The sequence below is a fragment of the Python bivittatus genome, unplaced genomic scaffold (genome assembly GCF_059951505.1).
Source record: "Python bivittatus isolate LINGU-HERP-01145 unplaced genomic scaffold, Pbiv_v1 ctg000800_np1212, whole genome shotgun sequence".
Lineage (NCBI taxonomy): Eukaryota > Metazoa > Chordata > Lepidosauria > Squamata > Pythonidae > Python > Python bivittatus.
Genome location: NW_028277105.1, coordinates 972,453 through 1,257,641, shown reverse-complemented (window position 1 = coordinate 1,257,641; position 285,189 = coordinate 972,453). Strand labels below are relative to the sequence as shown.

The 285,189-nt window shown below is 43.7% G+C and overlaps 10 protein-coding genes across 36 annotated transcripts; 8 read left to right on the top strand and 2 right to left on the bottom strand.

Moving 5' to 3' along the window:
• The first annotated feature begins 9,707 nt into the window (after positions 1–9,707).
• RNF5 (ring finger protein 5) lies at positions 9,708–21,515 on the top strand. 3 transcript variants are annotated; one of them, XM_007430305.3, is made up of 6 exons: positions 9,708–9,873; positions 10,709–10,727; positions 12,534–12,646; positions 17,246–17,300; positions 17,419–17,530; positions 20,237–21,515. In XM_007430305.3, the coding sequence occupies exons 1-6, from the start codon at positions 9,734–9,736 to the stop codon at positions 20,323–20,325; spliced, it is 528 nt and encodes a 175-aa protein (XP_007430367.1). In that variant the 5' UTR covers positions 9,708–9,733; the 3' UTR covers positions 20,326–21,515. The 3 variants fall into 3 exon arrangements, with proteins under 3 accessions (XP_007430367.1, XP_007430366.1, XP_007430368.1); XM_007430304.3 differs by having other exon boundaries at positions 17,416–17,530; XM_007430306.3 differs by lacking the exon at positions 17,419–17,530.
• A 6,604-nt stretch (positions 21,516–28,119) lies between these two features.
• Positions 28,120–61,289, bottom strand: PBX2 (PBX homeobox 2). 3 transcript variants are annotated; one of them, XM_088128693.1, is made up of 10 exons: positions 60,844–61,289; positions 58,755–58,828; positions 43,908–44,152; positions 41,058–41,248; positions 38,993–39,128; positions 38,717–38,765; positions 37,882–37,970; positions 35,129–35,215; positions 28,902–32,378; positions 28,120–28,772 (listed from the first exon to the last, which is right to left on the bottom strand). In XM_088128693.1, exons 1-9 carry the CDS (start codon positions 61,047–61,049, stop codon positions 32,286–32,288), a joined length of 1,170 nt encoding a protein of 389 aa, XP_087984819.1. In that variant the 5' UTR covers positions 61,050–61,289; the 3' UTR covers positions 28,120–28,772; positions 28,902–32,285. The 3 variants fall into 3 exon arrangements, with proteins under 3 accessions (XP_087984819.1, XP_087984816.1, XP_087984818.1); XM_088128690.1 differs by having other exon boundaries at positions 38,621–38,765; positions 60,844–61,288; XM_088128692.1 differs by having other exon boundaries at positions 28,120–28,664; positions 31,355–32,378; positions 38,621–38,765; positions 60,844–61,288.
• A 14,124-nt stretch (positions 61,290–75,413) lies between these two features.
• On the top strand, positions 75,414–148,302 carry LOC103063425 (complement C4-B). Its single transcript, XM_088128640.1, has 41 exons — positions 75,414–75,521; positions 82,424–82,613; positions 84,444–84,633; positions 85,220–85,290; positions 85,459–85,547; positions 86,010–86,092; positions 88,114–88,210; positions 90,058–90,163; positions 91,981–92,104; positions 94,408–94,520; positions 97,062–97,232; positions 98,558–98,737; positions 100,237–100,419; positions 103,000–103,155; positions 104,586–104,712; positions 105,224–105,295; positions 106,507–106,698; positions 109,212–109,320; positions 109,621–109,691; positions 111,385–111,524; positions 114,188–114,397; positions 117,696–117,747; positions 118,512–118,601; positions 120,022–120,225; positions 120,903–120,978; positions 124,186–124,342; positions 124,487–124,627; positions 125,747–125,918; positions 127,581–127,768; positions 128,966–129,124; positions 130,742–130,801; positions 132,000–132,093; positions 133,172–133,343; positions 134,944–135,034; positions 136,978–137,052; positions 137,701–137,806; positions 139,982–140,071; positions 141,384–141,476; positions 145,496–145,579; positions 146,001–146,133; positions 147,174–148,302. The coding sequence occupies exons 1-41, from the start codon at positions 75,445–75,447 to the stop codon at positions 147,313–147,315; spliced, it is 5,130 nt and encodes a 1,709-aa protein (XP_087984766.1). The 5' UTR covers positions 75,414–75,444; the 3' UTR covers positions 147,316–148,302.
• Positions 148,303–165,231: 16,929 nt separating this feature from the next.
• Positions 165,232–176,549, top strand: LOC103061213 (uncharacterized). Of its 8 annotated transcripts, none has more exons than XM_088128663.1 (5): positions 165,232–165,505; positions 169,685–169,752; positions 171,996–172,121; positions 173,503–174,639; positions 175,414–176,549. In XM_088128663.1, the coding sequence occupies exons 3-5, from the start codon at positions 172,025–172,027 to the stop codon at positions 176,127–176,129; spliced, it is 1,950 nt and encodes a 649-aa protein (XP_087984789.1). In that variant the 5' UTR covers positions 165,232–165,505; positions 169,685–169,752; positions 171,996–172,024; the 3' UTR covers positions 176,130–176,549. The 8 variants fall into 8 exon arrangements, with proteins under 8 accessions (XP_087984789.1, XP_087984787.1, XP_087984790.1 ...); XM_088128661.1 differs by having other exon boundaries at positions 169,685–169,815; XM_025170524.2 differs by lacking the exon at positions 165,232–165,505 and adding an exon at positions 165,628–166,108.
• A 2,123-nt stretch (positions 176,550–178,672) lies between these two features.
• Positions 178,673–197,640, top strand: LOC103060232 (uncharacterized). The gene is made up of 6 exons (XM_025170537.2): positions 178,673–179,133; positions 186,763–186,894; positions 188,424–188,528; positions 189,722–189,820; positions 190,682–190,783; positions 193,305–197,640. Exons 2-6 carry the CDS (start codon positions 186,882–186,884, stop codon positions 194,684–194,686), a joined length of 1,701 nt encoding a protein of 566 aa, XP_025026305.2. The 5' UTR covers positions 178,673–179,133; positions 186,763–186,881; the 3' UTR covers positions 194,687–197,640.
• A 2,821-nt stretch (positions 197,641–200,461) lies between these two features.
• Positions 200,462–207,772, bottom strand: LOC103059992 (uncharacterized). Of its 3 annotated transcripts, none has more exons than XM_007434257.4 (6): positions 207,637–207,772; positions 207,282–207,410; positions 206,970–207,074; positions 206,615–206,743; positions 204,115–204,216; positions 200,463–203,572 (listed from the first exon to the last, which is right to left on the bottom strand). In XM_007434257.4, the coding sequence occupies exons 2-6, from the start codon at positions 207,286–207,288 to the stop codon at positions 201,600–201,602; spliced, it is 2,316 nt and encodes a 771-aa protein (XP_007434319.2). In that variant the 5' UTR covers positions 207,289–207,410; positions 207,637–207,772; the 3' UTR covers positions 200,463–201,599. The 3 variants fall into 3 exon arrangements, with proteins under 3 accessions (XP_087984779.1, XP_007434319.2, XP_025026297.1); XM_025170529.2 differs by having other exon boundaries at positions 207,294–207,410; XM_088128653.1 differs by lacking the exon at positions 207,282–207,410 and having other exon boundaries at positions 200,462–203,572; positions 207,637–207,745.
• A 4,519-nt stretch (positions 207,773–212,291) lies between these two features.
• Positions 212,292–220,936, top strand: LOC148214084 (uncharacterized). Of its 2 annotated transcripts, none has more exons than XM_088128657.1 (3): positions 212,292–212,397; positions 215,915–216,020; positions 216,738–220,935. In XM_088128657.1, the coding sequence occupies exons 2-3, from the start codon at positions 215,915–215,917 to the stop codon at positions 218,714–218,716; spliced, it is 2,085 nt and encodes a 694-aa protein (XP_087984783.1). In that variant the 5' UTR covers positions 212,292–212,397; the 3' UTR covers positions 218,717–220,935. The 2 variants fall into 2 exon arrangements, with proteins under 2 accessions (XP_087984783.1, XP_087984784.1); XM_088128658.1 differs by having other exon boundaries at positions 212,314–212,397; positions 216,735–220,936.
• Positions 220,937–225,044: 4,108 nt separating this feature from the next.
• Positions 225,045–234,324, top strand: LOC103060464 (uncharacterized). 8 transcript variants are annotated; one of them, XM_025170534.2, is made up of 5 exons: positions 225,045–225,162; positions 227,697–227,743; positions 228,563–228,686; positions 230,373–230,474; positions 231,521–234,324. In XM_025170534.2, the coding sequence occupies exons 3-5, from the start codon at positions 228,563–228,565 to the stop codon at positions 233,038–233,040; spliced, it is 1,746 nt and encodes a 581-aa protein (XP_025026302.2). In that variant the 5' UTR covers positions 225,045–225,162; positions 227,697–227,743; the 3' UTR covers positions 233,041–234,324. The 8 variants fall into 8 exon arrangements, with proteins under 8 accessions (XP_025026302.2, XP_007434323.2, XP_025026303.2 ...); XM_007434261.4 differs by having other exon boundaries at positions 228,560–228,686; XM_025170535.2 differs by having other exon boundaries at positions 227,697–227,840; positions 228,560–228,686.
• Positions 234,325–240,412: 6,088 nt separating this feature from the next.
• LOC103059757 (zinc finger protein 114-like) lies at positions 240,413–258,828 on the top strand. Of its 6 annotated transcripts, none has more exons than XM_088128645.1 (5): positions 240,413–240,742; positions 246,181–246,349; positions 248,429–248,555; positions 249,831–250,109; positions 256,506–258,828. In XM_088128645.1, exons 2-5 carry the CDS (start codon positions 246,239–246,241, stop codon positions 256,511–256,513), a joined length of 525 nt encoding a protein of 174 aa, XP_087984771.1. In that variant the 5' UTR covers positions 240,413–240,742; positions 246,181–246,238; the 3' UTR covers positions 256,514–258,828. The 6 variants fall into 6 exon arrangements, with proteins under 6 accessions (XP_087984771.1, XP_025026295.2, XP_025026294.2 ...); XM_025170527.2 differs by lacking the exon at positions 256,506–258,828 and adding an exon at positions 251,681–256,485 and having other exon boundaries at positions 240,455–240,689; XM_025170526.2 differs by lacking the exon at positions 256,506–258,828 and adding an exon at positions 251,681–256,485 and having other exon boundaries at positions 240,455–240,742.
• Positions 258,829–261,350: 2,522 nt separating this feature from the next.
• LOC103059024 (uncharacterized) lies at positions 261,351–284,853 on the top strand. Its single transcript, XM_025170531.2, has 8 exons — positions 261,351–261,634; positions 264,028–264,113; positions 264,215–264,341; positions 266,033–266,239; positions 269,574–270,907; positions 277,242–277,353; positions 280,190–280,273; positions 281,471–284,853. The coding sequence occupies exons 2-8, from the start codon at positions 264,036–264,038 to the stop codon at positions 282,262–282,264; spliced, it is 2,736 nt and encodes a 911-aa protein (XP_025026299.2). The 5' UTR covers positions 261,351–261,634; positions 264,028–264,035; the 3' UTR covers positions 282,265–284,853.
• Positions 284,854–285,189: the final 336 nt, after the last annotated feature.

Sequence of the window (285,189 nt, the reverse complement as noted above, 5' to 3'; positions counted from 1 at the left end):
CCCCTCAATGACTGCAAGCTGGCCAGGCCCTGATGCAGCAAAGCTGGCCCAAATCATGATGTTTCCTCCACCATACTTTACAGTTGGGATAACGTTTTCATGATGATATGCAGTGCCCTTTTTATGCCAGATGTAGTGCTGCGTGTTCTTTCCAAATAGTTCAATCTTTGTTTCATCAGTCCACAAAACATTTTGCCAATACCGCTGTGGAGTGTCAATGTGTTCTTTCGCAAACTTCAGGCGTGCAGCAATGTTCTTTGTAGTAAGCAGCGGCTTCCTTCGTGGTGTCCTGCCATAGACACCCTGCTTGTTCAATGTTTTACGTACTGTAGACTCATGAACACAGATGTTAGCCAGGTCCAATGATACCTTTAAATTTTTGGCTGTCACTCGGGGTTGTTTCTTTACCTCATTAATGAGTCTTCGTTGTGCTCTTGGGGTCATTTTGACTGGGCGCCCACTTCTTGGTAGAGTAGCCACAGTCCCAGAGTGCCTCCATTTGCCTAGCTGTAGACTGGTGGATTTCTTTGAAGAAGAGAGAAACTCTGTTTAGGCAGTTAAAATTCACCAGGCAAGCAGCCCTTAGTAATGTGGTTTCAGAGGGCTTATTGCTGGTCAAGAAGTAGTCCTGCACATTGCAGAAGGTCGGGCTGGATCATCCTTGTGGTCTCCTTCAGCTCCCTAATTCTGTGATAACTATACACACTTTTTAGGCATCTATAAGCCTGGATGTTTTGGCACAAACTCCACTGAAATTGGTTAAAAGCCAGTAATAAAAGAACTAGCTGGCTTACTCAAATCAATACATGAAATTCAGCCTATATACGTACTTTCTACACATTTACTCCTTGTTGGGGCATTCTGGTTGTTAAGTCACAATCCTGCAGCATGATACATGTTGCAACTACTGGAATTTCTTTCTCCAAGTAGGACAAGCTATGAATTGCTTGGAAAATCTGTGAATTGGATTGCTTTGTTTTAGAGCAGGGAGATGGAATTGGATTGGATTTTTAAGAGAAATCTTAGAGAACGAGAGTGAATGTATTTGACCAGTAGTAATTGGATGACATACTGATCATGAGTATCATTTTGTGAAAGCATTTTGTGAAAGCATTTCGAATGAACCAGTCTAAAACATTTGCCTACTTCTTATCTATGTCAGATTATAAAACTAATATTACATCCCTTCCCAGAACCCAGCTGGAATGATTTCTGAGGACGTCACACAGCAAAGAAGTTTTTTCTGATCAGAAGTTTCACCATGGGATCTATTGGGCTTCTTTTCTACATGCTTCAATGTATGGAATCGTTGATATACATACTCAGGACAAGTTGTAAGACGAAATTCATTTGGAGGACAGTAATAACATTTAATTCTTTATTAAAACTTAACAAGACTCATGAGTACCCCAGGAAAGTACAATAGAGAGATAATACTTAAAATAATAATAAGCAAATTTTGATCTACACAAGTTTAACATTTAATCCACACAAAAAATATTCACAGTCTTACCCCTTAAGAACACAGCTGTGGAGAAAAGGCTGAGATGGATGTTATATTCTCAGTGTTGTTGGATACATCATCTCCATCCACCAAATTGTTCCCTTGTGATGCAAACTACAGGAGGCATCACCTGGTGTCCTACTTTCCATCTCTACTCTGCTATTGGAATGTACATAAAATGGTTAAAGCTGGAACAAACAAAAGGCAACTCCCTTTGGGATTCTCCATACTAATGACCCAGTGCCCATTAGAAGATTTGGAAGACCAGGGTGGAAATAGACCTTCCTGGACAAAAACTTTTTATGTGGTCACTAAGAGTTGACACCAACTTGATGGCATATAATCCATCAGTGAATGCTGATTACCCACAGAATTGTTTCTAGTGGCTTTGGAAAGTTATGTGCCTTTTGACATAGATATGTAGACAATATAAATTCTTGCTTGTTCATATTTCTTTCTCTTCCTGCTTTTGTCTGCCTTTTATCCCATTTTTCCCAGTTAACTGTCTTGATGATTGCTTATTTTTAATAAATAAACATCAAGTTATATTTTTGCTAGGGATTGATTAGAAGTGTGCTAGATGCAAAGTAAACTGGAAATTACCTACAGTAGTTTTCCAACAGATGTTAGGCTTCTCTCTCTCTCTCTCATCCATTTTCTATTTTATTTGTGTTTATATATATATATATATTTTACTGTTACAAGATTTGCACACAAAGGCAACCATAAAACACCACTGAAAGGGTTACCTACAATCTACTTCACTGGGCTTGCCCAAAATATTTTCAGAGGGCTTTGCCCACAGAACTCCTAACTGAGACAATTAACTAGGAAAACTCCCTACTTATCTTTAGAAAAGCTGCATGTCTACATTAGGACTTTACCCATAACAAGTAGGTGTTGATAACATATATGTATAGATTTGTTCCAGCTAATTGCATTACTATCCCTTTTCCTAGAATGCTAGGGTTTAACAATGTATATATATTATTTCATATAATTTAATATAATTGTCTTTAAAATTGTCTCCTGATATTTAGATTAACATATTGGGAGAGATCTTCACTTCTGAAACATTTCTTCAAAGAGAAAAATGCTTCTATTCACTTGAAAACTTTAGGGTCCCAACTTGATTTTCCTTCAGCTCTGCTTTACTTTCTCCTTGAAACGCAGCTATCAGGAATACATATAAGCTGCATGTCAATTCAGTTTCTGGACAAGATAGCCTGTTAGTTGGAGCATCAATTTGCTAATTTTTGTTTAAGTTCTGATATCTTATTACAGTCTTCCTCAGATGTGTTGGACCCAAGTCCTATCAGCCACAATATGAAATAGGGAGTTGTAGTTAAACACATCTGGTGACTACAAGATTGGCAAAGCCAGGTCCTTATCTAGCAATACCTTTCCACTTTCTTCTATACCATAAGCCCTTTCCAATCTTAAATATATCTCAGAATTCTATTTAAATGCAACATGTTCTAGAATTTACACTCAACTCAACTCATCTAGCATCGGTTCCTTGTCTCCTCTATCCTCTTCATAAAGCCAGATGTCCTTGGTTCGACTTTCTGTTTCTCAACCTTTCTTTAGCTTCCTTAGATGTTTTTCACACAACACACTGAACTCCAAATGAGACAACTACATTTTATTCCAGGCTGTTGGTAAATCCAACCATGTGGTTAGTTTATGATTCAATGAGTTAGGTGAATCCAAAAAAATGGGGTTAATTGCATAAACCAGGGTTAAATGAATCATGGGTAAGCAGGTAGATAGTGCAAGTATTGCCACTGTCTCTGAAGCTTTTCCTAGATTTGTCACTTATTTACTCTTTTAAACAACTTTGAAAAAAAATAGATATGCATAATACCTGGATACGCTAATTTTTGGACACAGCTGGAAATGTAGAAAGAATCACTATGTTAAATAGCACTATCATACCTTTTCCCATTATCTGAAAGGAAAAGACTCTTATCAGGTGTTCTCTGTCCTTGTTCAGTCTGGCTGTCCATGTTCTACCTGATGGGTAATATTACAGCCGTGGCTCTCTTTTCTTATGACCCTTTGTCCTGGAGGTAACAGCTTGGACTCAACATCTTTTGAAAGAAGACATACTCAAACAATCATCCTTTGTAAATGAAGATACATGGCTACTCTACCAATGCCCTCAGTCTGACTCCATGTGAAGTTTTATTCTTACCCAAACCTTCATAAAAGTAATTGGGTTACAATTAGTTCCTTGAGAAATGGATCCATTCAATGTCACCAAACCAGTTTAGCTGATTGGTGTCAAAAGTTTCACTTACTCTGGCAAAATAGAGATTTTAGGCACGCCTATTTCTGCACAGGATGCTTGCAGAAAATAATTGTCTAGTTAGCAAAGGTCAAATTGCGTGCATGCTCACGTGAGAACAAATGCCTTTAAATTTAGTGGGTACCTGAGTTCAAATGCATCTTTTATGCATCTTTTTTATCCCGCCTTTTTTTTCATATACAGCTCAAGGTGGCAAACATACCTAATACTCCTTCCTCCTCCTATTTCCCCCCAAAATAACCCTGTGAGGTGAGTTGGGCTTAGAGAGAGGGACTGGCCTAAAGCCACCCAGCCAGTTTTTCATGCCTAAGGCTGGACTAGAACTCACAATCCCCTGATTTCTAGGCCAACACCTTAACCACTGTACCAAACTAGCTCTAAATTGTAAATTTAAATTTAAATATTTGTTAAAGTTGCTTATTTAAAACATCTCTATACCTCCTTCCATTAAAAGAAAGATCACAAAGCAGAATGCAGTTGAAACAGTCATTTAAAACAAGACAAAATATACATTAAAGCAGAGGTTCTTAACCTTTTTGGGCCACGGACTCCCTTTGAGAAAAATCTATTTTAAATGTATCAAATAAAAATCTATTTAAATGTATCAGATAAAATACATAGATATAGTCTATATTACAAAGAAAACCAGTTATGCTCAAATACAGTTATCAATATACTTTAAAAACATAATATAGTAATATAGGTGCTTATTAATCTATTAAATCAATAATAAGACAACGCCCTTTTTTAGGGAATAATGATTTTAGACAGTGAGATTTATTGAAGTTAACAAACATTTTTGGAGTCTGGGAGCCATACATTACTTTGTTGCCTACATACATTATTGAATGAAAATAATTTCACTTGAAGGTTAATGAAAATAAAATGGTATTTTATTTCTCATCAAAGGTCATGGACGCTCCTGAAATCCATGCACAGACCCCTAAGGGGTCCATGGTTCTCAGCTTAAGAACTCCTGCATTATAATATAATATATTTATGTAATAATAATAATGTAATAATAACAAGATTAGCAACAAGAAAGTAGCAACAATGGTGCATTGGAATATCTGCAAGTAATGCCATTTGCCTGCAAGCAAGAACTGGTGGGACCACAAAACAGACAAAATAATAGAAAATGAAGAAGCTAAAATGCTCTGGGACTTTAGAATTCAGATGGACAAGCACCTGCCACACAACACCCCAGACTTAACAATTGTTGATGAAAGACAAAAAAGTCTGGATAGTGGACACTGTCAATGCCTGGAGACAGCAGAATAGAAGAGAAAGAACTGGAGAAAATCACAAAATATAAAGACCTGCAAATATAAGTAGAACGACTGTGGCAAAAGAAACCAAAGATAGTACCAATAGTTATAGGTGCCTTGGGTGCAATCCCAAAACATCTGGAGCACCACGTGAAGACCATCGGCATCGACAAAATCACCATCAGTCAATTGCCCGCCATCAGAAGGTTGATGGCCTCTTGATGTCAAGACTCAGTGAAAGGAGGTGAACGCTGGTAAAAACTGAATTGGCGTCTGCCGCTGTGTGTTGTGCCACAAACCCCTACATTGATGGGAGTCCTGAGGAAGGAGAAGCAGAGCCACTCAGTCTGTGTAATGGTATGTGGGAACAACTTTGGGAGACAGGAGGAGACATGTACTTTCAGACTTGCAAGATTGATGTTAGCCCTTTGTGGTAGTCCAGACAAGATGTGCACCCAGGAGTACTAGTGCTATCTTTATTGTAAGGTGACAGTAACAGCATCTTGCAAGTCTGAAAGTACATCGCTCCCCCGCTTACCTTAGAAACTAGAGAGGGTCCCTTCTGAGATGTTTGCCATATCCACATTCCTGCTGCGGGCTCAGCTGCCTCTTATCTGACCGTTGCCTAGTCTGCAGCTCTTCCTCCTGCCTCCCAGGGTCATTTCCATGTAACCTGGAATTTTAGGCTTCATTATTAGCTTTTTAATAAAGATATTAGCATTTCATCCATGGCATCCATGCTTCCTTTTGAAGTTCAGGAAACCATGTTTTCCTTTTAGCCAAAACCACTTCTTTTACATCCAAAAACTAGCTTTTTCAGCAACTAAACGATAAGGAGCATATTCTAAAAGTCCTTGAATACACTTGCAAGTTTTAAGAAAGATACAAACCTGGCTGGGAAAGAGAGTGATACAACCCATATATTTGCCACTTGTGTAATGTTATCTGTCATCAATGTTTTCTGTTGTTCAATTCTCATGTATAATCAATGTCTTATTACTTGATTAGTTGCTTTCTGATGTATCACATATACCAAATGTATCATTTGTTTCTGTACCCTATAAAAAGACTCAACCCCCCCTCAATAAGCACTTTTCTCTTTGCCTGAAATACAGTTGCAAGAAAAAGTATGTAAACCTTTTGGAATTTCATGGTGTTCTGCATTAATTTGTCATAAAATGTGATCTGACCGTCATCTAAGTCAAGAGTATTGACAAATATAATGTGCCTAAAATAATAACACAAAAACAATTCTGATCCTTCATGTCTTTATTGAGAACAACCATAAAAACCTCATAGTGCTAGTGGAAAAAGTATGTGAACCCTTGAGTTGACCTCAAAAAAGCTAATTGGAGTCAGGTGTTAGCATACCTGGAGTCTTGTTAAGAAAATGAGTTTGGAGGTGTGGACTAGAGCTATACTGACTGATAAAAACCACTCAAACTTTTTGAGTTTGCTCCGCACAAGAAGAATATGCTTATGTGAGCCATGCCTTGCCAAAAAGAGCTTTCAGAGGATCTGTGATCAAGAATTGTTGATTTACATAAAGCTGGAAAGGGTTACAAAGTGATTTCAAAGAAATCCACCAGTCTACAGCTAGGCAAATGGAGGCACTCTGGGACTGTGGCTACTCTACCAAGAAGTGGGCGCCCAGTCAAAATGACCCCAAGAGCACAACGAAGACTCATTAATGAGGTAAAGAAACAACCCCGAGTGACAGCCAAAAATTTAAAGGTATCATTGGACCTGGCTAACATCTGTGTTCATGAGTCTACAGTACGTAAAACATTGAACAAGCAGGGTGTCTATGGCAGGACACCACGAAGGAAGCCGCTGCTTACTACAAAGAACATTGCTGCATGCCTGAAGTTTGCGAAAGAACACATTGACACTCCACAGCGGTATTGGCAAAATGTTTTGTGGACTGATGAAACAAAGATTGAACTATTTGGAAAGAACACGCAGCACTACATCTGGCATAAAAAGGGCACTGCATATCATCATGAAAACGTTATCCCAACTGTAAAGTATGGTGGAGGAAACATCATGATTTGGGCCAGCTTTGCTGCATCAGGGCCTGGCCAGCTTGCAGTCATTGAGGGGACGATGAATTCCCAAGTGTATCAAAAAATGCTTCAGGATAATGTGAGAATGTCTGTACGTCAGCTGAAATTCTGTAGAAGTTGGGTGATGCAACAGGACAATGACCCAAAACACCGGAGCAAGTCCACAACAGAATGGCTTCAGAAAAACAAAATCCGTCTTTTGGAGTGGCCAGGTCAGAGCCCAGACCTCAACCCAATACAGATGCTATGGAATGACGTGAGAGCCATACACATGAGATGCCCAAAGAATATGACAGAGCTAAAGCAGTTCTGCCAGGAAGAATGGGCTAAAATCCCTCCTGAACAATGTGCAGGTCTGATCCACAGCTACAGGAAGCACCTAGCTGAGGTTACTGCTGCTAAGGGGGGGTCAACCAGGTATTGATTCCAAGGGTTCACTTACTTTTTCCACTAGCATTTGAATGTTGAATGAATGTGTTCAATAAAGACATGAAGGATCAGAATTGTTTTTGTGTTATTATTTTAGGCACATTATATTTGTCAATACTCTTGACTTAGATGACGGTCAGATCACATTTTATGACAAATTAATGCAGAACACCATGAAATTCCAAAAGGTTCACATACTTTTTCTTGCAACTATACTTGTCATTCATGTTGTAGGGGCAAAAAAGCCACTTTTGCAAAAGGTGAAAGTGTTTTTCTCTCCCAAATTCAGGGGGATAAGTTCCTTCAGCTCCATGCAACTCAGAGAGCCTGAGTGTCTAGACAACAGTTTGGGGGCTCATCCGAGATGAAATCCTTTCTCTGAAAGATGTAGTATTCCACAATAGGCTGGCCTTATATCAGTTATTAGTAGAGCATAGGGAGTCTGTATACGTTAATCAACACTGTCTGCATGTTTCATGAAGGCTTAATTACCCAACAACAGAAGTTACTTGAATAGTTGCCTCTCTAACCAGGGACAGGGAACATTTTCAAGAAACATTGATTACTTAGCATTATTGTTATTACTCTGGTATTTCTGGTATTTCAATGTTGTCTTATGCAATATATTCCTTCTTTATATTTGCCTGCCACCCAATGCTGCAACTACTCTTTAAAATCTGCTCCACAACACATTGCAACCATAGGTTCCTTCAGCTCCACGCAACTCGAGGTCCCTGAGTTTCTAGGCAACGCCCACAGACCATTCATTACAGTCTGGGTCATTGTTTGCCTGTGCAACTCAACATCTGAGCTGGAGACCCTTTTATTCTCCAGGCACATCAGCAACATGATGCTCGCCCCATTTGCCGGCTCCCAGTTTCTGGGCCGTGGAGGCGACGCAAGAGGAAAACTGGAAGCGCTTGGCCTAAGCCTGGCTGACTGGAGTGGGCTGGCCGGACAAAGGCAGCCATTATGATGGATGCTGGTTGCCATGGCACTGGCCGGGCTGTTGCTCCATCAAACAGCCCACTCACAAGACGGGGCCAAAATCCCTCCGGACTCACTTCTGAGTAAGTGTGCCCAGGATGCCAGTTGCCTTTGGCACTCAAATGGGTGAGTAGGCCAGCAAAACTGGTATCCAGGTGTATGGCCTCTCCAGGGCAGCGGGCTGAGGAAGAAGCCTGAGGTAACAGGCCGTAACTGGGTTGGCAGACATGGGGAGGTTGGCTGGAGGGGTGATGTCTCGGGACCGTGATGGGGCTGGTTTGTTGCAAAAATGGTGACGGCCGCCCTCCTCGATCTGGCTGGTGCAGGTTGAAGGGATGCTGATGCAAAACAGGCTGCGAGGACCAGAGCTTCGATGCTTCGCAGCCGCCTGGCCACTGTGGCAGCAGCTCACTTTGTGAAGTGATACCTGGATGAAGAGGAACTGACCCCAGAGGCCTATGGTGAGAAATCTGGATTGACCCTAAGAGGATAGGAGGAGGGGATTATAGTTGGATAGTTGCCATAGTAACAGAATAGCCGCATTAGACCTTGTTACCTATTCAGCCTTTCGCCACGCCCCCACAAAGGGCAAGCTTGGTACAGCTCAGCACTAGATCAGGCTCCGCCCATCTGCCTCTCTTTGAAATTCAAGGCTCCTTGAATTGTTACTGGCTAGTTTATGCGTCAATCACGACTGGGCCGGCCTTAATCCAAGGCTACGTCCAGTCGCCGCGCGCTAAGCGTTTTAAAGAGTGGGTTCCAAGGAACGTCAAGACCTTTTTTCTCGTTCTGCCCCAACCTTTCGGTCATTTTGTTCCTTGAGAGGCTGGCGTTTCTGTCAGTCAGGATATGCCTCTTGATTTATCAGTCATATGACCATGTTATTTTGTTCAGGGAACGAAGGTGGGGGGAAAGTAAGGGATTTTAACCAATAACATAACTGTGTATTCGACGCCCAAATAACGCAACCAATCAAAAAAGTTTTACGGGCCTGCACTGAATTGAAGGCGGGACTAACTCGAACGTACACAATCAGCTTTGCCAGGTGCCACAAATGATTACCCTTGCCACCAATGAAATGTCGACAGAGCGTGAAAGACGGCGAGAAAGACCAATTGCTAAACAGCGGGCGTTTACATCCCCCCCGTAGTTTAAGTGAGGGCGGAAGATGGCGGCGGCCGGGACAGGTCCAGGGGTCCCAGATGGGGAACCGGAGGGGTCAAACCGCGATCGCAGTGCTTTTGAATGCAACATCTGCCTGGAGCCTGCCAGAGAAGCTGTCATCGGCCTCTGCGGCCACCTGTACTGGTGAGCGAGGGAAAGGGTACAGAGAGGTGTGGTACTGGGACGGGGAGAACCAGGAGGGTGATTTAATATATATGTATATGTATATGCATATGCATATGTATGTATATATGTATATAAATAAAAATAATCTGCACCAATGGGCAGAAGGCTGGGCAGGCTGAAATCCAACAGGTGAACCTGCGCTTTTTTCTTTTTCTTTTTGGCTTTATTTCCGTACTCGTGAAAGAAGCTCCACCTGCCTTTGTGGTTGCTCGGTTGGTCCTGAAAACAGAGGAGTGGGATCACGTTTGGGGTGTAACTGAAGTCTAAGAGAAGGGCAGGTATACCAGAAGACAGGCAGTGTGGCTTAGTGGTTAGAGAGCAGTCTTTAGGAGCTGCCAATCGCATCATCTCCAGCCACTGGGGCTCTTGGGTGGTCCCAGTGGTCTGGAAGGAGGGTCACTGGAGGACCCAAAGCCCACCACTAACTCACAGTATTGTCAAGCTGGCTTCACATGAGATATTAAGCTAGGCTAAATTGTGTAGCTTGTGGCCTTGCAAGTGGGGTGAAACCCCCCTCGCCCCCCAGCCTATACTTTGATTTATATGCTGGGGTATAACCTGTTGCAGAAACCCAGCAATTGTGTTCTGTTCACTTAGATTTATCATTGATTTTATTTATCACATTTACTGCTTATTAAATTTGTATAGCCGCCCATCTCACAAGTATGACCTGTTGGATGTGGTAGATTTCTCTGTGCCCTTTGAAGTTCTGATTCAGTATGTAATTTCTCTTCATGTTGGTTTGATCCAGATTTCTTTAAAAGGTCTTGTACTTTTTCTTCTCTTTTTCCAGCTGGCCTTGTCTTCACCAGGTGAGTTGCTCTGTTACTGTTACTCTGTACTGTTACAGTCTGTTGCACTGACTGTAAGGTTGGCTGGAGTTGAAATGCCTCAGTCAGCCTTCCCCATCTTGTCTCTTCCAGATATACTAACGCCCGCAGCTTTCCAGAATTCTTAGCCAGCACGGCTACTGGTTGGGCTAGCTGGGGATTATGGGAGAGGTTGCCTGAAATTATTTTGCCTTGGTGTCATCCAAGGCTGGGTTAGTGTAGGACAAGTCTTGTGTTCCTGGGCCAAATTAATCTGTGGAGGGAATATGCCAATAGCTGATGGAACAGCTAATCAAGAGCTCTTCCTGCCTTACAGATTAGTAAACATCATGCCTCCTATGAGAGGCTGAAGGACTTTTCTGTAACTGGTCAGTGCGATGGTTTCCTGTGTGATCAAGAGGGTATACCTATAAACAGTGCTGAAGAAGGTGAAGAGTCGATGAAGGTTATCTCTGCTTGCTCTCGCTTTTAACTCTTGTGCAGGCATTTGACTGACTGCTCTGGTGGATGGAACCATGGGCCAAAGAGACCTTTGGACTCTCTTAGTAAAGCATTTATTATCAGAAAAGCTGCCCTTGAACTGAATCTCTCCTCAGCTCAAGTATGGTTGGGCCAAGTTTCTTAAATAATTTCAGAAATTATTTTGAGATGAGGAGGAAGACAATAAGCAGTTAAAATTTAATCAGTAGTTGTTTTCAGGTTAATGTTTTTGAAATAACAACAAAACCAAGAAAAGCAAATCTAAAATCTCACTGTTCCAACACTGAAAAGAGCTGGCTGTAAACTTTCAAAACAATTGTATATGCTAACTTTTCCCTGAATAGTCCTAGAAATGCTTTGTGTCTTCTGCAACCGAGTAGTAATTGATAAGTTAACCTAAACTCTCTTTGTGCTCCTCAAAATTGGTTTGATCTTTCTATCCTCTTCCATTGTATTTTCTTCTAGGGCCTATCTTAGGTCCCTGGTGTGGAAACCAATGGAAAGAACTTAGGGAAAGCAGCAGTGTACCTGTTTCACAGCACTGGAATTATTTGTTTAGTTGTTAGATTATAATGTGGGTGTTTTTCTCCCACAAGAATCCTGTGAAATAAGTCAGGCTGGAGGTGCCTGATCCATAGACCCCTGGAGAGCTTCTGTGTCTGAACAGAGACCAGAATCTGGGTGTCCTCGCTTCTAGTCTAACATATTCACCTTTGTCCCACCCTGGCTCTTGAGCTGAGAGGGAGAAACTAATCCAGACTGAGGTGAGATTACAATCTGGGTCTCCCTGCTCCTAGTCCAGCCCTTTCAGTATTTCACACACTCAATATTTTTACTTCATATGTCTCAGACATGGCAATGAAATATGTCCAAGGTCTGAGCTGAGAGGGAGATTATTTTTGTGTGTGCCTAGGTTGGGTGTAAATAATTATTTTGGTCCATATAGAGTTTCAGAGCCTGCGATGTATATAGTCCTAAGGTGGGTGCCATGGCAGGTAGAACCAGTCACAAAACCCCCGGTAATCAAAAGCAATCTACCGGTACCTCTCCCAGATACTCTCTCCACAGACATTTGTGAAGCCCCAAATCATTGCTGCAAATAAATACAAAGCTCCAACCTGATGATTTACATCTCAGCTTGCCAGCTTCTTATTTAATGGACAGCATTTTTTAAATGAAAAGCCAGTTGGGACAGGAAACTTGGCAGACCCCACAGGTGCCCATGTTGCCTTCTTCTAATGTAAATATGTACATATTTGGAAGTGGCCCCAAAGATTCCTAATGTACAGTTGTTCTACTTCCCTTCAGTGGCTAGAAACGCGTCCTGAGCGTCAGGAATGTCCTGTGTGCAAGGCGGGCATCAGCCGGGATAAAGTCATCCCTCTCTATGGGCGGGGCAGCTCTGCTCAACAGGATCCCAGGTAAAGAATTCCCTTCTTTGCTGGAGTTGGAGTAGCCCTCCAGTTCATTCTGGGGTGCAGCAGTACCCTCTTTCTGCTATTTCCTCTCTCTTCAGACCAGGAGCGGGACACAGTACAATCCCAGAGCTGCATGCAATTCTCCCAGAGCCTTGAGTGGGCTTCCCACGCCTGCCTATGTTTGCTGTTAAATTTTAATGTGGCAAAGGGGAATACTTAACACTGTACCAGTGTTTCCCAACCTTGGCACCTTTAAGATGCATGGACTTCAGTTCCTAGAATTCCCCAGCCAGCCATGCTGGCTGGGGAATTCTAGAAATTGAAGTCCACGCATCTTAAAGGTGCCAAGGTTGGGAAACACTGCATTATACTAAATTCAAGGGTTAATTTCATTCCATTTAAATAATTTAAGTTAAGTTAATTTCAATTCATGACAACTGACTTTAAATTTCATCTTTAATTTGATCACTTTTAATCTCTATCCTGCTCCTGCCTACTTTATGCCTCTCAGCCCTGACAAAATAATTCCCCTTTGCTGTAAGCTGCTATCCCCCTCACTCTCTGTAATGTAAGTGGTTTCTGAAGCCTTCTCTATTCGAAGAAAAGGGAAGGCTGGCAGCTACCTACTGTGCAGATCATGTCCAGTTATTTCCTGCCAGCAACTCAGAGGCAGAAACTCAGCCCAGCAGGAGGCAGTTTGAGCCCGAGGGAAAAATGATGCAGCTTGGGTACTCATACAACAATGGGATTGTAAGGTTTTTGTCCGGCAACGGAGTGGATAACTATAATGGGTCTGCCCTTGAAGACTACCTGGAAACTGCAACTGGTGCAAAATGAAGTGGCCTGCACTGTAACTATATCGTCATGGAGCACCAATGTTAATTGTTTTAATTCTTTTTATGGATTTTGTAAGCCAATCAGAGTCTTTTGGAGTGGGCAGCTTTATTAAATTGAATAAATTAAAATTAAAATTATATTGCAAAAGAAGAAACGGCCACTGGTTTGTTTCTCGGTGCAAGTCAAGGTGCTGGTGGCTCCCTTTAAAATCCTATGTGGTTTGGGCCCCGGCAAGACAGATTACTTGAAATAAAATCTGCCAGTAGAGAGTGCTGACCAAGAAACTTGATGAGAGGGGACTTGCAAGCAAGTATTCTCTGCAGGAACTTCCCTCCTGGGGAATGTCCTCCTACCAGATATAAGATCCATCCTCTCACTTTTAGTATTTAGGAAACATGTTTTTTCCAACATGCATCCGGGGACTAAGATATGAGAAGGTAAAGTTCCTGAGTTGGGGATGAAAGTTCTTGTTGATTGATGATAGTACTATGGTTTTATAATGATAACTATTGATTGTATTTTTATAGCTTGATAAAATTAATACTCTTTCTCTGATTATTGTATTCTGTTTTGCTGCTTAGACAAAATGATTGAAATGACATTAAAGCATTGATAGTAAATAAAGCAATGGTCAGGACTTCTGGTTGCCCTAGATGCTTTGCATAACATCAAAAACTGCTCTGATTTCTCTTAAGTGTGAATGCCCACGGTGAGTGGGGAGGAGGTGAGCAGCCATCAGATTGGGAGTTTATATCCTGGGAAAATATCCCTGTTGAGGAAGATGACTCTCAGGTGCTGGCGCTATGGCAGGCCCCAATAATATTCATGGGGACCCTCTGTTCTAGCCCCAAATGAAAGAAAAAAAATCAATATAAAGAATATAGGCTTTGGCTTAATATCTACAGGTGAAACTCGAAAAATTAGAATATCGTGCAAATATTCATTTATGTCAGTACGGCAACTCAAAAGGTGAAACCAATATATGAGATAGACGCATTACATGCAAAGCGAGATATGCCAAGCCTTACTTTGGTATAATTGTGATGATTATGGCGTACAGCTTATGAAAACCCCAAATTCACAATCTCAGAAAATTAGAATATTACATGACATCAATAACACAAGGATTGGAAATAGAACAATATCGGACCTCTGCAAATTATAAGCATGCATATGTACTCGGTAGTTGGTTTGGGCCCTTTTTGCAGCAATGACTACCACAATGCGGCGTGGCATGGATGCTATCAGCCTGTGGCACTGCTGAGGTGTTATGGAAGACCAGGATGCTTCAATAGCAGCCTTCAGCTCCACTGCATTGTTCGGTCTCATGTCCCTCATCTTTCTCTTGGCAATGCCCCATAGATTCTCTATGGGGTTCAGGTCAGGCGCGTTTGCTGGCCAATCAAGCACAGTAATCCCATGGTCATTGAACCAGGTTTTGGTACTTTTGGCAGTGTGGGCAGGTGCCACGTCCTGCTGGAAAATGAAGTCAGCATCCCCATAAAGCTCGTCTGCGGAAGGAAGCATGAAGTGCTCCAAAATCTCCTGGTAGATGGCTGCGTTGATCCTGGACTTAATGAAGCACAGTGGACCAACACCAACAGATGACATGGCTCCCCAAATCAACACAGACTGTGGAAACTTCACACTGGACTTCAAGCATCGTGCACTGTGTGCCTCTCCATTCTTCCTCCAGACTCTGGGTCCTTGGTTCCCAAATGAGATGCAAAGTTGCTCTCATCAGAAAAGAGGACTTTGGACCACTGGGCAACAGACCAGTTCTTTTTTTCTGTAGCCCAGGTAAGACGCTTCTGATGTTGTTTGTTGTTCAGGAGTGGCTTGACAAGAGGAATACGACATTTGAAGCCCACGTCCAGGATCCGTCTGTGTGTGGTGGCTCTTGATGCACTGACTCCAGCCTCAGTCCACTCCTTGTGAAAGTCCCCAACGCTTTTGAATGGCCTTTTCCTGACAATCCTCTCCAGGCTGCAGTCATCCCTGCTGCTTGTGCACCTTTTTCTTCCACACTTTTCCCTTCCACATAACTTTCTATTGATGTGCTTTGATACAGCACTTTGGGAACATCCAACTTCTTTTGCAATTACCTTTTGGGGCTTTCCCTCCTTATGGAGGGTGTCAATGATGGTTTTCTGCACAACTGTCAGGTCAGCAGTCTTTCCCATGCTTGTGATTCCTACTGAACCAGCCGGAGAGACCATTTAAAGGCTCAGGAACCCTTTGCAGGTGTTATGGATTCATTAGCTGATTAGAGTGGGACACTTTGAGCCTAGAATATTGAACCTTTTCACACTGTTCTAATTTTCTGAGATTGTGAATTTGGGGTTTTCATGAGCTGTATGCCATAATCACCACAATTATACCAAAGTAAGCCTTGACATATCTCGCTTTGCATGTAATGCGTCTATCTCATATATTGGTTTCACCTTTTGAGTTGCCGTACTGACATAAATGAACATTTGCACGATATTCTAATTTTTCGAGTTTCACCTGTAGAATAAGGCATTGCGGCTTATTCGGCAATGACTAAAAGGAGCCATTGCTTAGCCATGAGGTATGAACTTAGTCACCAGTTGCTCCAGTGTCACAGCATTTTGAACAATATGTTAACCCATCTGGTATTAAAGGTAAATAAGCCACTTTATCTGTTTCGTGGCTAACAATCTGTCAAACCATGGCTAGCCCCAGTTGGTTATTGTTTTGATTGTTATCTCAGCCACGTTTGCAGTTTCAAAAACCTACAGTAGCTTAATCAAGGTTAGAATCATGTAGGCAATATGGGAAGGGGGTTGAATCTCCTCTCACCGTTTTCATAGCGCTAAAAATGTGGAACATCCCCATTTTACAGCTGTTCCAGAATTCTGTCTCTCCATTCAGTAGACGGAAAAGAGAATAAACTGTAGATTTGCCCTCCATCTAAATTCAGAAGGCACGCCAGACTGGGTTGAGGCGACTAGACCAGTGTTTCTCGACCTTGGCAACTTTACGATGTGTGGACTTCAACTCCCAGAATTCCCCAGCCAGCAATTCTGGGAGTTGAAGTCCACACATTTTAAAGTTGCCAAGGTTGAGAAACACTGGACTAGACTGACGATATTAGGCTTCCCCCAGTTGGTAGGACTGGTACCAGTTAGGCAAATTCACCAGAAATCAAAGAACTGCTGTTAAGTAATCTTTACTGAAGAAAAGTTAGAAAGCCATGCTGGAAGAGTTCTGCTGACGGCTGTGTTTCAAGAGGAAGAGGGTTTTCACCTCTCTTCTCTTTCCAGCCCTATGTCCTGGGCTGCCTCTTTTGTGTGGGAGGGCTGATTTACATCTATAACTCTTCTTTTTGCAGTGCTAAGATTTGTTAACGTGTTGTTTTTCCCCGACTCTGTGAGATCTGTTGCCTTATGCGACTGATGATTTCGTCTTGTGCTCGAGGAAGATGACCTATTTAGCCCGCAAAGCAGTTTTGACATCCTGTGAGGCCTCTTGCTGCTTACTAGATCATGCAAACCCAGGCGTTCATCAGCTGCCACCTAAGAAATGGAGATAATCATATTCTTCTCCCTGTTCAGTCCTATTGCCTCCTCCGTCTTCTGGTATAAGATTGTAGTTTGTAAGTCCTTTGGGGCTAGGAGGTATTCCTTTGTTAGCTAGGAAGCTATTGGGCACACATTAGCAAAATGCATCCTCTGTAGGAAGATTAGAGGCTGTGAGCACCAAGGCGAGGGGCATAATCCTGCCTTTTTCTCCATCCCACAGATTGAAAACTCCCCCCCGACCTCGAGGGCAGCGCCCGGAGCCTGAGTCGCGAGGGGTGAGTGCAGCCTGTTTCTAGCTCCCCTCCCCAAATTCATCCTGGACTAACGCTGCTCTTCTGCAACACACTGTTACCCCACCCTTCTTTTTTTTTCCTTCCCCCTCCACCCCAGCAGGGCATCGGCAGTTTTCCTGAAGCAGCCACAGGCTTCCACATGGCATTTGGCATTGGCGCATTCCCCTTTGGCTTTTTTGCTACGGGCTACAGTGGCCCAGGAGAAAGAGCAGGTAAAGCCCTGCTGTAAAGGGGTCACTGCTTATAAAGTGCATCTGCTCAACGGGCTTTTGGTTCCCTATAGCCATATTTTCTCTTCCAATAGAAGAGAATATGAGTAGCTCAGGGTTCAACTGTAAAGTCCTTGGGGTTCTCTGAGCTTGGCTGTTTTCTTGCAGACATTTCGTTACCTGGCTAGGTAACATCTTCAGTGCTAGAGGGGAGTGGGAGAGCAAACAGAGAGCAACCCCCACTCCCTTCTAGCACTGAAGATGTTACCTAGGCGGGTAACAAAATCTGCAAGAAAACAACGAAACTCGGAGAATCCCAAGTACTCCATATTTTCTCTTCCTTTCTACTGAGACTGAGTCTAAACAGCGTCTTTCTCTTGTTACCATATGGGTAGATTCACACAATATGTTGGCTAGGTTAGGATTACCAGATCTCTGAACAGGCAAAGGAGGACTGACAGAAAGGACAAATGCGGGGAAGGAGAACACACTAACTAACTATCTTGGCATCCATGACATAAATTATAGCAAAACGCTGCAAAAAATTGTACAGGTAGTCCTTGCTTACTAACCACTCATTCAGTGATCGTTCAAACTTAGAACAGCACTGAAAAGCAAGACGACCAGTCCTCAAAGTTGCGGCAGTTGCAGTGTCCCCGCAGTCACGTGATCATGATTTGAATTGCAATATTTTCCCAACAAATCTTTATTTTCAAGAACATATGCTAGCAATAATATAGAATCGACAATGGTGCGCTTTTCAGATTTCACCATAGAAATGTGTAGGAGGACTACAGGGATCATAGTTTTGAACGGGCTGGATTGAAGCCGATTGCTGGAATCAGGAAATAAGTAACATAAAGCTAGGCTGTCGAGTGTCGACAGATGAGGGAAAGAAGCAGACAATTTACAGTGGTCCAAGCTAAAAAAAAAATCAAGCCACTCAAAAAGCCGGACAATGTTTGATTTTAAGGCTGCGCCTGCTGGACAAAAAAGGAGACATGTCCTCCTTTTGCCAGATATCTGGCAACTCTAGACCAGGTCAGCAAACGTGGTAGGATGTGGTCAAATGAGGGCCTGATTATCTCAGGGACCTCCTATCTCACGTCATCTCTTCCCATCCCACATAGCCTGGCAGAGCTGGCACGCTTCAGGTCCCATCGATTAACCCTGCCACCTGGTGGGACCCAGGAAGTGGTCCTTCCTTCTCTGTTTGGCACCTGCCTTCTGAAACCTCATATCCCCCCCCAAGATTTGTACAGCCCCCACCCTAGCCCTAATTAAGCAAGCCCTTAAGGCTTGACTGTAGCCCTGGGTGAGTGCAGGTGAGGGATCCCTGTGGAGTTCTGTTTTTTTAAACAATTTTATTTTTTCCTGGACTTTTGATGATTCCTGTATTTTATAGTATTTTACTGTTGTATTTTGGAAGCTGCCCAGAGTCATAACAGATGGGGGTGGTCTATAAATTTCATAAACAAACCAACAAACCCGCTAATTTTATTTATTTATTTATTCATTCATTCATCAAATTTATATGGCCGCCCAGGGACTGCCTACGCCCAGTCACATCAGCCTGTCCCATTAGATCCGGTATGCTACGTGTTCCAGTGGCCAAGGACTTGCATTTGGTGGGTCCCAGGAGATGGGCCTTCTCTGGTGTGGCTCCCTCCTTGTGGGACATTCCCCCCCCCGAAGTGAGGCTCACCCCTTCCCTGCTATCATTTAGGAAGTCCCTCAAGACCTGGTTGTGTCATCAGGCCTAGGGGGCTTTGGGAACCGGAGACCTTCTTAGATGGCTCTATTATGACTAATAGTCCCTCTCTCTGTGGGGTTTGTATATTTTAAAATCTATATTTTAAATCTTTTTTAAAATTTGTGATAATGTTTTTATTCTAACAACAACCTTTTATCTTTTTATAATACCTGTTTTTATTCACTTGTCATTTTATTTCAATTGTGAACGCTGCCCAGAGTTGATTTGTGGGAGATGGACAGCTATATAAATGTGATGTATAAATAAATAAATAAATAAATAAATAGTGACTGGGCAGCGTACAATAAAACTATAAAACAGCATATAAAAACCAATCATTCTTCAGAAAAAAATTTAAAAATCGGAATTAAAGGCTAAGAGAAGGCAACAACAATGGAGCCATCTCAGTACCTCGCCAGTCCCCTGGGGCCCCCAGGCCCAGTGGCATAATTTGGCCCACTGGGACCATTTCAACTCAAAAACTCTAATGGGGGTGATAAATTGGACCAGCCTCCCGTGACTAGTCATGTTGTGCCAACCCGAATAGCAGTAAACCGTGGGAAATGTTTCAAGCCCTCCTAGTTAGTCCTCCAAGGAAGAGAGATGGGAGTGTAGAGTAGCTGCCGCTATAGAACTTACTGACGAGGCTTGAGAGTCACATGATTTTCTCCTACACACTGATTGGTTGCAGTGCCCAGTCACGACTGCTGCTGCCTGCCTGACAAATGGGGACAGCCATTGATGTAGCAAAGCTTTATCAGGAGCAGGGAAGCTGGGTGCTCTGTATTCCCAGATTGGCAGCCCTTGGTTAGCACGACCGTGTGCTGCCAGATCCATAGCAATGAGCTGCAACAGGGTTAGTTAGTGGTTCAGCGGGTTAAATTTGTTGTCTGAATGCAGCCAGTTGGCTTTTAGATTTTGCCTCGGCTAACTCTTTTGTTTTTCCTTTTGCGCAGATACAGAGGCGGCTAGACCATCAAGCTGGCAGGATTCATTGTTTCTTTTCATTGCCATCTTCTTTTTCTTCTGGTTGCTCAGTGTCTGACCGGCTGGACCCCACTGAGCTTAACCTGTACTAAAGTCTATGAGAACTGAACAAAAGGACTTTGATATTGGGGGGTGGGGGGGGAGAATAGTTTCTGGGTGGGTGGGCTTGCTTGCTGAATGCATAGGAGAGGCAGGAGGAAGTTAACACTGTATGGTGGGGTGTAATCTGGGCAGGGCAAAACTCTCTCTCACCTTTTTTCCCATCATTCCTCCCCCCCCCCAAGAGAATTATACACAATCCCAACCTAATTATGGATTGATTGGGAGTAAGTATGCTAGGATGATCAAGGATAGATTCTTTCCATTCTGTTCTTCAAAGAAAGAACTCAAATGTGAGGGTCATCTCGAAGTCAGTGGGGAGGAGACGAGGGAGCTGACGGAAGCACATGCCAGCAACTCATTATTTCCAGGTTACTTAAAAGCAGGAGGAAGAATTGGGTCCGGCCTTGTGCGTGTCCCCCTTTTTTCCCTGCTCTGGTTTCAACCACGGTAGCGTTTGCTTGTCAATCGGCAAGCAGTCTGCCCATTGAGAAAAAGTAGCTAGACCCATCTCTGTGTAAAAGTACACTAATCAGGGAAAGGGATTTTGTAGGGCAAGCAAGGTTGGGGTGGGACAGATTCTATCTCTTGCCACAGACAAGAAGTTGGGGGGGGAGGGACCCATTTTATTCAGCCACAGAAAGTGCTTGTGGGAAGGGGAGCAAGAGCTGTTGCAGGAACAAGTTAAACATACGGTTTGGTCCCATAGGAAGTGGCTGCGTATACTTTTAACTTGAGGCCAGGTGATCCCTGAAGAGCTTCTCTTGGCTATTTTTCGATAGGGCAAACTGCCAGAGTTTTGAGAATGTATGTGGTATTGTGGGTATTTTCCCCTTTCTCTCTCCCTCACTTTGAGGAGGGCTATTAATCTCTTACTACTCTGTTGGAGTAACACAAGGTCCGGAGATGAGGATGCTGGACGTTGGTTGTTAATTCTCCATCCACCCACCTCCAGCTCTTCCAATAATGTTGGGAAATGTTTGGGGTGGATGAGGCGAAGGTTGACCACTGGATATCTTAGTCCTGAATAACAGTATTTTGTGGCCCAGAAGTTGCTTGGATAATGATTTCTCCCTTCGTTTGGGGTGACAGAGAAGGGATGTGATGTCAATTAACCAATGCTTTAATTAAATTCACCCATGATTCCTATCCAGTTGCAGGACAGAGCTTCTTTGCTAAGGGTGGCTGGGTCTGTTGAGGAGAAAAATATGCCTGTTTGGAAGGAAAAAGCACAAAATGCTGTAATATAGTAGCAAAGCCGTTATGTTGGTGCCTCTGAAAATAAGCAAAATAGACATTATGAGTAGACATCAGCATATCACAGCTCTTTGACCTTTACAACATTTTCTCCGGCTGCAGAAAGTCTTGGTCCTCTGTCTGGGATTTTTGCTGTTGGACCCCCAAATCCAGAGTCTAAGAAGTGTGGCCCTTCAGCCCCAAATAGGTAGCTTACCCTGATGCAGTGCCTTTTCCGACCAACACATTTTCTTAAAAGGCAGAAGTGTCTACAACACCTAGATATAGAAACAGATAGAAGCAGAATATTGTTTTGATATAAGAATTTTTTTACCACTCTGTGTCATTCCCTTGGCCCAGACATCCTGCCCTCTTCTAATAACAAAACGGAACAATCCACAAATGAGCCAAGATGAACAAGGGAGGGCGTCAAAAGTAGAAAGATCTGATCTTTGCCAGCCTGGCCTTATGGTGATTATTTACAATCAGAAGCCCTTTGCAGACACGTTTCCCCAGGCCATCTGTTGACTCCTGCTCCTGCACAAGATGTTCGATGCCCTGAGGAAATGCAAAATGAGGAAATGAAATTAGGAGGGCTGCTCACCTAATGTTACGTCTGCCTCTCCAATTTGGTCTTCTGGAGTATGCAGTCTCTGATAACGGGGGCTTCTATTCCACCCCTAGATAAACGCTTGGTGAGTCAACCTCATGTGAATTTGCTTGTAAAGTTACCAAAGATGATCCACTCGTGGCAGAGAAAGCATATTTTCTCATTTTGAATGTGCTGCTAGGACAGGTGAAGGTACATTTTTTTTTCTGCAAAGGGACTATTTCAGTAAAATTGTATTGCAGGAGCCAGAAGCCACCAAGCAGCCCCCCTCCATCCCCTTACTGCATGTCTCACACCTAGGTGTGTCACTTCCTTAGATTTAGACACCTCCCAATTCCAAAGCAACTTTCTGGCGCACACACCCTCCTTTCCCTGAGAAAAGGCAAGATGTTGTAAGAGAGTCTCACTCCCTGGCATCTGAACCCAGATCTCCAAAAGTTACAGCTCCTTTTGAGCTCTGTGATGTCTTTAGCATGCAATAGTCAGTGTAAAACCAGGGATCGTTTGGAAAGAAAACTGCAGTACGGTGACAATTCCTTGTTTCCTATCCATTCTTAGGACTTAAATGTCTGGTTTTTTCCCCCACTACTCTTCACACAGCAGAAATGAAATCTTGGGTTTTGCTAGGTTGTACAATAGAGAAAGATGGGTTTGTCTATCATGCTAAACCCCTCCCCAAACAAATGAAGGTTAGTGTTAACCAAGCTAAGCACGTACAGAAGCTCTCATTTGGGGCCACTGTCACCCTGAGATGGCTTGCAGATGACACGCTGCCAGGTGAGAACCCATTACAGTCATGTATGTTTGCATATATCTGTAATGTGTATTTCATGCTTTATTGCCATACATTTACATTGACTCACTTAATTGAAGAGGTTCTTTTGAAGCTCTTCATGTTCCACTTAGATGTTAATCTCTTTCATCTTTGCCTTTGGGTGTTCCTGGTTGAAAATAGAAAGTGAATGCATCTAGAAGGCACCAGGTTGGCAAAGACGGCTGTAGCTCATTTATGAACCTAAATAACAGATCTGATACAGGTCTTCATCACTTCCTTCCACTTACTCATTGCAGATCTAACCCTTTCACTAAAGTTGGGCTAACACTTTATGCTAAACTTTAGTTGGGAGGCTTGCTGTGTTATGTGTACCTAGCTACCGGGGTTGGGAAAATACAACTTAAGTTATGCGGCGTGTATGAATCCAGCCGGTTGTGGCTTCTTAACAAGACTGCACTGCCATCATGAGTTAGCAGAAGATGCACAATTTTTGTTGGCCCAAGAGCCCGTCAAGCTCTGAGAGTGGTATAGCACAAATCAGCATGCCCTGGACGTGCTGTTTTGGAGAACTGAATTTATTAAAAGGTAAGATGATCACACTAGGCCTCAACAAGTCTTAAAACACCAATGATCTCCCTTCAATGTAAACCAAAATGCACTGCATTTTTGGCCCCAATTGAGCAACCTGCAGACTACGAACCAGGTTCTACATGCTTAATTTAGCATAATCTTTGTATTCTGATTATGAGCGCATCTCCCTGTATCCCCATGATGGCTAAACTTACTTGGACACCTTTGGGGAGAATTTTAAATTCTCCAAAGGAGCACTAGAAATAATGGGAAATCGTCAGTGGGAAAAATATCTTATTGTTTAGTCAAAACTCTACAAGAGCAGGGGAGGGATGGGGAAATCCCAAAGAAATAAGATTATATTCCCCACATCAGAATGGAATTCTGCATCTTCCCTCCAAGAGGTCTGCTGCCTTGGCCTTGGAGCTCCAAAGCTCCTGCTTGCCCTGGCTCCTGACTGGGAGATCATGCCTCTCCTCATCATTTAAAACAAAATAAAATCCAAATCACACCCAAAATAAAAACAAACAAAACTTTTTTAAAAATGCAGCTGTTTTCAGGCTGGAGGAAGATGTTGAAGATGCCCCATTTAGGGCAGGGATCAAGTCATTCCCCAGAATCGGTCACGGCAGCCTGGCCAAAATGGCAGGGGTGCCAAATCTGGCGTCCGCCCTGCTTTGTTCATCGAATATCCTCCACTGGCAATCTATTTCCCCATGGCTGCTTTGGGGTTTTTTTTTTGGCTTCATGCAGCCCAGGAAATCTGTCGTGGGAGAACTGCACAAGGCCTGTGAATCGATAGCACTAGCTTTGGGTTACTGAATTACAGAGAAAGCCAGACAGCTTTAGAAGAGGGGCTGTTCAGATTTCGGGAGAGTAAGGTAAGATCAAGGCCCATTCAATAGGGAAGAGAGGACTTCGGAAGGAGATGGAGAACGTCTGCCAAGCTTCAAAAGAAGTCCAAAAGACAAAGCAGAAATGGGTCCAAATGACAAACCATAGAGCAGAAATGAGTTTAAAGCCCGTGTTCTGCAGGTATGGGGAAAAAAGTCTAGTGATTCGCGGTTTCAAATAAGAATAATAAACCATTTTGCTTTTTTTTTTAAATCACCGCAGAACAAAGTTGCAGGTTTCTTCTTCCTCGAGGCTGCACTGAGCCCCACAGAATTCACTGGGGCTTACTTCTGAGTAGGCACACGTAGGATTGTGCAGCAAGATTCCTCTCTTCCAAACTCTACTAAACTCTCCTGGCAGGGGAGACAATCAAGTTTTAGACCCATCCTTTAAAATAGTAACCATGCATCGAGAGCAAGTCTGCTTTGTGGTCTAACAGGGTCTGGTAATTCTCTAGTGCAGTGTTTCTCACCCTCGGCAATTTTAAGATGTGTGGACTTCAACTCCCAGAATTCCCCAGCCAGCATGGGGAATTCTGGGAATTCAAGTCCACACATCTTGAAGTTGCCAAGGGTGAGAAACACTGCACTAGCACGCACAATTGGAAATTATTCAACCAAATGCTAGGATTGAAATACCCAGTCTATCCTCACTAATCGTCAAGAATAGAACTGCTTTCTTGCTGTGATTTATTATATATGCTGCACTAGCGTAAAGTGGAGATAAAATGAAATCTTGAATTTGGACCCTACAATGTTTACTCCACATCGGTTATACCAACACTCACTAGGAATTGCTGCTCTTTTTAAGTACCCAAATAACACCAGTCTTTGGAAATTGGATAAGAATTCAGACATGCTTCCGAGTAAACCGTGATAAGTAAACTAGGGTCCCACAATGTGGAAACAAATACACACTTCACCATGTGAATGCTGCTCAGGGACTCTGAATTTCTTCTTCTTTTCCCCAATCTTTTGATCTTCTAGCATGCCTGGGTGCACCTCTTAAAAAAACTGGCCATTCTCCAGGACATCTATGGATCCATGGCTCTGAGATCCATGGATAGTTTTGCTTCTTAATTAAGGGGCACAGGCCTGTAGGGAAACCCACAGAGCGCCTTTGTCTAATAGCCTCAAACATTAAATATGCCAGATCATCACTTTTTCATTGCCACCCAGGATGGGTCTTGTGGGAATGGAAGTCCAGCACCTCCTACCTAGAGCTAGATTGGAGATACTGAACCAAGAGCAAAAGCATTGTGGTTATGTGGTACATATGCTGTGGAAGTCCTGACAAGTGCTTGTGTAAGAAACTGTGGGGTATGAAGATCTTAAATTAATTTAAACAAAGAAAAGGATAAACACTGATTTCCTCCACGTGCATTGTCATCAAGAATCTCATTTTCACTGCTACATCCCTTGGTTTCACTAGGAAGATCTAATTTCTAATCTGAAGTCTTTTCTTGTATGAAGAGAGACAGGATCCTTTCCACCAATTTCTATGAAGTCCAAATCGATCCATCAACAGCACCAGCAGCATGAAACTGTCTTCAACAGGGAGACGTGACAACTGAGTTTCCATTTGAGAACATGTCATCTGCTGCTGTTAGCTTGCCATCCAGTGGTAGGACTCAAATATCATGTTAAGCCACAATATGGTTTCTTTTAGGTTTAGCATAGAATATTGTGTGAACCCAGCCTCATCCCTTAGTTGACCAGCTATGCTAAAAACCATGGCTTAGCATGCCCCAAAGCTTAGCCACATACATTCTTCCATGCCAAACTGTGTGTCAGTAGAATAGGGTTGCCTATCAGTTGGAGTGTTCTGCCAGATAGTGTATTACAATACAGGCAGCCATTATTAAACCAACAAGCATCAGATTCCAGTTCTAATGCATACTCCATATAGTTGTGACCATCAGAAGTCATCAGGCCCTAAAACTGGCTAATCTTGGGTTTCCATCTTCCTTCCCTAATCATATGCCCTCCCAAAGTATTGGGCCAACATCCCCGGTTGACACATCCACTGGCCACGGTGCCTGGGAGATCTGGGAACTGTGGTCCAACACATCTGGAGCACACACATCCAGCTACCAAGGCTGGATCCACACAAGCTTAACAGCCTCAGTGAAATGATCAGCATAAGCATTCACACAGCATGCTAAACTTGGTTAGTTTTAATTTGGGTTGTTTGGGGTACTCACATATTGTGCAAACCTGCAATTTTAGTAAGAGCGAAACCAACTAGGAACAAACATCTGTCTTGGTGAATTTGTACCTGTTAAGCAGCTTTTAAAGGTATATATACAAAGGCTACCTGACATCAGCAAAGTTTTGGCTCCACAAACAAAGCATCTGATGGGAGAGGAGTGCTTTTCTCCAAAACACAAGTGATGATTTGTGTCAGTCATCAGAATTGTAAGATACAGGCCTTTTTAAAAAAGAAATTAGGGCCAACCTAGGTATGACATAAAACTAGAAGCCCCAGTAGATGTTTTTCCTTTTTTAAACACACAAAACAGTTAAAAAAAAAAAAGTATCATATACATATTTCTGCCCAATCCATTTTGGACCTGTACTCTCTTCTTAAGGGCAATTTACAAGTATATATGTATGTATGTATGTATGTATGTATGCATGCAAAGGTTCTGCTATTCTTTTAGCAAAACTTTAGCCACCACAGAGAAGGTACGAATCAACTCAGGAGTGCAACATGGTGCATGGTACCGTTTTCTCAATTAAAATGCACCCCCCCCCTTTGCCTCACAGAGCGAAATACAAAAGGCACGATATCTTTTTTTTTTTGCAAGGAGGTGATATTAATATGGAAAAAGTGCACATCACCCCACCTTAAAAAAAAGGAAAAAAACATTGACATCTTAGGAACAGATCTCCTATGTATCTAATTTAGCCCTACAGCTATTCCTTATTTGGCCTGCTCAACTAGCCTATTTGAAGCCGCGTGTGGAAACCGCACAGCGTGGGCCTGCTCTTTCCGAACTGTTTTCTTCCTTGCTGTGGCAGCAAACCAGCTTTTGTCCTAGGATTACCGTCACAAAAACTCAAAACCGTCAACAGGCTATTAAAAATAAAGGCACAGCTGACAAAACGTAAGCCCACGGGCCCCCCGTTCCCAGCGTAGGAAACAAAACCGCTGTCCCTGGGTCGCAAGGAAAAGCATTCGGAGGAATTCTGCCCAATGGAAACTCTGACGCCAACGAAGGTTTCACCAGATCGAATGCTTTCCCTTCTGAGTCGGCACCAGGGCAGTGGAAACCTCAACATTGCATACCCCCATTCTAGAGAACTGGCAAATTGAGTTCTCCCCCACCTGGATTCATTCATTTCCTACCCCCATATGAAAGGGCTATGTTAGGTCCCAAAACATGTGGGTAGGCCTTTGTGTAGCCCAGTGTTTCTCAACCTCAGCGACTTTACGATATGTGGACTTCAACTCCCAGAATTCCGCAGCCAGCTAATCCAATCCACCTGTTGGAACCACAACTCCCACAATCCTTTGGCACTGCTCCCCCCAGTTAGGGTGGGAGTTGAGGTCCAGAATTCCTGCCAGGCAACCTTAGAATCTTCTGTATACGAAGAACAATGCAAGAGATTCCGCCCCCCGCTGCCTCCCCCCCCCCATTTCTTCCCCAAATGAATCCCAGGGCAAAATGTGTCTTCAATTTTATAGAAGAAAAATAATAATAATGATCATAAAAGCAAAGTAAATCTAGAGCAAAACCCAGAACAAGTCACATGGCCAGTCAGGTAATGAGTTCCCCCACCCACCCCTACTGTCAAGGGGAAACGGGTCGGGTTGGGCGGGGGGCGTCTCGCAGCAGCCCCCCCACCCCCCACAGGGTACACAGAGGTAGCAGGTTCAGAAGTTCTCTGTCCCGAGTTTCTATTGGTTTCTCTTGCCGTGAGGTAATAAAGCTATTGGACTGACTAGCGCGGAGCCCTCCAGAGCCTGGGAGAGAGCAGGTCGGATGTCTCTGTGGGTCGGAGGCGTCCCTTGTCTTCCGCCGCTGAAAAGCTGCGGGTGTCATCTTTGTGAAGCAGCCACCCTTCCTCGGCGTCCCTTTGGTGCTGGCACCATTCAGGAGCAGATCCTTCCTCCAGTGGCCCGTGCCTTTCTTTTGCAATTGGTTGCCATTCCACGGTCTTCTTCTTGCATCTTATTTTGGTATCTTCTCCTGCCCGACAGGTTTCTTCTGATCAAAGAGTTGTGAAAAGGTGCCATCAAGGTCTTTCCTCCCCCCTCCCCATCAATCTTTTTCTATTGGATCTTTTCTACTCTCTCTAAACTGGTGTTTCTCAACCTTGGCCGCTTGAAGATGTGTGGACTTCAACTCCCAGAATTCCCCAGCCAGCCATGCTGGCTGGGGAATTCTGGGAGTTGAAGTCCACACATCTTCAAGCGGCCAAGGTTGAGGAACACTGCTCTAAACCCCTTTGGACTATTGGACTACTTGTCTCTCCCTTCCCAACATAACAACATGTCAAGCTTTACTTATCTAATGTTAATATTCCTGTCCTCAGCTTTTACTTATTTCCCCTTCTGAGTTTTTCAAGGGTTTATCTTCTCATTGTTTCTACTTGCCACCTTTTCGGCTATATTCAAACGTCTAACCTCCTACAAGTCTTCCACCGTACCTCTCTCAACACCTGCTCTTCTGCATTTCAATCTAATTTATGGAGGTTGCTGTGGTTTCCTGCCTCCCTCCTGCCTCTCTGATCATTCACTTTTGCACACCAAACTATTTACACACTCACACTCCCCCCCCCATCCTGGTAAAAGAACATACCCCTCCAAACTAAGCCCTACGGTGAGATGGAAATGTATTTTAGTGTTTCCCAACTTGGCACTCTCCAGAGAGCTTGGACTACAGCTCCCATGGGTCACTGTCAGAATGGCCCATGGGGCATGATGGGAGCTGTAGGCCAATCCACTGGGAAGCAACAGACTGGGAGAGACTTCAGTATTTGGTTCTCTGGAAGAACGTACATCCCCTTTGTGGTGACACTCATAAAGGGAAGGGAAAGTGACAAGAAAAAGGTCTGAAGGTGGAATACTTCTGGTTTGTTCAAATATTTTTTTCCCCCAAAAAATGCTCTTTAGCAGGCCTAGAGCAAACAGAATTGGTGTTTGCACTCAGAGCTTTTGTGCCAAGCACAGATTCTTGCACATCACTGCAACTAATCTGATATCGAATTCACGCGCTTTGCCTTGTGACGACCCTTCTGCTGCAGAAGTAAGATCCAACTATTCCCACACAATACAATCCCGTTTGGAGACCCTTCCATTCTTTTTATTCCAATATTATTGGAAAAATGGGATTTTAGCATCAGAATTTGTGGCAGGTATAGCCCCACTTGATAATCCCTGGCGATTTTTCAGTGAAGGACAAATTCACCTCCATTGGTTTTTCTCACCAGGTAACTTTTACAAGGAACTCCAATTCGCAAGGACAATTTGAAACTTTAAGTTACGTAAATGTCTTACTCGTTTGGTGTAAAGTTAATAAAAAATAGCAGGGAGGGATCAGAATCACCACAGGCAGAGAACTTAATCTTTCCCCCACTTCCACTTGCCGTCCCAAAATTCTCCCTCCAAAATAAATTAATGGATTTTTTTCCATGCAAGATGTTTTCTGTGAAACGTCAAAGGGAGGACAAAAAGAAATCTCCTCTTAGCCAATACCATCCTGTCTGGAGGCCCTTCCATCGTTTTTATTCCAATATTATTGGAAAAATAATATTGCAAAAAAAAAAACAAAAACCTTGGCAATAAACATACCCACTATTGTTAACAGGGGCTCTTAAGGATACTCTGATTGAATTAACAGCAATTGACATAACCGTGCCTAATCATTATCTGCACTATTTTGTACATTTTTTTTCTTTCCTTTTTTAAAGGAAATGTAAAAAGTTCTTCTATCTCTCTGGCACAAGGTTACAAAATCTGCACACCCACCACACCAAAAATGTGTAGTTCAGGAATCTAGCCGATCAAGCTCTGTTTGATCGGGCAGAAAAACTCTAGCTTGGTCACGGAGAAGGCGTACAGAAAGAAAACTGAGGCTCAACCTTCAGAAAATATTAAAAATGAAAAACAAGAATAAATCTCGAAAGGAATATGGACACATTAGAACTGATCAGACGTAAGATTAGATACCCTAACCCTAACCCTAGAGACAAAGAAAAGCAGTAAGGAACAGAAAACAGAAAAGATTTACAGCTCCAGCATTTCAGATCCAATGCTGAAAAGGAGTTTCGGGGTGGGCGCGATGCCCGTTAGCACCTCCTTAACGAAGCTGTCTTGCCCTGGGACTGCACGGGAGCCGTGCAATCCCAGGAAAACACAGGTTTGAGTTAAGGCCACCCCGACAGGGTGTGACAAGGTGCTTCAGAGCAAGTGTGGCTTTGCGGTTGTCTCCTTAACTTAAATATGTCTTTCCCTGATACTGCATGGCGCCTGCGTGATCTCATAACACTGGCGTAGTGTAGCATTTATGGTAAGCTGGATTCCTTCGCCTCCTAGCTGCCTTCCCCCAATGATTCCAGAGCAGAGTTTTTCAGACATTTTCAAGCCACAAAAAATTGTGAGTGTTTAAAGAAAAATTCCTGGAATCCCTTATTCAAGAGGCAAAATTCTAGTGACAGCAAACTGGCTGTATTTTTTCTCCCTATTTTCTTATGGAACCCCATCAAATTCTCATAGCATCTTAGGGTTCCACCAAACAGTTTGAAAAACCCTGTTCTAGCGCATCCAGTCCTGCACAGAAAGAGATACAAGCTTTGTGCTTAATACTACTTCCCCTTCCTAAATACGTTTAGCTGCTCTAATGGAATTCTACCACTACCTTTGGATAAAGGTACGTCTTACGTCTAACCTCCTTACCAACGTTACTCATCAACACCTTGGCTTCCCACACCTTTCCTTTAAGGTTATCTTCCAGAGAAACATCTCCTTTCTGATTCAGATGAAATCTTAGATCTTCAGATGCAGGAAAACGGCAATTCATACGGAGAGGCATGTCAGATGGTTCAGTCCAAGAAAGGATAGCATCGTGACTCCACACGATCCGCTTTCAAGACAGGAGCAAAAGAGCATTTCTTGTTTTCAGAAAGATCCCATAACAGAAGCTACTATCCTTGATTACAACATATGAAGGAAGTGCCATCTTGGGTCTAGACAGGATCTGTATCTCCAATGGTTTCATATCGTAGTTAAACTTGACAGGAAGACACCAGCCTACCACCTTGGAATCATCCCATCTTGGAGAGATGCCAACATAAGCCCTATCTGGCAACTTTCTTTGCCCATTCTACCACCAAGAGATCAGTCCATACTGCCATCTTGGATCCTTTGGGGCAGGTGTAACTTATGAGACCGATCCATCAGATTATGATACTGGTTTCAGGTACCACATTAGCTTATCCCTCAACCCCTCCAAATTGATAAGCCATTTGGGACAGCACCTCCCACCCTTTCCCACCCACCTCCCAATAGTGTCACCATACTGGGTCCCCTCCAGGATGCTTAAGAGTCGTATCTTGATTACTAAAGATGCCATTCAGGATCACAGAAGGACTACCATCCTATATCAAATGGGTACATCTCAAATGATCTGCCCCAAGGAGTGCTGCCATCTTGAAGCCCCAGGGGTGCATCATTGGATCCCCTCCCCACCCTTCCCCGGCACTGTGATGCTATGATCCTAAGGCAATGAAAAGAGTTCTTCCTCTGCCCAGCCCATTCACAACTGGCATTTTTCTCTTCCCTGGCATCAGGACGAGCATGAAAAGTGGGGACGGCCAGCACAGCATGATCAGTTGGAGGTGTCAGAGTGGACGCTGCCAGGACCTTCTGTTGGGGAGGTTACAGAAGATGGGGTGGCTGCTTCCTGCCAGCCCCCATTGGCCTAGTGAAAATAAAAAGGAACAATTAAGGTAAATTTCCCTTCTCTAAAGAGTATATCAGTTTTCAGTCCCCGCCCTGTGAAAATTCCAGTTAATGAACCATCCCCCTGCTTTCTTAAAGTCCTAAATCTACTTCAGATCCATTTGTCTTCTACTAAAATAATCAGTCTTACTTCCCACACGCCCAACATGGTTATGCAACCCAAGCAACTGTTTGAGAACACTGGAATATCATTTTACATCCATTCCTCTTCTAAAGTACATACAATTCCTAAGTTTATCATCCAAGACAGTCGTTATCAGGAGGGAAAAAAGTCAAATATGTATATATAATTATTGACGTACAGAATATGCCACAGTATGTTGTACTTACCTGGAAAAGCAGATAATATAATAAAGCTGTTCCTGAACTGTTACCGAATCAGCAGCATCCATAATAAATTGTGATGGTACCAAAATAATGACACACGTGTGATGATACCAGCAGGCAAATGCAGCCAATACATTCTTGTGCAACTCTTGACACAAGTACAGAAGTTGCGCCAATCATGTGATGACACCATCAGGCACGTGTCATCATTTGTTTCCCTTGTTCATCCCCCCCCCTCTTGAAGACACCCTATATACAGAATCATAGAGTTGGAAGTGAATATTAGGCAATTCAGACCAAGTGACTTTCACTGTCCTAATCGAAAACAAAATGTCAGAAAAGCAAATCTTATCAGGAGCATGCAAATGTCACAATCCCACAGAAATGGAATGGAAAAGTTGGAATTTATCACTCCAAAAATCTCAGTACTTCTTTCGCTTTTCTTAAAAGCAAGCTCTGAAGTTTTTTAACAGGCCACAGCAAACGTTTCACACAGGTACATCTATGTGATTTGAATGGTGCAGGTATTAACTAAAATTTTTAAAAAGTGTGATCACCCAGGATTTGGGCAGATATAGAGAGATACCAGTCCATATCAATCCAGTGTGGAATGAAGGATCTTCACTGAAGGCTGTGGACTGTAACCTACCATTCTGTGGCTCTGCATACACTGTCTCTGGCAGTGTTTCTCAACCTCAGGGACTTTAAGATGTGTGGACTTCAACTCCCAGAATTCCCCAGCCAGCATTGCTGGCTGGGGAATTCTGGAAGTTGAAGTTCGTTCATCTTAAAGTCCCTGAGGTTGAGAAACACTGATCTATGGTGTCATATGTGCCATGATCCTTGCAGGCATCTCTATTGTTAACGTGTTCCTTATATTCACTAAAATCTCTGAAGTCTGAATAAGGTTTTCAGTTGTGGAGAATTCCATTTCCTTGCCTTTTCATCTATGACAGCTGATTCAACTGTGCCAAGTAAGCAAAAATGTGCACCTTTATTTAGATCAAGAGAGTTCAGTCTTTTGATTTAGTAGAAAGAGGAGTTTGGAAGAAGAATATTTAGTAGACAGCAGAAGATGCTTCAGCAGTCAGAGGTATATTCCACCAAACCTTACTAGCAGGTCCAAAAATTTTAAACTAGAATTTCTCAATGGAGAACTTTCAGCTCACAACTACATTTCTTCTCATTAAGCCACAATCTTTTGTCCTTAAGAATCCTGAATTCCAGCAATCATTCCTTGACATAAAGGCATTCTAGAAATAATTCAGAGAATCTTGTCTCTAGGGTTTTTTTACCCTTCAGCAATAAATTTTTTTCTCCAGAATTTTGAATCTCAATCTTTTCATAGCAACTGAAATCAGTAACATTCCTTTGATCATTCCTAATCTCTGTCTGAATAACATGCTTCAGTTGCAAGTGTGGTGATAGCTATTTCTCTAAGGCCTACTGGTGGGTATGCATCGTAACCGGAGCAACAACTGAAATTTCAGATTCTCACGGGGTGAGAATGGAAAGAATCCTGACTTATGAACAAGGTTGCTCTCCTTCCCTTCCAACTCAACAGGTTCAGCCTTGAAAAAATATGATTTAAAGGGAGGAGAATATTTTGAAACACCTGAAAGGATATCTCATAGAAAAAAGTCAAGTCAAGTTCTCTCTCATTCCAGAGTGTAGGACACGGAATGATGGGTTTAAGTTATGGAAAGGCAGATTCTGATTCAACATTAGAAAAAACATCAATGGTTAAATACAATCCATGACCTAGAGAGCTGGTGGTCCCCCCCTTCACTGGATGTGTTCAAGCAAAGGCTAGACAGCTCTTCCTGGGATTTAACTTGGCTGCTTTAATCTGAGCAGGAGTTGGACTCAATGACCTACATGGCCCCTTCCAACTTCACGACAGAACTCAGGATAGAACTTCAATGATTCTAATGGGACCACCAAACAATCTAGGAATGGTTTATTTAATTTGTTTGAATCAGGGATCCTGGTTATTGCTGCAGAAGAAGCCAAGAATCCAAGACTGACAACTCTGGTTTCCAGTTTTGGATGTCAGATGGAGTAACAAGCAAAGATCCAGGGTTGAGGAATCTTCCTGGTTTGTTAAGCATTTGCACTAACCAACAGGATCACAGAATGGACTGTGTATGCACTGGCATACAAAATGTATGGCTTCTCTTGATGTCTGTCAATTTCAAATGAAATCACCACAGCAGCTGGGAAGGAGCTGTCTCTGGGTTAACTTGACTAGGTGGCTCTTTAAGATCTGTTTTTATCTGATTACACAAGCACACTCAGGCAGGCAGTTTGAAACGGTGCGGCCTGGGTCAGAAGCGACCTCTTCAGTGGCTGGAAGGTATCCACCTCTTGATCTAAACTCACCCTCATTTCTCGTGGGCTGTACATCTGGTTGGCAGCCATACTGTCCCCATAGCCACCAGGCCCCATGGAGTGACGCATCGACTCCACCTAGAAGTTAACATAAAACACACAAAAGGTAGAGAGAATGCAAGCTTGGGAAGATGAAGGGGGAGGCTGAGAAATATCCAACAGGGTGGAGTTGTTTCATTATCTACTGTATGTACAATACATATTTTGCCATATATTTTCCTTATTCTCCTTTTTCCTTTTTAAAGCAACATAGTACTTCAGAAAGAAAAAAGTGATGCAAGGAAAACAGCAATTTAAACTTCTTCCCAGTTCCCACAGCCAAGAAACTAACATTTGACTCTACAGGTAGTCCTCACTTAATGACAATTTGTTTAGCGACTGTTCAAAGTTACAACGGTGCTGAACAAAGGGATTTACAACTAATCCTTCCACTTACAACCGTCGCAGCAGCCCTGTGGTCACACAATCGCAATCCAGGTGCTTGGCAACCAGCTCGCACTTATGATGGTTGCAGCCTCCTGGGTGACATGAGTGCCATTTATGACCTTCCCAGCTGTCTTCCGGCAACCAAAATCAGTGGGGAACCACATGATTTGCTTAAGGACTGTGTGGTTTGCTTAACAGCCATGGTGATTCACTTAATGACTGCTGCAAAAAAGGCCATAAAATCAGGCATGACTCACTTAACAACTGCCCCACAACATTGAATTTTCCAGTCCCTATTGTGATTGTTAAGCGAAGACTACTTGTATTATCTTTTCACAGAGCTGTAAAGACTTGGCTTTTCTCCCACGCATTGGACCAAGATAGTAGGTGAGCCCGTTCTCTTGGGAGAATGAGTGCTTGCTATACCCAGTCTTGGCTATGTATTGACCATATTGTCATATTGTTTTATTGTTATATTGGCTATGCATTACAGCTACTTTTGGCTCAATTGCTATTTATTTATATATTCCACTATCAAATTGATATCCTCTGGAATGGGATTCCCCTCGAGATCCAGATGGCTCCACTCTGCTGTTTTTCAAAAAAGCAGTGAAGACCTGGCTCTTCCCCCAGGTCTCTGGCGAGGGAGAGTGGGACCCCTCGCTTCATTCCATCTGGTCTGTTGCGCTTCCATCTTTTATTGATTTTAATTTCTTTGTCTGATTGTTGTGAGCCGCCCCGAGTAGTTGGGAGTCAGGCAGCATACAAGTTTAATAATAATAATAATTAATAATAATTAATAATAATTATACCAATAATTAATAATTATTAAATATTATTAAGTATTAATATATTATTAATATAATATAAAATATTATTAATAATTATTATATTAATAATAAATTATCATCATCATCATCATCCTCTTCCTGCCACAATCATGAAAAAACTCTCAATGGCTCACAATAACAAAGCAAAAAAATTAAACAACACAGAATAAAAAGTATATTATAAATACTCAAAAACCCACAAAAGTAATACCACTATCAGATCCCCGAGTGCTCTGGAAAAGTGCTGTATTTAACCTTATCAGGTTAAGGGAGACCATCCAGAGCTGGCCCCATCGTGGAAAAATACTTCAGGGCTTCAGCACCCCCACCCTCCATCCTACCAAAAGTGGGGAATGACAAACTGCTTCTCCCAGCACAATCAAAGAGACCAGGACAACTCTAGCGCAGGTAATTCAGTGCCAAGCCGAACAGGTTAAAACCAGCTCTTAAATCTGTGTTTTTATGGATGTATTCTGGCCAAAGTCACAAACTCTGAGTGGGGTAGTCTTATACATTTTTATATATATAAGTAAATTGGGACCATTTGTTCTGGGCAAATATAATCAACTTGAAAAGACATGTAAACATTTTAAATTAATATGGAAAAGGACTTTTGCTAAACAGAACTTATTTGTAGGTGAACATTACAGAAGCTAATCACAGCAGTTTGCTATGGGGATAAGGGCATTGTATAGTGTGAAATTTCCACTGTAATTTAAATTAGCAATCAGTCACCTAAATCAGTTTTTCTCAACCTCAGCAACTTTAAGATGTGCGGACTCCAATTCCCAGGATTCCCCAACCAGCATTGCTGGCTGGGGAATCCTGGGAGTTGAAGTCTGCACATCTTAAAGTTGCTGAAATTAAAAAACACTGATCTAAAGGATGGAAAGCAATCTGAGAGACCTTATGTTCTCAAATGGGTTTGACTAAATGTCCCATCACATAGAATCAGTACAGTTGTTTGTTCTGGTAATGGGGGACGATGGGACTTTGGTCCAACATTTCTGAACAGCACTTGAGAAGGAAGTAGTTCAATAAACACTGGCAATAAACAAAAGTTATTATTGCCTGTCAGAAAAAAAGTGCCGTATTTGGTTCCTTCTTCTTCATCCCCTATTGTACAGTTGCATCAAGATTCTTAGAAAGAGCTTTCCAAATAAAACGGAAAGATAAAAGCTCCTGTTAAGTCAAGCTCCTGGAGACCTCATGGATATGTTGATGTAGTATTCTTGGCAGCAGTGCAGAAGTGATCAGCAAGGATGGGTTTTTTTTCCTTCCTAGTCTAGCCTGTAGCCTTGAGAATCCCTGGATCGTAATGATCATGATTATTGTCTTCTCAAATATCCAAACATTGTTGTGCCAAAATAACAGTGAGGAGAACAGCTGGTGGTGTTGCTGCACAGGTGCTATATGTCCCAAGTGGAGAAACGAACATTGCTCTCCGCTCCAGACGTCCCTATTCGTCCAAGAAGCGAGAGAACTGACCTGTGATGTAGAGTAAGAGTCTCCATTTAGACCCTGAAGGCCCATGAACATATCCCCCGAACTGGAGAGATTGAAGGAGCCACCGGAGCCTGCCAAAAAATTGAGGAAAGATGGGAGAAAAAGAGCAACAGGGTGAATGGGTGGAAAATGCAGCTCTTTCTAGGAAAGAAAAGATTAATGCTACTACCAAGTTAATTAGCTGGAGGTACAAGCCAAGAGCCCCAAGCTTTTCCCAGGTGTCAGCCCTGCGAAGCGCACCCAGGAGTACTAGCTTCATCTTTATTGTAAGGTTACATTAGCCGAATCTTGCAAATCTGAAAGTACATCTCTCCCCCTTTGCCTTTACAGCCCAAGAAACTAGGGAGGGTCCCTTCTGAGATGTTTGTCACGCCCCTATTGCTTCTGTGGGCTAAGCTGCCTCTTATCTGACCATTGCCTAGTCAGCAGCTCTTCCTCCTGTCTCCCAAGGTCATTCCCGCAGACCATTACACCAGGCCAGAAAAGGGGTGCATGTATAAATGGGCTGGGGGGAAGGAAGGAAGGAAGGAAGGAAGCATCCATGTCTGCACTCAGTAGGGATCATCACTTGTTGAGAATGGGATGGAAGAGCTGGGAATGGAGACTCTTCTGAGTAACTCCAATGTTTATGGGAGGGGGCAGTTCCATGCTTCTCCACTCCCAGCAAGGACTCCTGCACCAACATGGGGTGTAGCGGAGTTTTGGGGAGGAGGGGAGTTACCCGCGGAGGAGGGGGTGTTGGGAGAGTCGCCCCCGCTCTGTGCGGCGCTGACAGCCGTTTTCACGGCGTAAATATTGGCTTCCTCTTGGAACTTGCCGATGTTCTTCTTATATCGGATGCGCTTGTTCCCGAACCAGTTTGAGACCTGGAAGGAGGGAGGGGGCGAAGGTCAAAATGGGACAGGAAGCGGGATGGGAATGAGGGGAAAGAGGGGTGAGGAAGGAAGGGAATTATGGATCGATAGGTCAGCCAAACCAGGACCCTTTCCCCCTGCCGACCTTCTTTCCCGAAGTGATCCTACCGTCTCTTGCAGACAGTCTTGCAGCCTGCTTGGATCAGCTTCAGACCTGCCCCCCGCACACGTCCTGGTACCTGCGAGACGGTGATGCCGCATTTCTTGGCAAGCTCCTCCTTGGCCTCCTCGCTGGGATACGGGTTGCTCAGGTGCGAGTAGAAATATTCATTGAGGACCTCAGTGGCCTGTTTGCTGAAATTGCGTCGCTTCCGCCTGTCCATTGCATGGGGCAAAGGAGGGGGGGGGGAATGGTGGCCAATTAGAACAAAAGGACTGCCAGTTAGATATCAATATCAGTCAAAGGGGAAAACCCATACAGGGTCAAGAAGGGGAAAATAAAGGAAGCAAGGAGAAGGAAGAGTTGGGATTTATAGGTATATTAGAAAAAGTATATAGAGCAACCCTCCATGCAACATACTAGTTGACAGCAGATAGTAAAAATAATCTGTTCAAACACAGGTAGTCCTCAGGTTACAATGGCAATTGGGATCAGAATTGCCATCGCTAAGTGACATGGTTGTAAAGCACAATGTCACGTGACTGCATCGCTTAGCGAGGGTGATTCCGGCAGTCCTGGTTGCCATTGTTAAGCGAGGACTGCACGGGTTGTTAAGCAAGGACTTCAGATAACCACGACTTCTGACTTCCTGCCAGCTTCCTCATGGACTTTGCTTGTGGGAAGCCGGCAGGGAATGTCAGAAATTGCAATCATGTGACCTCAGCTTGCTGTGACATCATAATCGTGATCCACACGTCAAGCGCCCAGAACACAATCATGTGACCGCAGGAGTGCTGCAACAGCCAGAAATCTGAGGACTGGTCTTAAGTCCCCCTTGTTCAACACCATCACAAGTTTGAATGGTTGCTGAATGAGGGTCGTAACCCGAGAACCATCTGTATTTCCACCACCACCACCACCATCACAATGTTTTTGTTTAAAACAAACCCATACAAAATGGATTAAAAAAGCAACATGCTAGAAAAAAACTGGACTTGACATTTGAGGTAGACATACTGAGACTTCACAGGAGTGCTGAAATATCTGCAGATATTCTTGTGAACTGCAGTTCTCTTTTCTTTTCAGCTAGAGTTCAGCAACTCTCAAGGGTTTCTCGAAAGCATATGGGCCATGTTTGCTGAACCCTCAAACTTACTAAATGAGATTTCCAACAGCATACTGCCACTATCTCCAGATCCATCCCGCTCCCCCTGTAGTGAAACCCAGAATACATTATGAAAAAAATAAATAAATAAATACAAGTAGTCCTCATTTAGCAACTGCCTCATACAGCAACTGTTCACAGTTACAACAGTGATGACAAAGTAATTTTCGACCAATCCTCACATTTACGACCTTTGCAGGTCTGTAAGGCAAAGGAAAGCTAAAGTAAGATCATAAGCACAGTTACGGTTTCACTTAGCGACCCCTTCACTTAACAACCAAATTGCCAGTCCCAGTTGTAGTTGCTAAACGAGGACTACCTGTAATGCAAAATAATATCTATAAATGTCTGCTCAATTTGCGTAACATATACACTCTGTGGCTTTCAACTGTTCTTGACATGATTCTAAAGAGTAGGATGGATACACAGTTCTACAGGAATCCATGATATATTTGTATTTCCCAGAGTCAGGGAATTTAAATATGTATGTATTTACGTATTATTTTATTTGCTAACATTTATATGTTGCCAACACTTCCAAAGCTAGGTGTCTCATAACATATGGAAGGTTGCCCAAATATCTAAGTCAGCAGAATAGAGTAAGAGTTCTTGGGCAGAATGGAATATCAAACTCCATTTATGAAACTTTCAATCCCAAGCAAGATTACCTGGAGCCGGATCTCTTTCCTGGTCATTTAGCGTGTTCCCCCATTTGTGCTTTTTAATCAATTACCACTGAATTGCCATTTTATTGCATTACCATGGTAAGCCTATCCTTTATATATTATATTTATATACACAAATGCACCTTTATAGTTCTGGAATTCTGGGAGTTGAAGTCCACACATCTTAAAGTGGCTGAGGTTGAGAAACACTGCATTAAGCTATGGGCGGGGGGGGGGGACTTTGGTAACCCCAGCATTCGGTTTGGCCAGCAAAGCCATCCCCAAATTTGCAGGCTGTTAAGTAAAATAACCACCTGGCATCAAGGAAGCGGGAGCGCAGGATCATGACAGCTTCACACGTGCTCTGCTTCAGCTGCATCTGGATAGAGCTGAACTTCCGATGGATAATGCTGACCATGCGCTCAATCTCCTTAGGTGACACCGGGCGTGTGCGGCTTTGCTCTCGAAGCAAATTCATCACATGGGTAGTGAACTCATTGCAAGCCTTCGTGGGAAGAGGAGTGGAAAAGAAGAAGGAAGAGGTGGGGCTGGTGAGTCAAAAGTTATGACAATCTCCCCATCAACAGCGATCTATCCCCCATCCTAGAGATTCACCACCTCTGGCCACTGAGTCTTAGCTCACGCCTCCAGCTAAATCAACTTTGTAGCAGTATTAATCTTTTCTTCCCTAGAAAAGGCTGCATTTTCCACCCGTTCACCCCGTTGCCCACTGTGGCCCTTGGAAAGCAGTAACTATGGCTGCTGAAAACAGACACTGACGCCTCCCATGTGAAGAGGGAAGTATCTGCCAATTTAGTAGAAGCCCTAAAACAGAATCAACCATTAAAAAACACATGTTTAAGGTAAAAGCCCTAAAAAAAATACACAGACATATTAAACTGTTCCCCAAACTCAACCCTTGCCCAGATGTTCCACAGAGTCTATGGGAGTGGGCGGCTATAGTAAATGTAAATTAACAACAATAACATAATAACAGCAGCAACATCTCTCTGTGTTTCAGCTATCAGCCCCTAAATGTTAAATTCAGCCCTTGGCCTGAATTTACGCTCGCAGCCAACTTTTTTCCCCCCACAATTGGAAAGAGAAACAGCTATTATGCTGAGATTATTTCTCCACACCCATTTTGAAGTAACTCCATATGCCGGGACACTTAAAAATAAAATAAAATCAAGTACTCTATAATTGACATAACTAGTTCAGCCAGTTATACCATAATTAACAATTAGTTAAGAGCCAATGAATTGGGCTTAACCCCTGATGACTGTTGATTTAATAATGCAACTTTAGTGGATTAATATTATGGTGTGGAACAGGTCTTTTTCAGGTGGGCACATTTGTTATCCTTTTCAGTGAATGCTGGTGACTGAAGTTGATATATAAATATGCTATATGGATTGCAGATACAGAAATAGAAATGATGGTTAAGTCCTGATTTAAATTTCCAGGGAAGTGGATACTGAGTTAATTCTTTAAAGTGGAAAAGACATAAACATTTATTGTAGAGTAAGTCACCATGGAGGGAGTGTTTGCAGCAAATTGCGCTGACACCAAAATGACACGCATGCAGTGACACCAACATGCAAAGGCTTCCATTATGTACTTCGGTCCAACACCTGATGAAAGGACATACGTCACGGCATTTGCGTGACGACGTCGTTACGCGCGTTTCATCATCTGCCTCCCATCCTCGGGTGCCTGTGCTACCACTATGCTGATACTCCAGAAAAGATGGGATTTGACTATTCTGGATGAATTCATTTGGCATTAAAAAATGCGATTCGGGGGGGTACATTGCCTTAGCAATCTGAATGGCTCAGATACCTGCAACAAAGATGTGAGATGGGAAAAACTGCATTACTAAATCAGTTCATTCAAACCCGGCTGCCTGTTGTTATATTTTTATCCCACCTTTTTAATATATTTTGGTCAACACAAGGTGGCAAACGTGCCTAGTACTCCTGCCTCCTATTTTCCTCACAACCACCACCCTGTGAGGTAGGTTGGGCTGAGAGAGAGTGACTGGCCATCCCTAAATTTGGTATTCAGATGAGCTAATATATACTTTCTTTATCCATTTTAAATAATACCATTGCAAAAAGGAAGGACATCTAATGTGGAGATATATGAGGATCTGTGTTGTTGTGTGTGTAGGCGTTTCAGCCTTTCTTAGGTTTTACCAAAAGCTTTCACCTATGTCAATGTCTCCTCTATTAATCCTTTTAGGTTTTTTTTTTAAAGGATCCCCCCTGAATCTTGTACTTTTTGAAAAGTGACATTCCTTAAAAGGGGAAATAATTTGAAAGAGGAATTGAAACACACAGCAGGAAAAAAAGTCTGAGAGCAGTGTTTCTCAACCTTGGCGACTTTAAGGTATGTGGATTTCTACTCCCAGAATTCCCCAGCCAGCATGGGAATTCTGGGAGTTGAAGTTCACATACCTTAAAGTCGCCAAGGTTGAGAAATACTGGTCTGAGAGCCTTACACCGATACCAGCTACACTAAGGGAAACTGTGTTCTGGTTTTCACGGAGTTTATTGTGTTAACACATCTCCACGTTGTTCTGATAACAGATCACGTGATCTCACTAGGAACAATGCTTCCATAACTGTGGTTGCCGTTTCCGTGGGGTTTTTCAAGAACGTAACCCCCGCAGATAATGAGGATGGAGTGTGTTTTGGAATCTGTATCTTCTAAAATACACAGCATTTTGACTGAATATGTGCCATCAAGTCAGTGTTGACTCTTAGCAGCCACAGACACAGATTTTCTCCAGGACGACTGGACCCCAATCTGGTCCTTCGTCTCTCCCAACATGGTCCCCATCACTGCTGTAATCAAGTCTACCCGCTTCGCTGGTCCTCCTCTTCTTCTCATTCCTTCCACCTTTCCCAGCATTAGAGATTCCTCCAGATCTTTGCCTAACGTGTTCCCAAAATGACAATTGCACAATGCATTACTATTTGTATATAATGTTAAAATGAATATACTTACATTGGGAAGGCACGACCAAAAAGGTTAAAGATAGGCCATCCAAAGAGTCTGGCGACCACCGATTTGGAGAGCAAACGTAGAGAGCACATCCCTTAAATAAGCCCAACCCCGCTCCCCTGCCCCCCCCCGGCCCTGTTCTCAGGTATCCTTACCTGCTCGTATTTCTCCAGCTCCGAGTGGTAGATCTGGCGGATCTGTGAAAGCTTGTTCCGGTAATCCGAGTGCTCGATGGAGTTGTCGGGGGACACCCCTCCAGCTGCTGCCGCGGCTGCCGCCGCCGCCGCAGAACCACCCCCCTTTTCGGGTCCGGCCACCCCCTCGGCCAAGAGCATGTTATCCAGGCGCATCAGCTGCGGGTCCACCGGCTCCTCCTCTTGCGAACTCCGGATGCTCAGCCCTGCCCGCCGGGAGAGGAAGGGGTTAATGGGCTGCCCGGGCAGACCCACACAGACAGAGGCGCGGGCCCCCACTGGGCCTGCACACACAGGGGCGCGAGCACGCACACACACTCCGCGTGCACACACGCTCCCCGGCACTCCTTTTCGATGGGCTCCCCCTCCCTCCCCTCCGGGTGCCTCTCTGTCGCCTGGCAAGAGACTGGGTCACGGTGAGGTCGTTGCTATGGTAGCGGCAGGCCCAGGAAAGGGGTAGCGATTTTTGGCAGGAGCCAGCCTGCAAAGGGTGTGTGTGTGTGTGTGTGTGTGTGTGCACACACGCAATAGTGGCCATAAGCAAAGGGGGTAGAGAGTGGGGAAGGGGAAGGGCAGAAGCAGAGACCCCACAGAAGCAAGATTGAGGATCAGCCAGTTTGGCTCTCCCCCCCGCCCAAAAGCAGGAGGGCGAGTATTGCACTCCCTCCTCCATATTTGCAACCCTGGGGCTGCCTCTGCTTTTAATAGCAGCCGAGGGGCCTCTCTGCACCCCACTCCAAGGCGGAACCCCCCCCAAAAGTGGCACGCAGCCAGATGAGGAGAAACAGCTCACAAAGCTGCCTTGCTTCGTTCATTTTAAGAAGCTCCTCCCCACACACAAAAACCCCACACTCCCCTACTACATAGGAATCATCTGGCAAGGCCGCGGCTGCAACTCAATCTCCTGCTCATTCCTCCCGTTAGCAAGCGCCCGGCGCAGAGGCCGCCCAGGCCGAGCTGGTGCATTTCCACAACTGGCAGGGCAACTTGCTGGAGTTGGGGGGGGGGGCAGACAAATGCATTAGTTTTGTAACCAAACGAGGGGCTGCGGGTGCAAATCTGTGCAACTCACTTGACCAGTTCTGGAACGGCTCCCCAAACAATGAAGGAGCCTCCTCCGGCTCCGCTCCCCTTGTGGGAGGAGAGCTGGGTCAGTCTGTGGTGCAAAAAAATCAGGAGCCTGGGAGCGTCTTTTCCAACGCGGGCAGCTCACAGAAGTGTCGGCCTTTTAGTAAAACCAGGTTCCCGATTTTTCGCTCTGCCTAAAGTCTCTTGCAGTTGGCAGAAGCTGTGGGAGAAAGTCCTCTCCCATTCCAGTGGTAGATACGTTGGTGTCTCAAGCCAGAAATTCAACCAGTGCAGCCTTTCTCTTTACACCAGGATTCCCCAAAGTGGTCCCTATCAACCCCAAGGGTTGATGGGACTATCCAAGGCACTGTTTCTCAACCTTGGCAACTTTAAGACCTGTGGACTTCAACTCCCAGAATTTCCCAGCCAGCATGAATTCTGGGAGTTGAAGTCCACAGGTCTTAAAGTTGCCAAGGCTGAGAAACACTGATTCAAGGGATTGTTGTTATTATTTACAGTACTCTTAGTTAATGTAGCATTTATTAAATTATTTTCATATAATAAATGTTTGGGGGGTCCAGGAACAATCTGAAGGGGTCGATGAGCTGAAGAGTTTGGGGACCCCTGCTTTACACACTAATTAACAGGAGTCACAATTTGTGCTGAAATCATTAGGGAGGGGGCATGACTGAAACTTTCCCAGTTTTGGTAAGGGTCATTACTGCAACTTCCTTCCTTCCTTCCTGCCTGCCTGCCTGCAACTTCCTTCCTTCCTTCCTTCCTTCCTTCCTTCCTGCCTGCCTGCCTGCCTGCAACTTCCTTCCTTCCTTCCTTCCTGCAACTTCCTTCCTTCCTTCCTTCCTTCCTTCCTTCCTTCCTTCCTTCCTTCCTTCCTTCCTTCCTTCCTTCCTTCCTTCCTTCCTTCCTTCCTTCCTTCCTTCCTTCCTTCCTTCCTTCCTTCCTTCCTTCCTTCCTTCCTTCCTTCCTTCCTCTGAATGTTTTTCCAGGCACACTGGGGAGAAAGAGGGCCAATAGCAGTGGGGTTTTTGCTTCACTAGTGCACAGAGGGTGGGAAATAGCTGGAGGGAATTTAAAACTCCCCCTGTCCAAATCTGAAATCCCAATCTTGATTATGACTATCCCCCCACTATTAGTCTTAGGCCTATAGGAAAATGAGAGGTTTCTCAAGATGTAATAAATAAAAATTACACTTTGATCTCTTATCACATTACACTGTCTTCAAATAATCTTGGGGGGGAAAATAGGACGAGATTAGAATACCTTCCATGATAGATCTGGAAGACAGCACAAAACAGAATCTCCCAAATTTTGTTTAGGATGGAAAGGGATTAAGTTATTTCAAGGTGGTTTAAATTTGCATTAGACATAAGCCTGCAGTCTAGCATCCTGAAAAAAGATACGGTATTTGCCAGGAATGAGTAAAGGAAGTGATTAAAAACTGTAGAAATATTATCCAGGAAGGTCATGTGGTCTAAATGTGGTGGCTTTTCATAAAAATGGAAAGAATATCAAGATTTGAGCCAAACCCTTCAACTATCTAAACAAGCCAGTTTTGTTGGCTAGTGATACCGAGCATTTTGAATTGTATTCAGTCGGATGACATGTTAACTAGTAGCTTCATCACTTCTATCCCACATACATCCCAAATCAGTGTTTCTCAGCCTTGGCAGCTTGAAGATGTGTGGACTTCAACTCCCAGAATTCCTCAGCCAACATGCTAGCTGGGGATTTCTGGGAGTTGAAGTCCACCCATCTTCAAGCTGCCAAGGTTGAGAAACACTGCCCTAGATGATGGAAAAGATCTGGAAAAAAGTCTTAAAACAGCACCCTCTACTGATCCTGATTGCACAATAACTATAATCAATAATAGTGAATGATATCCTCCATATTCATAAAATCAACTTCCGTTTTAGCCACTCTTGTTCTTCATTTTGAGGGATGCAGGCAGACCTTGCTTAACGACTGCCCTTTTTAGTGACCATTCAAAGTTACGACGGTGCTGAAAAAGGAACGTTACAACCAGTCCTTGCATTTACAACTGTTGCAGCATCCCTGCAGTCACGTGATTGACATCTGCATGCTTCACAACCAACTTCCGACAACTAGAGTGAACACACCCAGCATTAAAAGTGTGAGTCGTGGTCACGTGATGTCTCGCTTAACAACTGCGGGTGATTCTCTTAACCAGCGCAGCAGAAGTGAGTCCACTGCAGTCATGAGATGTCTCACTTAATGACAGTGTTGCTTAGCAATGGAGTTGCCTGTCCCAATTGTGGTCGCTAAGTGAGGACTAACTGTAATAGACTTTCATGTCAGTTATTGTATCTTTCTTCCCTTTTTAAAAAAAATCAGCATTTCTTCAAATAAGGCCAATATTATAGTCCCATCTTGTGCCTGGAAAGGAAGAGATGAGAGGTGGTGTCTTACTTAAAGCTAGTTCACGTATCTTGGTTAGTGCAAGATCTGAACTGCATACTTCTTTGTTCTGTTACACTGCAAGCCATGGGCTTGTGTTACAGAAGTTGTTCAAAGGTTGTAATAGAGCTATTCCACATTTGCATGTGTCTTTTTATATGCACACACACACATTTATACATAAAGGGCTAAAGAAGCTGCATTTTCGGATTTAGCTATACAGATGTTTCCACTTCAGATCAGTGCAGCCAAATGCAATTCATTGCATAGTACTTTGACTCTGTCAAGTTCGATATATCTAGTATTTCTGATTTTCATTAGACTGCACACCTGGGATTTATTAAAACCCAGTCATGGAATGCCCCTTGTGTCCTTTGATAAAAGTTAACTAAACTGAACGTCAAACTAAAAGAAAACTCCCTGCAAGGTCCCTTTAGAAATTCTCAGAATAGAAGTATACACATTGGTGTGCCTTTTTATATACAGGAAAGGCACTCAGCACATAACTGGGAATTGTTTCAAGTGCTTAAGTCATTTTGGGAGATGGAGATTTCGGGTCTGCCAATAAACATGGCTTAATCCCAACAAATTTAAGAGGCTGACTCTGTGCCTTCCCATGAACTATGCTTTTAGTTGTTTAATCAAATGTCATCTAAGGTTGGATCCAGAGAAGCGTAAGAGGCAGAACTGTTTATAGTAACGTTGCTTCACAAACAGCTGGACAAATGCGAGTGGAAAACTTCCTATTTTTTGCATGAACCCTAAACCAGAATTCCTCAGTAGATGGCTTATTGTTCAGAAGCAACTATGCTGGTTCACAATATCAGGTCAATCTCACTTCTTCTAAGCGGAGAAGCCAAAAGCCCCGATTCTGACATAATTAAGCGTTTCCACCCTGAGAAATAAATGTCCAGTTAATTAGTCTGTTCCTGTTCTGCGATAATATACAAGGCCTTGTGAGGAAGGGTGCAACATGGCGTACATCTGCAGACCTTGGGCAAGAGATGATGCAAATTACTTTGTGCAAATCGAAGCACACCTCTGTATCACAATTCTTACTCTGGGCAAGAATGCGGAGTACCCAGGGAACGGACATTTCTGCTCATCAAATGGCACATTTCTTACTTTGAGTGGTTTTAAAATTATATTTATTAGCCTTTAGAAATCATTTGGGAAAAATATTTGGTCCTCCAAAAGAAGGGCATCTTAAACAAAACAAGATGTGAAAGGCTGGGCAGGCATATGAATTTTGATCTCAGGTAGCAAAACAGGCCTATTTCACAACTTAAAATACTGGCCTATTTCACAATTTAAAATTATGGACACAGTATTCCTGTCAGTGAAATGAGTGATTTAAGAATATTATTATAATAGATATGCATTACACAGTCACACCATGACTTTCCAGTTCCATCTCCAATTCAAGGAATCAGATAATAAGCGATAATGATAAGTTTCTCCCCATGTGCTTACATTCTGGTCTAGGTCAAAATGAATATTGGGGGGGGGGGGGCTGAGGACTGCATTTAATCTTGTGGGATATGCCAGGAGTTTCAGTCAAGAAAAGAAAATAGGTGCAGCCCCAGCAAAAAAAAAAAAAAAAAGGGAGGTATATAAACTATTTAATAAACTGAACATTTGAATAAATAAAACAAATGTTGTGCCCTGTGAAGTGGCCAGCTGGATACTCCCATAAGAGTCCCAAAGAAGCATGAACAAATTGGCAGCCTGCATTTTTGTCACCATTGCGCAACATGTTTTTCTTCTAAAACGATTCCAAAACAAATATATTTAAAAAATAAATCTATAAATGGAGCATTTCAAGAGAAAAAGGTGCAATTTAAAAGGTACACAGATCGCTGTCAAAATAGTCCTAGAGCTGAACTTCACCTAAGTTCATCCGTGCATTTTAAATGCATGGCACTTTCCATTATTTTTCATTTGTCATTTTTTAAAAATTCTAGCCTTCATGTGTTCAGATACTAGAGAATGTTTCCTAGTGGGTTATCATCAAAATTTAGTAACAAAGTGCACCCTGAGCTTCACTGCCGATGAGAAAGGAGGTAGGATGGGGTGGTATATGCATGACAAGTTAGAGAAGAAATAATAATAATAATAATAATAATAATAATAATAATAATAATAGTAGTTGTCATCGTCATAGTAGTAGTAGTAGTCGTAGTCGTTGTAGTAGTAGTAGTAGTAGGAGAAAATCACAAAATACAAAGATCTGCAAATAGAAATAGAACGACTGTGGCAAAAGAAAGCAAAGATAGTCCCAATGGTAATAGGCACCTTGGGTGCAATCCCAAAACATCTGGAGCACCACTTGAAGACCATCAGCAGTGACAAAACTGCCATCAGTCAATTGCAAAAGGCAGCTTTACTTGGAACTGCTTATATCCTGCGACGAAACCTTTAACACCATCAAACAATAACATCTGCCTATCCCCAGGTCCTTGGGAAGGACTCGATAGGTGGATAAAAACGCCAAATCTAGCCTAAACATCTGGCTGGCTGTGCGACCAACCATAATAACAATTATAATAAAAACGTATCTACACAAATGCACAGAGGCAGTTTGTTTGATTTTGGATTTGTGTGCTGTGGTTTGTAAATCATGACTTAATAGCTGTAGAGAATATCTTGAATAAAGCCATTCAACAACCTGTTCAATAAAAGCAAAAGAGCTTTGTTTAACTGGCTCAGGTTGTTGAGTCACCCAGCCACTTGCACCGAAGTCTAAACACAGATTAATTATGAAATAAGTTGAAAGCAGTTTGAGCAACAACAACCCCCTTGCTCCACCCTCCTGCTGAAGTTGTTTTTCAACTTCTTCTGAAAGTTGCTTGTCTCTGTGTACGTATTAAACAAGCATTCAAGGGAGGAAAATTCAAGCCCGCAACAGAAATGCAGACCATCTTTCTGGTGCAAGAGAAAAGCGGAAAAACGCATGATAGAAGACTGAAACGCAGTGCTTGAACTCCAGAAAAGCACTTCTATCAAGTCCATTGCCAAGAAGCCAAGCGAATCCCATAGGAAAAGGGGGGGGGGGGAACCCTGTTGGGGTAAATTTTGTTTGCAATGCTGCTATTATTAAGTATATCTCAATAATAATGCTGTAAAAGTATACTGAATACTAGAAACACAACTTTACAATACACCCACTGCTGTTTTATCTATTTCCGTAAGAGCTTTTTTGAAAACACTTGTTTAAGATACTTCCAAACAAGAGAATACTGTACTAAGAAGAATGCCCTTAAGATTGTAGAGACCTTATGTCTGTTGCTCAAATGTCCACAATCAAAAGACTGTGCTGCTTCCTGAAGCAATATAAAACCACTTTTACCAGAAATAAAAGTGGGATGAGCACTTCAGCTGCAATAAAGGACCCCATGAGTCTTCAGATTGCTGAAAAATGCTTTGTTCATTTCCACACCGACTACCCTGAGCCTGAAAACCCATCCTTGTTTGCCACTGAAATTTGGAACCGCACAGACTAAGGCCTTTTCCCTTGGTGCTGTAGCAGGTTACAGAGAGAAACTATACAAGGCAACACAAGACTCTGCCTTATCCTGAGTCAGATCACTGGTCTACCAAGTCTGGTATCTCCACCTTGAAGGATCAGAGCAGTGTTTCTCAACCTTGGCAGCTTGAAGATGTGTGGACTTCCACGCATGATGGCTGGGGAATTCTGGGAGTGGAAATTCACACATCTTCAAGTTGCCAAGGTTGAGAAACACTGGATCAGAAGTTGGGAACAGAAAAGGGCATACTGTTGAGATCATGGAGAGAGGCTGCGAGTCAGAGTTCACCAATATTTCCCAAACTTGGCCAGATCTGTGAACTTCAAGTGTCTTTTCAATCATGGCACATGTCCTCTGGAACACTATTCCCCCAAGATTTGTATGGTTCCCACCCAGGCCCTATTATAAATGAGACGGTAAAACCTGGCTCTATCCTCAAACTTTGGGCCAGAGTGGATGAGGGAGCCCTTGTGTGATGTTCTGGTTTTCTGAGTGGTCTTTTTTCTAGACCTTCTCTTTTTGATGATGTAATTCCTTGTTTTGTAATATGTTTGGTTTTTATTGTTGCGTTCGGTAAGCCACCCAGAGCTATTACAGACCGAGGTGGCCTCTATGTCCCATAAATAAGTAAATAAATAAATTCCCAGAATTTCTGCAATGGCCATAACAGCTCGGGGATTCTGGGAGCTGAAGTTCACACATCTGGAAGCGGCAATGTTGAGAAACACTGAAGCAGTGTTATAGTAGGCTTAATAGATAAATAGCCTAGCCTGACATAAGGTAGCTCCTCTGGTTGGCTCACATTTACTGTGTCAAACACCCATAGCTTGCTCAACAATAAAGGCTCTCACAACTGTCCTTTGTACAAGTGCCCTACCCAGCCACTACAACCATCAGCATCAGGCTGAGAAAAGCTGCTCTAAAGCAGTGCTTCTCAATCTTAGCAACTCTACGATGCATGGACTTCAACTCCCAGAATTCCCCAGCCAGCACTTCACAAGGTTGTTGTAGGGAAAATAGGAGGAAGGAACATTATATCTTGAGTTGTACAAAAGTTGTATAAAAGTCTAATAATAAATAAACTTGGATTTCTTCTTGTTTGGGAAACTGCTCAAAGTTACAACGGCACTGAAAAAGTAACTTTACGACTGGTCCTCATATTTACGACTGGTGCAGTGTCCTCACAGTCATGTGATTGGCATCTGCATGCTTCACAACTGGCTTCTGACAAGCAGAGTCAATGGAGAAGCTGGCATTAAAAGCACAAGTCACAGTCACATGATGTCTCACTTAACACATCCAAAGGCCCTCAAGACTGGTTACTCCTTGACCAAAAGACATTTAACAGCTACATTTGAATGACCTACCCAACCAAGATTGCCTATGGTTGCCAGGCTACTGCTTCAAAGTAAGGCAACAATACAGACAATGTGGGGTAACAACTCAGAAAGTACCCAGATGTTGGGGTAGAACATCCATGCATTGCAAAGTTTTTCCCCTCTGCCTTGAGGAATCAAAACCAGCGTGGTTATGCAAAATTCCAAGCATTTTTTCCCACTTTTTCTTGGCCCACAAGGATGATTTCCGCCACGACAGCTTAGCATAGAGTACACTCCGTCCCCTGGATATGGCAAGGGTGGGGCCAGCCTCTAGACTGCCCAGAGGGTACCTAAAAGGGCAGGGCGAAGATTTAAACCAATAAATAAATGTATGTGCAATTAGTGTCATAAACAAAGAGGGGAGGAAATAATATACAACCTGACTTGGCATGTATATGCAACAAGCCCAGAAATATAGTTGATTTGCACATTTTATATTATCATTTTAATTTGCAAGCCGCTACTTGACTTCATGGTAGCCTACAGCAAAATAGAATTGGACCAACTTTCACAACAACATAGCGATCATAAAATATATAAAAGACAAGCAACAGTAGATGACAACATAATACCACAGCAGCAGCCCCGAGAGCAAAAAAGACACAATTTACAGATGAGTTTTTACTGTCCTGTCAGGGGCCAAACCAGATGAGACGCCATATCTGGAAGGAACCCATCATCTCTAGTCCAGGCGCAGAAGTTGATCTGCATCAGGACTTTAATAGAGAGTCAGGATGATTTTAACCCTTTTCTTCCTGCTGTGCTCTTGATCTGGAACCCCCTCCTTCCACCCCATTTGCCTTGGAAGAAAAATGCTCATCTATGTCAGTGAAGGTTCCCCACAAAGGTCCATGGATCTGAATCAGAATCACAGCAGGAGACAAAGCCATCTTCGTTCTCATTCTGGAGCCCCCATCCAGACCAGGAGGTGAAAGCGAGAGAAGAATGCCTGCTAGTGATGTTTAAAATCCATCAACAGAATTGTTAACAATTAGTCCTAAAAATAAAAGGTGAATGAAGGGTCCAGGTGAGTAAGAAAACCAAGCTATTATTTACAGGTGAGATTCTCAATTATGTTCAATACTTAACTTCTAAAAGAGAACATGCCTATATGAGCCCTCAAACATCCCAGGGTCTCTAGAAATTTAAAAGTGAAGACATGCACCTTGATTTTGCCTAGGACTAGGAACTAGTGGAACTCTTTTTTTAATAATTTTATTAAAGATTACATGGTAGGAACTCTAAAAAAATGAATAAATAATACATTATGTTTGCCGTTGATGGCCTTGGATAATGATAAAAATAAACACATTCCAGATCAGAGCAGACCCTGGACATTTTCAAGGTTTTCCCATAGCCAACACATTCTTAAGAGATGCCATATCGTGAAGGTACCAAACTATGCACTATGGAGGTGAGTAAATTATCTTGGAAGAAACACAACTAGCATAATGACTGAAGGCTACAAGTCTTAATCTTGATGATAACAACCAAAGTGGTGGCTGGAAACCAGAGTGAAATTAATCTAGAAAAACCATCTAGTTTTAGAAGAGCTTGGTGTTCCCAGCCACAGCCTACCTGGTTCAGAAAACAGAAATCAGCCAATAATTGTAAACTCAAAACATATCTAGAACAGCTCTGCCAAAAGATATCAACACTCCACCGGGCCTGGACCTTTTCGTTCCTACAAGATACTCGACTCTGCTGCTGTTCAAGACAAGACGTGAGTCTACGGTTGCAGTATACAAACTTCTGAACAGACCCACCAAAGACCAGCCTGCTAGAGGTCCATCAGCTTGGCTTTCCTTTTGCCCAGTGTAGTTAACCTGTTGGCTATGGAAAGATCTTGATGCAAGGACAAGCTATTCCCACAGCTCTTTTGACAACAGGGCTCTCACGTTCATTAGGCTATCTGCCAACACTCCCCAAAATCTCCAACTAACCTTCCCTTTAAGCTTCAAATGAACTAATTCTAAAAACGGCAGAAGTCCCAGGTGAATTATGTGGTGCAGCTGTCTACCCCTTGCAAGACTAGGGACAATCTTTTTATTGATCGTTGGGGCATCCAAGCCGCTGCTGCCTAATCATCATCATCGTCATCATCTACATTTTTACCTTTCCTCTGGGACTTAGTGACCTCTGGACTTAGTTTCCCCTTGGTTCATCTTCATCACAACTTTCCCCTTGTTTCATCTTCATCACAACTTGTGGAAGTAGGCTGGGCTCAAAGATAGTGACTGAATGAGAACTCAAATCTAATGTCCCTTGATGCAATACAATAGTACAACTATCACAGCACAGGGATTCCTCTGATGGCAGCTAGAGCTGGCCAACAATGGTGCTTTCCCGCATAAGGACTGGCATTCAAAGACATTCTGCCTCTCAGATCTGGAGGTAGCGTCAGGATTTGTTGCCCTCTGTGAGTGGAGTCTTTGTACTTAAAGCTTCTTAAAGTCAGTGGCCTTCATCACATTTTCCAGCAGCAATTTTTATATTTTAATAGGGCTGAGCAGTCAACTCAGATTCAAAGGTTCAGATGTTCTCAACTGTAGCCTATCTTTGCCCCTGAATGTTATCAGAACATCATACAGGTCCTACTGAGTCAAAGTGAACAAATAATACCATCATCTGGTGCTTGTTGTATTTATTTCATAAACAAAGTCATCCAATATATAAAGTGCCAGTGTGAAAAATTACTCCCTTAGACATAATAATTGGTGTACCACCTTTATTTGCAGTAACTACAATCAAATGTTTCCTGCAATCACTGATCTCACATCTCATTGTACAAATTTCCCCATAGTGAACTGCTTCTTGTGGTTTGATTGTGAGGCAGGAAAATATCCACAAATAAGTTTGTGTTGTGGTTTAATTTCTGCCAGGCAAAACTCATCTGCCATAGACCATTTCTCCAGGAGCCTAGAAGATCATCCAGATACTTTTTGGCAAACCTAAGGCAAGCATCAATGTTTTTCTTGGTGAGCATGGCCTTCACTTGGCTACTGTCTCATTAATTCCATTTTTACCCAGTATTTTTTCTGATGGCAAAGTCACAAGGCCTGGTTGTATTCAAGGTATGAGAAACTGGTAGATCCTTGGATGTCATTCTGAGTTTCTCTATGATTCCCCAGATGATTATGGAGTGGTTTTAATAGATCCTTCTTGGGAAGATTCACTGTTGTTCTAAATCATCTTCATTTCAAGACTTTAATGTTGATCAGAGGACCCCAGAATTCAGGGGTTTGTTGCATGTTCCAAACTGATAGGCCTCAACTGCTTTTTTTTTTTTTGGAGTCCTCAGAAATTGCTTTTGACCAGGACATGATGTGGCTCTAGAATCTGCGTAGTAAGAATGTCCCTGTGATGAGCTGAACCAAAGTTTGTGAGATGCATATAGGACATGGTTAGCCCAAGTCAGCCTCTTTAATGAAGTATTCACACAAATGGTCTTAGTTACCTTTTCAAAATGAATTGGTTGAACCGGGGATCGGATAATGACTTTTTCACACTGGAACAATGCATGTGAGAAGATTTGGTTTATGAAATTTATTGAAGACAAGGGCTCTACTCCAGTGCTATTAGTTCAGATTCCCTTCATCTATCAGAGCTTAATTTTGCAAAAGTTCAGAAAATCCAAAAGGAGGTAAATACATGTTCCCAAAGCTTTTATAAACCTTAGTCTTTTTCCTTCTTGCAAACTTTGGTCGAAACTAAACAGCTTAAAATCAGAGACATGTGTTTCCCAAAGCCCTGAATATCGTGCCAAATTTAAATGTGTAATAAAACCAAAAGTGAAAACAATAAAATATATGGGGAGTAATTGCATTAAATTGGACACACCACATAATCCCCAGGAGCTGAACTTGATTTGAGGAAGGCACAACTTTTAAAATTAAGATATATTTGACTTAAAGTACTATTCATTTAGATTTGCCCTAGTCCCACCCATTTTTGGGGAAATGCACACTGAAACAAAATACAGAACCTGCCCCGAAAACAGTTTGCACCCTTATTCTAAATTTCGTAGTTTATTTCCATAAAGTAATCATCTCTAGCTTAGCACGCTCCAGGATCAGAATTTCCTGAACTCTACAACTTTAAGACGTGCTGGCTGAGGAATTCTGGGAGTTGAAGTCCACGCACCTTAAAGTTGCCGAGTTTGAGAAACACTAGTCCAGATGATCTGGACGGTATCCCCAGAATTTTCAGGCAGATCTATCTGCGGGGTTTTTTTTGGGGGGGGTGCCTTCAAATCAGTCTTAACTCCTAGTGCCTATAAGTACAAGTCCCTGCAGTTTTCTTGGCAACATTTTCAAAAACGGTTCACCTTTGCCTTCTTCTTTCTAGGGCTGTGAAAGAGGGTCTGGCCCAAAGTCACCCAGCTGGTTTTAAGAGTCTCCCAGCTTCTAGTTCAGTGCTTTTAACCACTACAACAAACTAGCTTCTGGTCTAGAGGGTAGCATGTTTTTAAGTGGTATGAGCTGTACGAACAATTCAAGGTCACCTCGGTATTTTGATACTGGATAAAAATACAACTGAAATGCCACATGTACAGTTGTGATCTAGAAGCAGCTACAGACACAGGTAGAATGATATACAGACATAAATGTAAAATTGTGCTTCCGTAAAACATAGTAACTACAACCACAAAGGTTCCCACGGCACGTAAAAAAATAACCAGCCAACAGCCCAAATCAGAATCATTTGGTGTTTCTGCGGCATTCAGTTTGGCGAACGCCCAGGAAAAAGTCCATAAACTTAAAACACAAATGTCACGTACATGTTTATTGGAAAGAAAGTAAGCACCGTTCATCTTAGTGGCACCTTCGAGTTAACTTCATAGGGCTGATCTATTGTTACAATGTAAGTTATCAGCACCCTTATCAAATGCATTAAAGGAGCATTCTAACTGAATAGAGCTCTATAAATTGGGCATTAAGAAAAAGTGGAAAGAGGATAAAACTGTGCGATATAAACTAAGAATCAGTGGGATAAAAGGATGCCATCAAGGCAATCAGATTTCTAAAGAAATCCCCCCTTAATTTTCACTCTTTCAATAGAAATGCTGGTAATATTAACGGTAATATTAATAATAATACATGCGTTTTCCAGTAGCGTCATATTTGGGCTGCAATAATCTGGATGAGTTCCCAGTTTGCCATTTAGTGATCACCTGGAATTCTACAGCCCAGATACGGTAGGTACCCCTTACTCTTTCTAACCAAGTTTTATTTGCAAGAAATTAACACAGCAAGCCGATCCGTGGTGAATACAACCTTCAAAGAGGGAACAGTCGCTTACACAGAGCACTGATATTCAACGCTTTCAAACATTCGGACCCAGATCCTACCAAAACTCAGCTGCAGCCTGGGATTCACTGTGACACGTCTCTCTTTCTGTCTCTTCCCCACCTCCCCTTACAAAATAACTTCCAGAAATAGCCATGTTCCCTCCACCCCAAAAAGTCACAACACTCAACAGTGCGGCCCTGCCGATATGAGTCCACCAAGAAGGAGGTGTGACCCGCTTACAGTTCCTGATCCATCAGCCGAAGAGCGATCATGTAGGCACGTGTACGCAACACCATTCGTAGACTATACACGGCACGTCTCAGAGACCTCTTTTCCTATTTTGGCTGCCCCATTTCTACGAGAGGTCAGATCTCCGTGGCTTAGGTGAACTTGTCATGACAACTTGGACAGATCACGCCTTTCCTTTCCCTAAGGAACAGCCCCGTGGGTCTCTCCGCTTTCACTTTTTAATCTAAGGAAAGTGCAAATTCAAACAGCTGGAGAAACACTATTTCCTCCTCTCTCACTTGCACACCCACCCACACAACCCATACCTATATCTTTAAGCCACTCAGAGCCTGCTCTGCAACCCTCGCCCCCCCCCCCGCCCGGCCGTGCAAACTTCCCCAAATCAGAGTCAACGTTGACATTCAAGCAGGGGAGGCAAACATTTCCACCCACCGGGGAGAGAGGAAGGTTGACGGCTCCTGCAGACAAAAGATCCAGGTGTTCTCAGAGGCCTCTCGTGGTCTTCCCAAGCAAGGCTGATGAACACAGAAAGAGAGAGGCGCCCCTTCCCCTCCAGCCTGCCCCCCCCAACAGGTTTTAAGCAAGAGAGCGGAGGAGGAAGACGGAGGGAGAAGAAAACCAGGCAGATGGCAAAGAAATTCCAGACGCGCCAGCGTCAAGATGGCGTAGAAACCGCAGGCCTGGAGGGAGAACACCCACCCTCCCTTGCACACCCAACTCTCCCAAACCCCAAATGCCACCTCTTTCACTCCCGAGGAGGGGAAAAACAAATTTCAAACAGGTCGAAATACTGCTCTGCGGGTTCCTTAGAAAAGAAGCAATCAGCTCCCCCCGCAAGACCCCAGACCCAAACAATACCTGTTTTTTCTTTGATTTCGCAGAGGACGGTGAAGAGCGCCGGCTTCATGCGGTGACAATTCAGCGTGTGCTTCCTGCAGTTGAAACAGCGGGAGAGAGAGCAGATAAACCCAACGTTGCCGTTCTGTTCCTTTTTTGAGGTTGGGAAGAGGGTAGGATTTCAAGAAAATGTAGGAAGAATATTCAGTTGGGTCCACAATCGCTCATAGGCCTCGCTCTGCTGAATTAGTCTGTTTCCACATCTAGCAGAGTTCCCCCCCACCAGCAATTCCCAGTGTAATTCCAACATCCGGATTCCCCCAGCAATAAAAACGTGCATTTCCTTCCATTATGGAATGGTTTATCAAAATGACGGGGTATGTTACACGGGCAGTTACATGGGAAAACTTTTTCTTTCATCAAGAACTTTTCAATAGCCACAGAATAATGAACCATATATGCGTCTACTGCAAGAACAATACAGATTAGCAGTAAAACCAAGGCTTTGATGTTTTATCAGTTTTTCTCCTGGTTTAATTCCATATAAAACCTTTTTTTAAACACAAACACTCCGCTTTCTGATACAAAAGGGCCCTCACTGAAACAGGATTCTCCATTTTGGATACACAATTCACCCCACTTCTAAACAATAACCCAATTCACAAAACACTGCAATCATTTTTGCAAATTAAAACTGTCCAGAAAGAGAACGAAGACCTGAATCTTACACAACATTGGATGTACATGAATACATCTTTAAGCAAACCCGCACAGGGTTCATCTCGTATGACACCCAAAATGGAGTAATCACACTTGAAATTATGAACCTTCCACACCAAAACACCAACTTTTTTTGCAGCCCAAACTAAAATCGAGATCGACAGCCTCTTTTCTCTTTGGAGTCTTGCAAGCTTCACCTTCTAGCAATTCAACACAAAAACTCTTCATGTGCACAACCTGCTCTTCAGCCTACTAGAACTCATACTGGATTTAACAGACACACAGCCACAAGTCAACTGAAACCCATCTTCTGAAAGAAACTACAGCACTACTGCACGGCTCTTCAGACACACCAGAGCTTCAAACCACATCTCAGAAGCCATGCCTGGCCAACGGCATTGCAAAACCATGGCTCTTTAAAGAGAAAACAGCAACCCAAACACCTCCAAAGTTAAGCATTCTGAAGTTGCAGCCTTAATACCAGGCCAGCGCATCTCCCCTTTGGGAGAAACCAGCCCGGGGTCACTCCAGATCAGAATGTACCCGTGTAAAAAATTACTGAATATAATCATCAGTACTGAAGTGTAACAGAGAAGCTATCAATCCTCCATCAGAAGGGGAGAACAGGATAGAGGCGCAAGATGATTTAGAAAGGGAAGCTGGACAATGAGTGAAGAGAAGAGAGCGGAATCTGTGGGGGCTGTTAATTTGGGGAGTGAACCCCATAGTTTTTCTCTAATCAGTTCTTGGATCTTAACTGCCAAGGGTTCAATCCCTGTTTATTTCTCTTGCCACTTCAGACAGATCCACCGTATTAATACATCTGTATCTAATCCTATCTTACAGTTCCCCAAGCCAGCAGCCCCTTTTGGGTTCCTGTTTTCCAATGCGAACGTACTTCCAGGCCTCTGGCGATCCCAGCCAGACTCCACCACAAAGTTCCCGGAAAGTGATCCCTTTCTTCGCAAAGTCCACCTTTCTTCCCCTTTTCCGAAGAGTACCCTCCCCCCACTCCGGCACTTCCATTTCTACTTTCTGCCCCAAAGCCGGATCTGGCTTCCAGGAGCTGCCAAGCCAAGCTTTTCCAGAGCAGCCATAAAAGTCCCTGGGTCGGGGACCCCGTCCCAGCCCTTGATTTCCAAGTCTCCATCAGGCGCTCCGTTCCAACCAGGCACGCAAGGCAGAAACCCGGCGGACGAGGCGAGCGCCGGGGGAAACCCCAGCCCACCCACCCAGGGCCTTCTCTGTCCCCGTTCCGACAACTAACGGAGGCTTTGCCAAGAGTTTGCACCCCTCCAGCGCGCGCACACACAAAGGGGGCCCTCCCGACCCAACTTTCCAGCCTCCCCGCCCCGGCCAGGCCACCCGAGGCGAGAGAAGGGGAACCAACTTTGCTTGCGCTTCGTCCAAGCTCTGGTCGGTGATGGTCATGATCTGCTGGAGGATGTCGCCGATATCTTGCTTCCGCGGCTCCCCGTTATCCGAAGGGGGCTCGTGGAGGGCGTGGGGGGTCATCGCCTGGACCCCCTGCACGGGGGGGTGCCCCGGGAGCCCCACCGCCCCCCGCGCCTGGATCAGCCTGCCTGGATCATCCATGCTCGGCGAAGGGACCCCGCGCGCGCACGCCGAGCCGCGAGCCAGCCAGCGAGCAGGCGGGCGAGCCCCCGCGAGAGGCCGGCGCTCCGGCCGCCGCCGCCCGCGACACAAGGGCGACGCTGGGAAGAAAGGCTGGGGGGGCTAGTCCATCTTGGCGGTGCGCTCCCACGGCCCCTTCCTTGGAGACTTTGGGACTGGAAAATGGAGTCCCGCACAAGGGCTGGAGGAGGGAGGGAGGGAGGGAGGGGAGGGAGGAGGAGGAGGAGGAGCTGGGAAGGGGGAGGGAAGAGAAGGAAGGGGGAGGAGAGGCGCTCGGCTTCTCCGCGCTCGCCCCCCTTTCTCCTCCTCCTCCTCCTCCTCCGGCGCCTCCTCCCCTGCTCTTGGTGCGCGCGGGCGGAGAGGCGCAGCGGTGCGCCGCTCCTTCCCCGATTTGCTGCCCTCCGCTGGATTGGGAGGAGAAAAGCGCCGGGAGCCGAGCGGCTTCCTCCTGGAGGGGGAGAAGCGCGCAAATGAAAGGACGGAGGGGCGGCGCGGGGGAGCCGCGGAGCCGGAGCGTGTCGGAGTCGCGCGGCTCCGCGGTCTCCCCTCCCCGGGAAGCGGCTTGCCTCGCCCGCTAGGACGGGGATCTAGGCTGGGAGCGTTCGGGGAGGGTCGCCGGCTAGCCAGAGCTGCTCGCTGAGGATCCCGAAGATCGACCCGTACCACCACCAGCCCCCCAGCTGCAGCCTGCTGTTTGCCGAAGAGTCGCTCTGCCTTTGGCTGGGGGCGGCGCGATGCTGGGCTCGGTTTTGCCCCAACGTTTTTCTTCATCCCCCCCACCCGGGACTTGGTCCGCTTGTCGGGCTTAATTGCGTTTTTAAATCAAAGCCACGCTTGGCTGGGGGTACATAAACGGGGGAGCCTGCGCGATGGCTGTTCAATAAACTGGGTTTAGGGGGCTGTTCTTCTCCCGCAATCTCGCTTTTATTTATTTTTTTAAAGTGTTTTAACAGTTGTGGCGTGGTTTCCATGGTGGGTTGCGCGCCGCCCGGAGACCCATTCAGTGAGATGGGCAGCCATATAGATATAAAACAGTTGCATAATAAATAAAATAAATAAAACTTAAGTTGTAAACCACGGTTTAACAACTACAGTCACTGGGCGCACCGATCTTCACTCCATGCGTGCATAAACCCAAATTAAGACATGGCTTTAAGGGATGTGCCCACCCAGGGGCTATGAGGTTGTCTATTGCACTGAACCGCAGTTAGCTTAATCATGGTTTGCTTGAGAAATTGCAAAATCCCTGCGACAACATGTGTAATGACAATTGCACAAATGATGTGACCTCCATCCTTGCGTTAGATCAGTGTTTCTCAAATTTGACAACTTTAAGACATGTTGATTTCAACTCCCAGAATTCCCCAGCCAACAGCAACTACTATTCAGAGCTGGCATAAGGACATAGCTACTTACTGATTGGTGGGATAACAGTATTGTTACTTGCAGGTCTGTATGTCTGATTGACAGACATCAGACCTCAGTATCTGGATAGAGTTTTTTTTGCCTGTCCACAGTTTTGGATATGTTTTTTGTTAATTTTCGCATGCACAAAATGATGGACAGGCTTTTGCACATGCATAAAGCATCTTTTAAAGGCTTGGGTTAGCAACATGGATTTGCTGTTGCAGCAGATCTTGCTGGATCAGATGGGACATGAGGCTCCAAGTGGCTTCTTGGTGGCAACTCGCCATCTTCTTCGAAGCCAGACAGTTGGAGCTTTAAAGCAGGGGTCGGCAACCTATGCCCTACGGGCTGGATGTGGCTCACCATCTGAAATCATCTGGTTTGTCGTCTCCACCAAAAATATATAAAAATATATTTACCAAGCCTATGAGAGAAAAAGCATTTGCCGCCTCCTTGATGGCTTCACCAGCTGCTCTGGCATGGGCTGAACAAGAATTATCCCCAAAATGGCCATGACACCCCCTGCCCCACCAAGAAGCCCCTACAGTGAAGAAGGTTGCTGACCCATCCTTTAGAGCAGTGTTGTCCAAACTTGGCCACTTTAAGATGAGTGGACTTCAACTCCCAGAATTCTGGCTGGGGAATTCTGGGAGTTGAAGTCCACTCATCTTAAAGTGGCCAAGTTTGGACAACACTGACTTAAGATCTTCTTATTCACTGTTTATTCATTTTGTCTATTTATACAATTTATAGGCCGCCTGACTCCCAACGATTCTGGGTGGCTTACAATTCATTATTGTGAACTGCCCATTGTCCTCAAATTTGTTGATTGATTAGATTTATATGTCCCTGAACACTACTAGACTCCCGGTGGCTTACAGCAGCAAAAGCATACCGAATAATAAAAAATGCAACTCAACCCAAACAACATAGTACAATTAAATAAGAAAATAAATAGTAATGTAAGAACAGTGTCAATACAATACATGAAATAACAGATGCCAATGATTCCATTCCCAAAAGGTCTCCAGAAGAGAATGCATTTAGCTGACTTTTGGACGGCCATAACCAAGGCAGCCAAGTGGTTCCAAGCCATGTTGGGCATTATAAGTCAAACGTAGCCATGTGAATTTCCCCCAGAAACCTATTAGCAGCCAATGCAGAGCCTGGACAATGGGCAAGGTGCAGCTTCTGGATGGTCTTCAAGGGCAGCCCCATGGAGAGCCCATTGCAGAAGTCTAACCAAGCAGCGATAAGGGCATGAGTCTGTAGCCAGGTCCTCCTGCTTCAAGAAGGGCTACCACTGGCACACCGACGGCATCTGGCTTCCACCAGCTGGAATCCAAGAGAACCCCAATTCATAGACTTGCTCCCTGATGGGCAGTGCCACACCTTTGAGAGATGACACTAGAGTCAGCAGCGAACAGCAATGTGCAAAGAGCTTTTAACATCTTTCATTTCATTCAGACCTCAGCATCTGCAGGACAAGAATTTGGTGTCCTCCATGGCTGGGACTTAGAAGGCAATATAGTAATGCACCCCAAATTCTTGGATGACCTCTCCCAGAAGCTTCATATTAAACCAGAAGACCAAACCCTACAGCACCCCATGACAAGAGTGTCCACTGACTGGAACCATCTACTGAAGTAGGAACAAAATCACTGTCAGGCAGGGCCCCAACCCTTGAAAGCAGCTCAGATGGATATTGTGGTCAATGGTAGCAAAAGTCACCAAGATGCATGGACTTCAAATCCCAGAATTCCCTAACCAGTATGGAGTCTGTCCAGACATCTTAAAAGTTGCCAAGGTTGAGAAATGCTGTTTTAGAGGAAGTAAGTGTATTCCAGAGAAATATCAGGCAAACAGGAAGCTGCCTCACACTAAAAAAAATACTGTTATTGCTCAATATTGGCTCTTCTGAACATCAGCTAGGTCACAAAGCAGTTTGTTCAATCCTGGCTGAATGGGTAGTGTGAATTCAGCTGTTGTGGTTTAGGTGGTTCATGGTTTCATGCATTGTTGAAACCTAGCTATTTATCATTTGTTCAATATACCATTGTTAGTTCAACCAGAATTTAGCATGTTCATTTTATTTATATACCAAAATGTGTGTCACCTATTCTTCAGATGCTATGTTGCACCAACACAGTGATGGTGCATTCTAACATTCCTCTACCTGGTGCTCTCCAAATCTGTTGGATTTCAAAATTCCCAGCCAGTATCCTGGGAGAATGAAGTTAATTCATCAGAAAAAGAAAGTTTTGTTTACTAGGCTCCTCAAAAATGTTTGAAAAAAGTTAGATATCAGGTATCTTGTGCTGGTGTTGTAAGACATTTGAGGGATCTTTGACGCATATGATTTTGGCATGTCCAAGTTGCTTTCAAGTTCCAGCATGTTATTTTTGTATGGGTGTGCCTTCAAGTCAGTGTTGACTCCTGGCAACTGCCTGGACTTGTCCGTGCAGTTTTCTTGGCAAGGTTTTTTGGAAGCGGATTGCCCTTGCCTGCTTCCTAGGGCTGAGTGAGAATGACTGGCCCAAGATCACCCAGCTGGCTTCGTGCTTAAGGGAGGACTAGAACTCCCGGTCTCCTGGTTTCTAGCCTGGTACCTTGAACCCCTAGACTGACTCTCTAATGTAGTCTTGGGGGAAAATATAGTAGGTGAAGGTGTAAATATGATCTTGAATTTCATTCCCCAAATATGGAATTTGACATGTTATGAAGAACTGCCTTTATCAAGTCTGGAGCTTGCCAAAGAGAACTATTTTACATTGATGGAAAGAAAGTTATACCCTAATCTTAAAGAACGGGGGCAGGATATCTCTTGTGTATCAGTTTTTGAAATCTCTTTAGATTCTAAAAATGAGAAACACGTTACTCCATGTTTCTATATGCTCTAGATTTAAGAATAAGTTTAAGGATTCATCTAATTTTACATTAATATTATATGGACTTTCTTTCTTAGTTTCTTCCCCCTCCCCATTTAATTTATTGTAATGTGTGGAGTTTTTTAACTGTAATATCACTAACGTATCATTTTTATTATTTCTTTGTTATACTTCACTAATACTATTTTTAGTTCAAAATTTTACCTTCCCAGCTATTTTCACAGCTTACTGCAGTCCTCTACCCCCTGTTCATTTTTGCTGTGTTTTTATTGTGTTACTCCTTTCCAATACCATAATTTTACTTTCCTTCCAAATCACAAGCCGTGTTTTAGTTTATATATGTATATCTTTTGTGAATCACCTTCCATCCAGGCAGCTGCCTTTGAGAGGAACAAATGCAAGATTTTGGTTTTTAAAAACAGCAACAAAGAATAATCAGTTGGAAACCACACCAGCAGGAGGAACTGTGGTGGAAAAAATAATGCATTAAACCAGCCTGAAAAATTATTTCATCCAACGCATACAATTGGAATAGTCTTCTGCCCACGGCTCGGTTGATGCTTGTCCTAGATTATGGTCCCTCAATGTTCTAAGATCTTTAAAGGAGCAAATCAAACTGGGACAATCAGAAATAAGTCCTTTTTTCCCTAAGTCCCTGCTCCAGTCTCTACTACTTTACCCTTGTCTCCAGCTAGGCCTAGAACTTTCTAAATTTTGACTATAAAATAAAATTCGCAATGTACATGCCCAAATAATTGTAGAATACGTGGCAAGGTTTTTACTGGGGAATTATGATTTCACCAATATGGGTAGGACTTAATTCATATATGTTGCATGTAGACCCTTCAATTCTGCAGGCACGGGTAGAAGGACCAACACAATATGATCAAGGAGAAGGTTTCTACCTGATCAAGGAAAACATTTCTACCTCTACTTTTGGAGTTTTTATGAGCCACTGTGGTCTATAAACCAAGGGGTAAGGTAGGGTGGATTGGGTGAGGCCCCAGCAGCCTTCACAGGCCTTAGAGGAACTCCCAAGACCCCTTTCAAAATTTGCTGTCCAACTGTAATATTTAATATGAGATAAGAAATGTATTAAATACATGGAAGTTATATTAACTATATTTAATTAATTTAATTTTAAGTACATTTAGATATAGCCAATCAAATTTGGTTTCTGCCCAAGCCCAGTCTAGTTTTTGGAATCTATCACCTGGTGTACTGCATAAAGATTAAACACAGCTTTTAGGTTCGAAAAATAGTGTGTAATTCTCATGTATGCTTAGAAGCAATGGTTAGAATGGAATATGGGGCAAGACAATGATTTAGAACTGGGAATGGAGCCCCCCAGGTTGCATACTGTCCCCTTATTGATTTAACTTTCATGGTCAATACACCATACTTTCTACAGCAATGAGAAATGCTCAATTAGAAGAAATTCAAATTGGACTTGAAATTGCTGAGGGAAAAGTCAGCTTCCCCAGACGGGTGGATGATTCTACCTTGATGGTTGCAAGTGAGGAAGGCTTAAAGAATCTCTTGGTGATGGTGGAAGAATATAGTACAAACCTTGGTCTGCTCCTCATTAAAAACATCCCTAAGATTGCATTAAGAGACAATGGCAACCCAATGCAAATAGATGGAGAAAACATTGAAGCACTAACACAATTTATCCTCTAAGTTGAACATTCATAGGGTTGGTGGTCATAGCCATGGAATATGCTACTTGTGAGAAAAATTAGGACAGATCTAGACAGCATTAAACTGCAGAGACATCACACTGACAACAAAGGCATGTATTGTAAAGGGCATGGTCTTCCCAATCATAATGTGAAAGCTGGACTACAAGAAAGGTTGGATGAAGAAAAATAGATACCCTGGAATTGTGATGCTGTAGAAAACTGTTGAGAATACCCTGGACCGCAAGAAGAACAAATAATTCAGTATTAAGTTCATACCTGGAAACACAGCAGACTCTAAAGCTTAAATATTTTGAACACATAATGGACAGGCAAGAGATCTTGGAGAAGACCCTGATGTTTGGAAGAATCAAAGGCAATTGAAAAAGAGGGAAACAGAAGAGAAGGTGATGAGATAACGATCACTGATGACACAAGAGAGAGCTCACGAGAACTCAGAGACGCAATTACCAACAAACAATCCTGGCCAAATGATGTCCATTGGGCCACAAAGAGTTTGAAGAGACTGAGCGACAATCCTTGTGAACTGACCCAATTAGGTTTTATTCGAGAAACCAGGGTTAACTCACCAAGGACTGATTACAATGTGTGAACCCAGTGGCAGTAATTATAAGGGGATCTGCAACAAAGCAATGTTGGGTGGGAGCTTCTTCTATTCCGTTCTTCCTCTACCAATGTTTAGATTTCCACTCCCTCATTCATGCCATACTTACTAAGCACACTCAACCATCATTGGGCTGGTAGAGGGCCCGCCCTTCATTTTTTCTTTTCAAGAAACATGCACACCTGCTAACCATGGGGCTTTCCCGGCTTGTTAATATCTTCTTCCTGGTTACATAAAGAATAGCACATTGAGAACTGAAATGGGGGATTTATAGAAAAAATGTAAAGTTGGCCGCCATATTGCAACTTTTGGACACAAGGAAGAATGCAGATTATAGGGTAGATTAACAACTTTCTTTTTTTCAACCCAGCTGTGTTGCTGAAATCTGGTGGCAAATTGCCAAGAATTTGTGGTCTGGTTTTCAGCAGTTTTGATGGTTATTTTCATGCATTATGTTTCAGAGAGGCTTAATGTTTTAAAATTATGAACTCCTGATGATTTTATAGACATGTCCGTGCTGTTTTCCCAGCAAAAGTACAGAATTGGTTTGCCATTCCCTTCTTCATGGTTTTTGCTTGCTTGCTTTTTACTCTCTAGTGTAATATTCAGTCCTGGGGTGTGCATAAGGTTGCCTGTCCAAGTTCTAACTAGACCTGACTCTGCTTTGCTTCTGTGCTCAGAGATGTTAGCCAGATGCTACCACCTCTTGAGGCTTATGGTTCCCCAAAGCTTGGGAGAAAAAAAACAAACCCTAAAAGTGGTAGTTCTGTTGTCCACTTAGCAGGAGTGTGACAGTCTATGGAAGCAAAGGTTGGACTCTGAAGAAGAAGGATAGAAAGACTGTTGATACTTTTGAACTTTGGGACTGGAGAAGAACCCTGAGAAGGCCATGGAGAGCCAAGAAAACAAGCATTGAACAAATCATAGAACAAAAGATTATAGAACAAATCCATCCAGAGGCCCAAATGACCAAGCTCAAATTATCATATTTTGAACACATTATGTGAAGACCTAGGTCTTCAGAGAAGTCTATAATACTGGGAAAGATGGAAGGAAAGAAAAGAAGAGGAGAACCAGCAGGAAGGTGGAGGAACTTGATTACAGGGGTGATAGGTGCATTGGGAGATCTTGAAGGACCAGTCTGGGGACAAATCCTTCTGGGGAAAGTCTATCTGTGTGGTTGCTAAGAATTGACACTGATTTGATGGAACATGATAATTGGGATCCATAGTGTTGGATAATTGGGTAATTGGGATCCATGGGATCTGTGGCTTTCGTGTGTGTGTGTGTGCTTTTGTTTGACTCATCTCTGATCACATTTTCTGAAAAGCAGTAGCTTTGTTTCCTGCCACTTTGTCATGAGAAACACACAAAATTGTGTAAGCCCTGCAAGGTCGACCAGACTAGGACTCCAGAGTTATGAATGCTAATACTACTTTATTATCATCTTACAGTAACAGAAGCTTGAAAGTCTGAATGTGCTTCCCCCAACCCCCTTTAACTTTGTGAGAACCAGGGAAGGCCATGTCTGAGACGTTTTCTCCAATTACATTTCTGCCCCAGACTCAGATTTCTTTTATCTGGGAGTTGAAGATTCGGAGAAGTCTGCAGAGGGTGGGTCAAAAAGTCAGGATGGCAGCTCTGAGCGTCCAATTGAAGCCCCTCCCTCCCTCCCTTTTTACGTGGATTACACAACGCACCCCCAAAAGAGGCAGGCTTCCATCTCATGGTTGCACCCATTATCTTGACATTTTTGACACACACAGACACACTTGCTCTAGACCAATGTTTCTCAACCTTAGCAATTTAAAGATGCGTGGACTTCAACTCCCAGAATTCCCCAGCCAGCATGGAGTGGAGTTGAAGTCCCCACATCTTAAAGTTGTTGAGGTTGAAAAATACTGTTTGTTTGCTGAAATTCAGATTCAAGTCCACTCAAGTCATATAAGCTCAGTAAGTAACTTTGGACCACTCTCAGCCAAGTCCAACCTCACAGGGTTGTTGTTGCGAGGAAAACTGGAGGAAGTACTACTGATGCTGCCTGGACCCCTGGAGAGAAGTTGGGATATAAATTGAAAACCTACAAGCATGTTCCTTGCATGACATCTATTTATACTCTCATTTCTTCCCTTTTATCCTGGCTCTGGGTTTTAAGTTCTTCATTTATCTTCCTTTTTTAATACTGCGTGTTTAGCTTTTTGTCCTGCTGCTTCCTTTGCCCACTGAAAAGCAAATCAAAGCAAAAAACCAAACCAAAACAAAACCCAAGCCAACCAAATGTACAGATGCACACATCCTTCTTAGATATATCTCCTCTCTCTTGGCCACCTTGCTCAGCATGGCTGACCCTGCCATCACTGAACAGAAAAATCTTTGATCTGTTTCTTGGTCCCTGGAAAATGAAGGGGGCTCCTGATGTGTCATTCAGCATAGCTGTGGCCACAGGTTCCACAATGCCTTCTAGACTGATGTTTCTCAACCTTGGCCACTTGAAGATGTGTGGACTTCAACTCCCAGAATTCCCCAGCCAGCATGGCTGGCTGGGGAATTCTGGGAGTTGGTCCACACATCTTCAAGTGGCCAGGGTTGAGAAACATTGATATAGACAGAACCACAGGATTATCCTCTGTTCTGTTGCCAATGCTTTTCCTGATCAGATTGAATTTCAGCTGTTGATTTCCTGGCATAAAAATACAGCATTGGAATCATTTCTACCTCTTGCAACGCTAAAAGTTTTATTAATATAGCCATGGGGCAGGGGTGGGAGAACGATGTCAGCTGTGTCACCATATCCTGGCACAAGTGTTGCCAATTCAGGGAGGCCAACTTCATGGCATTGGTGCCACGATACCATGATGCAGAGACCTATGAGTCCAGGAAAAGGGGATGTGGCAAGTGATCTGTTATCTGGGTTGCTATGTTGACTCCTGCATTGGGCCCTGCTCCTTTGCCAAAAATGTCATCTTTTTTGGCTGGCAACAACTCGCATTCGTGGATCAAAAACCTTCAGTGGTTGGTTTCTGCTTATCAGCCTGGGGGTGTACTGCACTGGGCAAGGCCAAGCAAAGTTTTTATGGGCATGAACATCTCAGAAGACCTACCTTGGGGATATAACTCAGTGGAGAAGTATTTCCCTGGTGTGTAAAAGTTCCCTGGCTGAACCCTGCTATTTCTCTAATATGGCTGAGATTTGAAGCCTGGTAGGAGGAAGGCCAGTGACCTGACAGGGCAATTATATTCTCTGCCTGCCTTTTTTGTACTGGCTGGGGCAGGATTGGAGGCACTAGAAATCCTAGCTGTTGGGTCATGGAAGGTCGCTGTGAGGTATATCAAGCAGGGCTGTCTGCAGTGCCCCGGATTCAATAACCAAAAGGAGCACGGGCAAACACAGCGCCTGCCAGCCACACTTTAAAGCAGCAGCATTTCCAAGAAAAGATGCAGCTGCTTTCATCTGACACATTTGCCCTCCTGGTTTTGGAAGATCAACTCCGAAAAGGTGCCTAATTCTCATACCAAGATTGAGAAGCTGCCCATCTCCTAATGCTGCTGAATGCTGCTCCTTTCTCCACTCACAACTTCCAGTGTCTTTGACAATCCTCCAACCATGGTTCTGCCAAACAACCATGAAGGTGGGCTTTATTTAGTTTGAGCAATAGCTGGGTGATGCTCCGAAGACTCTGTAGATCACTGGGGTAGAGAATGACCCCAAACTCTAAGTGGTCCCTCTGGCAGTAGGGCCAGAGAAATGGGATGTTGGGAATTATAGCAACATCTGAAAGCCCACCCCACCCCATTGCACCTTGCTTTCCATACCTTTTGGGACTGTCTGAATCATACAGCATAGATCGGAGAGGGTAAAGGATTACTCTGTGCACTTCATTCATGCTCAGAAACACCTCTATGACATTTGTTACAGAAAGCCAACTTTTAGGGCTAAACTAGACAATTGTTTCAGAGATATTTCCTTGCCTAAACAGAGAAACAGAATGACCAAGGGCAAAAAAGCAGTGGGAGTGCGAGCGATTTGCGACTTCCTGCCGGCTTCTTCATTGACTTTGTGGGAAACTGCCAGGGAGCGTCATAGATCTCCCTCCCTCCCTCCCTCCTTCCTTCATATAATATAGGCTTGCACCATTTGCCCTCCCCTCATGACCCTCAGGAGAGCCTCTGTGAAGCCTCCTCCCCTCCTCGACTGACCCACAGAGCTGCCTGCCATTTTGCTGGGGGGAGGTGGAACAAAGGGAGCCATGGACCATGAGGAAAACTGCACCCCTGCTCCTCATTCCAACGTGTCCCAAAGGGCCCCCTCCCTTGAGGGAGGAAGAGGGCTCACCTGTCAACCGTTGGCATTCACCAGCCAGCCCTACCTCACCAGCAGGCATCCCAGTTGCTCCCTCATCTTTCCCTCAATGCCCACAGCCATTAAGAGATTTCAAATTTCTGCCTTGTTTCCAAAGCAGCCAATCGCTACTCACCCATTGGGCCTTGCTGCCAACTGATTGGGCACAGGGGACAGAGGAGGCAGGAAAGAGGTTGGGGATACGCCCATGACGGATCACATGACCTGGGCTGACCACGGCAGCCCAGCAGCACAGCAATGCTGAAACAGCCACAAATTCCCCAAATTTCAATCCCATAGGAGTAATGGGTCCTGGATTTTGGACGCATTCTGTAAGTTAGCCCATTTGAGGTATCTTGGTTCAAAAATTGTTGCCCTATGATGCACCGTTTTGCCCAGTTGAATGTTACAGACACGAGAGTTTTAGTAGCATATAGAAGATGCTATAGAGAACATAACATGAAGGAAAAGGTGGTGGAGGAGAAATAGTCTGAATGACAGAGCGTGTCCAACAACAGCTTAGCGATGAGAATCTAAGACACGCTGGCTCATTTTTCTTCCGCTAATTAGTCCCCTAATTACTAGGCTGTTTTGCTTAATTAAAACCAGAGAGAGACAGGAAGGGGGGGATTTATTAGGGGTTCCACTCCTCTCTCCCAATCAGTGCTAATTAATATCATCTCCAACTGCAGGCTTAATGAGCTGCTAATTAACCATGGAAGGAGAAGGATTAATTCATCCTTTCCTCACCTGCTAGATTACTCACTTCCACCCCAAAGAGATGGGGCTGCCCATCTACACCCCCCCCCCTCCACCCTGCTGAATGCTTCCAGATCCTCTCCCTCCACATCTATTTTCCACACACTCTGCCAGGCACAAAACTTTCCCAACCAGGAGTAACTTTCTGTTTCTGCAGGCGAAGGAATTTCCCAATCATCACGTGGCCGGTTCCCAGCAGAGGGAGGCTGAGTTGGACAGACAGTCAATAAATTAGCAGGTCAATGTCCAGCGCTGTTCTGGAGTGTGCGATGGAGGCAGGGTAGAGACTTGGCTCGGGAGGGAAACCTTTTATAACCAGAGGAGGTGGGGGAGGGTGGTCTTGCCGTTTTGCAGCGGCAGGATCGGCTTCTGCTCTGAAGCACATTTGCTTAATACGAGATAGGTTATGGCGCCCTCAACCTCCCCAGTCTCTCAGCCTCCACATACATTGGGGCTTTGGGTCGGAGAAGGCTGGGTTCGAGTTCTGCTTTCCTACCACTCAGCTTAGAGAAGCTGCCTCGGTTGAATTTCTGCCTGGCATGCAGTTATTAAAAGGCAGAGGACTGGTCACAAGGACAGCTGGATAACTGAGCAGATGTGCAGAAGAGGACATTTCTGCTTGCAAATTACTCGGGCTGCAGTGCCCTTCAGGGCATTCGATAGAGTTTCGGGAACCCTGTTCTCTGTTGCAACTGGATGTTCTATCAATACTGACCCTGAGATGACAAACCCATTAACCCCTTACCATCTGAGTAACCCTCTGTACTTGCTCTAATTGCACATTATTCTTTTTTAAGCTGTGCGCCCAGATCAAGATGCAATATTTGGGGGGGGGGGATCTGAGCAGGGCAGGGCAGAGTAGGAAAAATACTTCCTATGACTCTACTGCAGTGTTTCTCAACCTTGGCCGCTTGAAGCTGTGTGGACTTCAACTCCCAGAATTCCCCAGCCAGCATAGCTGGCTGGGGAATTCTGGGAGTTGAAGTCCACACAGCTTCAAGCGGCCAAGGTTGAGAAACACTGTTTAACCTATCTCATTCAGGGGCTGAGGATGAGAAGAAAACAACTTCATGGGGAACATGACAGAAAGAAGTCACCCAGGCCCGTTTGCACTGTGCAGGGGGGTCCGCAGGGTATGGTCAAAAAAGTCAAGATGGTGGCTGCAGCAATATGGTCGAAGTTCCACCTGTTTGTGACCTGCACGGGCAGAGCTTCAATCACACTGTTGCAACCGGCGTCTTGATTTCTTCGACCGGGCCCTGCAAGACACCACTGGTGTTGTGTTTTTGGAGCGAGTAGAAGAAAGGTGCTTTTGCTTATCAACTTGTATTTCACTTAATCATCAAGCTTAGGTTGTGGATTGCTCAGGAGTGGCAGAGAAGCAATCAGGCCTTGGGTAATTTGCTGGAATGACTCAACTCCTCTTTTACTTGAGGGAATTTCCCTGCTCCTCTGCCACCACTCAAGACTGTCTTGATTGCTGCTTGGATGTTATTGTTTCTCCACCCTGCAGACAGTTGAAAGTCCTCTTGACCCAAGCTTCAATCCTTGCAAGCCACAGTTCCAAGCTTAATATCAGCCCATACTGATATCTGGTGTGAATGGAAGAAAGGCGGTGTGGGGAGAAGTAAAAGGTTTGGTTTGAGTTGTTGGCCTGGTTCACACCTCATGCTCAAACAGTGTTTTCCAAACTTGGCAGCTTGAAGCTGTGTGGACTTCAGTTCCCAGAATTCCCCCAGCCAGCCATGTGTTGACTTCAACTCCCAGAATTCCCCCAGCCAGCCATGTGTTGACTTCAACTCCCAGAATTCCCCCAGCCAGCCATGTGTTGACTTCAACTCCCAGAATTCCCCCAGCCAGCCATGCTGGCTGGGGGAATTCTGGGAGTTGAAGTCCACACATCTTAAAGCTACCAAGTTTGGAAAACATGCTGGCTGGGGGAATTCTGGGAGTTGAAGTCCACACAGCTTCAAGCTGCCAAGTTTGGAAAACACTGTGCTAAAAAATGTTAAGAGGACTTGAGTTTACATGGCAACAGATCATTGACAAACCATAGTTTGGGTTCCTATGACATACTGAGTTGCAAACTAACCAACTCCACTTAAGCTTAGCATATTGTACACACCCAGCACAGCACCAAGCCAGCGCTTACACAACTATTTGTTAAATAAACCAGCAATGATTCTGTTCATGTGTCACACTAAGCCATAAACCATCAACTGGAATAAGTCAAACTGTGGTTGGTTTGAATTAAACTCAAACAGATCTCCCTGGAGGGAGTTTGAAACTACGGCTCATGGCTTGATGTGCTGAGCCAACCAGTCCAGTGATGGTTTGTTCAATGAACCACGATCCAACAAGCCACAGTCGGGGGCAATGTGCACAGCTACCCTTAGCGCGCAGCAGAAGCTGGCACCTTTGAGTTGGACTACAGCCCCCATCATCCCCAGCCAGCTGGGACAGTGACAGCATTACTCAATTCTGTTGCCTATTGCTAGGTTTTGCTTTCTTTTCAGCTGGAAATCTTCCAAGGTATCTGACTCATGCAGTGGCTCCCCCCCCGCCCCCCTCGTGTGGTCCCTGGGATTAATTACAAAATCCTCTTTCAGTCTTGGTCAGAGCTGGAGAAAACATTGGGCAGGACAGACGTGGTCCAGAGATGTCCTCTGAAAACCGGCTTCTTCTTTGGCTATCATGGATGGGGGCTCTGATCGCCATGAGCCATCAAGCACCAGGGTGGGTACTCACGCAAAGATGCCAGCTTCTCTTCCTAAATTATAACTCTCATCAGCAAGGTGCTGGTTCAGTCCAGGAAGGACAATTCCAGCCCATGAAACCTTTTGTGTCTTTGCACAATCTTGTTGAGTAATTCTTTACCTGTTGGATTTCTGCTTGCTGCTGGGTTAAAGTCTCAGGGGCGCTGCCGTAAAAAAGCCCTTATTTTATTTAAAGCGACTTGCATACTGTGAGTGAATGAATTCCACTGCTGTTTTCTATTTTCCCTTGACTTAATTGTGTTCGATTTTGTTCGGGGGGGGGCGGGAGACTCCCTTAGAAAGCAAGTTCCAACTACGTGAAATAAATGTGCTTTGTCCTCCCTTTAAAGTACAATTTCAACATTTAACTGAATTGTATTGCATTATTATTATTTTATGCACCAGTTTGCATGGCTTCTGCCATATTTTTTGCATGGCAGAAGGCATGTGATGTGTTGCTGTTAATAAATCAATAAAATTGATTTACTTCGTTAAGTTAATATATATATATATATATATGTATGTTATGATTTCTGGTAACTCTTAATGGACTTTTGCTGATTAGGTCTGAATGATGAGGCTTTATAGTTTCTTGATAAGAGATCAGTAAGAAGAGATCTTTTGTTGAAATTTCAGAGAAGGTGATAAGTTACTGAAGTTGCTTGTACTGTATTTGCCCTGATGGAGGGGGAAGCCATTCTTTATATATCTTTTTCTCTTTCTTCTTCATTATTTTTTTTTCCTTTTCTTGTGCACTTTGTCTTTTTTACTTTTTATATTTTTCTTAGTTTGTATTAGTTTTTTTTAAATCTTTGTATTTGTAAAGTTCAATAAGAATTATATATATATAGGGGTAAATCCCATTGTACCTCGAATGATATCTTTGCAAGCCATGTGTCCTGGAATTGTGGGGCTAGACTATGTTTTAGAGTTAATTTTTGCGGGATAAAATCTACACTTTTGGCCTTACTTGTTTGATGTACAGTATATTACTGATGGAACAGGGTGAGGCAACAACATACGAACCATTGTATGATCGCTTGCTTGCATCTCCACAATATAGCAAACCTTAAGCCACAGCTTGGAAACCATGATGATCTACTTATACAAGACAAAGAGCAGGACCGCAGGGTCAGTACAAGCCATGGTGATGTCATATGTGTCATGACATCACAACCATGTGACTTGCTCCCCCCACCTATGGACCATGAGTGGGAGACCCAGATTCTTGTCCCCCGTCAGCCACAGAAGCTCCATGGGAAACCCTGGATCAGCCCCACCCTGTCAGCCCCAGAACCAGGGTGGGATAGTGGGGAACGTGTTAGAACAGGAGTGGGAAGACCCAGGACCTAGTTTACTCTTGGTAGGCACACTTTGCGTGGGCAGATTCTACTTGGAGTAAAGTTTGGTCTAGTGGTTGAAGGCACCGGGCTAGAATCCAGAAGACAAGGAGTTCCAGTCCTGCCTTAGACATGAAAGCCAGCTGGGTGACTTTGGGCCAGTCCCTCTCTCTCAGCCCAGCCCACCTCACAGGGTTGTTGTTGTGGGGAAAATAGGAGGAGGAAGGAGTATTAGGTATGCTCGCCGCCTTGAGTTATTTATAAAAATAATAAAGGTGGGATAAAAACATCTAAAAAAAAGAGAAAAAAACAGTCCCCAAAGTAGCAAGGATCTGAGCCTTAAAGTTCAAAAAGCTTCAAAAAGTTGAGCCCTAAAGCTCAAAAAAATTCAAAAGCAATAAGCAAAGCCTTAAATTGGGCTATGACATGGAGGTTTTGTGGATATATAGTTTAATCCTCATCTAATCCAATGCATAAATCAGTTTAAGCAATTTTTGAAAAGTCCAGAATGGCTATTGGTATAAAGGACTTTGAAGTTAGAAAAAAAACATCAGAAACTCTATGCATCTCAGCCAACATCAATATTGCGAAATCGTGGAAATCACACTTTCCCGTCCCTGAAATCTTCTCCTTGTTTTTTTAGAATGGAAAGGCCATAAATTCAGCCAACACATCGTATTTGGTAGATTGCAACTCTATCTTGGGGGGGAGAACCTGCCTGACTTTGCATATATATACACACTTTGTACCCTGCTAGATCAGATTAAATGTCGAACTCAGTCCTCCCCAAACTGCACTCTACAGCTGTGTTGGATTACAACTCCCATCTTCCACGGTCAGGCCAAGCAGAGATCAGCTAAATAAATAAATAAACAAACAAACAAACAAATAAATAAATATCTGACACCCTGTCGGAACACAGTCCAACCACATCCAAAATTAACAAATCAAAACTACGCAAAAGCAACAAGCTTAGTATGCCCCATGACATATTTCTCGCCGTTACAAATCACAGCCAAATAGCGATAAAATCCTACACAAATACCTGAGAACTGCTGCCGTCTAATTTTGTGATAAAACAGCCCTACCATTGCACCTTACTAACCACCATTCTCTTTCCGCCGGGCAACTGGCTGACACCAGTCCATCTGCCTTGTTAAGTGAATTTTCAGTTCTTTCTTAAATGCACCCAATGACATGTTGAGGTGAAGTGGGGGAAGAGACTTCCCTAATCAGGGCCAAGGGAGTAATAACAGAAGTGCTGGAAAAATGTAATGGAAGGTCAGACAGAGAGGCTATGTCGTGAGGGCATCTAACCAGGGGTTTTGGCAAATTGCTGACTGGCTAGCAAAAATATGGAGCTTGTCCCTCAAATCCACCTCAGGGTCAAAGGGTTGCAAGGGGCACCAATTTTTAAAAAGGGATTTAGGGAAGATTTTGGAAATGCTAGTCAGAAATGGTAGCTTGAAATGGTAATGAAAGGAACAAAAAGTCTAAGCCCTAGAGGGAAAAAAACCTTTAAAAACTGGCTAAAAAGTCCTTTTTATATATATTGTTTTATTAAGAATTTTGATTATAATAATAAAATCTAATACAAACTAAACATAAAGAGAAGAGAAAGAAAGGATAAAAAGGGCAAGGAAAAGAAAGAGGGAAGAAAGAAAAAAGTAAGAATAAAGAAAGCGAAAAGAAATATATAAAGAAGTGACTTCCAACCTTCATCACAACAAGTATAAACAAATTTAGTGACTCTTTACCCCCTCTAAGGTTACCAACATTTATCTCTTCATCCTATATCCCATCCCTGATCTACAGACATAAAGCAATATCTTTTCAATTCTGGTGTCAGCAGAAAGTCCATAAAGGGTTGCCAGAAGTAACAACATATCTTGTTTTAACCTTGATCAAATAAACCAACTTTACATTCCTTCTTTTTACTTCTAACAGTCTTAATCTTTTTCGTTCATTCAAATATTGTCATAGAATTTGATTTCGTTTTCGTCTTTGTCCCATTGCACAGAGTTTTTCAAGGCTTTAACAAGCCTCTTTTGTAAATCCAAAAGGAAAAATTGTCCAGGTCACTCTCTTGGTTCATCATTTGTATTTGCCTTTTGAATTTTAAACTATCAGCCAATTTCTTTTGTAGATCCAGTGAAGCATCCTTTTCCAAGTCATTCTCTTGGCCTGTCAGTTGTTAATCCACTTTTGATACCATCTCTGCCTTGTCAGATAAAATTTGTTCTGTCATTTCTTTAATAACATCTTTTGGACACAGTTTACCCATAGAAGCAGACATCATTACTGACATTGTTGATATTGTGGCTACTAATTTCTGACTTCATTCTTCAAAAGTCTTCTTCAGTATTTTCATTGTTACAATGTTTTGCATTTTATAGGCTTTCATTTTTTCCTCCACCTAAAATCTTTAGTACTCTCTAGTGTCCAGTTTTTAAATCATGAAATTACGTCTTCCAAAAAACAACAGATCTATTTCCAATGAGAAGCTGTTTGTTCTTTACAATTAATTCCAAAGTCTTATTGTAAAAGTGTCAATATTCCCAATTTATCTGGACCCTTAATCCTTTTATAACTTTCTAAGTTCAAAATCTTATTTAGCTTTTTGCTGTTCACTGGATTTCAAATTATTTAAGTTCTTAAGCTTATAATTAGTTTTTCGTTGTTCAGAGTTGAAGATAAACTCACCAGATGAAGACTTTTCAAACTTGTCTTCCAAAGCTTTAGAATAGTTAATAGGCAATTTCCGAAAGTGATTAGAAAGTGAGGTTTGCAAAGTTAGTGTCCTTTGAAAGTCTCCTCAGTGGCTGCAAGCAAGATGGTTAACCCGTTGTCTCCTGGCGCTCAAACCCACAGAAAACTACTGTCCTGCAATCTTTTTGCGAGGAGTAGCTACCAGAGCACACATGGGTGATTTCCCATCCTCTCCTTATCCAGAAAGATTCCAAGGAACTGGTCCACTCACCAGTTCCTTGGTCTCTGCCGTGGTTGTCGGCTCTGCAAAACAGGTTGTCATATCTCCCCCGGAAGCCCAAAACACTTGCTAAAAATTCCTAAGCCCTAGAGGAAAAAAAAAATCTGTGCTAAAGGATATCACTATATATTTTTATTACCTTTTGATTGGCTGTTTTATGATCTTATCTGTGTTTAATTATTGTTTATGGCCATGTAAAATTACTGCGGACATTTTATTGTTGAGGTTGTAATACACCAAGAGTCTCTTGATTGCAGCAGGTAAAAAAGGAGAAGGAGAAATAAAAATAAATAAGAGTATCAGCATGGATACTTCTGCAAAGTTAAATACTGTTGTCTCCTCACCAACCTCCTGAGCATTGTTGAGAGTGGATGGAGGTAACTCTGTCAACAGTGTATATTTTGATTTTTTAAAAACCTTGGACTAACTTCTTTATCAAAGGCTGTCGGTAAACAGAGCAGCCATGGGGATAACAGGACCCACCTTTTTATGAACTGCTTTCTTGTGAGCAAAGAAAACATAAAAGGTAGGAATGAATGGGCAAGTTTCTCAATAGAGGGAAGTAAGAAGTGGGGTTCCTTAAAAATCTGTGTTGGGACTGGTGCCTTAATAAATGTTCTTGACTTAGGGGTAAGATGATACCAAATTATTCAGTGTGCTAAAACCCAAACGTGATTGTGAAGAGGTCACCAGTTAAACTGGGTGAATGGTCAATCAAATGCCAAATGTGGTTCAGTTTAAGTAAGTGTAAAACTGTGCACATTTAAGCAAAAAGCTATCCTCCTCTTCCTCTTCCTCTTCCTCTTCCTCTTCCTCCTCCTCCTCCTTGTCCTCCTCCTCCCTTAGTTGTAGGAACTGCTTGTTCTTGCACTGTACCCACCTAAGTATTTTCAACAAAGCTTATCAATGTGTCATGCAAGGAAGGGGTTGTTTTTCAGCCAGCTTGTCACAGAGCCTGACACTAATTAGGACTGAGGGAGTGATTGCTCCAAGATCATGCAGGAGCTTCCATGCTTAAGGGAGACCTAGAACCTGAATCTCCCTACTCCCAATCTGGCACCTTCACTATTAGACCACAGTGGCTCTTGGGCTGAGGGGGGGAACTGGCCCAGAGCCCCCCAAGGAGTTTCCTACTCTAGCACTGTAATGGTATGTAGGAAAGACCATAGGAGACGGGCGAAGAGATGCTGCCAAGGGAACAGTCAGATAAGAGACAGCATAGCCCACAGCTGCATAATGGGTGGGACAAGAGGCTCAGAATGGACTCTCCCTAGTTTCTTGGGCTATAAAGGAGACGGGAGGAATTTGTACTTCCAGATTTGTAAGATTCTGTTAATGTAGCTTTACAATAAAGTGGAATTAGCTCATCTGGTCGTGTTTCCTGTCTGGTCTACCACTAGCCCACACTGGCTGGGGGGCTGAAAGGAAGGGAGTGGCCCATAGTGCTAGGAGCTTTGGTGGCTGAGGGAGACTAGAACTGAGTCTCCCTGCTCCTAGCTCAATACCTTCACCAGTAGCTTGGACTAGTGGGGGGGACTGGTCCAAAGGAAGCTTCCATGGCTGAGGGGGGACCAGAACCTAGGTCTCCCTGCTCTTACCAACCCCTTCACCACCCCTTCACCACCAGATCACAATGGTTCTTGGGCAGAGAGAGAAGGATTGTCCCAAAACCCCCCAGGAAGGTCTAAAACCTGGGTCTCCCCACCTCTCACCAGCATCTTAATCCTGATACCACGCTGTTTGAGCAAAAAAACAACCACCCCTGATGTCATATATACATTGATGCAAGTCCAAGCTCTTTATAACTAATCAGGAGAAAGATCTTGGTGTCGTAACAGCACAGGGACAATGTCAACTGCCTGTGCAACAGCTGTGAAAATGGGCCTCCCTCCTACTTGTCGATCAGGCTCAATTTTAGGGTTCCTCAACCTTGTGATTTTCCCTGGTACTCGCCATTCTTCGGACCCTCCTCCCGATGGCACTCTTGGAGGCCCCTCTGGCCACAATTGTTGGAAATCGACTGGACTGTTTTCTTCCCTGAGTTAAACCCTACACAAAAGCCATTGTGTAAGAATGTGATGCCCTTTAAAAAATAAAGGGACAAAAAGCATGCAAGTATGCAAATATTATCCCAAATCCAGGAGAAGGCTCAGTCTATCCTGGTCACAATCACTTTGCATTATGGCAGCGTCCACCGCACCCGCCCGTTCTCCAAAATGTTAAGTGCAGCCCTCAGGGGCACTGAAAGGTTGCCCCCCCCATCTACCCTAAAGGGACTCCGGGTTCTCAGCGACTCCCAGGAAGCATCTGGGATGCTCACCGAGTTACCCCCAGATGCCTGCCTAGGGTGAATGTCAGGTACGTGTTTGTGGGTTATGGTTAGGGTCCACATTTTGCGCCAAGCCATAATGTGGCTTCCTTAGTTTTGGCTTCTGTGGTCTTGTTTTCCGATCTCCAGGTTTTTTGCCCTTTTTGCCGAGCTTGCAAAAGCTAAGCATTGAAGGGGGTGATGGCCCTCGTTACGCAATATTCCTGCTTTCCCCAATTCTGCAGGTTGCTGATGGTTTCCCCCAGCGTGGTGACGGTGGGAGCAGACGTGCGGGTTGTGCTTCAGGCTCCGTCGGCGCTCTCAGGCGTTGTCTATTTCCAGAATCAGCTAAACGGGATGCAGTGTTCTTCTGAAGTACCCTTCAAGCTTCAGTCTGCTCAGTCCAAGGATTTTGTGCAAGACGTGACCTTGAAGGTAAGAGTGAAAACTGGGAAGTTTGCACATCCACCCCTAGGAGATGGATTCACTCATCCTGCTAAGCCATCATTGGATGGGTTTGGTGGTGGCTTGGTGTAACCTTCCCCAACCTGGGTGCTCTCTCCCAGATGTGTGAGCGTTAACTCCTAGAACTTTTCTGAATGGCCTTGCTGGAAATTCTGGAAGTTAAAGTCCACACATCTGGAGGGCACCCGGGCTGGAGAAAGCGGACTCAACATGTTCTGTGAGCCCAGATGTTGTGCTTTATGAGGCAAGATTTGGGTGGACAACTTCTACTTTTTACTTTAAAAAACTACTGATGTAAGGTTGATCTCTGGGGCTGGGAAGGAAACAGGAGCAGGTGGATATTTCAGAGTCAGTCTTATTTGGAAAAAGGATACTTAGCCCTTGCATTCTGGGAAAAAGAGGTTCAAACAGCTTTCAAGGATGGTGTGTTAATTAATTCCCTAATAAATTAGTGCTGGGCTTTGAGCTTCTTCAGGTCCCAAGATTCTGCATATGAACTTATGTTCTTGACAATGAACCTAGCTAATGAGACTCTGCGGATTTTTCTTTCTGTATTTTACTCTGCTGTTAAGTGTGCAATGACTGGTCTCTTAAGGGCTGTAGGTTGGTGGAATGACATCACTGAAAGAGGTGGAAATGCAATGTTTGATCTGTTTTCTTTTCTGCTTTTTTGGTACTTCGAGGGAAACGGTTAAGGAACATATTGATCTCTCCAATCAGAGCCATAATGCATGTATTTTGCTTCTTATTTTTGGATGTATAGCTGGGGGGGGGCCTCTGGGGACCACCAAAGGGCTGAGAGTCTGCCTGTGGCCTGAAGGTATGGCTTAGTGCAATGTTTGAATTCTGCTTTTGTGGCTTATTTCACAAAACCGGGCTAAGACAAGACATGGCTTAGTTTGACATATGAATCCATCAAATCCTCAGGTTCAGGTGCACCATTTTCTCCCTCTTTACTTCCTGGTTTGGGATAAACTATAGCTCGCTTGATGTTGACAAGCCAGTTTTCTTCAAGCCAGAATTAAAAATTAGCCACGGAGTCTCTGCATCTTGAAGTGAGGACTTTCCTGGACTTCTAAAAACACTGGCTTGGTAAGAGATAAGCCGTTGCTGTTAAGATGGCCTGTGAAATAATGTGCTTATGCCTGCAAGTCACAGAATACCAAGGATCAGAAATGGAACTGCGATCTGCTGTTTTTTTCCGGATCGGATGCTGACGGGTCAAAATAGCTGTACCAGCCGGAGTTGCCATGCAGAACTTGAAGGGGGAAGTTGATGGGAAAAAAGGATATATTGTGCATGTGAGGAGAAAGCTGGGGAGCCTGAAAAAGGGAAACGCTGCCCTGAAATAGCCTGAAGTTCCAGTAAATGGGTAATAAAAATGGACATAATGATCACTGTTCTGTGATAAAGAGAAAGTTCTGCTTTTCACACAAACGCTGACAATCATTTACAGAGATATCATGCATCTTTCTGAATGCTTTTATGGTCTCACATTATCTGTATTCAGTAGATGAGGATGATTACACCGGGTTTACCTCTCTTCCCAGGAGGCTAGGAGGGAAGAAGGGATTTTCCCACTGAATTCTGGCAAAACATCTGTGAGGTCCTAGGGTGAACAGAACAAGTTTTGCTGCTGAGCAGGAATTGGGCTCCCCTCACTCTGAACAGGCGCAGCGGGAAAGGCCCCGTTTCGATATCAGAATGTCTCAAACTTGATGCATAATTCTGCACTACCTTTTCTCTTGCTGCTAGAAGGCATAGTTCGCTCTCAGTTCTAACCGGTGTTCATTCTTGCAGCTGACCCCGGAGTTCTTGGTGAACTGTGGTTTGCTCCGCCAGCGGCGAGACCGCTACGTCCAACTTGTGGCCCGCAGTACTCAGCTTAGTACTCCCAGGGGCATTCAAACCCTCAACCTGCGTTGGAGTGCCCGAGAGGGATACCTCTTACTGCAGACTGACAAGCCCATATATACCCCTCGGCAAAAGGGTGAGCCCAACCCCTTCCTCCCAACCCCTCGCTCTGTTCTTTTCTCCCATTAAAAAAACTTTGTTTAATAACGATACCGCCTACACAGATATACAAATATAGATAGAGATGTACGTATGTTCATTTTCCTCTTTTGAGGAGTACATCTGCGACAATCTGTGTTTTTTTTATTATTATTATTTAGTGTTATTATAATCCTTCTATTTTATTTCAAACAAACAAAAAAGATATCTATGAATAAACTGATAATTACTGAGGTTGTGCAATTATTACTCAATATGACATTAGTAAATGTCTAGGCCAGTGTTTCAACCTTGGCAACTTGAAGATGTGTGGACTTCAACTCCCAGAATTCCCCAGCCAGCATGGCTGGCTGGGGAATTCTGGGAGTTGAAGTCCACACATCTTCAAGTTGCTAAGGTTGGGAAACTGGTCTAGGTCAACTCAAGGCAGTGTACATACATTACTTAATGCTCCCATCTCCTTTTTCCCCCACTACAACAACCCTGTAAGGTGGGCTTTGGATTTGCCTTAGCATCTTCCTCTTTTCCTTCTCTCACACCCCGCTTTCCTTCATTTATTCCAGTGAATTTCCGAGTCTTTCCTCTGGATCACAAGTTACGGCCAAGCAACAATCCCGTCGTCATCACTGTGAAGGTAATGAGCGAGCTGCTTGATTAAAGGGCAGCGAAGGAGGGCCTGATAAAACATTTTTTTTAAAAAAACGATATTAATTGGAGCTTTACACATGGGAAACTTGCTACTTGTAACAGCATTTTTTTTTTTAAATCACTCACTGTGTTCCTGTTTCACTGTCTCCATCAGAATCCACGGGGACTTCAGGTCAGGAAAGTTGAACGCATCGCCATGAACTATGTCATAAGAGACCACCTGTCAATTCCTGATGTTGCTGAGTAAGTTTCCCTGGACATTGCTACTTCCAGCTTTTCCCAGAAGTTGGAAAACACAAATGCAGTGATGTTGCAGGCTGAAGCTGGGATTTCTACCCTGATCTGCAAAAAAAAAGGCCATCCCAACCATGCAGTTATTTCAGATGTATTTAACCCAGATTGCTATTTAATTTGGCATTCTAGTTATTATGCCGGGAGACTCTTGGGGCCTGGATGGGGAGGAACAGACTCAGGTTTGCTGTAGCAAGTCTACCTGGACTGAGGGACTTTCCACCTGAATGGAGTTTATTGTTACTTAAGGGGGCTTTGGATACTAGATTTCTAGCCAGCGGCACAAGCAGGCTTTGCAAAATTGCTCCAGCCCTGAGATCTTCTGTTGTGCAGTGTGGGAGTGTGGTTTTTCAGACCCTGCTTTTCTATGCACCAGCTAAGGTTTCCTTCTGTTTTTGTTTCTCTCCTATTCAGGCCTGGCATCTGGACCATCACAGCCCAGTTTATCCATGCAATGGGTTTCAACACAACCACAGAGTTTGAGGTGAAAAAATATGGTATGTTCTGGGATAGCTGCATCCTGGTTTTGTTCCCAAACATACACAGGGGGCTCTTCCTTCCAGTCACATTAAAGTGCGCTGTTAACCACCGGTCCCTGAGCTGGCAGAAAACTATACGGGTAGTTCTTGACTTATGACCACAATTGGGATCGGAATTTCCATCGCTAAGCGATGCAGTCGTAAAGTGAGTCGCACACAATTTTATGATCTTTTTTGCCACAGTCGTTGAATGAATCACATGGTTGTTAAGCAAATCTGGCTTCCCCCATTTACAGTGGTACCTCAGTTCACAAACTTAATTTGTTCCGTGACTCTGGTCGCGACCCAAATTGGTCGCGACCCGAATCAAATTTTCCCATAAGGTTCAATGTAAATACGGTTAATCCGTTCTGACCCCTCCGAATTTGGTCACGACCTGATTTTTGATTGCGTCCCGAATCAAATTTCCCCATAAGGTTCAATGTAATTACGGTTAACCCGTTCTGAACCATATGTTTTTGTTTTTTTTTAAACCGCAAAAATATGACACAAAGTACAGTATGAAGAGAAAGAAAGCTAACCTTGCTCAATGCAACTTCTGGCGTGGAGGACAGGAAGGCGGGTGGGGAGGCGGTTACTGCTTGGAGGGAGAGTCCCCCTCCCTACAGGAAGCCGCAACCATGTGTCACAGGAGGGAAAATGGCCGCAGATCCTGTTCGTCACCCGATCCGGCGTTCGCGAACGGAGGCAAAATTTTGCGAACGGAGCTGTTTGTGACCTGAATTGGTTGTGAACAGAAGCGTTCGTGACCCGAGGTACCACTGTACTTTGCTTGTCAGAAACCTCCTGGGAAGGTCACAAAGGACAATCATGTGACCCTGGGATGTTGCAATCATCATAAATACATGCCGGTTGCCAAGCGTCCAAATTTTGATCACATGACCGTGGGGACACTGCAATGGTCGTAAGTATGAGTGGTCGTAAGTCGCTTTTTCAGCACTGTCATAACTTTGAACAGTCATTAAATAAATGGTCATAAGTCGAGGACTACCTGTATCACCATAAAATCTGTTGCTTTTTTCCTTACCTCTGGCCTTCAGGATCCATCTCTTCTCCTCAAACAGTTGCCCATCATCTGCAGGTGCTCATAACTGCTGGATGTTGGTGAGAATGTTGGCTTCCCACTTGGATTTTCCTCCATCCAGGTGTGCTTGGGGAGGAATGACAAGGGGAGCTGAAGTGCCAACTACATTTGCAGAACATCAGCTTTAGAACAGGGAGATGAGGCCAGTGACACATCTGACCCTGAACTGGACTGGCAGAAGCCACGTCCCCAAAGTGAGAGGGGCCAGAACCATGAACTGGGCAGAGTCAGGAATAAGCGTAAAATTTGCTTTAAATGTTAAATAAAATTTAATAAAATGTATTAGCAATTACAGATTTGTTCTCTGTGTATTTAATACTTTGTTCCTTGTATTTAATAATTTCCTCCTACAATTCAGCAGCAACTTTTTGAACAGCTTCAGGGCCATGTTAAAGACTTCATTCTGCCATTGTTTTTGCATTCCTGCTCTCAAATATATATTTTAGAACAGTTTTGGAGTCTCAGTATCCTTACCAATAAAAAGCATTTGTAGGGAGCTGAACGTATTCCAGAAATGGCCACTCTTTCTCATTTCCAACAAGTTTTCTAACACATGGCTCAGATATTGAGCAGAGTCAAAAGTTAGTTCCCTAAGACTCCCCCAATCTTGGGCCTTCCCCAATCTTGAGCCTTCCTGATGTGTGAACTCAATTCCCAGAATTCTCAGCAATGACCATTCTAGATGAGGACTTCTGGGAAATGAAGTCTACATATCTGAAAGGTGACCAGGTTGAAGAAGGCTGCTATTGTCCTTCCCAGCAATGGAAGTCAATGAAAGAGCCCTATATGTAGTTATCTGCAGTAAGATTCTCTCAAAGAACTTAAAAGGTAGAGTGGAAGGTGGTGACAAACAAATCTTCAGCTTAAATTTATATCTCTTCCTTTCTCTCATCAGTGCTGCCTCATTTCGAGGTGAAGATTGTCCCAGAACAGAAATACATCCTGGTCGCTGGACAGCAAACATCTGACTTGCGAATTAACATTCAGGCTAAGTAAGCAACTCCAGTAGAAGAGAATATCTGTAGCTCAGGGTTGAACTGTGGAGTCCTTGGGGTTCTCTGAGCTTGGCTGTTTGCTTGCAGACATTTCATTACCCAACTAGGTAACATCATCAGTGTGAGTGAGTGTGGAGTTTGCCCCCTGTTTATATACAGTAGTTTGGCCTGCCAGTGTTGGTGGGGATGTGGTTTTCTCCTTGGTAGTTCCTTGATTAGGGTGTTGTTTTCTGCTTGATTGTTTGTCTGGTGTTTATCTGGGTGTTGGCTGCTGGAGAGGATGTGTTCTGGTCTGTTTCCTTCTTAGCTTTTTTATTGTCTCTTTTGAATGGCTTGTAAATGTGGTTTATCTCTATGTGTATATTGATGGCTGATTTGTCTGAATGCCAAAATTCCCTAATGTTTTTGGATTTAGCTTGCTTTAGGGTGCTCAGTTTCCCAGTTGAAACTATGGTTGAGTCTGTCCATGTGTTGTGAGATTAAGGAGTTTTCATTGTGTCTTTTGAATGCTAGTTGGTGTTCATAGATGGGCTCTGCTAGTCTTCTGCCCGTCTGTCCTACATAGTGGCTGTTACAGTCCTTACACTGTATGTTGTAGATGACTCTTGAGCAACTCTTTCTCATTCAATGGCTTCAATTAACCACGTTATATGCCCAAATTTGCAAGGGTTTTGAGATAGCTGCAATCCAAAATAAGTCGGTGGGCAACCACAAGCATGCATAGAAATGCAAAAAACATCCTTCCTTTGCGGGAATGGATTTGCCAGCATCACTATAAGCCCAGAAAAAGCAGATGCAAAATAGGTCAGAAGAAGTCCCGGTTCTCAAAAGTCTAGATGGCAGCATTGTGGGTGTTGGGGTGGGGCGTGAGAAGGGAAGTTTAATATTTTTAGTGTCTTGTTCTTGGGTATCTTAAAGATTATACTGGAAAAAAGGAGTGTATTTTAACAACCTTTGGTTTGGTTAAAAAATTTTTTACCGGCAGCCAGTTGGCATAACCTAACTATCCAGCAGTATAAATAAAGGGATTTGACCATCATCATAGATACCCTGTATGGAGAATATTTAATATTTTAATGCAGCCTAGATGTCTTGGGATTGTAACTCCCAGAATTTCCAGCCATGAAGGAAGTGCTCAGTGAAGCACATATTATGAGCAAAACCTACCGGGGGAAAGGGGAAAGTTCTAGTTTATATTGTTACAGTCATTTGGTAGAACAGCCATGAAGATCTTCAAAAAGATATTCAGATGCAGGAATGGGCCTATAACCACAAAGATCTGAATTGTGCTAGTCATGGTATTCCTTGTGACACTCTATGGAAGCGGAAGTTGGACTTTGAAGAAGCAGGATAGGAAGAGTATTGATGCTCTTGAACTTTGGTATTGGAGAAGACTCCTGAGAATACTGTGGACAATCAAGAAAACAAACAAATGGACCACTGAACAAATAAGCCCAGAGTTCTCACTCAGGGCACACATGACCAGGCTCAACTTATCCTACTTGGGACACATTATTTGAAGACCAGCTCTCTGGAGAAGGCTCTGATGCTGGGAAAGGTGGAAGGAAAGAGAAGAAGAGGACAACCAAAGGTGGATGGACTTTGTTGGAAGACCTGAAGGACCAGGTTAGGGACAGATCCTCATGGAGAAAATCTAACTACTGTATATAGTTGCTAAGAGTTGACATCAACTTGATGGAACATAATCAATCAAAAGAATGTCTTCAGGCTGTGGATCAGATGAAGGCAACATCATGTGGACACAGGAGAAAAAAAAAATGATTATGTTTGTGCTTTTATCCCAAAGTTAATCATTTGATTTTTTTTCTTGGCTTCCCCAACAGTTTTTTCTATGGGAAAGGGGTCACCGGCATAGCGCATGTGCGATTTGGGGTGATTGGTGAGAACAAGGAAAAGGTGTATGTCTCAGGACTGGAACATCAAATCACGGTAAGGAACGGGAATATTTTATTTTATTTTATTTTATTTTATTTTATTTTATTTTATTTTATTTTATTTTATTTTATTTTATTTTATTTTATTTTATTTTGCCTGCCCGCAACTGACAGACTTTCAGCGGGTTACAAAATCACAAACAAAAAATGGCCTTGGTACAATTACAATTGCATATCAATAAACCATCCGCAGTCCCATCCCCTGCAAAATTAAACCACAAATAAAATCATAAAACAATCAACCAAAAAACAATAAAAATTGATGGCAACATCTATAAATCAAGGGCCTTCTTAAACAATTCTGTTTTTAATGATCTCCTGAAGCCTAACAAGGTAGGAGCTGATCAGATTTCATTTTAGCACTCCATCAATTCATAAATGCCTCCCTGCATGAGGGCATGAATGCATTTTTATGGACAGGGATGGGATAGATGTAATAGTATTTATTTATTTATTTGTTTGTGTGATTTCAATAGTGCACGCTTAGCACATGACTCAATAATTATTCAACAGTGAGAGTAATGTAGTTGCAGATACTCATACATCTTTCCTTTACCACTATCCGATATATGCCCCATGTCTGAAACCTGAATGTGAAACAAATTCAGGATAAAGCCTGAGCAGTAATCACTCTGAACAAGAACCGTATTTGGAACTGAGCAAGACTTGAGGGCAATGTTGACCAGATTCATGCTTCATGCAACGCTGTAGTTGGTTTAAACATCGTTTATTGGATAAACCACAACTGGTTGAATTTGCACCACTCACTTAACCACAAAACCATTCACAAATCACAGTGTCTAGGGTCCCATATAAGCCCCAGTGTAGTTGACATACTTCATTTTGATGCCTTCAAGTCAGTGTTGACTCCTGGCGGTTGCCTGGACTATAATTTTCTTGGCAACATTCTTGGAAGTGGTTTGCCCTTGCCTTCTTCTTCCTGGGGCTGAGAGAGAGGGACTGGCCCAAAGTCGCCCAGCTGGCTTCATGCCTAAGGCAGGATTAGAATTCACAGTCTCAGTTTCTAGCCCAGTGCCTTAACCACTACACCAAAGTGGCACTCAGGCCATGCTTTGGGCTTAGCATATTGTTTTGACCTGATCCAGAACAACCCCAGCACTCAAACATGCAGGTCCTTCTGAGTGAGGGAACATGAAGGTTGACAGTGCAGAAGTAGGGAAAAAATAGCAAGAAAACCTTAAGGCAGAAGAACCCCAAACCAGCAGGATGAAAGCTGAGCGGCCCTGGAAGATGGCTGAATGTTGGGGTTGGGTAGGGTGAGAAGACCTGATTGGAGGTAGAACAGAGAGTGCTAATGGAGTCCTTGGCTGAACAACACTTCACTGGCAGTTTTCATCCAGCCATTTTGGAGCTCAGTTTATTTATATATTTAAAACCTTTGTGTGTCTTAAAACCAAACTCTGGATCCCTTATAACCAACCATAAAAACCATATATACAACTAAAACAGCAATAAAACCCAAAAAGGGTTTAAGGGTGAAAACAGGTTGGGCGTGCTTCCCACAAAATTCAGATACTTTGGTTTCTGTCTTCGCCCTCCTGAACCTCATATTTCTAGATCTTAGGATTTAGGAGTGTTTCTCAACCTTGGCAACTTTAAGACGCGTGGACTTCAACTCCCAGAATTCCCCAGCCAGCATGCTGGCTGGGGGATTCTGGGAGTTGAAGTCCACACATCTGAAAGCTGCCAAGGTTGAGAAACACTGATTTAGGAGAATGGCATTTATGGTAATATGCATACACCAGATCTGCTTGTTAGCCCTTAATTCTTTCCTAATCTGTCCTATTTCAGATTGCGGAGGGTGAGGCTTCGTTAATCTTGAAGCGCAGCCTTCTCATTGAGAAAGTGGGGCACCCCCTGCAAGACCTTGTGGGAACATCCCTTTACATCGCAGCCTCAGTCATAGAGACAGCAAGTAAGTTGGGAAATTTAAACAGCTTTCTTCAATCTGGTTCCTTCCAAATGGGTTGGGTATGTACTGGGAATTATGGAGTCCCAGCACCTCTTGAGCACATCCAATGGTAGAAGACTATGTCTGTATGAAGCGGGTGTTTAATATTCCAAGCAAGCTGAAATCATTCATACTTTTCAGGACTTTGATGGTGGGAAAGAGGGAACCTTCCTTCCCTGGTATGAAATTTATATTACTTTTCAGCCAACCCTTGTGAGAACTCATACTGTCAAGCGGTATTAGGTGAATTCATTCTTTGGGGCTTTGTAGAAGTGTATTGTCAGGGTTTACTCGATTTACTTGAGCTGTCAGAGAGGGAATAGAAAGAAATTATTCCATCTCGACACCTTTGTTTAATGAAAGGAGAGCAGCGTAGCAGAATGAAACACGATGGCTTCATCAGCTACTGACAAGAATTGATCTACGTACAGGGCCAGAGACTCGCTTGTCAGTTGTTAAACCTCATTACGTGGGACATACTGTATAGACTTATTGTGGATGATACACTGGGTTTAGAGTTCAGTTCTAGACCTCAAGTCCTGGCTGGTCTTAAACAAGAGCAACAAATTATTAGTGGTGGCCCATGAGCTTAAAAGAAAAAAAGGAACATCACCTTTGAGTCGTGATTTCATGGATACATCCTTGGCGTTTTCTTGGTTGCAGTGCTGAACTGGCCATAGCTTACATCTAGGATGTGTTTTGACTGCTAGTCTAGCCCTGGAGAACCCCTATAGGGAGTAAGGAAGATGTCCTTGAGAGAAGTATGCAAGCTCTGTTGCCAAGGCAAGAAAGGGTAAAACATGTTTCAAGTCCAGAATGTCCAGATAACATTCGGAAGTGGCTCAGACAGAGACCTCCCTAATTCACTGGAGTATAAGAAGGGGGAGGACAATTAGACTTGCAAGATTCTGTTCCTATAGCCAATCTCAAGAACAGTAGTTTTAGCCTTCCTGTGGAGTTGATTTCCTGGTCTGGTCTACCAAGTGGGGCTGGGGCTGAGAACCTCCATACAAGTACTATCTAGGCCCAGACAAGTTCAGCCAGGTGCTTTACTCCCCTACAAACTCTTCAGTCAGAATCTGAAGAATCTGGCCTGTGAGTGCCTAGAATGTACCTTCCCTCCAATGATGCAACCTCTTCCATGCCAGGGTCTTTTTTCACCATCCAGGGCGGTCAGCCCAAGCAACCAGCCTTGAAGAAAAGAGGTAGAGGAGGCCTTCCAGAGAAGGAATTAGTCTCTGAGGCACATGGCCTCCAAGGACTTCTCAAAGCATTGCCATCTGGTAATTTGCAATGCGATGGAGCATGGCTAAGAAAGCAGGAGAATAATCATATTAACCATATTAGTTGTGTTTCATTCCAGTTAAATGTATGAAATAAAATCAGATATAATTTTCATCCTGGCTTCATCTCAGGCTTCTTGGCAGAAACTCCCTGCATGCTGTTGAAAGACCACATGCAGCCCTTGGCGAAAGAAAGAGATGTCTTTGCAGTCAGGAAAGAAAGAAGCCTGGTTAGGATGATCTGAGACTAGAGGTATCAAGAGTTGAGGCCTCAGCTTGGTAGCTCACTTAGGACCTTCCATCATGCTGAAATTACTAGCCCAGTTCACCCCAAAGATATCTTGCACCATGCACATCTTTGTTTTCTCCCTCTAAATCAGTGTTTTTCAACCTTAGCAACTTCAAGATGTGTGGACTTCAACTCCCAGAATTCCCCAGCCAGCCATGTTGCTAAGGTTCTCTCTTAAAGTTGCTAAGGTTGAGAAACACTCCAATACAGTCTCTAGACTCTTTATAAAATCTGTTAACGGGGCAAGGCCACTGTGCAATAAAAGCTTGATTCAGAAGCCTTCATGCTTAAGTAAAGCTGTCACCTCTTTCACACAACGGCTGGATCCACACGCACTGGCCCATGGACTACCCCGCCTCATTTTACCCTGCTGTTAGGCCGGATTCACGCACTCTGCTAAACCATAATGTGATTGTTTGGTTGACAGCTGAGAGCGTGGTATGAACTTGGCCACTGCAATTTATAAACCAGAGTAGCTGAGCCTGCCACGTAAACTCAATCAATCTCGGCTTGTTCCTCAAATTGAGTTGAAGTCCCCATGTGTGAAACCAGCCAGCCTGAACCCTGATGAGGGAAGCAAGCAAACAGATGCTGCTGATTCATCATCCCTGCTTGAAAAGGGCATCTTCTCATCTAAGCATCTCCTTAAAACGTCTTTATGAGGTGCGTGGTTGACCCTTTCCTCGTTCTCCTAGGTGGTGAGCTGGAGGAGCAGGAGCTCACGGTGAAATTTGTATCATCTCCGTATTCAGTGGACCTGGGCAAAGCCAAGCGTTATTTTGTGCCCAACGCTCCCTTTGAAGTGCTGGTAGGTGTTGTGTTTTTCTGCCGGGCCCATCTTCCATATTGTGCAGTGTGGTTGCGAGGGTGGACTTAGGCGGGATTCTAGTTGTGGAATGTTGTCCTTCATCTTTCTGAAGTCCAAACGTGGGGCTTTTCACAGTTCAGCAGCTTAAAGGAGCCGGAAACAAAGCTGGCTTAAGAAATCCCATAGCCTTGGTTTGGCCATGGGGTGGGTGGGTGGGTGGGTGGGTCATCCATCCATCCATCCATCCATCCATCCATCCATCCATCCATCCATCCATCCATCCATCCATCCATCCATCCAATTTGTCACCACCCATCTCGTGAAATGACTCTGGGTGGTTTACAAGAAGATAAAAATTCATTAAAATACAATGTAAAAACAATCCTAAAAATAAATAAGTTCCAAGAAGATAGAAAATTGGCAAGTCATCTGCCCAGAGTCACCCAGTGGGGGAGGTGGGTGGCATACAAATTTAACAATAAATAAATAATAATTCCAGGCAGCGTTATCAGGGGGCTAACCACCCCCAGGGTCGGGTAGAGCCCATCTCACCCCATGCACACTGACAGAGCCAGGTCTTTAAATCTTTTCGGAAAGCCGGGAGGTCTGAAGTTCTGCTTCCCTGGCCCCCCGTTGGTGGATTTCCTGCTTCTTTGCCCCTCCAGGATCAGTTCAAACCAAGAAAGAAAAACTCACAATTTTTCCAATTTTCCCACCACTTGGTCTGAAAGGAGAAAGTGGCAGAACTCTGATCAATATTACCTGCTGGGGGGTTTTGTTTTGTTTTTAAAGCGAGCCCACCATTTCCCTGTTTCAGCAGGGAACTTGTAAAAATAAAATTTTTAAAAAAATAGCATCTCACTGTTTCACCGGTGATTTTGTTAAAAAAAAAAAGAAGCAACTGTAAAGGGCAGTGAGCAGAGGGGAGGGGCATTTGTGTCACCGGGGATGGTAACGGATTGGATCAGAAACGTTTGCCTGCAATGAAATTCAGCACAGCAGGTAAACCTGGGCTGTCCCCTAAGCCGGCATGACTCCAAAAAATGCTGTTTCGACCTGTAGCAGGAAAGGATGGGTAAATGAATCCTTTCCGGGGGCTGGAGACAAGTAGAGCACAATGTTGTGCATTTCTGTCCTCAAGAACTGGTCACGGCTGAATTCGCACTCCTGGGCAAGCTGATTGTGTGAATCTGCCCCCTTTTGGGTTTTAGAGATGCAGCTTTTCACCACCAGAGGGCACTGTTTCAGGGAACCACATCCTTAAATGCAAGACCATCTTAATGGATCATCTGAAGCGCAGTCGGAAAGCTTTGGGAATTCTTTCTGCTGGATATGGAAAGATTTTAAGGAGCAGGCCAGAATCCACTGGGTCAGATGGGGGAGTGAATTGCAATTTTTTTTGGGGGGGGGGCTTCTGCCCTGTCCTCCTTGTTATTGGACTTGGTATTATTTGAAAGCTTTTCACACATTGGAGCAAAACCCACACTTCAGCTGATGCACACAGCACGCTCGCATGACACACTTAGCAATTTGCTGGTTAACCTCCATATTTTGAGGTAGGTGGGTGACTGACATGTCTGCTATTTTCTTTTTAAGAGATTTTGAATGAGAGTTTTACAGATATCACAGAAGCCCAGTTAGGAACCAGACTGCTGTGGACAGGATTAAGAAAAGCCAAACCTTTCTCTACCCCCTTTACATCCCCACTTGAGTGTTCCCACTCCAAATGGGGATAGAAAATATGAAAGGAGCAGTAGAAACCGTAAAGGGGAAATTTCCATAAATCAGTTTCCCACCTAATGGGAGGATGGGAATTGCACATGACTCAGAGTCAGCTTCAGCTGGAGTGACTTACAAGCCTCACAAAATAAATAAATTCAATAACTCCCCTGTAATGGTATGTGGGTATGACCTTGGGAGACAGGGCCCAGAGATGCTCCCTAGGGAACGGTCAGATAAGAGAGAGCATAGCCCGCAGCTGGATAGTGGGCAGGGCAAGAGACTCAGAAGGGACCCTCCCTAGTTTCTCAGGCTGTAAAGGAGACGGCAGGAGAATTGTACCTTCAGACTTGCAAGATTCTGTCAATGTAGCTTTACAATAAAGTAGAATTAGATCATCTGGTCATGTTTCCTGTCTGGTCTACCTGGTAAGGCTGATAGTTCCCCTACTTCTCTTGGACAACATGTCAGTCTATGTTGGGTGAGTTAATCCCAATTACCCAACCAATAAGTGGGGGATCCCAGGAGATGTAGTTCAGCAAAATCTGGGGGTGCAAATCAGTTCTCTGTGGGTGAGAGAGCATGCATTGAACACCTTCATCTGTTCTTATGGATTTATTGCCCACATTTGTATCCTGCCACAATCCAGAACTCTCAGCGGCTTCTTGCAGATCAATCTGCATATGTGAATGTGTTCATTCTTGCAATTGCCCACTTGTTGTATGTCTCAGTTGTAGGTACGAAACTGAAACCTGTTGGATTTGGGTGGCCAAAAATTTAAAACAACAATAATCCTTTCTGGACTTTTTCTCCTTCCTCCAGGCTCGTGTTACGCTGCTGGATGGCTCACCTGCCCCCAACCTCCCAGTCCGCTTCAAAACCCGTGTAACTGGGGCCCAGTCTCCCGCGGATGGCCAGATGGAGACCGATGAGCAGGGAGTTGTGAACTACAGAATCAATGTTCCTCAAGGGGCTACCTCACTCACTGTCATGGTATTGCCCCACCCATCAGGGAAAGGAAGGGTGATGGAAGGACAATTGTTGGCAGGAAAAAGAGATGTGGGAGACTCCACGAGTGTCTGCAGGATGGAACTTCAATCGTACCACTGTAGCCGCCATCTTGACTTTTTTAACCATACTCTGCGGATACTCCTGGGAGACTCAATGGATGCTCCTTTTTAATCATATTTGGCTTATACTCTCCCCAGCCATAGGTTAACCTACCCCAACTCAAAGTTCTTTAGATGATTTGGACTCCAAGAGCAATGCAGTTACTGGGGAAGGTGCAGTCAAATGTATCTGGAGGGCAGAAAGTTCACGGCAGGCTTCTGGATTCATAGGAGAATTGAGCAATTTAGCCAGGAAAAGAGTTTTTCATTTTTGGAAGCCCAAGAGCCACTGTGAACCAGGCAGTGATGATGCAAACTGGGAAGGGCTGGGGTGAGGGAGAGGTTCTTTTTAAAATAATATAAAGCATATAATTTTCATTTATCATCTCGTAGCAAAGAGATGACAAAGGGAAATTGTGCCACCAACTTTCAGTTTTCACCAGAAGTGCTTATCGGGGTCTACAAAGAAGGGCCCCCAAAGGCATCCACGAGGGTGTGTCAAAAAATCACAGTAGTGGCCAAGACTGTGCAACTGAAGCCCCACCTCATTTTACACAAGCATGTTAGAAAGGGGCAGAGCTTTGATTGCACGGTCAAAGTTGCCACCTTGGCTTTTTTGAGACCCTTTGCAGATGCTCCCTGACAGATGTGCAACTCTGAAGATGTACAGTAAATATGCCCTCTAGACTCTACCAGTGTTGGGGCAGCTGTTTTTCATAATGCTGAAGCTTCCAAACTGTCTTTCAAACTTTTGCACAGAGACAATGATCACAGTCATCTTTTTAAAAAATTGTTTATTGAATAAAACAGAAGAGAGAGAGAAAAAAATAAAATAATAGGGAGAGGGGAGGGGAGGGGGGAAGGAAAAGAGGGAGGGAGGGAAGAAGAAGGAGGAGGAGGAGGAGGAGGAGGAAGGAAAGCAAGCGAAGGAAGGAAGGAAGGAAGGAAGGAAGGAAGGAAGGAAGGAAGGAAGGAAGGAAACAGCAAAATGAATATATATGACTTTCATATATGTATGCACACACACACACATACATACATACACTCATGCTGTACCCACACATAGTGAATAGGAAATTTTCACAATCCAGTTTCAATAAAGGTTAACCATCTTTCATTGGACCTGTCCTTCCATAATGGTCTGCTCTTGATGTCACCTCTGTCCAGTATGTGTATAAAAAAGGCTGACTATCTTTTTTTTCCCCACAGCTAACAGCAGGGACAGAGAGTCCAGCAGAAGCAACCCTGACCACCAAAGCTACCAGGTCCCCTAAAGGAAACTATCTGATCATTGAAAGTCCCAAAAGTTATGGCCTGAATCTTGGAGAGACCCTCACAATCGGATTGAAATACATTGGGTCAAGTGCCTTCACCAACTTCTATTACATGGTGAATCCTTACAGAGGGTTTGATGGGAGATGTTCACAAGTCCCCAGTAGTACTCTGGGTGGTGGATTCTTCTTCAGTGGAACTCTTTTATAGATTTCTTTGTAGGAATAAGCCAAAGCAGACTCATTTGAGGGCAGCTTTTCATATTTTGGTGTCCATCAGATGACTTTGAAATCCCAATTCCCACCAATCCCAATCAGCGTGGCCCAATACATTTAGTACAGTGTTTCTCAACCTTAGCAACTTTAAGATGAGCGGACTTCTACTCCCAGAATTCCCCAGCCAGCCATGCTGGCTGGGGAATTCTGGGAGTAGAAGTCCACTCATCTTAAAGTTACCAAGGTTGAGAAACGCTGATCTAGAAGGTAGCAAATTGGAGAAAGCTGCCGCAGCGTGATATTGTTGTAAGTGGGACAGTGGACTATTGCAAATCAAACTTGACTGACCCTTTGCTCTGCTTTGGGCTGATTTATATATGCAAAAATAGAGCATGGCACCAGCCCTTCTTGGATTGTACCATTTCAGAATATAGATGAAAGATTAATGAAATGCTTTTTTGGTATTTAAATGATTTCCTAAATGTCAAAAGTTAGCAAATCAGAACGAGGGTTGTTTAGTTAATTTAAAATGCTCTGGCCATGCTAGCGGGGAAGGATGGGAACCCAACATGTCTAGAGGATCCTGGGTTTGTGAAAGGCTAATGCGTATTCTTCATTTTCTTGCTGTTGAAGGAATGTTTCCATTAAAACAATAATAAAACATTTAAATAATATAAAGACTTATAGTACATATAAAGAGAGGCCTCTGGTCACCCTCTGGAGAACTTTAAGAATTATTGCCATGCTGGTTAGGAACTATGGGAATTGTAGTTTCAACACATCTGGAAAGGATCAGATTGAGAGAGACTGAATATCAGTTTTAGCCTTGCCTTTTCCCAGCATGCAAACTGGCTATAGAGTGGTTTATTGTTTTGTTTAGTTTTCTAAATATATTCTAGATATATTTATTATCACTTATTTGAGGTGACATAGATTAGCTTCCTCCCTCCTATCTTTTATTCCCACATCAACCACTTTGTAGGGTAGGTTGGAGTAAAAGATGACTGCTTTAGAGCTTCCATGGCTGAGGGCAGCTTACAGCCTGGGTCTCCCCCCTCCTAGTCCAGCACTTTCATCACACGATCACATCAACTCAGGCTGAGAGGGAGGAACTGGCCCAGAGCCACCCAGGAAGCTCCCATGGCTGACGGGACTAGAACCTGGGTTTTCCCACTCTTAGTCCACACCTTCACCCTTAGACCACAATGAATCTTGGGCTGAAAGGGAGGGACTAAGAAGGACCACATCCTCCCTCTCCCCATTCCTACTCCAGCACCTTAAACGTTGTGCCACAGTGGCTTGTTACGAAGCAAACCACTCAATGATGTGATTATTTTTGAATCTTTGGAAGATTTGCCTCTATGCTAAGCTTTGTTCTCTGATCTGGCCATTTCCCTGCAGGTTTTGAGCAAAGGGGACATCGTCTCTGCAAACAGCGCTCCCCGTGGCTCTTTTACAGTAGCCTCTGTTCGCATTACACCTGATCTGATGCCAACGTTTCGTTTTGTGGCCTTTTACCGCCTTGGGGATGAAATTGTGTCCAACTCCATCTGGGTGGACGTTGTCGACAAATGCGAGGGGAAGGTATGTTGCATTCAGAAGAGCTTGCTTTCCCAAATCCACTTCAGAGGTTCGTGCCATTGATTTCTCTGAAAGATAGGCAGAACTTTGGTTCCAAATAAACATCTGAGGATGTGTGGACTTCAGCTCCCAGAATTCCCCAGCCAGCCATTCTGGGAGTTGAAGTCCAGACATCTTAAAGTTGCTATGGTTGAGAAACACTGAGTTAGAGGATAGCTCCAACTCACAGGACCAAACATTGCAGAATGAAGTTGGCCTGTTCAGATAGACCTTCTTCTGGGGTATACTGGGGTATACTTTACCCATTCTCCACCCCAATCTGGAATTTTTTTGAGTCACTTACAGCTTTCTGTTTTCTGAATTTTTAAAATATTTCTTCAAAACTTTGTGTTATTTCCCTTTTGGTTCTCAATGACTCCAATTTGATCGCTCAATTGTCAGTATTCTGAACCTGAGCTTATGAATATAAGAAAGAAAAGAAAAACAATAGGTACCACCCTATTTAAATAGCATCAATTAGTTCTCCATTCCCGCTACTCTTGTTTGCTTTTAACAACGATAATCGGAAGCCAAACGTTGCATGTATCAGGGACAAAAAAGTCTCGAAAAAGTTCTGTGATGGAGTTTATTTTTATTTTTTATTATATCCAGCCTTTCTACTCAATTGAATACCCAAGGCAGAGAGCAAAATGAAAGTGTAAAATAGAGGAGAAAAAGTTTAGAAGCATACATTGTTCCTGAAATTAATTAACGATGAAAAGCATGGGAAAAGAGACATGGCTTGGCCATTCTTCTAAGGAAAGACAGTGCTGACTAAACCATGATTCATAGTTTTTAATGTCTTCATTCTCACAAATGGCTTTACCAAAGGATATTGGTCTCCTTGAGACAGACACCAAAAGGTTCGTTCTTCCAAGAAAAAGAACGTATCAGGGCTTAATAGGCAGAATCTTCCTTGGGTGAGGAGGAACAAAAGGTCCCAATAAAACCTAAATACGTTAATAGGCCGTCTGTTATTACTTATATCCGTTGCCGTAAGTTTAAGGTCATTAAAAAAAATGCAAAAACTTGACAATATTGCTAAAATTATTTTTGGGCTGTAACTGTAAAATATAATGTGAGAGCTTTCTGGGGCTGAAGCAGTGTTTGCGACTGTGGGAAATCATGAGAAAGACCTAACTGGTGCGAGATCTTTACTTTACTTTACTTTACTTTACTTTACTTTACTTTACTTTACTTTACTTTACTTTACTTTACTTTACTTTACTTTACTTTACTTTACTTTACTTTACTTTACTTCACTTCACTTCACTTCACTTCACTTCACTTCACTTCACTTCACTTCACTTCACTTCACTTCACTTCTGTTTTGTTTTGTTTTGTTTTGTTCTTCTTCACTTCATTCTATTTTATTTTATTTCACTTCATTTCATTTCACGTCACATTACGTTACATAACAGGGTTAAGAACGTCCAACCTACGGACAACTTGTACTTATGAACGGGCTGCCTGTTACTAAAAATGGTGGCTGGCTTTCCCCTTCCTCGAGCTGACGCACTGCTGAAGCCGCGCAATGTTTCCATGAACCGCTGAAGCTGCGCGTTTTTAATACGCAGCCTGTTTTCAGCAGTTCATGAAAACATTGCGCGGCTTCAGCAATTCATTGGCTCGAGGAAAGAGAAAGCTGTCTGTCGTTTTTAGTAATAGGCAGCCCGTTCATAAGTATGAGTTCCAACTTACATACAAATTAGAGTTAAAGACAGACTTCGGAGCGGATCTTGTTCTTAACCTGAGGGCTGCCTGTATTTCGTATCATATCCCCCGAGCACAAAGCTTTCAGTGGCTGTTCCAGTCCGGAGTGCAGGGACCCTGCTGTTGGGCTGTCCAGCTCCAGCCGTTCTGCCCTCTCTCCTCTCCTGTGAGCCCTTTTACTGCTCTGGGGAAAGGAACCCCTTCCCCTCGAAGCTCCTGGGCTCAGTGCAGCTCCACAGGGCGGGCCATCTACAGCCAGGGGTGACTTTGATGGGCAGGGTGGAAAGGAGGTGATAAAGGGAAGCGAGGGTCAATAGCAAGGAAGAGCAGAAGGGGCATGATGGGAAAGCTTGTGAATTCTGTGAACATTGCTAATGTTTATTATAGTGATGGTTGTCCTCGGCTGTCGTTATATGTACATTTGTTGTCATTATGGTTATTGTCTGATTGTGTTGAGGTTTAATCCTACGCTAGCCACCCAGAGTTGCTGTGGTCAGGAGGGGGGCCATATAAATTGATTGAAATAAATAAACAGATTGATGACATGCCATCAAGTCAGCGTTGACTCTTAGCGATCACATAGATAGATTTTCTCCATATAAATAAATAAGTAAGTAATTAAGTAAGGTTTTTTGGCAGTTTGCAAGGGAGAATATTTAGACCTTAGGCCAACCAGGCTTCCTCCAACCCATTACCCTGCAAACATTTTGGACCACAGCTTCTGGAATTCCCAGATAATTCATGGAGTTGTCATCCCACCATCTAGAGATCAAGAAAGAAGTTGTGCTTGGCTGTCATAGTTATCCCTCACTCTGTCTTTCCAATCTTCAGCTGGAGATTCGCTCATCATCAAACTTAAACAGTCTGCGGCCCCAGTCTCTCATGTCACTCACCGTAAACACGGATACCAAATCCCTCATCTCTCTCTCTGCCACCGACGCTGCTGTTTACGCCCTCAACCGGAAGAATCGACTCACGCAGAGCAAGGTATAGTCCCTCCACCCACTCTTCTTGGTTGTTTGGGTATCCAATTTCCTTTTTTGACTCCTTGTGGAATAACATCACTGTAATTGTTGGGAAATTGTCGGGCACATTTGGGATTTTGAAAGCACGTTGTGAGGGCTGTCATAGAAAAGCTGCCAGGGTGGAGTGAAATAATGGAGGTCTTGCCTTGGGAAGTGGGGAGAGGACAGTGAATGCTAAAGGGAAAAGATACAGGACTGAGCAAGTGGGAAGCACAATAAACTCAAATTAACCCCCCTTGATTTTGTTTGGTGTAAGATGGGGCAGAGAGAAACTCTACAAGCTTTCACGTTTCTATTACCCTACAACAGTCAAGAGCATTCCTGGAATTCCTGCTGATTCTGTTTCTTGACTTTGCCTATCTTGCAAGGCTGACATAGGCACAACCCACAATCCATTTTTGTATTCCTTGTTGCTTCCTTTAACTCCTGGACATGCTCCCTATCACCCTAGCTACCATTTGGAGCCCAAAGGCATTTTGGGGAAAGAAGACGCTACCAAAAGCCCTCATTTGAATTTGAAGCATAGCTTCTCATTGTGCTCAAACTGATGGCTCTCAATGAAGGTGTTTCTTGAGTCTCCCCATCTCCCAGCTCCTGGGACAGGAATGCATAAATTGTGGCATTTTGTGATGACATGGTCCTGCACATTTTTTGCCCCTCTAATGGATGCCTGTGAATTATACATCCATATTAGCCTAGTAACCCAGCAATGATCCTAAAAGATGAATCACAACACTAAAGGATCCCTCATGCCCAGGCCCCCTCAGTGCCAGAATTCAAATTAGAGCACCCCTGACAGGTGGCTCTTCAACCTCTATTTCAATATGTCCAGGGAAGGAGAACCCACCATCTCACCTTGTAACTGGTCCCACAGTTGAATTTCTGTTATTGTTAGAAGGTTCTTCCTAACATTCAACCAGATCCTGCTTTCCTATAACTGATTATGATTGATGATATGTCATCACATTGGTGTTGACTCTTGGTGACAACATAAGTAGACCTTCTCCAATCTCCATGATGACTTCTTATAGTGTAAATCCATTATTCTGTGTCCTGTGATGGGATAACAGAGAACAAGTAATGGCCATCTTCTGCATGACTCTCTTCAGTTATTTGGAGTGCTATCAAGATATCCCCCCACTCTTCTTTTCTCAAGGCTGAACATAGCTGGATCTTCAGTCTCTCCTTGAAGGATTTAACTTTCCAATCTCTGATTATCCTTGCTAGTTATGTTTGCACCTATTCTAGTCTGTATTAGCTAAGAAGGTATTTTGCTGGTCTTTCTAGTGAAACATCACACATTAATGAAAGCAATCTCTCTTTCTTTGTAGTATCTCTCACTTCATCATCTTATCAAGTTCAACACATATTTATTTTTCCTGTTGAAATCAGGTTTTCGAGGCCATGGAAAGTTATGATCTTGGCTGTACTGCTGGCAGTGGGGAAGATTCCCTCAGCGTCTTTGCTGATGCTGGTCTCTCAATTCGTGTTGGTGAACAGCAAAGCCCTCTTCGGAATGGTGAGTGACCAGGCCGGTAAGGAAAGTAAAGGAAATTGGACAATTATCAGCAATTTCTAACATATTAATAAAGAAAGTGCCCAGTATAAATCACAAAGCCGCCCAGAGTCGCCCGCTGGGGGAGATGGGCGGCATACAAATTTAATAAATAAAATAACTAAATAAATAAACAAAGCTGTGAGGAAAAGAAATGAAATAACTCTCTTCATCACCTCAAAAAGATGTAGGGTTAAAACTCTCAAAATCTTGGAAAGAGAATGCCCTTGCTTTCTGAGATTTGTGCCGTCTTGTGTGAAATTTCAACCAAATCTCACAAATTTTGGCAATATTTTAATAGCTTGGGCATTCATTGGTGCTGATTCAATTGCTTTACTATTTGACATACATTAATTTTTCTCTTCTGCTTCTGAGAAACAGCACCTCTCCTTTTCCATCAGAAACCATTCCTTTCAATACTGCTAGCAGGACTTTTTTTGAGTTTCTGCCCATCTTCTCCTTTTTGTTCCCACAGCACACGGATGCAGAGAAAATGCTTCCCGGAAGAAGCGTTCCTTGCCATTCCAACTTGAAATTGAGAAGAAGGGTAAGTGCTGTGAGATGAAATGATGAGGTTTCCCTCTGTGGCTCTAAGAACGCAGTTGCTCCAATTCAAGCAAGGAACTTTACAGGGGAGAGCCAAAATGCAATGCATACAGGTAGTCCTCATTTAACATCCACTCGTTCAGCAACTGTTCAAAGTTACGGTGATGCTGAATGAGGAGACTTATAACCAGTCCTTGTAGTTGTGGCCGTTGCAGCATCCTCGTGATCATGTGATTGCAATTCGGGCACTTGGCAAGCGGCTCGCAATTATGACGGTCGCAGCATCCCACGATCACGTAATCGCCATTTGCGACCTTCATTGCCAGCTTCCGACAAACAAAGTTAATGGGGAAGCCAGCAGGAAGTCGTAAATGGCGATCATGTGATGTTGTACTTAATGCCCACACGGGTTTCATTTAACAACAGCAGCCGGAACTGTTGCAACTGCCATTGTAAGTCAGTGTGGTCACACGACATTGTGCTTTATGACTGGAGTTGCCAGTCCCAATTACTGTCGTTTAGCGAGGGCTACCTGTAATTTATTTTCCAACCATCTGTTTTGTCTCTCCTCTCCCCCCTAACAAAATACCACAAACCTATTAAGAAAACAAAGATGAAACAGCTATGTGATTCCTTTCAATCAGTAGCCGTAAGGAAGGAGCTATTTAGTAATAGCAAGAGGAAGAAATGACCAGAGTGGGTTCTCCTTGGTGCCTTCAGAGATGTTCCCAAGCTGTAGGGTTGTGTTTTGAATCTCCTGAGTTTTGGGTCCTCTACATCCCAAGGGCATTGAACATGCTTGCCTCAAATCTTGATCACTAAAGTCTCATGAGGTTTGGCCATCTTGCAGACTCTTGGCCATTGAGTTGATTTAACCCAGTACATACACACAATGGATCGAATATATACGTGTATAAATAATTTTGGGATCCTGCAGATACCATCTACACGGGAGACAGGTGTGTGTCAAAATAGCAGCAGGCACCGCGTTGCCAACCTTTGGTTTATGTGGTCATCCCCAAAAGCTGTATAACGGTCTGATATATCAGAAAGAAAAGTTTGGGGACTGCTAAGCTAGATTGGCCTGAATTCTGAGAAGGGAATGTGAAACACTGGGTTACTTTACCTTTATCTTTACCCTTATTATTATTATTTTTTTTGCATTTGTATCCATTGATATTTTATCATCTCCTCCCGCTCTCTCCTTTGCAGTTGCCAAATATCGTAAATCGGATTACCTTAAATGCTGCAAGGGCGGCATTGTGCTGCTTCGCACTCCACGGACATGCGATGAACGTGCCAGAAGGATTGAAAACACGGAGTGCCGTCAAGCCTTCCTTGACTGCTGCCGCCATGCTGCCAAATTACGTCGCCTGTCCTGGGGTTCCCACGGACTGGCAAGGGGTGAGTATGGCACCTTGAGCCAGGTGTATTTCTCCACCCTGATCAGGCAAAGAGAAAGGTTTAGATCAGGAAAGGCAATCCCGATGTTTGAGCTGTCAGCCCAACAAACATGTTTAATAACTAAGAGTTCCAGCTTAAGGGTTCTTCCTCACAGCAGCCATAATATCTTTCCTCCAATCCTTAACTTGGCAGAAATTTAGGCTGGCAGGAATTGCACTTCCCCAACAGCTGAGAAGTTAATTGCCCCAGTAAGAAGTCTTCCTTTCAGATTTAATGGGGCACAAGTTAAGAAAAGTATCTGATGGATATCCTGCCAGATCACTCTCCGTAACGTGGATCGGGGCTGGACCAGGGGAAAGGAGATGAGTTTTGATAGATGGCTAGACCCATAGGTTTAGCCATCTGTCAAAACTTCATCCTTGAGTGGGGTAAGAGGATTCCTGGTAAGGTCTTGGGCTAGCTGACTGGTACTGATTCCCTGCCTTTCTTGCCACCCCAGCTGCCCGAAGAACAATAAACCTATATTTCAACTTAGCCTCTTCAAGGAGCTTAATCAAAATGTTGTGGGCTCTTTGTTGTGCTAGCTGATAGGCACTGGAGACAAAGAGCTGTTAAGTCCTGTCAGCCTTGCGAAGTAGTTCAAACAAGAAGCCAAAACCATGAGTACTAACACTATCTTTATTGTAAGGTTATAGTAACAGATTCTTGCAAGTCTGAAAGCCCATCTCCCCCCCCCTTCATCTTTACAGTCCAAGAAACTAGGGAGGGTCCCTTCTTAGATGTTTGCCACATCCCCATTCCTTCTGTGGGCTCAGCTGCCTCTTATCTCACCTAGTCTGCAGCTCTTCCTCCTGTCTCCCAAGGTCAGACCCACAGACCATTACAAGTCCCTTGTGGACAAGGAATCAAGAATTACATAGAGTTCTATAAGGTATTTTTAATGCAAGGATTGGGGTCAGGTGGCGAATCTTGGAAACTATGATAGGAACTTCCAACCCTCATTTATGAGTGAGTTTGTTAAGGCAGAATCTCTTTTTCCTGGCCCCTTTGTAGCCTGAGCTGAGTTGTCATCTGACCAACTCTTCTCTTAATTGCTTATTTTCCCAGCCTTTCCACAGTCTTTTGTAGAAGCCAGCTGATTACCCACCAGGTCTCCGATCACAGAGTTCAGCTCCATTTGAACAGACACCTGATGGGTAAAGCATCAGCTCCTGCCACCTCACAGATTCCTGCCCAAATCCAGGCAGCAGGAAGAGATGCCCAGATCTGGAACTATTTCTGAAGCATTTTGAGGCAGCCAGGCTACAGTTTTTCTCAGCCTTACCCAGAGGGCACTGCCGGTGATTGAACTAATCCTTCTCTGCTGGCAAAGCATATTCTCTATCCATCCCTGAATTAAAATTCCTCTCTCAGGGCACAGACAGGGAACTTTTTGTCTGGAATTAACTCAAGTGTTGCATTAGTACCATCCATTCCGACCCAGATTGGTTGTTGTTAGGAGAAGGATGACCAATCCTCTCTCCTTGAAGCCGGTGCAGGGGAAAATGAGCATTTCATCTCACTTAATCTTTCATCAGTCACAATCTCTCATTCTAATCTCCCTCTCAGGGTTATTGGGAAAATAAAATGATGGGAGGCCATGTCTGCTGGCCATATCTCCTTGGAGATGGTTGGGATGAAAAAAAAAAAAAAAGCTTAAAATCAGTATCCAGAACTGAGTATCTGTGAAGGAATGGTTGGATGAAGGCCACACTCGAGGAGATAAGCATTCCCACGCTCCTGTTGAGGGCTAAGGGAATGCTTATCTCCTCAAGCGCGGCCTTCATCCAACCATTCCTTCACAGTATCACTCGTTACTAGCTGCTAAGCCAGACTTTCACAACCTGATACCCTTCTGATGTGTTGGATTACTCCTCTCACTGTTCCCAACCCTCATGGGATTGACTGGGGATGATGGTAACTCTAGACCAGTCTACCTGAAGGGCACCAGCCTTGGGAAACCTGCAATAAGTACATGATTTTAATTGCTGCTTATTCTTTATTGTATTTCTAAATAGCCCAATAACACAGCAATTAAAACATATGGGAAAAGGTATCCATTATGCTCTTCCCTTTTGAATTAAACAACATTCTGCAGATCGTAGAATAGTTACATCAAAGCTGTTCGCTATATTGCTCTATAACTTTCTATTCTTGCAAAGCATTCTGGCATATCCATGTACTACTTCAGACATTGCCTTTTGTTCTTTAGACTTCTCACTTCTTTATTTTTGAGAATCTAACCAGTTCCATTCCATCATGACTTTCTTGCTCTTCCCTTCCTATAATCGTAACAATAAATACAGCATAAACACCACATTAATAAAAGTAGCGATAAAACAGTGAAATTCTAGACCCATTGTAATGCTGGTTAAAATATCTGAATCTGGTCAAGTTAGAGGCCTGAAAACCTCTCCCCTTCTGGAAGAGAGCAAAGTGAAATGTTTAGCTGGTGACCTTCTCTTTCCACATAGTCCAAGATGAAGAAGAAGATGATTTTTTTGATGATGAATTTATCCAACTGCGAAGCGTTTTCCCTGAGAGCTGGCTCTGGAAAACATTCTCTGTGGATCGAAGCCACACGTGAGTAGAACAGAAACTCTTTTACATGTGTTTCCTTTCCTGTGATAGTATGAATGTTTCATCTGTGTCAGATGTTGGGCTCTGGGGAGCCTTGAACCAGGGGCTGAGCCCAAATATTTGCCTGTGTAAATATGTATGTATGTCTCAGGTCTTGGGTTTCTGGGATGAGGGCTTAATGCAAGGGTGAACAGTCTGGTGATGACCAGTGGCTATATTAAATGTTTTGAAGAGTTTTATGGCCTGGGTGGAAGGGTATGTGATGCAGGAAGATGAAGAAAGCTTCTTCTTGGTCTTTTTCAGGGAGAATATTATCCTCCCTGATTCCATCACCACGTGGGAGATACAAGCGGTTAGCATGTCTCCTCAGAAAGGTAAACATTGATGATTTCTGCTTGTCCAGGAACCAGACATCCACAGACTTTGCCTCTCAAATATCTAACCTTTAAATTCTGGTGACCTTGGCCAAGCTACCTAAGGTTTATAGGAACTGCATTCCAGTTGTTCTGGAGCCTAGAAAAGGTTGCTTCGATCTGTGTCTATCTCCCCAGATGCACTGGACTCCATCTCCTATAATCTATAATTATTGTGCCTGTTTTGCTAATGGAAGACCAGCCTTGCTGTACTTTTTGTACAACGTTGCCGACAAATTCCATGTCTTTTCTTCCACCAAAATCCTCGATTTGTGGAGAAAGTCTACCTAGCTTTCCTCATTCCTTACTTTCCATTTCCTAGTTTTTTTAAAAAAAGAACAGACTTAATGGATGCTTTTAGTGTTCCCATGCCTTGTGCCTGTTTTTCCCCTACTTTACTTTGCTAATATTTGTTGTAGGTCTTAAATATATCTTTTTGTATGTTTGTTTGTTTACTGCTAATGTATTCAGAGATGTTTCCCAAAATAGAGGTGGGCAACCTTTTTAGCTGTTGGGGTTAGTTGGACAAGCATGCTTTTTTTTCACTTTGGGGAAATCTGTTGGGGGCTGCACAAACAGAGTGGGCCAGAGCTAAAAGTGGGGGTGGGGGAGCCCAAATTCTCTATCGTTTTCTCTTTCTGACATCATCTTCTCTTGCCTGAAAGGAAATAGAGAGCTTTTACCAGAGGTCTAACGGATCTCCTCCAGATGGGCTTTTCAGACTTTGCAAAAAATATAATTGTCTGCCTTTGCCATAAACGCACTCAAACTGTCATCTGTCTTACAGAGACATGCTGGAGCAACTAGTCTTAGAAAATGAAGTCTAATGATAGGGATGCCAATAGATGCAAAGAGCTGTTACACCAATAAGTAATTCAAGTCATCCCATCCTTCTCCCGCCCTTGCTTGTGATCTTCCTGAATGTATTGCATGACACAACCTTTATTTATTTATGTTTTTGTTAGATTTAGCAAATGTAACACAATTGTTCCATTTATATCCCACCTTATTCATGCAGGAGCTCAAGGAAGGATAGATAGCCTCCCTCTTCCCTTGCTTCCCCAAAACAACAGGTCTGTGAAGTAGGTTGGTTGGGAGAGAGGCACTGGTCCAGTTACCCGGGGAGCTTCTGTGGCTGAGGGGGGCATATAACCTGGGTCTCCCCACTTCTAGTCCAACACCTTTATCACTTGACCACATTGACTCTTGGGCTGAGAGGGACGGACTGGCCCAGAGTCCCCCAGGAAGCTCCGATGGCTGCCAGAGGACTAGAACCTTGGTCTCCCCATCCTAGTCCAGCTTCTTCCCCATAACACCACAATGGCTCTTGGGCTGGTGAGGGGGGCGGGGACTGACCCAACACCACCCGAGGAGGTTCTGTGGCTTGGGGTGAACCAAATGCTGGATTTAGATGAACGGTTAGCCTGATCCAGCCTCAGGACCCTTCTTTGATTTTTCCGTTTGTACCTGTGTCAGGGTCTTCCCAGTCCAATGGTGGCTTTTCAGTTCAATATTGGAGATTTAGCATGCCATACCTCTTACGCTTCCTTAGGTCCGTGCCTTCTGTGATGATTTCTTCTAGGTTTAGCAATAGAGTTCCATCATTACTCAGCTGCTTCCCTTCGCTCATGCTCCGTTCTCCCTGTGTTCTCAGGGATCTGTGTTTCAGAGCCTTTCCGAGTCACCGTCTTCCAAGACTTCCACATCTCTCTCCGGCTGCCCTACTCAGTGAAACAGTTTGAACAGATAGAGCTTCGTCCAGTTTTATATAACTACCAACCTAACCCAATCACCGTAAGTGTTTCCCCTTTCGCTATTAGCTGAGAACAGGCAGATCTCACCTATTAACTTCTGGGACAGGATTTGAGAAAGTACCTTAAAAAACAAACAAACATACAGGTCCTAAACAGCTCAGTCCATACACATTTAAGGAGCTTTCTCCTCCTGTATGTTCCACCATAAGGTAATGGAGACCAATCATTTTGGCCAATTTTAAAGACGTTCAGAGATGTCTTTAAAGATCTACTCTACTACCTCCCTAGCTTGGGGTTATCAAGACCTTTTGGAGCTACAGTATCCAGATCTTTTGTGTGGTGAGTGTGTGCCTATGTGTTAGTCTTGACTCCTAGTGACTGTCTGGACAAGTCCTGGAGTTTCTTGGCAGGATTTTTGGAAATGGTTTCTCCTTGCCTTGCCATCTTCGTCTTCCTAGGGCCCAGTGTCTTTAACCACCACACCAAACTGGCTGTCAAAGTCCAGAATACTTCATCTAAATTCCCCACCATTGGCCACACTGGCTGAGACTTCAGGGAGACATAGCTCAATGCTGTGGTAGGTTGGAGAAGGCTAGTTTTCCTTCTGACCAAGTCATACAACATGCTAAGTCAAAACCAAACAAAGCATTCAAAATTAGCGTAAGCGGAAAAACCAGACGCACATTTCTTTTCTCCCACTGTTATCTCATACGGACAGATTTTACCAGGTTTTGAGGCGTTTTTGAAATGTCCAAACCCTGTTTTTTGAGAGGGGAAAGGAAAAGGTACCTATATTTCTCCTCCTTCCATTTTGGGTAAATGTGTTTTTCTCTTTTTATAAATTTTAATTATGTATTTATTTGTTTAATTGTTGTAAACCACCCAGAGTCCCCCATTGGGGGGAGATGGGTGGGGACAAGCCTGCTAAATAAATAAATAAATAAATAAATAAATAAATAAATAAATATTTGAAAGATTTAAATTGGAAAAACATCTCTTTCCAGTTCTGTTCAGCTCTTGGACACAATTATAATCTCTCTCCAGTTTATGGTAGTTTGCTTAAAACCTGCTCTGTGTGAGACAGTTAATCCCAAACCTGTGGGAATTAACCTGTTTTCAGGCTGCAAATGGATGCTTGTTTGTGGGGATCACTTTTGAAAAGAAAAAAAAATCCTTGCACGGAAGAAACAGGCAGAGCACAATGGAAAAGATTCAGGCAGCAGATTTGTTCTTTCTCGTGCCCCTTTTTGATTTTGCTATGAAAAAGTACCAAGAAATGCAGTTTATCGGCTATAAGCTGAAATGACTGCAATATATCTATTGCTCAATTTTTGCTGCCAGTGATTAAAATTGGCCTTCAGAGCTAAATATAGGATTTTGACTGTTTTTATCAGATTTTAATTGTTCATTATTCTATTATGTTAGTTATCTTTGACCCGAAAAATGGATCAGGAATCAAACTTACAAATAAACCAGATAAAAAATAAGATGATTAATCTGTTCATTGATTAATCTATTTCTAATGCTTAATAAAGGCTGCAGCCATAAGTTAACATTTAATATTCTATACATTAGGTTTTATTACACCCAAAGGCCAGCCACTTAAAATCATACATAAGAACAATGTGTCCAGATAGTGATATTACATAAAATAAAAATACTCATTAATATAAATTGAAAAGAAGGATGGGAGTTGAGTACAATAATAGAAGAAAATGAAAGATTACACATTTTAAAGTAAGGAGGTTCTAATTAAATCCTGTGGCTTCCAACATTTAGCCACCTTCTTGGAAATTTCACTGGGCTGATCTCTTAGTAAAAAGCACCTTTTTCTCTGCTGGAACTGTCCTGAATACTTTGCAGTAAAAGAACGATCAGTTCTGCTCTCTAGGCATGATAGATAGGACAAGCCAGAAATAAGGTTGGTATATAACACCACTCAACCTGTCAAAAACGTACAAAGGAATATCAAACCAGTGTTGAAAATGTGAAAAGGAAGCGGGGATCTTCTATCATGCATGGTGGACCTGGGAAGAAGCAAAGAAATTTTGGTGCAAATCCATACAAAGATGCAAATAATATTGTGGATTAATAGTATGATGAAACCAGAATTGTTTCTGCAGTATTGGGTTTTATGGACATTGAAGTGGAAAAGAATTATAGGAAATTAACACTGTATATGATAACTGTGAAGTCCCTGGTGCTCTCTGAGCTTGGTGGTTTGCTTGCAGACATTTCATTGCCCGACTAGATAACATCATCAGTGTGAGGGAGCATGGGGTTTGCTCCCTGTTTATATACAGTAGTTTGGCCTGCCAGTGTTGGTGGGGGTGTGGCTTTCTCCTGGGTAGTTCCTTGATTAGGGTGTTTTTTCTGCTTGATTGTTTGTCTGGTGTTTATCTGGGTGTTGGCTGCTGGAGAGGATGTGTTCTGGTCTGTTTCCTTCTTAGCTTTTTTACTGTCTCTTTTAAATGGTGTGTAAATGTGGTTTATCTCTATGTGTCTACTGATGTCTGATTTGTCTGAATGCCAGGCTTCCAGGAATTCCCTCGCATTTTTGGATTTAGCTTGCTCTACGATGCTCACAGTTTCCCAGTTGAAACTATGGTTGAGTCTGTCCATGTATCAGAGCAGCTGGCCACTTGTTCTTGGATAAGAAGGTTAAAATTTGAGCAGATCTTGCTTCCCCTTTTCTTGATTTAGGTCTTAGTATACCTGGAGCCGGCTGAAGGCATCTGTTCCCCAGCGACTCTTGGCCCAGCGCGGAAGCAGCGGATAGAGGTGCCAGGGAACTCCGCAATTCCTGTGCCCTTTGTTTTGGTGCCCATGGGGGCCAGCGACATCCCCATCACCGTTGTTGCTGCTGGCGAATGGGGGATAGGGGACAAGGTTTCCAAAAAATTACGGGTGGAGGTAAGAAGCTTCAATTACAGCAAACACTGCAAACCTCACAACGGCTCCATAATTTTGCTCCTGATTCGAAAGCGAGAATGATAAAGCAGGATAAAAAGTCTTCTCCAAGCTCAGGGTTAAACTTGCCTTTTGAATGGCGTGCTGGATGGTACGTTGCCAAAATCGGTGGAAGCAGGACCAAAAATGGAAGGGAAATCCTGGGGGTGGGGGAGGGGGAGCCTGATTCCTCTCTGAATCATAGCTAAACATAGCAGCTTCAAAGCACGTGCTTCACAAAACGTGCGAAAATGCCAGGAAACGACATCACCAAACTTAGCCAGCAATTTTGTAGGGTTTTTCTGGATTATGGAAGAGGAGATGCAAATAGTCTCCGGATGGTTGGTGGCTTCAGCTTTTATGCAAAATTCTCCAGATCACCACATTGCACATAGTTGCACGTATTTTCACTAAGCCCATTTGGGTCACAAATATTGTTCATTTTTTATCAGTGGAATGTTGATGCTGGCTGGGGGATTCTGGGAGTTGAAGTCCATATATCTTCAAGCTGCCGAGGTTGAGAAACACTGTAATAATCCATGAGGCTCTTTTGTGTTGCTCCTGCCTTTTTTTCCTCCCCTTAATATAAAAATAAAATGATACTAAAAGAGAGCATATCAGCTTCCCCAACCGGGGTTTCAACTATATCAGCCTACAACTCTCTCTGCAGTCAGCACGATCAATCATGCTAGCTTGAGAATAATGGGTAATAATAATGGGATATGTGTAAATTCAATGTAGCTGCAGAATGCGAGGTTGGAGAAGGCTGTCCTAGAGTTTGATACAAATTTGTCTGTACTTAAGGAGCTTTTCAGAGTTATTTAGATGATCTTTAGATGCTAATGGAAATCACTCTACTGGTTTTCCAAAATGCAACAAATCATTAGGGAAAACAAAGTAAGATGGGCTATGGAGTGCTGTTTGACTGACCTATTAATATCGATCCTATTTCAAATCTCACCATTTTCCCAAGAAGCTCAGGGCAGTGTAAGTGGGAGTTGTGTGTGCTCTTTAGATGCTAGTATCAACTCCATAAGCAGGTGAATCTGAGTAGGTTGAATTTCACTCATGGAGCTTCATGGCTAAGCAGAGTAGTGTATCTGATTTTGTCCACTGTATGCCAAATTGGCTGTCATGTAGAACCTGGTGCGTAGCAACAGGACTTACGGGGAAGAAATGGCGGACTGAAGACAACTCCGCAAAAAGCAGAGCCAACAGCTGCAACAGAATGAAGAGTCTGCTTTTTGATAATTCCTCTCTGGACTTGGGATCGCCCACAAGTGCTCCAGACAGTTGCTCCTTGCGAGGAGACCGCCAGACAGCGGTCTCTGGTGGGTTTACAACTCTGGGAGATGAAGAAACAGCCATTTTGCTCAAACCACAGTCGGAGCCTTTGAAAGGACACTAACTATGCATACTTCCTTTTCTAATTACTTTTGGAAATTGCTTGCTAATACCTTTCAGCTGTTAGGAACCTTTGGATCGACAAGTGTTACAGCACCAGGCGAGTTTCCTTCAATCCTTATCAAAAGAAGTTTTAAATACAAGTTTAAGGACTTTTTTTTTTTCTTCTGAAATAAACAGCAAAATGGTGATTAAAACTTTGGTTTAAGAATGCTACAAATGGACTAAGGGTCCAGACAAATTTGAAATACGATTTTGGAATTCATTATAAAGAATCCTTCCTGTGGGAAAATGCTTTTGTTTTGAACTTTAAAAAAAAAACATAATTGTCAGATTCAGCCGGCATGGCACAGTGAACGCCGCTGCTCAGTTTTGCCTAGTCAATTTCACTGCCCCAGGCACAGGGAGTGGAAAAGGGGAAGTCAGCCAAACCACGAGTTAATTGCCAATAGGTGGCGGCAGTTAACTCCGCCAAGAACGGATACTTTATATCACAGCCAGCTTCCCTCAAGCGTCTCAGACAAAGGGAACCGCAGCGGCTCGGAAGCGCCGCGGTCAGCACGCAATTAAGAACTCCTGGCTTAACCTGCAGAAGGAAAGCCTAACAAACACAACAACCCCATAAACAATGGACAGCAATCAAAAGGACAAAAGAACCGGGCTGAACCTGCCATTTGGGCGAGGGGGAGATTACCGCGGATAATCAGTAACTAGACAACGGGGGAAAGCGCGGGAATGGGGAACCTATAAAACACTATGTAATCTGTGCCAAGCCAACCCTGGCTTTATTTGTATCTACTTACATTACACTCAAGTAAACTTCTTTTGCTGAACCTGCGTTTCACGAGAGTTTCATTGGAGCTGAATGTGGTAACTCTTACAATAATAAAATAAGATTTTTAAAATTGGACACTAGAGTGAACTAGAAGGAACTAAAGATTACAATTAAAGAACACTCAGGCTCAACTTACCAATACAGAATGAAGCAAAATATTTTAACATTGGACATATTGAAGTATATTTTTGAACAATGGACCCAGAAGTTAATTTTAAAAGTGTCTGCCTATAGCTAGACTGCGTCTAAAAGGTGTTATGGAAGAGAAACAAGTTCTGACAAGATCAAGACTGAGTTGAAAGTGGATTTAAAAATGACAGACTACAAGAATGACATGGAAAAAGATGTTACACTGGACATACAAAAGAAACCAGCTGATGCCTTAATAATTAAAACAACAAACCAAGAGAATGGCCTGGATAATTTTCCTGTATTGGATTTACAAAGGAGGCTTGTTAAAGCGTTGAAGAATTTTATGAGAAGAATAAAAGAAGAAAAACAAAGAAAAAATGAAAAGAAATGAAGTTCTACGACATTATTTGAAGGGACTAAAGATCAAGACTGTTATGAGTAAAAGGAAGGAATGTAAAGTTGATTTATTTGATCAAAGCTAAAATAGTTATGTTGTTATCTCTGGTAACCCTTAATGGATTTTTGCTGACATCAAGACTGAAATTATGAGGTTTTATGGATTTGTTTATAGATAAGAGATGGGGTATGGGAAGAAGAGATCATTTGTTGCATTTTAAGAAAAGGTAATAAGTGTGATGAAGGTAGGAAGTCACTTCTTTATATATTTCTTTTTCTTTTTCTTTCTATATTCTTATTTTTTCTTTCTTTTCTATTTCTATTTCTTCCTTTTTTCTTTCTTTTCTGCACCTTCTACCTTTTCTTTTTATCCTTTTATTCTTTTTTAGTTTGTATTGATTTTTACTGCTGCAATTATAATTCTTAATAAAGTTACTATTAAAAAATAGAACCTGATGCATAGCCACACCTGTTCTATTTCTTCTCTATTTTCAGAAAGAGGGCGCCATCAAGTTAGAAGAATATACCATCCCTCTTGATAGTAAAGGTAGGACTTTGTGTCAGAGGTAAAAGTCTCTATTTACTACTCCAGGGAACAGACCCACAAGAAAAATATTCCACAAGAACTGGAATATACTGTTACTCTGTTTACTACAAAAAAGCACTAAATTCCTGTCCCAAATCTAATTGTCGTGCTTTCCCTGAAGGCACCCTTAGAAAACACTTGAGCCAATTTGCAGCAAGTTTTGAAAGATAGCTAAACCTGCTGGCCTATCCATCTGTCAAAACGTGCCTTTACTCCCAGCCCAGCTCCATCCTATATTAAGGAGAATGATTGGTGGATGTTTTCCTACAGGTGGGTGATGTTTCATGGGAGGGAAGGGGAACAAAGTTGAAGGGGCTATGCCAGTCCCTATTCTTAACAAGCTTTGTATGCCCAAAATAAGGACAGCTTCATTTGCAAGAATAAGGATTGATAGTGGAGGTAGCAAATTTGAAGCTGATATAGTTTCCACTGGCTAAGGAATTTGTTGACCGTTCTTTAACTTAGCTGTGAGGAAGAGCTAATGGACTAGAAAAGAAAAGAGAACTGGTGCCCTTAGCTGCTGGAAATTTCTTATGGGCATTTCTTCTACGCCTGTTCCAACAGAGCTTCAAAAAAGTCTGGCATCTCTGGATGGAGGATGGTGTTAGTGAAGGGGAAGGGAAACAGAGCCAAATATTCTAAATTATTTGTGAGGGCTTTAGAACATGCTGCATTGGAGCAATAAGGAGCTAATCTTTGACCATCCTTTCCTTTGTTTGGGTTAGATGGACTCCCCAGATTTGTGAAGATTTCAGGTGAGATGCCGTCCAACGCCATTCCTGATGGAGACTTCAAAATGAGTGTCCGTCTGACAGGTAAAGACCAAATTTGAGATTTTTGATGTCAACCTTGCTTAGCTTTCAATTCACTACCAGTGCTGCAGTTTCGTAATTTCAGATCGGCTTCCCCAACCAGCTGCTCTTCAGATATATTGGCCTACCACTCTTATTATCTCCAGTCAGGCTGGCCAGTCATACTTGCTTGGGAATAATGGGAGTAATAATTCAACGCAGCTGCAGGATACAAGATTGGAGAAAGTTGTTTTAATTTTCGGTGGAGATTTTGTCTGAAGTAGCTTTACAGATCTATTTAGATATTCTTTAGATGCTTACATATATTGCTCTTCTGGTTGCAAAATAAGGTAGCCAGCATCATTGCATTTTGCTTGTTTTACTGAGCAGGCCCTGATCCAACTCTGATGCTCAGAATGGCATATTATCTGTGAAAAAGAGATGATCCAAGTCATTTTACTCCCTGTTCCTCAAGCAGTAATTGATACCCCTGGCATTTGAATCTTACTTTCGCAGTGAAGAGAAGAAGAAGCTTCCATTGGATTTGTTGGGATTTCATTAGTAGTTAGAGCAGTGTTTCTCAGCCTTGGCAACTTTAAAATGTCTGGACTTCAACTCCCAGAATTCCCCAGCCAGCACTGAGGTTGAGAAACACTGAGTTAGAGATTCCAAAGCAGATGAAGAATGTAAACAGGTATCTGCCATTTACAAGGAACTATGGGTAGACCAGCTTATCATTACATAGAAGGAAACACAGAGAGAGCAGATTTTAGACTTGAACTCATCCTGGAATCTGCCATAATGGTTTAGTGCCTGTCAACTGATAATGGCTCCTGTTTTTCAGGTACAATGTTGTAGCCATGTTGTTTTGAGTGTCTGGGAAGCTTCAACCAGGTTTATGCTGGCTTTTGGGGAGACAGACAGCATTTGAAGGAATGAGAGTAGCTTAAATGACTTAGAAATTCTGTCCTCCAACAATATGCCACATTACCTCTAGCATTCACTCACTTAAGGCAGTTATATCACTCTGCCTAATGTTATAGCTGGCCTTGCTAAAGACCTGCGATCTCCCTTTTTTGTTTAAAGTATCTGTATGGAGTTGGGGAGATGTAATGGTATGTAAGGAAGACCTTGAGAGATGGGACAAAGAGATGCTGCTTAGGGAACAATCAGATAAGAGAGGGCATAGCCCACAGCTGCATAATGGACAGAGCAAGAGGTTTCAGAAGGAACCATCCCTACGTTCTCAGGCTGTAAAGATGACAGTGGGAGAATTATACTTTCAGACTTGCAAGATTCTGTTAATATAGCCTTACAATAAAGTAGAATTAGCTCATGGTACCTGTCTGGTCTACCTGGGAAGGGTGACAGGAGGGGAGGAATTAGCTCTATCCTGTTCCCCTGCCCAGGTTATTTGGTGAAGCATTCACTCTTCTTCACACAGGATCAGTTCCTGCTGACACCCTTCAGAGTTCTCTGGAACCAGATGGCCTCTCCTCCCTGCTGCGGGTTCCACGCGGATGTGCAGAACAAACCATGGTCTTGATGGCCCCTGGAGTCTATGCCATGCAGTATTTGGACCAGACGGAGCAGTGGCTCAATCTGAAACCAGACAGCAAAGAAGTGGCCCTAGAAAACCTCCGCACAGGTGGATATGACCCATATGGGGATGTGCTGGGGAGGTACTGCAAAGCTGCATGACCCTTAGTAGTGGGGACATGCGTGGAGGGGAGATACTTCGGCCACATCAACTGATAAATTGAGGATCCAAAAGGAGTAGCAGCACTAGTTGGCTAGTGTCTGTATCATCATCCTACTGCTTTTCTCTGGGACAATGACCAGCTGACCATTTTATTTATTTATTTATTTAATTTCTATAACCACCCATCTCAATAAGTCATAGTGTTCTGCTTCATCAACAGTTCTCCATTAAAGATTTTATTTATTTAGTAGACTTATCCCCACCCATCTCCCCCCAGTGGGAGACTCTGAGCAGTTTACATCAAATTAAAACAAATAAATACATAATTAAAATTTATAAAAAAGAAAAACACATTTACACAAAATGGAAGGAAGAGAAAAAATCCAAGAGGCCGATGGAAGCAACACCAGGCCTCTAGGGGGCTGGCCAACCCCATTTCTGATGACCTCCCTCCCCACCCCAGGCCAGATGGGAAAAATATCCTGGACATCTCCTTCCTCTCGCCTGTGCAACAAGAGATGGTGAAAACCCTCCGTGAAAGAGTGTGCAGACAAGAAACCAGCCCCCCTCCCCTGCCAGAAAGCACCATTAAGTGCATCTCTCTTTCGTTGTTTGCACTGCAGGCTATGCTAGAATCCTCACCTACCGGAAAAATGATGGATCTTATGGCGCTTGGATCACCACACCCAGCAGTACCTGGTAAGAGCCAGCGCTGCAAAAGAAGTTGGGTCAGCAACAGGGAAGGGAGGAGAGGGCTTGAGTGGGGGGGTCATAGAATCATAGAGTTGGAATATACCATAGACACCATCTAGTCCCACCCCTGCTCAGTGTGGGTTTCACTAGCACCTCTCTGACAGAGGATGACGTAGCCTCTTTTTCAAGATCTCTAATGAAGAAGAATTCAACATGTCATGTGGCAGCCTGTTCCAGTGACTGACAGCTCATACAGTCAGGACGTTCCTCCTCATGTCCAGCCTGAAACTTCTTCCTAGGCCAGTGTTGTCCAAACTTGCCCACTTTAAGATGAGTGGACTTCAACTCCCAGAATTTCCCCATGGCTGGCTGGGGAATACTGGGAGTTGAAGTCCACTCATCTTAAAGTGGGCAAGTTTGGACAACACTGGCCTAGGCAAATGGTCCTGGTCCTGCCTTTTCGGTCAATAGAAAATAAGTACAACCCCTCTTTTGTATGACAGGCAGCTCTTCAGATATTTGAAGACATTTCCTCTAGCCTCTCCTTGTCAGCCCTCCAAGGTAGACCAAACTTGGAAACCAAAGATATTACTAGTAGTAGAAAGCTATTACTACTTATATTAAAAGGTTATAGTAACAGAATCTTGCAAGTCTGAATATGCTTCCCCCCTCCCTCCCTTTATCTTCATGAGGCACTTTCTCAGGTTACCGTTCTGCCCCTGACTCAGGTTTCTTTTATCTGACCGTTGTCTTGGTTGCGGCTCTTCCTCCTGTTCCTCAAGGTTATTCCTTCTGGCCATTACACTCCTCTAAATATACCCAGATTCTTTATCTTATTGTTTAGTTTCCAGATCCTTCACAGTCTTGGTAGCCCCTCTCTGAACACACTCCAGTTTGTCCTTTTTGAACTGTGGGGTGCAATTCCCTCCCTCCCTCCCTCCCTCCCTCCCTCCCTCCCTCCCTCCCTCCCTCCCTCCCTCCCTCCCTTCCTTCCTTCCTTCCTTCCTTCCTTCCTTCCTTCCTTCCTTCCTTCCTTCCTTCCTTCCTTCCTTCCTTCCTTCTTAAACAAACTTATATAGCTTATAACTAATACAGAATTATACTTCCTGTAATATGTCCTGTAATTTGGACTGTGTGCTCCTGCTAATGCATCCCAAGATAGTGTTTGCCTTTTCAGCAGCTGCATCACATTGCTGGCTCATCTTTAACTTGTGGTAGACAAGGACACCCATATTCCTTTTAAATGTACTATTGCCCAGCCAGAGCTTCTCCATCCTATATTCATGCCTTACATTCTTCCTATCCAGATGCAGAACTTTACATCTTATTCAATTCAGCCCAGTGCTCAAACTTGTTTAGCAAAAGCGTAGTGTGTGATGGGTGACCATAGCAACTACTGTAGGTAGCCTTAAGCGTGCATCGTAAATGGAAGTTGGAACCAACTTTAGAATATGGGCATACCTTTCTCTCCCCTCCACTTTCACAAGAATGAGAAAAGACAGAGGTTGCATTCGTATGACTCACTCTCACTGTAAAAGGGTCAAGCAAGGCTGGTTTCAGATTCAAGCCAATCATGGTGACCATACTGGGTTTGGAGGCCACCATGAGCTCAGTACCCCCCCCCCCCCGCATTGCCTACTGTGGATTTGGTTGCTGGGAGTAATCATTCAACAAATCTGGGGGCAACAGGTTTACTATCCTGAGTGATGTGGCACGTTCTACTTTTTTCTGTTTGAACATACCCATCATGATGCTCCCTGATTGACTGAGATTTCTGTGCCTTTCCATTCCAGACTGATTGTGAGCAGCTACCAAGAAAAGATAGTGCGTTAAAACCAAGAGACAAAAACAGTGTAATAATGATAAGGGCACCATCATCAGGGGCAGGCCCAAATGATCTTTTGGGGTAAGGTCATGTTATGCAAAGCACAGAGAGGAAGCAAGAAATAGCAAGCCAAAGGAACTAAAAAGCATGCGAGAAGAAAAGAAGAGGAAATGCAGCTAGGCCTAGTTTTACCAATGGGATATTGTCCCCCAGTCGCCCAGAGTCCCCCATTGGGGGGAGATGGGCGGGGGAGAAATTTAATAGATGATGATGATGATGATGATGATGATGATGATGATGATGATTTCTGGCACCCATCATGGCTTTGGTCAATGAAGGCCTTCCCATCATGCTTTTTAGTAAGATGGAAACCATGAGTACTAAGAACTACCTTTATTGTAAGGTTACTGTAACAGGATCTTGCACATCTGGAAGGGCTTCCCCCCTCCCCTGCCTTTACTGTCCAGAGAACTAGGGAGGGTCCCTTCTGAGACGCTTTCTCCACCCCCATTCCTTCTGTGGGCTGAGATGTCTCTCGTCTGACCGTCGCCTTAGCTGCGACTGTTCCTCCTGTCTTCCAAAGTTATTCTCACAGCCCATTACAACTAGGTTACTAGTCTTAGTTGTACCCATGCCACAGGTGGCATTCCCTGCTCATGGCAAGATCAGTGCCCATCTGTTTTGGCCAGGATGCTACAAGTGCAACCAAAGCCCACTTTCACCCCAAGCATCCTCACGTTGCGCTACGCAAGCTAGGATCTCTAATGTAGTACAGAACGTACAAGTCAGCCTAGTGTTGCTGGCAGGAGGGGCATGTAGTAGAGTGACCCCCACTCAGGACTCTCGTTGAACCTAACTGCAAACATTACAGAATGTCTCCCGAGGACACTCACCCAGCTAAACATTGCCCTTGAAATGTCTTGCCACTTAGAGAAGCGGGAGGTGCAGAACGACCATTTCTGCTTCCGAACGTGCATATATGTTAGCCTTGCAAGGTAGTCCAGACAAGAAGCACAACCTGGAGTACTAGCTCTCTCTTTATCGTAAGGTTACATCAGCAGAATCTTGCAAGACTGAAAGTATCTCTCCCCTCCTTTCCTTGTACTCTCCGGAGAACTCGGGAGGGTCTCTTCTGAAATGCTTCCCACGCCCTCCCTCCTTTTGTGGGCTGAGACCCCTTTTGCACGCTGGTGGTCCAGCCTGCAACTCTCCCTCCTGTCTCCCAAGGTCATTCCCACAGGCCGTTACAATACAGTAACCAAAGCTGTCCATCAGCCCCGCTTAAAACAGCCCCCCTTTAAACTCAGTGTCCTGCTAGGGTGCCCCACCTGCCTGGTCCAGGGGTCACGAGAGCTTACACATCTCGCTTCTGCCTCCGCGTGCTTTAGGCTGACGGCTTTCGTGGTGAAGGTTTTGTCCCTGAGTCAGAAATACCAGGCGGTGGATAGTGCCGGGATCCGGGGGTCGGTGCAGTGGCTTCTGGGGAAGCAAGAGAGTGATGGCTCTTTCGTCGACTCCAACCCCGTCTATCACCGGGATATGCAGGTGAGGTCTCGAGCCTCCGGTTCGGCTCACCCTCCATTTCCTGTTGCCTGCATGTAGGGGTGGCCCTTGTGCTTCAACATTCATCATGATTTTCTGGTTCTCATCACTGAACTTTTGTTTTTCCTTTTTCCCCCTTCTCCCCAGGGCGGTGTTGGTGGCCTGCGTGGGGGCCCCGCATTGACAGCCTTTGTCACCATCGCGCTGAAGGAGGCTTTGCCTTTGTATGAAGCCGAGGAAGATGACGAAGAGGCAGAAAGGCAGAAGCAGGAGCAACTGAGCAATCTGGTATGAGGCCAAAACATTAATATAGAGCCTGTGGAATCCAGGACTCTGAAAAATCTCTGCTTTTTACCTTTTCTTTAAAAAAAAAAAAGGAAGTTACTAGTCCTCATGAGTGTTCCAGTCAGTGGGCAGTTTGCATTTGCTGCTAAAGCCTGATTAGAATTGTTTAATTTATGTGGGAGAGCTTGGCATAGTCAAATGACTAAGAACGTTAGAGGTCCCTGGTTTAAATCTTATTAAATAAAAAATCTTTTTCCCACCCATCTGCAACGTTTGGATAAGAAGAACTACAAATTGGTACTAAGAGACTCAGCTTTTGAGTAAAGTTCATTTCTCAGATTCTTTGGTTGGGTAACTCCAATCCTTTTTATATGCACATTGGAAGAAACCTGCCCCATGTTACCATTTCAACTATTGATCCCTTTTATTGATTTTTTTTAATGGTTATGGTTTTTTAAATCAGCCAGCTAGAAAACTCACATCTCTTTCCACATTTGCTAAGCTTATCTGTGGAACTTTCCATGATATATACGCTGAGCTTTTTTAAAATATCCATTTCCCTGATAATGCTTTTTTTTTTTTTGGTACAACAAGAAATTGCTTGCTTGCTTGTTTAAACCATAAATTTCCAGAAGTTGCATCCCAAAGTTGTACACCAAGCTTCTCCCAATACATGCATTATTCTTTTTCTTTTTCTGGTGAGGGGTTTTTGCCAAAGAATGAAGAACCCCAGCACACTTCGCTTCACACTTCCAGCTGTGTTGTAGCACAATCCGTGTTAGCGGATTGTGCCAGTTCACTCTCACAAGAGCTTCACCGCCCACACACCCTTTTTCCCATTTCTGTGGGTGAACTCCCTTTCTCTACAGCAGTGTTTCTCAACCTTGGCAACTGGAAGATGTGTGGACTTCAACTCCCAGAATTCCCCAGCCAGCCATGCTGGCTGGGGAATTCTGGGAGTTGGAGTCCATTCATCTTCCAGTTGTCAAGGTTGAGAAACACCGTTCTACCGAATAGCAGCAAGAAATCGTGTGTCATAATAAAGCCTGGGATGAGCTGAAGGCCGCCAGACATGACTTGGAGGACCCTGACCAGCTCCAATATAATTTCCTTCTCCCCCAGAGAAACAGCTTGGATCGTGCGACAACGTATCTTGCCAGGGCCCTGAACGATCAGTCTCTGGGGCCGTACCCTGTGGCCATCAGCAGCTACGCCCTGGCGCTGGCTTCAGAGGACCAGTCGGCCATTTCTGTTGCTGGCAGCCGCCTAAAGGAGCTTTCCATGGAAGATAACAGTATTCTCTCTCTCTCTTCATCGTCATGAAATGTTGTTTAAAAATGTCTGTTCAGGGTATTTTTCCTTTTTTTAAACGGCACGGCTTTAACCATGCCCCAGGAAAGGGACGATCTGCTGTCCCAGGAAAATGAGAGTCGGGTGGGTTGTGTTAGGGTGTCATGAGCAAAGCATCTTGGGAGCCCCCCCGTGGAGCTCAGCCCTCCTTCCGACCTTGGTCCTCTCAGTTTCCCCCTCCTGGTGCGAGATTCCTTTCTTCCTCCTTTCTCTCTGCATCTCTCTTTTTCTCTCCCACCCCGCTCAGCCCAACCAACCCCTTTGCCCCGGCTGTGGCACTTCTGCCCATTCAATCCCCACCCACCCCAAACCCAAAGCACTGAATTTGGGGCCTCTCCAGACCCAAGGGCTCAGCGGGTGGCCCTAACAGCTGAGCCCCAATTAAGAGATGCATTCATTTATTTAAGATCAATATCTCACCTTTACTTTGTAGAACTCAAAGTCATGTAGGTAATGCGCCCATCTCCTATTTTTCCCCCTGTCAGGTGGGCTGGTCTGAGAGAGGGACTGGCCCAAAGTCACCCAGCCGACTTTCATGACAAAAGAAGGACGAGAACTCAGGGTCACCTGCTTTCTAGGCCAGCACCTTCACCACTGCTCCAGACTGGCTCTCCCTTTTCCTTACATGCATTTCACGGTAGCCCAATGAACCCTTACAAACTGCAAAAGCCAGATGGACGGGGGGATTTGGAGCACAGAGTGGGCTTCTAGAGTGGGACAAAGTGTGCTTATGCCTCTTCCTTCCTCTCTCTGTCTCCATTTTCCATAGTCCCCCCAATGCCCCTTTGAGAACCGCCAATGTTTAGGAGGCACCTGCTTCTCTGCAGGCTGGGAAGGGGGGGTCAATTGGCAGAATAGGGGAAGCTGTGAGCTGGAACCTGCTCCAGACCCTCGAACTGTTGCCAGATCCCAGTGCCCCCCAGATTCAGCCAGCATGGTCAAGAGTCAGGGATGATGGGAGATATAACCCTCCCATGTTTATTGGTGCCATAAGAATTAATCTCCCCAATTCCTGCAGGGACCATGAGGCAGATCGGACACCCCAGTATGACTGGTTATGTGCCACCATTCAGTGTTGACTATTGACAATCACATAGACCAGTGTTGTCCAAACTTGGCCACCTTAAGATGAGTGGACTTCAACTCCCAGAATTCCCTAGCCAGCATGGCTGGCTGGGGAATTCTGGGAGTTGAAGTCCACTCATCTTAAAGTGGTCAAGTTTGGACAACACTGACATAGACAGATTTTCTCCTGGATGATCAGTCCTCAACATGGCCTTTGGGGTCTCTCAATGGTGCCTTCATTGCTGATGTAACTGAGTCCATCTACCTTACTGCTGGTTGTCCTCCTGCTCTTTTTCCTTCCACTTTTTCCAGCAATATGGACTTCTCAAGGGAGTTGGGTTTTCGCATGATATGTCCAAAATGAATAATTTGAGCCTGGTTATTTGTGTCTTAAGTGAGAACTTGGGAATGATTTGTTCTATGAACCATTTGCTTGTTTAATATTTGTGTGGAATGAATGAATGAATGAATGAATGAAACATATTTAAGCATCGCTTCTACTTTGGCCGTAAATTCTATTCTCTTGTTCTTGGATCTCCAGACAACACCATGATATTTTGGTTAGTGGATGAGGACCGTCGCAAGGCGGTGCCTTCAGCTATCTCAGTGGAGACCACAAGCTATGCGCTTCTCTACTTGGTGAAGCAAAAAGATATTGCAAAAGCTAGCAAGGTTGCTAGGTGGCTGACAGAGCAGAGAAACTATGGAGGAGGCTTCAGATCAACACAGGTACTGACTGGTGTGACCCCAACCATTGCTTATCAGAAAAGGAGTGGTGAAAGTATGTCTGAATACAGACTGGGAATGAGAGCCAGGAGTTGGTGTTTTTTGTAAGAGAAAAGTAAGGTCTGGATGGTAAAGAAAGGTGGATGAACAGGACTCTTCCTGAGAAGTGGGCTTGAACTTTATGTCTCAGTAGGGAGTGAGAGACAATGGCAGACTCAGAGACCCTTGCGGATTGAAAAGAGGCTCGGTCCACACAGGCAGCAACAAACTGTGATGGTATAATGATATGTGGGAAAGACCTTGGGAGACTGAGCAAAGAGACACTGCCAAGGGAACGGTTAGATAAGAGACAGCATAGCCCGCAGCTGGATAGTGGGTGGGGCAGGAGGCTCAGAAGAGACCCTCCCTAGTTTCTCCGGTGATAAAGGAGATGGGGCAGGGGGAGAATTGTACTTTCAGACTTGCAAGGTTCTGTCAATGTAGCTTTACAATAAAGTAGAATTAACTCATCTGGTTGTGATTCCTATCTGGTTTACCCTGTGAGGCTGACATCAATCTTGCAAGTCTGAATGTACAATTCTCTCCCCACCCCACCCTGTCTTCTTTACAGTCCGAGAAACTAGGGAGGGTCCCTTTTGAGCCTCTTGCCCCACCTGCTATCCAGCTGAGGGCTATGCTGTCTCTTATCTGACCATTCCCTTATCAGCATCTCTTTGCCCAGTCTCCCAAGGTCTTTCCCACATACCATTACAGATGGTATAACGCAATGATCCTAGATGGATTGTCTCATTTTAAGCTGCAAATGAGAGATGCAGTTTCTGGATGCTTGTCTATGAAAAACACTATCAAACACATACTGGAAGGTGTCTGCCAGGGGAAAATGCCTTAAAAAATGGATATATTGGGGAAAGACATGTACAACAAGGTAGGAGGGAAAATGTTTGCAAAATATAGAGAAAACAGCATATAAAAAAGACACTGATTCTGAGCATATAAAAGTGCTGTGGATTTTGGTGGGCCAACAAATGCATACAAATCTTCAGGAATTTGCAGAACGATACAAAAAGTGGGATATGGTGAACCTGGGCCTCACAAAATGCAGATAACCTAGGAAGTGAATGATAGGAAACGGTGTGTTTTTTACATGGGTTCCCCTAAAAACTGCCAGGCCCTGATTTCTGTGGTGGCCTCTCTTCCCAGGACACAGTGGTGGCTCTGGAAGCCCTTTCCTTCTACTGGATCAACTCTTTCAAAGAAGAAGAGAATGAGCTAACAGTTTCTCTTAATGTCCCTGGAAAAAACTTGCCTATACAGCTTTTCTTTGGGAGATCCAATGATCCAGTCCAGGAAGAACTACAGGTACACATGTTGACATGGGTTTTTCTGGGTGTGTGTGCAATGTGTAGGTGGATGTAAAACCATCTAGCCCTTTCCACCATCCTCTTAGCAAGCATATTTTCCACTGGTCAGTTCCTATCTGGATCTTTGACCCATTGACAAGTCAAGATGCTTTTGAGCCCAGCTCAATTCCTTGAGATTACATGGACACAATCATGCAGTTTTCTTGGTAGCAGCGTGGAATGGTTTGGCCTGCCTTCTTCTGCAGTCTAGCCCTGGGATTCCTTGGTAGTGTTCCATCCATGTATTATTCAGATTTAATCCAGGTTTCTGGGCCCAGACAAAGTTGGTGAGATACTGACACCTAGTGAGAATATCATGGGTCCATTCATTGGTCCATTGATGAGTGGAGGGCAACTGTTTTTACTTTTAAAAATCCCCTTGGGCTTTTTTGTTCCTTTACAAAGAGAAAACTCAGATTTGTGGGCTCTTAGCAGAAGCTACTTCTCCTCTGAAGCACTTCTGGACTGATCATGCGTACCAATGATGCTGAATGGCCACATGATCATTCCAGGAGGTGCCACAAGGAAGAAAGAGCTCTGAGCCCACAAAGCGTTTTTCCTTTGGCAGGAAATAAAAAACGCAAAGCCCCTTAGCCACCTTGTACGTTTTCAGAGATGAGTCACCCTTTCTTCTATGATAGGAGGAACACTAGCTAGACTTCATTCCCATTAGTGTTCAGTCTGCCATGGCAATTTTTTTTATGCCTCTGATGGCTGATTGATAGATTGACTATCCCACCACTTTTGGCAGATCCAATCATCCACGTTTGGCACTCGAAAAAAAAAATCTCACCCAAGTGATTCTCAGATGTCACTTTCATGGTAGCGGTAGAAATCTCCACAGTGATGAAGTCTTACTTCTTTAGAAGGAGCTAGGAGCAGAATTAAGACAGAAATTCTATGTGAGCATTTAATAAAGCAGGGCTCTCTCATGTCCAGAACTTTAAAAAATGTTGCTCATTAAAATTTCTGTTCAGCCAAGACCCTTTTTCATTCATTTTGTGGCCTCCTTTATGACTTTCCTATCCAACTGGCAATTCATTGTCCCTAATACATCCATCTTTTGCCCCTCTTGGGAGTAGATGGGATGTCAAACTAATGTGTCCAGCCACCAATGTATTTTAAGCATCTTTTAAAAACTTAACTTTTTATGTTGGCCTTCCACCATCAATTTTCCCTAATATTTGTAGTTGTATAGCTCGTTTTTATTCTGCTTTATCTAATGCTTTAAAATTACAAACAAATAAGAGGCAGTATTTAAATTAGTGGGGAATTCTGGGACTTGAAGCCCACATGTCATAAAGTTGCCAAGTTTGAAAAACACTGATTTAAATGCTTTGATAGCAATAATAGCAACATTGAAACGGTAGGTATTGCAAATGTTTTTGAGATAAAAAAAAGGGACATGTTTTGTAATTAGGTTTCAATCTGTGTTTGGTATATGTGTGTTTGCAAAGCAAATTGATATATACACTATATGATTTTATTGCCTTGTTGAAGAGTGAGGTCGTTTTTTTTTATGATTATAATTTTTGTTGTTATTGTTCTACAATGTAATTCTGTTTTTTTTCTTCAGTTTTCTTTGGGAAACGACATTGATGTCAAAGTAGAAGGGAAAGGAAAAGGAACTCTGACGGTAAGTCTCTCCATACTGCTGTTACAACAAAAATTAAATGATTGCCACTATGCTTTTTACCATGATTGCCAAGGGATATGAGTTATCTCCCTTTTAGCCTCACAATAGGGCTGTAAAGTAGGTAATGCTGAGAAAGAATATTTGGCCAAAGCACAAAAGGTGGGCTTTTTGATGCTAACAATAATTGTGGAGTAGCACACGCTTGTTTTAGCCTTTTCTGAAATCCACCAGTGTCCACTCCTTTTCAAAAATGTGAAGAAGGATTCTGTCTGTAACCATCAAGCCCATTTGCTACACCTTAGTCCCAAGATAGTTCAGGCAAAGAAAGTGTCTGTTTTAGAACGGAGTTGCTTTATAATTCATGCTTAGTGAACAAGGTACAAGTAAATGAGTGGCATACAACATGATTTGTTCTGAGCAAACAAACCTGGCTTAGCTCAATCCTCAAGCAATTTCCATTCCTTGGGAAGATACTTTTCTTCCACAGTGAAGATGGAAACAGAAAACCTACATTCAAAACAAAAGAGACTCCAGCAACTGGAGACTCCAATAGAAAAATAAAAGAATTACACAGTCTATATCTGCAGGTGCCCCTGTTTGATTGGCAGAAACCGAGTTCTGGGGAAGAAGAAAGAAAATAGCTAAGGAGTAAGAATCCAAGTGCTAAGAATTAAAATTCAGCTTCCTTGTCTCTTTAACTTAAATTCTACTGAAGAGTTTTTCCTTGGAATGATAGGAAATGCTGCACCTGTTGCATTTCTGCTGGGCATGCCTCTTGTAAAGGCTGAAGGGGTTCTTAATATGTGTCAATCAGTAGTTGGGGGTGAGAGCAGAAAGGATGTCTCCATCCCTTGGTGGGACTGATGCTTGGTTTCCCTGCATTCTGGATGCATCTCCAGTCCTACTGGAAGAGTTTCAGAAAGGTGAAAGTACAAATGGTGCCACTAGGGCTGGACGTTGGAGGAGAAGTCCACAGCCCTGCTCAGCAGGGAACCCAAACATCAGGAGGCTGGAGGGCCATAGTTGGAAACCCAGGTGCATTACCAGCTAAGGAGGGGGTGGGATAAATATGTGTGGGCACCTTTTGGAATAACCAAAGCCATAAGCAGCCTCCCAAGCATTCTCCCTCCTTCTAGCATGACCTAACAGCATCACCCAGGACAGAGGTGGCTGAATCTTCTCTTCTTGCTCCTTCCAGGTTCTCAAGCAGTTTCATGTCTTGGCTGTCCAGAACAACACCTGTCAAACTCTGGGACTAGAAGTGACCGTGAGCGGCTCTGTTCGCCGAAGCTGTACGTCAAGGATTGGGGACTGGAGGCTTTTTTGATAATTGATGGGGGGGGGTTGCTCCTTTTTTTCAGTTTGGATTACTATAACCAACATAGCTGGGTCAGCGCATCACATTAGATTGCATGAACAGGAGAGAACTGCCACAAGTTTCAGAGCTTTGCTTGAGGTTAACCTTCATGCGTTGTGCTTTCTTCAGCAATATACAATGATTGCTGTTTGGGAAGAATAATTTAAAACATGATTGGTTTGAGGTTGGCTAGTTTTATACAAAGTGCTAGACTATGGTTTAAAAATTGTGATGTTTAGGCAGAAACCAAATAAACCACCTTATGTCTTTATGTGTTATGTGAACTGGGTCAGGATGTTAAACCATCATCTGTTTTGACTTAGCCTGTTGTGTGAATTCATCTGTTGTGGTCTGTTAACCAGAGTTTATGATTTGAGTAAGAACATCAATGGCTGGGGATTCTGAAGGTGGCTTTATGTTAATCGAAGGCCATGGTCTGGGCCACTTTCCCATTCTCTCCTTCATTCTGTGTGTGCAAGACGAGGAGTGGAACAAGGGAACTCATAATTTCTTCTTGCTCAACCACATTGCACTAGACCTGTGTTTCTCAACCTTGCCAACTTTAAGATGTGTGGACTTCAGCTCCTGGAATTCCCCAGCAAGGAATTCTGGGAGTTGAAGTCCACGCATCTTAAAGTTGCCAGAGTGGATAAACACTGCACTAGACCAGGGTTCCTCAACTTCAGCAACTTTAAGATGGGTGGACTTCAACTCCCAGAATTCCCCAGCCAGCATGAATTGAAGTCCACCCATCTTAAAGTTGCTGAGGTTGAAGAATCCTGCACTAGACCACTGTATACACAGAGTCTGGATCTCTGTTGCCCTTGAAAAGAAAGGAATCATGAACGAGAATCTATCTTCTGAAATTAAGAACTGGATCCTGATAGTTAATGAAGCACATCCACATTTGGTGTACCCCATGGGAGAGAGATGTGTTCCACACCTCACAATATCAATGGCCCATGCTTTGTGAAAAATCCATGTTGACATTTGCAACTCTTTTCTTACAACAGCTGAACTGGAAGAGTACTATTATGAATATGAAGACAATGTTCAGCCCACATCACATCCTGCTAACCAACCACTATCACGGATTGAATTATTTGATGTCCAACAGCGTCGCAGGAGGGAGACCAAAGACCCCGAACAGTTAAAACAGGAGGTCACCTACAATGTCTGCTTCTGGTAAATTGGGGAACAATGTTGTTAGAGTTCTTAGAGGACCAATGGATTCTTTGGGCAGGTTGGCAACAGTGGATAATGGGTTAAGTGTTCTTAGAACTTTTTCATACAACATGCCAATGGCAGACCAGCAACATTTCAGCAGGCACTTATATTTTCTAGAAATATACAAGTTTTGTTTTTAACCTTTTTCTCCTTTTAAATGTGACTGTAGTTTTTTTTTTAAATTTTGTTAATTTCAAATAATACACGTTGGTAGTGTTTAATATGTATCCTGGATTCTTAAGTACAGTAAAATAAAACTGAGGGAGAAAGGAATTGTTAGGCCATTTCAAGGAGTCAAATATTGCCATTTTGGGACATCTAACATACGGGACTTTCAATACTGTCTTATTAAAGGTCTGGTGTTAAAATATAGTTTTATGAGGATGGAAAAAATCTACTTGCTGTTATCCTGCTCTGACCAGCTTCCCCAAAAAGTGCATCCTCCTTATTTTACCCTTACAACAACACTGTTAGGTAGGCTGGGCTGAGAGAAGCAGTGTTTATATAACACACCAAACCACAAACTAGCTAATTCTATTTTAGCCTTGTGTCTCAGCCCTGTACATGGTTGATTTATGGCTCAACTTGCAAATCCCCAAAAATGTGGTTAACAGAGACAGTTAGTTTATCTAGGGCAGGCACATCAAGCAAACACAGCCAGAAAGTGGTCAAAACTTGGAGGATGAGCAGGATTTCAACATTGGTCTCCCCAGTCAAAGTCCAGCACTCTTAGTGCAGTGATGGGCTATCTTTGAAGTTAAGCACCAGTTCCATCAACCCCAATTAGTTAATTATGCTCAAGCATGATGTAAGTTAGAGTAAGTTTGTGGGTTCCTTTTGCTGGTATCTGTCAGCCCTGCAAGGTAGACAAGACTAAGAAATGTCTTATAGGTATAATGGTCTGTGAGAATGTCCTTGAGAGACAGGAAGTGGAGGAAGGGGAAGCGTAGACTAGGCAATGGTCAGATAAGAGGCAGCTTAGCCCGCAATGGGGCACGGCAAACATCTCAGAAGGGACCCTCCCTAGTTTCCTAGATTGTAAAGGCAAAGAGGGAGAGATGTACTTTCAGACTTGCAAGATTCTGTTACTTTAACCTTACAAGAAAGGTAGTGTTAGTACTCATAGTTAGTGCTTCTTGTCTGGGCTACCTCTAAGGGCCGACCATAGGTCAAGACTATTTTTATTGTAACAGCTACAGTAACAGAATCTCGCAAGCCTGAATTTGCTTCCCCCTCCCTCCCTTTATCTGTGTGTGAACTAGAGAGGGGCTTGTCTGAGACCGATAAGAGGGGCTTACTTTCTTGGTCTGGCCTCAGGCCCCTCTTATCTGTCTGTGCCATGGTAGTGGCTCTTCCTCCTGTCCTTCAAGGCCATTCCCTCTTCCCTCTACAGTAGCTAACCCTGCCTGGGGTGGGGGCAGATTATGGTGCCCTGTATGGTCCAGCTCATCTAACATCATTGTCTGATGTATCTATTAAACCACACTGATCAGACTAAAGGCAGAAAACAACTTCTCCGATCTCCCAACCTTCTTTTTTCTTTTGTCTTTCCTCACAGGAGACAGCCGGGGGCTCGTGTTTCTGGCATGGTCATTATTGATATCAGCTTGTTGAGTGGCTTTCAGCCTGATGAGGTGGACCTTTCTCAGGTAGCTCTTGGCAAAGTATTGTATTTTTCTTTAATATAGGAAAAGTGGTGGTTCACACCTACCTCAGTGGCATGAAATCCTTGGATCTGGGTGCCCCCAACTCCTCCCCATTTATCTTAGATGGGTGAAACAGAGATTGCAGGCTGAAACACTCAGAATACAGGACTCCCCCATGTCTTAGTGCTCTCTATCCACCTTTGATCTGGCAGAAAATTAAACTACCATTACATTTTTGCCTGTCCCCTTGCTGTTGGCATAAGGAGGAACCAGTTGTAAGTACGAGCTGGTTGACAAGTGCTCAAATTTTGTTCATGTGACTGCGGGGGTGCTGCAACAGCCGGAACTTCAAGGACCAGTCATAAGTCCCTTCATTCAGTGTCATCGTAACTTTGAATGGTCACTGAATGAATAGTCGTAACTTGAGGACTACCTGTAATTTATGGCCTGAGTCCTGCAAGGGAAAAGCAGCTGCTTTGAGGGTGGGAGAAGGATTTGAGAGGCAGGATCAGCACATCAGGGCAGGCTTATTGGGCATGCAAATATTTGTTACTCCCAAGACCAACCTCCCCGTAGCACAATCCTCTAAACTGAAGGTCAGAAGAAAATCTGCTTTTCTCTCCAGCCTGAAGTTGGGCATGGGAGGGTAGAACAGTCCCTCTACTCCTCCAACTCTTCAGAATTGGAAATAGGGAGGCAAAAGCTTAGCCTGTCTCTGCAATTGATGGGTACCAAGCTCAAAACGTTTTCAGGCACTGGGCAGAAATACACAGGCTTTCTCTGGACTTAGAGCATCAAACAGACACAGAAGCAAGCTGACATGTCTGTGTCCCTGGTCCCTGTCTCCAAGTAGAAAGGGAGTACAGAGCCACGTCTGTTTGCTTTCCTTCTGCACTTCACAGGAGCTCCAGGTCAATGCATCTTCTGGGCATACTTAAATTCATGGGCTCCTGTCCCCACCTTCAAGCCTGAAGGGAGAGGTGGGGGATCCCAAATATCTTTCTGGCCGAGCGGGAAGTCATATGACTAAATCTTATTCATGGAAAGAAAAGTGTGAGCAGAAGAGCTAAGCTTTTTCTTCCTGCCAGTCCTTTCTCCAGTGAAAATCACCTCCTCTCAAGGCATGTTAGGACAAAGGTGAAGTGAAGGCTGAACATGATCACCTGTATAGCCCTTAGCATATTGTTTTCCTCTTAGATGTGGCACGAAGGCCCATACATCTGCAGATCTTGTTGAACTACGACTCCCAACATCCTTTACTCTCAGCCATGCTAGTCTAGGCTTCTGCAAGTTGTAGTTCAGCAGTATCTGCAGGTCCACCAGTTCTCCACTCTGGAAGTAGCCTTTTTCCTTCACTTCCTTGGTTTCCTTAATCCACGATTTATCAGCTTAGTCATGCATGCCCCAGCTGGGGCCCTTCTGATGTAAGGTTTGGGACTGGAGCCACCAGCGTTCCTTTGGCCACGCTGCCTGGAAATTATGGAAGCTGTAGACCCAACACAACTGGGGGGCACCAATTTGGGAAGTCTAGATTAGACTATCAGTTTGGGTTTGCAGTCACACTGTGAGGCATATTAGGGCAATAGCATAAAGGCTTGGAGAATTGCCTTGGATTTCCATCCGTCCCACTAGGTAGGCCAGACCACGAAATCAACTCCACAGGAAGGCTAAAATTACTTTTATTGAGACTGGCTATAATAACCAAATCTTGCAAGTCTGATTGTGCTGTACCTCCTCATACTTCGGTGAGTTAAGGAGACATCTGCTTGAGTCACTTCTGAATCTTATCCCGTTGCTCTGGACTTAAAATATGCTTCAGCCCCTTTTGCCTAGGTAACGGTTCCTGCATATCTCCATCAAGGCCATCTTCCTTATTCTCTACAGTTTGGGAAATCTGCTCGCTTGTTCAGTTTCTTATGGCTTTTCCATCTCTCCCTTCTCTGCAGCTGCAAGAAGTCCCTGAACAATATATCAACTACTGGGAGATTCAAGGACGACGGTTGCTCCTTTATTTTGAGCAGGTGAGAGGAATTTCTACAAAACAAAACATTCAGGGGGACTGTTGGAGAAAGGGCAGTTTTATTGAAATGTTCAATTGTATTTTGGAGACCTTTGGAGACCTAGATAACATCATCAGTTGGGTAATGAAACGTCTGCAAGCAAACAACCAAGCTCAGAGAGCACCAACAGTTCCACAGTTCAACCCTGAGCTACAGATATTCTCTTTTATTGGAATCAGATGTACTTCTCCATGTCTGTGTGGGAAGGGAAGCTAAAATATAAGCCACCAATATCTGCCTTTTTAGACAAGCTGGTACTTTCCAAAGGCTTAATTCTGACCATTCTTGTTACAACTCTTTCTGAGGCTCATCTTGGTTCACTGTCCTTAACCCTTGTTTGTAAAAGAGCCTGAGTTGAACTCAACTTCCCATCCTCCTCAGCCAGTGCAGTTCTTGGTTATGGTGTCTGGGAACAACTGGAGTTCTATCCAACAGGTCTGGAAGTCAGCAAGTTGGGGGGAGTTGAACTGCATGTTACACTGATCATCCAATTTGCCCCTGAATCCAGTTTGCCCCTGATTCTCCTCCTAGACGAGCAATTGCATCCTAGATTGCAAAAGAAAGGCAGAGTATAACATTTTAAGTTTAAATATTTCTCTGTGTTTCCAGGTGCCAAAATCGGGACGTGAGTGTATCGCTTTCAGAGCCAAACAGCGGGTATCTGTAGGAAAACTGCAACCAGCCAGTGCTACCATCTATGACTTCTATGAACCCCGTAAGCCAGAGCAGACAACAATGCGCGGGGGTGGGGGGGGAGGTGCATTTTTAAAAAATCCATCTCTGAAGGCCACAAATGATGTGGCAGACACACTGTGACGTCACCAGAACAGGCATGATTGAATGTTTCTAAAGGTTGTTTCAAAAGTTTTGCTATTTTGTAGGTATTGCAGAGCCTCGCATTAGGAGAACCTGGGAACTAAATCCAGTTTAGAATGTCCTTGGGTATGGGGTTGGAGGAACAGAGAGATTAAGCCAACATCCTGCTTGGGTCTGAAACCTCATATGAGCTCAGGAATCTCCTCCCCAGCTTCTCCTCCTGCATTTTAAGGGTGATGGTGGCTTTCCCCCCCATAATGCTAAGCTTTTGACCAGCTTGCCAATGGAAAGATGGCACTGGGATTTAATAAGTTTATTTGGTATGCTGTTATATCCACGTGTAGCACAAGACCTATTTTTCAGTGAAGGTGAGGGGCAGATCCTGTTAGTTTGTGAAGCATGTATTTTCCTTAATGTGAAAAATTAGGATGAACTGTTCCAGGAGATGTTCCCTCCCTGATCCATGAAGGTTAATAAGGTGTCTTGTTCATTCATTGTATGGTTCTTTAACAAGGGGAAATGTTATGGAGTGCTTTTCTATCGCATGGAGAAATGAATGAGACTCTGCATGCATTTCTGCAACGCAGTAGACTGGGCTAAAATGAGGTTGGCTAGACTGTGGTTCAGCAGGTTGGGTGAAAAAGCCCATCAGCTTCAAATGTAATATGGTTTATTTGCTTGGGCATGGTATGCTACATGAATATAGCAATTCCATTTTGTTAACAGGATGAACTTTAGTTAGTACGAAATGTATACACTGCCTCAATCCAACTGACAAGTTACAAAGTCTAGATAAAAAACCGGTAATAAGAAGAATACAGTAATATAAAATGAAAATCATATATAACTAATAAAAGTGAAAACCTATATTGATGGCTCCAGAATCAGTCCCAAAAGGCCCTTCGGAAAAGCCAGATCTCCATAGCTTTCTGGAAAGCCATAGGAATGGGCGTCATCCTTATCTTGGAGGATAAACTGTTCCATAGGAAGGGAGACCCCGCAAAGAGTGCCTACCTTTGGGCCCCTCCTATCACCCCTCTTAGTAGGTGGGAACCCTGGGCAGGGGTTCTGTCTAGATCAGTGATGGCAAACCTTTTGGGCTCAGCATGTCAAAAATTCGGAAAATGCCGAACTTGACTCCGCTGGTATGTCATCCCTCCCGAACAAAAGAGAAACCATTATTTACATATTTATTTAAAAAAAATACAGTCCAATCCTATGTAGTGCTATGTATTACATAAAGAAGCATCAACTAATTACAAAAATGAAATACGAGTAAAACAAACTCAGTTTCTTTGGTAACTCAAACAGGGAGAATAATTGTTGTTGGGTGTTGGTGAACACTGGTGTGTCACCCAAAACATCGTGGCATGTCACCTTTGACATGCGTGTCATAGGTTCGCCATCACTGGTCTAGACTGAGTGGGCAGATCTGATTAGGGAAAGGTGATCTCTTAGTTTATTATTTATTTATTTCAATGCATATGACCTCCCATCTTGAGAGCGTGACTCTGGGTGTCTAACCACAGTTAAAAACACCATAAACAACAACATAATAAATGCATAATCAGCAGCCGAGATAAAATTTTAAAAATCAGATCAACATCAGCATAACCGTTTCACAGGCTCGGCCATACAGTCTGACCCCCATGCCTGGAGATATAGCCATGTCTTCAAGGCCCTAGGAAAGACCAGCAGGGTCAACCTGTGATGTTCCAAAGAGTAAACACCATAACAGAGAAGGCTCTCTTCCTGGGTCCCACCAGATGGCAGTCTCTAATACAGTGTTTCTCAACCTTGGCAACTTTAAGATGCGTGGACTTCAACTCCCAGAATTCCCCAGCCAGCCATGCTGGCTGGGGAATTCTGGGAGTTGAAGTCCACGCATCTTAAAGCTGCCAAGGTTGAGAAACACTGCTCTGTTTGATGGGATCTTGGGTATGCTTCTCCTGCTGGATCTGTTGGGATGGGTACGCACAACTGGGGAGAGGCTCTCTCAAATAATCTTAGCTTCTCATGTGAACCCAACTGCTGCTTCTCCTTAGCCTTTGACTATTCTACTCTCCCCTTGCAGAACAGCGCTGCAACATCTTCTACGGGGCTCCCAATAAGCCACAATACGTGTCCGCGTTGTGCTCAGATGATGTCTGCCAGTGTGCTGAAGGTAAAGTTGCCTGGACTAGATTGAGGGTTTTCAGGGCTCTGAATGAAGGGCTTCAGTGGAACGCTTGGGCACATGGACTGGCCTCCTCCTTCCATGACACAAATAGAACACAAGTTTACTTCCGTAAGATAAACCAGGAAGGTGGATTCTCAAGGATTGTTAAAACAGTGCAGCTGATCAGCTCTCACTTGGAACTACCTGGCAGCTGGACAAGACATTGTCTGAATGCTTCTCCCTTCAATCAGGAACACATTCCTGATGGTGATCTTCTGAGCTACCAGGAATACAACTGAGAAAGGAGGAATCGAAATAATATGGAGCCTTTCTAGTAATTGCCAAACCCTGCAGTGAGGCCATTCTTCTTATGATAGAGTCCTCCAACATTGTGGCTGTGCAACTTAAAAAGATAGGTGCTTTTTTAGGACTCAGTCATATATTTATGCCCTGGAGGTGATGTTTTATGCATTGTCTAGTAGATAGATGCCTGTATCATGACTGCCATGCCAGTGTTAAAATATCCACAGCCACTGGGTTTGCTGCCTGTACCCATACTTAATAGTAGTGATTTTCCTGATGGCTGAAGCCAAAATAGCTACTATATTTGGAAAGGCCCTTTGAGAATATGGGAATGCAAGAGTCCTGTGGTTTTGTTGATTTTCTCCTTTCTTTAACCATTAACAACTACCTAAACTCCAAGGTCCTGTCTAAAGAAATTAGGTTTGTCTCACAGCCTCCTAGAGCTTAGATCAGCGTTTCTCAATCGTGGCAACTTGAAGACGTGTGGACTTCAACTCTCAGAATTCCCCAGCCAGCTAAAATAGGGGTGGGAAACTTACAATCTCTATGTGGCCCCCAGCAACTCATTTCTACCCCAAGAGTACACTGCAAAAATGGCTGAATGTGGATGGAGAAATACACACTGTTTTCAAAGGACTGGGTAGGGTTAAAGGTGAGAATGGGAACAATTTATCACTCAAAAGCATCCTTCTTCCATTTCTGCTCTTAAAAAAAGGGAGAGGCTGAAAAATCTAGGCCTGACCACCCATCCAGGGGTATTAGATAACCTCCAGTCCCCCAGAAGTCTGAGAAGAGAGTTGTGGCTCCAACCCAGTCTTTCTCAACCTTGGCATCTTTAAGATGTGTGGACTTCAACTCCCAGAATTCTCCCAGCTGGCTGGGGAATTCTGGGGGTTGAAGTCCTCATGTCTTCAAGTGGCCATGGTTGAGAAACACTGGCTTAAATACTAGATCCCACCTTCTGATCAAGGGAGTATCCAGGAATTGGACCATATTTCTTCCTTCCCTCAAACAGGTGCCTGCCCACGCTTGAAGCGTACTCTTGAGGAAGCTATTACAGAAGAAATCCGCATGAACTTTGCATGTTACAGTCCCCGCGTGCACTACGGTAAGAGCTAGGATTGATCCTGGAATTAGAGATCCCCACCCTCTGCAGCCTGAATATTTTGAGCTGACTTCCGTTTTTCCCCCTGAAAACCTGTAAACGTTGCTTATTTTCACACACGGGCAGACCCAGACCTTGTAATTTAGTTCCTTGTGTCTTTTTCCCTCCTTCGGGTGGCCTCTTTTCATTTTTGCAAACATCTTGGTGAATGTTGGCATGAGGGGAGGCTCCTAGTGATCAAACTGAGACTTGCAGTTTTGCAAAATCTCTCTTTCTCTCTCTCTCTTTCCTATTGTTTCCATGGAAGGGGAACTTTTGAGTAGCTGCCGTCTCTGGAACTGAAAAGCTGTGAAAGTAAAGCAAATTGGCAAGGGAAATTAGAAGGAGAAGCACTATCTTGAGTGGCATATAAATTTGGAGGAGGGGGAGGAGGAGGAGGAGAAGGAGTGGAAGAAGAAGGAGGAGGAGAGGAAGGAGGAGGAGGAGGAGGATCATCTCAGGCAGCATATAAATTTGAAGGAGGAGGAGGAGGAGAAGGAGAAGGAGGAGAAGAAAGTGGACTGCCTTTCTCCTTCCACAGCATTATTATTATTGGGCCACTTGCCCAATAACAGTGATAACAGAAAGTAGTAGAGGTGGTAATAATGGCTGCTGTGCTTCGTGCCATACCAAAAATCTGGAAAAGCACTTGGATAGGAGTGGGCAGAATCTCAACTCTCATCAGTTACAAAAGGTTGCATGACTTGGAACAGCGCATACATCCGGACAATATCTTAACCCAAGATTCTTGGGAAGGATCCAACAGTCAGAAATCTAGATTGTGTATCAATAGCAATGACAACAACCACAAGCTAAAGAGGGTGGGGAAAAGCAGCCAGGTAGTAGTTTTTAGTCCAGCTTGTACCTGCCCAGATGGCCAAACAATTTCAGCTGGTCTGTGCCAATCATTTCAGCTCTGCCCATGTTATCTGGGCTACTGGTTGTGTGAGAGCCACTTTGGTGGTGAAGGCACCAGGCTAGAAACCAGGAGACGCTGAGTTCTAGTCCTGCCTTAGGCACAAAGCCAGCTGGGTGACCTTGGGTCAGTCCTCCTCTCTCAGCTTCAAGAAAAAGACCAGAGCAAACCACTTCTTGCCAAGGAAACTGTAGGAACTTGTCCAGGCTGTCACCAGAAGTCCAGACAGATTCAAATGTGCAGGAAGAGTTCTGAGAAAGGAAAGACAGAGAGTAGATCCACACATGGTCAAAACAGCCAAGATCCTTTTTGATGCTGGAATTAGGAGGGTTGAGAGACTGAAAAAGAGACTGCCAGGAACTGCCCTGGGGACCCTCCCTCCCTTGCCCCCATCCCCAATAACCATCCCCTGCTCTTTTTTTTTTGCCACGTCCTCGTGATGTTGCTTTCACCTCCACTTTAATCCAGTCCATAGTTGAGACTCAGTTGTCCTTAGCTGTCCCAGTTTTAGTGGTGCCTTCCCTCTTGCCCCCAGTACAGTTTTTGACATGGCACCTGTCACTTACCATCGGTTGCTGATTCAGCGAGGTTGGGACCTGCCCAGCTCCTGCCAGTCATTGTGGGTTGCTGAGGTTGCCTCCCCTCTGGTAGCTGGACTTTGCTCTTTGGGTTCTGGCTGCAAGAGAGTCCGGCACTTGGCTTCCCCCAAAGCATCTGTCCAAGGAATGCCTGACTGGCACTTTCCATAGAGTTTTTCAGGCCTTATAAACCCAGGTTGAACACTCTTCTGGAAGAGCACACTACCGTTGTTTAAACATGAATTTCGTTCTCTCTTGAAAGAGCCCTAGCCCGATGCTGCACAGAAAGTCCATTTAAACTAGGAAACAGCCAAGTTCAACTACATTTATGTTCCTAGTTGGGTCTCCGTTGGGTACTTGACAGATCTCCACTGCTTCTGCTGACAAGCTGTTTCACGTGCCTGTATGTTTTACTGTTTATTATTTCTGAAGGCTTGTGCACAAGCACTTCAATGGTTGCCCTAGCTGGTCAATGTGCCTGGGACCAGTATGAGACCTCTGCAGTTCCTGGGGTTGTTTGCACAGTGCACCACAGTTCCTTAGGTGCATCCGTGGTGGTACTGGTGGATCAGCACCATTTTCCTATTCCCTTCTGGCTTTGACCGCACTAGGCACCACGATGATAACTTGTCGTTAGGTGCACCTCAATCACAATTCCAGTTCTCCATGGCTACCACTGACTCCTTTGGGTGCTGCCAGCCTCAAGGTCAGAACTTGACTCCTTGGGTCACTCTCTGCGAGCACTGAGCATTCCCTTGCACTATTGGACCAGGTTGAAGCCTACTGATTATCAATCACTTCCCCCTGGTTTACCTCCTGCTCCCCTCCACCCCTTTTATCTGTCAGCTAGGCTATTTTTTTTTTTACTTTTGTATTCTTAAAAAACAATCTTACCAAACATTGAACAGCAGATCAAAGCGGGTTACAAATACAAATGTGCATAATCATGTTGTCATATTTCCAATATATCCAAGTGTATATGTATCATCAATAAAAATAAAACATCACATATTATCTAATTAAACTTCTTAACTTTTTCTGTTACTCTTTTTCATATTTACTCTCTAGCCAGGCATAAAAAACCTGCCATATTTTATAGTATTCAGTATCTTCCTTATCTCTAATCACCAGTGTCAACCTATTCATTTCTGCACAGTCTAATATCTTCCTTATTATATCTTCATCATTCGGTATCTTTTCCCTTTTCCAATTCTGAGCAAATACAATTCTAGCTGCAGTCAAAACATGAATAATCAAATATATATCTTCTTTACTATAATTTTCTGGTATCATTCCTAATAGGAATATCTCTGGCTTCATCTCTATATATTGAAGTGTCATTCTTTCTAACCATTCACCTATTTTCATCCAGTATTTTTTAACTTCTGAGCAGGTCCACCACATATGATAATAAGATCCTGTTTCTTGATGACACTTCCAACATTTAGTAGATTTATTCTTAAACATCTTTGCTAGTCTTGAAGGAGGAAAATGCCATCTATAGAACATTTTATAGAGATTCTCCTTGTATGCTGTTGACATTGTCAGAGTATAGTTTTTCTCCCATAAATTCTCCCATTTTTCCAGATCTATTGAATATCCAAAATTCTTTGCCCATGCAATCATAGTTCCTTTAACTTGTTCTTCCACCATCTTAAATGTTAATAAATTGTCATATAGTTTTAAAATCATTTTCTCATCTTTCCCTGTCAGCTAGGCTATTTTGAATGCAGGTTTAGTGCACTTTCAGAAGAGCACTAGGCCTGTGCTCAGAAATAGCCTCCATGATAGATTAGATAGAGAGATAGGTTAGACAGAAATAGTCTCCATGATAGGATGGATAGATAGATAGATAGATAGATAGATAGATAGATAGATAGATAGATAGATAGATAATCATGATAGGCATGGTTGAATGGTTTTACCAATCACGAGATCTTGTAGCATGTACTCCCTGCTAGCTGGGAAATTTGCCAGGTGAACCAACCTGTCCTTCTAAGTCTCCATCTAAATCTGACCCATCCCCTCCAGATTAGTGGGTTTTTTCCCTGCTGGCCAGTGACGCTTAAGTGGGAGAGAAAACCAAGCCAAGGGAATCCACCACTCCCTTTTGTTAACTTGACCTTGAATAAATAAGTCAGTGTTGCTTGCTGGACTCATTACTTTAGCAGAACAGGGATTGGCAATGAAGGCAGCACCGTATATGCCAACGTATTTTCCTGCTGCCTCAAGGACTGGTGGACAACTCTTTAATTTGATCATCTGGAAGAGCCCCTAGTTCTGCTAACAGCTTTGGCCTCTTGATCAGTGGGTTATGGTTTCTTCTTCTTGCCATTTTTTAAAAATGTATGGGATGTATGGTCTTTTTCTGCTGAACAGATCACACCAGTCAGTGTTCACTATAAGTTTTAATCTCTACTTTATGGCTTCAGCCTTCTTCTCTGACCTTCAGTGGGGCAAAGATGACTGCTTTTGTCTCCTCTTCACAGCGTTCATCGTTCGAGTGGAGCGCGAGAGCCAAGAAAGTGCCTTCCGGGTCTATGAAGTTAAAATCCGGGAGCTCCTGCAGTTCAGTGAGTAGCCTCTCTCTCTTGGGCTATTTGTTGCACCAACTTTACTACCTGTTGTATTGTGTGCGTGTTTTAATTTCCAACCAGGAAATTAACCAAGTCCATACCTCAGGTATTTAGCTTCAGAAATTTGGGGCTCATCAGCCATCAGGATTTATAGCAGGCCCTGGCCAGCTGTGTTCCCACAGGATCATGTGTTGTTCCAGCCATTGGGCAGTACAGCCAGTGATTTTTTAGCTCAGGAGAAATGGCTGCAAACACAGTTCTGCCACCAGAGTGTTGAGGGGTCAGTGGAAGGGCAAGCTGGGTGGTACAAGAGTAATTTACATCATTTGGGAACTGGAAATAGAGTTAGTGGAACAGCCCACCACCTTGTTAGGTGCCTTCAGACTTCCCCTAATGTTAGATGTCTTTCTCTCTGTAGCTGCAGACTCCAAAATTAGTGTCAATCAGATCCGTCGCTTCGTGGTTCGGTCTGCTTGCCGAACTCGCTTGGCTGCAGGCAAAGAATATTTGTTGATGGGACGTGACGGTGAAACTCGTGACTCAAATGATCGGTAGGTTGGGAAACAAGAAAGGGAAATGAGGTGTGTTGGTGGAGAGACAGAAGGGGCAGGTGCAGAAGTGTGTAGTTGGGGGTCCTTGACACGCAGAGTCTTGGAGTACAGTAATATTTTTGATATTTCTCAGGTAGCCTTCCCAAACCTAGTGCATTCCAGATGTGTTGGACCACAATTTTCAGAACAGCCCAACCCGTGAATCTATTATGGGAATTGTAGTCCATATATTCAGAAGGTACCTGGCTGAGGAAGCTACATTAAGGAGCTAAAATGGGTAACATAGCAAGTGATCCAGTGCAAACGAGGACAATGGGATCCTTTTATCCTTAGTAACTGCATAAAGGAGGGAATTCCAGCAGATGCCCTGAATAGGACGTGTGATCTTCTCAAATATTCTCTTTGGTGAACCTTGTCTCCATGTACCTCAGAAAGAAGTTTTTCTCAGTTGCCTTCCTGAGAAGAGTCAGACAACAGAGTCTGTTTTTCTGTTTCTCTGCTTCCTTTTCCTGAAGGAGCTTCAAGTCTTTGCTTTATTTTTCTTAGCCCGCTCTTTTAATTTGCATCCCTCCTCTGAAGACCCTCCTGTGCCTCCTCACGCAGCTCCTCCAAAGCTCTCTTGCCCACTTTGGCCCCCTGGCTGCCATTCACGTCAGTTATGTAAGAATAGGTTTGATCTTGAGCTAATTGCTTAATATTAAGGTCTCCAATGTATCATTACTTTGGGGGAGGGGGTGTTTATATATTGATAAAAGGAAATAAGAGAGAGACAAAGCGAATTTAACAAAAGTTAAAATACCTAAAAAAAAGAAAAAAGGAAGTAATCATAAGAAAAAGAAAAGGAAAGCTCCTGATTTCTGACTCTTTATGCACTTTTTGTACATAATAACATTATTTATTTATTTATCTATTCATTTGTTTATATTTCAAATGTAGTCACCGCCCATCACGCTCAGTAATAATCCTACCTTAATTCTCCTGCGCTCTGGGGAAGGGGGGTCATGCCAGACTTGGCACTCAATGATGTTGTCCTTCTGCAGCCCGCAGTACCTGCTGGATAAGAACTCCTGGATCGAAGAGCTACCGGATCCCCGGCGCTGTAAAGCCACCCAGTATCGCAACACTTGCAGTCTCCTTCAGTCTTTCACCGACTCCTTTGCTCTAAACGGCTGCCGCATCTGAGCCAAAGAACCGTGCGCCTTCAACTGCCATACCTTGATGCATCGGGACCTCTGCCACTTTGGGAGAAGGAGAGACGCCACGGCAGAAAACCTCCTCCTGATCGCTACGTTGTGAGTTGCTTAAAACTTTGTGATGAAAGGATCTGAAGACACAAGGAGAGTCTGTTGGCATCAAACCGAAGCAGTTTTTAAGAGAAAACAGCCAGCAAGACTCTGGAAAATTAAGTTACCTCTAAGTTGGGGGTTCTTTCGTTGAATTTGGCTCAATGGGACAACCATAACTTTGAAAGGATTTCATTCTCTCCAAAATCATTGTTACTACACAATCATTTCTGTTCCGATGGTTGTCAATTTCAGTATTTTTTTTTCCTAGCCAAAGCCCTGTTTCACACCATTCATCAGTTTTATTAATTTTAATCAAAAGTGCTTTCCATCCGAGAATGAAATTCCTTTCTGAATCCGAGTCCACCTTGTCACTGGAAAAAGTAACCAGATCAAATGAGAGTGTGTTCTACTTTACTGTCTTGTAGTTGGTAAAGATGAGGAGACCCCCTTCCTCCCCCTCCCCAATATGGAGCCTCCTAGGGACTTAGCCCTATGCATTCAAGTTTCTGCTCGGCTGGACAGACCTCTAAGTTTCACATACTCCCACATTTAAATGTTTATAACTCAACTGTCTTTTCATGTGTTTTTGGAGAAGCCTGAATTTTGGTAAGTCCCGATCCAATAACAAACTGAAGAAAAATTCTCAGCATTTGCGATTTCGCCAACCAACATTTTCAGTCATCTCCTTGGGCAGCACCTATCTCGTGATAGGCTAGAGTAATCTTCCCCCAAACTGATCTACCCTTTCAGGAATCTGCTTAGCCATGCTGGTTAAGGTTTTAGTCCAATGTATCTGGATTATTTTTGAGCGAACAGGTATGTCTTGCAATGAGTGGTCACTGTTTTGCACTGCTTCTTCATGCAATAAAACAGTTTACTCTCATTTTGTTCCCTCCTGCCCTTTGTTAATTCTTTATTCTGCTAAGGACTTACTTCGCTGCTTCGTTCTGATAGTCCTGTAATGACAGCTGTCTTGTATCCCAAGGTGAAGAAGTAGAGGTGGAAGGGAAATTCTGTCCAAGACTGTCTACATATTTGTATTTCCTGAACCTATAGGTTGGCCTGCACAATTCATCGTGGAGAAAGGGCAGATTAACACCTTAAAAAAACACAGGCCACAAAGGAAGAGCTGGCACGCCAATCAGCTGTTCAGTGGCTAGCCACGTGGGGGCAGCAATGGAGCTGGCAGTCTCTGTGAGACCTGGAGGCAGGTGAATTTTAGGACAGAAGTGGTTGCAAAAATCTAGACCAGTGTTTCTCAACCTTGGCAACTTTAAGATGGGTGGATTTTAACCCCCAAATTTCCCCAGCCAGCCCATCTTAAAGTCGCCAAGGTTGAGAAACGCTGATCTGGACGGTGGTGGAAACTTCCTGGTGACATTTGGTGGCAGTTGGTTATTTTTCAAAAAATGCCAGTGAGCCACACAAGGCTGCTGGGTGGGCCACATGTAGACTTACCTTCCCTAGCTGAGAGCCCTCCAACAGAGTGGACTATTAGTGCCACAATTCCCAACCAGTTGTGGTCCATCCCATCTGGAAGGCCACGGCTTAGAAAATCTAATCTGTAAATCAGCTGGAATGTCCATGTGAGCTAAAAGCGACCTTCCAAATGTGGTGGTGGTGATGTTCACAACACGCCAACCTCCATCTGGAAATATCTTCAACCACCAGTTCTAAAGTAGTGGAAAGATCTGCTTTGATGTTCCAATCCAAGAGGGTGGGTTTGGGGAGCAGGAGAGGGTCTCAGGCAAGATAGAGCAGCTTTATAAACCACATTAGGCCCACAACCCCGAAGCTCCCCATTTCTGCCCTAGAAGGTTACTTGCCAAGAAAAGCAACCTTCATATTTGTGAAAAAAAAAAATTGCAGGTCTGGAAAAATATGTTTGTTCATGGTTCATCTGGGAGATAGTTACACATTTTAAAATGTCTGCAAAAAGAAACAAAAGGAACAGAGGCATATAACTGCCAGTAGTTGGGACAACATGCTATGTAGTTTCTGTCCTCTTTGTGGCTGGCAAAATAAACACGAAATACAGCTATACCATTAACATTATTGCATTAAACATTCTGCAAAATATTAGGGCAAAGAGTTTTAAAAATACAAATGAGAGAGAAAATGTGCGTGCCTGCATGCTTTTAACATGAAATACATTACTACCCTCATTGAGGTCTTCATGAAGACAGGTTTACTAATGATCAAAAGGGCACAAAATAAATATTTTAAAAATCCACGAGGGGGAAACAGAAGATCTAATCTCGAACCTTTCTAATTTTATACAGATACACAACGAAGTACATGGTAAATAAGGCTGTGAGAAGGCAGCATCTTGTTACCCTCAACTATTTAGTATAAAGAGCAAATATAAATATATTTAAATATATACGCAGCCACGTAATAGTAGTGTATGCTACTCCAGAACAAAGACAGTTAATTGGATCCAGGTTATTTCTAATTCTGAAAGCCAGTTTGGTGTGGTTAAGGCAGGGTTTCTCAATCCTGGCAACTTCAAGATGTGTGGACCAACTCCCAGAATTCTGGCTGGGGAATTCTGGGAGTTGAAGTCCACACGTCTTGAAGTTGCCAAGGTTGAGAATGGCTCCTTTCAACAAGGATCAGTGTTTGCTTGGAAGAAACAACACTGGTCAATGATTCAGTGCCTCTTTCGTAGGATTCTCTGCATACTCAAAAGGTCCAGTTTAGGACTGACACCTAGCCCACCCATTGGTCTCCTCTTTACAAGCCAAGTGTCCAGTCTTACATCAGGAGAAGAGGAAAAGGATTCCCTTAGCAGTGGAACAACTAAAGACAAGTTCAGGCTGCCACTGCAACCAGATGGAGATGAGAGAGAGGTGACCTCATGAGGTTATGTCCCCTAAAATTGGTTAGCAAGGTATCTTGTGCTGTGGACCTGAAGATGAGCCTAAGGATGTACCATTTTATGGTTGGACTCATTTCCTGGAGACTAAACCCATGCACTTTCTCACTCATCTTTCTGATGATTCTGGGCACCACATTTCCAGAAGGATCTTGACAGGATAGAGAAGGTTCAGAGGAGGGCAACCAAGATGATACAGGGACTTGAGGATATGCCTGGAAGAACTGGAGATGTTTAGTCTGAATAAAAAAATTTTCAGGGAAGACATGATAGCCATGTTCTGGTATATAAGGGGATGCTACAGGGAAGATAATTAAGAGCTATTTTCCATGGCCATGGAAACTAGATCCAGAAATAACAGAGGTAAGTTGCAGCTACCTAGATTTTGTTTAAATATGAGGGAAAATTTCCAGACAGCCAGATTTGTACAACAGTAGACCAGAGTACCTATGGAGGCTGTGGGTTCTTCATCTCTGGAGGCTTCTAAGAAGAGGCTGGGCAGTCCCTCTCAAGGAAGATTTAACTGGTTTTCCTGCATTACCATTCCCTGGATTAGATGTTTTTTGTGCTCCCTTCTAACTCTACAATTCTATGATTCTACATGAGGCTTAATTGGGGGGTGGGGGTGGGGGGTGGGTGGGTTGATATGGGTTTTGAAGAGCTTAATTCAGTCTCTGAGAGCCTACAGATTACAAGCAGATCAAGAGAAGAAGAGGCCAAATCAGGAAGGGTAAGGTCCTTGCACAAATCCATCTATTCTCAGTTTGGGAGTCTTCCTCTGTCATCTGTAAAATAGACAGCCCCTTCTTCAAAGACCAGGGAGGCCTGAAACGAAAATAAATTCCACAAAACAAATGCTGGGTACTTCCTTCCTTTAAGCATCTTGGAATTGGCTGCCTTAGTTCAAGTCCACAAATGAAATTCCTACACTCTATTCCCAAGCTTTCTATCTGCCTATCAGTCAGCACATAGTTTTCCCCAATTCTGAGTTCTCAGTAAGGGTTTTCTTCACAGCCATTTTAGTACATTTGCCAAACGATAGGGCATTAATGGCTGCATTAATGTCCCGATTTTAGGTGGCACGAAAAGGCAAAAAACCCAAGCAGAGGGTTTTTTGTTTGGGTGGAGGTTTTTGGTAGAGTTTTCTGCCCTGGGTATCAAACTCAAGCAACGTAACAAAGCATTTACTGATCTACCTAAGTTGCCAGATTTTCTTGGATCAGGTATCGATCCTTCTCGTCTTGCAGAGAAAATTTCCAGGTAATGCATTTTAACTAGGGATACTCTGCTTTCATCCTCTGCACCTCGGTTATATCCCTTCCACATTACTGCACATGATCGAGTCAATAATTCCGACAATTTTGGAAATAGGGATGGGAAACTTACAGTCTCTGTGTGGCCCCCAGCAACTCATTTCTACCCCAAGAGCACACTGCAAAAATGGCTGAAGGTGGATGGGGCAATACACGCTGTTTTTCAAAGGACTGGGTAGGGTTAAAGGTGAGAATGGGAACAGTTTATCATTCAAAAGCATCCTTCTTCCATTTCTATTCTTAAAAAAGGGAGAAGCTGAAAAATCTAGGCCTGACCACCCATCCAGGGGCATTAGATAATCTCCAGTCCTCCAGAAGTTTGAGTTGTGGCTCCAACCCAGTCTTTCTCAACCGTGGCATTTTTAAGACGTGTGGACTTCAACTCCCAGAGTTCCCCAGCCAGCCATACTGGCTGGGGAAGTCTGGGAGTTGAAGTCCACGCATCTTAAAGTTGCCAAGGTTGAGAAATACTGCTCTGACCTCTCTAACAGAGCCCACTCAGTTTTAAGCTATTTTTGGACCCACATTTTTAAAAACTACATTGTTGTTGTTGTTGTTTAGTCGTTAAGTCGTGTCCGACTCTTCGTGACCCCATGAACCATATTGCGCCAGGCCTTCCTGTCCTTCACTGCCTCCCTGAGTTTGCTCAGTTTCATGCTCAAAAAACTACATTGCTTTAAACCAAAAAGACCTTTTATTTATCTCAACCCTATTCTGCAATTACTTTTATTCCCTATTTAAACCTTCCATCCTGTTATGGAGCGCTTCCGTATAAACTGGAGGTCGAATATCTGTGCTGCGTTGGCAGCGGAGAAGAAACAGGGAGGGTTGGGTTAATCAGTTTCAAAATGATCATTATAGCGCTGTAACAATCGCTCAGCTGAATGCTGCAGCAAAAGCATTTTTCCGTATTTTCAGAACGCAGCCAAATACGAATTTTGGAGCTAATTAAAAGATGCTGGCTTAAGAACACTGAGGAAACAGTCCTTCTCTTCCAGAAAGATAATAGTCTGATGATAGGGTTGCTTGCCAGTGTTACTGCACAGATGTTGAAACCATGTCTCTAGTAAAAATACAGAGGCGTACTACTAAAGTAATTGTGCTAATCTATTCTGTTTTTTTTTTTTAAGGTATGGATTTTCTGCAGAAAAACAAGATGGAAGATACAAGGAACAACTGTTGCACAGCAATAGCAATGTAGGGTGGAAAGAACACGTGGAGAGAAAAGCCCTAGACGTCCAACCTTTGTAAGAAAGTATTCTTGGGGCTGGGGCTTGTGGGAAAGAGAACAAAGATATGCTTAAGTTGCGAAAAACTTTAAAAATTAAGACTCTTCCTTATTCAAGCCTATCGACAGCTAAGATCCTGCATGAGCTCTCCAGCGATCAGGTCGGTACCTGAGCGGTGCGGGTGAAAGTTAGAAGAGAAAGCGGATTGAATTGAAAGAGGAAGGACGTGCTGAAAACCCAGGATTTTCAATCTAACCAACAGAATACCTACAAACATGTCAAGTCAGTCTTTGAGACAAAGAAAAATGATAAAAGTGCAGAATCCCTCTGCTGCCTGTGTTGCCCCTAACGGTTTATCATCCCTCACTCAGGTCCACGCTAATCTTCTCTGCATTGTGCCAATTTTAGTATATGTGCTGCTGAATGACCACAGTCAATAGGCTTATAAGTGCAGAAAGCTGTGTGTGCAAAGATGAATTCTGAGCACACCACAGCAGGAGCAGGAGCAGGAGGAGGAGGAGGAGGAGGAGGAGGAGGAGGAGGGCAGCCCAAGTCAGGGCTTGGGACCAAGAAGCACGCTGTGAAATCTTGAAGACACCATTGTAGGCATCAAAATGGCTGCTATGAGCTATCTGCAATTACTCTGGTGCCTTCCTGTGCTTCACCGCATTTCTTTAAGACCAGAGGGGATCCTTATCTACCATGATACAAGAACTGTGATTTCTGATGGCTGGCTAGGAAGCTTGCCTCTGAAGAAGAGTTTTGAGGGATGGGCGTTATGGCTCATGCCCTGAACATGCAACTGCTATTGTTGCTTCAAAGAAATGGTTTACAGCTAGTCCTTGTTTAGTGACTGCCTCATTGAGCGACTGTTTGCAGTTACAACGGTGATGGAAAAGTAACTCTGCGACTACTCCTCACATGGACGACCTTCGCAGGTCTGTAAAGCAAAGGCAAGCTGAAGTCAGATCAGAAGCACAGTCGCGATTTCACTTAAGGACCGCTTCGCTTAATGACCAAGTTACCGGTCCCAATTGTAGTCAGTAAATGAGGACGACCTGTATTGTTGAACAGCACAGAGAGAGAATCAAAGGCCCACAGCCTGGGAGAAGAGAACCCCAGCTCCTGAAGAGTTGGAGAGATGTTGTTTATATGAGAAAGAACTAGTTGAGCACAAACGAGCGCTCAATAATAATTGTATTTTATATTTGTATTATTTATGTTTTTAATGATTTTAAATTGTTTTGTTGTGAACCGCCCAGAGTCCCTCCTTGTGGGGGAGTTGGGCGGCGACATATAAATCGATATATAAATAAATTGATATATAAATAAAATAAACAAACTACCTGACTGAGTGCTAAGGAGAGGATGCTAGAGAGAGAGCTCTACGCTGCAACGCAAAGGTTCAGCTTCTAATTTCATAAGCCATGTTGCTTCCTTTAAAAAGAAGTCAGAAGCACTGCTTCTTTGCAGAAGAAACAGCCCAGCCCCCAGCCTTGTCTTTTCTTTTTTTAATCTCTCTTTGCCTTCCCTCCCCCTTTCAGCTGAAACCCACTAAAAGCTGCTTTGTGCAATCTGGCTTTACCACAGTCATCTCTTGTGGGAAGAGAAATAGTTCCAAACAAGCTCTGGAAAATTCAGCAACGAACAGAGACGCCATTGCACAGCCAGGCAAAGCGAGAGGAATCCTTAATTCAGCTTAGATAAAAATAATTTTGCTTGCTCCAAACTGCTTTTCCTTTTCACCCTCTTTTGCCTTTCTCCCCACTGTTCCCTGTGGTGCTACGAGCGCCATCCTAACTTGCTTCCTTGGCTGCAGGGCCCAGAAGCTTTTTAAAACCTTGATCGTGCCCCAAACTATCATAGCATTCAGGCGGGACTTCCAAAAGGGGCCATAGAGCCTCCAGGAATGGTTGATCCACAAGTATAGTTGGTGGGTAGGTAACTAGACAGACAGACAGACAGACAGACCGTGATCCAAGCGTGTTCCTCAAGAAGTAGCTTCTTCCTATGTTTCTGTTCTGTTTCATTTGCTCAGCGGTACCCAAGGAACGACATCTTCTCCCTGCAAGAAGGCAGAAGAACTCACAATGTGCTGGTTACACCTGGTTGTCTCCTTCAACACAGTTCTTTGGTTTTGAGTGTTTAGATTCCCAGTTTAGGTCTAGCTGCATTGTGATTTTTAGTTTTGATTTACAGGGTCTCTTTAAAGTCCTTGTGCAGCTTTAATTGTGAATGACTTCACTTCTATACAAGATGCAACCGATTTAGCCTATTTCTTTGTAGGAATGTTCGCTTTCAACGTATTCACCATCACTGGGGATACAAAGCATAGCCCAATTTTGAAGTTCTCCAAACAGGTTCTGCAGTTGTATTTGACCTATCACATTTATTATCCCAGCATTTTATCTAGTACCGTTTTATTTAATTCTTGAATAAATTCCCTCTCTGTTGCATTTTATAGATTGTTTATGTCTTATTAAAAATTAAAACTGCACAAGAACGTTACGCCCTGTGTATCTTGTCAGTTTTGAACCCAGGTGATGGATTTGGGAATTGTATGCTACTCAGAGTCAGCTTGCTGGAGCAGCTCATAAGCTCTGTAAAGCAGTCAATCAATCAATCAATCAATGTCTTCAGCAACCTCCAAAATTTGCTGCCTGCCTGGGGCAACTGTCTCATTCTGCCTTATATTAGGATCTGCCTAACAGGGTGGAGCTACTTGGGCCCAATATGTGACCAGCCCAGATCATCACTCCAAATCATTGCTTCATTTATCTAGGTACAGTTGACCTTGTATGGGCTTTGATTCCCAGAATTCCCCAGCCAGGGTGGCCATTATTACAGAGAATGCTGGGAGCTGAAGTTCATTCTTCAAGGAGACCACTTGGAGAAGGCTGCTTTATCACACCCGCTCACTTCCCTACAAAAAACCCCCAAACCAGCCTGATTCCCTTCCTCTGTAAATTTCTGCAGTCTTTCACCATTTCATCTGAACAGAGGTCTCTCTCCTGTACACCCAGGAAAACCCCTCCTTTTCTCTGAAATAGATAGCCATGTGCTGAAAAGTCATGGCTCCCTACAAGAGGAGCAGATCCCCAAATGTTTGTCTCCCCAGATCTCTCACAACAGTATGAAATGAAACAGCTTAGGGTTTGTATACTGTGGTCCTGGAAGAATCAAACTTATACAACAGATAAATAATAGAGGTCTCCAGAGCTATTAAGCCTAGACATTTTCTCATCATGCCATTACTGGAAGGAAGGAAGGAAGGAAGGAAGGAAGGAAGGAAGGAAGGAAGGAAGGAAGGAAGGAAGGAAGGAAGGAGGGAGGGAAGGAGGGAAGGAGGGAAGGAGGGAAGGGAGGGAGGAAGGGAGGAAGGGAGGGAGGGAGGGAGGGCAGAGGTGCATCCTCCTGCACCCCAAAAATCCTCTGGCATTATTCTAGAGCAGTGTTTCTCAAGCTTGGGAACTGGAAGACGTGTGGATTTCAACTCCCAGAATTCCCCAGCCAGCCGTGGGAGTTGAAGTCCACACGTCTTCCAGTTCCCAAGCTTGAGAAACACTGCTCTAGAGACTTCTAACAGTTACTATCAAAATACTAAGATTCAAGATCACCCAATGGGAAAACAACTAAATGCAGGACTAGAGAGTCATCAAATGTATATTTTAATTCAGTGTAATTGAAATAAACTTCAGCTTTGGACCTGTCCCCATCTACAAGTTGTTGGAGTGAGGGTCCCTACGTGCCCCTCAAAGGCCAAATTTACCATTTGCCTTGCCCTAACATATACTCCCCTACAAAGGGACCCCCAAACCATTTTTCATTTGAAGGGCCACCCTAAGCAGAGGATAGCACCCCAGGGGCTGCATTGCCCTCTGATGAATATGATTCTTTGCTATGTATTAAATCATCTTTGTGCTCCATTGTGTTCATTCTGCCGTGACATTTTAGAGGGACTTTTGTAGGCACATTCATGGCTTTCAGGGGCCATGCATGGTCAAAAGACCTCAGCCTGTGCATTTCCTATCTAAAAGATCTTTATACCCCCACTTGTAAGACAGAACAACTAAAGAAACTTCACTTCTCCTCCCAGCCTACATGATGGACAGGGAGCATCACCATTGTAGAATATATTGTTTCAAGGAGATCCAACTCATAGCCTTTCTCCCCTGAGCTCTGCACCCATGCTTGAGTCAGCAGAAAATTATATCAACATATTTGCTGTTCCGTCACTGATCTCCCTTCTGCCTCAATTGCCTCTCTGTACTCAGTCACTGTCAGTATCTTAACATCCCTCTAATGCAACCTTTTTCAACCTTGGTAACTTTAAGATGTGTGGATTTCAACTCCCAGAATGGCTGGCTGGGGAATTCTGGGAGTTGAAGTCCACACATCATAAAATTGCCAAGGCTGAAAAACACTGCTCTAACGGGCAAGAGATCCTAACAGATTTTAACCATCTGGAGGCTCTCCTTGGAGAGTGTTGGAATAAGAGGGAAATACTGTACTATACTGGTGTAGCTTAGGATGACTTAAGGCTACCGTCCTCATAGGCTGGGGATAAGATAAGGGCAACTTCATGGAGACATAGCAGAAAAAAGAGTTTGCAAGGGCATGTTCATGCCATGAGTAAGAGCAAGTGGGGACACGGCCCAAATGAAGAAATATGAGAGGCAGCAGATGGTCTTCATCCTTAACTGCTGTTGGTTGGCTCTTGGCTTAATGGGACAACACTATTTTCAAGCCAGTACATCTAAGGACAACTTCAGCCTGTCTCAGTTGCGGGCTGAGGATGAGATGCGACCAACATCGTGGGACAGCATAGAATAGAGGTTGCCAGAGCATGTTCATGCCATCATTAGCTGCAGTTGTGGAGATGGTTTAGATCAGTGCTTCTTTAAGTGTGGTCTGAGGATTCCTGGGGTCCACCAAGACCCTCTCAGGGGTCCGCAAAATCAAAATTACTCGCCAGATATTGAAGATGTTTGCAAAAATTTAAAACAATGTCACTGTTTAAAAAAATAGATTTTTTTCATTAAAAATATTTATTTAGGTTAATATCTAATGGGTTTAATATTGCTATTTTCATATGATTCAATATATAAATATTCTACAAATGCATCCGTTTTCATTTTTACTATGGTACATTTCAATAAATATAACCCATACAGACAAAAGCTCTTTTGGGATCCTCCATAATTTTTAAAAGTGGGAAAGGCTCCTGAGAGCAAAAAAGTTTAAGAAACGCTGACTTAAATGAAGTGGTAATTCCCCCTCACCACACCACCTTGTCCATCTCTTGGGTTAGATCTGCTGTAGGGAATCTGTGGCCTTGGGTTACAACTCCAGTCTCGTATGACATTACCATACTGGTTTGGGGCTGATGAGTGTGGTAGCCCAATCTCAAGCTTCTCACCTGTTCTTCAGATCTGAGATGACCAACCTTTTCTAGGCTGGGAGCCACATTAGGTGGCTGAACGTCTATCATGTTGAGGACAACTCTCCAAAAAGTTATAGCTGGAGCCACAACAGAAACTATATTTCTTCTTAATTTGTTTACATTTCAATGGATTTCAGATTAAATATTGCTGACAAGATTACTCCTTAGTCATGCAATTAATAAATATTTCCTTCTGGGAGTCTCTGGGGCTTTCTGGAGCAACAAGGGCCTCCAATTTTACACCTTAATTTAGATCAATGTTTTTCAAACTTGGCTGGGGAATTCTGGGAGTTAAAGTCCACACATCTTAAAGTTGCCAAGTTTGAGAAACATTGATTTGGATGGTCTCCTTTGCTTCCTAAGAACATCATAGCATTCAGCTTCTAATATTCAGAATAATTTCAGGCAAGGAGTCGGCTCTTTCTTCTGCCCCATCTCCAGCTTGTTGATAATCTCAAAGCATTGCCTGTTTCTTCATCAGACAACTTCACAAAACACATTAAACCATAATGAGAATGATTTGGTTTTGGCTTCACATGTTGTTTGAACCCAGCCAACTGTAGTTTATTCAATAATCTGCGGTTATAGAAACAAAGGCTTAGTTCAAAGCCCTGAATCAACCACTGGGAGTGTTTGTGAACATGCCGTAACCTCAAAGCAATTTTTTGTACCTACATTGGCTTGGCTCTCTCAACACATTACATCAAAACATGATCTGTTTGTTTGTGACTTGCCCTGTTGGGCTAAACCAGTCATTACAATTTCTAAAGTATGGATTATGGCTTTGGGTAAAAACAACCAGTTTCTATTTTATTCAGTAAACCATGGTCAAACAAACAATGGCTTAGAACAATGTCTGAAAGCAGTCAGAATGTTTGTGAATATTTCATTGTCTCAGAACAGCCTCGTCTGCATTTATACCCACAAACAGTTGATAACTGTAGCTCCTAATAGACGTGGGTGGTTTCCCTCTTACTTTTCCTGCCAAGAATTTGATTTGCTTTTCCTTGCAAACTTATCAGATCAGTGAAGCTGTAAGGAAATAGCCAGCAGACTGCCGACCTCTGATCCTCCAGATTAAAAAAAAAAAAGCCATAAATTTCAAAAGGTGTCATAATCCTCAAGAGGTAAAGGGGACCGTACCACTTTGGAGAGGAGGCGGGGTAGACCATTTTAATGTCCTCTGTAGGTAAAATGTTCCTACCTCGGGCAGAATGGTTCTACCCAGCCAACTACCATTTTTTCTAACAGATTTTCCCCCTCCTTTTCTATAAACTACCTTTCATAAAGAAAACACCTCCTCCGTCTGCGCTCTGAAATATTCTACTCGCTTCTGGAATTCCGCCACGTAAATCCTTGCTGAATTTGTTTTCCAACCTGCAGGGAAAATGACTACTTTACAAGACCCTGTAAAAAAAAAAAAAAAATGAACCTCGACTGCAGTGACATTTGATACCACGTTTGCTCCCAATTTTGCTGCTGGGGAAAGTATATCTTAGCGGAACTGAGAGGCCCACGAGATTCTGGATCGGACAACGCCGGAAGGAGTCGGAGGACAACGCCATTCGTGCGTTTGGCTTCTCGAGACTGCCCTGCCTGGCTTCTATCTGGGTGACCATAATCCTGATCTACCTTAATAGGGTGACTTGAAAATGGGGCAGAGGAATGTGAGGGGCCCTGCACAGCCTGTGGATCCAAAACTAAGAACCTGGATCCACAGCAGGCGTTAACAAGAGCAGAATTTGCTATTTCTGGATTGGGAGATATGGAAAGAGAGAGAGAATTTGGAATGCTTAAAGAAACCAGAGGACTGTGAGTTCTGGTCCCACCTCCAGATTGGCTTGAATTTGCAATTCATCCATGGCCAGAAAGTGGAATTCTCAATAGGTGCGAGACTCCGCATTCCTTCATCATCATTCCTTCATCATCAGGCTAGAAACCAGGAGACCCTGAGTTCTAGTCCCACCTTAGACATGAAGCCAGCTGGGTGACTTTGGGCCAGTCCGTCTCTCTCAGCCCTGGGAAGAGGAAAACCAGGAAAAGCCGTTTCTGAAAACGTGGCTGACTAACCTGCAAGGACTAGTCCAGGCAGATGCAAGGAGCCAAGACTGGAACACGGACACACACACACACACAGCTTTTCTGTACCTTCCTTAGAGATATTTTGGGACCGATAGTACGATTGCTATGGGGTTTGTGCGTGTTAGTAGCTCAGCAGTTTCAAGAAGGCAGAGATAGACATCAGGTTCACACCGCTGCAACACCCTTTTGGAACTGAATCTAAAATGCTACACAACCCTTTCAATTATAGCAATGCTAACTTTAAAAATCCTGCTCGCCACACTTCAGGTGTGACAAGTTTTTTTTTTTTTTTAAAGCGCATTATAGCACTAGAAAGTGACAATGCCACACCCCTTTTTTTTTTTTTTTTAATCTATCTGGGAAATGGGTTAAGAGATTTAAAAACAAAACACCGGTATACATGAAGAAAAGGAGTAAGATGTAATTTTATTAGCACCCCTTAATATTAGCATAGGATTTGGGGGGCTGAATTTAGGCTAATATGAACAACTAAAATAAGAAATATGATTCTAAAAGGTTTATTTCGTTTTCTAAAAAGTATTTAAAGGGGTTATGTAAAGTCGTTTTTTTCCTCCAAAATGATACGAATTGTAAGAATCTTTTGATTCTTGATCTTTTTTTCAAAAGGAACAATGAAAGAAAAACAATTATTTTATTTTTAAAGGCTCCTGAACAGCTTGACAACCAACGTAAACAGGAATCTCAGACGGTTATCTTCTTCCTTTGCTCATGCTGGCATCTTAGTGGGAGATCTGGTGATTTCTTTCCATTTTCAGGAGCTTCTTCTCCCATCTGGACTGCATCATTCAAAGAGCGTCCATAATTTGGAACCCTGATCCACCGTCAAGGGAGGACGTTGAGACAGAGGCAGGTGGGAGATCAAAATTCAAGGCAGAAGCCATCATATCGGCTTCTACCCGAGTAGAAGAAGATGACGAGGCAGCATAAGCAAACAGGCCTATCCATATTCTCAGCAGAGGGACTCACCAGATTTTGAAGTAATTATGTTACCACCAAAAAGGGTTCATCACTGCTACGAAGAAACAGCTTCTCAATCTGAATTGCTGGCCTCAACTCACGCTCCAGAGCTAAAAAAACTAACATTTCCTCCAACCTGGCTCTCAGCTAGTCACTTTCCAGTAAGTAGAGATAGACACAGTGACCGTGGACATTATCCGTGGCTGACGACGTGTGTTAATTCCCGCTAAGGAGTATGGAAGGGCTATTGTTCTCCTGTCTCAGATCTGCTTTTCTGACATACATGAAGAATATAGAATTTACACAGGGCTTCGGTTAACGCCAGGCCTTACCAAACAAATTCCAATTTCTCTGGTAGAAAAATGCTCTTCCAGATCACCACCCACTCTTTTTTTTTATTTTTTTTTTATTAAAGAAGTTTTTTGCAAAGTAAAAACAATACAAATTTAAAGAAAAAAGAAAGTAAAGTAAAAGAAAAATGATAATAGAAAAGAAAGGAAAGGAAAAAGAGAAAAAGAAAAAAAAGCTATAAAGGAGTGGCTTCTGATTTTCTTTACAGCAGTTATAAATGCATTTATATTTTGTCCTCTCTAAGATTATATCATGGCTCCCTTCTTTCCATATTCTACCCTTTCTAAATATCAAACCCATAAATCAGAGTTCCTTTTTTCCCTGTTTTTAGCAAAATGTCCATAAAGGGTTTCCAGTCACTGACAAGTGTACTTATTGTCTTTTCCCTAATCAAACACGTCAATTTTGCCATCTCTGCAAATTTTGTCATCTTCACCAACCATTCCTCCATTGTGGGTATTTCAGAGTCTTTCCATCTTTGGGCGTATAATAATCTCACAGCAGTTACCATGTACAAAACCAATTGTCCATAAGCCTTTTCTAGTTGTATGTCCATTAGTGCCAGCAAGAAAAGTTCTGGTTTCAGTTGAATATTAATCCTTCAAATTCTTTGTATCACTGTGTCTATTTGAGCCCAAAATTTTCTAGCTTTTTAGAAGTTCACCAAGCATGATAAAATGATCCTTCACGTTTTCCACGTTTCCAACACAGACAGATCACCACCCACCCTTGACAACACCTGACATCTGATACTGTCCCCCCAACAGTGTCATATGTATTTCTGCAAAAGCTCTAATGCAGTGTTTCTCAAACATGGCAACTTTAAGACATGTGGACTCCAACTCCCAGGATTCCCTTGCCAGCTGGGGAATTCTGGGAGTTGAAGTCCACATCTTAAAGCGGCCATGTTTGAGAAACACTGCTGTAATGTATCCAGGATCCAGAGGCACCTGTTAAGGAAAATGATTGGTAGCTGCAGTTTTCTGCTTTACTTGAATGCATTTCTATTTGCCTCAGAGTCAAGGGAGAACAGGGAGGAGACAATCCTGACACATCTGGGATAGGGAATAACTTCCCTGGTTTATCTTTGGGTAAATGAGTATTTGGTAGCTGCCCATAACACCGTGGCAGAAATTTTAGGGATGGGCACACCCCTTCCACAACAGAGTAATTTTATGGGATTGCATATAACATGTTCTCAAAATCTGCCATGTTCATATGAGCTTATCTGCAACTGAATCACGGTTTACTTCATTGTTCTGAGTACACCCAGCATACAGATCTAAACTCACCACATTGGCTGGGTGCTCTTAAACACAAAGCTAAAGTGTGACTAACTACAGTTTGTTGCACAAACTCGGTCACAGGCTTTTGACGGCAACCAAATAGGAGAGTCTTCTTCAAGCTGCTTCCTCCACCCATGAACCTGAACTACAATTCCCATCACGGCTATTTTTTTTCCCCCTTTCTTTCCCCCCCAAAACAGGGCAAAGTTTGGCAGGCAACTTCTACAGCCAAAAGGGTTTGGCTGGCAAGGCTAACTCAGGCCCAGAAGGGAGATTCCAGTCCACATACAGCAACGCGGGCTGGCCCACCCACAGAATAAGCTTCCGCGTTGAAAGGTTTCAGGGCTACATAAATACGCAGCAAAAGGAGGAGCAGCCACACACTGGGACGAATAGAAAAGCCAGTGTAAATAAGCATCTGAGGAAAAAGAGATTAAATATCTGTAATTTAAAAGGCTATGGCCCCACTCAGCAACCTCCTCTGGGAGGGAGGGAGGGAGGGAGGGAGATAGATAGTTACTTCCTGGTAATGCCACTATATCCAGTTGCCCAACTAGGCTGCCTCTTTTAATTCCAACTAAAATGCCTGGATACCCATCCCCTCTTACACACACACACACGGTTTTGCACCAAGAAGGCTGTAGGCCAATGTTTCTCAACCTTGGCCAATTCTGGGAGTTGAAGTCCACACATCTTAAAGTGGCCAAGGTTGAGAAACACTGCTGTAGGCAGTTACATCTCTGCAGCCCCTTCAGAAAGAGAGAGAGAAACACGTGCACAGAAAGAGAGAAAGTCCCGAGTTATGACAGCCCTCCATTCTGCCTCGGATGGGACCGCGGGGCTGGAGCCCATCGGCCGGCTAGAGGAGCCTCCTCTCCGCCCAGACGTCCAGCGGGCGGCAACTCCTGCCCCTGCCTCGGTCCCCTGGCCCAGACCCGGCGGGGCTGCCCCACGAACTGCAGGGGTCCCCCACGCTCCTCCGCGGCGTTTCTCGCTTCTGCGGGAGGCACCTGTGAGCATAGAGCTAGGAAAAGCCGAGAGGAGCGTGCGGCTTTCGCATCACGTTAGGCCACTGACGTTCCTCAAAGGGGGGGGGAGGCAAATGCCGCGGCTTAGCAAGCGGGGGAGGAGGGACGTCGGCCACCTTTTGCACCGTTCCGCGCGATGCCTCCCTGGTGCAACGATGCGCACGTGCAGGCGATCCCGCGCTGGCTTCATAGCGCTCAGGGAGGCTGACTCCCCGGGAAGGGGGCGAAGCAGCTTTTTATTGCAAATGTTCAATAGGAGCAGCTCCCATGATGCGCAGCCAAGAGGGCCTGGGGACGGGCAACTAATGTAACATTTTAGATATATTTATATATAAATATATGCACGCGCACACACCCCGTCCTTTGATGGACAGGATATCCCCGCTGAAGTTACACCGAAAGCCGATTTGGCCGTAACTACGGGGAGAGGAGCGACGTCTTCCACTGCTTTGGGGTTTGGGGGGAAAGGAGCGTTTTAGCCGTTGAGCCGCGAGAACCCGGGTCGGAGAACGAAGAGGGTTTAACTCGAAACGCGGAGTTTTTGCACCTGAGGGGAGCCAACGTGCACGTTTGCCATCTATTCCCGCAGCCCGTCTTCGAATCCACAGGCCGAGGTGGTTTAAACCCACGTTTGTTCTTTCCCCGTAATTTGCAACTGAAAAAAAAAAACTTTATCGAAAAATGATTGAAACTCGAAAACGCTGCGGACGGCTCGGATAGTTCCTCCAAAGACCCTCCAAGTTGCCATTTTTCAGCATTCCCGACTCGGTCCCAAACCGCAAACTTTTCCTCCCTCGCCCGCAAATTCCCCCAATCTGGGAATTCTCCTTCCCCAACCGGGTGCCCTCCAGATGCGTTGAACTGCAACTCCCAGGGGCAGATGGGAGCTGGGATGCAACCGCTCTGGGGGGAAAATAGCTTAAAAGACAGAGAACAATCCAGCCCCCCCTTTTTTTTCTGGGGCTTTTAAAAAACGAGCCCCCAGTCCCTACCATAGAAAGGCACCCTTAAAAAAAGAAAAGCGGGAGGGGGGTTCGGGAGCGCAAATTCGCGCCTTCGCATTCGACCCCGAGGTCTTTAGGGAACTGTAGTTTTCTCTGACCCAGAAAAACTACACTTCCCGCTCCCCTGCGTGCCCCATTCATCGTCTGGCCAATCAGCGAGGCGGCTCTCCTCCGCTCCCATTGGCCCGCGCCGGGCGGGGGGGGAGGAGCAGGAAGAAGAGTCCTCAACCTTCTCGCGAGTTGCACTTTGAGGCCTTTGCTCCCTGTGCCGCGAGCGAGCGACCCAGCGGCGGCGGCGGCGGCGGACTTGGCGGGCGGCGGGCGGAGGGGGCCGGGGCTCGGGCTCCAGCCGCGCGCGCGGAAGTGCCTCCCCGCTGGATTTGGGGGTCCGAGGCGGCAGCTCCCGGCGAGGGAGGGGACGGGCAGGCGCTGAGACCAGCTTCCCCCGGAGCAGCCCTGGACTCCGCAGCCGCGACCAGCTCCCCCGGCGCTTCGTAAGGGTGTTTCTTTGTCCAGCCTTCTCGCCCGGCCTCCCCGACCCGGCGTCTTCCGGAGGGGCCGGACTCCAGCTCCCATCGTTCCCGGGCCGCTCTGGCCGGGAACGATGGGAGCCGGAGTCCGGCCCCTTCGGGCGCGCTTTGGGAGGTCGGGCTCTCAGCCCCTCTTCCCGTTCTCCTTCCCCTCCTGCCCGCCCGCCCCTTCTTGCTTCTAAATATCCCGGCTTCTTTCGTGTGTTCCTCCGGCTCTGACCCGGGGTGCGTGCAGACGATCGCTGGAACCCGGCTCCTGCTCGTGGGGGGGAGATCCTCCTTTGGGTAACCGGCGGCCCCAACTTTCCTGTTGGAAGGGAACTTTTCGGGGGGGGGTCGCCTCCTTTGTCGTCTCTCTCGGCTCGCCCACCGGCTGCTCCTGGCCGGGGGAGGAGATACAGTAATGCGTGTTTGGATTTTTAAAAAAAAAAACAAAAAACCTGCCCGTGAGGATCGGTTGTCGGGGAACCCGAGGAGGAGGGAGGCTTTGCAGGCGTGTTTGGTGGTGGAAGGCTTTTTCTCAGAGGCATCTGGTTGGCTGCATTGGCAAACAGGATGCTGCACAAGGTAGGCCTTTGTCTGATCCGGAAGAGGTCTCCTTTTTTTATTTATTTATTGTGTTGGTATCTTACCTTGACTTTAGCAGAATTGAATCATGCTTTAAAAAAAAAACAAAAAAAAAACCTTAATGCTGATAATTTGTTAGAGTGCTGCCAAAGAAGACCCCTTTTGCACCAGCACGATTTCTGTGCGGTCCCTCCACCTACTTGCATGGGAGTGAGTCTCTTTGCAGGGAAAAAAAATTCCTGGGACTTCATTCAGTGTAAACACATCTAATAGTGCGGTGTACATTTGGCAGCCTGCTCCAACAATGGCCACCGAAGTGTCCCTGCTCCGCTCTCTTTAGGCCAATCGCTGGACTTGGCAGGTTCAGTTTCGCTATTGCTCTCCTCCCCTGCTAACTTGAACTGAATATTGATTTTCCCTGGAACTGTACAATTTGGGATAATTGGAAGCGTGTTTACCTAGCCTAGGTAATGGGCATGGAAATGCTTTTAAGGAAACAAAAAAGTTAAGGCAACTTTTTCACGGATGGGGTGGATATCATCGAGAGGGTGGATTTTAGGGGGAGTAACATTATTTTATTCTTTCACACTTTTCAGGCTTTCTGTCTAAACGCCAAGCCATTGGATTCAGTGGGCTTTACTTAGGCTGCAGTCTGCTTTAAGAGCAAGCAGTAGTAAGCTCCTTGGGGTTTCTTAACCCCAAGATTTTCCAGCAAGCGCTTTTTGTTCTGCTCCTCACACAGAGTGGTGGCTGTTTCATAAACAATGTAGGGCACTAATTCGAAAGGCATATGTGCTGAGGTCACAGATCTACTGTGTAAAGATGTATGTGGTAGAAGAGACGTTAGAGCCACACATGGAGTTAAACTCTGGTTTTGAAATCCTACCACGTGCGAAACTCGTGACAACGGTGGTGATGCCCCAGAAATATTGTGTCAAGGCATTGCATTTTACCAAATACCGTATTCTTGCTTCTAGCAATATAAACTTGACTATTTTGCATGCTTGGCTGTTTAAAACGGCCTTCTCCAACTTCACTTCTTCCAGACATGATGGGACTACAACTCCCAACCTCCCTTTCCTTATAGTTGATTGATTAGATGTTTTAAGCCATCTGCTTTTGTCAGAGATGATGGTGATGCTGGGGAGGAATGGAAAAATATTCAGTTCTGTCCCTGATCGTCTTTCATTTTTTAACAGGTGCCTCTTGCTGTAGGGTGGAGTGCACTTGGAAATCCCACCCCTCATCTAGCCTATAGCTCTGAAATTCCCCAGGGCCCAAATACGCCAATACGAGCAGGCCTAGCCCTGGTTAGTTCTGAGCCAGACAAGGTCAGCTGGGTGTAATCAGGAAATAAATTGCTTTCTATGTTTACACGGTGACTTATAATTACCAATACACTTAGAAACCATTAGAATATCGAAGAACTACATAACTACCCACATTAAATGACAGCATTCAAAGCCCTTGAAATTTTGCTGGAAGTTGATCAGAACAAGTTCAACGGTTTAAGTGTTGTTGTTCCTGCGTATTGCAGAGGGATAAACTAAATGATCCTTTCCACTGTTACAGTTCTGTGATTCTAAGAAAGGCTTAGGGATTCTATTAATCACCCAAAGGGAGCTTGGCCCATCACGCTGGGTGGGAAATTCCAAAGTCATGGGGTGCTAGCGTAGGAGATACCTTTCTTTGGGTATTCCCTGACCCGAATAGTGTTCACAGCTATTCCTTTGTAACGGAAATTGCTAGTTAATAGTACAAGATGCTTAGTGGATGATTCCTCTATGGGAGCCCCCAAAATGGAAGAGTTTCTTCTGGGAAGCTAGACATCTATTTCTGAATAAAACCCCCATTCAAAGCCCTCAGGGAAGGAGACCCTGCTCTAAATAAGGGGAGGGGGCAGAAAGACAGCAAGAAGAAATGTCTAGAGCAGCGTTTCTCGACTTTGGCAATTTTAAGACAGGTGGACTTCAACTCCCAGAATCCCCCAGACAGCATGATGCTGGTTGGGGAATTCTGGGAGTTCAAGTCCACCTGTCTTAAAGTTGCCAAGGTTGAGAAACACCGATCGGAAGTTTTTCAATGAGATGACTCGAGGAACCAGTAGTGAATTAATTGCAGGTAAACATGGTGAAGCCACAGAAGAGTGGAGTTGCTGTTTTTTTTCTTTAGAGATCTGACTTGTTGAAACAGCCGCGCCTTGTGGATGCGCTTGTTGATTTCTACTTATGTTCTGCTTGTGTTGGGTGGTGGAAAAAGCTCACATGGGACAAATAAATCATGTGTGCAGTTGAATCGAGGGGAATATGTTGTCTGGGATTCTGAGAAGTGGCTTAGCGGGCCCACTTGGTTCACCTGATATGGTCATCTCAATAAGGTCTCTATGCAAAAGACAAACTAAGCTCTCCTGACCATGGTCAGCTTTTCCCCAAAAGTGGATTTATCTTAATTTGGGGGTGGTAGGTAAAAGTGGATAAACTGTCTCATAGGTTGAGGGGTGATGTGTCTTTTGGGTCTGTTTCCAAGAAACCCCTGGAACTTGCAAGTTACTATTCCAAAGGACTGGTTGAAAAGGATAAACATGGATCAACATCTCATGCCTGGACAGTTCCTTTCCTTTAAAACAGCTCTCCCCCAACCTGGTGCTCTCCATATGTATTGGACTACAGCTCCCATCAGCCACAGCTATGGGATGATTCCCCTGTTTGTTTCCAGATTTTTCCCACATTGTGGGGAAAAGAAACAGAAGACCAATCTGGTAAGGGGTTTGCATCTAGAAATGGAAGGGGGGAGTTATATTTGGAGGGGAAGAGGACACTCTTACATGGTGTCTTACCCTTGGAACTCTGGTTTATTGAACAAGCCATGGTGGACTGGTTCACATGGAGTGCTAAGCCGTGACCATGGTTTACAAAGAACAGCAGGTGGCTTCACACACTGCGTGATCTGAAACCAGACAAGTCACAATATGTCTTGGCATGCTATGGAAACTCTGACCCCACCCGAAGAAACTGCTTGAGCCAAGAGCTGTTAAAGAGAGTCTGGGGCTCCATCTTTCCTCATGCAAAATTTTACATTTCTAACCAAGCTGTGGGTGACTTATTTTTTCTAAAACGTGGTTAGTTTTTACTTGGGACACAGCATTCTGCTCCTTTGCCTGCCTGCAAGTCCATGTGGTTTTTAATTAAACGTGAGTTGGTGGATCCATGGCTACCTTTTCTGTGGCTGCTGATGCTCAGAGAAGTTGGAGCTATTTCATTTATTTCTGCAAAAAGCAAACAAAAAAGAAATCCAAACATGAATAATAAATACTTGAGATTCTAGATTTCTAGAGATGGTCAAATGATCGGGGTGGGGTGGGGGGTAGGAGAAGTAGCATGTTGAAAAGCGGATATGTAAAGGCATGAAGAAAAGGAGGCCAGAGAGACTATGGTGTGTTAAGGGTGAAGATGAAAGAAAATTAGAATAAAGGAGGTGCTTTTATATACTGGGAAAAATAAGGGTCTTTTTTGTGGTGCAGAACTCTAGTGAGTTCAGGTAAACAACCCTAACTTTTTCCCCTTCTTTTAATTTTAGGGATATCAGCAGATTTACGGGATCTGCACAGCCTCTTCCTGAACGTGTCTACTTGGACCTAAATCCTGGTGTGGACCTATTTTCATATAGGCACCTCAACCACTGTGTCCTGCAATAGGGCAAATTTCTAAGTAAGCTTGCATAAAATGACAGCTTCTGTGGATTGAGTTCTTAAACTTTTGTTGACTTTGAGCATGGAGTTGCTTATTTTATGAAATTTTGCAGTGATGCAAAAAACAAAACAAAACCACTGGTTTACCTTTATCTTTAGTGGCCCTCACAGCTTCCCAGCATGAGTGGGTCCAAATTGGTTGGCTTCCCCTGTCCCCCATTTTGTGCAAATGTGAGAGCCTCAAGGGGCAGAAAGGGTCACATATGGTGCTTAAGGCATCTGTTTCACCCCTTAAAACTCCTGGACTGCCATCCCAAGCCAGATGTTGGCTCTGCCTGCTTTGGAAGTATAGCCCTTGACTTACCATGTAAAACATAATTCATTGTTCAGACGGATTGAGGTTGTATGTCCCTAAGATTAAATCCCCTTTTTTCTCTTTTTTTTCCTTCTTTTGCTCCTGTATTAATGCAGTAGAATGAAAAAAAAAATCTGCTATGAATGTGTGGAGTGGTCTAGATCCAGTTCATTTTTCCGCCTCTTTTCTAAAACAGATTCCTAATCTGCTGGATTTATATTTGAATTTTATCCAAACATAACATTTCTGCAGGCAGTGGGTTATTGCTGTTACTTTGAATATGTAGATGATAGCCAGAGCTCTTGACACTTTTCTGCTCATAGCAAAATGCCTCCATGCTCACAGCAATGTAGTGCTCTTTGCAGAAGCTGTTGCTTTGTGGCACTTCCTGGAATGTCCATATGACCACACAATGTTGCAGGGTCACATGGTCAGCCCAGGAAGTGCTTAAAGGAGAAATGCTCTGAAGAGCTTTGTTGTTGTGAGAAGCCCTGACCTACTGGTACATTTTCAGAAGTGAGTTGGATGGTGTTTTTGTTTTCTGGGGAAAGATAGAATATAAGCTAGATTTTGCTTCTCTTAGTGTTTATCCTACCATTGTTTCCTGAAAGTGGTAAACCTATATCTATCTATCTATTGCTCTCTCTATATATACAGTAGAGTCTCGTTTAACCCACCTTCGCTTATCCGACACTCCGTCTTATCCAACGCCCCTAAAAAAAACACAACACGCATAAATCGGCGACGAGAAAAGTGTGCCGCTTGTTTGCGAGTGTGAGTGTACTCTCTCTTGTTGCTCCTGACGGTGCAGCGCCGCAACGCAAAAATCGATTGCAACAGGCGCAGCGGATTGGGTTTTTTTTTTTTTTTTTTTACTGCACTCAATTGTTAGTGTGTGTTATCCGACATTTTCGCTTATCCAACGTTCTGCCGGCCCGTTTATGTCGGAGAAGCGAGACTCTACTGTATATATATAGCAATAAATCCACACAATATATATATATATATTGCTAGCAGGATCCATGGGACAATTCTTTTACAGCCCAATTTCACATCCTGATATATCTATATATAGATATATAGCTGGGAGAGTGGCTCCAACAGATCCCAGGAACAACATCAGAGCTCTTTCTCTGGCAGTGCTAGGAACAGCTCAGATCCTGCACAGAACCGTGCAGGACTCCCAGGCCTCTGGTAGAGGGCCCAAGATTGAGGAAGACACATACCACCCATGGGGGTGAGAGGGGATTAGATAGATAGATAGATAGATAGATAGATAGATAGATAGATAGATAGATAGATAGATAGATAGATAGATATTGCTAGCAGGATCCATGGGACAGTTCTTTTACAGCCCAATTTCACATCTCAGATCATGCACCTTTAACTGGCTGTATGATCAATTTAAAACAGATATTTCCAGATAAATCTATTAAAATGTTAGTTGATTAAATTGTTGGTGAAAATAGCAGACTCTTTTTGTCCTTTATACATCTTAAATAACGAGGGCTGGGAGTTCAAATGATTTCATTTGTTTTGCTAGTTAAGTTGATACTTTTAGAGCAACGGAGTATGGTCTTGGGCTCCAGGTCCCACACAAGGCCCAAAGGCCTTGGGTATGACCCACAGAGACTGTCCAAAGTCATTACCCCATTGTGATTTTTTTAATGTGACACCAGAGGAAAATGATTAATATAGGACTGGGGAGTAATTATATTAATGACTTGATATTATATTAACAGTGTGAAGAAGAATAAAGTTTATGGTGGTTCCAGCCATCACTCCACCTTGCACTGAGATAGCAGGTCCTGAATTATTGTTGTTCCCCCCCTCCTAATTTCCAGGGCTTTGTGACATCCCATGATGCGGTCATATGTTTCTCAGAAGCAAAGTGAACTTTGTTGAACGGGTACAAAGACCCCTCCCAAAAGAAGCCATGCAGGACAGCTATCAGAATGTCATGGCGCTGGGTAAGAGACAGTAGTCACCCATCCAGGGGGCCTTTCCTTGTTTTCTCCTGGCATGAAAACTGCCTGTGCCACCCACAATTTCACCATGTCCTGATCTGTGTGCATAACCTTTGGAAACAGTCTGGGCTCAGCCACTGCACTGGAATGGGCAATAGGATTGGCCTGGAGAGCTGTTGGTGGTGGTGCACGATGGGCCATCCACCCAATTGTAGGAGACTAAATAGGTCACTATTGCAATAAGACTCAACAACGATTAACTCCTCTTGGAACATTCTGGCTTCTGCCCTAAGGTGACTTGGCTTGCCAGGACTGATGAAAACAGGGCCTCCAGATTCTGGAGGACCATGGCTTCCTTACTCCAGACCAAAATCCCTGACCCAGAAACTGCATTTATCATACCAGGTCTTGATCTGCAGGGAAGACGTGCTTTGTATTCTCTTCAATTTTTGCCTTCTCTCTTTGCTAATGGCATTGTAGTATTTTGTAATTTATATGCTGCGTTTAATTTAAATGGTTTGTTCAACCAGGGTTTGAAATTGGCTTGTAAGACTGCCATCAGTCATGATTTGTCGATGCAGCTTCTTCTATTATACTGGCTTAACCTGAGCTTGAAGTTTCCTTCATGTCCAGTTCCTGGCAACTTCATAGACATGTCTATGCAGTTTCCTATTAGTCTATAGCTCTGGATTTCCCTGGAGGTCCCCCATCCAAATACTAACCAAGCCTGACCCTGCTTAGCTTCTGAATCCATACAAGGTCAGCCTAGTGTTGCCCTCTGTTGAGGTGTTGGCAAGAGCTGCCAGCAGAAACAAAATGCTTCATGGGACCACAAGCCCCACCTGGAGGGAGTTTTCAGAACTTCTCATTTGGCTTGGCAGTAGAGTTTCTGTCCCAGGTTTTTGGTCCTCCTTCATCCATCAGTTTCCCGGGAGACAATGAGACAGTTTTCTCACCGTGAATAGGCTTTTTGGGGAACAGAAAATTAGGATTCTGGGTGTTGCCTTGAGCTCCTTGGAAGAAAGGTAGCCTTTAGATGTGATACAAAAAAGAAAGCCCAACTTTGTCCTAGACAATTTGCCCCAAATGGCAGTTGAGAGAGTATTTAACATTCAGCAAAATAATGATTTAACAGACTGGGGTTGGGGAGGGCCTATCCATTAAATCCAAATGTCCATTAACTCCAAATTTATGTCATTTACACCATTATAAACCATGTCATTTCTGTGAATGAAAACCTCATTGTAAGAAGAGCTTTTGATAAAATGTGAGGGGGCATCCAAACACAAAAACTGGGTTGGTTGGGTCCAGAGTCTTCTAAAACCTCTGAAGCTTAACAACAACAACATCATCTGCATTGCACTCCTTTGTGTTCCCTTGGCAGGCCGGACGCCCCTGTTGCCGAATTATCCTGCAGTTGCAAAAGACACTCAGGAGTCCCAAAGGCAAAGGGCCAAGTTTTGGAGCAAAGAAGAGATTGGGCTCTTTGTTGACCTCTGGATCAGCCCAGAGGTCCAGAATGAACTCCAGAATACCTACCACAACGAGGTGGTCTTCAACTGGCTCTCCAACGAAATGGGCTTGCGGGGCTTCAACCGCTCGGCTCGCCAGTGCCGTGAGAAGATGAATGCGCTGAAGAAGAAATTTAAGGAGGTCACCACTCACAACAAATGCCCTGGCGCCGGCGAAGTGCGAACCATGCCGTTCTACGACAAACTGGCCACAATCCTGCTGAGTCGAAGGGACGCCAAGCATTCTTCCAACAGTGGCGATAAGGGTCAATGGTCCAGGCAGGCTTCCTCACCTGCTCCTGGAACATCTGGACAGGCGGCTTTACTTGCGAGGCCATCTTTAATTAGTCCGCCAGGGCTGAGGTCCACTGGGACAGCCGGCCAAAGCAAATCCCACCTCCAGCAGCCCCCTCAGAAGCAGCCTCGCCTTCTCCAGGCTGGGACAGTGTCCCCGACTCACTGCCACCGGCCTCTTTTGCAGCCCAACCGGAGCCTGGCTATGCAAAAGCACCGGGGGCAATCATCTCCATGGCCTGCCCCCAACCAGCTTGCAGTCGTCACTCCAAAAATCGAGGAGCAGTCGCCAGAGGAAGAGGACCCACCCAACACGATGTGCTCCGTGCTCCAAGGAAGCCACCTCCCCATGGAGGTGCGTGTTATCGATGAGAATGGCATCACAGTCACATCAGCCATGTGTGAGGAGGTCAAACAGGAGCAGGAGGAAGAGGAAACCGGTCCGGATCCTGAGTTAGACTTTGATACCAAGTTTGAAAGAGAAATTGTGGATGATGGCGAACCTCCAGAGGCAACTACCACCCGCCTTGACCCAGACGTGCTGTCAGAGTATTCAGAAGAACCGTACGATGAGACTGAAGGGGTGGATGACTTGCCTGTGGATTTACTACAGTGTTTTGGGGACCGATTCTCATCCTTTGGTGGGATAGAAGAGAGCAACCATGACCAGGAAAGACCCAAACATGAACATCCCTTATCCAGAGCTTTATCTACAGGTAAGAAAACTTGACTTGGCCATAAATACTGGATTCGTTGTGTGCTGCCTTAACCTGCCATTCGGTCTCTTCTAGATCTGTATCCTCTGAAGTGTATTGCCCTCTAAGCGCTAGAAAACTCTGGATTTGGCTTTCTTCAACTCTAATTATTTTCCACCAACTTATTATTTTCCACCAACTTGTTAAACTTTTTCCTGGTTTTCTAGCTATAAGAAATTAATGCCTTGTTAAGGATTGAATTTTAAATTTTAACATTGGAGTTTTCTCCTTCCAAAAGAGGGAAGATCAATGACTTGTTTCTAAGTGAACTTCAGGAGAATTCTTGGAGCAAGCTAACATCCCTACATTGCAAGAGTGCTCCCATTCTGTGAGACTGTACTCTGGTGCTGTTCGTTTGTCTGCCTGCCTGCCCTCACAAGTCCCTTTAGTTCTTCTTGGTTTGCCCTTGTCACCTTCTTCCTAGGGCTGAGAGAGAGGGACTAGCCCAAAAATGCCTAAGGCAGGACTGGAACTCACAGTCTCCTCTTTGTAGCCTGGTGCCGAACCCTTACACCACACTGGTCTCATCCTCCAGTCCAGACATGGCTTTGATGCCAGGCACAATTTTTCCAACCCAGACTCATTTTCTTACTGGATTTTTAGCCATCTTTTCTAATGAAGAGTCCTAAGAATTTCAAGCCTTTGTGTGTGCTCCTTGTTGGGCTAGAGAATGCCTTGTGTTCAGCGCTGGTCTCCTTTCTGTGTCCTGACAGTCTCCTTTCTCCTCTTCCTCAGCTGAAAGTCTCATTCAGGAGCAGGAGGGGGAAGCGCTCGACAGCTCCGACATCATTTGCGCTCCCCTGGGCAACATTGGACGGAAGGATCTGAACGCCAGCTTTGAGGGTGGGGTAGGGCCGCCAATTGACCGTGTTCCACCTGCTAGAGGCCTGGGAGATGATGCTCCGCTGACCAGTGCGCAGAGAACCGCCCGGTTCAGGAACAAGAGAAAAATTGAGAGAGTTCAGTTGGCGAAGGAGCTAATTAATGCCACCCGAGAAACTGGGGAGAACATCCGTGAGGCTCTTTATGAGCTTGATAGTAAGGAGTCGCAGAGGCGGGTTGACGATCGCAAAGTCGCCGTGTGGTGCGCAAAGCACATTGCGAAAAGCATCCGAGTCTCTAGCCAAACCATGGCTGCCGCCATGCGTGATTCTGATGCTGCCTTCCAGAGGTGCATGGAGAGCTACACCGTGGCCCTCGAGAGGCAAACAACTCTGTTGGAGAACATTGCTGATTCACTAAACGCTCGCGTGTCGGCTCCCCAGCCCTCCCTCCCCAATCCCATTCCCGCCGATGGGACACGTGGGACATCCCTGTGTGCAAGTCCTGTACCAGCACCTTCGCCCCCCATCCCCATGGAGTCAGAGAAGACTCCTCCCTCACCGAGAAGCCAGCCTGGGAATGAGGAAGAGTCTCCCGGGGGGGCAGACTCCAATAGCAGTAGCCGATAATAGTCTGAAGGCAACCTTCCCCAATTTGGTGCTCCCTCCCAATGCGTTGGGACCACAACTCCCAGAATTCTCAGTCTGCAGGAGGGCACCGCTCTGAAGAAGGTTGGTCTTCACAGAACATTGAGTTGCTGCATTGTTCCTCTTGTCAACAGAACAGATCACCAAGCCTTCTCAAATGTTGACAAGGTTACCTCAGTACTTCCATTTACTCCTATACAATCGTTCAAGGTTTCTTCTGTTACGTTACTTGAGAAAACCGGTGCTATTTTCTGCACCTTATTCTTGTTTACAAAGCTCTGTTAAACCTGCTTTTTTTTCTAGCACTGTATACAATGCCCAATATTTACTAGACGGCACAGCCAGCTTATGCCATAATAAATTTGTTAGTTTTTAAGATGCCACAAGACTGCTTGTTGTTTTTGCTGCAAGAGACTAACCCAACTGTAGAGAAAGGTGGTACTCTGTTTTAATTTTTCAAGCAAGTGAAAAACACATTTCTTATTTGGACAAATGCAGTTTTATACCCTGCTGCTGCCCCAAAGTGCATAATCACAACTTATTATTCACTCTTTGTGTACAAGTGGTCTTTATCAGCTAGCATCTTCTCTGAAGATTGCTAGAAGTGCCCTAATATGTTTGGAGAAGACCTGACATTATCAAAAGAGCTGGCCTAAAATGCTGGATTCTTTGAACATTCTCTTTTTCTGGCCCAGACACCAGGGTCTATTAATCACGCCTCTTCCTATGTATAATGGCACAGTGGCTGTTGAAAAGAAGTGTTGACCATCTGAACTGCTGGTGTGAAAAGTCAATCCCCTGAAAGACATTTTTCAGTCCCAGCCTTTCCATTTTTTAAATAAAGATGTTAACAGTTCATTTGAGTACATAGATAGATGTCACTGCTCTTGTCCTGTTATGCTTCTCTACATTTTTGCTGTTGGAGAAGAATGGGATTCCCTCCCGAGGAATCTTGTTTCTTGGGTGCAATTTTAAATCATTTTTCTTTCCAACATTATGGATTGAAAAATTGCCAAAAGCGTCTGTTCCCAGCAGTTTTCTGTGCACTGGATACTACTGGGATGTTTTTCAACTCCATGAAAATGTTCTCCAGAAGTTGGACTCCAATGTCCATCAATAACAGCCAGTAAGGGAAGGTGGGAGTAGGCTTACATTGCAGGACTGAATAACTCCCAAGTCATGCATCCTTTAATTTGGGAACACTGTTGTGTTGCATTTGCATATTCACTGGCAGAGTAGGTTTTTTATGCTTAAAGGCTGAAAAATAAATTACATTATGCACATGGAATAGCTGTGTAAAAGTGAGTGGAGTCTTTTGTTGGGTAAAAGTGTCCAGTCACCTGGTCCTCGTTCAATGGAAGCCTGGATTTTATCCATTTTCTATGTGTGACTATGTCTTCAGCGCCAGGTGAGAGAGAAAGTGGCTGACCGGTTATGACGCACTGAACCACAAGCTGGTAAAGTGCATTTTAGCTTGGTGTATTGTAGGAAATCTAGCCCATGTGATTATATGTGTGTGGGTCATGGGAACCCAGAAAATTGAGTTAATGGAAGGATCTACAGGAAAGTTAAACACATCTGAAATGTATGAAAACAGCCAAGATGTATCAAGAAAAGTGAAGTTCAGTCTCTTGGATTCATTTGGATGGCCTTTATTATAGTACTCCGCGATGTGTTTGACTAGTGGCAAAAGAGACAAAGTCTTGGAGGTGAGCTCAGCTGCTTGACTTCAGGACACTTCCATGTGTTTTTGTGATGACAGCAGAAAATTGATTTGCCATTCCTTTTTTTTAGGGTGGTTTCTTTGGAATTATCAGTCTAACCTACAGCCTGAGTATTTCCTGCTCTCCCATCCAAATAGTAAGCAGGCTGGCTCTGGTTATCTTCTAAAATCAGCCACGGGCAACTAAATCCTGCTGCCAACCTAGGCCACTGCAAATACAGAGAATTATTCCTATGAGTGAAACCCTTGGCTCTGTGAATGCAGCCTACAGCCGTACTGTATTTTATTCACCTTTCCTGCGGCCACTGCACACTCCAAACTCCAGTTCGGCTTTTAGTGAACTACGTATAAATTGAACTGGACCAAATTGGGTATTATGAGTTGAACTGGACCAAATAATTGGTTATTATAAATTGACCAAATCAGGTAGTATAAACTGAACTGGACCAAATCAGGTGTTATGAATTCAGCTGGACCAAATCAGCTATTATAAATCGACCAAATCAGGTATTATAAGCTGAACTGGACCAAATCAGGTGTTATGAGTTCAACTGGACCAAATCGGGTATTCCCCCATCGGACGCCTTCAGGCACCGAGGAATCCTGTTTCTGGCGCCTCCGTTAAACGACTCCGCACCCTCCGCCTTCCTCAGTCGGGCGCTTCCCGCGAGGCGGTCGGGCTGCCGGTGGGCGGAGCCTGTAACCGGTCCCCTTGATGGATCGAACCAGCCCCGCCTTTCCAGGCCTGTGGCTTGGTGTCAGTCACGTGACGGGAAGCGGAAAACCCAGGGAAACCCGTCCGCGAAAGCAGTAGGGAGAGTCCGGGCGACGTGCGCTGCCGTTCCCCCCTCCGCCTCCCCCCCGCCCCGTTTCCCTTCCCTGCCCTTCCTTTCATCCAAGGCCTGACCCGGATCTTTTCCTTGGCAAGGGGCGCTGCGAGTCTCCCCCGAAGCAGTCCCCAGAGCTCCGGGGGGCTTCCTCGCTGCTGATCCGCGCGCCGAGGCAGTGCAGCCTTCATGCCTGCGGGGGTTTGCCGCGGGAAGGGAAGGAAGGCGTCCTGGGGTCTTCGCTCCCGCCTGCCCGCCGCTGGGCTGGACGGAGGGGCGCCGCGAGCCAAGCCCCGGGCTGCGCGCGATTTGCGAGGAGACGGGCTTTCCGAGGCTTTGACGCTGGCGCCCTGGAAGCTCCGTGGAAGCGGGAGAAGAGGAGTTGCACCGGCACCAGCGGATCTTCCGAGCGGGCAGCGATCCAGGGGCCGAACGGGTGAGAGTAACCCCCACCCCCACCAGTTCCTGCAACCAGCGCCCCGGTCCGCCTCCCCTCCCGATTGCTGCAGCCTCGGCCATTGCATGCCCTTCTTGCAGCTGTACCTGCTTGTCCAGGATGGAGCCACCGTGGCAGGAGATTTTCACCAGATCTTACATCTCTGTTTGGGTTCCCACCTGAGGCTGCCCGGTTGTGTGACTCGGTGTTGTGTGCAGTCTCAAGCCGTTAGTGTGTTGTGTGAACACAACCACGTGCCAGACTTCCTCAAGTGGTGCCTTCCAAATGGCTGTTTTGGCAGAGCTGCCATCCAAGAGGATGCCAATGCTGTGGGAGGGCTGGTCCTTACAGTGCTCTAATATGGTGGTTCCCAACCCTTGTTGATATGTGTACCACCACCACATCATCAAAAGCTTTTGAGGAGCACCATAATAATCAGAGGTCAGCAGTGGGGTGGCTGCAGGTCCTATGACACATATCACTCCCCTGGATGTTTCCATAGGAACCCAAAACTAAATAAAAATTATCTTAAACTCTTCTTTTTACAATTTAAAATGGGTGAAATTTCATGAAGGTGACAGATGTCCCTGGATATTAGTGTTGTCATGCAAGAGTTAGGGTGAGACAATCAGAATCATGTGAGATGTAATGATCCTTGAGTTTGGTGCCATTTTCTTTCAGTTATTTTTACAGTCATTGCCTAGTGGCAACTCCCTCCAGTATCCTCATGGACTACCAGGGGTTCCTGGATTACAGGTTGGAAATACTGTAATTAGTGTGTTCAAAGTTGAGAGGCTTAGAAAATCAAAGAGCATCTGTTTGGCATGTAGAAGGTCTCTTGACTGTTCCAGTTTAAAAGAAGATCCAATAGCTGGACATGAGAAAAACCACTGCCAAGGCGTTTGGGTAAAGAGTGGGAGAAATTGACCTAAACTCTCCAAAGTATCACTCAGTATTTGAAATGCTTTTCATTCAAGTACTCATTTATTGGGCTATTAACTTCAGTTGATAAGAAATAGTGGAGAAAAACATTACACTGACAGAGTCTGCATTAAGAAGAAAGTGACAGTGATGAGATTCAAAGAACATGTTGCCCCTCCATCCTTTCACAAAGGCCCTTTCCACTGTCTAAGACCTTTGATGGCAGCTACAGAACAATACAAAATGACAAATAATTAGGTTCACATATTGAGTTATGCCATGATTTTTAAATCATGGTGTTTTGAATCAACCATACATTATGTTGGGCTATGAAGCATGGCTTATAAAAAAAAAGGTTGGATTCATTGCTCAACCAAAACATACAAATCTGCTTCTGGCATGGAGTGATATATGAATTGACCTGCAGCCTCACAAATTTTCCACATTATGAACTTTTCACCTTCTCTTGTGTATTTTTTAGAATGGGCACAACTCCTCTTTTCACTCTGATGCCCTTCTCTCGCTCATTTCTGTCCATATGCAGTCATTCACTATGATGCTTTCCTTCAGTGTTCTCTACTCTGGTGCCCTTTCAGATGTGTTTGACATCTCCAGCCAGCCAGGGTAGGCAAGACATCTGGAGCACACCAGGTTGGGAAAGTGCTATGCACGTTTGATCTGATAGAAGAGCTCAGTTGCTTTGGTAATGCTGAGAACCATACCAGCAGGAGTGTGAATTTTTGGTAGGTGCTAAGATGGAAAAGGGATGGGTAAAGCTAAGAGTAATCTAAAATGGGGGGATGAGTACAGGTGGGGCTCTGCTGGCATGAGAAAAAGCAACTTATAAATGTGATAAACTTTCCGAAGCTCAGGAACTCCAAAATCCAGCCCTGAAGAAGACAGTGGCAAAGCCCTTCTGTATTCTTACCAAAAATACCAAGTAGACAAGGCTGTAACATTTAGATGAGTTTGGATGCCAGATGATGAGACCATCATGAGTGAATCAGGTATTCTCTGACTCAGAAAGAGTGTTGAACTTTTCAAGGGTAGATATGAGAGTGATGATACAGTCAGACCAAAATTACAAGGAAGTCTGGTCACTGATGGTGCCAGTATTAAAAGAGGACACCTATAGTTGGAACATGCAATGTGAAAAGCATGAATCTTGAGATCGTCAAAGCGTAAATTGTACAAAATTAGATTTGTAGGAATAAATGAATTAAATAGACCAGAATGGGCCATTTTAAATTAGGTCTGATACACTATTCTGGGCCTGGGACCATGTGAAACAATGGAATGGCATTGGTACTCTAAAAAAGTGTAGAAAAAGATGTGCTTGTCTGTAATCCAGTAAACAGCAGGAGCATATCCATTAGAATGAACAGCTATTCAGTGAACACTGGTACTATTATATAAGTAATCAAGATAGTGGTGGAAGCCACTGAGGAATCTTGTAACCAATTGCAAAAGATACTAAATGCAACGTCTAGAAAGGATGTGTTTTAGAAATCACTACTAATGGAGAGCCAGTTTGACATAGTGGCGAAGGCACCAGGCTAGAAACCAGGAGAACGTGAGTTCTAGTCCCGCCTTAGACACGAAGCCAGCTGGGTGACTTTGGGCCAGTCCCTCACTCTCAGCCCTAGGAAGGAGAAGGCAATGGCAAACCACTTCTGAAAGCTTGTCAAGAAAACTGCAGGCAGCTTGTCCAGGCAGTCACCAGGAGTCAAGACTGACTCAAAGACACACTCACATCCACAAAAAACCCTCTAAAAACTAATAGCTGAGTGAAATGCAAATGTTGGAGAAATGGAGGAAACTGGAATTATAAGAAGATTTAGAGTGGATAAATGTAACCATGCAGGAGATAGGTTAGTAGAGTTTTTTTGTTTGTTGCCAACGCCTGCTTCAAGCAACACAGGAGCTGATTCTATAGCTGGTCATCACTGGATGGACAACGCCAAAATCAAACCAATTATGTAATTCAAAATTTCATCGAAGATGGAGAAGTGCAACACAGGAGCCAAGATATTTCCAGATGTCAGTTGCGGAACAGGTCGTGAACAATTTCTGTCAAACGCGGGAAATTAAAGATTGGGTGTGCCAGCACATGAGGGTGCCTTTAAAGGCAGTTCAGAAGCTACAGGCTGCTGACAGGAACATACCAGTTTGTTAATATAAACCAGTGTTACAGTCATTGCCCTGGTTACCAGTAGGGTTCCAGGCCTAATACCAAACGTTAGTGCTTACCTATAAAGCTCTACATTGATTCAGGTCCTGCTTATCTTCAAGGCCATCTCTTGACTATCCTGAGGTCTTCCCAACAGCGAAAGCTTAGGGACCCTCTACAAGAGGTAAAGGATGGGGGGGGTGGAGAATGCTGATCTTCACTAGATAGCCCTTAACTCTAATGGATATGATCCTGCTGTTTACTGGATTATAGACCAGTGCATATTTCTCACAAGTCAGTGTAATAAATATATAAATAATATAGGGAACTGATCCCACGTCCTTAATCTGTGTCAAAGAGAACCTGAGCAGCCCCCCCCCCCCGCCAAGTTCCCTAAATTTCAAGGAGGGAAAGACCCAAGCAGCTTTCAGACCCAAGAAAGGATCATAAAATCAGAGTTGGGCCATTTGGGTCATCAAGTCCAACCCTTGTGCTTAGTTCAGGAATCTAAGTTAAGCCATCTCTAAGATAATGGCTATCTAGCTTCCACTTGAACATACTCTCTGGATAAATGTGTCTACTGTTGAACTGTTTTTACAGTTAGGAAGTTTTTCTAACATTCCGCTGGAATCTGCCTTCCTGTAACTTAATTGCATTATTCTGTATCCTGCATACTGGATCAAAAGAGAAAACTGCTTTCATGAGATGTCCTTTCAGGTATTTGAAGAATGCTAGCGTATTCCCCCCTCAAAAATCTTTTGTCAAGGCTAAATTTACCCAGCTCCTTTAATCTCTCTTCATTCTCTTCTCTCTTCTGGTGTTCTCATCCCTTGTTCACCTTCGTTGCCTTTCTCTAAGTCTCTTTCAGTTTCTTTGAATCCTTCTTACAGTTAGTGTCTAGAACTGGACATAATAGTCAAGTTGGGATCTGACCAAAGCAGAACAGAGTGAAACATTTACTTCATACACAGAAATTATACTTTGGTTGAAAATGGTAGATGAAAGCTTTGGGTAACAAGAAGGACATACCACTTTATGCAGATTTTCAACCTCAATCAAGAAAAGACAAAAGAGAGCTCAGTCAAGAATATCAACAGATTGATTGATTATGTGCCATCAAGTCATTGTTTACTCTTAGCGACCCCATTGAGAAATAAAATGAAAAAGAAAGAGGTTTCAAGATGATCAGCAATTTCACAGTTCAGTTGAGACTACTCAAGTAATCATGGAAAAAATGTAACTGAGCCAGATTAGGTTAAAAAAATATAAGAATTTTATATTGAGTCCATGGAGCCCTTGGTGCTCTCTGAGCTTGGTTGTTTGCTTGAAGATGTTTCATTACCCAAGTAGGTAACATCATCAGTGTGAGTAGTGTGGGGTTTGCTCCCTGTTTATATACAGTAGTTTGCCCTGCCAGTTTTGGTGGGGTGTGGTTTTCTCCTTGGTAGTTCCTTGATTAGGGCATTGTTTTCTGTTTGATGGTTTGCCTGGTGTTAATCCCTGCTTATCTGGGTGTTGGCTGCTGGAGAGGATGTGTTCTGGTCTGTTTCCTTCTTAGCTTTTTTATTGTCTCTTTTGAATGGTTTGTAAATGTGCTTTATCTCTATGTGTATATTGATGGCTGATTTGTCTGAATGCCAAGCTTCCAGAAATTCCCTAGCATTTTTGGAATTAGCTTGGTCTAGAATGCTCACAGTTTCCCAGTTGAAACTATGGTTGAGTCTGTCCATGTGTTGTGAGATTAAGGAGTTTTCATTGTGTCTTCTGACTGTTAATTGATGTTCATGAATGCGCTCTGCTAGTCTTCTGCCCGTCTGTCCTACATAGTGGCTGTTACAGTCTTTACCCTGTATGCTGTAGGTGACTCCTGTTTTTTCTTTTTGGGCTATTGGTTCTTTTGGTTTACTTAAGACGTTTTGGAGAACTTTGGTTGGTTTGTGTGCTGCAGTAATGCCATGTGGTTGATTGTTTCTGAGATGTTTTTGATGTATGGTAGTGTTATCTTTTCATAGCTTGTGTTGATTGTGCTGTAGTGGGTTGAGTGGTCAGCCACCTTTTGATAAAGTTGCATGGGTATCCATTTTGTTGGAAGATGTTGTATAGGTGGCCTGTTTCTTTCTTCTGGTGTTCTGGGGTGCATCTGAATAATGTTCTTACACAGCTCTTCTTGTGGGAGGTTGGGTTGTTACATTGGTCATGGAGCACTTGGTTAGTGTGGGTTGTTTTTTTGATAAACTTGCATTCCTAATTTGCCGTCATTGCCTCTGCTCATGAGCTATCCAGGAAAGGTAGTGTGTTGTTGTTTTTTTCTTCCCTTGTGAATTTTATTCCTTTGAAGATGTTGTTGATTGTTTCATGTGTCTTCCCTAGTTGTTCCTTTTTTTATTATGACAAAGGTGTTGTCTGCATACCAGATCCATACTTTTGGTTGTATGTGTGGGAGTGTGATAGTTTTTAGACGCTGCATTACAGTTTCTGCTATGAGTCCTGAGAGTGGTGATCCCGTGGGTGTTCTTCTGATTTGTTGGCATATTTGTCCATCAAACTGAAGGTAGGTAGTGAGGCAGAGGTTGATGAGGTCCTTGATGGTGGGTATTTCAGTCTTGGTGTATTTGGCTAGGTCAGGTGTATTGTGTAGTACTGCTGCCATGGATCCTTTCCCTTGTTCTGGATCTGCGGATGTAAAGAGTGCTGTGACATTGAATGAAACCATAATTTCATCTTCTTCTATTTTTAGGTCTTTGATTTTCTGGAGGCACTGTAGCAGGGAGCTGATAGAATATACGCTCCCCTCTGTGAGATGTCCAAGCTTTTTGTCAGTTCTTTCACTATGTTGTATGTTGGGGTCCCTGGTAATGATACAATTGGGTGGAGAGATATGTTGGACTTGTGTAGTTTTGGGCGTCCATAGAAGTGTGGGAGGATGGGTCCACTGCTTTTCATCCACCACTGTTCTTCTTTTGTGATTTGACTTTTCTTGGTTAGATCATTGAGGGTTCTTTTGATCAGGTTGTCTAGTTTCTGTATTGAGTGATAGTTTACTGGAATGTAGGTTTCTTTGTCCTCCAGTAATTCTTTGGCTTTTTTATGTTGAGACCCTTTGCAAATAGGATGATAGAATGACAGATAAATTTATAAAGAGAGACCATGTATCCAGGAACAATTTTTTAAAATATATATATAATTTTTATTGAAAGGGAATTTATGCAAGATTAAACAGAAAAATAGAAAAAAGAAAAAGATATAAAAGAATAAAAGAAAAAGTAAAGGACAGCAAAAGACAAAGAAAAAAGAAAGAAAAGAAATCTAAAAAAGCGACTTCCAATCTTCTTTGCAGCAGTTATAGACATAATTACCATCTCCACCCTCCCAAATTACATATCTTGGCTCCCTTCTTCCCAACCCTTTTTAATCAGTGAATCCCGAAATCACCAATTAATTTTTATCCATTTTCAGCAAAAAGTCCCTAAAAGGTTTCTAGCGTTTTATAAACGTCAGTGTTGTTTTGTCCTTAATCCAACAAGTCAGTCTAGCCATTTATGCAGATTCTGCCATCTTCACAATCCATTCTTCCTCCAGGGGCATACCTTCTGAAAGTGAGTTCTGAGAAGCGATAGTCCAACACCCGCTACAGATAAAATACCCACTGAACTGGATAAAGCTGCAGAAGAAAAGGCAGCGAAGAGCTTTCTATCATCAAATGTGAAACAAGATTGTGGGAACTAGAGATTTGAAAAGATTGGTATATATATAAAACCCGAACAAAAAAGAGGTGCAAGAGAATGTGAAAATTACTGAACTGTTGCACAATTTCCTCTTGCATAATTAAGCTTAAGGTCTTCCAAAGAAAAGTAGAGTCACAGAAACCCAAATATTTGTGGTGTGATGCAAGCAGATGTTGAACCAGAGAACGAATACAATGCTTGGCAAGGGTGAGGGAAGCAGAAGATAAAGTATAGAGTTGGGATTAAATTTTAAGTACTGATACAGAATATGAATGATCAATGGAGACAGGTGGAGATGGCAGCCATTTGTCCCTGCAATCACAATGGCTAGGCCCAATTTGATGGCATCTGCCTAAGTACCTAAAAACATGACCCTGATTCTCATCCCATGTGATAGAAACTCTAATCCATGACTGGAGTAAACTTCCCCAACCTGGGTGCCCTCCAGATAGCTGACTTCAACCTCTGCAATTCTCAGTAATGGCCATAATGTGTGAGGAATTCTGGGAAATGAAGTCCATGCATCTCAGAATGCCCAGGTTGAAGAAGACTGCTTTGGGTTTTCATGAGCTTTTCCTCTATGATCTTTAGTAATCATCGCTGTACAGTTCTTTGCAGGTTAGCAGATGTTCTGAACTTACTTACATGGCTGGGTTCAATCCTTAGACGTCTCCGTCCCTGGAGTGGCACCTGCCGGCCAGAGTACACATTACTCTGTGGGTTGCTGTGGGGTGGAATACACAATAGCAAGCCTTTTGTGGATTCTGACAAGTGTTTGTGCTGAAAACAAAAAGGTGCTGTTTTTGTTTCAAGGACTTCAGGCAACTTCTGAAGATGTGGCCTTGCGTGCTTTGTGAAGGAGGAACCACAGTCTTCTGAGCCCAAATCCATGAAACTGATTCCGGGTGGATATACAAGAGAATCCCAGGAACATGGCTTCATTCGGTAAGGATTTCATTCTCATTTTCGGGATTGGAAGAGTATTGTTTCTGTTGTTTTGTGAGCCCATACTGATCAAAGGACGTCCCTTCCTGGAATTATGGCTTTCGTTTTTGCTTTTACCTGCACAGGTGAATGAAATGCACTTGGAGTAAAGTTAACTAATCAACAAAGTGCCTGCTTCCTCTATCTACTCTAGAGATACTTCAAACAAGGGTCCCTGCAGGCCGATGCCAGCACCCTTGTGCTTCTGAAACAAGAGAGAGAAACCTTTCTGCCCAGACATTTGGAATAGTGTTGCTGTGGATGCGCTCCAAAATGAAAATCGATTTAATGAAATTAGCATGATTATGCCCTTTATTTTTCATAATGTTCCCATCTTATGAAATCCCAATTCATTTGCAAGGTTTAGAGTGACTTTTAGGGACAGTACCCAAATCTTTGCTTGCTTGCTTGAAAGAATTTATATGGCCACCCAATTTAACCAAAAAAAAAATTTAAATTTAAATTTATGCAAGAAATTCAGAAGATTGGAAAGAGGACGGAGAATATTGAGCATAGAATTGAAAAGACAGATGAAAGTATACAACAGATGATGACAAAATATGAGGAGAGATTTAAGAAAATTGAAGATGAAGACATACAAAGAGATAAGAAAATTGGAGATATCGATACTCGACTGAGTGAAGTCGAAAAAGCCAGGAGTGACTTGCTAGGATGGGAAATTGATAAATCAGAATACTATTTGAGATTTCAAAACATAGAGGAAGGAAAAGGTGAAAACCTTGCGGAAATAATGACAGAAATACTGGCAGAAGCATTGGAGATAACCACAGAGAAGATGTCAGATGGGATGGATGAAATTTTTCGTGTCTATACGAGATATGCAATGAGAAATAAACTACCAAGAGGCTGATTTCTTTGACTGGGCTCAGGCTACATGATTTGAAAGTTATTCCTTCTAAGTTGGTGTAATGGTCTGTAGGAATGACCTTGAAAGACAGGAGGAAGAGCTGCAGACCAGACAACAGTCAGATAAGAGGCAGCTGAGCCCACAGCAGGAATGTGGGTATAGCAAATTCTCAGAAGGGACCCCCCTCTAGTTTCTTGGACTGTAAAGGCAAGGGGGGAGAGATGTACTTTCAGACTTGCAAGATGCTGTTCATGTAACCTTACAATAAAGCTAGAGCTAGCACTTCTACGGATGCTTCTTGTCTGGACTACCTCACAAGGCTGACATCAATCTTGCAAGTCTGAAAGTACGTTTGCCATGCCCCCATTGCTTCTGCAGGCTCAGCTCCTTCTTATTTGACTGTTGTCTAGTCTGCGGCTCTTCCTCCTGTCTCCCAAGGTCATTCCCACAGACCATTACAGTTGGGGACATTTGGAACTCTTTTATTGTCCTCAGAGGCTTTACTTGTGTTTAGATGTTATTTGTAAATGGTATGTGCAAGCAATGCCATATACTGCATACCCCAGCAACTTAAGAATCAGTGGTGTCTTCTTTCTCAATATCTTTCCCCCCTCTTAATTAGAATTCCCCAACGTGACAATAAAGTTAGAAGACAAAGAAGAGGTCTCATGGCTTCCAAATAACCAGGTGGCAGAAGGAAGTCGGAGCTTCTCAGTTGACCATTCAGGTACAGAAAGAGTATTCTGGATTTGTGCCCAGTGCTTTTTAAGGTCCACATGATGGAGCTAGACAAATTAAGGAACTAAATTCCTTAAATGAGGTGTAGAGGAACATAACAATTAGAGCAGTGTTTCTCAACCTCAGCAGCTTTAAGATGTGTGGACTTCACCTCCCAGAATCCCCCAGCCAGCCATGCTAGCTGGAGGATTCTGGGAGTTGAAGTCCACACATCTTAAAGTTGCTGAGGTTGAGAAACACTGGATTAGAGGGTTGAGCTGTGAGTCAGGCTGTGTGTAACTTATATTTACTACCTTACCATTGGCAATCTACCATATTTCAGCTTCAGTGCTCTCCGATATCTGTGATAAGGGCATAATGCTAGCAATTTAACTTCTAGAATGATTACTGAAAGGATCACTGAGCCAATGTCTCTGAAATATTCTGATCACTCTAAAGCACATTTGGGGCCACTGCACAGAGATGTAAGTTACAGTGTTATGTTGAAGACTGGTTCAAATGTCTGTTACTTTCCGTACAGAAAAGGATATTCCTTCCTGAATCTACCTGGCTTTGCCAAAGCTGCAATGCCAGTGGTTGTGCAAACCCCACCATGGCTGAGTATGCCATGCTTATGCAGAAAACTTGTTTAATAAACTGTGATTGAGTTAACTGTGGGTAGCCATGTCATGTGAATGTAGCCTGTGTCTGCTGGGATTATGCATGTAGGAGTTCTACATGAGAATAGCTGGATATGAGTTTTAGCTTGGAGGATTAAAAGCAAGGAAGTAGAAGGGAGGCATCATGGTATATGGGAATGACCTTTGGAGACAGGAGGAAGAGCTGCAGACTAAGCAGTGGTCAGACAAGTAGCAGCTGAGTCTGCAGAATGAATGGGGGTGTGGCAAATATCTCAGAAGGGACTTTCCCTAGTTTCTTGGACCGTAAAGGCAAGGGGGGAAAGATGTCCTTTCAGACTTGCAAGATTCTGCTAATGTACCCTTACAGTAAAGTTAGAGCTAGTACTTCTGGGTGTGCTTCTTGGCTGGACCACCTCATAAGGCTGACATCAATCTTGCAGATGGTCAGATCTAATCTAGAACCCTTTTCCCTCTTCTGCTCCTCCCTCACATGGGAGTGGAATCTCCTGGTTCCCAAACTCTTTTGGATTATGGTACATCTCTTTCTTTTCTTCCTGTGTAGGATTTCCTGTTCCCAAATCTGAAGTGATTCATGGGGGAGATCCATGGATTCCAGAGCCTGTTTCACAAGAAAAGGAAATCCCAGTAGATTATGGTTCAGGTAAGATTAAATATCTGAGTGGATTATTGGTGTTAATCTAGATTTCCCACATCAGGAATTCACTAATTGGTGCACCATTGGAAGGACCAGGTTGGGGATAGATTATTATGGAGAAAATCTATAGATGTGGTTGCTAAGAGCTGACACCAACTTGATGGCGCATAACCAGTCCGTTAATCCAGGTTTCCCACATTAAAAGCTCTCTAATTCTGCTCCATCATACCGTTGACAGCTACTACGCTGTAGCATTGGTTTAGAGCAGTGTTTCTCAACCTTGGGAACTTTAAGATGCGTGGACTTCACCTCCCAGAATTCCCTAGCCACCATGGCTGGCTGGGGAATTCTGGGAGGTGAAGTTCACGCATCTTAAAGTTCCCAAGGTTGAGAAACGCTGCTCTGGAGTTTGGGAAACCAAGTTCAGTTTTTAATTCAGCCACTTGAATAACCTTGCTTTGAAGATAAAACAATTAGGAGCAATACCACAATTGTGTTTTGAAGTACGCTAAGACAAAATGGCTCTTCCTCCTCTCTATATACGCCCTTAATGTTATGCTTCATGAAATGTTCCCGTTCTGAAATGACTGTGTACCTTTTGTGGGGGGAACTATAATTCATAGTCTGGCTCTAAGTCAGCCTATTGTCCTCCAGAACTGTTGGGACTGCCGTTCACGGGACTCCAAGGCAGCAGGGCAAAGAGAATTTTGGGAGTTGAAGTCCCAATACATTTGCAGAATGCCAGGTTGGAAACAGTTGTTCTGAATTATTGTATAAAGTTCTGGGATTTGCACAGAAAATTGCAGATATTGTCTGCTGCCAGTTATCAAAATACCACTTCTGTCACATCTCATTTCCTCTGATCAGAGCTTCCGGATGTAATAATAAAGCTGGAACAGGAAGAGATCCCGTATCTTCCCTGTCACCAGGTTTCAGAAACAAGTGTGACATTCAAAGCAGTCCAATCAGGTAAGTGAGATTAATCTACCCCATTAAGCCTCCTCAGTAAATTCACTAACAAGAAACATCCATGCTGACCTTTCCTCAGATCCCTTCTAATGCAGTGTTCCCTCTCAACCCAACGCTCCACTTAACCTGTTCCCAGTATGTGTTAAGCAAGATGTTACTTCTGAACAGAGATTCTCAACTTGGATATAATGACATGATGCAAAGGGGGTGCCATCTAGCAGCTTCCATATTCAGTCTGCTTTTAGAGGATCTGAAATTCCAAGCTGGAGAAGGATCTTGATCTGGGGCCCAAATTACATTATTGTTAAATACAGTATATGCAAACTGGAGCACCATCTGGGGAGATTGTAATGATCTTGTTTCCATGAATTAGTCAAGATATAGAATAAGGTTGTCTTCCAAGAGCTGTCTGAGGACTATCATTGAAGTCAAAGTCCTGTTGCGGCCCCCCTAAATCCCACCTAGATCAGTGACCTAGGATTGGAGGAAGAGGTGCATCATTGGGGGTTCCAGATCGATTATCCAGTTGAGAGTGGCTCAGAATAGGAGCTGATACCGACCCCCACACAGCCAGTACTTAAACAAATGAGGGGTTTTATTCTGGACACTATGATATCTATGCTAATAAAGTAGTGTGCCCTAATATCACAACTGAAAACATTATATACAAAACCAGTATGTACAGGGTAGTCGAAGACAGTGTTTCTTAACCTTGGCAGCTTGAAGATGTGTGGACTTCAACTCCCAGAATTCCCCAGCCAGCAAGGCTGGCTGGGGAATTCTGGGAGTTGAAGTCCACCCATCTTCAAGTTGCCAAGATTGAGAAATACTGCTCTAAAGCATAGATAGTCTTAACTTACTTCATTTTCCTTCCTCTCAAGTCTCTTTCCCTCCCTTTCCGCTTGTAATTTATTACGGCTCCTTCCTCTGCTCCTTCCTCAATAACTGAGACTGGAATGTCTGTAAGTTTTCTCCTGGCTGGCTTGCTCCCAGACAAAACCTTTAACTCACATTGTCCCACTGTCCAGCATCTGAATCTCCATACACACAATGGAGTCTGTCCTCCTGTTTTTTCCACAGTCTTACAAATCACTCCAGGGTTTTTTCCCTGTCTCAGGGCCTGAATCCCTAGAGCGGGCAGGTTCCACTCCATTCCAGGTTAACCAGGTGGTGTCCTCTCCAGCGGCATCTGCCATTTTAAAAAATCCTTTCTCTGCTTTTCCTTACTCATTTTATATTCTAAGTGTGGTCCAAGGACACCTCGGGTCCCCCAGGATCCTCTCAGGGGTCTGCAAAATTAAAATTATTTGCCAGACATTGAAGATAATTGCAAAAACTTAAAACAACGTCACTCTTCTCATTGTTACTTTTTATTTGTTAAAAAAGACAGAGGTTTTTCATAAAAAATATTTTATTGATGTTAGTATCTAAGGGGATTAATATTGTTGTTTTTACATGATTCAATAAATATTCTAGAAATGCATCAATTTTAACTTTTTAATATGGTAATTATTGATAAATATAACCCATTCAAACAAAAGCTCTTTTGGGATCCTCCATAATTTTTAAAAGTGGGAAGGGGAGCAAGTTTGAGAGCAACGAATTTAAAAACTCTGTTCTATAACTAAGGCATGTACATGCCACTTTACAGTGGCTTCTAGCATTTTCCCCTTTCTGTCTACACACTCTTGGCCTTGTGCTAAGCCATCTGCCTTCCCTAAAAAAATCCATGACCTTGGCACAGATCCAACCACTTTTCTTCCTCCAGGCGCTTCATCCGCACTAAATCTTTCAGCAACCTGGTTCAGTGTGTTGTAAGAACATAGCTCAAGTGTTACAAACTAGTTTACTGCCTGGGAGGAGGCAACTAATTACACAATTGCTACTGAGCAATTTGGGGCAGTTGTCTCCTTGATCAAACTACATAAAATAAAAATAAACAATGCTTAAAGTTTTTTGCAGACAGGTTACCGGTACAAAATGAAGAAACTTTGTTGAGCTCAGGAATAAAGAATAGATTACATTAAAACATAACAAAATACTTCTTCCTCTAGAAACCTAATTTAGAGAACTTTGAAGTAGAATATCAATCTTACTTCCAGAGCTCATCCAAGAAGTTGGGTAACTTTGTCATTTAAGTTGAGCTTAAAGAAGTGATAGAGATGTGTAATGGTTGTATGAGCAAAGAAGATGGTCTTTAGGTTAGTTGAAAAAAATTGGGGAGCTAGATTTGGTCTAGGGCTACAAGTTGTGTAGCTCTATAGTAAAGATTTTTTGGAAATGGTTATGTTGTTATTGAAAACCAAGATGTCCACAGGGAGAGTCAAAAAAGTCAAGATGGTGGCTATAGCCATGTGATCAAGCCCCCAAGTCAAAATGGCAGTCCTTGGGGCCAGGTTTCAATTGAACAGTCATGGCTGCCATCTTGAATTTTTGACTCCCCCCACCAATCAACAGGGTGTTGATTGAAGTCTTAATCCTGACTTGAGAAAAATGAACATTTCTTTGTTTCTCCGGATAGGAGATGGCCATGACAGAATGTTGGAGAGAGAAATACCATTTTACTCCAGCTATGTGAGAAGTTTCACTGACAAACCAAACCGTATCAAACAAGAGAACCAAAGCACAGTGGAGAAGCCACACAAATGCTCTCGCTGTACCAAAAGCTTCATGAAAAGGTCCAACCTTCGTACCCATGAGAGAATCCACACGGGAGAGAAGCCATTCCGGTGCTCCGAATGTGGCAACAGCTTCAGTGATGGGTCTAGTCTCATCAGGCATAAGCGGAAGCACACCGGGGAGAAGCCGTACAGTTGCTCCGCGTGTGGGAAGCGGTTCAACCAGAGCTCCAGCCTCATCAGGCATGAGAGAAGTCACACGGAGCAGAGACCCTACAAATGCTTGGAATGCGGGAAAAGGTTCAACCAGAGTTCCACCCTCGTGCGGCATGAAAGGATCCATAGAGAACAGAGACTCTACAAATGCTCGGGCTGCGAGAAGAGATTTATTCAGAGCTCAAGTCTTCTTGCGCATGAGAGGATCCACCGGGGAGAGAAACCTTATAGCTGCACAGCCTGTGGAAAAGGCTTTGTCCAGAAATCTAACCTTCTGATTCACGAGATGAAGCATACCGGTTTGAAGCCGTTCAAGTGTCCAGACTGTGGCAAAGGGTTTAATCAGAATTCAAGCCTCGTCATACACCGGAGAATCCACACAGGGGAAAAACCATACAGTTGCTCACACTGCCGGAGACCTTTCAGCGACAAGTCGAGCCTCAATAAACACGAGCGAGCCCACCGAGGGGACAAGCCGTACAAGTGTTCCAGCTGTGGGAAAAGTTTTGTGCGGCGGTCTCACCTCTTGACTCACGAAAGGATCCATACAGGAGTGAAGCCATTTAAGTGCTCGGACTGTGGGAAAAGCTTCAGTAGCCGGTCGCATTTGATAAGACATGAGGGGACACACACGGGGGAGAAACCCTACGATTGTTCGTTCTGCGGGAAGAGCTTCAACCGGAAGTCCAACCTGACGAACCACGAGAGGACCCACACGGGGGAGAAACCTTACAAGTGTTCCGATTGCGGGAAAAGCTTCAGCGACCGATCCAGTCTCATTAAACACGAGCGGATCCACACCGGGGAGAAGCCGTACAGTTGCACAGCCTGTGAGAAAAGCTTCAGTGACAAATCGAGCCTTATCAGGCATGAGCGGATCCACACGGAAGAGAAGCCGTACAAATGCTCCGATTGTGGGAAGGGGTTCAACCAGAGTTCAAGTCTCATTGTGCATGAGAGAACCCACACAGGAGAGAAGCCATTTAAATGTGCGGATTGTGGGAAAGGCTTCATTCGGAGGACGATTCTTAATAAACATGAGAGGACCCACGCTGGAGAGAAACAGTAAAAACTGGGTTTGTGGAAAAGGCCCAGATCAATGATGAACTCCTCGGTCTTCTGATTGGACAGTGCTCTGCCTGAAGGAAGCTGTTGGAGCTAATGTAGGGTAGTTATAGAGCTGTGCACCGAGAAATCCACTACTTCTGTAATTTTAGATAGCCTTAGAGAGAGATCTCTCCCTGCCTTCAACCCCTCTCCCCTCATATTGTGGCATGAGGATTTACACATAGGCCTAGGGGTAACACGGAATTAAGTTTGCTTAAAGGTGTTACTTTCAGTGAATTGAAAACATGCTCACCTCTACTGCTGGAATGTGATCCTGATATCATTCCTACATGGAGATATATCTGTGTATGGGGTAGAGAGAGGATGCTCAAGAGAGTCTATAACGAATGTGGGTAGACTGCAGGCTTGTGGGATTGATACATCAACTGTATTAAATATTTCTTCCTCCAGAAAATAAAGCAAGAGTTTGTGATGGGAAAATAAAACATGGCATGTAAAGAATTACGAGCCTAAATTTAGAAAAGAAACGGCTTCATTAATAACTGCACCATAAAAAAGTACTTTTTTGCATTTAAGTATTGTTATCTATGTCATAATGGATAATAAGCCTGGCTGGAGCAGGGAACGTGGAAGGAGAATGGGTGAAATGACACAATCTTATGCCTGTGTACTCAGTGAGTGACTGTCCTTCCAAAATAGATTAGAAGCCTTTCCAATGTGGATGTGTGGAGTTTGGTTCATGGCTGTAATTAGATTTCCTCTTCCCCTCCTCCCCTGCACTCTGCGCGTCTTTCTAAAGATGAAGGGGAAATGTGATAATAGTCTACAAATACCTAAAAGGCTGTCATATGCAAAAGGAATGGATGGAGAGTGAGGCTGAGCATGGATCAAGAGAATGAAATTAAAAGAAAGGAAATTCAGACTGAATATTAGAAGGAATTTCCTGGTGGTAGCAGCTGATAAGCACTGCCTAGAACAGTGATGCACTCCCTAGATCAGAGTTGCTAAACCTTGGCCATTTTAAGAAGCGTGGACTTCAACTCCCAGAATTGCTGGCATGCTGGCTGGGGAATTCTGGGAGCTGAGGTCCACACATCTTAAAATGGCCAAGGTTGAGAAACACTGCCCTAGATGTTTAAAGATGGCTAGTATTTACATCCTGTATTCTATGATTCCCTAGAGCAGAATCATTTCTGGAGGGTCTCGCTGCTGTTCAAAGCAGATTAGAGTGGATGAATGGGTGGGCAATCTGTGGTGGGCAACATCATTCTACTGATAATAATAATCAGTCGGATGCAACCTTAAGAATCTGTGCATTGGTCTTTAGAAGTTGCACACTAGCCACAAACGGGTGGAAATTGAAGTGTAAGATGGAAAAGAATGAATCGTCCTCGCATTGGAATTCGGAGTTGATTTCTTAGGTTTCCCAACGTTACATTAACTTTGGTGTGATGTATTTCTCTTATTTCATGGGATCCTAGGGGTAGAGGGGACCTTGGACCTTCTCGTCCAACCCCCTTCTCGTGGCAGGAATCCTTGGACCATCCCTGATAAATGGCTGCCCAACCTTGACCTAAAACCTCCAGGGATGGAGCCTCCATGATTTCAGGAGGCAGGCCGTTTCTCTGCTTAAGAGCACTCAAGGGCAGGAAATTCCTCCTAATTTTGCATTTGGATCCCCCATCTGTGAAGCTTCCATCCACTGGTTCTTACCCTTGGGAGCCCTGGAGATTAAATTCACATGCTCTTCCCCATGATAGTCCTTCATGTATTAGAAGACGGTTTTCATGTCTCCTTAGCCTTCTCTTCTTTAGGCTAAGCCTTTCCTACTCCTTTAACTGTTCTTCATAGGATTTAGCCTCCAAGCCCATCACCATCTTCATCACTCTTCTCTGCACTCTAATAGAAGAGACTGTCTGTAGCTCAGGGTTGAACATGGAGTCCTTGGTGCTCTCTGAGCTTGGTGGTTTGCCTGCAGACATTTCGTTACCTGACTAGCCAACATCATCAGTGCTAGTGAATGTGGGATTTGCTCCCTGTTTATATACAGTAGCTTGCCCTGCCAATGTTGGTGGGGGTGTGGTTTTCTCCTTGGTAGTTCCTTCATTAGGGTTTTGTTTTCTGCTTGATGGTTTGCCTGGTGTTAATCCCTGCTTATCTGGGTGGTGGCTGCTGGAGAAGTTGTGTTCTGGTCTTCCTTCAGAAGAGCCTTTTTATTGTCTCTTCTGAATGGTGTGTAAATGTGGTTTATCTCCATGTGTCTAGAGACCAAGGTCTCTGCACTCTTTCCAATTCCCCAGCGTCCTTGTATTGTGGGGATCAGAACTGGACATGGTATTCCGAGTGTGGTCTGACCAGTGCAGTGTAGAGAGGGGCTGTCACTTCCCGTGATCTTGACGCAATACCTCCATTGATGCAGCCCCCCATTGTATTGGCCCTTTGGGCAGCAGCAGCTGAAATTAAGCACGAAGTGGGGGGCGATGAGATGGAACCAATGACTTTTGCCATCCCGTGGCCATGCATGTAGGTCGTACAGAGATGACCCAGCTATGTTATTGCTCATTGAGTTCCATGTTGTTGATCAGGAATTTGTTAGCACACGTTTGTGTGTATGTGTTGGGAAGCATTTTTTATGTTCCTTGCCAGTCTCTTTCAAAGTATAGTTGATCACTAAATCTCAATATGTATTTTTGCCCTTCCATGTCATTAACAAATCCCTACCATAGCTGATATCTGTAGACCTAACATAGATACATTTCATGTGTGATACTGTAATTCTTTATATTCTGAAATCTCTCTCTCTTTCCCCTCCCCCCAAATCTTCAACATGTGGATGGTCTCAGAGGAGCAAAACTCTCAGTGGTGTTTTGATGGTGGAAGAAAGCTATTTTGTGTGAAAAGGGCTATTATCAGTTTGAGATTCAAATAGACACAATAAATCTATTTTTTCCCCTCTTCTGTTGTGTTTGACTAGGGTGCAATAATGACTAGGGTGCAGTAATGGAATAGTGAATCATAAGAGGGGGCAGTGCAACTGGGATACATTCACGGAGGCATAATACAGTAGCAGTGGTAGGCGAAGTGAAACCTCCACATTCAGGAGCAGTGTACCAGTTTTGAAGGATCAACAGCAAGGAGGATCCCTGTTAGAAAAGGACTGGTGGATTAGATAGACCACCTTTGTATGTGTGAAAAACGGATCGGCATTGTAAAGGGGGTTGTTTGGAGTGGCATACTTGCATGCCCCACAATTAATTTTCAGAGGGTGGGTTTGCAAGACAAATCCAGGATCCTTAGGTATGACAAACGGAGCTTGCAACAAAACATTGCAGAATGGAACATTCTATCTGCATGTCTGCCAGCCAGTAGTCATGCACTTCTCCTGGGCACTCCATTACATTCTCCTCTCACTGATGTTCTATATTCTCTCAGCATTCTGGGGCCATTAACCATTTCTGTTCTCATTGCAATTTGGGGTATTTCCTTTTTTAAAGCCCCCCCCCCCCCATTCTTGTTCTGCAGTTCTGAAGTGGGGCCACATTACATAAGTAGACAACACGGCCATTCATTTGGGTTTATCATTTCTAAAGACAGGTGGTCCCTCTAAGCTTTCTAAGACATCCAGTTCAATTAGCCACATGGTTGGACAGCCGAGAGTGTGGTGCTGAGGATAGATGTACAGTACTTGCTGAAGGCTGCTGCATTTGAAAGCCTGGCGTTTTCAGCCCATGTGGAGATGTTCTGGAAAATTAAAGACTGTCCAAGAGTAGATCTGTGCCCAAAACAGATGACTTCTGCTGGTGTCCTGGTGCAAATGGTGCTTTCAGCTACTTGACCCTCAAAACATACTCTTTCTGCTTCCTGTGTTTTCCTTCCTGGTGATGGTGATCTGTCTCATAGTCTTCCTACATCTCTGTAACTTCCTTTTTTTTCATTTTTCTCCCCAAACTAGCTCACTGGTGATTAGTGGTCTGACTTTGGGATCCAACTGTTTAATTGGCGCTAAGCAAACCATGGCTGTTTTATTGATCCTTAAGCCCATGAAGAGACCGGTAAGAAAGCCCTCATGTTCTGGGCTTCTTCCCATTGACTGAACTTTTGCACTTCCCTTTCCATACAAATTTTGACTTGTGTAAATTATTCAGAATTCAGTTGCATGTTCTGCCCTCCAAATATCTCTTGCTTCATAAGCTCCAGTGCTGAATATTGGCTGAGATCACACATCCTGCTAAACCACAACTGGCACCTGATTTATTTTAATCACATTTGGCTGGATTAACTCACACAGTACTCTAAGCCATGATTTATAAGCCACAGTATGACTTGCTTTTGAATTAGAGCTGTTTCCCGATCTCAGCCATTCCCAAGTGTGTGGACTTCATTTCCCAGAGTTCCTCAGTAAACCTGCCCATTACTGAAGATTCTGGGACTTGAAGTCCACCCCTATGGAAATGGGAAAATACTGGCACAGAGTTTTGGATGAGCCCAATTTGTACATTGCAACTTTACTACTGAAGTTGTAGCTCACAGAATTTAGTGGATATTCACTATAGTTCTTAAACATTATGTATTTATACATTAAGCCTGCCACAAATGGATGCTTGCAACATTGGTGTCAGTAATGAAAACTGTCTTCATCTTAATTGAGCAAATACACACACACACACACACACACACACATATATATATATATAGAGAGAGAGAGAGAGAGAGAGAAATGAAAGCTGTCTTCATCTTAATTCAGCAAATACACACACACACACAACATATATATAATGTTTTAAATTACGGTTTTATGTGTTTATATATTTTATGTTCTAATGTTTGTTGTGAATTGCCCAGAGTTCCCCCATTGGGGAGAGATGGGTGGTTGAAAAATTTAATAAATAAATAAATAAAATAAACACACACACACACATATTTGCTTGTTGATCTCTCCAAGCAGCAGCTGTTACTCTCTTTTAACTCACTGCTGATCTTCCAGGGGTTATAATTTTTGAGATCAGAAGAATTTGGGGAACAATTGCTAGAGGTTTTCTAATTAAAGAGAAAATTTTTTAAAATCCCATTGCAAATAGGCCTCTTGAACCCTGGTGTGTGCATGCATGTATGTATGTACACATATGCATAAACATACAGAAACATAAAAACCAGGATTCAGGGAGTTTATCAGCCATAGGATTTTTGACTTTATCAAGGGGATCACATGATGCAAAGACCCAACCCTCTGGAGAAGGCTCTGATGCTGGGAAAGGTGGAAGGAACGAGAAGAGGAGGAGGACCAGCAGCAAGGCAGGTGGACTCAGTTACAGCAGCAATGGGGGTACCATTGGAAAACCTGAAAAGCCAGGTTAGGGACATATCATTATGGAGAAAATCAATGTAGTCCCTAAGAATCGATGATGTGATGGCACATAATCTCATTCACCATCACAGACATGTTGTGAATCAGTAAGACCCACTTTTACAGCCATTTTGTGACAGTGCTTGCAACACGTTCTCAAATTCGGAATTTTAATTCGCACATTTAGAATTGTGCCAAATGCAACTGGCCCCAACACAATTTCCCAGTAGGGTGGGGAATTCTGGGAGTTGAAGTCTTAGAAGTTCTTAAAGTTCCTGAGATTGAGAAACACTGTTCTAAGAACTGGAAGAAAAAAAGCTATCCTGGAATCTAAAAGCAATTCTTAATATTTCCAAAAGAGCTCACTGCTCCCCTCACAAATTGCAACCATTCCTTAAAAAAATACATTGTTTGCTGATGTTTGGGGTGATAAACCTGGAACATATCTGAAGGTCATCAAGTGGGGGAAAACTATCCTTGAACACTTTCAAGCCATACAATCCAGAAACATGTTCTTTTAGTAGTGTTAAATATTTTCAAGTTTATTCATCAACAATACTTATGGCTCCCGATAACAAGAGCCTTGGTGCAGCCTACAATGAGAAACAATAATAGCAACTATCTACTCATTTTAGAATAAGATCGTCGTCGTAACAACAAAAGTTCTAGCAACCCATAAAACATGAGAGCTGAAACTATGACATGGGTGGCATTGATGTCTCTCTGAATATGGGATTAAAGGTTAAGATTGGACTGAGATGTCTGTATGTCTCCTTCATGGCAAAACTCCTGATACAGATCACCAAGGAAAGGAAAAACCTACTGAATATCTCAATCCTTTGTCCATTCCCGCCCTTTCCCCAACGTAGGTTGGGTCCTCTTCAACCAAAGGATCTTAAATTCAATCTGAATGGGATCCCTCCATCCCCAACATTCTTTTTGCCCCGTTCCTTCCTCCATCAACCTGGATCGATGGACTGAGCCACCCAAATCAAATATGATCATTTGTGAATTTTGTCTAACACCCATTCCCATGGGGATACCTGACCTTGCAGCAGCCCTGGTGTTTTCTTTCTGAAATGCTTTAATTAAGGAAGGAAAGCCAAAACAAAGGTAACTGAGGAAGGTATTAAGATCCTGTCCAAAATTCAGAATGAAGGATAAGCCCCGTGGTGGATCCAGACATTACACAGATAAAGCATTCACACAGTACTCCTTCATGCTGTTGGAGAATAGTTTGTTCCTCCGTACATGAATGCCCTGCAAGTACAAAACATGTATGTCAGGGATTTCTTTTCCCTGCTGTGGTAATTCTCTACATGAGGGAGATTGTGTTTCTTCGCATATCCATGGACCAACACTCTTAAGATGGGAATGATACCTCACTGGCTGCCCATACAGTCTAGGAAGGGTTTCATCACACAACAGAAGATGCAGATGGCAGCGTTTAGGCATTTCCTATGAAATCTAGGCATTCCCTATGATGTCTACTGAGAATCAGTCTCCATTTTTTTCCCACCTCATCAAAGAATAAGCCTGTCTAGACCCCAGTATGACCCTGACCCTAACCCTAACCCAAACATGTATACGGTTTCTCCCCTGCAGGGTTTCTCTTGTGGACCACAAGGACGGTTTTCTCACAGGACATGCGTTTATATGGTTTTTCTTTTGTATGGATTCCTGCGTTTCTCGGCAGGGTTAAGGGAAACCTGGAACTTTCCCCACGACTGGAGAACTGATTCCCTTGCTTTCCTTTGTGGGTCTTCTCATGCCTTAGAAGGTTTGATTTCTGGATGAAGCTTTTCCCACATTCTGCACAGATGTGGGGTCTCTCGCCCGTGTGGGTCCTTTCGTGTTTGATAAGGCTGGATTTGCTGGTGAACCCTTTTGCGCAGATGGAGCATTGGTATGGCTTTTCACCGGTGTGGGTCCTCTTGTGTACGACGAGAGTTGATTTATTGCTGAAGTTCTTCCCACACTCACCACAGTTGTAAGGCTTTTCTCCTGTGTGGGTCTTCTGGTGTTTTAAGAGGTTCCACCAGTGGCTGAAGAATTTTCCACAGTCAGCACACTTGTGTGGCTTTTCACCCGTGTGGGTCCTCTCATGCACAATAAAATTGGACTTCTGACTGAAGCTTTTTCCACACACTGAACATTTATATGGTTTTCTTGTTAGATGGGCTCTCTCATGTATGATAAGCTTGTATTTCAGGCTGTATCCTCTTCCACAGTGGGAACAACTGTGTAGGTTTTGTCCATTATGGGGCGTCTTGGGTGCAAGAAGCTTTAATTTTGGAATGATGTATTTTCCACAGGGAGAGAACCAGTATGGCTTCCTTCCCACTTGAGGTCTTTTGTGTCTGAGGAGAGCTGATCTATAACTAAAGTGTTTCCCACAGCTGGAGCAGGAATACAGCTTCTCCCCTTGATGTAACTTTTCATGTCTACTAAAACTCGATTTATCAACAAAGCCTTTCCCACCAGAGGAACAACGATATGGTTTCTCTCTTGTGTGGCTTCTTCTGTGGATCACAAGGCTTAAGCTGTGATGGAATTGCTTCCCACATTTTGAACACTCATAGGGTTCCTCTTCCTTATGAGTCATCTCATGGACGAGAAGGTGTGACCTTTGAAGGAAACGTTTCCCACAGTCTGTGCATTGATAGGGCTTTTCACCAGTATGGATTCTCTCGTGTATCAGGAAGTTTGACCGTTGAATGAAACCTTTTCCACAGTGCACACATTTATAAGGCCTTTCGCCCGCTTCCATCTTTTCATGCCTGAGGAGCGCTGATTTGTGACGGAAACTTTTCCCACATTCGGAACACTTATATGGCTTCTCTCCTGTATGGGTCCTCTCATGTCTGGTCAAGATAGACCTCTGGCTAAAACTTCTACCACATTCTGTGCATTTATACGGCTTCTCTCCTGTGTGAGTTTTCTCATGTCGAACAAGGCTGGATCTCTGAGTGAAGTTTTTCCCACAGTCTGAGCACTGATATATTTTCTCCCCCATGTGGCTTCTTTCATGGATGAGAAGGCTTAAGCTGTGATTGAATCTTTTCCCACATCTTGAACACTCATGAGATGCCTCCTGCTTATGTGTCATCTCATGGACAAGGAGATGCCACCTTTGGACAAAGCTTTTCCCACAATCTGAGCACAGGTATGGTTTCTCACCAGTGTGGATTCTCTCGTGGATGAGAAAGTTTGATTTCTGAATAAAGCCCTTCCCACAGTGTGAACATTCATAGGGCCTCTCCCCAGCCTCCATCTTTTCATGCCTGAGAAGCGCTGATTTGTGGCGGAAGTTTTTCCCACACTGAGAACATTTATATGGCTTCTCTCCTGTATGGGTTCTCTCATGTCTGGTCAAGATCGATCTCTGGCTGAAGCTTCTCCCACACTCCAAACACTGATACGGCTTCTCTCCTGTATGTGTCTTCTCATGTCGGACAAGGCTGGACCTCTGCGTGAAGCTTTTCCCACAATCAGCACATTTATTCTCCTTCCCTCCCACGTAGCTCCGTGTCAGCTCTTCTTCTGTGGGATAAATAGAAAATCACAATGTGAGAATAAGCAAAGGATCACATGCATTTTACCCTCTGTAGTGTGAGGAAAAGAAAATTATGGTTATATTCTTTTAAAGCCTACAGTCAGGGCTTTCAGCACAGAGTAGAAAACTGCGTGTGTCCTTCTCAAGGGTGAAGTGTGCCCATGTATAGAATGAGATGGGATTCTACTAATGCAGAAGTTGAAGAATCAGGCTGCTCTTTTAGTTCTTCTCTGAGGGTGAAATGCCTAATACCACCTACATGTAGTCTTCGCATTTGAAAAAGCACAAATAATGTACTTGGGTGATGCTCCTTCAATCTTGACCTCAGCTTGCATTAACAGTAAGACAGGCAGGGATAAAAGCAATTTTTATTCCAAGTACTGGAAATTCAGTGAAAACTGTTGAGCTGCTTCTCTGTATAATTTTTGTCACTGAAATCTTGGAAGCTGACATTTCTTCTCCCTTCCTTCTGATGACATAATGATGCATCGTTTCAAGATCTAGCCATCCAGTGAAACAGAAATCTTACCTGAATGGGCAGATGGGAAGCCTCCATTTCCTTCAGAACCCTGGTAACACAGCACCCACCGATCTTCATCTTCTTCCTTCTTTATTATCACAGCAGGAAACTCTGCTCAAAGAAATGACACAATCATATTTTACAGCGATCAGGCATTTGCTAACATCAAAAGTGCTTCTCCCTACATTGCCCCATTGTAACCCTTACAACAACATTCTTTCCTGACCTCTTGTTATGGACAGGTAGTCCTTGACCTACGTCCATTCATTCAGCGACCATTGGAAGTTATGACAGCACTGAACGAATGGTGGTTATGACCAGTCTTCAGAGTTCTGCCTGTCCCAGCATCTCTCTGGTCATGTGATCGTGATCTGGGTGTTTGGCAACCAGTTCTCACTTATGACCGGTTGCAGTGCCCCACAATCACATGATCACCATTTGCAACCTTCCCTGCCAGTTTCGCCAGAAAGTAAATGGGGAAGGTGGTAGGGAAGGTCGCAGGTTGTTGGGGTAAGTCTCCCCCACCTGCCTACCCCAGACCCTCTGCACTCATGCCACACTGGCCACTTGCACCCCCATGCACCCTCCCTGACCCATGCCACTTGCGCACCTTTGCACCCTCCCCGACCCACACCTCTCACGCACCCCCTCGCACCCTCCTCGGGCCATGCCTCTCACACACCCTCCCTGACCCTCCCCCACACCCTCTCTTACTGCCACCCCCACCCGACAGCAGCCACTAACCTGCCTGCCAGCCCAGGACTTGCAACTTCCTGCTGGCTTCCCCACTGACTTTGATAGTGGGAAGCTGGCAGGAAGTTGCCTCACCTAACAACTGTGGGATTCGGTGAACAATGGCAAACGGGACTGCAGGGATTGCTGTTGCTAAGTGATGCAGTTGCACTTTATGACTGCATCGCTTAGCAACTGAAATTCCGGTCCCAATTGCTGTCATAAGTTGAGGACTACCTGTAGAATGTTAAGAAAGATTACCTTGACAGAGATAGGCCAAATCTATTACCAAAGCAATAAGGGAGAAAACATGGCTTAAGTCCAAAACAAGAAGGCATGCACAAAAGACTCAGACAGACACTTCCATAATTCACATGAGTATTGGGGGGTGGGGGGAAGTAAAGCAGAGTCAGACTTGCAAGATTGTATTACTATGGTCATTATTAATAAAGACAGTTTTAGCCTTCATGTGGAGTTGATTTCTTGATCTGGTCTAAATAGTGGGGCTGATCTGTTAGGACTAGAATTTCCTGTGGTTGTCTCCTAGGAGTTACAGCCCCAGCAAAAGCAGGTTGTTGAAGGTTTTATTATAACAATCCAGTAGATAAACTCAGTATTACTATTGCCATATTGTAGATGGGGGGAACTAAGGCAGCAATAAATATCTTCTAAGGTCACAGGTGAGTTTAAGGAAAGATGAGCTCCAAACTGTAGTTTTGCCTCGTTAGCCACCACTGCCATACTAAGCTTCACAAGAAAAAGAAGTCTAGGATGATATCTTGATCTCCATTTGTTTCCAGGACATCACCTTTTCTCAACATCTAATTATTTCTCTTGAGTTGGATTATCCCAGCCTGCATTCAAGGCATCTAGACCAGTCTCTCTCAACCTTGGCCAAGTTGCCAAGGTTGAGAAGCACTGATCTCATCACAAAATACTTTGGCAGGGAGACTAACTGAAGGAAAATCCAGAGCAAACTGATCCCCAATCTGTTATTGTCTACCTCTGCTTCAAGAACTCAGATAAAAAGGAGTTTTGGGCCAGGCTGGGCATGCCTCGTCAGCAGTGGAAGAAGACAGTGAAAGTCAGCCGGGGGGCAGCAAGGGCGGCGGAGCACAGGGCAACCAAAAGGGCAGAGATGGGGGGAGGAAATAGGCAGGTGGAGGGTGCTGAAGCACCCCTGCGGTCATAAGTGCAGGCGGGCTGCTAAGTGCCCGAATTTTGATCATGGGAGCACTGCAATGGCCATAACTTTGGGGGCCATTTGTTCAGTACCATCATAACTTCAAACAGTTGCTGAACAAATGGTTGTTAACCGAGGAGTACCTATCTTCCTTCCATACAGGACCAAATGCTTCCTTTCCATTTTCTTTTCTATGCTACTGTGTGTTTTGCAACAAATTGCTTTGTACGTATCACAGGGAAATTACCTTCCTCATACACTGATTCGTTTATAGGGTTCCTCAGAACTGGGAGAAAATATTCTGATCATTCAGCTGCAATTCCCCCACGGAATTTTGCAGGGGTTGAAGATTCTGATTTTCAAGAGCAGTTCCAGACAGACTTTAAGGCAGTGTTTCTCAACCTTGGGAACTTTAGGAAGTGTGGACTGAAGAATTCTGGGAGTTGAAGTCCCCACATCTTAAAGTTCCCAAGGTTGGGGAACACTGCTTTAAGAGTAAAGCTAAAGTCCCAGCTTGCCTCTTTGCTCACTTATACAAAAGAGACAGTTGCCTTTGCAATGAGTCAAAAGGGAGAATCAGACTTTGCTTCTTACCCAAAGCGGCATCAACTGTAGTTTCGTTTTCTTGGAGAGATGAGACCAACACTTTCCTTTCTTGTTCATTTTTTACTGACAGCCACTGCTCCTCTTCTTGTTCCACTTTTATTATTACATCGGGAAACTCTGGGCAAAAAAACAAATATGGTTCAAAAGTGTTTTATTCTTGGGGAGGGGGCAAAAGGGAGTTCTTGATCATTCTGAGTGGCAGTTTTCGGTTTTTTTCCAAGGAAAAAAGCATGTATTAAATCTTTACAAAGTGTATTAAGTGTTACAATTTAATAAATATTTAATACAAATAATTTGCAAGGAAAAATGTTTTTGAAGGGGACGTTTTCCTTAGATCTCTCACCCAAGCCGCTCTCCAACGGAATCTCCTTTTCGTTCGCAGCTGGACGTTCTGAGATCCGCGCCGCTTTTCCTCTCTTGAGCTGTGAGGTCATGGCACGCTCGGGACCTGAGGCCAATGGGGAAAAAGGGGAATCAATCCAGATTTGTTCAAAACAGCTTCCAGAGGGAAAACCAGGCTGATCTTCCCAGCGGAAAAGCCAATTTTCACGCCAGACAATTCGGTTAACACCGCTTAGCCCCAGGTTGGCGTGCTGGGTAAACCCAACCACACTGGCCCAAAAAATAAATCAGCGCGTGGGTGAGATTCGCCCACCCGCCATAAGACCTGCGGAGACTGTGAAGCGCTTCAGGCTGAAGCCATGCTTGGGGGAGGCGTTTCTCAACCGCAGCCACTTTAAGATGGGTGGACTTCAACTCCCAGAATTCCCCAGCCAGCATGCATCTGGGAAAAGAACGATGGATTAGGGGAGCCCGCCCTTGGCGGACGCACGGCTCCTTTTTCCCACGCGTGCCTTAATTCAGCCTCGCTGCAAAGGGGGACCCCCCCTTCTGCGGGCGGGGGGGTTAATCCCTCTTTTTTGCAACCTTTTTTGCTCCTTTCCTCCTTCCTCCCACACATCCCCCCCCCTTTTCCCCTCCCGAGCCCAGCCCGTGCTCGCCTAACTCACCCGCCCCTTGCAACCTGGGCATGGCCAGCTCTGCGCACCCCGGGACCCCGCAAGCTCGCGCAAGGCAGAGGCGGAACCTTGGGCGTGGGGTGGGGGCTGGACAGGAAGGGGCTCGATTCCCCCCCTTTTTTTTGCACTTCCCCACCTCTCGCCTCTTTCCCAGCCTGCCTGGTCCTCTCTAGGAGTGACCGCTCGCTCCGTTTAACTCCTTCGGCGTTGGCGACCGCGGGGGACGGGGCGAAGAGGCGGGGGCGGGAAGGGGACAGCGAGGGAAAGGGGGCGACGCTCCGCGAGGGTGGATGAGATAGAAACTCCTGGGGGGTCACTTCGGTGAAAATCACCGCGGTCCATTTATTCCACCTGCACTCCCCCCACCCCAAAATATAGGTGCCTTGGCCCAATCTTGTTTCAATGGTTCATCTAGCACAGTGTTCCTCAACCTAGGCAACTTGAAGATGGGTGGACTTCAACTCCCAGAATTCCCCAGCCAGCCATGCTGGCTGGGGAATTCTGGGAGTTGAAGTCCACTCATCTTCAAGTTGTCAAGTTTGAGGAACACTGATCTAGTGCAGTGCCTCTCAAACTTGGCCACTTTTAAGATGGGTGGACTTCAACTCCCAGAATTCCCCAGAATTAAAAGTGGCCAAGTTTGAGAGGCGCTGCACTAGATCAGTGTCCCTCAACCTTGACAACTTGAAGATGGGTGGACTTCAACTCCCAGAATTCCCCAGCCACCCCATTCCTCTAACAATAAAGTTAAAAAAGACCAAGGTATAATGACATAATACAGTAAAGCAGTTGCAAAGCATCTTACATCTACCATACACGCGCACACGTGTATGCGTTTTCATTTATTTCTTTGCCTTCGTTCCAACGCAGAGGATTCCAACCACCTCTTTCAACGCTTACCCGGTTTTAATCAATGATATCTAAGGATTGTTGATATTGTTAACAGCGGGCTGCGCAACGCGGAACCAGGTCTTTTAAAAGACCTTGCAGCTGCGTTTGCCAAGAATGCAACCTTGAGTCCATTTTGCATGCTTAGCCTACTGCACACTGTCTGCCCGTTCATTCGTTTCTATTTATTTAATTTTTTTGCAACCGTAAGACTCTTGGCAGGTTTCAGCGTCAATAATAAGAGACCTGGCTGTTTCTCCAGGTGTTTGAGCCACCAGATTAGGCAAGCTCGGTTGTTGATGTGCTTTTGTAATTGAAATATATTATCTACCTAGGTCAGTGTTTCTCATCCTTGGCAACTCTGTGTGGACTGTGTGAGCCATGGCTGGCTGGGGAATTCTGGGAGCTGAAGTCCACACATCTTAGAGTTACCAAGGTTGAGAAACACTGACATAGGGCATCATGGGCTATTGTTTGTAACTGTTTTTTTAATCTTTGTTCGTCACTGAGTCTTTGCTGTAAGATGGGCAGCCACACAAATTATTTAAATAAATAAAATGCCCATCGTACAAATACAATTACATAACAAGAAACAATGCACAGTTTAGCTGGTTTATGGTTCAAAATACATTGCACCAACCCAGAAAACTGGTGAATTCAGCAATCACGTTGGGTGAACCTAGCCTATGAGAGTCTTTTTATGAAAGTCATGTTGCATAAATTCTGCAGCTGTTCTCCCATCCCACCCCTTGTAGTTCAAATACAGGTAGTCCTCGGCTTATGACCATTTGTTTAACGACCATTTGAAGTTACGACAGCACTGAAAAAAGTGACTTACAACCAGTCTTTGCAGTTATGTCCATCGCAATGTCCCCACAGTCACATGATCAAAATTTGGGTGCTTGGCAATCAGCATGTATTTATGACAGTTGCAGTGTCCCAGGGTCACATGATCACCATTTGTGACCTCCCCAGGGGGTTTCCAAGAGGCAAAGTGAATGGGGGAAGCTGGATTCGCTTAAAGGCCGCATGATTTGCTTAACAACTGTGGAAAACAAGGTTGTAAAATCAGGCGAGACTCACTTCATGACCTCATTGATTAGCAATGGACGTTTCGGTCCCAGTTGTGGTCGTAAGTCAAGGACTATCTGTAGCAGCATGGGAAGGATGTTTTTGATCAAGAAAATCCCACCCAGTTCAAACTCCTTTGCCCGTTTCTTCTGCCGAGAGCAAATTTGGAGCCTGAGGACCATACTCTCTCTGACAAATGGCCATTCAGCTTCTTTAAAGACCTTCAATGAAGGGAAGGAGCCATTCCATCAGGCTGCAGCAGAGGAAGTAAAGAGACACCAAGATGTTCTAATTCAGCTTTCCTTGGCTGACCTCCAACGCCATTAGGTGGGAAAGCTCTAGGGCAGTGTTTCTCAACCTTGGCAACTTTAAGATGTGTGGACTTCAACTCCCAGAGTTCTCCAGCCAGGTTGAGAAACACTGCTTAGGGAGTGAAGATGGGCAGCCACAAACTCACCCAAGGAAGATGAGTGACTGCAATAGGCCTTCTTGTAGGAAAGACAGTAGGATCCTGATCAAAGCAACACAAATGAAAGAATCCTCACATACAGTTCCAGTCTAGGATGAGCAAATTGCATCCCACAAGAGAGTAGAAAAGGAAGATTACACCAGGCTGCAGACATTCAGACAACCACTAGAGGGCAGCAGAAAGATAAGAAAAGTCTACCTCCTTTCTGACATCTAGTGGCCGTCTGAATGTTTGCAGTCTGGATCCAGTGGTTCATTTAAGAGGCAAAATTAAAGTGGACAGAAAAGATAGACAAATGTGAGCCCACCGGAGGATGAAAGTGGGTTGAGAGCATACTTAAAAAATCCAGACTATCCGGCATAAGTGTAGATGTCAGGACAACTTAATGGTATCTGAGGGAAATCCACAGGGAACTCTGTGTTTTAACAAGAATTTGAACAGGTTGGATTGCTTGGATTCAAAATGAATCTAAATAATTTTAAGCTTAAATAATGACAGCCAGTTTGGTCTAAGGGTTAAGGTACTGGACTACGCACAGGGAAACTGAGTCTAGTCCTGGTTCAGCATGGGGGCCAAGTGGGGGACTTTGAGTTGGTCTCTCTCTTTCAGCTCTAGGAAGAAGGCGGCCAAGGCAAACCACTTCTGAAAAACGTTGCCACGAAAACTGCAGGAACTTGTCCGATGTAGTCACCAGGAGTCAAGGCTGACTCAAAAGCACACACCCTTAAAAATATAAATAATTTATTTTGCCCAAGAGAAAGCCTTGTCTTGACTCCCTGATTTAAATCCAGCTGACCAAGGGTACTTCTTCAGATCTTCAGCAAGGGGAGAATCTGGCCCTTAAAACGTGTCAATGTATACATAGAGTAGCTGACCTTCAGGCAGCACATCTCCGAAGGTCACCACGATGAAGCAACCAGGGAAAAAATGGTCCACCTGTTCTGCTGAGAGGGTTCCCAGGGATACCTGGATGAGAAGCTGGATGTTGGAGTAAAGCAGCTTCCACAACTGGTGGGCCTCCCGGGTCAGAATGGAAAAAGCTGGACTTTGATGGACTAGATTGGACATTTCCATCCTTTTAGGGTGGTGGGAACCCTTGGAACGTTGAGAAGAGGCTGTGGGCGCTTTCTCAAAATGGCTGCCCAGACAGTCACCCAGCAAGAGTTTATCTGTTGTTGCAGGTTGCTCACTATTATAGCAGCTTAGCGTTGCTGTTTTCTGTATGCTGCATTTCCAAATAAAACACTTAAAAAAAGACTGTTTTTAAGCTGTCCGGGCAAATTGTATTGCCTCTGCTACTTGAATGTTCTGGACTACTCAGTGCAGAGGGCTTTTAAATTCATTGTTAGGTAATTTTAATTTTTTTAATTCATGGTTAAGTAAAAAATTAAAATTACTTAACCATGAATTTAAAAAATAAAAATTAATTCATTGTTAAGTCATTTTAATGGTTCTTTCAACTGATGTCGTTAGTCGCCTTCAACTCCCCAAGAAAAGGCAGAGTTTAAACCAGTGTTGTCCAAACCTGGCCACTTTAAGATGAGTGGACTTCAACTCCCAGAATTCCCCAGCCAGCATGGCTGGCTGGGGAATTCTGGGAGTTGAAGTCCACTCATCTTAAAGTGGCCAGGTTTGGACAACACTGGTTTAAACAGTTTAACAAACACTCCCCACTAGGGCCCAAACGACTGAACTGCAATCTTTTCCAGACAGAGCAGATCAAACAATCCAGGATTCCGAGTTTAGCAAGCATTTAAAGATCTAATTACCTGGGCTACATTTGCAAGCCCCAGGATGAAAACTGCAGGTAGAGTTTGATTCAGATCGAGGAAAAAAAAAAATCTTACTCCCCGTTACTGATTTCCCCCGCCTCCGTTTTTGTTACGATAATCTGGACACCATCATCCTTCGTGCATTGGATAATCTGTTTTTTTTTTTAAAAAAAAACTTGGCAAAGGCCCCGAAGCAGTGATCCGTCATAAAAACGGCCAGAAAGCCACGCGTGAACGAAGCATCCCTCGCCCATTCATTTTTTCCCCCCGAATGCAAGCACACCACCGAGGGGGGGGGAAGAGGAGAGGAGGCACGTGATCAAAACAACAAAGGCAACTGTGGGCAAAGGAAGGGCGCGCGAGCTTCGGCGGCGGCGCGCGAGCATGCCTGGCCCGAGAAGTGGCGCGCGCCGCCGTATCATAATAAGAGCCCGGCTCCCCTCCCCTCCCCTTCCCTTTCTTCTCCCCGCGCTGTTTATTCGCCCAGCCCGGCCCGTCTCCGCCGTCGAATCGCCGGGCGGAGCGCTGCGAAGGCGAGCAACCGCGAGCGAGGTACGGACTTTCTTTTTGGCCAAAAGTCACTTGTGCGCGCCCCTGGGAGGAGGTCCGCGCTGCTCCAGAACGCCTCGGGCGAAGCAGGTCCTCCGCCTCTCCGCCTGCCCCAGCACCTATTGCCCAGTGCACGAAGCCCCTCCTGCGCCTTCCCGGGGCGGGGGGGGGGGGAGCCACTTCCCCTCCTCCCTGGCAGTTTTTACAACTGCAAAGGAACAAGCTGTTCAGATGCCGATCTGCAAAAAGTCGCTCGCGTTCCTCGAGGCCGGTTGCAAATCGTGGTTGGCGTTTTCCTGCTTCCCGGGGTTCGGTCTCTTTTTTTTGCTCGTTTGCATTCGGCTGCCCACGTGGATGTGGGCCAGAGGAAACAAAGCCCCCCTGAATCTCCACCCCAGCGGTGCGCTTTTGCTGCGCTGTTCACCTCCCTTTCCTTCCTCCCTCTGCAATGCTTTTGGACCGTCGGCAATGTAATCTCCAGGCAGGTGACTTGGTTCCTAAGGATGAGTGGACTTCATATCCCATCAGCGCCCCCTTCTCTTGCATTCCTTCCCCGCCCCCTGTGCGCTGGATGGTTTGCGTTCGGAAGTGCAAATTCGCTTTGATCACTTCGATAGCGAGGCCGGTCGCTTCAATCCCCTTGCTCTGGAATTGGCAACCTCTCGTCAAATCAAAGAGTGTTTGCATTTCTGGAAGAAGCTGGTTTAGAAATCACCCAGACGGTTGCCACTTCAATCGATTAAAACGATAGCTGCTTGATTTGCTGTTGAATGCACTTTCTTGTAGAAATTTCCCTTTTTTCCCCCTAAAACGTGGGCCAGATTTTCCCCTGCAAAGAAAATACTCTTGCCTGACATCAAAACAGTGGGAGACCAGTGGTGATGGACACTGATCAGAAGTTTATAACTAAATTCAGATTATCAAGGATGCAGCACTAGGGATGTTGCTATTTGTATTGTTGGAGACCCTTTACTGAATTATTAGCTAGGATAAACTTCCTTGGGGGAGGAATCTGTAAGAGGCAGAGAACCCCACAAATCAGTCTCCAAACTTAATTTGCATCTATGGAGAGGCAACTTTCTACTAAGAGTAGGTGGAACCAGGATTTAAACTACATCGAGGTGGGGTCATGAAACTCTGGAGTGGGGTAAGATGTAAAAAAAAATGTAAAAAAGAAGGCTTTGTTTTATTTACTTATTTATGGGAGGAAGTTGTCACTGGAGTGACTGCATGAGGTCTTTCAACAGAGGTATAAGCTATCCAATGCAGTTGGAGACTCTTGGTGAAAGCTAGTGGGTTTGCAGAGCCCCTGTTCCTGATTGAGGAAAAAAAAATATCTTTTTCTGGGAAGCAAAGCAGCCACCCAGTAGGAGGAGGGACAGGGTGGACTAGTGCTCCTTCCTACGAGAAATATTGGGGTATCTTCAATTGTTCGATCTGTACAGACATTTTGGAAGAGGAAGGGACAATTCTGGATGAGTGAGAGATGAAGAAGAACAAGGCACGTTCACTTGAGATTCACAAGGCAATCCCAACAATATTTTAATGTTGAAGTGACAAGGCAGGGTTGAATCCCACGTTGCAGAATTCCTCAAGGGGAGTCCTGTCTGCCGAGGCATTAACATTCAGTTGGTGTGACAGGCATGACAAACGGAGGGATGGCAGGATGAGATGAAGCTGGAAATGAGAATAAAAAACAGAGCAGAATGACAGCCCTGAATCCGTTTGACCTGCAAGAGGATCGTCAGGAGATTGGTAAAATATAGATTTATCAGGAGAGGCCAAAGTTGAAGCAAACTGGCCAACAGAGTTGGGCTGATCATAAAGTAGATCAGAAACAAAGTCTGCAGCAAGGGATTTCTAACAAGAACTCAACATCTCTTTCCAGTCCTAGGGATCAATTCTGGAACAATCAATATATCTCCTCCCATTTGTATTTTCCTGAAGAGCTTCAGCAGAATGCCTAAGGCCGTTCCAGTACATCCTTGTGAAAATTCTCTGAAGTTGGCTAGTTCTTAAATGAAAGAACAGGCTTTCTTATGTTTTCCATTGTCCCCCGGTTATATCTTGGTTTTGGAAGACTACAGTACAAGGGAATGTGATCAGTCAAAGTGTGTTGCTGGGCCAAAACTTTAGGCAAATGGTCAGGTACCTGCCTCTATACGTTGGATTTTTCTTTTGGTAAACTTCTGAGCAGGTGAAATGTTATTAAACATTCCATAGCTATTTCGGGAACTGACCCAATTGCACATAGAGTTTAAATGAATGAAGATGAAATGCTTGCGACATAGCTACAGGGATTTCAGCCCTTAATGAAATGTAAGGTTTCCTTCTCTTATCTTTGTTTATTTTGGTAGTTTGCTATCTCTAATACTATCCTAAATACCATTGTATTGCTCACTCATGCTCTAAATGTGGATCTTTGCTCACCCAAGTTAACAACATCCACATACAGAAAGGAGCATCACTGGGTCTGGGGAAGCCCAAGAATCTTAGGGATGGGGAGAATGGAGCGATATGTTTCTCTATGGTCTGTATTTAATCGATTAAAAGATTGAGCTCATTCTCTATTCATATTATATGGGTTTTTCTTTTTTTCTTTTAAGTTTATTTTAATAACTCTTGTATATACTTTTTCACTGCATTATCACTGCGGTATTGTTATTTCTGCTTGCGACACTTCACCAAAATAATTTTTAAAAAGGTGTTCAAGAATGGTTGTTAAAACTGATAGATATGGCAGAAAATGACAAATTGACTTATTAAAAGAAAACTGAAACAACTACTGCCTTAAAGAATGGAAACCATTGATGGACTATTTGCAAAATGCAGGTGGGGTGAAGCTTACATGGTGATTTGAAGATTAGATTATAAATGTAATGGGATATATTTAGACAAAGAAGTATTCCTATTTAATGTATTAAAAACTAACACTTATGATAGCATTATTTCTAAGACCAGAGATAGATTGGAAGTTATCTGTTTTTCATATTTTTTCTTCTTTACTTTACTTCACTTTGTCTTCTCCTTTTCTTTATATTTTGTATTTCAAATTTTCTTTTTCATTTCTAACTTTTAAATATGTATTTTTAAAATCTCCATAAAATAGTATAAAAAGAAAAGGTGTGCAGTGGCATTGCCAAAATACTCCTGTGAGGGATGAGAAGGATGGTGGTGATCTATGGTTGCTCCACTCCATGAAACTCGGGGCAACTTGCAATGTCCAAAATGCAATTTAACCCCAAACCTGGGAACAGAGCCAGGTTTTCAAAGACTTAGGAAGCAACCGTAGGGTGGGAGTCCATGGCTCTCCAAGGGGATGGTATTCCAGAATACAGGCATTCTGGAATATGGGTAGGGCTGCTTGCTCTGCGCTCCCCAAAAGATGGGCAACCCACCGCATGGTCAGCTGCTCCTGAGAAGTGATGCTTCTCTGGCCATAGCCTGAATCTAAAGGCAAGTGGATCTCAAAATGAAGCATGGGGCAAAGATTGAATGGACGGTGCCTTTTGTCTTTCAGATGCCCGTGAATTTCAAAGAAGTTGCTATGTATTTCCCAGATGATCAAGGAGCATTGTTGGATCTCGATCAAAGGAATTTCTACAAAAGCAGCATGCAGGAGAATGGTAGGTGATCCTAACTAGGCAGTGGAATACTTTAGAACAGTGTTTTTCAACCTTGGCCACTTTAAGATGTGTGGACTTCAACTCCCAGAATTCCCCAGCCAGCATGGCTGGCTGGGGAATTCTGGGAGTTGAAGTCCACACATCTTAAAGTGGCCAAGGTTGAAAAACACTGCTTTAGAACCTCGCTGGCGGATCTCTGCCTCCCAGAGGCCTCCTAGTAAAAAATAAATTAGGATTGGCTACCACCAGTCAGGCTGAGCATCCAGAAATATCCTCTAGTTGGGAAGCTTGTAGCCCTCCCACCAAAGACTTCTGCTTTCAGGCCAGCTCAGGCTTAAGAAAAATAGGAAGGTACGTTGGGTCTGCCTGCCCAAACTGGCAATAGGGAACTGAACAAAATTTATGTGAGTTCAGTATCCTTAGCTGAACAATAACCAACAGGTCAATTTCAACCAATAAACCAATTTTTTGTGGAATTAAAAAACAAGATGAAGGTTAGTATTGACGATACATATAAAAGGTGGAATGAAAAACTAGAATATCCAACCTTGGAAAATCAGTGTGTCTGTTTTAAGAAACGTAAATCATACGGTAAATGCTGTGGGGACCCATGACACATCCTGAAATATAACATTTGCAGAATGTTATAAAGGTTTTTTTCTTTTACTGCCAGCTGAGATTGTGCCTATATCTCAATACTTTGTTTTTATCTAGCAGATGATGGACAGGTACGTGAGAAGAAGGAAGATGTTCTGGGGCAAAACTCTGAGCAAAATCAGCAAATTGGGACGTCCCCAGAAGTGGTGGGTGAAGTGATTTCCCTGTGTTTTGAGGAAGGAGAGGAAACGGTGAAACATCTCAACCCCGAGAGGCAGCGGCCATTCCATTTACCAAGGAGAAGGAATAGCTCTCCGGCTTACAGCCAGGTCCCCCAGCCTCCGGGCCCGGGTGCAGCTGGGAAGTCCAGGCGCAGATCTAAGATCCCAAGGACCTGCAATGAATGCGGGAAGACTTTCGCTCAGGCCTCCAACCTCTTGGCACATAAACGCATCCACACGGGCGAGAAGCCCTACAAATGTGCTCACTGTGGGAAAAGCTTCACCGAAAGGTCAAATCGTAACCGGCATCAGAGGACCCACTCAGGCGAGAAGCCCTATAAGTGCCTCGACTGTGGGAAGAGCTTTAGCTTCAGGTCGGACCTCATCCGACATGGCATTACCCACACGGGAGAGAGGCCGTACAAATGCTCCGATTGTGGGAAGAGCTTCAGCCATGCCTCGACCCTCATTCGGCACGAGAACATCCACACGGGGGAGAAACCCTACTCCTGTGCCGATTGCGGGAAATGCTTTACCCAAAGCTCATCTCTTCTGGCGCATAAACGGCTGCACACAGGAGAGACGCCGTTCATATGCCCCGTTTGCGGAGAAAGCTTCAACTGGAAGTCCCATCTGGTGACGCACAAGCGAACCCATACTGGGGAAAGGCCGTACAAATGCGCCAAGTGTGAGAAAAGCTTCATTGAGAAGTCCAAACTGAACAGGCATCAGAGGACCCACACGGAGAAGGAACTATATGAATGCGGGGAGTGCGGAAGGATCTTTAGCATCCGATCCAACCTGGTCAGGCACGAGACCGCTCACCGAGGTGCAAAATCCTACACCTGTTTGAGCTGCGGGAAAAGTTTCAACCAGTCGTCGAAGTTGATGCGGCACGAAAGGATCCACACGGGAGAGAAGCCGTATTCCTGTTCAGACTGCGGGAAAAGTTTTAGCCAGACCTCGGAACTCCTCCGGCACGAAAGGATCCACACGGGAGAGAAGCCGTATAAGTGCTCCGTCTGTGGGAAGTGCTTCAATCGCAGGTCACACCTCAGTACCCACGAGGCGACCCACTTAGGGGACCAGCCGTGCGGAGGGCCAGAAAGCCGGACAGCCTATGATAGCAGCTCGCTCTTTATCGCTGGGGTGAGTCCCCACCAGCAGACCCATACAGAGGATCAGCCTTACCCAGGCTCAGAAAGTGAAAAAGACTACAGTCATAGCTCTATCTTCATTGCAGGTGTGAACCCCAACAGGCCCACACACATAGGGGGCAGGCTGTTTGAATGGCCCAACAATGAGACCAGCTACAGCCATTGTTCGCTCCTCATCACCGGAGTGAATCCACAGGAAGCCATCCAGGCAGACAGGCCACTGTTTCCATGTCTGGACCGGGAGACCAGCTTCAGTCGTAGCCCATTGTTTAAAAGCAGTGTGAACCCCCGTCCGGTGGTCCTTTCGGGAGGCCGACCATTTGCCTGCCTGGACGACGAGAAAAATTACAGGGACCCCTTGCTTCTCCAGAAGGAGGAGAAACTCTTTAAATGTCCCGAATGCGGAAAGAGCTTCAACTGGCAGTCTCATTTTGTCCGGCACAAAAGAATTCACACAGGAGAAAAGCCGTACTGTTGCACAGACTGTGGGAAAAGTTTCAACCGCAGGTCACACCTCGTTCGACACGGGAGGATCCATGCCGGACTGACCTTCTACTCCCAGACCGACGAAGAGTCCTCAGTTCAGGACCTCGTTTTCTTAAATCCAAGTGAATCCATGCAGGAGAGGACTTTGATTAACACACAGACTGTGGGAGCTTCCTTTATGGCTCGCACACCTGGAAGCCTCACAATCCAGCCTGCCGAAGCCACTCAGGAATAAATCTTGTGAATGTTCAGTACAGGATGAAGTATTAAAGAAACCATCTGAGGGAGAAGCTATGTATTGGGCAACCAAGTAGCAAATCAGTTCTCGCTAGGCCCAAATATGTGTGCAGGGGAACAACGGCCTTAAGTCTTGCGAATAACAGATGTGGTAAAACTGTTCCTAGCAGAAGGGGCCACATGGATGTTTGTCCATAAAAGAACCCCAAATCTCCATGCTCGTTGAAAAGTAGCATGTCAAGGAGAAATGTTCTAAGATAGCGTTCTCCCTGAGGTGCTTCTTCTCTACATTTAGGGATTTTTTTCATGGATATACATTCCCCAGCTTCCCACACTGAAATGATGTTGTCTGAGCACACCTTTGCTACTTCGTCTGTTGCTTTTATCAGCCAGCCGCCTACTCGTTCAAAAGAAGGCTGTTCAAATTTTCCATCCAAAGCCAAACCTTATGGAAGAATTCATGCCAAGAATGCTTTCTCTTTTTACACCTCTGCAAATTCTTCCAGTCAAGCTGTGATGGAGAAGCCCCACCCCTCCAGTTGTTGCTGGATTTTCACTACCATTAGCCAGTGTAGATCAAGGATGATGGGGAATGTGGTCCAGCAGGGTCTAGAGGTGTTCAGTCTCAGCTGTTAGTGAAATGGCTGGACCACTCAAGACAATAATAGGGGTGGGGAGGGGGTTGTAGAGCTGAATAGCCCTCAATATTAGAAAACTATTTAAAAAATGCCTCACCTGCCTTTTCGTTTTGAGATGCAAGGTCCGCGAATGCTAGGAACAGTGTTATCCTGCTTTCTGCGAACTAGATCTAAAAGCCATTTCCACATGTCTGTGTAGGTAGCAGTGTTCTACAGGAAATTGCATGAATCAGTAAATTTAGATGGTAACGTGTTAGAACGACAGTAACTGCCCAGCAGATATATGTGGCAGTAGGAAAATGTGGGATCTCTTCCTGCAGGAAAACCTTTTTATGCCAGACAGCATTTCTGCCCATAGAATGTATCCACTGCGTTCCTGCACGTTAAAAAAAGTTGATTTCAACATATTCCCTCAATGGAGAAAGAAGGCTAATTCCATCTCCTCTCTGCATCCCGTAGAATTGCTCCAAAGAGAATTTGGAGCAGATCAGGAGAGTGCTTCGAGGGAAAGGGAAAATGGCTGAAACTCATATTCTTTTTCTCTCAATCACCTTTGGAAGAAATTGGTTGGATTCAGCCCATATCTAATGTTCACTGGCTTTAATATCTGCAGTTAAACCGTATCCCTTCTAAGCTATATCCACAAGCTTGTTGAACTGATCTTGTAATTCTCACGTCTGCAAATGTCTTGACACCAGACGTGTTCCCGGATGGGGGTGTTCCGTTAAACCAGTGGTAGATTTTTCAGCAGTTGATGTGCGGTGTTGGGTTTTGGTAGCGGCTAGAGATGGTTCAGAACAAGAATTCTGGAGAGGATAAACATGTGACTCGTTAATGGGTGAGCGTGGAAAATGGAAAGCGAGAACTTTGTTTCCTAGAGGGAGATGAGAGAACGTTGGGACTGGATTTGGAGGCGGAAGAGCTAAACATTCTGGAACAGCCTCCACAGTCAATAGTTTGCAATGGGTACTCTTCTTGAGTTAAAATAAAGATCGAGCATTTGGTAAGTGAATTCTCCCCGGCCCCAGCTCTTTTTTTCTGTCCCCATATTATGGCTCTTCAAGGATATCAGTTGTATTTGTTTCTTTCATACCACCCCATCTTTTAGTATTTAACTTTCCTCCCTAACCCCCTCTCAGATTTAACTCAAAAGATGTCATCTCCCAAGATGCCAAGAGCAGTTCAGGCGCACCCAACATTGTGTCATTTTTGTGGGCCGGTCTGTAATAGAAGACATTAATTTTTAATTATGTGGGTTTTTTTCTCCCTTCCTTGTTGACAATTTTATTAAACTTCTTTTAGACCGATTCCACTAAGAATTGGATCTGTGTATTATTCCTATAATCCTAAACTGTGCTGGCTGTGGGTGATGGGAGTTGTACTCCTGCAAAATCAAATTGGGGAATCTCTTGGAGTTTGCACTGTACTTTGCATAGGTTGGCTAGGTTTGTATATCAAACTAAACCATAGTTTGTTGAACCGTGGTGCACATTATCTGCCTAGTTTGTTGAACCTTGTTGAACTGCAGTTTCTTGAACCATGGTGCACATTAACTCCATAACTGCACATTAAACTACAAACCATGGCTTACCAATCAGTGGATGAATTCATAGCACATGCTAAGCCACAACTAAACCATATTATATCCTAGCACGATCTTAGAAATCTTTACAACAGCACCAGAAGAAGGTCAGTAATTGATTGATGGATAGATTACTCAATCCATAAACAATTTCCCTTCTGATTCTTTCTCAAAATTCACTTATTCCACGTTGGCTTCGTACAAGTCTTGAACCCTTCAAGTCATTTCAGTCATCATTGTTTTGTGACTCTAATTTTTACAGTTGTAGCCTCCATGAGACACCTCTGAAACTTCAAATGAGGCCTTAGTTCAATTCTAAAACTTGCGTGTTTTATACTGAGAGTGCTCTGTAAAATGTCTTTTCCTTCAGTGTTTTCCTCCCAGCAGCATGAGGAAGCATCACTACCCTCTTAGCTACACACCACCATTGAATCTAAGACTACTAGCCTCATCGTTGAGAAGAAATCTGGTCCCGGATTTTCCTTATGCAAAATCCACACCCTAACCACTGCATTTCACTAACCTTGAAATTTGGGTGATAAAAAAAATGTAAGAAGAGCTACTGCCACTCCGTTATTTCAGTTTTCAGGTTTACAACATGTTCTGAGTTCAGTTTTTTTTTTTTTTTTTTAAAAAGAAAGCATTCAATGAACACTCACAATTAACAGTGACCTGGTTGCCTTGTGACCAGTGGCAATTAACAGTGACAGGTTGCCTTGACTTATATTGCCTTTATGTGGTTCCTTAGCAGCAACTAAGAAAATTACTCATTAATGAGTAATATTCTTAGTTGCTGCTAAGGAACCAAATAAAGCAATATAAGTCAAGGCAACCTGTAAATGGGTCTTCTGACACTCTGGACGAGGATAGATTTGCACAACACAACGAACCACCGAGTGCAATCACTCTGTGTTAGTATTTTAACCTGATAGGCGAAAATTCCTTTTGGTAGATGGGCAGCTATAAACAAATGTTTAATACGTTGAAAAAAATAATAAATTGCATCTAGGCAAAGTACAAAAGCCTGTTTGGGGTAGTGGTGAAGGCACCAGGCTAGAAACCAGGAGACCCTGAGTTCTAGTCTTGCCTTGGTCACAAAGCCAGCTGGGTGACCTTGGGCCAGCCCCTCTCTCTCAGCCCTAGGAAGGAGGCCAGGGCAAATCACTTCCGAAAATCTTGCCAAGAAAACCGCAGGGACCAGTTCCAGGCAGTCGCCAGGAGTCAAGACTGACTTGAAGGCACCAAAAATAAATAAATAAATAAATAAATAAAGTAGAAGTGCTATTGTTCCTCCACAACATCAGTCTTGCGAGGTGGGCTTAGCAGAGAGAGACTGGCCCAGAGTCTCCCAGGGAACAGGAGGAGTGATTCTTAATGAAATCTTTTAACTAATTTCATGCCCAGCTGTTCGATGCTAACATGAACACTTACTCCCAGTTATCCCCATTCCCGTGCATATCAATTGAGATCTTTAAAATAAATGAGCAAAAGAAACCCACTCTCAGACACACATTTGCACGCTCTTATTTATTTTGGATGTACTGTATGCTTGAAGGGCAAAGTAGTACACCTAACACTTCTTCCTCCTATTTTTCCTGCAATCAAACTTGGAGGGAGGGATCCAGAGTCCCCAGAAAGCTTCCGTGGCTGAAGGGGGACCACAACCTGGGTCTCCCCACTCCTAGTCCAGCATCTTCACCATCACCCCACATTGGCTCTGGGGCTGAGAGGGAGGGACTAACTCTAACACCCCCTGCCAGCCCCACAGCTTCTGGGGAAGCTGGGCCTCCCCACTCACAGTCCGGCAGCTGAATCACTAGACCACACTGCCTGCCATGAACTACCTCCTCTATGCATCTAGTGAACCCAGAAAACTGGATTGCCTAACCCAGAGTTCCTCAACCTTGGGTGACTTGAAGATGTATGGACTTCAACTCCCAGAATTCCCCAGCCAGCATGGCTGGCTGGGGAATTCTGGGAGTTGAAGTCCATACATCTTCAAGTCACCAAGGTTGAGGAACCCTGGCCTAACCCAACCTTGGGTGTTCGTTGGCGCTGTCATCTTAAAGCTATATTGAGCAATGTGCACTGCCTTGCAACAAAAGGCTTACCCAGGTTAATTTAACAATGGCTTATTCAATTCACCCAATGTTTGAGTTGATACTGAGGTCTTCTTCCCCCCCCCAAAAAAAAATCTTGTGAAAAAGCTCCTGTTTAAGTGAAGTGACTTCTCAAGCTTTCCAATGTTGCCATGAGCAATTCTTTCAACCGAACACTTAATTATTCATTTTTTTCTGCTTAATATTTTATCAGTCAGGATCCTTTAATCAATATGGCATCAATAGATGGCTTTTTTGCCTTATACGGTTTATACTGTATTTCTGTTTGCCACGTTTTTGCTACTGTAGCTTTAAGAAGAAAACCCTCTTCTCATTGTTATTCAAGGCCATCTGGGGCTTTAGAAAAGGACAGGCCCACCTTTGTATTTTCTTTCTTGTTCTGCTAACCTTGAATTTCCCTCCCAGCTTTTCCAGGGTTATTCCAGTGCCTCCATAACTGGATTTTCCCCTCCCACCTGAGAGGAGGTCTCTCAGAATCAATGTATCTTAGTCCTGCCTCTGATGGCTGTTAATAGCTTTATCTCCTGATCCCTAAAGCACATCAGGACATTCCCTCTGTCATTGTTTCTATGATTTCCTTTCCTTTCTCCTATTATCTTGAAAGTTTACCGTCTACAAGACATATGTAAAAATCTGTACCAAAATACAGTGGGGTATCCAAATAAAAGGAGAAAGATCTCCCCAATCCAGAATTTAAAATCAAATGTAATTGCCTTTTGCCCTGTATGCAAATGCTGCTAATTTCCTTAACAGAAAGGGCAGGCCCTTCCTTTTGTAAATTTCCTCTTTTCCTACAGATACTTTCTTAAGGTTTCTGAGGCACAACAGCTATTCCACAAAGCTGGCATTAGATTAATTTCACTCACCTATTTGCTGGATACTTTCTGACCGCATAAAGGACATTTTCCCACTTTCGCTTATCAAACCTTATATTCTATTTGCTCAATAGAAAGTTGCTATTTGCAGATTTAGGGTTTTTCGTAAGAGTGGAAGCCAAAGTCTAAGGTCCAGCCAATAAGCAATACGCATGTGCGAGAGGGTTATTGATGACAGTGAACAATAGCATAATGATTTATTATCAAAAAAATATTTAGGCAGAAGTGGTGAACGCCTTTTTCGGAAAATCCCTTGGTTCTTGTGCATTACACTTCTTTGCGAGATGTCAGGAGTGTTTCACTACCGTAGTGCTAATCGGTATTACTGTAGTGGGATTCTTCACAATGTTATAATTATTCTGTTCTTACAACAAATGTGTGCCTGTATAAACAGCGTGATTATTTTACCAGTAAGGAACATTGGATTATATCTTATTACGATACACATTGTTGATTATTATGCCTTAGCCGATGTACGATGTAAAGATTATTTCATCAGTTAACACAACTGTAATATAATCTGACTTCAGTACCACTACACAGCTGGTGGTGGTTGTGTTATTATTATTGTTGGCCGCACAGTCAGCCAGATGTTTAGACTGGCTTTGGCATTTTTGTCCACCTATCGAGTCCTTCCCAAGGTCCTGAGATAGGCAGATGTTGTTGTTTTAATAATATTAAAGGTACCGTTGCGGAATAGAAGGAGTTCCAAGAAATGCTGCCTTTTGCAATGGACTGAGGGTGATTTTGTCAACGCTGATGGTCTTCAAGTGGCGCTCCAGGTGTTTTGGGATTGCACCCAAGGCACCTATTACTATTGGTACTCTCTTTGCTTTCTGTTGCCATAATCGTTCCATTTCTAGGTCTTTGTATCTTGTGATATTCTCCAGTTCTTTCTCTTCTATTCTGCTGTACTGTTTTATTATTATTATTGTTATTATTATTATTATTGCCACTTCTCCCATTCAGCACCATTCTTTTTTTTTTTTTAAATCAATGTACTTATTTTATTGATTTAATTTCACGACTTTCCTATCAACTCCACCTCTGTGTTTCACTTTGGAATCCGACGCGTCCTCCGACGTTCGGCCCCCCATTCCACAAGAACAATAGAGACCACGCCGGTAGAGCGTCCCCGCGTGGCCGCTCTGCTATGCGTGCTTTGTGGAAGGAAGTAGCCGCGGGAAGAACGGAGGTCCTCGTGGCTTGGGTCGCGCTTCCGGACAGAGGTAGGTTGGGTCTTCTCCTCCCCTATCATCCCTCGCTCCCGCGGCAGTTGGGCAGCCATAAGGGATAGGAAACCGAGGGCGGGCCAAGATGGTCGAGGCAGACCCTTTCGGGCTGGTTCTGACCCAATATGAGCCCTGGGGAGCCCGGGAGGCGTCTTTAGGTTGCCTCCCCCCACCTCATATGGGAGCGCAGGGCGCCATTCGTGCAGCGGCTGTGGGAGGGTCGCTGGGGCAGAGGCGTCCTCAGTCAGGCCAAAGGGGAAGAGGGAGGGAGGCTCATTAGGAGCCCTGAAGGAGCAGCTGGTTGCTGCAACCAGGAGGAGAGAGGGATCTGGTGGAGGCAGCAAGGGCTGAGAACGGGGGAGGAGAAGGAGCTTGGCCAGGAGAAAGCTCTGCTGTGGCCTCAAATAATAATAATAATAATAATAATAATTATTATTATTATTATTATTATTATTATTGCCACTTCTCCCATTCAGCACCATTCAGTTAAAAAAAATTAAAAATCAGTGTATTTTATTGATTTAATGCATAATATGCGTAACTTAGTTGCTCGAGCAAGGCCATGCCCGGGTCCCGTTCTCCCCAAACTTTAGCGGCTTTACTCCCAGGATTCAAGCCTAATTCATGAGACTGTGTGCCATGTGCTCCTCTTGGATGCAGGCAAGTTACTTCTGATCCCTTTGGGAAAGGAGCATGTATTCCACAAACTCTGCCTGGAGTAGTTGATTTCGTGTCTGGCATTTTTGGATGTGATGTAGGTAGCTCTAGGAAGTTTTGGACCTCTTGGGCAGCAGAGACAACATCTTCACAATATAGTAATTGGAGGCTTGAGTTATAAAACCTAACACCCAAGTGAGTCCACAGTTGTACAGTAATCCTGCCTCCCACATGTTCTTGTTTATCAGCGTATAGTGTTTCTTATGTTTATTCAAGAGCCATTTTTATATCATAGAATAATTTAACCAGTGTGGCAAATGGCCAGGAACATGGCATGAGACATCAGCCTCTCCTCATAAGCTATACTGTATACAAGCAAGCATTTCCCACTGTATTTATTTGTTCGATTTATAGCCTGCATCTGTAGAGGAATGCAAAGCAGCATACTTAACTTCTCCGGTTTTTCCTCACAATGACAGTGCTGTTGGGCTAAGAGAGAGGCACTGGCCCAAAGTACCCTATCAGTCTCCATAGCTGATGGCAGGCTGGAACCTGGGACTTCTCACTCTGAGTCCAACACCTTCACTACTACACCACTCTGGAGTCTTGTCATTTAAGCAGAGGATTTCTCACTTCAAAATGGTGGGAAGCTATGCTGTACTTTTTTTCAGCAGTCATGGTCAGAGGTCTCCAATCAGAGCCTGTGGGTCCAGAGTCAGAACTTTGGGCCGCAGGTTGCCCACCACTGATCTACAGAAGGAGGGCCTGTACCTGAGGTGATTGGTGGCACTATTAATATGATGTAGTATTTAAAGTGCTGCCCTAGCAGCAGGGTGATTTCCTTGGGCATGGAAGCTGACTCGGTGATGTTGGGCCAGTCGTTCAGTCCCAAAAACAGAATCAAGATCTGTGACAAGCCTGCTGTTGAACAAATCCTTTGTCACATCGTGTATTGATGGCTTTACCTTGTCAACTAGGCAAACACACTGTAAATAAAGTGGACTCTGCAATTAAGGAGAAGTGCTAGGAAGAAAAATAAGTGTGCGTGTGTGTACAGAGAGAGAGAGGGACGATGTGCATGTATGTATATACACACACATGCACGTGCACACAGACACTTATTTTTCTTATATGTGTGTGTGCTTGCATGCGTGTGCACACATACATACACACATAGATACACGCACACTTATTTTTCTTCCTAGTGTTTTGTTCTGCTTAATTGCAGGGTTCACTTAGAACATTGAGTTACACATGTAAGATAATTTTCTGTCTGTTCCAGCTTTGATGGCTTCGGTTTCAATATATTCATTATACTAATAGGAAATCTCATGCATGGATAATCCCAGTGAGGTTTTGTATAATCATTTAAAATACAAATTTTGGAAAACAGGCTGACAGAGGAAAGAGAAAGTAACAAGGGTCTCCATAGGAGTGTCAAAAAAGTCAAGATGGCCACAGCCATAGATCCAAGCCCCACCCATTTGTGTGTACCACAACACACAAAAGGGTGGGGCTTGGATCACACAGATGTGGCCACTGTCGTAACATTTTTGACCCCTTCCCTACAAACACCCCTGGAAAGCGATCTGCTTTGTATGCTGCAAGCCCTGTCTTTACAGACCTTTAAGAAGCCAGGACTGCTTGGCCAAATCCTTCCATTTTTAATTAAAGGAAGCACTAAAGAAAATGTCAGGTGAGATAGGAACTTGGTGGGGGGCCATGAAGCTGTATCAGCAGTCCTATGCATAACTTAGTTCCATGTTCAAAAACTATGGTTTAAACATACCATGGCTTAGCATGCTTAGTAAACTTTATCACAGTGAGCTAAATTTAGAGGCTGGAATGTCTTACCCTTTTTTATTCTTTCGCAGGTTGTAAAAGAGTGTAAAGACGAAGGGCTACAGCGGAGCCAAAACAGGTGGGAACATTATTTAGAGAGTTTGCTGATGACTCTTGGAGCAAGCTGATAAGTGAAATGGAGTGAATCACCTTCTCTCTTTCAGGATGACTCAAAAGTAAGAGAACAGCCTAGCTGGTCTCTAGACTGAGAACAGTTTCTCAAGCTCAGACAGGCATTTGATACCACCCTTTTCAGGGACTATACCACCACAAATGCCCTTGAGAGAGAAACAGTTACATTATTTTTTTAAAGGTATTTCAGATTTTATTCCTTCACTTCTTAATTTCTATTCAGGTAATCCTCATTGAACAACTACTGGTTCAGCAATTGTTCATAGTTATGACACTACTGAACAAGAGCAACTTACAATGGGTCCTTGTAGTTGTGGCCGTTGCAGTGTCCCCCCTGGTCACGTGATCGTGATTTGGGCACTTGGCAACCGGCTCGCAATTATGATGTGATAGCATCCCATGGTCACATGATTGCCATTTGAGACTTTCATTGCTGGCTTCTGACAAGCAGGGTCAATGGGGAAGCCAGCAAGAGGTCACAAATGAAGAACACGTGACCATGAAATGTTGCGCTGCGTGGGGCAACTGAAACTGCCACAAGTGCCGTCATAAGTTGGCACAGTCACGTGACTTGTGCTTTACAACTGCGTCACTTAGTGACAGAGTTGCTGGTCCCAATTACCATCATTAAGGGAGGATTACATGTACTCCTTTTATTCTCACAAGAACTACTGGAGTACATAGTTAAAAATGTAATGAAAAATTTAAAAGGGTTGAAAATAGAAGTGATAAAACATAAGCTGAAATTTGCTTCCTTGTTCAGAAGATGGTGAGCTTTGAGGATGTGGCCGTGCATTTCACAGAAGCAGAATGGGCTTTGTTGGGCCCAAAAGCAAGGGAGGTGTACAAGGACGTCATGTTGAAGACCTATGAGAATATGGCCTCCATGGGTAAGTAGCACTTTCTCTGTTTCTCCCTCAACCACTAGAAAGGGCTCAACCATTGAGATTAACCTGGGGAGGTTCTGGATTGATGAAAGAAGTATTGCTTAAAATGATATGGGATGTGTGTAAGAACCGCGGTACTCAGTTCCCAATGAAAGCAACTCTCATTGAAACCAATGGAGGTTCGAAGGAAAGTTCATTTATTGGGAAGTAGTGAACAGCTCTAGAGCATAGCTGGAACTGAGTCCCGCGCGCACCAAAACTTAGTTTTACCTCACCCCCATTTCACTCCCCCTTGAAATCTCTCTTGCGCATGTCGAAGACGTCCTCAGGTTCTCGTGTTATACGGCCTTGGGCATTCCTGAGAGTGAGATAACAGCCCAACTGCGCCTAGCAATTAACATTCCCATCCTCCCCCTGCTTTCTCCCTCTCTCTGAAATGGCAGAAACGAAGCAAGCGAACTAGCAGTGTGAGTGATTGATTGCAAGGATTCTGACAATGTGCTTCCATCCAATGTGTTGATGGTGGCCAATTTTTATTGCTTTAAAAGGCGACTAAAAGATGCACAGATAGTATCAGGTTTTCCAGTCTTGAGGGCCGTTTGCAGTCTCTGGAATCACAAGCGGTAGGTTTTAAATGCCAACTTCGTATGTGCAGGAGAACTTCCCAAATTACAGGTACTCCTCACTTACCAATAGGGACTGGCAAGTCTGTCACTAAGTGGTGCGGTCGTTAAGCATGATGTCACATGAGCGTGCCGACTTACAATGTCAGTTCTGGTTGCAGTCATTAAGCGAATCACTGCGAGTCATTAAGTGTGACATCACGTGATCACGACTTGTGACCTCCTGCCAGCTTCCCTATTGATTTTGCTTGTCAGAAGCCGGCTGTGATGGTCGCAAATGATGATTATATGACTGTGGGATGCTGCGACTGTCATCAATGTGAGCCAGTTGCCAGTTGCCCGAATCACGATCACATGACTACAGGGAAGTTGCAATGGGTGCAACAGGAAGCAGTCGTAAATCTCGTTTTTCAGCACTGTCATACCTTTGAACGGTTGCTGAGTGAGTGGTTGGTAAGTGAGGACCACTGTATTTTTCTTTCCATTTAGGATGGCTGAAGGAAGAACAGATTGAAGGAACTAAGCATGTTTAACCTAGAAAAGAGTTGGGAGGGTGTGTCATCAAATTGTTCAAAAAACTGTCATATAACCCGGAGTGAAAACTAGTTTTCTCTGTCCCTGAAATCAGGTAAAGTCTAAGAAAATTAAGTCAGATGAGGCAAAATTTCAGATCAGTCTGAGGAGGGTCATGCTGCTGCTAAGAGCAGTTTGAGGGTGGAATCAATGTCCTAGAGAAGTGGCTTGCCTTTGCTGGAAGTCTTCAGACCTGGTAACCAGCTGGGAATTGTGCAGCTTCCCACACTGAGTACAAGTTGAGAAGCGGGGTCTTGTGGGCTTCTTCCCAATTTGTAATTTAGAGCTCTGATTGGCTGTGTCCAGATGAGGTTCCCAGGACTGTGCTTTGTAGCTGAGATGGGACCCTTCTTGCCCCTCCAAAAGATCTCAATTTTTTGGAGTTGGATTAGTATTACCAAAGTTTTTCTTCCAAGGATACAAAGAAAGGGGAGCACGTTCCTTCTCATCTTGTTTCCTTCCTTCCTCTGTCCTTCCCTCCCTCTCCAAACAGGACTTTCTTTTTCAAAGCCAGATCTAATCTCCTGTTTAGAACAAGGGGAAATCCTGTGGGAATCTGATCAGCAGAGAGAGATCCCTTCTGGACCCTGCTCAGGTGAGGCGTTTTGATCCAATAATTTGACAGGTTTTCAATAAGAAGAGAGAGGGTCAAGAAGGAATGGGTATTGAATCAATGTTAACTGAATAAAAAAGCAAGAACAGGCAGTCCTTGAGTTAGGACCATTCGTTCAGCGACCATTCAAAATTATGTTGGCACTGAACGAGGGGGGCTTAAAACCAGTCTATGAAGTTGCCGCTGTCACAGTGTTCCCGTGGTCACGTGATCACCATTTACAACCTTCCTTGCCACCTTCCCACAAGCAAAGTCCATAAGGAAGCCAACAGGAAGGTTGCAAATCGCTCCTGTTAAGTCACTCCCACTGCCTTTTCTCCTGAGAAGCCCCACTATGGAGTATGAAATCCCAGGGATCTCGTACTCCGTAGCAGCACTCCGTAGTGCACATCCGCTTGCAGCAACCCCCCACCCGCCTGCGCTCCCTAATGCCTGCCTGCAGCACCCCTATCCAGCACCCATGCGCCCTCCATGCTCCTTTCCTGGGACTCCCGCCCCTTCCTGCTTAATGACCCACATGATGCTGGGGTTACAACGGCAACTGGGACTACCAGGGTTGCCATTGCTAAGTGATTGGTCATGTGACATTACACTTTATGACTGCATTGCTTAGTGACAGAAATTCCGGTCCCAATTTCCGTTGTAACCCAAGGACTACTTATAACCAGTTTGAAAGAGTTATGTGGAGTTGCTTTGGTTATAGAGAGAGAATGAATGGGGATTGAATTACAAAACAAATATATAATAGAGAGGAAGGGAAGATATGTTTGATGGAGTTGATGAGGTCTTCAGAAAGAAGGGAGCGATGTTTTTTTGTGTCTTAAACAATGTGTGAATTTATGAACGGATGTGTAGAAGCAAGGATGTTTTACAAAGATAGAAAATATGGAAAGATATCATGAAAGGTTGTTTAAATTAGAATTAGCTTTTATGCTTTCTTCTTAACTCAGTTATAATTTTAATTCTTTCTTGAAGTTGCTGCAAAGGAGGTTATGCTGTTATGTCCCACTTCTCTTCTATTCCAACAGGACCTGAGCAAGGGAGTGAGAATGAAGAGATGTCCATTCAGGCATTGGAGAAACAGAAGGCAATGAGGTTGCAGACTCCTTTGACTTGCAAGGAAAATGGGGAGAGCACAGAGATTAGGCCAGGAGCCAGGAGGCAGCAAAGAAAACATCTTAGGAAGCAAAAGGCCAAAGCCATTCCTAGCAAGAAAAGTCGAGTCCAGAGGAACTGTCTCAGGAATAAGAGTCCAAAGAACAGCTCGGCTTCCAAAGTGCCTAACAGAAGGAGATCAGAAAAATGTTCAATCTGTGGCAAAACCTTCTGCAATAACACTTACCTGGTCATTCATAAGCGCTGCCATACAGGAGAGAAGCCTTATAGATGCTCCGAGTGTGGGAAGAGTTTCAGTTCCACATCAAACCTTCTTTCTCATGGGAAAATCCACAGTGGAGAGAGACCCTATCAATGCTCAGATTGTGGGAAATGTTTTGTATGGAACCGAGACCTTCAAAAACACCAAACCGTCCACACCGGGGAGAAACCCCATGCATGTTCCTCCTGTGGAAAGAAGTTCAGGAGCAAAGCACATGTGGTTAGACATGAAATAATCCACCAAGACGAGAGGCCTTTCACGTGCTCAGAATGTGGAAAAGGATTCCGATACAAAGAGCATCTCGCTCTTCACAAGAGGATTCATACAGGAGAGAAACCCTACAAATGCTCAGACTGTGGGAGGAGTTTCAGTTGTGGAGGGAATTTTCGCAGACACAAGAAAACTCATGGAGGAGAGAAATTGCATACGTGTTCAGATTGTGGGAAAAGTTTCAGAAATAATTCAGACCTGAAATTACACAGAAGAATCCATACTGGTGAGAAACCTCATCGCTGTTCATTCTGCAATAAAAATTTTCGCTGCAGCTCAACCCTTGTAAAACATAAGAGAACCCACAGTGAAGAAAAACCATATAAATGCCCAGAATGTGGCAAATGTTTAAGTCAAAAAACTTGCCTTGCTTCTCATATGAAACTGCATAAACACCAGTGTTCAGATTGTGGGAAAATGTTCAGCCAACTTGCACGCCTCCAGCTGCATAAAAGGAAACATACAGGTGAAAAACCATTTGAATGCGTGCATTGTTTAAAAAGTTTTGATTGCAGGTCTTCACTGATGATTCATGAGAGAATCCATACAGGAGAAAGACCCTATGTATGCTTAGTGTGTGGGAAACGCTTCGTACAGAAATCCAAACTGGTTCGTCATGAGAGAATCCACACGGGGGAGAAACCATTTCAGTGTTGGGCTTGTGGGAAAAGGTTTAACAACAGCTGTGGTCTTACGGCGCACAGAAAAATTCATGAGCGAGAGAAACTGTTTCGCTGTTCAAATTGCAGGAGAAGTTTTGTGCGGAGGTCTGACCTCCTTAAACACAAGAGAACCCACGAAGAGGGGAAATCATTTAAATGTATGGACTGTGGGAAGACCTTCATTCAAAAAACACAGCTAACTAAACATTGTAAAACCCATACACAAAAGGTTGTCTAAGAGCAAGGGCAATATAATACCTGAGCTTTCCAGTTCTTTGGAGACAAGTGGGACTAATTGAACAAAGGGAAATTAACCTGTTTATTGCATTTATGCAGTTAATTTCACCTGGTATCCTACATCTATAGCCTAAACCCACTCCTCAACCTTCTACCATCTTCCCTTCTTGCCAAGTGGTGCTCAGCTGTCTCTAGAAGGGGGCAAGTCTCCCCCCCGCCACATACTGTCTTTCAGGAGAATAAAAGTAAGCAATATATAATGAAGTAATTTCTGTTTTAAAATATATGCAATAAAATAATTGCTGCTTGTACAGCTTTGAAGTGTGTGACGAGACGTATCAGCTCTTCCTCCTTTGGAGAAGAAAAGAGTTAAAATCAAACTTTGCAAGAGGTAAAGAAAATAACATTTTATTCACTGTAAATTTCAGTCAGTTAATGCTGAGGCTGTGGGGAAATGCTCAATCCCACTGGTTTTTCGCCCTCAGTCCAGCAGCATTTCTACTGTGATGGGAAAACTCAGCTAGGAACACACCAACAATTGGGGAAGATCACATAGTTGTTTTATTAAAGCTAGAAAGCTACGGTGAGTTGCAGGTCTCCTGCGAAGAATGAAAAGTGCCAGAGCGTGTTCAATCAAATTGTGGTTGTGGGGTTACAGAGAATGACAAGGGTACATCTGATTTTTTTTTTTTTTTGCGATTGATAAAGGGTACAGATAGGGGCCTACCTATGTGCAGAAGGAGAACACTTTGTAATGCAGTGTGTTTAGCCTTTGAAAAAGCGTGAATGCCAGTTTGATGAACAAGAATTAAGACACCCCCCAAAGTATTAACACTCCTCATAAGCTTGCCTACAGAAATAATAGAGATGGTTTTAATAGAAATTAGAAGCATAGAGGCTTTCCAGAGTGTTGCAAAACTAAGCTTGCTAAAGGTAACCCCAAATGTATCATGGGACAAGGCGAACAGCAGGAAACAAGAAACCGGCACTGTGGTTAGAAACGATGCTGGAAGAGAACAGTTATTACAATATGGTATATGCAGATTAGCTTGGGCATTAGAAGTGTTTATGTAACCCTAAATGTGTTAAATGTTGCTGACCATTGCAAGATACTGTATAAGAAATAGCAGAAACTTCAGTTAGAGATCCCCATAAAGGGTGACCACAAGGAGTTAGGTTTGTGGTAAATGTGCTATAAAGACCACCGAACAACGAAGTGGATACACGAGCTTTGAGAGAGATCTCCTTGCGTCTTTTCTCTGAGCAGAATAAAGTTTTGCTTCCATCTCCACCTCGGTGTGTTCTTTTGGGCATTTGGCACACTGGACTGAACCCAGACTTGGGCTGGGACAACATGTTGACCTGATTGTTGTTCTAACAGTTTGCACATGCATCTCCCTTTGAAGGGTAGAGTTGTAAACATACCCATAGTCAGTATCCTTGAGAAAGTTTTGATTTATGAGTCATACGGTGTGTGAGTCAAAGGTCATCCATTGGGGTAACAAAGGTTAACGAAGAAAGTAGTTGTGGCATGTTTATGGAGAAGTTAGTTTAGCAACTAAGGCTATTGTGGCTCGACACATTAACTTTGACATCAGCCAAGCAAGAAACAGCATATTCAGGGCTCATTGATGATCTAGATGTGAGCACATAGGAGGCATATAAAACAATAACAATTCTATTCATACTAGAATTAAAAGAACACAGCATTTTTCCCCTGCAGGAGACCAATGGGTTGGGGGGACTCTACTTGTGTGCCAAACCCTGGGAATATGAGCTGGTAGGGGGGACTACCTCACAACAGCTGTCTTAAACAATAATCCTGTAGCTACCTACTAGATAGTAAGCCTGATAGAATTTAATGGGATTTACTTTTGAGTAAACATTAAAGCATTGAGGGTTTTATTTGTTCCATGTTGGTGAGACTTTGAAAACATGTTTGAAAATATAACAACGTTAAATAATTGAATTTTTACATTTGCCCATGTGGCCTAATAGATTTGTATACTATATTGTTTCTTATGCCAGAAAACTAGAATTTTCTGGAATTGGTGGTAGACATGTAGAAAATCAATGAAAAAAAACCACTGCATCTATGTTGAAAAGAAGAGCTAATTTAAAAAAAACTGAATGTAAGGTTATTCTTTTTCCTTCAAAATCATCATAGCTGTCCATGGGATGGGGGAGGGGGAATATACAAAATCGATCTATACTGATACATGGATTTTACCTCTGTTAGCCCAATGAATGCTGATGGATCTCATCAAGACCCAACTAGTTCAACTGTGTCATCTGGCAATGAATTACTACCTCTACTGGTATCTATTTCTTAAGAAGAATATAAGCCACGTTTTGCTGGATCCAACCTTGGTGACTAACCAGGTGTATTTGGGAAGCTCCTAAGCATGTAAAAGAGGGAATTGCAGCTGGTGGAATTTAAGAGATGGTGCCCGTGGTAGTAACAAGCCACCAAGACTATTGCGAACCCAACTTGATCCTCCTTGAATTGGACTTGACCACCATTGTCATCTTGATGTAGAGGCATCAGACCCAAAGACACACATCTATTAGTAGTAACCAACTGATCCTTTCAGATTCAGAGGTATAGTAATAATGCCATTAATGCCAGCGAGTGCATAGCCATAGTGGAGAAGAGTCCTGCTTGCAGGCTTCCTACAGTAGGGTGAAAACAAGATGGTAGACCAAATTCATCCTTGACTATTGATAGGCCTGCCCAAACGTTTTCTATGTTTCCTTACCAGCTCTTGCTGCTCCACCTTTTTACTACAGTGTGATCTGTTGCTATTAGCACTGGGGATCCCATAAATTTTCATGCTGCAGAAACTTCCAACAGTCTTATGCATTCCCATACGTAGGCCTCCCTTCATCCCTGTGACAGGAAGAAGAGATACCTCATTCCAAGGGAACACGGTATGATGACTACATCCTTGTGCTCAAAAATGTTCAACAGGAAAAATAAGAAAGATGAATTATTCATACATTCAAGACTGGGAAGATGAGAGAGAGAATTAGAACCACTTGTTAAAGCTAAGTATGAGAAACCACAGATTCCATCTATTTAAGTCGAATTTCATTCTTTTTCACTGGAGGACTGGACAACTGGGCATAGAAATTCAGAGGCCTAAATGTGCCCAAGAGCAGAAACCATGGCTGCCTGTCTTGGTAAGTACCTCAGCATTATTTTGTTTTTTTATTTGCAAACCCATCTTTTAGCGGCCTTTGAAAGTTCTCAGAAATTGTGGTTTCCTGCCACGTTGAACTGAAAAACACAGACATTGGAGAAGAAACCCTGATCTCAGCTTAACCCAATTGGGGGGGGGTGGGGGACCACCAACTCTATTGTGGAAAATTCAGCAGCACAGAGCCGAGGAGAAAGACCCATGTTGATTGCAATGATTGTTGGGTCCCAACTTTACAAGAAAGGGACACTGTTCGAATTTTATTTCTTACCTTATGGTTCATTTCTGAGCTGGAATGAAAGAGGCAACAGGCCACTGCGTGAAATTAAGTTCTTTATTCTTCACCCAAAAGCAAAAGTGATGACAGCAAGCTGTTAGGTGGGTGGCCACAGCTTAACCCCCTCCCCTCAGCACAATATAGACCAGTGTTTCTCAGCCGCAGCAGCTTTAAGATGTATGGACTTCAATTCCCAGAATTCCCCAGCCAGCATGCTGGCTGAGGGAATTCTGGGAGTTGAAGTCCACACGTCTTAAAGTAGCTGAGGTTGAGAAACACTGATATATACATTCCATTCAGCCCATTCTTTAGAATACCACTCAGTCACCCATTTCCTACCTTAATATCATTCCATATTAGGACCTTCCTTCCTTCCTTCCTTCCTTCCTTCCTTCCTTCCTTCCTTCCTTCCTTCCTTCCTTCCTAGGGCCCCTTGACCGTTAGCTAAACATATCTTCCCTAGGAAGAAACTATTCTTGGAATGTATCCCTTATCTTGTTTCTATGGGTGCAGCTTCTTATCTCTCAAGGTTAGTGAAAAAAGGCCTCCAAGCTTACAAACCTGAAGAAAAGAATAAAACAGGATTCAGAAATCCTTCATGGAAGTCTAAATGCTTCAATACTGAATATAAGAATACACACACACACACACACGCATATATGAAATATATTTGTGTTTATATAAAATCTTCTGTCACCCAAGCAATGGGAAAGCAAAGATTTTTACAGAAGTTGAGCGCTATGAAGTGGGAAATTGGAGGTTGGACCAGAAGACCCTGGTCCAACCTCCAATTTCCCTTCCAACCCTATGGTTCTATGAAATCCTCCAGACCGGATTGGCTGGCCAGTTTTGGGGAAGCTAGCCAGGTACTTGGGGTTCCTCCTATTGTTAGGCCAAACGGTCCTTTCAGGAGCCACAGCAGAGCTGGGGGAGCCCATTGTTGAGGAGATGGGATGTTGGGACAATGGGAGGCGTGTCCTCGATTGAGGATGGAATGTTGGGGTTTCTCACCTTGTTACTACAGTATGTTGCAATTCCCTTATTAGGGCTGCCCTGGGGCTGTGCTGTGAGCCAACCAACCTTCTATTCTTTGACTTAGATGGGACGGCAGGGGGCTTTGGGGGCAGGGAGGGTCAGTTTGGGTCTGATAGGATTAGGCAAAGAGAGGAGCTGGGTTTGACCCTGGTCACGTCCCAAAGACAGGGAGGAGAAAGAGCGCAGCCTCCATTTTCTTCCTTAGATCTATTTTCTCCACCTCTCCTTAAAAGAAACAAAATCCTGATTACTCTACATCCATATACATAATACACCTGTGTAGCAACTTTTAATTTAATTTAATTTAATTTAATTTAATTTAATTTAATTTAATTTAATTTATTTTATTTTATTTTATTTTATTTTATTTTATTTTATTTTATTTTATTTTATTTTATTTTATTATTTTATTTAACAAATCTATATGGCTGCCCAACTCACACACAGTGACTCCAGGCAGCTTACAGTGTAAAATCCCCAATACAAAAAAAAAAATAACTCCCATCTTGCAGAAGACCCTTGTATTTCAAGGAGTGTAATGACATATTTTAATTTTTCCTTCATATCAAGAAAATTCTAGAGTTCATTCTGAGTGAGGATGGTGTCTAACTTGCTTGTTTTTTCCCACTCCTGCTGATAGATAAAGATAAGGGAGAAACCTTAACACAGTTGGGAGGACCTCAACATTACTTTAGTTGGCACTGGCTTATCTGTACAGTTACCAGACTCTTGGTCTACATCCCAGTGCTGTCAACTTGCATGATGAACAGGCATACCATCTAGTTAAGGTCAGGTCATGCAGTCGGGGTATCCTGTAAACAAGGTCGTGAGGTTTTGGTACCAGGTGTAAAGTTCAACCTCTTGGCACATGATCTGGTGCAAGAAAAGGATAAAACCCCCTGGTATTGCCCCTTGAGTGTAGAGCTTTGACCCAGACCTGGTGCCCGGTGTTGTGTGAATTGGCCATCTTGGGGTCCCTCCACTTGTCGTCCCACTGGGGCTCCCAATAGCTGAATGGAGATTTGTTATCTTGTTTGGTAGGTTATGCTTTTGGGTTTCTGTTTAAATTTGCCTGCTAACGTTAACAATAAAGCTTAAGATCTCCTTACTTACTGGTGTGTTCATTGTCTCTGGGTCCTAAAAACAACAACAACAATTGCTTGGTCTCCCAATTGCACCCTTGTCCTGCTCGCTGCTGAGGGGTCAGAAGAAAGGGGTTAATCTCCCTCCCCCCGGCTCCTATGTGGAGCTAAGGCCATACCAACACCAGGTTGAAGAGAAATGAGCCTGACCACCCGGTGTTGGGGAAGCTGATGCGGGGGGCGGGGAGATAACATGCTGGAACGCTTGCAAGAGGGCCCACGACCTGGAAAACAGGATGTGTGAAATTTAGATATAGGCTTAGAGCAGCTTGTGCCATGCGGAAAGGAGAAGAATGTAGATAGTTACGACAGGGGGCTGTCCGTTAAACCGTTTAACCGCAGCCTGTAAGGACACAATAGCCTTTAAAGTGACGTGTAGACAAAAGCCCCAAATATGGATAACTGTAAATAAGGGCAAGGGTCTTCAGAGGAGAGTAGTGGGAGATGTAAACTAAGGCGGGACAAACGGAAGTTGTATTTGGGGTACCTGATAGGTTGTGAACTCCATAGTACCTGACTAATGAGGAGCTGGGGAGGGAATTTGAGAAGTATAAAGATTGTGACCAAATTGTATTCAGGACTCCTGCCGCCTTACGGGCTGGAGTCCTTTTGTTCTGGTACCTTAATAAAAGCAACCCTTTATTCTGCACCTCGTGTTTGGATGTCTTTTGGCTTCGGCACCAAGCTCAGACCCATTTTGTGGCGAAACACTGCAACACCCATTTCACCCTAAGTTCAGCCTTGGTCACCAAGAATTGCCCATCCCAGATCTACGGGGTGTAGAAGATCACTGTCCCTGTTCCTTTTTATCTTCACAACAACCCTTTCAATCAAATTCCCTCTAGAAACGCAACTATACTTTTTTGATACAAGAATGGAACAGCAAGGAGATCTAGGGCAATTGGGCAGAGATTTTTATTAATTAAAGGAATGTGGCCAGACTATTTTGTCTCAGTACAAATTTGCTGTTTTAGGATGAAACCAAGGAGATGAACTTGGTATGTAAGAGTTAGGAAAAGTTTTAAGAACAGGTTGGAATCGCTTTAGGTATAAGTTTAAACTTTATGGGCTTACAGTCAGCCCTCAAGAGGAAGTAGTTTCAGTAGCTAGAAACTGATGGAAAGTTTTGCCTTTGCACAGCTAAGAGAGGAAAAGCATAAGCAAGCATTGATCTACAGTGTTTCTCAACCTTGGCAACTTTAAGATGTGTGGACTTCAACTCCCAGAATCCCTCAGCCAGCATGGGGATTCCCCAGCTATATAACTCGCCGCCATTTCTGCAATTCAATGTAATTTGCTGCCAAAAAAGGCATTTTCCTTCACAGAATTTCATGAATTTCCAATTAATGCCATGCTATTGGTTATCTGGGGAATTTGTACTTTTTTTTTTTTAATTTATTTTTAATTTATTTTAATTTATTTTATTTTAAAAATAAATTTAAATTTATTTTAAATTTATTTAAATTTGTAATTTGGCTGTGTTGCTTTTTTGTTTGCTATTTTGCTTTATTTTGCTTTATTTTATTTTGCTACTTTGTTTGAATGTTAGCGTCTGATAGCATACTTCTTTGCATGATATTGTATGAAATGTGAAAGAAAAGAATGTCTTCGAGTGAGGATATTCGGTGTGCTTGTCTTGGTTAACCACTTAAACGGCTGGAGAGCAACGCTATCAACAGCAGGAAACATCTGGGAGAAAAAATGGGGAAGTTCATTGGAAGGATCTCACGTGAACACCTCGGATATGACTTCCCCGCAGATTCAGGAAGCGGGTTTCTCATATATGAATGAACCAATCCGGCGTGGAAGAAGGGCGAGGGGGCATGTTGGCAGCCAATTGGAGAGCCCGACCCCTTGATGTGGGACGGCCACCTGGATCCCCCCCACCCATAAAAATGACCTGCGTGGTGGGGCCGACCCAAAGGCTGTTGCTCGGTCGAGAGAGGCGGTGATCGCAACCTCCTTGCTTCCTGCATCTTCAGCCCACTTCAGCTTGGTAATTCGCCTTAACTTTGGCCCGTGACGCCTCAGACTGCTTCTGTCCTTTTAGTGAGTTGAAGTCTTCTGTCTCACTTGCTGCTTAGCAAAAGTGGATTGAATTCGATTGGTTTTATTCCTCGTCGCTCCTCTACTAATACGGGAAGTGGGTTTGCGCGGGGCTTCTGCAGACATGGAAATGGGAAGAGGGGAAAGGAGGTCAGCAGCAGGAGCAGGAGGTTAGTTTCGCGGGAACATCAGCTGTGCCAGGGGGGCGTAAGTGAGGCCGAGGGGGGACTCCGCCCGACGGCAGCCTGGAGGTGGAACGTAGTTCGTTAAGGTGCTCTTGTTGGCTTAATCATCTGGGGAGAGAGCTGGTTTGCTGCACTGTCTGGCGAGTAAAGTACGTTGCGGCCATAGTATAAACCCGTGTTTTTCAGTCTCGGCGACTTGAAGATGTGCGGACGCAATTCTGGGAGTTGAAGCCCACGCATCTTAAAATTGCCAAGTTTGAAAAACGCTGGTATAAACCTTCGGGTTTATTAGCTGAATGGGAGTAGCCTCAAGCATCGGAAACCAGACGCCCCCAGGGATTAATTTAACTTCCCAGGCTTTGTAAAACTCTTTTTACAAAGAGGGTTGCGGGGTTTTTTGCTTGAGAATCTGGCGCGTCCTCCCACGTTCGATCTCGGGGTGCCACTGGAACGATAGAGACGACGCAGGCAGAGCGCCCCCGACTGGCTCCTTTGCTAGGCTCCGTTTGTGTAGGGGCGCACTTCCGGTCACTCTTGGCTGGAGGAAGGGGGGGTCATTTTCCTCTTGCCTCTTTCAGGGCGGGGGGAGAGGAGCCTGAAATTACCTCCCCGGCCTCGCTTCGGCCAAAATTGGGCGCCCAGGCTATAATAAGCGATGGGAACTGAAGGCAGCCCGGATTTTTTAATCTGAATTATTTCGAACACCGTTGTTATTTGCAGTGATTAATAACCCAGGCCTTCCATAGTGTGCAAGCAGAATAAGTCTAAAGTGAAGCTCCCTTGTGTTGAGAAGGCTTCTCTCTGACTGGATCCGAGTAGAAAAGGAGGAGGAAAGGTGAATTCAGGACAACAATTTGCCCGGGATGGCCTGAGGATTCTTGCACTGGGCAGGAGGCTCGACCAGAAACCTCTAAAACAAGTTGGTTGGGATTCCCTGCAGACAAAATTTGGCTCAAAGACTCTGCTGAGCTTTCCTTACAAGGGCATATATGGGGAGGGAGGGAGGGGGGGAGGGAGGGGGGGAGGGAGGGAGGGGGGTATATATTTTTACAGGGTGGTGGTGTTGTCTTTAAAACTCAGGCACCCCAAGTGATGTGGAGCTGAAGACTGATTCCCTGAATTTGGGAGAGAAAACCATTTTACCTTTGCAAAGGTGGCTTCTTAGCCTACCCGAAAATACGAACCACCCAGTAATTCAGGCAAAATGTGCTTATTAAGGGCAGTCTTTTTATAGGGTACAGAAACAAATGATACATACATTCAGCATATGTGATATGTCAGCAAGTAAACAAAAGACATTGATTACACATGAGAATTGAACAATAGAAAACATTGATTCCAGATAACATTCCACAAGTGGCAAATTTATGGGATATGTCCCTCCCTTTCCCAGCTGGGTTTGTATCTTTAAAACTTGCAAGCGTGTTCAAGGACTTTCAGAATATGCTCTCTATTGTTTAGTTGCTGAAAAGGCAAGTTCTCAAATATGCCAAAAGAAATGGCCTTGGCCCAGAAGAAAAATATGCTTTCCTAAAGGTAGAAAAGAGGCCTGGACAGCCATGTTAAAAAATGCTAATACCACCTTTTTAAAATGGTAATAATGAAGTGTAAAATTCCAGGTAACACTGTGTTATATATACCCTTTTTATATATATGTAAAGGTGGCAGAGGGCAATGCATTTATTTATTTTTATTATTAAATTTGTATGCTGCCCATCTCCCCCCAACGGGTGACTCTGTATCCAGTCTTGCCAAAGTTCAGGACTGTGACTGATGAAAGGTAGGGGGTGTAAAAGAATTTGTGCCTACTCCCAGTGTGAGGCACAACCTTGACGTGGTTGTGGAACTTGTGTGCTCCAAGGAAGATGAGAGCTATGCCAGAGGTTCAGCCATACTGGACAGGTCTCATCAGAAGAGCCAGACAGAAGGTGTGTCTCCCATAAACAATATGGTGAGATGTAATTTGCAGACACCTATACCAGATCAATCATCTCCCAGGTCAACAAGGACCAAGCTAGGTGTCAGGACTATGATTGATGAAAGGTAGGGGGTGTAGAAGAATTTAAACCATTATCATTATTTCCTGCATTTTTATGTATAACTCAAAATAGCAAACTTACCTAATATTCCTTCCTCCTATTTTCTCCACCACCACGACAACCCTGTGAGGTGGGTTGGGCTGAGAGAGACTGACTGGCCCAAAGTCACCCAGCTGGTTTTCCTGCCTAATGAAGGCCTAGAACTCATAGTCTCCTGGTTTCTAGCTTGGTGCCTTCACAACTACCCCAAACATTTGAATATTAATAAATATTTTAAGCAAATATTTAGCAAGCAGAAGTAAGTAAGTAGGTACATAAGAATAGCTTTTGTGGTTAGGCTTCAAGAGGAAGTTGGTGAGGACAGCTTAACATTTAGCAAATATAGTTAGTGGGTACAACATAGCAACTCAGATCTTTTTAAAAAACTTTTTATAATTCATCTGTAACCAATCACATTTATAATCCTGTATTTCCATGTTGCTTGATTATAAATACACCCTGATTCCTGTGTATTCAGGTCTTGCCCATGAAATGTTACTGAATGTAACATTGACCTGTTGTGTGTTGACCTGGCTTTGTAAACCCATTGTAAAGTGCTTGTAGAAGGAAGAACTTGAGCATCTTGCTTGAGTAGACAAAACAAATCTAATCTTGAGAAAGGAGAGAAAACGTGTAAGTCACAAATGGGATGGATCAGGAGTTCCCTTGTACAGATATTTCTCCAACAGAGGATGGCACATCATAATTTTTTTTTGTGGGGGGGGGGGATTGGCTGCAAGTCTGGAAACCAGACTTAAGGTTGATTTGAAAAATCAGTGACCCAAATATGTCATACTTCTGGCGTTATTAAAGCCTAAGGACAGAGCTCTCCAATAATTTTTTCAAAATCTACATTGTCTTGGAAATGATTTTTAAGGACTGGTGTGGCCAGACCCACAGAGAAAAAAGAAACCTTTATTTTTAGAAGGTTGAAGATACCAAGCTCTAGGCCCCAAGATAAACCCATTTCTAAATTAAGTGCAACATTTTTAATATATTGGGATTGCAAAAATAGCTCTAAGGAACTTAGATGAAATAGTTCCAAGGGTGTCATGGTTTCTAAAAGTACAGCCCTGGCCCCCCAGAATAGCTATAAAGACCTTGCAAGATAATGTGAGCTGCTTTGGAGTGGAAAAATCTCAGTGTAGTCATGAAATAGCCTTCTTAGCTTAGCTACAGTCATGATGTTTTCCCAGTGTCTGTTAAACTAGCTAAGTTAATTGGAGTGACAAAGAGGGCACTGCAGGGCCTTGTAGCTTAGAGTTAGGAAGAGGTGGTAGATAAGAGAATACATGGGAATGAAATGGGAGGAACCTGTTACGGTTCCCCGCACAGCTGGAATTTGAGGGTGTAGAGAACCCATGTTTGTTCACTGATTCTGCCAGTTATTGAGCAAGATAATTAGAAACCAGCAGACAGAGAGGCTGAGATCAGGCCGGTTATAAGTGCTTTGTAAGTAAGTTCCTACAAAAATGTATGGATGAGAACAGGAGAGCAGTATGACAGTTAACCTGGTTGTGATGAATGACCTAGGAAGTTATGATTTTTTAAAAAGTTTTGTTTCCTTGCAAGAACTCACCCTAAGAGGCAATGTGCTTTGTAGGAACTGTATAAAAGGAACTCACTGTAAGGAGGGGTGGGGTGGGGGGTGTCTGTGCTTGATTGGGAGTTTATTCCCAAGCATCCTTTTCTCTGTACAGAATAAAGCTTTTAAAAGATCCCTGTGTCTAGTGCAGTGTTTCTCAACCTTGGCAACTTTAAGATGTGTGGACTGCAACTCCCAGAATTCCCCAGCCAGCAGTCTCTTGCTGCATTACCCAGTTCTTTTAAGTGCCTTTCTGTGGCTTCCAGCAGGCCATCTGTCCACCTCCTGGGCTGCCAGCCTCCTCTTCTCTTTCCATCCGTTTTGCTCAGCATGATCATCTTTTCCATAGATGCCTCAGACCTGTGAGAGGAAAAATGTTAATGGCCTGAAGCTTATTTTAATATAGATATATTTTTTAATCACAATAATAAAAGCAAGGGCTAGCTTGGAGATGACCAGGAAATAAGTAAAACTTGCAAAACTAAGCAAACTGTTAAATAAGCAAACTTGTTGATGGGAACAGACATGACAGGGACAAAGGGAACAGGGAAGTGTGGTGAAATTAGCTCTGGGGATGTTACGATTCAGTTGAAAATTCTGAGAGTCATGATTGTGGTTTGCGGTTTTTAAGGATAAAAAGGATTGCAACTAAAGGGTTGGGACCACATGGTCAAGCTGTCTCAGCTGACAGCTTGCTCTTGCTGGTCCTCACTGCAATGTGCATCTAAGTAAGTACCTTGTATCTCACTGATTAAATTTTACTTGCTCATTGAACTAACTTTTAATAAAGCTTTTAGAACTTTGAAGTAACTTATGTTCTGGTGTGTCTGTCTCCTGTGTTTAACGTGTTTTTTCCCTGACAGACCTCACAAGGTGACCAAAGTATGATGGGTTTTGTTTCACCAGCCTTGCTTCCAGTGTGACCATTGGATTCCTTCTCATATTGAACAGTTGTTTTTTTCTTGGTTGACAAGGAATGTAACAGCAGCTTTCTCCAGGACTGGAGTTCAAGGAAGCCAAATCTTCCCCTCCTTCTTGTGCAGAATCCCTCCCTCCCATCCATACATTATAACAAAAAAGACCATTGTGATGACCATTCTAACTTTTGTCTTGATGGAAACAAAGTTTTGGTCTTTCATGAGTATGTGTTAGCCCCCACCCTGAGGCCTTTTTACCCATTGTTGTTCTCTGGATCTTTTTTGCATACCCATCATCCTTACCAATTCTGAAGGCTAGAGAATCAAACTCTCAACCATTTTTATTTGTATAATACATTGCTAAGCCACAAAGCACACTTACAAACTGCACCAATTGGGTTCACACAACGTGCTTTATTAAAATTCTGTGACGTTTGAATTGGGTCATGCTTGCTTCATTCTCTCCGCCTTCAAAAAGGGAATTCAATTTGCCTCTTTAACTAGGCTTCTTCAGTTCTTTTCATAATGATTTTAATATTTATGTGGTTATTTCTACCTATGCGTTAAACTTATTTTACTTTTGTGTGTTGTTTTTATTAGATACCTTGATCATCCTGTTGGGATGGGAAAAGGGTCAGATGATTAATTAGATAAATGTGTGTGTGTTCTCTTGCAGGTTGTGGAATAGCTTCCTTGGATGCTGCTGAGTTGGATCATATTCTTGAAGAAGGACAATGGATGCAGCAGGGCTCACTCAGGTGACCCAGGGTGAGGTGTGGGAACTGAAGGTGGGAGAACCTCAAAAAACTGAGGAGGGGCAATCTGGAAGTTACCAAATCCATCAGGTGAGATAGTAAGAACATTTTTGCACCTCGGAGAACCAGCTCAACGTCCTCATGCAATAGCTTTCCACGTTTTGAATTAAACGTTAACAAGTGAGGAAGCTATACCAACATTACTAGGACATATGAGTCACTTGAAAAATATCAAATGAACCATAGCAGATGTCTTTGTGGATTACAGTGATCTCATTCTAGAAGACAAAGAATCTTTTGCTAGTTATTTCAGTTCTGCTGACCAGGAAGGTGTTTCTCCACTGTTAGCTAAATAATGCTGCTCTGACAACTGTCAGCTCCTCTCATGCAAGTATTACTTATTTTTCTCAGCTGATTGAAAAATATGTAAAAGCTGCCATTTCAGGAAGGACCTAAAATTTCAAAACTCCTCTTAAAGGAGTTTTGGCCAGCGTTGAAAGAAATAGCAATATAGATACTGAGGATGTGAAAAATGAAGGGGTCTCCAGAGTTGATTAAAACATTTGGGTGGTACGTTTAGAAGAAAATAGTCCTTTTGATCTGCTGTCCCCAACTGGTGCCCTTGTTTCATACAGAGGCTTGCAGCTTTCAGAATTCCTAACCAGCAAGCTAGAAATTTTGAAATAGGTGTCCAATACATTGGAGGACACCAGTTGAAAACATCTGTTTTTGATAGTTCAGCATCAGGCTGGTCAGCGTTTGAAAGATCAGCACCAATTCTTTGAATTGGCCAGGAAACACAATGGAAGTTTATGTATTAACCCTTCCAAGGCACAACAGATCCAAAAGAGTGTTTAGTTTTCTCCCTAACATTTGTACGTTCATGGATTTGGGATGGGGTGGGCTATTTTTTTCTTCTTGTTTTTATTCTGATGGTGAACTGTTTGGGGATTTTCTGTAATAAATGAAAGCTAAGGTTTCAAAAAACACTGTCGCAACAACTTTAAACGCTTGTGTAAAGCTACGTTTTTAAGCATCATTGAAGAAGAGACTGTTTTCTCTTTTTCTGTAGGCCCAGATTAAGTATCATAAATGCTACCCTTCTGCTTATTCAATCCTGCTTGATTTTTCTCATTACACCAAAGAAGCCCCAGCCACGCATTATTTCATATTACCCAAGTGATTACTGTATATTTCTACAAACATCTGCCCGCTATACGCTTATGTAAAGCAATCGGTCTTGATTTCTTAGGGCTTCAGCAGACGGCTCTTACCACACTATGGGAAGTAATCTGATCACTGATAAGATGTATCGCACTCCAAAATTCTTTTTCTAGGCTGACGTGGCTGCTTCTGTTTATCTCCTCGTGAGGGGGTATGCACACAGATGCTTTGCTGGGGGAGAACAAGGACGTTCCTTGTTGTCCCCCAGCAACGGGGCAGACGCCGTAAGCCTGGAGAAAGACAGGCTTGTTTTAATGATTCAGAAAGAGGTGTTTGAGGCTGGTGAAAATGATGGAACTTGCAAAGATGGCTAAATTAACTTCTTTGATTAGAGAAAAGACAATGTGTACATTTATGGCTGGCTGGAAACCGCTTATAGGCTTTTTGCATGAAACAGAAAAAAATGCACTGATGATTTGTGGTTTTGATGATGAGCAAAAAACTGGATAATAGAAAAAAGTAAGCTTTTTTTTTGCAATCATTAGAGTAAGCATTAATTTTGTAATTGTACTTATAATTGCCTCAAAAGAAATCAGAAGCTTTTTTCTTTTTCTATCTTTCTGCACTTTTTCTTCCTTCTTTTCTTTCTTTGCTCCTTTTACTCATTAGTTTGGGTTAGTTCTTATGTTCTTTGTAAAACTTAATAAAATTTATATAAAAAAAGAGGTGTTCCATAGGCACTCCAAAATGTTCTGAAGTACCTCTCTGGAAGGATTAGTACAATCTTAATCCTCCTCTGTCCTCTTCATTCAGATAATCCTCTAATCTGGCAAAGTGGACTACTGTTTGTTAATTTGACACGTTTGTCTTTAAAGGGCCATCAGATTCTTTTTCCTTTCCCTAATGCCCTTTCCTGACTTCAATTTGATTGCAACATTTCTGGGCACTTCCCCTTGCTGATCCTTTTGTTGAGATGATGTCAGCTAACTGATTGTCTTCTTTCAGGGCTCAGTGTTGTTTGAAGATGTGGTAATATATTTCACGAAGGCAGAATGGGCTCTGCTGGATCTGAAGCAAAGAGCCCTCTATCGAAGCGTTATGCAGGAAAATTACAACAATGTGGGATTTCTAGGTAATTTTAGAAATACCCTATTTTCCTATCTAGAAATAGATAGGAAATACCCATACCTCATATTTCCCATGGCCCAAAAGTAAGTTAGTTAGATAGAGATAGAGAAAGATATATGCATGAGCATGTTTAGAATTGTGGACCCTTGCTTTAGAATTATCATGGATATGAATAATAATAATAATAATAATAATAATATATTATATATTTATATTATAATCATAATTATATAATAATATATAATATATTGTTATATATATATATAATATATATATAATATATATATAAAATTATATATAGTTATGATTATAATATAAATATATAATAATATAATATTATTATTATTATAGTATATTTTTATCCTATCTTTTATGCATTTTGATCAACTCAAGACAGTGAACATAGCTACTTCTCCTGCCCCCTATTTCCCCCCCCCACCACAACCCAGTGAAGTGGGTTGGGCTGGGGGAGAGGGGCTGGCCCAAAGTCACCCAGGCGGCTTTCATGCCTAAGGGAGGCCTGAACTCACCATCTCCTGGTTTCTGGGCCCACATCTTCACCTCTACGCCTAACTGGCTCTCAAGAGTCAAGAGAATGGTTAACACATTTTATCAACGAATGAAAGGTCTCTGGTAGGTGTGGCTAGACACACTCTTGGCAAAAGGCAAATGGAATAGCTTGCTCCCCACCACTCCTCTGTAGACCCCTTTCTTGCCTCACCAGATTTATTTTTTTTAAGCCTCTGTTGATTAATACAAAACAGTAGAGAAACTACTATGCTGCAACTCATCCTCCCCCAGTAGCATCTTTGGGAGCCCATATTGCCCTTCTAGCCTCATTACAAAACTGACTAGTCCAGTGTTTCTCAACCTTGGCAACTTGAACATGGGTGGACTTCAAGTTGCCAAGGTTGAGAAACACTGCCCTAGGCTATAGGAATCCCAGCAGCATCTGGATAGTTCCTGGATGAGTCCTGATCCATACTAATCAATTTTTACAGGTAGTTTTTATTTAAATAGAAAGAAAGGAAGGTCTATACAACAGTAGAAGAGTCTACCTAGGGAGTGTGCAGGTTCTCCATCTCTGGAGGTCTTTAAGAAGAGGCTGGATGGCCATCTCTTGAGGATGGTTTAATTGGCTTTCCTGCACGTGGCAGCAGGTTGGATGTAGGTGATCCTTATGGCCCCTTCCATCTCTACAGTTCCATGATTCTGTGACTTCTGATCCAATCCAGTGGTGACCCTCTTGTGCTTTTTCTTCACCTCTGGGTCCTAACAGATGACAGTTGTAAGAGCAAAGAGGAAGAGAGTCTTCTTCAACCAGAAGCTTCTGCCCTGGAGGAAAGGAACCGGGTTTCATCTCCACCAGCTGAAAGGGAGCTCCTCTGCTTCCGTCAAAGAAGAAGGAGTCCTGTGACTCAGCACAGACCCAAAAGACAGGGCCTAACAGAAGCTGCTCCTAGTGATCCTGGTGAAGCTGTCATCCAAGAGGAGGATCCCCAGGACAGGGGAGCAAAAGCATGTGCAGAGCAAAGGGAAAGATGTGCATCCAAAGCTGGTAAGAGCAGACAGACAAAAAACCTGCCCTGTTCTTCTCATTTATGCACAGGCATATATGCAAATGCAACTTCACCAATCTCTGCCTCCCTGTTATCCCCACTGTCTCTATCATTGCCCCCTGTCAGGCCCAGCCCAAGAACAACGATGGAACAGTCCAGTCCAGCCCAGTTCCTTTATTTGCCTACACCTTATAGACAGAATCTTGCCGAAGTAAATCTATTCTACAGCAACTAGTGGATATACCCTGGGAGATTCTAGGGAGTGGCTATCTTGAACCTCTTTTTCTCTTCTCACGCTCCCCCTGTGTACTGTGTTGCCTCTTGTCTCCTCCCCCCTCCTGGAATGCCTCCCCTCCTTCCTGATAGCCTTCGTCTCCCACATCACTCTCCTCCTCATAGATACCTTCCATCACACCCACGGAATCTCTATGTCCCATCATCTCCCTGATACCCCATTTAAGGTTAAAAGAATCAAGCCTTCTTTGGGTGGGTATGTATTGCTCTTCCTTTATGATTAAACGTCCAGATGCCTCCCTCTCATCAGCTGAGCTTATCCTTCCCATTCTGAAACTTCTCTACTGAGTCCAAGAGCAGAGAATATATGCAGTTTGGGGTTCAACTGTTAGGTTCTTGGTGTTACCATGTGGTAACATCAGTGCATGGGAGAGTAGAGTTTGCTGGCTGTTTATATATAGCTTGCCCAGTCTCTGTTGGGGTGTGGTTTCTTCCTTCCACTCTCCCATGCACTGATGATATTTTCTGGTTAAAAACCAGAAAAACCAAGAGGTTGCAGTACTGTGTGTAATGGTCTGTGGGAATGACCTTGGGAGACAGGAGGAAAAGCCACACCCAGGGGGATCTTCAGATAAGAAGCAGCTTAGCCCACAGCAGGAATGTGGGCGTGGAAAACATCTCAGAAGGGATGCACCCTCCCTAGTTTCTTGGGCTGTAAAGGCAACGTGGAGAGAAATTTACTTTCAGACTTGCAAGATTCTGTTCATGTAGCCTTACGATAAAGTAGAATTAGTCTATCTGGACATGCTTCTTGTCTGGACGTCTCGCAAGGCTGACACTGTGATTGATGTATTCATTGAAAAAGACTTGATGGCACATAATCAAGTATTGTGTTATAGGCAGAAAACATAAGCTTTTTTTTTTTTTTTTTAGAGTTTCCATTTTTGGATATAGATATTCTAGCAGCCAAAGTCCATGCAGTCATATGCAAGATATAATGATCCTTGGCAAAGTTGCAAAGTCATATGCAAGATATAATGATCCTTGGCTAGTTGAAACATAGCAGATGTTAACTAAGTAAGCTTGATATTGCCAATCTAGGTGTTTTCTCCCTAGATTTTTAAAATTTATCTGAAAAAAAAAATCTATAAATTTTTGCTTTTCAAAATTTGGATTGTTACAGTTATCCACCCAGGAATTATAATACTTTAGAATCAGAATTTACATTTGAAAACAAGTCAAAACAAAAATTTGCAGCTTATTTGTTTTAGCGTGCTAAGTGGAAAAATTAAATTTACCCTGTCTTGATTCTCTGGGTTGTGTGTTCTTTTTATAGCAAGCAATAAAGAGGGGAGAGAGAAGAAGGGAAACGAAAATTCTCCACTGAGACATTCAGGAGGGTCCTTGATGCAGCCTTGCAAAGAAAAAGCTTTTCTCCATAGAAAGAAAGAAAGTTTGAAGAGATGTCGTAGACCAGAGATAACTCAAACAGAGCAAGCTCCAAAAAAAACGATTTCTTGTGAGAAAAACGAGAATCCCATTAAAGGAGTCCAAGTCAGAGGAAAGAGTCACGGGGATGCGCCAAAAAAGATGCATTCGGAAGAAGCAGAATCCTCTTCCGAAACCAGCGAAATGGCCTGTTCAGCAGCACCCCCGTTCAAATGTTTTGACTGTGGGAAAATCTGCGCTTATAAAGGTGTATTTATTATCCACCTAAGAACTCACACTGGGGAAAAGCCATTTCCGTGTTCAATTTGCAAGCAAAAATTTGCTTCTAAATCAACTCTTGTAAGACACGAGAAAATCCATGGAGGAGAGAAACCCCATTTGTGTTTGATTTGTGGGAAAAGCTTCTATTTCAGGAATTTTCTTCGAAAACACGAAAAGATCCATTCGGGAGAGAAACCCTTTCAGTGTACAACTTGTGGGAAAAGGTTCGGCAGCAGAGCGCATTTTACCAGGCATGAAAACACGCATTTAGGGTTGAAGTTGTTTACCTGTTTGTACTGCGAGAAAAGATTTGGAACTCGAGAACGGCTTGTAGAACATGAGAGAATCCACACAGGGGAGAAACCTTACAAATGCTCAGATTGTGGGAGAAGTTTCAACTGTTCGTCAAACTTTATCCGGCACAAGAAAATTCATGGAGGAGAAAAACCGTATACGTGTCCAGATTGTGGGAAAAACTTTAGGACCACTTCAAGCTTTAAACTTCATGAGCGAATCCACACTGGTGAGAAACCTTATGAGTGTTCTGACTGCGGGAACAGGTTCAGTAGCCATGCTGCCTTTCGAGGCCACAAGATAACCCACACAGAAGAAAAGCCATATAAATGCCTCGAATGTGGCAAATGTTTAAAGTACAAAGTCTCCTTAATTAATCACCAGAAGGTGCATAAATATAAATGCTCTGACTGTGATGAAAGTTTTAGTCAAAGCTCACTCCTTGAACGACACAGAAGAAAACATACTGGTGAGAAACCATTCAAGTGTTCTTACTGTGAGAAAAGCTTTAATCGTACGTCATTGCTGGTGGTACACCAGAGGAGTCACACAGGGGAAAAACCGTACAAATGCCCAGAATGCGGGAAAGGTTTTGTAACGAAATATAAAGTTTTCCGACATGAGACCATCCACTTTAGAGAAAAGAGTTCTTATCTCACTAGCCCCAAAGCAGTCCCTGCTCGAAAGAAACGGTTCAAATGCTCCCATTGTGAGAAGAGTTTTGTGCAGAGATCACGGTGCCTCGATCATGAACTGTCCCATCAGGAAAAGAGGTTTTGGGATTGTTCAGAATGTGGGAAAGGTTACACCACGCTTTGGTCTTTATGGCAGCATCAGAAGATTCACACGGGAAAGAATTCGTATAAATGCTCTGAATACAAGAAGACCTTCTCCAACAACTCATTTCTCCAGTTCCATCAAAGAAACCACTCTGAAGAAACACCGTATACGTGCTGGGATTGTGGGAAGGATTTTCGGTACTTGTCAGGCCTTAGAGTACATGAAAGAAGCCATACAGGAGAGAAGCCATTTAAATGCTTGGACTGTGGGGAAAGGTTTTTCAATGGTCCAGGACTGAGAAGTCATCAAAGGTCTCACCTGGAGGAGGAACCATATAAATGCTTGACCTGCAAGACAGGCTTTAAAGACTATTTGTCTCTTAGGAGACATAAACAAATCCATAAGCACACTAAAACATTTCAGTGTTCGGCATGTGGGAAAAGCTTCAAAAGTAGAACGCATCTGATTGGACATGAAAAAAGCTTACAGTGCCAGGGAAAGGGGGAGATTGGAAAAGCCAGTGACTCTACAAAAAGAAGTGTTGGCAGAGAATTGCGTTCTCAGGACCACTGCTAACAATTGAACTATTAATCTGCCACCAAAAATATTGGCAGGGAAAGTAGATTGGCAGATCAGAGAGGTGAAAAGCTAAAGATGCCCTGGGTCTGCAGGAGTCTTTCTGTGGAAACGTAAAAGCTAGTCCCAGTAAAAGCACGTGGGGACAGTTTGGATGCTGACACTGTTTCTGGATTTACTAATTCATTGTAATTCTGAAAAGTAGGTTGTTTTTTTTTAAAGGACAGGTGGATGTTGACTGAAACATCCCTGAATTTGAATGAAGATTTTTTGAACTCTCAGAGCATTGGAGGAGGTAGATAAAGCCTGATTTAGGATGTCATTCACTGTCGGAATGGCAGTGGAATAATAAATCAAACCATGGCTTTCATAAAATCTCGCATTTGTTGCCCTCCTGGTTTGTTTTTAAGCAAAATTTTATTTTATGGTAAACCACCCAGAGTCACTCACTGAGTGAGATGGGCGGTGACTAAATTTGAAATACAAATAAATAAATAAAATTCTGTTCCCCCGATAATAAACAAAAATCAAAGTTCACTCCCCCCCTTTTTTTTCCTCTGTCCTTCCTTTTGTATCAGAAGATCACTTTGTGCCTGCTCATTCCAGCACATGGGTTAATTTTACTCTGCAGTGGAAGAGTTAACATTTTGGTTAAACAGGGATTCTTTCTTACAAACCAGCAGAGCCCAATATCAGAATGCCCACTTATTGGAATAACTTGGTTACAGTTCATATTCTGGTGTATCTGTGCAGTTAGGTTCATTTAGTTTTCCTTCAGCCATCCCATATTTTAGACTCTCCTCCCAGGTAGCCTCTCCTTGGAATTGATTCTTCCCACTCTCCTGAGATTAAAATAGCCCTTAAAACACTTATGAATCTGGAAAGGTTTTTTGGGTTTTTTTTTTTTTTTTTTTGCAGTGACAGTATTCAATACCAGTTTAAATTTTGGGGGTGCTTGGGACTACGTGGTGCTTTTAAATTGTTGATGATATTGTTAATATAATAAACATGGTTGATGTTATATTGTTGAAACCTTATGAAAAAGGGCTCCCAGTTTCTCTCATCTTTATTTCCTTACATTTGAAAACCAAGGGGATAACAAGGAAACTGATGTTCATGAACCTTCACACATTTCTCTCATTACTGTTATGTTGAAAGGCTTTAGGCAGACACCCTGTCTCCCAAAGTGTCGAGGCCATAAAGATACGGGAGGAAGTGACCCCAATCTGCATTCTAAAACAATAAAATTCAAAGATCAAAGGGGGGGTGCCCTGAACTCTGACTAGTACCCAATAGGTCATCAGGAAGATAAGTTTCCCCCAATCATAAGGAGGATCCAAAACTTAAGCCAATTTCAGCCAATCATTTGTTAATTGCTGTATCTCTTTGTAAGAAACATGTATAAAATCTTTGGCTGTGACCAGGGCTCTTCTCTGTCTTAAGGGGAGACCCCAGCTGACTCTATTGGCAAGCTTTCAATAAAACTTTAAAATCTCAGCTGGTACTTTCGTGTCTGATCTTCTGCTGGACTGAATCCTAACTGGGGAGAGTCAGAAACTCAAATTTTGCTAACAGAAATGGGGGCTCATCTGGGATGTCTTTAAGTGTCCGGTGATCCTGAAAGGGAGAGGCCCTTTGGGGCCCAGTGACCCCTAAGAGATCCACAAAGGGAAGATCTGACGATTCCTGCCTGGGAATTTCCCTTGAGCTGCGCCAGAAGAGGTGAGTACAGTTGGATACTCCGGGTAGGTTTTTCCAGTTGAAAGGAAAAACCAGGCGGTCCGGTTGAAAGGAACGGTGTGTGTGTCCATTGTCTTGCCTCCCGGGGGCGACCAGGACTGCTCAGCGAACGGGGCATAGATGCCCCAATTTTGGCACGAGGTCTGAGACCAACGACTGCCAGAGTTGAAAGCCAGTGTGTTCCGTTCGCCAGTAGCATGTCCTGCCCCGCTGCGAGGGGCGGTGCACGTATGAGAGTGAAAGCAAGCCAGACCTGTGGAGAAAAAATCCTAGTGCTAGGTGTACGGAAGACTTCTGGCACGGTGTGTAATTAAAAATTGGCGAGCTCTGGGAGATTCCCAGTTCGGGATGACGAAAGAGATTAATTTATCTTTGTAACAAAGATTGGCCATCTCAAAAGGAAATTTTCCCTCCGTGGCTGGAGGAGGGAATCTTAGAGGCAGAGAACATCGGGGTGCTGATTGATTGGTGCAGACTAACTCCAGGCAAAATAGAAAGAGGAGACTTGGCACATGCAGGATGCTTTGCCTCAATAATGATGAACCCAAAACAATACCCCAGTGATGGAATTGTGCTAATGGTTCGACAAAACCCTCCGAAACTCCATAATCCATATGGGGATGCAAACTCTGAGGAGCCGAAAAGGATCCTTTATGGGTTTCTTGAAAGTGTTTTGCCAGCATACCCCACAATCCTGACTGCGCCCCCCCCCTCTCAGGCTGCCTTAACGGCTCAGCAATGGGACAGAGCTGGTGCAAGAGTAGGACAGAGTGCCCCAGGCATGGGGGTTCAATGGTCCCTTGCTGCTGCTGCTGCTGCTGCTGCTCCTCCTCCTCCTCCTCCTCCTCCTCCTCCTCAGTGTGATGCAGTTACCAGTTAGAGAGGAAGGGGGGGGGTTCTTCCAGCCGTAAGGGCAGGGAAGATTTTCCACCTCCCCCGGAGGATTTAAATTTCTCCATGGAAGAGATAGTTCCCTGCTAGGACACAAGGAGCAAGAAGATCTCAAAAAGGGGGGAGCTGATTTGAAGGGGTATTTAATGGGGATCTCTGTTTTGTTGCAGGAAAATAAACGGGTGCTCTTGGAGAAACGACTCCAGTCCTTATCTGAGCCTCTGCATCCATTTCAGCCCGGGGATTGGGTATATGTAAAGGCGTGGACCAAAGGGTCTGACCGTCTGTCCGAAAAGTGGAAAGGGCCACTTCAGGTGCTCTTAACGACCCCATCCAGCCTGAAGGTTGAGGGAATTCAAGCATGGGTGCATTACCAGCCGGCAAAAGCTGCCTCTCCACCGGATGACAGCATTGTCCCATCACAAAATCACCAGCGGAAGCCAAAAGACCAGTGGAAGTTTAAAGGACTGGACGGCTTCAAGCTGGTTTTCTCCAAGGGACACTAAGGACACTGAATAAGTTCATGGGTGATAATGGTTCAAAGTGTGGATTTTCATGTTGCAGTGGCACCTTGATATGGCACTAGTGTTGTGACTGAACATATTTTGTAAGGAAGCTCCTTGCCCTGATGAGTTGCGAAGGATCCCTTGGATGGAATAGAAAACAGAAGGGGAGGTATTTTGAAAATCAGCATGTCTCTCTTTCTTCTCTGTTTGTCATTTCATTTCTTACTTGTTAAAGTAGTAATGGCTGACTGGACACACAATACTTTGATACAACTTCATAATTTAGTTATTAATGAAACCAACCCTCTTACCTGCTGGATTTGCAGTTATTTCCCTACTCATGGCCAGCAAGGGTTAGTTGTCCTGCCGATACCTCTAGGCTTGGATAGATGGTATAATCACTCAGTTCAGATTTTTAACTCAGGCTATAAGGATCTTAAGCCTTTCCAGTTTCCCCACCCCATTCCCAATGCCCCCTTTTGTTTTCAGAAGTGGGGGGGAAATGATTTTGTGGGAGACTGGAAGGGGTGTGTACATACGTTTACATGGGATATTACTGGTTGGACGCTGTTTAACAAGTCAGTTCCTATTTTTGATGGTTCTTTTACTCAATGGCTGGAAAACCTTTTTCCCCAGTACTCCTTTAAGTCGGGCACCTTTCTTCCTACTCTCGAGATTATTTTACAGGTCTTAACATCTGAACGACTGATCCGTTTAGGTTCAGGAGTCTGGTGGTTGTGTGGCAATGAGGGATTTAAGGTCATGCCACCTGCCTGGTCAGGGACTTGCACAATAGGATGGTTATGGCCCGGGGGCATTCATATGGTGCCAGTAGAAGCCATTCGATACTCTACTAGGCATAATTTCCACCGGAAAAGGAGAGCAGAACACCTAGAATGGTCTACAGGGACCTTAACTGGCAGGAGTCTCTTCCCTGCTATAGAAGTTGCTCAAAATTACAAAGACATACATAAACTTGCCTCCTTTGTTTACAACACTTCTACGGCCTTGGAAAAATTAGAGAATATTACATTGAATCTGGAGGAACGCTTGCAAGATGAAATCATCCCCCTTAAGGAAGTGGTCCTCCAGAATAGGATGGCCCTGGATATGATCTTGAATAGTCAGGGTGGTGTTTGCGTGTATATTAATCAGTCATGTTGCATGTTCCATGACCAGACAAAAGGTCTCCTAACTGACCATAAACAGATCGCTCAACTTGTGGCGGATCTCCGCAAAGATAGAGAAGGGTATGTTGAAGATTGGAACAATTCTCCGTGGGACTGGTCTTGGTTAACTTCCTGGCTGCTCTACCTTTTTATTGGCTTGGTAGTTGTGATTGTGTGTGGTTTATTAATCTGTGCGTGTCTTTATTGCTTTCCCATCTTTACTTCCGCATGTAGCACCTGTACACAACCAAGTTCTCTGCAGAAAAACAAGTACCTTGTTTTGGTACAGGGAGCCCTTCCTTACAAAGTTTAAATTTCTCGATTTAAAATATTAAGAATTTAAAAAGAGAGGACTGAAACCTTATGAAAAAGGACTCCCAGTTTCTCTCATCTTTATTTCCTTACATTTGAAAACCAAAGGGATAACAAGGAAACTGATGTTCATGAACCTTCACACATTTCCCTCATTTCTGTTATGTTGAAAGGCTTTAGGCAGACACCCTGTCTCCCAAAGTGTCGAGGCCATAAAGATACGGGAGGAAGTGACCCCAATCTGCATTCTAAGAAACAATAAAATTCAGAAGATCAAAGGGGGATGCCCTGAACTCTGACTAGTAACCAATAGGTCATCAGGAAGATAGGTTTCCCCCATAAGGATCCAAAACTTAAGCCAATTTCAGCCAATCATTTGTTAATCACTGTATCTCTTTGTAAGAAACATGTATAAAATCATCATCTTTGGGTGTGACCGGGGTTCTTCTCTGTCTTAAGGGGAGACCCCAGCTGACTCTATTGGCAAGCTTTCAATAAAACTTTAAAATCTCAGCTGGTACTTTCGTGTCTGATCTTCTGCCGGACTGAATCCTAATTGGGGAGAGTTAGAAACTCTCAAATTTTGCTAACGTCGTGATTTTTGTTTTGCATCCTCTGAGCTTATGTATAAGTGCATGTGAAAATGGAAAATACTTCTGCTCCTACTACTTAGGCTCAAGTTGGTCTTGCGAGGGGAAAAAAAAAGTCTTGATGGATTGTTGGTTTTGGATACCATTGGAGAAAAAAACCTAAAGAAACCTTACACTGTTTTCTCCCTTCTCAGTTGCATAAAATCCAACCCTGATGGCTTTAAGATGTGTGGACTTCAACTCCCAGTTAAAGGACAGTTAACTGTTTTAATATTTGCTGATGCTTAATAAATAAACCTCAGGCTATATTTTTTGCTAGCTGAACTGAATGACGTGTGCTTGCTCTGACTTGGATATAGGGACGGACTGGAAGTGTGCTGGATCTAAACTAAACTGGAAATTACCCTCAATAGTTTTCCAACACTGAAATCCCCTAGACAAAGTTTGAATATGGATGCTGAAACACTTTATAAGTACAGTTGAAGTAAAATCCTTTCGTTAAGGACAAATCCAGACTGAACAGATTTCCAAACCCTTTGCTGCTAGCTTGGATCTGTCAGGTGGGTCCATTTGACTTGGAGAATCAAGAACCAGACCAAAATGGGTACAGTAAAGTTTATTTTCATATTGCAAAGAACACGGTGTTCTCAAGTCTGCACTGGTAATACATGAGAAATGTCACATGGGAGAGAAAGCATATGGATGCTCAAACTGTGGGAGAGCTTTTATAACCAAATATAAACTCATTAAACACTAGCAGATTCACAGAGAGTGTGAGATGAGCTTCTGTGAACAATCAAACCTCGTTCCACAGGCTGGATTGGTTTGTTTGTTTGTTTGTTTATTTATATGTCAAATTTATATAGCCACCCATCTCATAAGTAGTGACTCTGGGAGGCGTACAACTAAGACTGATGCTCTTGGATGAGTTTTGCGCAGGATCTTGCAGTCCTGGGCATGGAAGATTCCCATTCCCATTAACCATTTGTTAATTGTGTTAGCTCTGCTGTGCGCCACCCAGAGTGACTAGCTTTGTTATGGGTGGTTATATTTTAATTAGATAGATATCTTTGAGAATGTGGGAAAGGCTGATTTTCACACCTGTGACACCAGAGGATTCCCCCAGTTGTTCCATATAAGTATGGGTAAAATGTCTATGAACAGGCCTTTTCTATCTCACCAAAAATTCACAAAAGAGAGAATGGACTTATTTAAATGAATGGATTACAAAGAGAACTTTATGAAAAGTTTTGTCTTGATTGATTCATTTATTCATTTACTGTGACTTCAAGTTGGCTCTTAGTGACTACACAGATAGAATTTTTCCATGAAAATCTGTCACCAGTCTGGTCCTTCAGGTTTCCCAGTGGTGCCCCATCGCCACTGTAGCTGAGTCCATCCCCCGTGCTGCTGGTCCTCCTCTTCTCGTTCCTTCCACCTTTCCCGGCATCAGAGCCGCCTCCAGAGAGCTGGGTCTTCGCATCCTGAGTCGGAGGTAGGATAATTTGAGCCTGGTCCTTTATGCCTGGAGTGAGAACTCTGGATTAATTTGTTTGATGATCCATTGTTTTTCTTGGCTGCCCAGGGACTTAAAAAAGAAACTTGGAAACATGCAGAATGGGAGGACTATATAAATTAGATAGATAGAGTATTCTGGAAGAGGCTGTGACATTTTTCTCTTCCTCAGGGACGTGCTGTTTTCAGCATTAGACAGAATTCAGTTAAAATGACAATTGTTTTCGTTCTTTCCCATTAAAATGGTTCTTGTTTGACATAATTTTTAAAATAGTCTGGTTCACTTAAAGTGACTAAGCCAGAATCTGTGTTTTGCGGATTAAAGCTTAGCATATTTGAACTCAGCCACTTTGTTTTAAAAACCACAGCTTATGGCAACCAACCAACTATAATTAGTCAGCCAGCAAACCTTTTCTCTCTCCCTTCCTTCCTTCCTTCCTTCCTTCCTTCCTTCCTTCCTTCCTTCCTTCCTTCCTTCCTTCCTTCCTTCCTTCCTTCCTTCCTTCCTTCCTTCCTTCCTTCCTTCTCTCTCTCCTTCCTTCCTTCCTTCCCTCCTTCCTTCCTTCCTTCCTTCCTTCCTCCCGTCCGTCCGTCCGTCCATCCATCCATCCATCCATCCATCCATCCATCCATCCATCCATCACAATTGTATAGCCACCCATCTCACACAAAGCGACTCTGGGCGGCGAACAAGAATTAAAATAACAAGTGAATAAAAACAGGCATTATAAAAAGATAAAAAGTTATTATTAGAATAAAAACATTAGCTCAGCCCGACTTGCGGGTCTTTAGGGGTGGGGAGAACCGAGAGAGAAAAACTTCACTCCGAGTGAGGGCAGAGGAAAGGGCAGCGGCGGCTTCACTGGCTGCTCCCGAGCATGTCCGCGGAGCTGCCTCTTCGGCCACGCATGCGCCGTGGCGTCCCGAGGGGAGGCAAACCACCCCTTCTGCCGCGCAGCGCCCGGAGAGGATTTGCGGGTCTCGAGCCCCACCAACTCTCTTGGGGCGTTTGGCTGCAACGGGGCGCCCCCGGGCGCTAAGATGGGCGAGTGGGGAGCTTGGGAAGGCTCGCAGGGAAAGGGTGGCGTTCGGGGGGCCGGTTTCCAATCGGTTTCTCCGCAAGGCTGGATGGACACCCCCGGAGAAGGGGCGGCTTCGACCCAGGAACCGAATTAGGTCCCAGGAGTGGCGCTGGGCGTGGATCTCGGTAAGCGGGTGACTTGGGGGCTCTGCTGGAGGCTGCCTGGGGGATACGTAATTCAGCTAGATGCCCGTCCTCCATCCAGCAAGGGCAGTGTTGCTCAACCCTGCCGGGTTTAAGATGGGTGGACTTCAACTCCCAGAATTCCCCAGCCAGCCATGCTGGCTGGGGAATTCTGGGAGTTGAAGTCCACCCATCTTAAACCCGGCAGGGTTGAGCAACACTGAGCAAGGGAGATTGGGGGCTGTTTTGAATTGTGGGGGCCGCTGTCCTGAGCATCAGTACAACACCGCCCCCCAACCCTAACCCTCCCAGCCCATCTCTTGCTGGGATTCAGCCTGACAGCCAAATTTCTCTCCTTCAGCCTTTCCTAGTTGCGTGGGACTTCAAGTCCCATTGTCCCCAGCCAGCAGGGTTAATGGCTCTTTAAGACCCTCAGCATTTCGGAGTCACGTCCGGGATGGCTTCTCCCTCTCTTTCATCCACCCGCAGACGTGTGCGGTGATGAAGGGCCTCCGAGAGCCCACTCCCATTTGCGGGAGCCCCACCTCGAATCCCTCTCCTACCCAGTTCATTTATTGATTGATTAGATGCTTGTCCCGCATTTATTATCATTTTTTTAAATAAATAACTCAAGGCAATAGGCAAACCTAATCCTCCTCCTTCCTCCTTTTTTCCCCACCACCACAACCCTGTGAGGTAGGCCGGGCGGAGAGAGAAGGACTGGCCCAAAGTCACCCCGCCGGCTTTCGTGCCTAAGGTGGGACTAGAACTCACCATCTCCTGGTTTCTAGGCCAGCACCAATTCCCTACAATCCTCTTTTTCTCCTTCCCAGCAGGATTTCCCCTGCATTTATTTATTTATATTTCAAATTCGTCACCGCCCATCTCACTGCAGAGCGACTCTGGGCAGTTTACAGTAAAAAGAACAAATATTGATTAAAATAGAATAAATATTAATTAAAATCCATTGCAGCAAGATTCTATATAAATAATAAATGTCTTACACGAAACTGATGTGAACTAAGACTCGGGGAAGCCTCTTTTGTCTTCCTCTTTTCCTTCCCCTGGCTTGGCAGTATTACTGCCTTTCCCTTCTTTTCCCTTTAACTTTTAAAGCAGTTTGAGTCAGGTGCAGATCAAAGCTATGTCCATATTCAGCTTTTCTTCATTTCTCCAGAAGAGCACTGGTGGATAAAGGTGGATAAAAGGGGCAGGGTGGGACTTTTGCCATTTTTTTTATAAGCGTGCCATTGAATTGGGAAACCTCCTGAGCTGTGTGGCGTAAGGCAGGGTTCCTCTACCTTGGCAACTTTAAGATGGGTGGACTTCAACTCCCAGAATTCCCCAGCCAGCCCTGCTGGCTGAGGAATTCTGGGAGTTGAAGTCCACCCATCTTAAAGTTACCAAGGTTGACAAACCCTGGTGTAAAGCACGTGCTCAGCGGCCTACGCTAGAGGCACCACCTACCCTGTGAGATGGGTAATGCCTCCCTAGAGCCTACAGTTGCATGCCAAAATTAGGCGCCTCTTGTTAAATTGGGCAACTTGTAGGCCATGCACAATGACCCTCCCATCTTGGATTGCGCTGATGAGACATGGCAGCAAAAATATGAATTTGGGCAGATAATTTCTCTTCTGGATATCTGAAGTGGGAAAATACACTTGCGTGCAAAAATTTGGGCTCCCTAGTCAAATTGTCTCTTTTAGAGGAACAGAAGTGGTCACAACTCTACATGGCACAAAGTTACGTGTGGCCTCTTTCTGTAAATCTGAATGCATACTTATTATTTATCTGCAGTGGTTTACAGATCCAAAACGAGAAAGCCGAGACTATGTCAGGTGCAGAAGATGGGACAATCTGGTTTGCTGTCCAAATCAACCCTGCCTTATTTTCAAACATGAAAAAGAAAGGTTTTGAAATGAGCTTCATAGTCCCCACATTTGAATATGACTGAAAATCTGCGGGGAGACCTGAAAACATTTCTGACTTAGAAGACTTCTGCAAGGAAGAGTAGGAAAAAATTCCAAAACCAAGAATAGCAAGACTCGTCGTTGTCCATAGGAAATGTTCAGAAGCTGCTGTTTCTGCCAAAGGAGGTGTTACAAAGGACTGACTGAAAGAATGCTCAGCCTTTGCATCCCCCATATTCCCTGTTTTCTTATTCTGAATCTGGAAAAGCTCGTGTGGTTAATATGCATACATTTAATGTGCAGAAAGATGCCACGATTAATTGTGCTGCTAAATTTCTCCAGCACAATCCGGGAGGGGCCTGGGACCCGAAAGATGAGAGCGGGGTTTATGTTCCCTGTAGGCTACCCACCCCAGCACGGAACTCTATGGGAATACGATAGCAGGAGTGACATGTGAACATCCACCACCACTTTCTCTCTTCCTAGATTCCAGAATGACTTCCACCCCTATGAGAAAAGCCTCTTGGGTTCGTGGCAGAAGACGTATGTTGGCGGCGGCACCACCAGCTCAGGTAATGGTTGGCAGAGGGAAGGAAAGAAAGCCTGTCTTCTCTTCACCTTGGGCTTCTTCTGAATGAGTGGAGCTAAGAAGGCCCTTGTCTCCCCACTCCAGGCCTCTGTGACTTTTGAGGACGTGGCTGTGTACTTCACCAGAAGAGAGTGGGCTTTGCTGGATCCCTATCAACGGTATATATACCGGAAAGTCATGCAGGAGAATTATGACAACGTGGTTTCACTGGGTAAGGGCTGGTTTCCTCCACCGATTCTTTGAGAAGGACAGATCCCATCTCCGCAGCTGTCGAATGGGTCTTGCAAGGGAAGACCCACTTCCAGATCTAGCCAGACGATGCTGCAGTCTAAAAGCCAAGCTGGAGCTGCTGCGTACAGAGATATAGATACACAGTCTCCACCTCTTTGCAAAGGGTGCGGAAATTATGGCATGCCGTAGAGTTGTAGGACGTTGATCCTCCAGTTGACAAGCAGGTCAGCTGCTGTAATCCCTGAAGAATCTACAGCAGTGTTTCTCAACCTTGGCAACTTTAAGATGCGTGGACTTCAACTCCCAGAATTCCCCAGCCAGCCATGGCTGGCTGGGGAATTCTGGGAGTTGAAGTCCACGCATCTTAAAGTTGCCAAGGTTGAGAAACACTGGTCTACAGTGTGCCCTAAGAGCTTAATTCAACTACATTTCAGACTAGAGTAGCAGACCTAGGTTTGAATCCCTATTTAGTCATTAAACTTACTTTCTTAGCTTATTCTACTGTTTTGTTAGCCCTTCGCAGTAGGCCAGGTCAGGAAAAAGACACCACAAAGATGACAAAATTCTATTTTACTGTTGTAGGGGATAATCAGAGAACGTTGAAAGCATGCTAGAGATTCCCTCTGCCCCTTTTTATACCAAACCGAATCACAGTGGGGTTATCCTGAGTCTCTTCCTCACACCTTCTCTGGGAATGCGTTCTCATTTCCTTTCTAGATTACTTTCTCTTAAAGGGTCTCCTTGCATTCACTTGTCAAGGTTATCTTGGGACTCATATTGTACCATCCTAGTCTATTGGTTTCTAAAATATTCACCCCTTCTACTTTGTCTCATCTGCAGCTTTGATAATCAGCCCTTAACTCCTCAACCTGGGTTAGCCATGAAAAAGTTGGTCTATGTAGGGCCCCAAGAAGAGTGTGGCACTCCACTCAATATTAGTCTCCAAGATGATATGAAACAGTTCATGACCGTTCTCTGAAAGACATCATTCAGCCAATTATGGATCCGTCTAACAATTGTATCATTTAGCCCAATGTATCTCAACCTCAGCCACTTTAAGAAGTATGGACTTCAACTCCCAGAATTCCCCAGCCAGCTGGCTGGGGAATTCTGGGAGTTGAAGTCCACATAGCTTAAAATTGCTGAGATTGAGAAACACTGTGTTAAGCACTATATCACACAGACTCGTGTATTCTCTAACTTTCCCCACTTGTGAAACTTTCCCTACTTCATGAAAATGCCAGCGAGTGATAGTTGTACAAAGGCACTTCCATGTTGATGTTCGTTCAGAAGATTGAAACCAGAGCTTGCAACACCACAACGCCTTCCTGCCAGTGTATTGATTGTGACGCATCTCAGAATGGGAACTCTAGCTGTGCAAAAACATTATACCAACCAAAATTATGAAGGGAAGGCTTGGCAACGTGAATATATTTATTTTGTGATCTGCCCTGAGAATTTTACTCATGAGAGAAGCTAACCGGTGGTTGTAAGTATGGAAGCTAAGTCAATAAATGGTGCCTCCTTCTACAGTCCCCAGTGGATTGGAGATCTTCGGAAAGATGAACTAAACTTTCTACCTTATTATGGATTTCATTTGGAAGCTTTCTAGCTTTTTTCCCCCCTGTTCCACCCAATCAGAATATTGTTTTTCCTTTCCTTTCCAACCAGGATGGCTAAACACAACTCCAAAGCTCATCTCCCAGATCCAAAAAGGAAAGATGTTGTGGGTTCTCGATCAGCAAGAATTAGGACAAGGGGAGGTGCAGCCAAGTAACACTTCTGATGAGAAATTGGATATTCCAGTTTGCCGGAAACAGTTAAGTAGAGGATCCAGCCCTGAATTATCTCTTTCCAGTTTAGTCTCGTTTTGCACAGGTAAGAGACTCTGCTTATGGTGGCTTTGATTTTGTTGATGCAGATGCCTTTCACAAATGGTGTGTGTGTGCGAAAGAGGAGTGAACTGCTGTGTTGCTGGTTCCCTGGGTGTTAAGTTCCATGGAACTTTATAAAGCAATTTTAAAGTAAAAGTACATTGGATTTAAAGGATCACTGGTGGTAATGTTTTAAAAATGCATTAACAGTATTTATGATTTAATTATGTGTTTATTATGTTTACGGTTTGTCATAGACAGTAGTTTTTGTCATTTTACAGTCGGAAACTATCACAATTCCTTTTGGAGTCTTGCTGAGGAAAAATATAGTTAATCAATCAAAAATATATAAACCACGGCTCTATCCATGATCCAGGTGACTTCATCTATGAAAAGGGCTGGTCAAGAGTTATTATCTCCCCAGAGCTGCCTAAAGTGGGTGGAAGACAGCAAAAAAAAAAAAAGCTTTAAATAAAAATATTATAATCAAAATGATAACATTAAGAACAGTATTGACAAAAACTAAAACGAAATATGTGAACATGAAAAGCAGGCTGGTTAAAAGACCATGCAAATTGAAAGCCCAAAGAGTTGTGAAAGAGATGGTCAATTCCAGAGAAATGCAATAACTTTTTCATTGATGTGGACTTTCTTTTTTAATTGGCAGCTGGCTAGCCTATATAAGGCGGACCTGAGATTTCTCTGTTATTCAGGCCTATCTTGTGCTGCATTTTACATAATGAAAAATATAGAATTCCATCAAGGTATTACATAAAAGAGAAATAATGTTCATTTTTGAAATCCACTGGTGTGGAATTTTTTTGCCAAAGACAGGAGTACAACACTGAGGAGAAGAACCATGTTTATTGCAATGATCATAGGGTGCCCGCTTTCCAAGAAAGAGGGATCCTGAATGATGCATAAGCAGAGAATGTATACACTTTTGAGGTTGAGAGATAGGAAATCTGAGGGATCTGATTCAAGGATAGGTTTGGATAGGTGCTAAATGGGGGATAAATAGGTTTTCTATTGTGAGATAAGCAGACAGGTGATGGCCCTCCCATTGTTTCAGTATGATAGCCTTAAGAGGGCTATTTCTGGCAGTGGAACATGGTCACTCTTGCCTCATGCATTAGCCTGGAGCTGATCTTGTTTTGTATGAGCAAAGAATGGCAGAAGGAAGTGGAGAAAAGAGTTTGCAGGAGAGGCAAGGGGGAGGGGGCAGAAAGAGAGGCAAGGGGGAGGGGGGAAGAGTTTCCAGCTTTATTTTATTATATTTCCATCACACCGCCTTCTTAAGTCTATCATAAACCAGACTGAGTTCAATGGGACATATTCTTGAGTAACAACTCATACGCAACACAGCGACAGTTTAGGGGCCAAAACAGAAAGAATAATGATGCTATGGGTTATGGAGGAAGTATCTAGTAGTCTTCCCAAATTATGGCTAGGATCAAAAGAAGGAAATCCCAAGGACTGAGGTATGTTCCATGGAATGTTGTGTATAAGATAGCACATTGAGTTTATTCCAGACTAAAGAGACAGACATTGCTGGTATAATGCGTCCCTAATCTTTTCTATCAGTAGGCGTATTTGAAAAGTTGAATGCTTATTGTAGGCGCTACAGCTGTCATTGGGCAATGATCTCACACAAATAGTCACAAAACAAGTGTCAGGGCAAGTTTGAGAGTATATTGATGCCTGTGGGTATCATGCTAAGATTAAGACCAATAGCTTTGCCAGTGGAGTCTGATGTGACTTATGCGGCCAGTTGTGATCTTTCCTGCAGAAAGGTAGCCTAACCACAACCCCTTCTATGTTGGTAACAGTCAGACTTGATGACTATATTACCATGGTTCCCCATCTGGGCACTAGGGTGCCCTGGGGCATTACAGAAAACCTAGAGGGGTGCCAAGGGATAATCCAGTGATACCTGACATCTGTTGGACACCAAGCCAACTATGAGCCTAGGGAAACCATGAAAGAGTTTATGAGACATCAAGAGTGCTGTGAACCAAGAAGGTTTGAGAACTTCTGCTATTCATGGGGCTGCCTTTGAACACTTCTTGGATACTTCTTGGAAACTTTTGTTAATGAGTTCTTAGCTCTCCTAACCAGACTGTTAAGAGGAATTGGCTGTAGAGGTCATATCATACCAGATAAGAAATGCCAAATGCCAATCCATTTGTAAGCACAGCTCAAAAACTCTATTGGGTGTGAGACCTGGATACCCATTGTGAGGATAGTGTCAGGGAAAAACCACGTTAAACACGGGAGACAGACACACCATAAAACAAGTCACTCCAAAGTTCTAAAAACTTTATTAAATGTTAGTTCAACAAGCGAGTAAAATTCAATCATAAGCATACAAGGTACTTACTTAGATTCACATTGCAATGCAGATCAACAAGAGCAAGCCGTCAACTGAGACAGCTTGGCCATGTGGTCCCGACCCTTTAGTTGCAATCCTTTTTATCCCTAAGAACCGCAAACCACAATCATGACTCTCAGGATTTTCAACTGAATCATAACGTTCCCAGTGCTAATATTACCACACTTCCCTGTTCCCTTTGTCCCTGTCACGTCTGTTCCCATCAACAAGTTTGGTTATTTAACAATTTACTTAGTTTTGCAAGTTTTACTTATTTCCTGTTACTGGCTCAAAGGTCATCTCCAAGTTAGCCCTTGCTTTTATTATTAAATGTGATTAAACAACATATTAAAATAAGTTTTAGGCCACTAGCATTTTTCCTCTCACAATAGCAACATTTTTGGGTCTGGAGACTACACTTAGTTCCATGATTGGTGATGTTGTGGTGTCACCAGAGTGTCTATGGCTGAAATACCTTGCTTCCCTCTCCCCACTTTTCAGAAGGGTAAGAATGCCCATTAAAATTCACCCCAATTTTATGAGGAGCTTAGGATAGTTTACATCTCTTCAGCCTAGGTAACTTTTTTGCCCTTTTATGAACATATCTAGTAAGAATATTATGGAGGGTTTGGGTCCTTAAGATTCTGAATTTCGGTGGGTGGTGAATGGTTTTCTAAGATACGGTGCCTAATTATGCAGATCTCTTACTAGTAAGAACAAGCTTGAGAGAATCTTCCCTCATCAGGAAAAACACTTCTCTATTTCTATACATCTTTATATGACGCTAATCGATTGTACTATTAATCAAAAGCCCTAGTTAACTACTGAGCACTTAGCAGCCTTTTCACACTTAAAGATGAAATGTCAGGTTTTTAAAAAATAAGCTATACATCAGCATTCTAAGAGAGAAGAAGGATCTGTGGTTGGTTTTAATTTCCTGGGTAACATTTTATTTTTATTTCATCAGAGGTTGAACAGCTGAGGGAGGAGGAACAATGCCTTCAGAGAGAAAGTTCTCCACTGGAAAAACAAAGGAAATCATTGCAGCAGAGTAAAAATAGGCTTTCCCTTTCTATAAAGAGAAGAAAAGACTCTGGAATACAGTCTGGAACCAAGAAGACCCAAAGTGAACACAATCAGAAGAAAGCCAGTTCTTGTGAGGAAAACAACCAGAACGTCCTTAGAACGATAGTCCAAGAGACGTGTTGCAGGGGTGAAACTTCAGATGTATGTGAAGCAGGGAGCTCTGCTTCTCATCCAGCAGCATCACCATTTCAGTGCTTCATCTGTGGGAGAATTTGTCCCCACAATGCAGCCCTTATAGCACACCTGAGATCACACGCTCGAGAGAAGCTTTACACGTGTCTTGATTGTGGGAAGAAGTTCAGCGGGAGAGCAAATCTTAATAGGCATGAGAAAATTCATTCAGGAGAGAAGCCGTACCCCTGCTCTGGTTGTGGGAAAAAGTTCCTTGACAAAGAACATCTTCTTTGTCATACAAAAACTCATTCCGGTGAGAAACATTACCCATGCTCACATTGTGGGAAAAAGTTTATTTCCAAAGCTCATGTTGTTAGGCATGAAAAGATCCATTTAGGACTGAAGCTGTTTGCTTGCTTATACTGTGGGAAATGTTTCAGAGAGAGAGAACACCTTCACGTTCACGAGAGAATCCACACGGGAGAAAAACCGTACAAGTGCTCAGCTTGTGGAAGAAGCTTCAATTGCCTGTCAAACTTTAACCGGCACAAGAAAATTCATGGAGGAGAAAAACCGCATAAGTGTTCAGATTGTGAGAAAAGCTTCAGAAATATTTCAGACCTTAAACTTCATGAGAGAGTCCACACCGGTGAGAAACCTTATCAGTGCTCTGACTGTGGGAAAAGCTTCAGTACGGGTCCCAACTTTATCAGTCATCTGAGAACCCACAAAAAAGAAAAGCCGTATAAATGTCCGGAATGCGGCAGATGTTTAAAGCACAAATTCTCCTTGATGAAACATCAGCGAATACATAAGTATAAATGCCTCGACTGTGGGAAAAGTTTCAGCCAAAGCTCACTCCTTGAACGACACCGAAGAAAACATACTGGCGAGAAACCATTTCAGTGCACACACTGTGGGAAATGCTTTGACCGCAAATCTTCCCTGGTTATACACGAAAGGATTCACACAGGAGAGAAGCCGTATGGCTGTTCAGGGTGCGAGAAAAGCTTTGTTACCAGATATAAACTAAATCAGCACGAGCAGATCCACAGAGGAGAGAAACCAGAGACCTGTTTTGTGAACAGTGAAGCTATATATTGAAAACTCGTATGAAATATACCATTTTTTCAGTCTTTACTGCATGGGGCACCATGTTCCATGTGTTGGCCACTGTGAGGTTCAGCAGAGAAAATTCCTTCATTAGGCACATCTAGTGCCATTGGAATTGCCTGTCAATCTTGATTTTAACCATGGGATCCCTGACACCGGCCTTGTCTTTTGCTCAGCTTTCTTCTGCTGCTTTCTGGGCCACAACGCGCAAGCCAGGCTCAAAATGATAGTCAAGAGCGAAAGTCAAGACAGCAGAATAATTTGCTTTAGTTACACCAGGAGCTCTTTCTATAGGTTTCATTGTGAAACAATCCAGATTTACACGTCTGCTCTGTAATTTATTATATAGGGAAGGGAAGGGAAGGAACACCGAGCAACTGAAGAGGGTTGGAGCCTTCAGCAAGGAAGAAGCAAAAGGAACAGAATAATAGCAGTATGGGTATAGTTCATTGCACCAAGCAGACAGTCTTTGTCTTCGCTGAAGGGACTGAAAATCTCTGTATTGGTGGAGCAGGATTTTGAGTTTTGTTGGTAGCCACTGGGGAGACTTCCATCAAGGAAGTCTTGACAGTTTTTGTACTACCACTTTTCTGTCACTCTTCAGAAGCATGTGCTTGGTCATTTCCCTCTCTGGCCCTACACACACACACACACGCTGGCCAGCATTTCTATAAAGCAAGTGTGCACAATTTCTTTAGGCTAAAGGGCAAGTCCTGCCAGCTCCATTTCAAAACATAGCACCATGGGGGAAAAAAGCCTGCATTTGACTCAGTATAATTGGAGTTGAGTTAAAATAATTGGAGTTAAGAGTTTAAATACAAGGAGTCCCTAGACATTACATTATTCTTCCTTTCTGTTGCATGAAAACTTACATTTGATGACCCTTTTCTGGGACAGTCTCTTAGGGCTGTGCTTCAGTTCAGAGGTGGCTTTCCATCTGGACGCTCAGTTGATACGCTTCCACTGAAGACTCAGCATTTTGGGGCAAGAGAGAAAGAAACGTCATGCAAAAGCTCCTTCCTCTTCATTGGGGTCTTTCTTTCCAGCAGGGCAATTGAGCACCTGCTCTTGGACTTCCTTCCAGAGGACCATCGTCCAAGAGCAGACATGGGCAGCATTTTCACCTGAGAGCTACAACCCACCTTCCCCATCTGCTAGTGGCCCACAGGAGGCCCTTTCAATGAAGCAATGACATCAGTGGCCAAAATGTTCACTCCTTAATGTTTTTGGAGAGTTGGGGTGGGATTTGAAACAATGGAAGTTGGTTCTTTGGACTCTCAGCACACCTATATCTACTTACACTGTTCAGATCCCACCCTTGGCCACTGAATGTTGTTGGTACAATCTCAGGGTGCTTTGAGGACCGGGGAGCTACATTTTGGACACCTGTTGCCTGCCCTTACCTTACAGGTTGGTGGCTCTACTTTGAAGGTTGCTGTAATCTCTGGCAAGGAGAACATCAATCACTACAAGAAACAGTTGAGATGAACAGATACTGATAGAAAGCTTTAGTCATCCTTTAAGCTTGATAAGAGATAACAGCCTACCAGTGAGAAACCAGTTAAGTGGGAAATATTTCAGGCCACAATCAAATGTTTAAGGCAGTGTTTCTCAACCTCGGCAACTTTAAGATGAGTGGACTTCAACTCCCAGAATTCCCCAGCCAGCTCATGGGGAATTCATGGCTGGCTGGGGCATTCTGGGAGTTCAAGTCCACACATCTTAAAGTTGCCGAGGTTGAGAAACGCTGGTTTAAGGCATATATGAACTCAGATGCGTGTGTGCAAAAAGAGCTGTCGGTTGGAATATTTGGCTGCTAAAGCTCTATAAACATTGGGTGGAAGGAAGACCGTACTAAATTATTAGCTGCTCAAGGCCAGAGTTGGTATATGTTGCCGACCATAATCAGGCAATATTATACACAAATTGCTTTATGTGAATGAAATGGATGGTTATCCATACTGTTATTAGAGGGGCGTGCAGAGATCTGGATTTTAAGGGGAAAAAGGATTCAGAGAGCACATCGTTTACCTGTGAATTCCTTAAATCAAACAATTTTTCCTAGATTTTGCGAGGCAGGAAAAGATGCAGCTTCTGTAGAAGGTATCAAGAATTGCTAAGCAAGTGCCCTTTTCTACACCGGATCATCTTTTTCCTTTGAATTTGGATTTTTGCCTAGTTCTAAGTATTATATGAGTTAGCATTTATACTATAACATGCGTGAATTCTTACTTAGGCTTGATGTTTTATACGGCTTGTATGATTTGCTTTCCAGGGGTCATATAAATGAAGTACTGTCTACATCAGACTGTAGTTGGCAGCTAAACATATTTATTTTTTATGTTTACAGTATTTTTTTGTAAAGGCCGCAGGGAGCATGGGGTGACCCAATGGCCAGACTCTTCAGCCATACTTGTTTAAAGATGAGTTTGGGAGAAGCTGGTTAAAGTAGGTCAACTCGTTTTACTGGGGTACATTGCACTTATTCTTCTTCCTGTTTTTTTTTTTTTTTTAAACAGGCAGAAAACTTTAACAGGCAGAAAACTGAGTAATGCAGAGCACAGGAGCTGCAGAAACATTGCTAACACTTCTTCAGGCTGTGGAACCTGTTAGGAAAACAAAAATTCCTAGAACCTGGTTAAGAGTCAAAGCTCTAGTGATAAAATTGACTGTGTTGAGTAAACTTTATTTTATTTTATTTTACTTTATTTTATTGGCCATACTCTCTCTTGGAACCCCATCAGATTCTCACAGAAACCTGGGTCAGTGGAAGAGTTTGAAAAACCCTGTTTTGACGCATTCTTTGAAGAAGCAGGATAGGAAGAGTCTTGACGCCTTTGAACTCTGGGGTTGAAGAAGACTCCTGAGAATACCGTGGACAGCCAGGAAAAAAAAAAACCAATGGATCATTGAACAAATCAACCCAGAGTTCTCGCTCAAGGCACACAGGACCAGGCTCAAATTATCCAACTTTGGACACATTATTTGAAGACCCAGCTCTCTGGAGAAGGTTCTGATGCTGAGAAAGGTGGAAGGAAAGAGAAGAAGAGGACGACCAGCACTAAAGAACAGGTTAGGGGTAGATCATTGTGGAGAATATCTATCTACATGCCACTGACATAATACTGAGAACGGGAAACAAAACTAGATCAAACTAAGAGTCAAAGAAAGAGGTTACCACCATTAAATATTTGAGAGTTTTTTCCCCTTCTTTCCTTTATTTAATATCTATGAATTTATACCAGTGTTTTGTGCATGCTTTGAGATGTTTGAGTTTGTTAAAAATATATTTTCAGATAGTGCTATCCTGAAACTAGCTGCAGTGAGGAAAAAAAACTACAGACATGTACATAAAATGAAACTGTGTCCAGGCCCTGGCTGGGTTTACACATGATGTCAAGCCATGGTTTATTTAAACAGTGGATTATTTAATGGTCTGGGTTCACACAACATGGTGTGCTATTAACCATGGTTCTCAGGCAACAGGGCCTGAGTAACAAAATACATAAACCAAAACAAACCACATTCTGGATTAGCAAATCTTCAAATCCAAACTTCGGCTAGAGTTTCCTCCAGCGTTCCTTTCTTCCCAGCCCTCAGAAAATCCATAGGGGAATCTACATATATAGAAAAGAGATGGAGCTTCTATAAAAGTTTTGTTCAAAGAAAGAAAAATAAATGATTATCTGTAGAAATGTCTTCAGCTGTCAGCTTTGCATTTTTTACTGTTTTACCCTGCCCTGATGTCTTTTCACAGCACAGGCATGAAGCAAGAGCAGCTTTTCCTGCAAGTTATACTGATTAGTTGGATTCACACACTGCAGCAAGCCATGATTTGTTTTAACTATGATGTGCTGAATCACCCACAAGAGGGTTCATACTATGCTAAGACATCCACCCCTCCTGAATATGGGGGCCAGGATTTTCCAATGGGCTGGTTTCCACAAACACAAATACGTCAATTTATAATTGATGCATATAATTATGGATTTATAATTTCTGTTCAAGGTACCAGTCAAGAATTGAGAATTGCTTGGGAGTAAATTGGGTAGAGATGAGCTGGGAAATACCTGCCTGGCAGGAACTGCAACGTTGCAGAAGCAGAAAAAAGGTCTGCAGAGATCCCAACAGGATTACTCTGTCAAATTGTAACGAATGCAATAAAGATTATGAAGAAGAAGCAACAAATGCTGTGAGAATATTGAAAAACGAAGAGGTGCAGATTTACCTGGAGATATAAACCCAAATACCAGCAATGAAAGCAATACAATGAAACTTTGGGAAAAGTGGAATCATTGTAACAATCTAACTAAAAATTTCTCTACTTCTTCCCTGAATTCACATTTGGGAAACACTTCACAGTTGGGGAAACCTTGATCTAATGACTATCTGTATTTTTGCAGCCCAGATCTGATGACCTTCTACAGCAGCATTTCTCAACTTGGCAACTTTAAGATGGGTGGGCTTCAACCAGCTGGGGAATTCTGGGAGTTGAAGCCCACCCACCTTAGTTGCCACGGCTGAGAAACACTGTTCTGAGAATGCCAACTTTCTTGCATAGAAGAATCCCAGCCACATTAGTGGCTGTGTTCCTGTGACATACTTATCCCTTAACTTACCCAATAACCATAAGTTAATCCAATTTTCTGAGTTTGCACTGAACCCGAAACAAACCATACAGACTGAGTTTGCACAAGGTATGAGGTTAGATTCATTTCTTTGGATCTAAGACTTGTTTTGACCTCCCTGTGTCTGTTTCTCACCTGGCCTCTTGTCAGTAAAATGAGTCTCTGTATTTAAGAGTCAAGGGGAACTTCCTCCCTTTCCTTCTTCCCCCACCCTTCTCTCTCAATGTAGTTTAAATAGAAGAGAGGCTTTCCTATCTGGTGGATTTCTTAATAAATCTAACTTGTATTTCAAATCTAACAAATGTCTGTTAGCGTTCAGTGATAGCTGGGCTAGATTCTGTACCCAAGCCACGTTTATGATGAACATTTTTCTTTTTCAATGGGGCCCACTGCTGCTCGTGTTGTGGAAGGTGCAATGAACAGGTGGAACAACCAGCCTTAGAATTGACAATGAAGATATCGAAGTGGTGGACGGCTTCTGTCTTTTAGGATCAACCGTCAGTGGTAAAGGAACAAGCTAGTCAAGAAATATGCCACGGAGTAGCACTCGGTAGAGCAGCCATGAAGGCCTTGGAAGAGATTCAAATGTCATGATGTGTCTGTACCTATGAAGACCAGAATTGCACAGGCCGCGGTAGTCCCTGTGATACTCTATGGAAGCAAAAGTTGGACTTTGAAGAAGCAGGATAGGAAGACTTTGGAAGTTTGATGTTGGAGAAGACGCCTGAGAGTACCAAGAAAACAAACTGATGGATCATCAAACAAATGAACCCAGCGTTTTCACCCCAGGCACAAAGGACCAGGTTCAAATGATCCTACTTAGGGCACCTTATGCAAAGACCCAGCTCTCTGGAGAAGGCGCTGATGCTGGGAAGGTGGAAGGAAAGAGAAAGAGAAAAAGAGGAGGACCAGCAACAAGGGGGATGGACTCCATTATACTGGTGATGGGATCACTCTTGGCAGAGCTGAAGGACCAGGTAGGTTAGGGACAGATCCTCATGGAGAAAATCTATGTGGTCACTAAGAACAGTGTTCCTCAACCTTGGCCGCTTTAAGATAGGTGGACTTCAACTCCCAGAATTCCCCAGCCAGCATGGCTGGCTGGGGAATTCTGGGAGTTGAAGTCCACCTATCTTAAAGTGGCCAAGGTTGAAGAACACCGTCTAAGAAGACAACGACTTAATGGCCCGTAATCAATCGCTGCTGCTTAATCGCTCAGAATTCTTTTGCCACCCTTTATATGCTCAGGAGCACATCTTTTATTACGAATGCTGCAGCTCGTTATATGGCTCAAACATCGCAAGATTTGCAGCATGCGATCGGCCGGCTTGAACATCCCCGGTTCCCCGCCATCCGTCCATCCATCCATCGTCCATCCATCCATCCGCTCCGACAGCTGATTAGTTGGGCCTGCCCTTGCCAGTCTCCTGGCAGGGCTTCGGTCACATGATAGGAAGCGGAAAGCAAGGGGAAAGCCGCCTTTGAAACCCAGAGAGAAAGCGAAGGAGAAAGTCACCCAGGTCCGCTTGTGGTTCAGATGGCTTAATCCGGATTAGCGGCCCCTTAATGTTCTCTCCCCTGCCGTGCGTCTCTACGGGCTCCCGGCTTTTTAAAATTCACCCCTCTTCTTCCTGAAGGCTGGACCTCTTTAGGCATTGCCCTGATGGAGATGGCGTGGGACGGGCTGGACTTAGCCCAGTTATAAAAGTTTGTTCGCTTTTTCCCCCCAAAGTGTTTGGGGCGTTGAAGAAGAGAGGAGAAACGCGTCGACCGAAGAAACGGCCCGACGAGTGCATTGTGGAAGAGGTAAAGCAGAGGGGGAGGGAGAAGGAAGAGTGCAGCATGCAGAATTTCCTGCTGGGTTGGAGCAGGGTCTTCACTGAGCCTTCCCACCACCCTTTTTTCCTTGCTGCTCTGTTTCTCTCCCCCCACCATCGCCTCCCGTTGAATTTAAGCTTGCAAATTCTGGTCTGTTTTCATAGTGTCATGTGGAAGCAACACCTGCGCACACTTAGTTGTGTGATAGCGCTATGCAGTGAATTGAGGCTGTGTGTCACCAGTCACGCCTCTGGGTGCAAGTCCTCTTGAGCTGAGTGGGAGTTGCTTTTGAGTAAATACGGCTGCGTCCAGACAACGTGGCTGCTTTTCCACCGTTAGCTGGTCCATGCTTAGGATATTAACCCAGTTGGTGGGATGCACACTGGCCGGGTGGCTGAAAGAGCTCCAAGTCAGGGGTCCCCAAACCCATCAGCTCATCGACCCCTTCATGAAGTTACGGATTGTTCATCACCCTGAAACATTTATTATAGGAAAATAATTTAATAAATACTACTTTGATAGTACTACAAAGAATAGTAATAGAGACAACTCAAGGCTGCTGTCACTGGTGGATGTCTATCCAACCCTGGGTCACGCTGTCTCGCCACTAGTCCCCTCACCTACAGCACCAGGGACTGGCATGGAGCTCTACAGGGGCCCCAAAAGATTAATTAACCCCAATCGACCTTCCCTCATTTATCAACTACCTATTGACCCCCAGACATTTACTGACCCCTTGGATAGTCCCATTGACCCTTGGAAGTCAATATTGGCCACTGTGGGGAACCCTGCTCTAGGTGCTGAAGCTATAGCTAAAAATAGGGGGTCCAGGCTGGATTAGACTAGGTCAGGGGTTCTCAGGAATTACATTCTAAAAAAAGGACTGAGGACCCCAAAGAGCTTTGGCTTATTATTATTTATTCGATTTGTATGGCCACCCGTCTCATCTCAGTGACTCTGGGCGGCTCACAACAGGTAAAAATAATAATAATAAAAAAATTAAAAACCCATATTCAAACATATAAAAAACAATCCATAATAAATTTTGAAAACAGAAAATCATGAACAGTGGCAGAATTCATCCTATGTCAACACAACACAGCCATTGTAAAGTTCCCACCACTGCCACTTCCTAAAGGCGGGGAGGGTCACAGCCAATCTAAGGTCCAGGGGATGATGGTTTATGTTGGTTATATCAATATTTACTGTATTAGAAATTAAAACTGGGAAATTTTAAACTATTTATTTGACTTTGCAAACCCCCTGAAATGGTCTCCAGGGGTCCCCAGGGGTCCCCAGACCACACTTTAAGAACCACTGGACTAGGCCATGGGAATACTCCAAAGCCTTGGGTGCAATTTTTTCAGCCTCTCTACAGTTGTTGACAAGTTTCAATAGTTGCTAGAATGAATTGTGTAAAAGGCTGGTTCCTCTTCTGGTTGGCCACTAGATGACACCGAATGTGGACCCAGAATGTGGACTTTATCAGGTCTTTGGCCTGATCCAGCAGAGCTCTCTTGGGTACAAGAAGAGGGGACAATTCAATACCCAGGGAGCCATCCTATTTAAATAGTTTGTTTAATTTTGATTTTACTGATGTTGAAATACATTTGAATTTTTCACCAAACTTTTTTGTCCTGCCCACTTATTGTTTAAAGGGTGGCTTCAATAGGCCACTCAAAGGCCAGGAAAAGTGGTGCAGAACCTAATTAGATATGAAATCAACTCTGGGGGTCCTTACGAGAGAGGTCCGGTAAAAACAAGGGCGGTAGACTACTTTTTTTAAAAAAGAGAGGGGTTAAAGGGATGAGCAAGTTTCTAAAATATGCGTACTTTGGCCTTACTGTCGTGGGATGATGGTAATGGCTGGCTTAGGTCTGAGAAAGTGTTGGAGCCCAAAAGAAGCTTCTAGATTGATGGGAGACTTGTAATGAGACTTCCAAATTTATTGATAACATGATAAATTTAGTATATACAGGGAGTCCCCAGTTTAAGAATGAGTTCCGTTACCAAGGTCTGTCCTTAAGTCGAATTTGTATGTAAGCTGGAACAGCGTTATTGTATACGTATACACAATATACAGTATTACTATATCAGTAGTATTGTGTAATGAGCTTGAACCATTGTGTATTTAACTCGAATTTTGCTACAATAGTCTTAACTATGGGTTGTCCGTAAATGTTCTATATAGCCTGCCTTCAAAGTGGTAGTTGTGCCCCTTCCCCCAAATATTTTAAATTTATATTTATAATTGAAACTTTTAAACAAGAAGGTAAACACTAATACAAACTAATATAAAGTAAGGAGGAAAAAAGAAAAAGATCTGAACCTGGTCCAGCGCTCTTAAACACTATCTACCTGGGCTTTAAAGGTTCTTAAAGGGGACAGATTTATTGTGGTAAAAGCCTTCCTAGGAACAGGGGTATCCCCAAGTAAAAAAGAGGGAAGGCTTTGATGGTGCTGTTGTGGCCCCCATTTTTACTTTTAGACCTCCCTGTGGACACCCCTGTTCTTAGGCTGTGGCTTCATTGTTAAATTGATGGTTTAAAAAGCCTTTTCCAACTTACAGTTCTAAGTGGAAAGCGTGTTGGGCTTACCCAGAATTAAAAAAAGCAATGGAGAAAACTGGGAAGTGATCAGGGTTGAACTCTGTTGATAATGTGTAGCCTTTACAGAACTAAAAGGCCAGCTTGTGGAGTTTTAGCCTTGGAGCATAGAGTAGCCAGGAAAAATACTAGGCTCCTCAAATCAGTGCAGACTATTTCCCCCAAATTAACATGTTTAAAATGTTATTATTTTGACTGTCTTTCTTCACATGCGACAGGAGCAAGTGGCTTTCTGGAGTCAGCCCCAAACGCTCGATGTGGAGTTGCTATGGAGGAAGATTCTGGCAGCATCATTGTTCTGGGTGAGAGCTTTTTCTCCTCAAGATTTGTGGCTCAACGCAGAGAGAATGGGGTTCTTCCCCCACTTCCAGGAGGACTTGATTTGGAAACATTTCCCCTGCATTTCTGCAGCCTCACTTGCTCTCTTGAGCTCAGCATAGATCGTGTGGAAATGCTCCCTGGGAAGCCACTTCTGGGGAGCGATTAATTGCAGGAATCGATGCTTTAAGAAGCAGCAGCAGGATCCAGGCCATTTGTGCCATGCTGAGCTGAAGAAGGCTGTCACTGCCTTGCATTCCTTCAGCTCATGCACTCCTTGGCGACACAGTGAAGACGAGGCAGCCTTTGGAGGCCACGTTGGCGCCATGTTTCCAGAAAGATTGATCTCTCCTCAGGGTTCCAATCTCATGCTGGTTTTTCCTAGTAGCCACCTTGCTAGGCAAATTTGGTGGCGGGGGTGGGGGCGGGAAGGAGAGGAGGTTGGCTGTGAGTGGTTTAGGATACCAAGTGAAAATGGACAGACATTGTGATACAATGCAGTAGAGCACCAAGTCCTCAGGAAGACGGGAGCACATGCCAGGAGGGAGGACACAAGAGGCAGCACAGTCCGGAGCAGGAGCACGGGAAGAGGAAGAGAGTTAGGATAGCCACTCCCTAGAATCTCCCAGGATCCACTAGGTTAAAGTAGTACAGATTTAGTCTGGCAAGATTCTGTCTATATGGTGTAAGCAATAAAAGAAATGAACTGGGCTGGACTGTTTCCCTGGTGTTCTTGGACTGGGCCTGACTTCAATCAATGTGCTCCCTCCTTCCTGAGAACCTGATGCTCTGTTGCATTCTGTCATTTCACCTCCCGCTTCGTAGATAATCAATTCCATCACAGCTATGGTAGATCAGGGGATATACTTTTTTCCTGAGCTGAGGGATGAGCTTGGCTTTCAAGCTGTATTCTTAGATGCTCACAGGAAAACACACGTGAGCTCTCTTGAAGTTTGGTCATGACACAAGATTTTGACATTTGTTTAAAAAGTTGAATATATCAGGAAATGGCACAGGCAGCGTTGTAGGAAGTGATAGATTTCCTTGCGTCTATTATGTCCTTCTTTAACAACTCATAGTTTAGAATTACTTGAGAAAAGGGTCATTTTATGGAGGGCATTTTTTAATTGGTATTAGCCCCAGGCCTACATAAAGACTGATACTACAATTCTCTCTTCCAGAAGGTGATGAGGATGAAAGAATCTACCCAAGAGAGGATCCCCATTACTGTTCGATATATGGCAAAAGTTTTGGTGATCAGTCGAGCCTAATGGATCATGAGAGACCCAAAGCAACTGAGAAACGATACAAGTGTGCTGACTGCGGGAAAGGCTTCAAGAAAAGATCGGCCCTCCTCACCCACGACCGGACTCACACGGGAGAAAAACCCTACAAATGCTCAGATTGTGGGAACAGCTTCAGTAATAAATCTAGCCTGACAAGACATAAGAGGAAGCACACCGGAGAAAAGCCGTTCTGCTGCTTAAACTGTGGGAAACGTTTCAGCCAGAGCTCAAGTTTAATCAGGCATATGAGGAATCACACAGGCCTGAGGCCATATATTTGCTCAGACTGTGGCAAAAGCTTCAAGCAGAGCTCCAGTCTCCTGGTCCATGGGAGAACCCACACAGGAGAGACCCCATACAGTTGTTCCATCTGTGGGAAACGCTTTTCCCAGAGCTCAAATCTTGTGAAACACGAGAGGATCCATAGTGGAGAAAAGCCTTACAGATGCTCAGACTGTGGGAACACCTTCAGTAACAAGTCTAGCCTCACTAGACATAAGAGAAACCACACAGGGCAGAAACCATACAAATGCTCCCAGTGTGGGAAAAGGTTCAAACAAAGTTCAGGCCTTCTTAAGCATGAGAGAATCCATACGCGGCCCAGCTTCTCTAAATACTCTGATCCTACCTTGGATCCGGATTCCAACCTGCCTGTACATGAGAGAGACCATGTTGGAGAGACTGTATAAATGGCTTGCTCTATAAACTAAGTTTTATTTGACATCAGTAAAAGAGGATAGGGTTCAAATAAAGCTGTATTTGAATAGTAGCAGGAGAGTGTTGGTTCACAGATAAACAAAGCCTGCAGAGTTTGTGACTCTGGTCTCAGCTGTATGGCCCAACCCTCTTTTCTTGCTGCTGTGCAAACAGTACCCAAAGGGAAGATGTTTGAGATGTGGTGACGGAGTTTCCAGAGTTCGACAGTTTTTACCTGTGAAACAATTCTCTTGGGGGAAGAGAGTTCTTGTAGAGACAATTTAGTTGATTATTAATCAAAACACCCCATTGTATGGGAAAGGGAAATATTAAAACCTGTCTCAAGACCTGCCCTGCCGTTAAGTGAAATAGCAAATGCAGGTTGGACGTTGTCAGCCCTACAAGGTAGACCAGACCAAGAAACAGACGCCACGTAGACCTAAAACTACTTTTATTAGAATGGCTGTAGTAGCAGAATCTTGCAAGTGTGAATGTGCTTCCTCTCCCTCTTTTATCTTCTTGAGAATTTGGGGGGGAAGGTGCCTGTCTGAGATGTTTTTGTAAATTTCTCTCTCTGTTTGGGCTTAAGCCATGTTTATCTGTTTGTTGCCTTGGTAACAGATTCTTCCCTTTCTCCATCAAGGCCATCCTCTGTGCCAGTGTTTCTCAACCTTGACAACTTTAAGATGCGTGGACTTCAACTCCCAGAATTTCCCAGAAGTCCACGCATCTTAAAGTTGTCAAGGTTGAGAAACACGCTCTATACTCTACAGATATGCTGTACTGATTGTTGGAGAACTAAGCTGTATGTGACATGTACAGTCTATCCTGTATCTCCTGAATTAGCCTCTCACGGGGTGGAATGTGCTATCCCATTAAAGGGGTTAGAAGTTAAATCCAGCTGCCAGCCAGGTTGGCTTTTGATTCTGGAATTTGCCAGGGTTAGGGAGGGGGGTGGGGATTGGAGGGGACTAAACCATCTTTTTCTGTCTTTGAAGCAGTCATTTATCTTTGGCCAGCTTTGCCATTTCTATTGATTAAGGGAAGACTTCCTGTCCTGGATATTTCCTTTTACCATTCTGGGATAAATCGGAGCAGTTTTCTCGTAGGTTTGTGAAACGTTCAATGTGATTAGGAAAAAAACCTGAACCTGATAGAAATAGGATTTCTATTCTAGCCATACAGAAGAGAAGCTTCTGCTTAGACATGGACGTAGAAACAACAGCTTCTAGTCTCTTTGGGTAGAAACGCAGCCATGATATCTCTCTTTGGTTGTTGAACTTTGCCCGTTGCATTTCCACGCCGATCATGGAGAATAAATTTTCTCTGTGGCTAGCGTGAAAACCAAGAGACACAGCAGAGGGAGGATGGAGAGATCCGTCCTTCCTCAGTCATCCCACTTGCTTTCCTGGAAGGAATTCCTGATCGTCGTCGTTTCATTTTTTAAATGAAAAGCTACAGGAGAGAGAGTTGATTAGGTCCTTGTTCGTCTTCGCTGCCTTGATCAAAAACACTAGCGGTCATGTCTTGTCTTGACATGCCTGTGGGATTCATTGGGTAAATTTGCTTCATTGGCCACTGAAGAAACAAAGTCCAAAATCCATGCACAAGGCTGGATCTTTCTTTTGTATTTATTTAAATACATTTTAGGGCAATTTAACCTATATTTGTTTCCCACCACGTAGAATACAGTGAGTGTCGCTGCCAGTAAGATATATACAGGTTCAAACTGCTTAAGCCTTTTCTGTAATCGCTCTATGAAGTCCTATCTAATTCTAGATCCCTATTTTTGGCTTAAATGTCAGTTTTCTGAGTAACTTTATTGCTCTTTTCTTAGGACTACCATACCTGGCCTGCAGAAACAGATTATCAAGCCTGATATGACAGCCCTACATTTTCTTATGTCAGGTGGCCCAATGGATAGAGACTTGTAGTTGGGTGTGGGAGTTCTGGGTTCAGGTTATGCCCCAGTGTGGCCTTGCAATCTGCCAGGCAGCCTTGGTTGCCCATATATGAAATGGTCTACCTCGCAGGATTGATGTGAGGCTGAAGATAAATAAAGGTGTACAAGTTGCATTTGCGCGTTCTTTTTTAAATGCTTTGCTTCCTTTCTGTGCCTTTAGCATTTTTCTGTAGCTGCTACCTGCAGCCTCTCTTTTTTCAGATTTTCCCATGAAACCTTGAGTTGACTCCTGGCGACCACATGGACCATATTTTGGGTAGTAGGTTCTCGTTGCTTCTTCTTCCTGGTCTCTAGGCCAGCATCTTTAACCATTACCCCAAACTGACCGTCACTGCACTATTAGCCTCCAGATAAGGGACCGGTTTCTTCTCTGATAATCTACCTCCCTACGACTGCTAGGAGGAGCGGGAGAATATTTTGATTCACCATTAAAGCAGTGACAAAAGATAACTTCCTTCCCGACCTCAAACCCCAACGTTGACATGGAAGCTTTGGCGCAACCAGAAATGCGATTTTGCCTGTTTCTATTTGTGGAAGGATTGAGAGATTTAGGTCCAGGAGGCAAAAGAAACCGCCAGGTTCAACAGCCTTGAAAATCTTTTGCCCTACAAAAGATCCCCGGAGGGATCTGGATTTTAGGAAAAATGCGGGAGGGTGAAAGGTCAATTTCCCAAGCCTAGTCTGCCACAGTTTGTATAAATGGTGCTGCCCTCAAATAAATATATGGGCAAACTTGATATTGGTAGCTTGTTTTCCTCTATCTGCCCTGGGCTGAACATACAGATGAACATGTAAAGCAAAATCTCAAAATCATACTCGTGCCTTGTTCTGGGTCGGATGGTGATTATGGCAATTTCGTAATTATAATTTAAGCATATCGGAAGGAAGGGCCTGAAGCTGGGTAGTGTAGCGATTGCAGTCTGCAGTGTGGAATGGAGAATATTTATTTATTGTT

Coding starts and splice junctions, on each gene's coding strand:
- LOC103063425 (XM_088128640.1), top strand. CDS start 75,445: ATGTCCTCTGAAAACCGGCTTCTTCTTTGGCTATCATGGATGGGGGCT. Junction 82,614..84,443: donor TGCAAGACGTGACCTTGAAG/GTAAGAGTGAAA, acceptor TCATTCTTGCAG/CTGACCCCGGAGTTCTTGGT. Junction 146,134..147,173: donor ACTCGTGACTCAAATGATCG/GTAGGTTGGGAA, acceptor GTCCTTCTGCAG/CCCGCAGTACCTGCTGGATA.
- LOC103059757 (XM_025170527.2), top strand. CDS start 246,239: ATGGATGCAGCAGGGCTCACTCAGGTGACCCAGGGTGAGGTGTGGGAA. Junction 248,556..249,830: donor CAACAATGTGGGATTTCTAG/GTAATTTTAGAA, acceptor GGGTCCTAACAG/ATGACAGTTGTAAGAGCAAA. Junction 250,110..251,680: donor AAGATGTGCATCCAAAGCTG/GTAAGAGCAGAC, acceptor TTCTTTTTATAG/CAAGCAATAAAGAGGGGAGA.
- LOC103059024 (XM_025170531.2), top strand. CDS start 264,036: ATGACTTCCACCCCTATGAGAAAAGCCTCTTGGGTTCGTGGCAGAAGA. Junction 264,342..266,032: donor TGACAACGTGGTTTCACTGG/GTAAGGGCTGGT, acceptor CTTTCCAACCAG/GATGGCTAAACACAACTCCA. Junction 266,240..269,573: donor TTTAGTCTCGTTTTGCACAG/GTAAGAGACTCT, acceptor TTATTTCATCAG/AGGTTGAACAGCTGAGGGAG.
- LOC148214084 (XM_088128658.1), top strand. CDS start 215,915: ATGCCCGTGAATTTCAAAGAAGTTGCTATGTATTTCCCAGATGATCAA. Junction 216,021..216,734: donor AAGCAGCATGCAGGAGAATG/GTAGGTGATCCT, acceptor GTTTTTATCTAG/CAGATGATGGACAGGTACGT.
- RNF5 (XM_007430304.3), top strand. CDS start 9,734: ATGGCGGCGGCCGGGACAGGTCCAGGGGTCCCAGATGGGGAACCGGAG. Junction 12,647..17,245: donor TCTGCTCAACAGGATCCCAG/GTAAAGAATTCC, acceptor TCCATCCCACAG/ATTGAAAACTCCCCCCCGAC. Junction 17,301..17,415: donor CGGAGCCTGAGTCGCGAGGG/GTGAGTGCAGCC, acceptor CCTCCACCCCAG/CAGGGCATCGGCAGTTTTCC.
- LOC103059992 (XM_088128653.1), bottom strand. CDS start 207,658: ATGCCCAGGTTGCAAGGGGCGG. Junction 206,744..206,969: donor TCCGTTGGAGAGCGGCTTGG/GTGAGAGATCTA, acceptor TTTTTTGCCCAG/AGTTTCCCGATGTAATAATA. Junction 203,573..204,114: donor CTTCCCATCTGCCCATTCAG/GTAAGATTTCTG, acceptor TTTATCCCACAG/AAGAAGAGCTGACACGGAGC.
- LOC103060464 (XM_025170534.2), top strand. CDS start 228,563: ATGGTGAGCTTTGAGGATGTGGCCGTGCATTTCACAGAAGCAGAATGG. Junction 228,687..230,372: donor TGAGAATATGGCCTCCATGG/GTAAGTAGCACT, acceptor CTCTCCAAACAG/GACTTTCTTTTTCAAAGCCA. Junction 230,475..231,520: donor CCCTTCTGGACCCTGCTCAG/GTGAGGCGTTTT, acceptor CTATTCCAACAG/GACCTGAGCAAGGGAGTGAG.
- LOC103060232 (XM_025170537.2), top strand. Junction 189,821..190,681: donor CCCAGTAGATTATGGTTCAG/GTAAGATTAAAT, acceptor TCCTCTGATCAG/AGCTTCCGGATGTAATAATA. Junction 190,784..193,304: donor ATTCAAAGCAGTCCAATCAG/GTAAGTGAGATT, acceptor TTCTCCGGATAG/GAGATGGCCATGACAGAATG.
- LOC103061213 (XM_088128663.1), top strand. CDS start 172,025: ATGTTTCTCAGAAGCAAAGTGAACTTTGTTGAACGGGTACAAAGACCC. Junction 172,122..173,502: donor TCAGAATGTCATGGCGCTGG/GTAAGAGACAGT, acceptor TTCCCTTGGCAG/GCCGGACGCCCCTGTTGCCG. Junction 174,640..175,413: donor ATCCAGAGCTTTATCTACAG/GTAAGAAAACTT, acceptor CCTCTTCCTCAG/CTGAAAGTCTCATTCAGGAG.
- PBX2 (XM_088128690.1), bottom strand. CDS start 61,049: ATGGATGATCCAGGCAGGCTGATCCAGGCGCGGGGGGCGGTGGGGCTC. Junction 38,766..38,992: donor GCGGCATCACCGTCTCGCAG/GTACCAGGACGT, acceptor CCCTCCTTCCAG/GTCTCAAACTGGTTCGGGAA. Junction 37,971..38,620: donor CAACACCCCCTCCTCCGCGG/GTAACTCCCCTC, acceptor ATTTTTTGGCAG/GCTCCGGTGGCTCCTTCAAT.